Raw genomic sequence first — 258,824 nt, 5'->3', positions numbered from 1 at the left:
ATCTCGGATCGTGCGGTGTCAACGATGATTGTTTAAATATGGACCCGGGACGAGTCCGTTCGTCAATGTGAAGAAGTCTGAAATGCCCCGCTGAGAATTGGGTGTCAGGCGTAGCGTTCGAGTGTCCGTGGATCATGGTGAGTTGTTGATTTTAACGGGTGCTCCATCATTCATCCGATCGCCTAGGTTATGCCACGACCTCTAATAATACCGCTATTGTTCACGAGCCAGTATAACCAAACATGCCGTTGAGCAAACATATGAATGTTATTCTATAGTATAAGATTTTGATATATATATATGTGGAATAAAAAAAATGAGACATATACTTTGATACAATGTTATTATCTGAACACACGCAACACTATAGACAACTTTCCGTTGCTTTTTTTTTTGGAATTCTTGGCTTATAAAAGGAGTTATTCTCTCGATCACTTCAGTTAGCTGATCGAAAAAAATAAATATTATTCTTAATCAACAGTCTCATATTTAATTACAAAATCCTTCAAAAATTACGAAAATTACAAGGATTTTTTTTAAATTGCATTTCAGAAACCATTATAAGTGCATTTCTTTACATGGAAGAGAAAATGTAAGATATTATCTTTCTTTTTTGAGTTCTTATGTAAAGTATCTAGATTAGGTCTACTTTAATTAGACATTAAAAACCACCGTTTCGCTTGCAAATTGCTGCCAAAAAGTTTTTTTCTCCTTAAAACAACATATTTAGCGCTCAACTGATTCCTGAAATAAACGGTTCAATTACAATTCAGGTATATGTTGAGCGGTTTCAAAATAAAAGCAACTCCCAAGGCAATTGCAGATCATTCAGTCATAATTTTAATCATTTTAGGGCGTATTTTTATACCTACGTAATTTGATTTTTCCATGTATGTTTTTTGGTGTCTACAAGTTTTATGAGATTCTAACAATTTTTATTTTGACAGATACTTTCATAATATAAGTTCTAATGATGGCAACTAAGTCGGCAAAGATGTCAAAAAGAAGAACCAAGTTCGTGATGTTAAAATGTTGATCTTGAAAAAAAATAGCATTCGATTTTAAATGAATTTTTTCAATTCAATTGTAAAAATGACTAATCTATATTTATAGGTAATGTATACGAAATAAAATAATTTGGCAATTTTTTAATGGTGTGAATGTTTCGTTTTTTCTTATGAAAACAGTATAACAGAATATAAAGTTACATAATTTTTGGAGTTGTAAAACAAAGTTTTAACTTTTAATACAAGTGCTCATAAACGTAACAGATTTTACTGTACCGAGTGAAAAATTGTTTCAGTTTAGTAGCTTTGGAAATTTGAACCGTCACATATTTATTGTTTTCATGTATTTAAACTTTAAATGCTTAATAAGATAAATTATTATCTAATCTATAATAATCAGTTTACAATAATAACCATTCTGTTCATACTGAATACTGCTCATATGGTGTGAAATAAAGTTAGTTTGTCAGTAGTACTTCTCAAATAAAGTATAGGTTTAAGTGCAACTTATAACATTAAAAAAAGAGAAAAATCATGAAAATAATCTGTTTTACCCGAATTAAAATAAGTCCACATAATTGCATGCATAAAGTTTAATTAAACTTAAAGGTATAAATGGATTGCATGCTGCAAAAGATTTCCCACATTATGCTGCACATTTTAGCAACACAATGATGCTGGAAGTTAAAAAAGTACTTTTAATGAAGATACGATGTAGTATTTTCAGTTATAGATAAAAAACCTCATTTTTACTACCTTCATTTATCAAAAAGTTTTGTTTTAATAAAAGGCAATAACTGTTCTTAAAATAAAGTTTCAGACCATATTTTGCAATTTCCTTTTATTTGTAAATTTTTAAGTTTGCGATAGAGCTAAAAGTTTTTGTAGAAATGAAAATGCGCCACTTTTTCTTCTTTAACAGGTGTTTATAAAATATAGAGATTGGGGGGGGGGGGGCATTGATTTATTTTGTGTACAATGAAATTAATATCAATAAAACATAGATTTAGCAGCAGTTAACTATTTTTATGTAAAAGGCTTTTATATTTATTTACTTGTCGCTTTTCATAGCCTAAAACATTATTTTTGTTCTTGAAAAACTTTAGAAAAGGAACAGATTTCGTATGTAGGCTGATTTCTACAACGTACATACAGAATCAATTGCTTTACTTTTCTATAATGTTCTTCAGCTGTAAAAGCAGTGATTTCGGCTATGAAAAGAGACAACGATACGTTTTGCATAAAAATTGATAACTATTTATTTTATGGTTTACTGCTGTTAATTTTATTGTACAAATCGTTTATAAAACCGTACGCTACTGCTGCTTTTATGGCGTAATTCAGCTGATTCCGCAGCATAATACTGCTAACTTAACAGTTTGATACTGTTAATTTTGCAGGGCAATTCTGTTAAAAAATAGTATATTACTGTTAATTTTTCATATTATTTCTGTTAAATTTACAGGTCAAGTCATTCCTTAAACAGTATATTACTGCTAATTTTACAGTTTGACACTAAGTTTTGCAGGGCAGTTCCATTAAAAAACAGTATATTACTGCTAATTTTACAGTTTGACACTGTAAGTTTTACAGGACAGTTCCATTAAAAAACAGTATATTACTGCTAATTTTACAGTTAATCATTGTTAATTTCACAGGCCAATTCCACTGAAAGACAGTATATTACTGCTAATTTTACAGTTTAGTGCTGTAAATTTCACAATAAAAGTCTGTTATAACACAGTATATTACTGCAAATTTTACAGTTTAGAACTGTAAATTTTACAGTTTTTCTTTGGAATGTGAGCTGCCAGTATTATACTGTAAAAACAACAGTTTATTTTTTGCAGTGCATGATACATCTATGAACCAATTTTCTTCATCAGCAAGAATGAGAAAGCTCGGTCTACTCTTATTATTAGTCTATGGAAATATTATCTGAATGATTTAAAATTTTTAACTGTTGCCATCTTATGTTTGTTAATAAATAAAATATTTGTAATTAATTCAAGTAAGGCTTTTAAAGTAACTTTCAATTTTCGCTCTTTGTTTTGTTTTTACAATAATTTAGACATTGGGATGGTCGTCAAGTTTTTGCATGTGTAATTTTGTTTTTGTTAGGAATATTGCTTCCTCGTCAAGCATGGGGAGGGATCAGAAAAAGGAAAAATATAGAAGAAAGTTTCGTGATGGCCACAACATACTAGATTTTCATCAGAAATCGTTTTCATGTTTGGTTGTGGTTAGTTTCATGTGAGATGCAACGAGAAAAGTGTTCGGGCTTCTAGTTAAAAAGAAAAACGAGCTGATGTGTGCATCACATGATGTAATGTCAGTTTAATGTCATTTTCCAATTATTGGCAATTTTAATGTGATTCAATAGTTTACTTTCTAAATATCGCCAACAGTGGCCAAATTTAAACCAGATTAAAAAAAAATCAATTGTCACCAAGATGGCAACAAAACTTGGCTACCAAAAGACTGGCGATATATGGCCAAGTGTCCGCCAAATTATAACACCACTTGAGTTTAGGTCGAAATTGGCAATGATTCCCCCCCCCTCTAAAAAAAAGTAAAAGACCCCTTTAGAAACACCCGAATGCAACCAAGAGGAGAAGTGAATAACTGGACCCCACTAGGAGTCTACGAACCAAATTTCAACTTTCTACTACATACCGTTCTTGAGCTATGTGACATAAATACGCACATACGTACATACAGACGTCACGAGAAAACTCGTTGTAATTAACTCGGGAATTGTCAAACTGGATATTTCGCCTGTATATGCGTTCTTAGGCACCTATCCATGTGTGGTAGAGTCGAAAAAAAACCTCAACGTTTATTCGGGGGTGAGCAAAATGGAAATTACGGTCGATTTTTTTTACGAAAATGTTTTCGCGAATACTACAATACTTTCTTTTTTTGTAAAAAGAAGTAAAAAATGGAGAAACACCTATCTTTTCAAGTTTTGTTAGAACAATATTGCATTTTTTTAATGCAATGATTATGTCTCTAAGTTCTCTGCATTAGTTTATGTGTAATTGGTGATTTAAATTGAACTCTACGCTCTTATTCTGCAACGTGTATTTACTGGATCTTATATTTTTAGGACTTTAGACATTAAATGCAATTTTTTCACAATGTGTTTTAACATTTAACATAAGCGAATCCTATGAACGTCATATTTTAAAACACGCTTAAGACAATTATCATAAATAGGTGTACACAATTGAAAGTAGATTTTTTAAGAGCATAATCTCTATTAAGGCAAACGGTATTATTATGCATTAATTGTTTATACTAAGTTTTGTAAAGTTTGTCTCACGAAGTAACACATTAATTAAAAAAGAAATAAATTATTTATGTTTCTTGATTCATCCGACTGTTTTTATAATTGGCCGAACGGAAATCTCGATAAATATCTCCTTAATGACACTGTATTTAGCATCTCTTTTTTTTTTTGGCATATTTGTCGCCAACTTAGCGACTCATCTAACAATTGTAACAAAAAGCTTATTGATATGTCAAGAAGTGTCCTTACAGATGTATTTGGGGAAAACAAATGCTTAAAAAAATCAGTCCCAACCATGATCAATATTGTCGTACTGATGTACGTATTGACATCAGTACTACAAATATTCTTTCTGATATGAAACATGACGTATACCACATTGTACTTGTGATTATTTACATTTTCAGGAGCCTAATAGTTACTAACAAGATAATATACAGGCTTTGTGTTGTTTTTAAGCTATGCGATCTTTTGTAGTGTATTTTTATGTGGCTCAGTTTGATCTTAACATTTTTTAAATCGTCAATAGCAATGAAAGGATTTTTTTGTTCTTCAACAACTTTCATAATCGCAAACGGGCAATATGTTCCCTTCTCACTTTCTTCAAAACCTCTACTCTACGCATTAGAATTTTTCCTCAGATACATATATCAATTTTCCGTGAAACATATACGTCTGGGACTAACGGTTGAGGCAATAATAGTATTTCAGTCTTAACATATACAAGAAAGGCTGCAATTTAAATTCATGAAAATAAATGAACGAAATTGCTAAAGATTGTTATTTGTGTTTAAAGCGCTATAGCTATCGTTAGATATAAAATCAAGTAAAATTCTTTCCTTTCATTTCAACAAAAATACCTTACTTTTTAAAACAGGATCCTGATAACTTGATGCTTAATCATCTATTTTTCTAAATAAAAAAGATTTTTTTGTTACATTAGGAGTATTGATCCTTTCAAGTTACCCCCCACATCTGTTGTTTTCCTAATTAACAATGCTAAATGTCTTTCAAATTCTTCATTTGTTGCTATTAGTTCTAAATGTTTGCGATGACTTTACTGATTTGAGTTCTAAAAAAAATACCCTTTATCAATTCAAGCTTCGTAAACACAAACCACAAAAAAAAAAAAAAAAAAAAAAAAAAAGTGTAGATAGTTGATTCTTTCGAGACTAAAATACTTAAAAAGATATTTTAAAATGCATTTTAACCATTTAATATGTATAAAATGCCACTGCAAGTCGTGAGCTTTGTTTTTTTTTTCCAAAAGTAAAATTTTTTAGTTTCATTTGAGAACATCATTTTTTTAATAATATTCATTCTTTCAACGTTTCATTAAATGCATTTTGCTTATTACTAACTTTAAGCAAGTACGTGTGACGGCCCAAGAGAGTGCCCCAAGCAAATGTGATGTCCAATTGTTTTTACATTATTATTTACACTTGGTAATATTTGTCTGTAGTATATCTTTGTTTTCTGAGTAAGGAGTTAATCCTAATAACTGATGTTGAATAGAACATTTTTACGCAGAAAACACAAATATACACTATGTCGCAAAAAAAATATGCTCCCAGAAGAAATTGAGCTACATTCACGCAACTTGGTACGCATGTAGTGTATAAGGAGATAAGAAGATGATCAAAAATTCAGAATAAAAGATAATTTTATTAAGCAGTTACAGCATGCAAAAGGTTACAACTCAATAAGTAGGAAAGCCACCTCTGGCAGCTATACAAGGCGAAACACGACGTGGCATCTAATCAATTAGGTCACTTATGACCCCCTGCGGAAGATCATATCATAATCTTTGCAACTGCGTCGTTAATTCCCCTGTATCCCGGGATGGCTGCAGTTGCCTTCTCAGCACGTCCAAACTTGCTCTATTGGCGAAAGGTCCGGTGACCTGGCAGGCCATGGGAGTACGTCATATCCCCGAAGACAATGTTGAGAGAAAAGCGTAGTATGTGGACGAGCGTTGTTCTGCTGATAAATTGCATCTGGGCGATTGATAGTATGGACAGAAATATCGGCGTCAAAATGCTGTCCATGTATCTGCGAGCTGTAAAAGTTGGTTGGAGAACAACTAGAGGTGATCGTGTGTCCCACGAAATCGCTCCCCACACTCTCACACCTTATGAAATGGCTGCATGCCGCTCGACTACAAATGCCGGGTCAGAGCGCTGGCAGGTGCGTCTCCACACACTTGTACGGTGTTCATCAGCACTGAGACTGAATCGGGATTCATCGCTGAAGATCACACGCCTCCAGTCTGTTACACTCCAAGCTGCCCGGGGTCGGTAAAAATCCACTCGACACTGCCTGTGATGTGGGATCAGTGGCAAGCGTTTTTATGAGCGTCGGCTCCATAAGCAAACTTCGGCCAGTCAACTTCTAATGGTTTCCCTTGACTGGAAGGAGGTAAGTGGCGTTGAATCGATGCTAGCGATGTTGTCATTGCCGATGTGGCCGCTCTTTTGATTGCGCGATCTTCGCGTTCATTTGTGTTCCTGGGATGCCCTGACCCTCCGTGACGGTACGCTCTCTTCCGTGATCCACTGTTGCCAATATCGAGCAACTACCATATCACTCCGACCGAGGTGGCTGCCGATACTCCTGTTCGACCAACCTGCTTCTCTGAGGCCTATTATACGACCCTATCAAACCCGTCAGCTGTTCGTCCTGCCGCCGGTTACGTCTTAGAGGCATCTTTAGTCACAATGCAGTCTACCAAAGTCAACAGATTCGATTGAATAGCTCTACGGTACAAGTACTCATGCTTTTAAATTCTCCCACCTGCGCAATTCACATGCTCATAGCGCGCTTAGCCTTGTTTTATTGGCGCTGAAATTTTAATCATTTGCATATCGGCTACCAAACTGCATTTGTGCCGAGTTTCATGATTGTGACTTTAATTCTTCTAGGTGCATATATTTTTTTGCGACAGAGTGTATTACACATAAAACTAAAACAATAAAAAACACAGTAGAAATGCAAATTAGTAACACGAGAAAAAACAAACAACTGAAAGTGGTGTCGAAAATGCACAGCGCTATAAAATGCTACTAAAAACACCTTAGAAACAAAAAGCCTTTTATTTAACAGCATATTTAGAAATGAATTCCATTCTTCGTTCCTACGAAATGCTTTTTTTTGAAATCTCCCCAAGCTGGGAACTGGCTGCTTGGTTTCGAATTCGAAAAAAAACCCCTTCAGCGGTCTCCTCTTATTGTATAGGACAGAGGGCGACACTGTGTTATCATGGCTACACCATTTCATTCCTTCTTGTGCTTGGGTTCGGCTTGTAGGGTGCTTTTCCCTTTCTTTTAATTGGGAATATGTGTTCTGGGAGAAATGCCGTTTGAAATACTCATAAATAGTTTCTAAAAATTACTTCCAGTCAAAGAAAAGACAAGAAAAAACATGGAATACATACTGGCTGTCTTTATGATCATAAAAATGAGAAATAAAAACTATTTTAGTTCTTCCAGTGCCCAAACACTGGTTGGTTAGCTTGGGTGGCCCGAACGTATCTGACTTTAATGTATGCATACAATATATGTCGGGGATTGTTTTTTGCAAATTAAACATTTTCAAGAAAATATTCAAGAAAAAACGTCCAAGAAGCAGTTTAAATAAGGCAGTGAGAAGCAAATGGATGTAAGTGGCAAGATTAAAAATTTGGAGACAACCAGTACGAATGGTAGGTGAACTCCTCCTCTGTTTAGGGGCAAGAGTCAGCTCTAGCAGCATTGGTAGGTGCTGCTGTATAGCATGATTTAGGAAAGAAAATCAATGAAAGTCTACCTAGGACTTTTATCCTATCCTATCTTTTTAGTCGTTTTACTCAAAACGTGAAAATGTCCTCTTACATTCCTTTGCTTCTCACTGCCTCAAATGACGCTTTGTTTTTTCTTGGACAAATAGCACTAAACGATCTACTAGTCAACGATATGAAATCTCTCGCAAAAAGTTACATAAATTAACAGGGTTTGCCTAATGAGAGTTTCGACGATATCAAGCTGTCAAATCAAAATAACAGATAACATTTTACTTTTACTGTAAACGATATCGGATGAATTACCGTGCAAGTAGATCTTTGCTCTGCAACCGAACACTACAAGAGCAATCTATGCATAAGACAATATTTTTATATCTGTAAAGCACTTATTTTCGCGAGGTTTTTGCAATCGCAAAATTTAAGCTTCGTGAAGTACAGTGTGTACCTAAAGTTTTGACCACACTTCATGATTGAATAAAAAAAGTACAAATTAAGGTACGTGTACGTTCTTTCTTTTCATTCTAAATACAACATAAAACTTTGTTATATATATATGTAATACACAATTTTACGAATTAATTATGTTTCACATTCGCCTGCATATCAGCGCGATAGCATTTCTCGGGAAAGTTTACTGATTGACTCAATATGCAAATGACTGGGGTACTGGAAAAGTAACGTGCATTTCGTGATCCAATGAACGCAAATCTGTTGTAACCGAGTATATGCAGTCTCAGCTCTGGATAAACTACAACAAAAGATCCATCAAGTCAATGAATTTGTAGCTGCTAAAATGCTGGATAATACTTTACGCAAAATTGAACTTTAGCTTGATACCTTATATGCCACTAAGCTCATATGCAAATTCTAAATATATGAAATGTGGCTGTTTAAAACTGTTTTATGATGTCTTTCAAAAAAAAAGTACCTCAATTCATTCATTTTCATTCAAGCAAAAAAGGTGCTCAATACATTTGACCCTACCTTTTGTAACGTACACTTAATTATTCAACATTTATTCACCAAGTAGAAAAAAATGTAAATGGATCAATCAGGCCGAAACAAACATACTGCCTAATCCTTAAAGCTGATGATGTTGACTTAATTATTCCAAATATTTTAACATCTCGTTCTTAGCTACAATAATTTGCTCTGAAACGTTGTATTAACATAAATTGATTTTTATGTATCAACTAAACGTAGCGTTTGACTATTAGCCTAAACGAGTTTGTAACTTTAAAGTAAGGAATCAGATACTATCGTGCTTCCAGGTGCGCAAGATTTCGTTCATATTGATTGCAAAATGATTTATTTATAAACTAATTTGATTTTTTTTTGTGTGTGGGGGGTTAATTTCTTGCAACTTACAACGCACAAAACAAACTTTTAATTTTTGTAATAAATGAAACTTAACTATAATCAGTTTGCTACATAAAATGTGAAAAGATTCGATTGGTGATAAACCCTTTCAGACGGAATTTTGAAATACTTAACCAAAAGTTTTTATTTGGTAGACAGTGTACTATGGTAAAGAGTATTTTATAGACAAAATTTCAAGTTCATAGGTGAGAAATTAAAAGAGTTATGACACGTCCAATAATCCGGATATATGTTACTGAAAAACATATTTCAGATAATAAAACGATGAAACATCAAACACATTTTTTTGTAAAATATTCTCTAAACAATAATAAAACATAATATAAGCATTTTAAATGATTAATATAATATTATATATTTTTTTAGAAAATCCAAAAAAAAAAGCCTCTATTTTGCGACGAGAATCCGTGGTGGGGAAATGAGCCAGTCCCAGTCTCGCAACCTCTATTTCTTTATGTTGTCAATCCCAAAATGAAAAATTCTTGTACAGATAATAATAAACAGACTGTAAAGAGTGAGTCAACTACGAAAAAATTCGAGTAATTTATTCAATTAATAAATGATTAGCAGCTGTTTAAAGTTCATGTCGGACGCCACGTCTGAAAGGGTTTAAAGATAAAATGTAATAAAAATAAATAATGATATTTTTAAACAAGCTTTTAGACATTGTATTTTCATGTTCTTTCTCTGGATGAAGAATTTGTATAGGGACAAATACATTCAACATTTAAGTTATTTACATTCTAATTATCATTATAAGTTGTTATTGTAAGCAGTAGAGTAATTCACTTTTGTTTAAAACTTCCTAAATATATTTTAATTTCAGAAACACATAATGTTTCATATGACAAAAAATATATGTAAAGATAATGTAGATATTATTAGTTTGGGATTTTTGAACCCACATTCATCCAAAAAGCAGGAAGTTGATTTAAGTTAATCATGCTTTGGTTATTATTTTTTCCCACAATACTTTGACTCTTGCACACGCATTGTGTAGCTTTATGATTTCATTAATTTTTGAATTTCACTAAATAATTTAAAGAGCGGTTGCAGTCATCGTTAGTTTCTTTAAAAGTATTTTTAAAATGCTAGTTCCTATCCTTTAGATAAAGAACAAACGCAAAGAATCAGCTTAGCAAGAAAGAAAGAAGTTAGGTTAACTGACGGGGCACTAAAGATTGTATGGTTGGAGTGAATAGAGAGAAAAAATTATCTTGGAGAGAAAAAGTACAGAATTATTACTTACCCTTAAATTTCCGGCATTAACTTGGTGTATTTCGTTGAAGAAATTTGAATGATTTCAACTATGTAATCGGGGAAAAACACGAAGATTTTAATGATGGTAAAAGTTGAAATAGCTAGCAATCAAAAAAGCATATTGATTAGCTTTTTTGACGCAAAAAGTATTTACCGTCGTACTCCCATTATCGAGATATGAAGTCTTAAAAAAATATACGAAATTGAAAAGACTTGGCGAAATTTTCAAGTAATCTCGCTGTTGTTTTTATCACCTACATGTAGTAGGATATCCATCTGCATAGCGTGTGAATAATGCTTACTATGACTCAGCGAAACTCGCTAAATTTGGCGACTTTTCTTAAAATTTTGGCAGATTTTAAGAACTTATATTTCGATAACGCGGACACTAGAGCAAATCATTAATGCATTTAAAAACACGTTTTTTAAATGATGGTTTTATTTTTTTCCATTATCATATTATCTTACGGTTTCCGGGTAGCTAGAAGCGTAAACGGATCACTCGATTTTCTAAGACGGAGAATCAGCGAGAAAGTGCGAGGCCTAATGTCGCACGTTATTACTGGTCCGTTATAACAAAATGGAGTGATCCGCTTCCGCTTCAAGTTCATCCGCCATCTCTCCGTTGTCACATAGGATTTCAAAACATTTTACGGTAGAAGCGAGACTTGCAGTTTTGTACATATTAGGTTCTTGATGGGATTTTCATTTTTTTTTCATTATTTGTTTTTAGTTTAAATGTATTCAACATTCTTCAATACTCTTTTTAATAAAGTTGATAATTTGTATTTATACTGTAGTTAGGTTATTGATGATTCCAAAACTTTTTTTTTTGCTTTCATTTGACTTTATTTAATTACAAGCCACTAGATTCACAATTTGTTTATACACTCTAATTTTCAGTTCATATTTCCATTTAATTTGCTAATTCTAAAATAGTGTACTTTTTGCGAAACGCAATTTTTGAATAATAACCGCTGAACATAATCATTTATTATTTTTTTCTCAGGCTTCAGCATTTTTCCAGGAAGTTATGAAGTTGTATTTATATTTACTTTATATTGCTAAAATGAGCCAAAAGCATTTTTACTTTTCACTTGTTTACATTTAATTAATATACATTATGCATGGAAACTTAATGCAAAATGAAAGGAACAAAAGCAACATATTCCTAATACAACTAAAATTTTCTCTTTACATCTCCATTCAATTTCATAATTTCCTTCCTTATTAAAGCTAAAACTAAGCAGTTAAGTTAAATACGAAGTATACATTTGAACAACAAGCGTTGAATTAAGTATTAATTGATAAGACATATTGCGTCACTAAACGGCTTTGATCATTGCTTATGAACATTTACTCGTTGCGTGGAAGAAACCTCCTTCTAAAGTTTTGTGAGTACTTTTCGGATAAGGGAAAATATTAAGAGCCACACTAATGAGGGTCAAAGCAGTTTTGATAATTTCGTAATCTTCGATAGTAATTAATTCAATTGCGGAATTTCTGGTCTTCATAATAACTGGAAAAGGCCATGAAGGCTGAACAGCTATTCGTGAGATTTTTAAAGAATATTAATCTGGTATGTAGCAGTAAAATCTATTATTTTCAATATGATTTTCAAACAAGATTTATGAAAATAGCAATGAGAAGTGTTAATAGAATTGAAATTAATTTTGAAAGTTGTCTTTTTAAAGAATACTTAAGAAAGGAGGCATAAAAAGAAGCGTCTGATAAAAAGAAACCAACTCCAATTCCAGGCTTGTGGAAAATTTTGAAAATGAACTCTAGGTGACTGATGACTAGATAATATATAGAAGATATTCCGAGGTATCCACATTTGTGTAGGCGATATCATTGTTTAAAGACGACGCTGTGAAAAAAAGGTTTTTTAATGGAAACTGATCTTACATTTTCCATTCTAGGAGCATTAAAAAGGCAGTGTAACAAGATTCAACTAGTTTTACTTGCCTGGGGGGAAAATTGCTAAAAACATTTATTATTCAATTTCAAAGTCCTAGCTATATTTTAACGTGCAATTTAGGTACTTCCATTAAATCCGTAATTACTGTACTCTCGGGTAAATAAAAAAAAAGTTGTTCATAATTTCTATATGCACTAGGGACCGCTAGGGACGGACTGATTATTGCTGTGATTATTGATATTGATTATTGCTGATGTAGAACTTCCTAAGCTTCTAAACTGATTGTGTGTTCATAAGGAAATAAGAATTTGCTTGCACTATCAGAGAGTGTATGAATGTAGTCTTGGACACAATAGACTTCTATTTTTCTAAGTTAGTCCAAAATAAAGAAAAGGTTCTAAAGTTGAAATAAAGTTCTTTTTTCCATTACCTAAACTTACCATAAACTAATTGGAGACTACATATATTGATTCTTTTTACTCGATTCTCGGAGTCAAAAATCCTAATCCTGTGTTTTGTGTTTTAGCTGCTACTTAGAAAAAACGAGAAGATGTACGACCTGTCGTAACGTTTCCTTTAATTCCATTAAGTTTGCAGATCAGTATAAGAAAAACAGAAAAAAAACTCTAAACTCACAACTAAAGGGACACTCTCCAAAAGTAAGAAAGAATGTAACTTTTGAATTTTGGTTTGTGCTTCTTTTCATAACACTTCATTTCATACACGTTTTGAAAATGTTGTCAACGTTGTGAGAACTATTTTACAACGTTTATGAAACTTTTAGCAACGTTTAAACATTACATTGGCTACCTGTAATGTTTTTTTTTTATTGATTGCGGTAAATTTTTAGCAATCTTTAGGATTTTATATATAACATCCTGGGATTGGCATCACAGGACGAGTCCAAGTTTTTTTCAAAGGGGGCGGGTAGATCCCACCCAATAAATAAATAAATATAAATAAAACTCACTTCTGGTTGCGATTATCTCCCAATCTTTATCGTGCCGAAAACTTTAAAGCAATTTTCCGCATTCGTACGGAATAAAGACTTCAAAATTTAAATTTTAGTCATAGTCATTCAAGATAGATTATTTAAAAAAAATGTTTTTTGTTATAAATCTGAAAAACATTTCCAAAAAATAAATAAATAAATAAATAAATAAAATAAAAACATCAGTTACCTCGTAAAAAATACCTGTTTCACACTAATTTAATAATGTTTTTAAATCTAGATTCTAAAAATTTAGATTATATTAATTTTTTTAATAAAGTATGAAGTAATTATATTATGCAAAATTTTGTTTTTGGATTATAATTCAACTTTCCAGAAAACAAATTTGACTGGATATTTAAAAATGGAAACAAATGCGTGTAGTCAAACACTTATGCAAATAAGATAACTTAAAAGAAAAAAAGAATTAAAAAAAAAAGATTATAAATTAAATTGGTGTTATTCAAGGGATTGAATAGCGTAATAATTAAATGGTAGCATAACACGTAGGCAATTAGTATTTTCAAATGCAATGAATGTTGCCAAGTTTGTAAAACTACTGGAATGAAAAATGTCAAAATATTAAGTAAATGTATTGGAAAAAGAGTTAAGGATTACTAAGCTGTTAAATTTCCTCTGATACACACATTTTTATCGAGCAGAAAACTAAAAAGACATGTCTGTTTACTTTCTCTGTGATTTGACTCTTTTTTTGAAAGACACCGTATTTTATTTGTGACTAGCTGCGTAACGTAGTTTTGCACGTCTCCCCCCCCCCCACCCTTTCCTTCCTGGAAAATAAAATGTATGTCAATGATGAGTGTCCAACAATCCGACTTGAAAAAAAAAATCTGTAAAATTTCCCTAAAAATCACGGAAAAATAACCAAAAATGAAAACTTTAAAATCCTCTGAATACAGGAAACACCTCAAAACAAAAATTTTATTTGTTCACAGTCAAGAAAAATCGGTACAAGGAAAAACTGGCATAATTTCAATGAATTTATTCACTCTAGTTAAAGCTGAGCTAGCGACAAACTATAAATTTCCGATTTAATATTGATATTCCTTTACTTAAAACTGCTTATAAATTTTCTACAGGTGATTTTGCAGCTTTAGTTGTTTTGAAATCCGATAGAACTAAATTAACTTCGGGGGTTATTTTGGCGAGCTTTCGAATTAAACTGGAATTGAACCAATCAGATAATTATTTCGGGCAGAAAGAGTAATTTAATGTATTTTTGAAGATCTAAAATTAAAATGTAAACGGTTAAACACCTTTTTGGCCTTCGCCCCCCCCCCAATACGTTCTTTCTCGGAGGCTAAGTACCTCCTTGTCAAATTTAATCGAGATCCAACGTAAACAGTGGATTCTTTTCTTTTTTTTTGGGGGGGGGGGGGACATTCACATTACATGCATGCATACATATAGCTCTATATCTACAAGCTCATATATTCTGTATCATTTATATAGATTTTTGTATACCAGAAAAATTTTTGGAATTTAAATTCAAGATATTTAACCTATTAAGAAAAAAACTAGTTTTATTAAAAATATGAGCTATGCCCTTTTTTTTTAAGAACGCGTAACTGTTCTTATAGCTTAAATTTTGCCCCCTTTGCGCAAGCGCAAACCCATTTAGCCAAATAAAGCTGATCTGAAGTCTGCATACAACTATTATGACTGCGTATAATCAGTTGTTTTTCCAAGGTGTATGTTGCAGTGAACTTTTTTTTTTCTTTCACTTAATTTGTAATTTAGTTTTACTTAGTATTTTTCGCACTCTTCTTATTCAATGACATGGTTTTGAAAGAATAATAAATCTTATTCGTGAAGTGAAAGCACATCTGCTTATCAAAAGGATGATGTAGTTATCTTTTCATTTATTCCAAGTAAGTAATTGTTTTCAATCCTAATTTTTCTGTCAAATTGAAGAAGTTTTGAAGCATAAACCATTTTCTTGTGCTTCCAAAATTGTTCACAGCCGGAATAACAATGAATATTACTGAACCTCATTTAATCATAGAGTTACAATCTTTATTTTTGATTCTAGTTAAAATAATTTTGTACTTGCTGTCGATTTTTTCTTAGCTTTTTGGCTACGCAGAACCATCCATCTAAATATTGCTCTGGAGATTTTTCCTTTTTATATCAACAGAATCGGCGAAATCTAAAGATTGCATATCTCTTTAGTTTAAATGTGCACAGATTATCTTGGCAAAATCCCAAATTGCTCTTGAATACGCTGTCATAGCACGTGCTTTCAATGTAAATCATTCAACAGCATGCTATAGTATAATAAGCATATAGCGTCCTCGCCCTTTCTGTTGAAATGAAAGAGTAATCACGAGAAATGAAAATGTGATTTCTTAGATTCGATAAAAATACTCCTTGGGAAGAGTTTTCTTTTCAAGAAGGCATTATGCAAATGCACGTGATTGCAACATTACGGAAGTTTCTCTCGTTTAGATGATAAAGAGATGATAGCAGCGGAACTCGTATTGATAGTTTAGACATAGTAAATTCAGTTGCCTGTGGCTTAGCTTTCATTTATTTTTGGTATTTATTATAATTTACACCAAAAAATTTAACTGCGTTTGGTTTGGTGCTTTAAAAGATAGTTGCTGACGTTTCTATCTTTTGATAAACCAGTTCAAAGTAAAACAGTAAAATCTAAGACAGACTATATTGACGTAAATATACTTTCATTAATTCTGCACTGATTTTACTTTAGATTAGCTAAACATACAAATAGCTAAAAATTTCCAAAGATACTAATGTAAGAAAAGTTTAGTCTGAAATACGATAATTCATTGGTTAAAAAAACTCACTATAAGAACTAGAGATGAAAGAAATCTAATGTATCAGAGAAGATAAACCAATCCGGCATCCACTCAAAAGATAGCCAATGAAACACAATGTAGACGAAGCTTTAGTTTAACCTGTTATTTGAAATTTTAGCTAGGATTATCTTGGTATACCTCGATCTACAAACGTTGGAAAGATGAAGCTGAAATTTCTGTGATTGTGTGTTATGTAAAGTTTAAAGCATAAAGAATGTAAGAATTATTCTATACCTAACCATACACGATGATAATTTGATTGCGCATTTCACTCTTTAGGAGTAAGATTGTATTACGTTACTCAAAATCATTGCTTTTTGGTGCTCGTCTACTCGTAAATAGTAAATTTGACAATGTATGTCCACTGAAGTCCTTTGTCACCCTCTCAATTTTGGAACGGTTGCTGCTATCTTTATAAACGTTATGTCTAGGAATAGTAAATTAGATATGCGATACCAAAAAAGACCGCTCTCAGCGCTACCTGGTAAAAAAAACTGCCTAGTTAGCATTAGTGTCTGATAAACGCTTCGAGATGGGGGGGGGGGAGGAGTAAATTACAAAGTTGCAGATCTTTGTCAATCTAGTACAGAAAGACACCAAAATGTCATGGGTGTGAAAAACGCATTGTGAAAAATGCAAATGAACCTGCATTTATATTTTCGAAATTTCCCTCCTTGTCCCAACGCGTGCAATTTGAAATTTAAACGAGAATCTAAACGTGCATTGAAGCTGACAGAAAGAAGTTTAAACATCTTAAACAAAGGTATATTGTCATAAATAATTGTTTTCTTCAGTTTTTCATCTTTTGTCACCTTCGCTATTGTGTGTCAAAAATGGAATTCTATGGTCTCAGTATATTGATCTTTATGGATAAGATATTTTTCATTCAATAACATTACTTTAAAATTTTTTGCAAAAAATAATTAAAATTGTGTTTTTAAGGAAATTATTTCAACTATGGTGCACATAAGGTAAGTGAGCCGAAGGTGATTATAGTTAGACTTTGATGTTTTTAAGTTTTTTTAAATAGGTGAATCTGACTGATGATTTTTATGTATCAAGTATAAGTTTTATAAGTAGTTTCAAGTACATATATCAAGTATATCATTATAAGTTAAAACTTGGCTATTTTTATAACACAATATCAGTATTGTAGCTTGTGGACCACCTTCTTAGCATACTGTTCCAAAGGTGACCCACAGGTTAAAATCATTTTTAAAATGAAAAAAAAAAAGATTATAGGCAAAATCATTTTTTTTTCTAGAAACCTTATACAATACTTAGCTAAAAGAAAAAAAAATCATTACCAGGAAAAAAATTGCAATACATTTCTTTTAGATTCTGCGCTCTTATGTCTTCAATTGATTTAGAAATTTTCATTATGAAGTATGAATCATATTAGTAATTTATGATAGTACTTCAAAGAAGTGTTTTGATTATAATAAAAACAAAAATACTTTCAGATGTCAAATGAAGTGCAAACATTTCCAAAATTTAACTTATACTTGAATTGACTACATGCTCAAAATCAACTTTTCGTCAAAATTTTGAGGACTTGTTTTTTCTACATTGCTAAAGACGAAAAAAGAAAAAAAAACCTTGTGTTTTTAATTTGCAAACTTTTATACTGCCAGCCTTTTTAGTGTAGAAATAAACCCCTTTGCGCGTAACATTAAGTTCATCATGATATGTATCAACTTGTATCAAAAAAAAAAACTAACATCATTACGTTCGCCAAGTCCCGAAATACTGAACAAAAGCAAACCAACGAAACATAATTTCCTATTCTTTCACTTTCTAAAAATATCTAAAAAATGAAATTCTTCCATTACAAATAAAAATAAAATGATTGCGTTTATGATTGATGATGCCGGAAAAGTTCTGGAAAGAGATAAATGCATATCCATTTAAGAATTTGAATACGTAGTTTTCGTTTTCCCCGTTAATTCATTCAAATAACCAGATGAAAACATACAAATAGATTTCTCAGAGGAATGCTAGAAAACATGACGAAAAACTTATTTTTCCAATCGAAGCACCCGTTTTACTAAGAGTAGAACACAAATTATTACACTGAAAATTGTTTTGACCTTGTTTAAATGATACTGTAACACGCTGACCGATAGAGAGGGGGTGTAAAATAGGACAATAGTAAATTTCATTTAAAAGATGGTTTCGTGATGCGTTTTGATATAAAGTTTCAAAGCTTTGTAATATTGATCTGGATCAGTATAAAACAGGCAAAGTTAATCCCTCATTATATCCAAATGTTTTTTTTTTTTTGCAAGCTGCAAGATTTGAGCTGATCAACAAAAAAAAAAAAAAAAAAAACTTTTCAAATTAGCACGTAAGAAATTTAATAACGCAATATGTAGCTAGGGAAAAGTATTGTTACAGTCCAGCCACTTCAAGAAATTCTTTAAATGACGACACAGTTCTTGAGTAAAGACAGGAGATTAATTTACAACTATGTACAAGAAATATCGTTAACAACTGCTAAATTAACCATAGCAAATAGTCTAATATCAATTAACACCTTAAACTGAACGGTCACATACGTATTTACATCGAAATACGCAAACACACAGCGCAAAGGCTAATACACACTTTCTAGAGCAACGACTAAAACGAGACTATGATGACGCCGCCATGGCTATTTATAACTCTCGAAAGAGAGCTCTCAAACACTCCACGTAATTCCCGAAGTTTCATTTCATTTTCTTTTTATTCATTAACAAATCTTATCATTTCAAAATCGAGGGACCATATACCACATTCGAATGTAAGGGGGCTGTATATCCTTTACAAGAAACAATTTACAGGTTACGTTACTACGATAATTTTAGGTGACGGTGGAATAAATGCCAAATTTAGCCAGAATACAACAAATTAATCATAAAAAAAAATACTATTTAGATTTTGTAACAGTATTATACTTCATAGGCGAGAAAAAAAGTCCTACGTAGAACATCTTTGAAAATATTTATCCATAAATTCACTTATTAGCAGAAGTTGTGAGTATCATTGAGTTTATATTGGGTTTATCAATTAAGGCATAAGGTTAAATACTTGTCAACTTATAATTAAGATTAAGTTGACTTTCATTTATCTAATTTTTAATTTGCTTTAATTTTGTTAAACTTGAAAGTTATGCATAAAAATGTAATTTGGGACGATACTTTTGTGCATATTAAAATATCGTTTCCAAAAATTAAAAAAGAATTCTTCAGATTTTTTTTAAAGATTGTGCTCACATTCTGGCGCGATTTTAAAATTGTAAAAAAAGGAGGGGGGGGTAGAGAAATAACTATTATTATTTGCCTATATGCCAGTGAATCACATGCTAAATGTACTCTTAATGAATACTTTCGGGGCTCTTTCTGGACGTGAAGAAAGATGAGAAATTGAAAACTTGGACAATTTTAATCGTATGAGATTTAATTTCGTAGGTTTCTAAACCTAACTTAGTGCGTTACTGCACCTTTTTTTTAGAACTGTTTCGTTTTCAGCTCCTATGTTTTGGTATCCTGAAACAAGCTTTTCTTTTATTTAATTTAAACCATTTGAAAAAAAATAGAAACTAAAGATTTTCTAAAAATATTTTGACGTCATTAAACATGTTCTGATTTGATTGCAGGAAGTTTTAGTCTTTTCGTGTAAATTATGACCATTGAAGAAAATTAACAAGGCATTTTAATTTAACTTCTGACACGAAACTTTAAAGGCACGAGATTTTTTTCAATATATTTAAGTGTGAAGTACATTTATGTATTCGGAAATTGAAAAATAATGAAGGTTTTTGTTGGTAGTTTTGTGACAATTAGAAATAACTAACAAATCAGGCATCTTTGGAAATACCTGTGAGACTGGACAGAAGTTGAGTGCAATACACTCGATTTCCGAAAAATTGGTTGTTATACAGCAGGAGTCGGATCGCCGCACAGTAAAAATCTACAAAATGATGCCAGGTTTATACACAAAATGGCCTTTTTTAAGAAAAAGAAAGCCAAACTAAATACATCAAAGAACTCCCATGACTTCAGTAAAGTTACATTATTATTTAAAAACATTAAAATGTTTTAACAAGCTGATTTGTGCATCACATGACTTCCTTCTACACCAACTTAATGTTATTTCCCCATTATAGGCAATTTTAATGAGCTTCAATAGTTAACTTTCTAAATATCACCAGCAGTGGCCAAATTGATACCAGCTTAAAAAAAATAATAAATAAATAAAATGTTTTAAGAAGCGCCAAATTTGTCGCCAAGTTGGTGACAAATCTTGGCGACCAAAAGACTGGCGATATATCGCCAAGTGCCCGCCAAATTATAACACCACTTGGTTTGCATCGAAACTAGCAATGATACCCCCTCAAAAAGAGGCAAAAAACCCTTTAAAAACACCCGATCGCAACCAAAAGACGAGGTGCACAACTAGACCCCACTAAGAGTCTACGTACCAAATTTCAACTTTCTAGGACATACCGTTCTTGAGTTATGCGACACAAATCCGCACATGCGGACGTCACGGGAAAACTCGTTGTAATTAACTCGGGGAGTGTTAAAATGGATATTTCGGGGGTCTATACGCTCTTAGGCACTTATCCGCGTGTGGTCAGGTTGAAAAAAAACTCAACATTCATTCAGGGGAGAGCAAAATGGAAATCAAGGCCGATTTTGAGTGAAATTTTTTTCGCGAATACAGTATTTTGTAGAAGGAAGTAATAAATATAACACTCGTTTTAAACCGAAATGTGTGTCCTTTCCTTTCAATTTATCAAAACTTAGATTTTTTTTTTGTCTCATGGCTTTTGAAATGCAATAGCAAATTGGATGCTAACTTAACCGCTTACGTGGAGGCTTTACATGAAAATATCTTCTTATTTATAACATAATTAACTCAAAACTTAAACTTTTTTTTCTAGCATACTTAAATGATTCAAACCATGATTATTTGCATTGTATTGATACATTTAAATTTAAAATATAAAATTGCAATCCCTTTTCCGAAATAGGAAATTCTAAATTTAGTATACTAACAGTCAACAACAAAGCGACATTTTGCTTCGTAAATTAGGAGGAAAATCCGTTTCAACGTTTTCCCACCAGTCACCTGATTTAATTGGTTATTTCCAGTTAGTTTCTTATTTTGTTCTGTACATTCAGTTCGGTGTTTCTCTTCAGTAAATAAGTCTAGAAACTATAATATAAATAGGAATCAATTCCGTTGAAAACCATTATAAGCTCGAAAGGGAGCACGACAGAGGAGTATGATATGTATACTATATGTATGATGTGTGTATTTTTAACATTTAGAACATTTGATATTTATTTCTTAAAATTACAGAACATTCAAAAGTGCGACATTTTATATATAATACAATTAACTCTTGTACTTCCATTTTCCGTGAAGCTCTCGTTTGTTTCAAAGAAAATCCAGACATGAATCTTTATCAGATATAATAGTAAAAAATAGAAAAAGTTACTGCATAATAAAATTTGATTATTTCGCTAAAATCGCTTAAATTGACTTTTTTTTTCTTTTTTTTCTTTCTTTTTTTACGAAACAGAAAAACACTTATTACTCAATGGAAATTAAGGAATGTACCAAATATTACTTAAAATGACTTGTGATCCAACTTTTTAATTATTTTTTTACTACGTAACTATACGCGACTGTAGTAACAACCTCTGAGTTATGAAAGAGATGATGAAATTCGAAACTATCTTGGAGCGAGAATGTCAGTTAGCTATGCAAAGGGTTTTTTTTTTTTTTGGTCTTTTCAACGACAAGTAACCACTTGCTTGGAACTATAACTCGCAATTATATTTTGTTTATTTTTTACTGTTACACTCTTATGCATACAAGTTTTAGAAGATTACTTAACATTAAGTTTTGTATTAATTTGAAAATCTTCTGAGAGGTTTTTTTGGGGAGGAGTGGGGGGGGGGCATAAGAATGAAGAACAAAAAATGTTTTTTTTTCGTCAATCTGAAACGCATTTTCAACAATTTTTATTGTATTTTAAGAGCAAAACTTTTAATATCTATACATTTTACCTGACCAGTTTATAGATTCAGAATTGACTCAAGTAATCTTTGTAGATGAAACTATTGTACTATATCGAGCTGTGTTTTATAGTCACATAAATAGAAATAGAGTGAAAAAGAGAGCAAAATATATAAATTAAGTTCGAGGTTTTTTTCCTTAAAGAAGACGCTAATCTCCATATCATTGAGCGATTGCTAAAATTACTTTTTGATTTCACTTTGACCTTAAGCTGTTTTCTTTTTGACCAACCCGGCCAGTCACATGACTCTCGAAAAACAATTACAAAAGCTTAGTTTTCATGTCAAAACTTATCGAAAATTCAACCCTTTTTTTAACATGAAAAAGATAAAATTCAGTCAAGAAATCCAATGATTTTGAAGAATTCAACACAATAAAGTGCTTCTGAGACGCTATTAAAGCAAAATGTTGAAATTTCGTCTTTAATATATTTTTGTATAAAACCATCCAAAATGTAAGATAAATCAAAATAACTACAATATTTCGATGAATCGATACATTTAGGAGTTTCTAGTAAGGTTCTCAATGAAAGAATTTTAATACTGACGGCAGTTGCTGGAAAACAGAGCTTAATGGACGTAAAATGCAGTGTCTTCTTTGGATATTTTAACTTTAAGTAAAATGACGTAATGAAGAAGCAACACTAACCTTTCAATAAACTCTTGAGTTTGGGGAACAGCCTTAAGCCGCCTGAAGGAGCCTAATAAACTACATAAGTTTTATTTTTTGCCAAAAAGATGTCGAAACAAGTGCGAGAAATGAGCATAGAAATCCCCCGTAACTTAAAACTATCTGAATCTTTCTAATTTCTGGCAAAATTTTATTCAGCAGTTCGACTCCCATCTTTCCTTATTTTTTTTAGTAAAATTAGAATATCCGTCTAGAGTGGCCCTACATACTTGCCTCATTTGAAAATTGCCTGTCAGCGACTCATGCTATATTAAGAGACGAGAAAAACACGCATAAGCATAAAGGATCAAATTCAGCTCATACTAAACGCGCTTAGTTCACTCTCATTTAGTTTTTAGTAAAAAAAAATGAGGAAGAATGCTTTAACAATTCTCAGATATGCACATCGAGGACTTTCAATATTGTGAAAAATACCTAAGGAATCTATTGAGGTTAACCCATAAGATTAACCTTTGCCTAGGTTATGTAATCATAAATGTGGTTGTTTACTACAGTGACTAAATGTAGTATTTTTAACTGAAGAGAATAAGCAAAAGAAAAAAAAAATAGTAACATGGACCCAGAAAATGCTTTCATTTTCATCATTTAATTTTTAAATATTTTTTTAAAGGCCCGATTTTTCAAAGAAGGCTGTGGTCTTTATGACGGCACAGGTGATGCACTTTGGCACGTAATCCATTGGCGCGCTGAACGCTTACGCTTGCTATCCGACCGCGTTTCCACATTACGATAATTCATAAGCAAATTAAATGTTGGGCTCTATGCTTTCTATCTACCGCATCGTTTCCAGTTCATGTGAGTAAAGATGTGAATTAAATATTGCGTTCTGCGCTAATGTCATCAATAAATGGCAGTTCATCATTTTTGATGCAATGCGCAGAAGCGTTAAAAAAGAAAATTGAATCTGCGCACCGAATTTTTTAAAATAGTAAACTTTTGTCAAACTATTTAAAAAATGATTAAATTTTATGTTTTAAGCATGCACATTCAGAACAATTTACTTTTAATATTTCGGAAACTACGTAACTGATTAAATGTCTTCTAAAAAGCATCATTATCTAGAAATATTAACAATAAGTCATACTATAATTTTGTCTTTGTTGGTTAAAATATTTAATTTTGTATATTTTAACAGAACTTAAAAAATCGAACAGTTTAATTAAATTATCACAAGAAACTTACTTTTAGAAGGAAACCGCAAAAACATTACTGACGCCTGTTTATATTTGCATAATTTATTCAAAGAAAGAGAAACAAAGATACTTAATACTCAAATATTCATGTGATCTATGTAACACTGTGATCATTAAATGTTTGCTAAAAATATATTGTCATTTTGTCTTTCTGAACGATAAGACGCATTTGTGTTATTGTCGTCAACTCATTCAAATATATTGATTATTCAAAAGTGATGTAGTCTTACGGGGGAAATGAGAGAAAAAGAAGTATAATTGCTTAAAATAACAATAACCTAAAGCTAAATTGAGAATTAAACCTATCATACAAAATCCAAACCGTTCCCAAAATTGTGTCTTTTTGTTTAGATGATGTTAGTTTAAAAGTAAATATATCGTCGATATGAAAAATGTATTTAAATTGTGATCACCCACTTCAATGTCATCAATAATTAATTCTAAAACATGTTTGAAAAAGTTAGCATTAACTAAAAATATGTTTCAAATGGTTTACCAAAAACAATCAATTTATGATAAATTCAGTTTTATTTATATTTTGTATGAAAGCTCATATTTGGCAGAGAATTTCAAATATTTAGAAGTTTTAATCTCAACACAAAAAGAACAAGAAAAACTTAGCAACGCAAAAGTTAAGATGTAGTTATAGGAAAACCTGAAGATGTAGAGAGAATTGCAATCTTCCCTATAATGCCTCCTCCAATTTTTCTCAAAAAGGGATCGCAAGAGAATGACTTTAGAATGCAATAATCCCATTTTTAAGCACTCTGAACTTGTTAAAAAGCAGTTTGGCGCATAATCACGCATTCACACTTCTCGCCAAAAAACAAATAAATTCAAAACTTGTAAAGTCATAAACATCTCTTTTGAGCCGGGAAAATTTTCTTCTCGCAAATCATTCTCACGGGCTTACTAATGGGACTTAAATTTACATTTAGCTGTTTATTATTCCCTTTTAAATATATCTCAGAAATCTACCTTCCCTCGCCAACGAAAGCCAAGGTAAGATTTTGAGGTTAATTCCTATTTACTTATTTCATATAAATTCGTGAGGATGAGTCCATCCGACGCTGGTGAATCTAAATCTACAAAAGCTTTGAGATGCAAAGCAGCCGGATGGAATCGTTTTCTAGAACTTCATAAATCAGCTGTGTTCCAAGCAGCTTCTTTGTTCCCAGTAGTTATGTAAATGCAGACGATTCCACCTTATCCCACCTGTGAACGCTGATGAAGGGAAGGGGATTACGAAATGCGGACAGAAATGATCATTTATTACACACCTATTTTATCCTTGGTTATCTAGTGTTGACATTTAGCAATACGTTAAAGAACGTCTTGCGAGAATGTGGTGGCGCGTTGAATATTCTATTTTTGCGTTGGAAATTCGATTTGCAGACAAGAGTGTTTATCGTAAACAAAAGAACTGGTTTAGAGTTTCTGTTTAGTTTTGGAAGTTTTTAGGCAAATGCTTCTTCAGCAGTGAATTTGCTCTTTAATAACACGTTTGTAAAAAAAAAAAAATTAGCAATTACGGAGCATTAAATAAATTAATTAAATCCATTCTTTTAACCACTGAATCCTTGCAATCACAGAACAAAAGAAAATTAACAGACAGTTAGATAGCTGAAAGTCGTGATTATTTTTTTTTGGTAGAGTTTTTTTTTAAACAATTTTTTGACTTGAATTTGCGGGCTTTTTTTCTTTTTTTTTTCTTTTTGATAAAAATGAAGAGACCAAAATTTTAAGTTAAAATTAAAGGTTAAGGGAAAGTTAAAGTCTTTATAGTCACTTCAAAACAAATCAAGACACATTTCTTATTTTCAGTTTTTTGAATGAATGGTCATACTTCAATCAGAAGTAAGTTTGTTCTTTTAAGATATCCTTTTGTAGAGATATTAATTAAGAAGATTATCGAATTAATAAATTAATTCATTTTTCTCCAAATTAATAGTTGCAATCAAAGAAAACTAAGAAATCTAACCAGCTAGATTACTGGAATTCGCAACCCCTGGTTTTGCTACAGTTTTTTTTAATAGTTCTTAAACAAAAATAATTATTCTTCGACAGTTTTAATATATTTGGAAAAGGGATAGCAAAGATATATATGAGGCAGAGAGAAGCAAAGGGATGCAAGCGTGCTATTTTAAGTTTCGAATAAAACGCGTTTAAGGATCAGATCCTAGGAAGGCTTTCAACGAATCTTTTTTCTAAATCATGCTATACAGCAGCACCTACCAGGGCTACTAGTACCATCTCTTGCCCCCAAGACAGAGGAGTCCACCATTAAACTAGTATGTTGTGGCCATCACGAAACTTTCTTCTATATTTTTCCTTTTTCTGATCCCTCCCCATGCTTGACGAGGAAGCAATATTCCTACCAAAAACAAAATTACACATGCAAAAACTTGACGATCATCCCAATGTCTGAATTATTGTAAAAACAAAACAAAGAGCGAAAATTGAAAGTTACTTTAAAAGCCTTACTTGAACTAATTACAAATATTTTATTTATTAACAAACATAAGATGGCAACAGTTAAAAATTTTTAATCATTGAGATAATATTTCCGATCATTTCCATACAATTAAAATCACGAGAAATACGCAGACGACAATCTATTCGCAACTCCAACGAACTATAGGGGGCACTGAAGTCACTGTCTAATGGCGGAATTGAAAACTAAAACAAACGCACATGGTAACGAAGAAAATGCTAAAAGTGTTGTGATTTTTGTTCGTACGTATGATTTTTTCGCTTTATTCTTTTTAAATTAATTTTCAAAGTCTTGTGGATATTCTGGCCCACGTAGAAAGAAATGAGAATTCAAGAAGCATTACTAAACGTCAAACATTAATGCAAACTACGTAGTTCGTAGTTCTAAGCAGCTATTTCCACGATGTTGAATTCGATGTTTATCAATTCTTGATAAAACTAAATAATAATTGTGGCCTGACAAGAATAAAAATTAATTCTAGAAAATTTAATATGACATTACAAATTATTACCAAAAGAAGATGATACTTCTTTGCTTTGCTTTGGCTAACACTTGTTTTCCATTTGTAGCTGAGATTCTCTTGAATTCCCGAATCGGTTAATTTAAAAATTTTCGGTTTCGATTTTTCTAATTTCTGAGTTACGATTTAATTGTGTTATGTTATGCAAATCATCAACAAAATTCTCACGGATATATGCTGGTAGTTTTCTTTTCAGTTGATTGACAATTATTTCTTTTCACTTATCGAATTCTCTAATCTTACTACCATTTTATTCCACTCATGATAAAAATTAAAAATGGTCTAACTAAAAACGCGAAATCTCGCCAAGGCTACTTTGCTCGCACTATACTAAAACTTATAACCCTAAACAAATTTGGCGAAATCTTTCAGCTGAGAATAAAAGGAATAAAGTAAATTCTTTCTCGGTTATTCATTTTGTTCTACGATAATATATTCAAGAAAATATTTTGCATACTGTCCATTCCAACTAAATGCTGCTGTAAAATATGGTAAGTTTAATTAATTTAAGATTAAAAAAAAACCCCATATTCTTACAAATTCATACAAAACAATAAAATTTTTTACCTTGTATAACGATATCCAAGTTTGTTAATCCAGTATTTTCGCTTTTACCAATTATTAAGGAAATAATGAAAACTAACATTATTTTGAGAAGCTCGAGAATACTACTAAGTGACGAATTAATTTCTGTAGCTGAAAGCAAACTAAGACACATCGATTGCGTTAATGAATACTCAGAACAAACTGCCTGTGTTTACGTCAACAGACACACGTGGAACGCTTCATTTGCAGTTTTGTAAATCACCGCAAGGTAGCGTATTCGAGCGCTGGAGTTCCGAATTACGATTTATCTTTCTTATTGTTGCATTAATAAAGCTATTTTTATTCAAAAAAAAATCAACACCTCTTGGAGCGATTGGCGTCAAAATTGAACCAAAGTCTGTTCACATATGGATTCACATATATTCCAAATTTCCACCAGAACGTAGCATTACTTCTTGAGATAGGGCACTCACAATAGAAACTAGTATGTTGTGGCCATCACGAAACTTTCTTCTATATTTTTCTTTTTTTTTTTCTGATCCCTCCCCATGCTTGACGAGGAAGCAATATTCCCAACAAAAACAAAATGACACATGCAAAAACTTGACGACTATCCCAATGTCTGAATTATTGCAAAAGCAAAGCAAAGAGCGAAAATTGAAAGTTATTTTAAAAGCCTTGCTTGAATGAATTACAAATATTTTATTTGTTAACAAACATAAGATGGCAACAGTTCAAAATTTTAAATCATTGAGATAATATTTCCTATCATTTCCATACAATTAAAATCACGAGAAATACGCAGACGACAATCTATTACGATTTATCTTTCTTATTGTTGCATTAATAAAAATATTTTTATTCGCAAAAAAAAAAAAAAATCAACACCTCTTGGAGCGATCGGCGTCAAAATAGAACCAAAGCCTGTTTACATATGGATTCACATATATTCCAAATTTCAACCAGAACGTAGCATTACTTCTTGAGATAGGGCACACAAAATGGAAAAAAAGAACGGGTGATTGCGCTACCCCCCTTTTAGCTGTTGACACAAAAATAAAATCAGTTCTTATACCCACTAAGGGCTACTTGCCGATAAATTTTTCTTTCATTCCGTTCATTATTTCTTGAGATACAGCAGTCACAATTGACGACAAAAAACGTTCTATAGCTCAACCCCCGTTTGAGTTATTGACACCAAAATTGAATCAGCACCTGTTCCTGTTAATACCAACATATGGACCAAATTTTGTTTGATTCCGCCAGTTACTTCCTGAGTAATAGCAAGCACGCGTAACTCGAAAAACATCCCATTGCTCCACCCCCCTTGGAGGAATTCGCGCCAAAAACTAATGGGCACAAGTTCACATAGGGGCACATATGTGTACAAAATTTCGTTCGATTTCATGCGGTAGTTTTTGTTGTAGAGCGGCCACAAAAAACTGGTCACACACAGACGTGACACACATACACACACACACACACACATACACACACACATACAGTCAGACAGACATTTTCCAAAAATGGTCGAAATGGACTCAGCACACCTCAAAACGTTCGAATCCGTCAAAATTCGAAATTCGAAAATTTGCACGAATCCAATACTTTCTTCTATATATTAGATATAGAAGAAAGTAAAAAAGAACGGGTGATTGCGCTACCCCCTTTTTAGCTGTTGACACCAAAATTAAATCAGCTCTTATACCCACTAAGGGCTACTTGTCAAAAAATTTTTGTTTGATTCCGTTCGTTATTTCTTGAGATACAGCACAATCGACGACAAAAAACGTTCTATAACTCAACCCCCGTTTGAGCTATTGACACCAAAATTGAATCAGCACCTGCTCCTATTAAGGGCAACATATGGACCAAATTTTGTTTGATTCCGCCAGTTACTTCCTGAAGAATAGCAAGCACGCGTAACTCAAAAACGTCCCATTGCTCCACCCCCCTTGGAGGAATTCGCGCCAAAAACCAATGGGCACAAGTTCACATAGGGGCACATATGTGTACCAAATTTCGTTCAATTTCATGCGGTAGTTTTTGCTTTAGAGCGGCCACAAAAAACTGATCACACACAGACGTGACACACACACATACATACACACACACATACATACACACACACATACATACACACACACACAGACAGACAGACATTTTCCAAAAATAGTCGAAATGAACTCAGCACACCTCAAAACGTTCGAATCCGTCAAAATTCGAAATTCGAAAATTTGCACGAATCCAATACTTTCTTCTATATATTAGATATAGAAGAAAGTAAAAATGGAGATAACCAGTACCATTTGCACTGGTTATCTCCTTTTTACTTTCTTCTATATCTAATATATAGAAGAAAGTATTGGATTCGTGCAAATTTTCGAATTTCGAATTTTGACGGATTCGAACGTTTTGAGGTGTGCTGAGTTCATTTCGACTATTTTTGGAAAATGTCTGTCTGTCTGTGTGTGTGTGTGTGTATGTATGTATGTGTGTGTGTGTGTGTGTGTATGTATGTATGTGTGTGTGTGTAGGTATGTGTGTCACGTCTGTGTGTGACCAGTTTTTTGTGGCCGCTCTACAGCAAAAACTATCGCATGAAATCGAACGAAATTTGGTACACATATGTGCCCGTATGTGAACTTGTGCCCATTGGTTTTTGGCGCGAATTCCTCCAAGGGGGTGGAGCAATAGGACGTTTTTTGAGTTACGCGTGCTTGCTATTCCTCATGAAGTAACAGGCGGAATCAAACAAAATTTGGTCCATATGTTGCCATTAACAGGAACAGGTGCTGATTCAATTTTGGTGTCAATAACTCAAACGGGGGTTGAGCTATAGAACGTTTTTTTGTCGTCAATTGTGACTGCTGTATCTCAAGAAATAATGAACGGAATGAAAGAAAAATTTATCGGCAAGTAGCCCTTAGTGGGTATAAGAGCTGATTTAATTTTGGTGTCAACAGCTAAAAAGGGGGTAGCGCAATCGCCCGTTCTTTTTTTCCATTGTGAGTACCCTATCTCAAGAAGTAATGCTACGTTCTGGTTGAAATTTGGAATATATGTGAATCCATACGTAAACAGGCTTTGGTTCAATTTTGACGCCAATCGCTCCAAGAGGTGTTGATTTTTTTTTTTTTTTTGCGAATAAAAATAGCTTTATTAATGCAACAATAAGAAAGATAAATCGTAATAGATTGTCGTCTGCGTATTTCTCGTGATTTTAATTGTATGGAAATTATCGGAAATATTATCTCAATGATTTAAAATTTTTAACTGTTGCCATCTTATGTTTGTTAACAAATAAAATATTTGTAATTAATTCAAGCAAGGCTTTTAAAATAACTTTCAATTTTCGCTCTTTGCTTTGCTTTTGCAATAATTCAGACATTGGGATGGTCGTCAAGTTTTTGCATGTGTAATTTTGTTTTTGTTGGGAATATTGCTTCCTCGTCAAGGGAGGGATCAGAAAAAAAAAAGAAAAATATAGAAGAAAGTTTCGTGATGGCCACAACATACTAGTTTAATTTTGCCACTTGCATTCCTTTGCTACCTCATATGATTTGGCTGAATATTTACTTTTGAGAAAATTGAGACACATTCATTCTTTTTAGCATTATCAAAGGGAATGACTTTATAACAGCAGAATGATGTGATTGTTTCACACAGGTTGTGGCTTGGGTAAAAGAGATCAGATGCTACCTTTAACCAGATGGAAGGTTTGAAATGGACTGAGATCTGCTTAATCTTTTGTGTAACTTAATTTAACCTTTTAGTATTGATGTTGATGCACATGATGTTGTCAATCGCATCCTTGCCGGCACAAATTTTTCTCGCTCTATGGTATGAATTACTGAGCAATAGGTTATTCTCAGGTAAAGTGATTTTCTGTGTTTGGTTAAAAATTTATAGTAACGAAACAAATCAACTTTGCATGTCGAATTTTTTAGCAAAACTATCAATGTTTTGAAAATATCCACATCGCTATCTCACTAATAGTATATTTTCGCTCATTGAAATACGGCATAGAAATAATTTCCACGTAAAGGTTGTTTTTTAGTCAATGCAGTGTTTGTGCAGGAAAAATAGCCACCACGAAACGACTCTGCAAATTACACAATAAACAGGAAAGTCGTCCGGCAAGGTATGGCGGGTGAAAATTGCTTCTACATTTGAACGAAGTCATTGCTTGTTTGTTGATATTTTGATAGTTGAAATTTTAACTCTAACACCAGTTGATGAACATTAAACTCCAGTAGGTAGTGTTCATTGTTGACCATTTTTTCATTTCTTCCATTCCCCTGAAATGACAGTCTTACCAGTAAAACTGGTAAGTTTCCTAATCGAGTTCAGCCTTGTCAACGTAAAGCCTTTCCCTGCATGTCAAACATTACCAAAACATGTTATCAAATTATCATGTCGGGGCGCGAATTTCATTGTTGAAACACGCGAGTTACTTGATCATCCGCTATTATATGTAAGAGGATAAATAGCTTTTCTTGTACAAAGACACTCATTGCAAGGCCTATTTTTAACTTATGCTGCGATTGCTTGGATCAAACAAATCATCTGATCTGTTCATAGCTGCACTCAGCATACACATCTTTTCAATTTCACATTTCTAATGAGCAATTTTCAAACACAATTATTACAAAAGTTATTTTATTTCTTATTAGTGGTACCCGCACGGCTTTGCCTGTAATAGAAAATTAAAAGGTCTTTTGGTTCGCCTGTATATTTACAAATAATATATGGTGAACTTTCTCGCCAATTGGCTTGTGACAATGTTACGGTTCCACGTTATGATAATTTCGTAATTTACTCGTCCATCTTATGATAATTTATTTCTTAAAGATGGAAGGGAAAAAGAACCACGTCGAATTTCCGAAAAATCACTTCGAGGTGCCCACCCCATGCTACAAACTAACTTTGTGCCAAATTTCATGAAAATCAGCCGAACGGTCTAGATGCTATGCGCGTCACAGAGATCCTGACATACATAGATCCGGACAGAGAAAGATTCTGACAGACAGACTTTCCGCTTTTTTATTTGTAAAGAAAATATATCAAAGTACTGATTCGATTTCTTTACGATAGTAAATTCAATATTTTTAGATTTTTGTGAAGTTGCAAAAATGTATGAAGTGTTCTTACGAAATCAGTTACTATATATTTTTCCGTACATCAAATGACCGATTCGATTTCTTTACGACAATAAATTCAATAGTTATCGATTTTTATCAAGTAGCAAAACTTCGAAAAGTGTACCGCCAAAAAGACATAAATCAAAAATATATAAATTGCCAAACTGAAGATCTTAACTGCGTTCGCATCTTATTGGATTAAAGACAATTTGAAGGAAAATGAAATCAAGCGCAATTACTTTAGAAGTGGGAACATCCAAACATCCGTTCTTAATAATCAGCAGTAAAAATGTTCCCTAATGACAAAAGTATTTCTTCATTCTTTCCTAACAAATAATTACGTTTGATTCCAAAACTAATGGCAATTATTTTCGGATTTCTGCTACTACTTTGAGTCTCTTTGATGAATAGATTGTCGATTAATGAGCTAAGGATTACAAAGTGAACATGGTATTTGTTTCTTGCCTTTTGTATTTGTCGGTTCTGACGCAAGAGTGTTAGAGTACTAGAGATGTAATAATTGACAACGATTGGCAATTAAAAAAGTATACATGACTATCAGTTTTGTGTAAAATAAAAGGAACCTAGATTGCGCTAAAGCCCAGTATTTGCAAACGTTTAAAAGCACTCTCATAATTGTGTGATACAAATCTACCGGTTTTCGAATCAAATTAGAGCTTGTCAATCTTCTTTACTAATAATAAAGCTGAAAGTCTGTCTCTAGATCTCTGTCTGGATGTTTGTTACGAGCATAGCGCCTAGACCGTTCGGTCGATTGTCATGAAATTTGGCACAAAATTAGTTCGTAGCATAAAGGTCTGAAGCTATTTTTCAAAAATTTGAATTTGTTATTTTTCTATTTCAATTTTGAGAACATTTGAACGAGGAAATTACCATAACGTGGACGACAAATTATCATAACGTGGACAAGTAAGTTGCCATAACGTGGACGAGTAAATTAACATAACGTAAACGAGCAAATTACCGTAACATAGGCGAGCAAATTACCATAACATGGGCGAGCAAATTACCATAACAAGGGCGAGCAAATTACCATATCAAGGGCGAGCAAATTACCATAAAAAGGGCGAGCAAATTACCATAACAAGGGCGGGCAAATTACCATAACAAGGGCGAGCAAATGAACATAGCAAATTGGCGAGAAATTCATCATGCATTATTTGTAAAAATGAAGGCGAACCAAATGACTTTTTACTTTTATACTACGGGCAAAACCGTGCGGGTATCACTAATATGAAAGTATAGTGCCCTTGGCCAAGTTCAACAAAATAGAATTCTGTCTTCTATGTCTAGCCGTTTCTGGTTATGGGACACAAATGCAATACTGATGTACTACTTTCTTAAACCCAACACAAAAGCTTTATACATACATTCACACAGACATCATGACAAAATTCGTCTAAGTTAACTCGAGTATGGGCATAATGGTTGCTTGGTTGAATTTAGGTGCATTTGTAAAAACACGCATTCGATGATACTTTCTTTTGATTTTGTTCAATGAAAGAAAACTGCCTAGTTATGTGTTTGTACACATAATTTAAGGTCATATGTAACGAATTAGGCATTTGGTATTAAAGTACCATGAAAGGGGGGAATGTTATTATCATATGACATTCAGACACATTCAAATCCAGCTATGAAATGATGTTCTTAACTGCTCTATAGTAAAAGTGCAAAATAATAAAATATTACGTTATTTTGCTGAAAATGTGTTATGAAAAGGACAAAAAATCATCACGCATTGATGCTGAACTCATGGAAAACAACACTTAAAATCTTATTTTCAATCGCTATATTTAAAAAAAAAAAATCTTTTCTCCCATTTTGCAATCTCCCTCAAAATAAGTTAAGTGGAAAGCTAGGATAAACAACAACAACAAAAAAAGAGAGAGAGAGAGAGAGAAATAAAGTTGTAAAACTGAGCATGTGAAACCAGACAAAGAACGAAAATATACGGATAAATTGCACCAGGATAGAATTGTACTCAACTGTACGAGATCCTTCCTAAAACACTTTCTTTTATCTTTACAAACGGTCAATAACCACATTTCGGCAGATTAAATGATTAGAAGGAAGAATTTTACATTGAAAAATTCTTCCAAAGTCGTTTCTGTACAGAAAAAGTCGAGATATTTTCGGCATATTCAGTACAACCAATAAAAAAAAAACGAATTTTTTTTTTCCAAGCATGCCAAAAAATATAATTGGTTATTGATTGTTTTAAAGTCACTTATCATTTACTGTTTTTACTTTCTTCTATATCTAATATATAGAAGAAAGTATTATATTTGCGCAAATTTTCGAATTTGACAGATTCGAACGTTTTGAGGTGTGTTGAGTCCATTTCGACCATTTTTGGAAAATGTCTATCTGTCTGTGTGTCTGTGTCACGTATGTGTGTGACCAGTTTTTTGTGGCCGCTCTACAGCAAAAACTAAGGCATGAAATCGAACTAAATTTGGTACACATATGTGCCGCTATATGAACTTGTGCCCATTTGTTTTTGGCGCGAATTCCATCAAGGGGCGTGGAGCAATGGGACGTTTCTTGATTTATGCGTGCCTGCTATTCCCCACGAAGTAACTGGCGGAATCAAACAAAATTTGGTCCATATGTTGCCTTTAACAGGTACAGGTGCTGATACAATCTTGGTGTCAATAGTTCAAACAGAGGTTGAGTTATAGAACGTTTTTTGTTGTCAATTGTGACTGCTGTATCTCAAGAAACAATGAACGGAATCAAACAAAAATTTATCGACAACTAGCCCTTAGATGGTATAAGAGCTGATTCCATTTAGGCGTCAACAGCTGAAAAGGGGGGGGGGCGCAATCGAACGTTATTTTTTTCCATTGTGAGTGCCATATCTCAAGAAGTAATTCTACGTTCTGTCTGGAATTTCGAATAAATGAATCAATGTGTAAACAGGCGTTGGTTCAATTTTGGAGCCAATCGCTCAGTGGGGGAGGGGGGGGGGGTGCTGATTTTTTTTTGTGAATAAAAAATAGCTTTATAATTGCTACAATAAGAAAGATAAATCGTAATAGATTGTTGTCTGTGTATTTCGCGTGATTTTAACTGTCGGAAAATAACCAGAAAATCGCGATGATTTAAACTTTTTAACTGTTGCCATCTTGTGTTTGTTAACATATAAATGTTTGTTTTTATTTAAGCAAGGCTTTTAAAGTCGTCAAATTTTTGCTTGTGAAATTTTGTTTTTGTTGGGAATATTTCTTTCTCGTCATGCATGGGGGGGGGGGGTCAGAATTCATAAGGAAGATATAGAAGAAAGTTTCGTGATGGCCACAACATATTAGTTTACTTCCTTCTCCGTTGGATACAATTGAAATATTGAACTACTAAACGACGTGTTCTGTTTTCACTGCAGTTGATATGCAGCACTTTAGATTGCTGGTATTCCAAATGTTTCGAAATTTCCGTAGTCGTTATATATCAAACTTTTTTTATTTTCCATTTTTCTTTTCTTTCTTTTTTTTTTGAGCAATCACGATTGCTTATTGTTCTCACTTGATTGTTTTGATGTCCTTTGATTTCATTTTCCCACCGCCACCAGCATCACCGTCGACTGGGTCCTCACGATGCTGCTCCTATAGCGAAAGCCGTCTCCAGGTTGCATCCTTGTCCTACACACACGCGCATACATACACAACTACACACACACACACGCACACACACACACACACAAACACATACACACATACACCTGCACACACATACACATTCATGCCTGCACACAGACACAAACACATATGCCTACACGCACATTCACATACCCCCACACACATTCATATGCACAACTACCCACACACTTATGCCAGCATACAGACACAAACACACATGCCTACACACACATACACATACCCCTACACACAAACATATACCCCCACACACAAACACACTCGCCTACATACACACATTCGTGATTGCGAAAAACATAATTTAAATTCAAGATGTAAAAATTCAAATAAATTTTTCTTTCTTTTTTTCTTTCGTTTATTTTATTTATTTTTACTTCCCTTTACAAAAAAGGAAGTATTGTACTCGCGAAAAAAAAAAATCACTCAAAAATTAAATTAATTTCCATTTTGCTCACCCCCGAATGAATGTTGAGATTTTTTTCGACCCGACCACACGTGCCTAGGAACGTACAGACACCCAAAATATCCGTTTTGACGATCCAAAATTAATTACAACGAGTTTTCTTATGACGTCCGTATCAAGGTATGTATGTGCGTATTTGCCCACCTTTTTGGGGAGAAATTAATGTTAATTTCAATTCTAACGCAAGTGGTGTAATAATTTGTCAAACAATTTGCGATATATCGGCAAACTTTTGGCCGCCAAGTTTTGTCGCCAAATTTGGAGACATTTCTTTTTTTTTTTTTTAATTTTTAAGTCTGGTTTTAATTCGGTCAATGTTGGTGATATTTAAAGAGTTAACCACTGAATCACATTAAAATTGCCAATAATGGAGAAATAAATCTATGTAAAACTTTTTTTTTTTTTGCTTTGGTTGGCAAGAAACTAGGAGTGAAAATATTTAGTGTTTCCTTGCTTACTTCAAAGCGCTATTATCATTAAATTGGCGTAAAAGGAAGTCATGTGATGCACACATCAGCTCGTTTTTTTTTTCCTGTAGTCAAATAAAAAAAAAATAGCTATCTTTTTTCAGCTATGTTTTTGAATAAAAATCTAAATTCATTTCTAAGAAAAAATAAGTGATAAAAAGAGAGATAAGGTAATACATTTTTTTTTTCAACCCGTTTTTTCTCTTCTCGCAATTAGAGAATTTGCTTCAAAAATGCACACTGCGCAGAAGTCTGATAACATAGTGGCAAATCATGAAAAAAAAAAAAAACTGATAAGTGATTCTCCTAATGTTTCTTTGAATGTTTCTAATGTTCCTAATGAATCTTAATGTATTGTCATGACAACGCATGGTCAAAATCCAAAAATATTTCCAGGATTTAAATTTTTGACATAACAATCCTACACTAAAAGATATTGCGTGCGGATGAAAAGGCAAAGCTTCTTATCCTGCAGACGCCAGTGGGACACCATTCGGGAACATTATTTTGGGGCCGTGGTAGTCCGATCGGTAGAGTGTCCGGTTCGGGGCCGGAGGGTCCTGAGTTCGAACTTTGATGGTCGAAGACCCACCGTTGTCATTAAAGGGAACTGGGCGACGTTAAATATGCTCGTGGTCTCAATCTCCTCCAAGTGAAACGATACCTCTGGGGGTGCTAGCACCAGGTAGCTATTAGCTCCTGGACTAGTTCTATATTCTCATTATCTGTTCGATCCGGTGATGGTGCTGCCATCTATCAGTATATAAAATAATGGAGGCAAGGCACTTAGTATGCAGTCCTTGACATAAATACAGTTGTAGTCAGTTGTGACTCTGAATAGGATAGGAACATTATTTTTACATGATTTAAAACACCTCCATACTACCTCTCGCTTGCTTCCTCAATAATTACCCAGAAAAAAAAACTATTGCATAGTGCAATACACGCCTAATATATTACACAAATTTAAAATTTTTGACAGATGATCATAATATTTTCTTCTCTCGCATAAATTGTAATAAAAACCGGTTTCGCACTACAAGAAAGGGAGAAATACGACAGGTCTAAAAGGACGAACAAAATAGAATGAGATTAAAGATCCCTGAAACAGGCAACTCTTGGAGATATACGTGCAATTGCGCTCGGACCTAAATTGCACCTAACGCTGTCTGCGCCCTCTATAAACACTTTCCCCCGTCTTTTGAGACAGCGGGTGAGATCCACTTCCCACTGATAGAATGATTAGAGAAGAGCATTTTGCATCAAAGGGTATCTCTCAATTTCCCAAGGGTCGTTTTTCTCTCCCGAAAAATCGAAACGCTTTTCTCCACCCCTTCGGTCCCTACCACTAATACAAGGTGGCATTTTTTGCCGAATAGCAGCTGATATTTTTTTACGTTTCGACCTTTTGTTTTCATTTGTCAGGTGAATTTTTTGAAGTTACTTAAAGGATTAATTAGAGTGATTTAGACTAAATATATTAGTTTGAATATAATGGATTATTGATTATTTTCAAATGATTTATCATTTACTTGTTTTTACTTTATTCTCCTTTGGATATAATCGACATATTGGACTAATAAAAAAAAACTTTCGTATATGTTTTCACAGTAGTTAATGTTCTAAGCACTTTATATTGATGTTATCCCAAATGTTTCAAATTTTCCGTAGTCGTTATTTTAAGATACCATTTAAAAAACACGTCGGTTTTGATGAAAATAACAAAAGAACTTTTCTTTAATCGACGAAAACTGCGCTAGATAAGGTATGAAAATTTTCAATCCTCTAAGAATGGAATCGTTTCATTATATGTTAACACTTTAAAAGAATAAATAAACAATCCTTCAACAAGTTTTCCTTAACTGCGATCAGTGAATGGAACACATTTTATCCTTTAGTTGTTAGCAAACACAAAAATAAGAAAAAAAAAATATTGGGTGACATTTTACTTTAAATTAAGTCAGTTTAAAATGCAGCATGGAACTCTGCTTGTGATGTTTCTTCCTAATTTTGCTTTACCAACTTTTACAGTGGTTGCTTTTAATTAATATGTAAATTTAATCATTAAAAAATTTAAAACAGTTTACTAATTAAAAAAATACAGTACAAATTTTCTATTTTAGAATTTAAAGTTTTTTTTTTAAATCAAAATTTTCGGCGTTTTCATGGCATAATAATTATGGTTAAATATATGCTTTTTAGTGGTTTTTCATACCCCATTCATTTAAATTTTTGCTACAACAAAAAGGGTCATAATTGATCTTAAATGCAAAGTACCAATATGGCACCAACTATCTCAATGAACTGTTTTTTTTAACCCTATAAAAGATTCGTAAAACAGGTCAGATTTAATTTTTATGCCTAAAAAATGCCTACGTAATTCGCGTAAAGCCAAAACATAAATAAATGCGTAGGAAAGACTCAGTAAGCCACACTATTTAATTCGTGTGACTTTAGTCGCAAATCTAACGATGTTATGCTCTGGTAATGAGTTCTCCTTAAACAAAGAAATACGCATCTGCAACTTCAGTCTAGATGTGATTTTAGTTACGTTTGTTTATTGTTCAGGTTTTTGCACTTTTTTTTCACTTCTCAAGGAACTAAACACTGAAAACATAAAAAAGAATGAAATAATTATTGTAGGTATGTGTTTATTTTTGTTTAAACTGTAATTAGCAATAAATAAACATTCTAACCTTTTTGAAAATAAGTAAAGACATGAAGCACAACAACATTAAAGCACAAACTTGGAATAATAACGCAAAAATAATATGCCTCAAACATGTGTTCGGGGTCACATGATGAACCTTTTCAAATGCAAAAAAAAAGTTGTCCTGATGGCAAGCAACAGTTTTTCGACAGTATAGAATCATAGTGACCGTAGTTACAAAAGATCAATTGTTTTTTTTTTTTTTTTTTAGAGAAAACGGTGTTAGCATAATTTTGAAATATTTATGCTTTAAAAACATAAGAAACGTCATTTTTTGTCAGGGAAAAAGTTTTTTTTTTATTAAATTGTAACTTTGAAACATTGAAACAAATATCTATGACTCCTTCAATGAAATATATAATTTCTATAGAATCAAAGATATTACTTGTGTAAAAACATTAAAATAATGAATTAATTATATTATTTTTATGATTAATTAGTACTAAAATGTAAAGGAACTTTTCTAACTACTGTACGTTTAGACAGATGAAATAATGAATCCAAATACTAGTTTAAACAATCGAATGCGGGAGTAATCGATAATATAAAAACACATTGCAAAGAAAGAAAATATGTAACAGTCTCGTTTTAGATTGAAATCCTTCTTAATTTAGACCCAAAAATTTTTTGAGAAACTTATAACAGAATTTCGTTTTGCATTTCTTTTGAAACCACACGGAAAACAAATATCCGAAATTAAGTGAACTATTTCTACCCTTTCTCGCCAGGTGGCAGTGTTTACCAACATTTCGACAACTGGGATCGTAGCCGGGGTCATTTGAATTTAGTTTCTCGTGATTGGCGGGCGGCGTAGTAAGCAAAGCGGTGAATGGATATTCCTACAGCATGTTCGTGCTCTTAGTGATACTGCTTCTTCGCACAACGCAAGGTATGATATGGAAATATTACAATTAAACAAAATTAGTTTTGTTGAATTTTTTTTGCTCGAGGCAGGTGTTGTCATAAAAAGTATTTCGATATTTTTTTTTATAAATACAGCGGATGCAAATCGGCATTAATAATACAGCGAGATGTCGATGTATCAGTGTTCCACGAAACTATACATTTTTACTACCAATAGTATTTTACCGTCCCCATGTATTTGAGTACAATACAATTTAAAGCGCTGTTTAGTTTAATAATATTCTACACAACGTTTTACGTCTGTAAAAAGATGATTTTTCTCAATAGGAATTGTTGCAGTCTTTGCTTCTAAACCGTTAATTTAGTTTCTAATTTCGATAAGGAAAAAAAGAAAACTATTTTTTAAAGATGGTCAATCTTCAGAATGTTGAATTTCCAACCTATATTTTATAGAACTAGCAAAAAATGGGTTACAGGTTATTGTCCAGTTTACAGGTGTCATGGTTTGGTTAACTTCTAAAAAAATATTCTGTCAAATATGTCAAGAACACCATGCGTTGTTTTAAATGAATAAATATTTAGGCACTTGATATAACGATAATTCCTCAAATACGTATATCGTATCTCTAAGTATTAACGTATCGAGGCTTTAATGTATCTATGTTAAGTTATAGATTACATCTTGATCATTCGAACCTAATAATTAAGTACTTAGTTGCTTCATCTACAGGCTCAAAAAAAAAAAAAAAAAAAAAAAATCCCCAAAAATTCTTGCCCATCAAACGGATTTCTTTTGCAAATCATGTTTATTTATTTATGTTCTTCGTGAAGACGAGCTCAATAAAAGCTTTTGTAACTCATAGATGGAAAATAATTTTGAAATTCTGAAAAGTACATGTATACCTGTATGTCAGAGAAAAAATATGTTTTCCTCTACGATTTTTTAACATTTTATTTTCTAAGTTGCATGCTTAAAAATGCAAGAGGTGGTTTAAGCCAGAGATTAGTTGTCATAATGATATCAACAGCATTCAATTTTACTGAAGCTTCTACTGGTTACAAGACAATAGTTCTTAAGCTCCCGAAAGGTATAAAGTAAGCTGTTAACGCCATAAAGTAGCTTAAAACATGATTCATTTCATAAAAGTATGACAATTTATTATTGAAAATTAGAATTTACTCACGTATGAATTGGTGAAGCACGTCAAGAGTTTCTAAAACTCATAACACATCATTAATGTCACCGATAAACCTCATACATATGGTGTAGTGAGAAGAAAAGGGATGCAAGTGGCAAAATTCAAAATTCGGAGAAACCAGTACAAATGGTAGAAGAACCTCTCTTCTGTCTTGGGGCAAGAGATTGTACTAATAGCCCTGGTAGGTATAGCGTGATTTAGAAAAAAAAAATTAATGAAAGCGCAACCTAGGATCTGATACTTAAACGCGTTTTACTCGAAACTTAAACTAGTTCACTTGCATCCATTTACTTCTCACTGCCTCATATGTGGTCGTGCAATGCATTTTTTTTTTAAATTTATCTCATTATGAATTGCGTTTATCAATCATGGATTAAATATTTTTGACTGTTAAAGCTTTTTAAATAAGTTATAGTTTTGCGTTTAAACAATTTGGCGCACGCGCTGAACAGTGAAATGGAAATTAGTTTAAGTAATAAAAAATGTCGGGAATACTTTTTTCAGGATGTGTTGAACATGAATGTCAAACATGAATTGACAAACCAAGGCAACGTTTAAAATTTTTTAAAGTCTTGCCTTCTAAAAAATGTATTTGGATCCGGATTTTTTTTTTTTTTTTTTTTTTGCACCAGTAAGAAATTTTTATTTTCACAACTCTTAACCAATATTTTGCTTTTTTTCGTAAATATTTTTTGCGTATTTATGGCATGTGTATTTTAATGAATAACGTTTATAAAATTTGCTAATAGTCAAAAATATTAATATCCTCCATTCAAAAATGTAATTTATTAAGGATTTACACTTTCAAGCGTTCACCATGGTTTTTTAAATCTTAAATCTATCAATTTATACTGATTATAAGCGATTGATTAGTTTCAATATCGGGAAGAAAGGTATGTATCCGTTATCTTTTTTTTTCCCCAACATAAAATTTTACGAACCTTTTGCAAATATGAGAAGTAAATACTGATTTTATTTTGCACTGATTAAAGGTTTCAACTATCTAAAAATGCGGGTGAGGGGGAGGGGAGAACAAACACGTTCTCATGTTTAAAAATTTCGAGAAATACTTGCTTTGCTGCGGAAAAACGCAGATTCGCAAAAAAAATTCTTACTTCCTAGTTTAACCTTACTTTGTGTCATACATTCCTTTTTGAGCATTAAAAAAGAAACACACTTTTAAATAAAGCGTCAAACACTACATACGTAGCTAAAAATCAGCAGATTATCAAAAAGTAATAATATGCACAAAAAAGGACGTGAATTTTGACAGTCGTGCAAGTTTGGCTGTTCCACTGTTCAGGCCAGATACTAAAGAAAGGGACACTGAATGTGGAACGTTATAGTAATGTCCACGGGAAAAAAAACCTTAAGCTTTGTATACCTTTCCAAAGGGTACCACCGCTGCGGCAGCATATCTTGAACGGTCAAAACGATTGGATAAATATGAACGAAATTCGGTGGAAAAAATATTTTACCATAGTGTTCTTCAAAGCGAGTCAGAGGGAAAAGAACTCCGGTTCTGACTTCGACTCCAGAAATTTTAGAGCCATCGACTTCAACTCCGTCTTTTTTGCTTCAAAATTAGTGCGACTCTGACTCTGACCCTGACGCCGCAAGCACTAACTGAGTTGCGGACTTTGAGGGAAAATTACCTACTCCGACTCTGCAGATCCGTTTTTTTCAAAACAACTTGAGCAACTGCATTGTCTCCAAAATTGACTTCAACAGGTTGCAGTATTCAGCATCACCATTTGTTTCTTCGAAAGATGATAACGGAAAATTTCTTACTTTGAAATCGAACAGATTTTTTTCAATATAATAGTGCACAGCAACACAAAAAAAGCATCTTTTTATGTTTTGTTCTATCATACAATTATAAGAACCACATCAACAAAAAAAAAAAAAAAAAAAAAAAAACATGCATTAAAAGTTTGAGAAAAACTTGTATAGCGATTTTAATATCATCTTTAAAAGTTCTCCGTAATATTCAGATAGTTAGACTTTTAAACATCACTTTTCAACATTCAAAGAAATATAGCTACTGATTCTATGTTTTTTTTTTTTTAAATCCCAAATTTTCTATTCTAGATTTTTTTTTTTCATTTACAGGTGCAAACGGTGCTTAATGCCTAAAAAATTGCTTTAAAAATATGTTTTTTTAAAAAAATTAACTGTTTTAGATGTAAAAATTTTATTTTTGTCATGTTCTGTACGTATAGGTTTATATCCAATTAAAAAACCTCCTTCCATTGCAGGCACACGTGTGAATACACAAGTCATAGGGAAAATAGTTAATTCTAGTTACGCGAATTTAAAATCCTTTTTGACACTCAGCAACAAAGAAAATTTTGAAGAGAATGAAACAAACTTCGTGTATCATTTGTTTCTTGTAGTTTCATTATTTGGTTAATTGTTACTAACAAGTTTAAATGTAACTAGAGCTGTCATAAAAGTGTCGCTTAAGTTTACGAGTATAACTAACATTTAATACTATCCTGGAAACTGTTGGCATACATCCCAAAGGATGATAACTATTCCTATCTTAATGTGTTAATTATTCTTTTTTTTCTATCATGTATTATAAATTATATGAACTGGTGCGAGAAAAGTTATAAGTTTCCGCCACAAGCCGCTGCTAAGCCAGAACAATATTTTCTTGAAACTATTTTGATTTGATAAACTAAGAGTAAAACGAAGTTGGCAATTCGTTGAACATATCCCACAGAATAATTCCTTTTCCACAACATGCATTTTTTATTTTTCCTATTTCCTTTCAACGGATGTCAGGTAACCATTCCTTTCTTTCGTAAATGATAAAAGCAATGTTATCGAAGCATAAACTTTGCAAAGCTTTTGCGCTATAATATTGTCATTCTTATTTACCACACGTTAGTAATGTTTTTATTTACCCTCGCATTCTTTGTTTTTGATAGTTTTACTTTACGCATTTAAACTTGAGCTTTTTTTTTTTTACTTTAACTTTTTGCATAAGGTTGTTATCAGTATAACATTGAAGGAATATTTTTATATCAACTATTATATTCAGTTGTAAAACTCAAACAGTAAGTCACAAAGACTTTTTATTGTGTGTGGTGTGTGAAATGTAGACGAAATCAAATGAAAACAGAACCTTCATAAATTTATATTCATCATTCCTATTTTTTTCTTTGATTTGTATAAAAAAACCCGATAGAATTAAAACCTGGAAGAATCATATAAATATTGTTCCTCAATGTTTGTTTCATTGTGAAAACGCCATAACTTCTTTTATACTTTTAAGTTTCATAATAAGCATAATTTGAAAGATTTTTTCCCCTGCTTTCTCGTTTTGGTTGTCTTTTCGAAAAACTGATTAATTTTGGGTTTTGTTACGCATTTCTTTAACGTATACCATGCCAAATTTAAGTCAAATTAGTGTAATTGGTTTAAACATCTTTGTAACAATCCGGAGGTCTTGAGTTCAAATCTCTATTGGCCAAACAATGCAGCTTATATAACCTATTTTCTTCAAAAAAAAAAAAAAAAAAAATCCTATATAAATTTTATGAATACAAAATCTAATCTCTTAGCAGGATTCCGCAATACAGATTTTTAATTAAAATCAAGGAATTGAACATTCAGTTTTAGCATAGCAAATCGAAAAATTTCTTTTTAATACAGTGGATTCTCTCTAATCTGAACATGCATGGGACCGAACAAAAGTGTTCAGATTATGGTGGTGTTCATTATAGGGGGAGACTGGATAATGCATGCATATGTACTATATTGCATCAATGGACCATTTTTTGCACTTTTCCCAGTGAGCTATACCAGTTGCTGAGATAAAGGCGCTGAATGTCTGACTGGTGGCTAGTAGTGCAATGTCTGAATTAACTCAGTAGCACCTAAACTCTTGCATTGCTTTCTCCTTTTTTCAATTAAAAAAAATACAAGGCATTCAACAATAAATATTACAACTCAGCTATGGGTACATTACCTGGAAAAAAAGAGGCATTTTTAATCTGCTTTTGCATTGTGTATTCTCATGCAAAGTATATGTTATTATCCAAGTGAAAAAAATTCCGGTTATTCTGAGCCGCATTGTGCTTGAAGGTAATCGTATTTTAAAGGTCTTGAACACTTCTTGATGCAATGATTGGATTCTTGAAATATAGTTCAGTAGCTGAAACTTCAGTCTCATATTGCTCAGCTAAATTATTTTATGTGATGCAGTAATATCCAGGAAAATAATTTTCTTCTTTTCTCTCCATCTTCCCCTTAATGATTTCCAATCCAGATTCATACAAATCTCCGGGACTGATTGTGAACATGTTCAGCATATGGAGAGGTAGTAATTTAACGGGAATAAAAATAGCGTTCATAATACCGGAGTGTTCATATTATCAGGTGTTCGGAGTACAGAAAGGTTGGCCTATATTAAGTTTACGGAGTTTCGCCGGGACCATCAAAATGTGTTCATAATATCGGGGTGTTCAGATAACATTAGGGATTGTTCAGATAAAAGAAGTCTGCAGTACTTTATCACGCATTGCTTCAGAGTATACTGCCGTGCTAAGCACAAAAGTCGTGTCTGCACTTTTTGTCAAAATTGAGTTATTGCCACCAGGTGACACTTTGCCACATATTTTACCCAAGTGCAATGTTTTATGGTCATTTGTCGATGGGAAATATTAAAAAAAAAATCTGAAAAAGTTTCATCTGAATCAAATATATCCACGCACACAACTTTAAAGGGTAATTTCTCATTTTGAATTCATCTGCAGATACCACTTTTGCGCCTAGCACGGCAGTACAGCTGCCCGAGAGGGATGTTCATTAGTTCAGTTGGTAAGAGTAAGGTGCTAAAGCTCGACTACGGAGAGAGAGCTGATGACCTTCAGGTCGATACATCATTTGTTTCATTTGAAATGGCGAGATAGCGCCGAGTAGAAAGAGGCGTGCTCTCGCTGATACTATCTATTCCAAAATGACTACAAATAAGTTATTACAAATGATGTTTCCTTTTCAAGATCACCTACCATCTCTGTTTGTTCAAGCTTTATTAAAGCATTGGTCAAGGATTAAATTCTCCCATGAACCGGAAAACGTAGTTTTTTAATTACCAATTTTCCTCAACTTATATCGGCCTTTATTTGGGGGTAGGTTTCCGAACCAAAATTGTGTTGAGCATTCAAATCAGAAAAGAAAACGTTTATTTTAGCAAGGTATAAATCTCAGTATTGTGTATTTATTCCCAAAGATTTTTTTTTTTTTTTGGTGGGTAAATCTTAATTTACTCAATACTACTTCATACATTAGTAAGGTATCATTTTGAAAATTTTTTCACCGCTATCAGTGGAAATAGAGAAACAACCCACATTTTGGTGTTATTCGAAAAATTACACTTAAAAAACTGGAGTGGAGTGTTTGTTGTCAAGCGCAAATGGTTCGCACATTAGTAGTGTTATTTCTTTTTTCAAATATTTTTCATCTTGTCTTTTTTTTTTCTTTTTTGTTTTAATGTTACTACGTATTCAGTATTTTCAGAATTCAGTCTCCTATAAAAAGTATCGAAGCAGAGAAATAAAAAACATTTTAAATGCAGAAATTGATAACAATTTTTTCTAATCACATTAATACGTTAAATATTTTTGAGTATAATAATAAAATCACACATTTTCAAGTTTTTACACAGCATTGTCTATTATTTGAGGACCCTGAGGCCCACCGGGTATCTTTACTGGAAAATTCAAAATAAATAATCATTCAAATCGCCTACATTAAGTGAAAATTAATCATCAAAGCCTAAGCTTTACTGCTATTTTTTTATTGCAGCAACATTTAAAAACCTTTTTTTGAGATCCGCATCATCAATCAACTATAAAGACGGATACTGTTTTTATCTAAGCGCTATTAAAAAACGATTTCGTGGAAGAAAAACATTTTTTTCTCTCCGCGCTCTTAGCTGAAAATGGTGTGTTTACAAACTTCATCATTTCAGTGGGTATTTTTATATTTTCATTGTCTGCGGGCTTTTAGAAGATAAAATATTTACAAAAAAATTGTTCAATAAAAGTTACAATTTTAATCTTTGGAACACTATTATCGTTATATTTTTTCAGACATGAGATTGGAAAAGTTCATTCATTCAGAATTATATTGATATTTTTCGTGATCTAAGCTTAAAGTGAAAATTATTTTTGCAGGACACGAAATTTAAATTAGTAAATAAATAAATAAAAAAAATCAGTGTTTATCTTTTCAAAACAATTTATACTGCCTTGTCTGTATTTGTTCGTTAACTCCAAGAAGAAAGATTCAATTATGTTTCTTTTATGGATTACTAGTGGTAACCGGACGGCTCTGCCCGTAGTAGAAAATTAAAAGGTCTTTTGGTTCGCCTGTATACTTACAAATAATGTATGGTGAATTTATCGTCAATTGGCTTGCCCATGTTATGGTTCCACATTCTGATAACTAGGTAATTTACTCGTCCATCTTATGATAATTTTGCTCGGAAAATGTTCTTAAAATTGGAATAGAAATAGTACGAAATTGAATTTTCGACAAATCGCTTCGATGTGCACACCCCGTGCTACAAACTAATCTTGTGCAGAATTTCATTAAAATCAACCGAACGGTCTAGGCGCTATGCGCGTCACAGAGATCCTGACGGACATCCAAACAGAGAGAAATCCAGACAGAGAGACTTTCAGCTTTATTATTAGTAAAGATAAGAACACATTCATATTTTCGGTGCGTCCTTCTTCTCCTTTGTATAAAATATGCGCTAAACATCTGCTAGCCGCAAATAAGACTCGACAGATGCTTCGGCCAGGCTCTAAACATCGACGCCGATGGTTCATTAATTTAGCCATCAGCATTGGCGACCGATGCTAAACTTAGAGAAAACACAAGCCCATAGGCCTTGAAACACATCTACATGCCGATGTTTTACGGAAACAAAGAAAAAAAAATCTAACTATTTTTATCTATTTTTTACTGCACTTTTGAAAGTGAGTACTGCTCAGATCCCAAAACCGGGAAGCAACGGCACCTATACCAGTACTGGACTTTGAGAAAATGCCGAGTTTTTTTAAAACTACCGAACTTTTTAAAACATTGCAAACTCTTATCAAAAACTCATTTTGATAAGAGTTTTAAGATTTTAATGCTTTTAAATTGAATCATTACAGTATGTATTAGCAAATTAGGCGACCAATTTAGTACAAGAAAATTGCTACTTTCCTATTTTTACTTATATTGAATAACTTTTTTTGCGGGAAAATATCAAGCTTTTTTTTCCAAAGAGCAATTAAAAAATAAGCTTTTTGATAGTAATATTTTAAATGTCTATACTTATATTTCTATTTGTTGAAATACAATAAATCTGAAGATAAATTTTTGTTTTACTTCCGTTTATACTTATTAACTACTAGTGTATGGTAAGATTTTTCATTACAGTCCCCTTTAAATTTCTCTCTCTTTCTCTCTCTCTCTCTTTTATGTTTTCTTCTGTGTTGGAAACATATTTATGCGGTCCATGTATGTTTCCCCTATTTGCTGTGATTTTCGTCACAAATGTTCTCATTAAAAACAAGAAATATAAATATGTCAGAGACCTCTATCTGGCTATCATATTTATTTTTCCTTTCACTTTCTCTTTTTTAAATATTACTTGCCGTCGGTTTCTACAACGCGCGCGCGTACTGAGCATTTTTTTTCCTTAAAAAACAATTGAAACCTACACTTTGACCAACCTCAGTTTTGTGTTTCCATCGGCCAATCGGCTTGGGTAATCCGCCATTTGCAGCAAAAAATAATCGGCCATCGGCCGTCTTTGAACCATCTGTCAATAATCGGCATCGGCCCATCGGCAAAAAATTGGCATCTGTCGAACCCTAGCCGTTAATGTAAAATTAATTACCAAATTTTCTATTTGGAATTCTGAGACACTCGTAAAACTTTAAAAACTTAATGTTTAGCGAAACTTTTGCCTTTTTTCTCTCACGGTATTAAACTTCACTGATAAATTTCTACAATAGTTTGTTCAAAGTCAGTATCTTATTATTTAATAATGACCTAACGCTATTCAAATTTGTATTGACATCAACATTAAAGAAACGTGTTTTAATCCGGTCATTCATGCTTTTTTTTTACATTAACATTCATTGAAAGAACAATTTTCAATATGCTTCTGAACCTCAGCAAACACATCGAAGTATATTATTCTTACTCTTGCATTTTCGTTTAAATAATCAAAAATTCTCTCCAAACAAAATGCATTACCTGAGTGCCTCAGATCGGGTTTCGAGAAATGATTTTTCTGTTGTTTAAACTGTCGCAGACATATGTCCAAAAGGTGGTTTTAAATATGACTTAAAATTGATCTGGATTTCTTTCTGGATTCTTCTTCTCTTCTATTTTAGAGAGAATAATCCATTGGCATGATTGTATGAACATTAATTTCCAACTTATAACAGTTGTTAGCCAAAATTAGTGTCGAACTTTTTCATACTTGCTGGTATTTTTACAGGGGTGCCCATTAGGGTGGGTCGAAAAAAAATTTTTTTTTTTAATTCGAAACGCTTTAGTGCGGAAAAGTTGCCAATTGCGATAAGAATTAAAAGCACACCAAATAGAACAAAATCGGATAACATCTTCCGGTCGCGCAACGAACTTGAATGTCATAAAAAATTGTTAAAATCGATCTATTTTGTAATTTTTTTTCTATCATTTAAATATTTAATAAAAAGCAAGCTTTAGTTTTCCATGTTTGGTTTAAGGTTTAAATAACTCAAATAAAATATAATTTAACCAATTATCAAATATTATCCGCTCGCACAACGTCTTAGAATAAGACAAAAATTCACCATATTCACTGTGTCAATTCAAAATTCAATGTGTGTGCAACTCTTCGCCCATTTTGCTGAAACAAAATGACCCAGAACTCTCCACGTGGAGGTGGTTGCACTTCGAGTTCCACCCACACCCAACCCAACCAACCATCCAATAATTGAGTGTGGTATTTCTATATTTAACATTTAAACATTAACATTAAAGGCTGATTTTTTGGAGAAAATAGGCATAACTGATCTAGATTTTAGAGTTGCACGGATAAATCCATCTCTAGCTTCAAGCCCACATACTTTCTTCGAGGCTTCTGTAACAAGTTTGACGCATCTCTCAACAGCCTGGGTGTGACAGAGGAACTTTTGTATTTCTCTGATGGGCGTAGAATCAGAATTAATTAATGACTTAATGTCATCTTCATTAAGGTCACGTAGAATTGGAGGGGAATACAGCACACAAGAATTACAATGAATAATTTCGGTGTAATCGGTTGCTTGGAAGTTAATAGTCGGTAGTACAAAATTTCTGACAATCTTCTTCTTCAGAACATTTTGTCTTGCTTTTAAAAGTCTTCTGTAACCCAGCTCGCGAATATGTTTTCTTTCATCCACTAGCATTGCTAACAGAAGATTTTCTGGATGTGCGAAAAATGCGTTTCCTTGTATGACTGGATCAACAACTTGCAGTAACTCTTTGGATAAATATTGTAACGGATTCGGTGCGACTTCCACTTTCTTGAAATGAAGACACAGTTCTTGATAAAAACACAGGAAATTTATTTACACTATGTACAGGAAAGATCTTCAACAACTGCTAAATTATTCATCAGCAATTAAGCAATTATCACACAACACCATAAACTCAACGTTTACACACGTATTTACTTCCAAATACGAAAACAACACAGCGAAATGCCTCGCTATAAACAGAGCAAAATGCTCTCCGTTCGAAATCTGAATCGGAACTAACTGTTTATCCATCGCTAACGGCTTAAATACACCGAAAAGAATTTTCTCAAATATTCCACACGCTTCTCGAAATGCGTTGACCGTTATCAAATTTTATCAATGAACAAAAAGGGAATAGGGGTCGTATATTTTAGCCATATGAAAAAGGGGTTGTATATTCATTACGGGAAACTATTTACAGGTTACGTTACTACAATAATTACTATTTACAGGATTTGTAACATTGCCCCCTTCCTAAGGACTGCACGTCCCGGGCAGTACAATCCCCAGAAAGGGTGCCAAACTTCATCACATGTTCACAAATATACACATTAATTAATAACTAACAGATACAGAAAATACAATAATACCAAGAAATATTACTAAACATTAAAAGCAAAAATTATCTACAACTTTTATGTTATCAACCATGGTTGTTTACGTAATACTCATGAACTATGGCCATAGTATGGGGCTATCCGATCATAATGTACAACCCTAGGTTTTGCATTAGGTGATTTCTGGATCCTCACTACGACGTCATTTAGTCGGTTAAGGACTTTGTAGGGTCCATCCCAATGCGACTGCAATTTGGGTGACAGACCTTTCCGTCGGATGGGATTCCATAACCAAACCTTGTCGCCTTCGTTGAATTCATGTCCAGTAGACCTTGTGTCGTATCTGGTCTTCATCTTCTCCGCCGCGATGTTGATTCGCTCTCGTGCGAAGTTATGAACGTCTTCCAACCGGGCCTGGAGATCCTGGATGTACTCCTCAGGCGATGAAGGCGCATCCGGAGGACGACCGAAGACGAGATCACAAGGTAGCCGAAGCTCTCGTCCGAAGAGCATCTGAGATGGGGCGTATCCGGTAGTCTCGTGGACAGCACTGCGGTAGGCCAGCAGGAACAAAGGTAGCTTCTTGTCCCAATCCTGTTGATTTCTGGATACCATAAGCGAGAGATTATTCAGGATTGTGCGGTTAAATCTCTCCACCATGCCGTCCGATTGTGGGTGTAGTGGTGTTGTCCTAGTTTTCTCAATTCCGAAAATTTGACATAGGCCCTTAAACACAGCAGAGATGAAATTCCTCCCTTGATCGGAATGAATCTGCAAAGGTGTTCCGTATCTCGAGATCCAATGTTGGACTAGAGTCTCAGCTACGGTGGTAGCCTCTTGATCTGGAATGGGATATGCTTCCGGCCATTTGGTGAAGTAGTCGATGGAAACAAGAATGTATTTGTTCCCATCAGCAGTTCTTGGTAGAGGACCCAGGATGTCGATCCCAATTCGTTCGAAAGGAGCTCCAACGTTGTACAGATGTAGCTTCCCTCTGCTTCTCTTCTTCGGTCCTTTACGAGCAGCACAGGCGTCACAAGAATGGCACCACTTCTCCACGTCATCCTTCGCCTTGCTCCAGAAGAAGCGCTCCCGAACTTTATTGAGAGTTTTCAAGACACCAAAATGTCCTCCAGTCGCACTACTATGTATTTCTTTCAGAACATCTGAAATCCTGGATCGAGGAAGTAGTAACTGCCACCTAGATGTCTTGCCGTCGTCAGATTCCCATTTCCGGTGTAGCACGCCGTTCCGTAAATGGAGTGAGTTCCATAAAGCCCAGTATCTTTTTGTTGCAGGACTGAAGATGGAAACGTCCTGCCAGCTAGGGCGTCGACTGTCACTTTCCATGAACTCTAAAATTGGTTTTATGTCGGGGTCTTCAAGTTGATCTTTTCGAACTTGGTCATCACTCCATGGATCAGGTTCTGATGAGGTTGGAGTCACTGTCACCTGATAGGCGGTAGGGTTAGTCGTTCCATACTGTTTCTCGATTCGGGAACAATAGTGGCAGTTCTCAGGACAGGGTCTCCTTGATAAAGCGTCAGCATTACCGTGAGATAACCCTTTTCGATGCTTGATCTCCATGTCATATTCCTGGAGCCGCTGTATCCATCTGGCTATCTGGCCTTCTGGATTCTTGAAGTTCAAAAGCCAAGTTAACGAGGCATGATCTGTCCGAAGCAGAAATTTTCGGCCGTAGAGGTAATGATGGAAGTGTTCTACAGCTTTCACTATGGCCAGTAACTCCTTTCTGGTGACGCAGTAATTTCGCTCCGACTTTGATAAGCATTTGCTCCAGTAAGCGATGACATGTTCATTTCCGTCAATTTCTTGGGATAAAACAGCTCCAATTCCCTCGTTGCTCGCATCAGTGTCCAGGATGAAGGATTTTTCAGGCTGAGGATAGGCGAGGATAGGCGTTGATGTTAAAGCCTCCTTCAGTCGTAGAAATGCATCTTCGCATTCTTTGGACCATTCAAACTTTTGCTTGCTCTCCGTCAGCTTATGCAAAGGTCGTGCAATGTTGGAAAAACCCTTCACAAACTTCCTGTAGTACGTGCAGAGCCCCAGGAAACTTCGCAACTGATGGATGTTTTCGGGACGACTCCAACTCCTGACCGCAGATACCTTCTCTGGATCGGTTTGTACACCCCCAGAAGAGATGATGTGACCAAGGTAGTTCACTTCCCGGCGGAACAAATTACATTTGGACGGGCTTAACTTCAGATTGGCTTCCTTAAGCTTTTGCAGCACCTTTCTAAGATTTGCCAGATGTTCTTCGAAGCTGCGTCCCACGATGATGATATCGTCTAAGTAGACCAGACAGGATTCGTAAGAGAGTCCTCTTAACACTGTCTCCATAAGACGCTCGAACGTAGCTGGTGCATTGCAGAGGCCGAAGGGCATCACTTTAAACTGCCATAAGCCTTGTCCAGTTGTAAACGCTGTCTTCTGTCGGTCCTCAGGGTGTATCTCAACCTGCCAGTAGCCGCTCTTCAAGTCCAGGGTCGAAAACCACTTGTGTCCGGAAAGAGTGTCCAAGGTATCGTCTATCCGTGGAAGAGGGTAACTGTCTTTCTTGGTGATTTCATTCAGTCGTCGGTAATCGACACAAAATCTGGTGGAGCCATCTTTCTTTCGGACCAAGACGATGGGAGAGGCCCAAGGACTGGATGACGGTTCGATTACATCATTCTCCTTCATCTCTTTCAGGAGGGTTTCAACCTCTTCCTTCTTGGCGAACGGTAGTCGTCTTGGATGCTGTTTAATAGGGGGGTGTTCTCCAGTGTAGATCCGATGCTGCGTTAAATTCGTCCTGCCCACATCCTCCGATGTAGATGAAAACAGATGCTTGAAGTCGTCGACCAATTGTTCCGCAGCAGTTCTTTGATCTTTCGATAATGGCGCACTCCCAATTAACTTCGATGTCAAGGACTCAGAAGACACAGTTTCGGGGGAATTGATTCTTCTAATGATGCAGTTTACTGGAGTACAAGTTGCTAACACTTCACCTTTCCGAATATTCCTTGGCCTTTCACTCACGTTGGCGACTCTCACAGGAATTACATCCTTAGAAAGGTCCACAAGCGTAGATGCTACCAGCACTCCTTTTAGGTAATTGCTTAGGTTAGGGTATTCAATGATTCCAAATCGAAAGCTATTGCTTTCTGCAAGGGAGCCAGGTATTAATGATTCTGACCTTGAGGGAATCGATATATCTGTTTGGGCTATTATTTGATGAGCGGATTTTACATCACTTTCTGCAGGGAAAACGGCTATGTCTTCTCTCATCGAGTGCAGCTCATTAGTCTTGAAGTCGAGAGTGAAGTCATATTTCTTCAAAAAGTCCAATCCGAGAATGAAGGGGTCCGTGATGTTAGCGACGAATGCCGTATGATGGTAGGTGGCATTCCCAAACACTATTTCCAAGTCCACTTTACCGTCAATCTCGATCTTGTCACCTGTCACAGTCTGGAGACTTACGCGTGGCGATGTCCATAGCAGTTTCAATCCAAATTCACGAGCCACATCTGTCCTAATGATTGTCACATTGGCTCCAGTGTCAACAATCAGTCTGCAGGGGTTCCCATTTACATGTGCGTAAATGAAAAGTCCATCACTGCCACTACTAGAAGAGGAAATCTGCAGAGCTCTAGTGGTGGTGATTTCCTTCCCTCGCGTAGCTTGGCGAGCCGGGCAACTCCTTCGCAGGTGTCCTTCACTACCGCATTTCCAGCACTTCTGCTCTTGTTTCTTTTGGGCTGTTATGCTGCTCAGATGTCTTGTCAAGTCACCGAGTTGTCTCTCAAGTTCAGCGAGGTGGGACGTCCTGGAATCAGACTCATCAGCTTCCTGAGTCCGGATTAGATGGCGATCCACACGGGTTGCTTCTTGGGCGGCCTCGTATCTCATCGCATACACAACGGCAGAATTCAGGTCTTTGACATCCGCCATCCGTAGAGCTTTCTGGATTTCCGGATCTCGAACCCCGTCGATGTAGTAGTTGAGTGCCAGGTTGTCTCGAACATCCGCAGGGCAGTCGTAAAAAGCAAGATGAGACAGTCTCTCGATGTCCGCCGCAAGCTCTTGCAGGGTTTCCCCGGTTTTCTGGAAACGGGACTTCAACTGGAGTCGGCTGAAATCTTTCTGGCACTTCTCACCGAAGCGAAGCTCCAACGCAGCTGTGAGGGCGGCGAAATCCAGGCGCTGGCTGTCCGGAAGGGTCTGGAGAATATCCGCTGCGTCACCTCTCAGGGATGCTGCAAGATGACAGGCCTTGGTAGCAGAGTCCCATCCGTTCGCTTCCGCCACTATCATGAATTGAGTTTTGTAAACCTGCCACGAAGTTTTCCCATCAAATGTGGCAAGTTTAATGGACGGTCGAGCAACCGATGTGGGAGCGCCAAACTGTACAGAGCTGCTTTCCGCGGTCGCCAATCTCCTTTCCACGTCCTTAAAGATCTCTTCTTTAAATAGATGAAATCTTCTATCTTCATCTTCAAATTTATTTTCTACAGCATTGAATCGGCTTTCAACGGTATTAAATTTTTCTTCAATAGCATCAACTCGATGCTCTATGTCATTAAATTTATTTTCCATCACAGTCTTTACCGAAATAAGGTCGTTTTTAATTTCTTCTTGGTTAGACGTTAAGTCCTTTTTCAGCACCGTTAAATCGCTTTTTAACTGGTCTTGATTTGCCAACATACTTGCAGTCAGATCACTTTTTAATTGTTCTTGATTAGCCGCCATATCATTTTTTAATTGTTCTTGATTAGCCGCCATATCATTTTTTAATTGTTCTTGATTTGCAGTAAAACTTTCAGTCAAATCACTTTTTAATTGGTTTTGATTAGCCGCCAATTCATTTTTAACAGAGTTGATTGCATCAAGCAGTTGTTTTAATTGTTCATCCATTGCGCGAGTAATCACCATAAAATTAAAGTCCAAATTTAAAAAGTCTTTATGAAAAAATGTCCAAAGTCACACTTACTGCAAGAAAGTCCTGAAGTAGCCCCACGTTGGGCGCCAAATTGTAACGGATTCGGTGCGACTTCCACTTTCTTGAAATGAAGACACAGTTCTTGATAAAAACACAGGAAATTTATTTACACTATGTACAGGAAAGATCTTCAACAACTGCTAAATTATTCATCAGCAATTAAGCAATTATCACACAACACCATAAACTCAACGTTTACACACGTATTTACTTCCAAATACGAAAACAACACAGCGAAATGCCTCGCTATAAACAGAGCAAAATGCTCTCCGTTCGAAATCTGAATCGGAACTAACTGTTTATCCATCGCTAACGGCTTAAATACACCGAAAAGAATTTTCTCAAATATTCCACACGCTTCTCGAAATGCGTTGACCGTTATCAAATTTTATCAATGAACAAAAAGGAAATAGGGGTCGTATATTTTAGCCATATGAAAAAGGGGTTGTATATTCATTACGGGAAACTATTTACAGGTTACGTTACTACAATAATTACTATTTACAGGATTTGTAACAATATCTTGATGTTTGAATCGCTTGGAAGACGTGTTTTGGTCCGTCAGTAAAATACTTGCTTTTTTTAACGGCGAACCACACAGGCATATATGATTTCAAGATGAAGCAAACTATTTCTTTTAAGTTTTCTGATGGCTCTGCAGAACTTATATACAACCTAAGGATTCTGTTGGCCACAGTTAGCCATCTGGAGTGGGACAACGGACCAGGAGTCCGATTTGCTAAATCTTCCGGACATTTTCCCTCGGTGATTGCATTTGCAATTTCTAACAAATACTGTTGGTCTTTACTTAAACTCTTTTTGTCTATATCAGGAATCAAACAGTCTATGGGTTCATAAAGGGCAATCGGAAGTTTTTCACAGCAAGTGAGTTGCTGTCCTATTTGTCCACTAAAAGATTTAGGTCCTGATGTTTGACCGTCAATATGTTGAAAAATGTGGCGAAAAGGAAGCTCATTAAAATGCAGAAGGCATATGCTCCATTGAACTGGACGTTCTATGAAGTTTTCTAGGCGAGAGATGACGCCAGTCTTCCAACCAGTATTGGTTACAGTGCCATCACAGCCTATTACTTCGAGCTTTTCTAATGGCATTGAAAGCTCAGACAAACAGCGAATAATGCTTTGCATTATATCATTCGATGAACTTGAGGAAGGAGATATATGTCCTATATAAGTTGATCCTGGTTCCATGATAAGAGAATAGTGTTCTTCTTTCAGCTCTCTACGAAATTGCTTCGCATTCAACTTTTCAAGAACCAAAGTATCATCTTTTCGTCCGTCAAAGAAAAGACCCCAACTTTCTTCAGGAGGTATAAATTCACTTTGTAAATCTGTTCTAATGCGACTTTTGTCTCTTCTTATTTTACACTTATCAACCACAAATGAAGAGTCAGTTTTAGTTATCATCCCGACGTCTTGAAGAACACTGGATGCTATGGCTGCTGTAGCTCGATCAGAAACTCCAAACCGATCGCTATTTAGTGCTGTTGCGCTGAGTTTAACTCTCATCTGCGATTTTGGCTTTGTAGTAGATGTACTTGGTAGTATGTATTCATCATCTGCACATGAGTCCTCACTGGAACTGTGTTTTTGCTCTTCAATTGTAGAATATTCGCCTATGTTAGAAATTTTATCTCCACTCACTACTCGTTTAAAATCGCGGGCGTTCCTCTCAGCCCTGATATTCAGTTGCTTTGTAACCTTCTTATCAATAGGTCCGATCATTCCGATATTGTAATGCCTTTGAAGATACATGAACTTCAACTCAAGAACAGGAATTTTCTTAGATTTCTCACAGGAGCATTGGATTGAAATTGCACATTGACATGCATCCGGTGTTTTTTTGCATGTACAGTTCACTGTCATTGTGCATTTACATGCAGAGACATCAAAAAGTGACTGAGCTTTCAATTTAAAATCTTCTAGTCTGGATTTAAATGCAGGCTTGTCTTTGTCACGCTTGTAAGACTTCATTAAGTTGGTATAGGAGTCGTGATACGCATTGATCATCTTTACAATTCGACAGTCAGATAATGCAGGAATCGATGCTTTATCATACAAACATTTCACGTGTCCCGCAACAGTAGAGGCTACTTTGGCGAAACTTACGCATTTGTTTTTTGTCACAAGTGATAAAATGTATCTCTCTTCAAAGCAGCACTTAAGAACACATTCGTATGTCGGCAGCTTATTTTGATTGAGACTTCGAGGCTCACCAAATATAGGGCAACAAAACTCTCGTCGGGAGTTTGCAATCACACTCCTAGTGAGTGTGAGTATATTTTGCGATTCATTCATTATTATGTAATAAAAATCTGCGAAGCAACACAATGTTTGATCTGAAAAACTCAGCGAAATGCTGTGAAGACGAAATTCGAAACGCTTTAATTCGAACGCTTTAGTGCGGAAAAGTTGCCAATTGCGATAAGAATTAAAAGCACACCAAATAGAACAAAATCGGATAACATCTTCCGGTCGCGCAACGAACTCAACGGTACGCAACGCTCACAGCGAAATGTGTGAGCAGGAACAGGCGATAGATGAGGGAGGGAAGGGCAGTGAAATCTACTTCATTCTAGTTTAAACCGGTTTCAACTACTTCAGTCTAGTTTTAACCGTTTAAATAGTGTTCGTGTTCGTTTAGTTCTAGAAAACGAATTCAGAGTTGCCCCTCAAAAAGTGAAGTCTTTGTAAAGATCACTTTTTTCTAAGATATTGCGCGAGCGGATAATATTTGTAAATTGGTTAAATTATAATTTATTTGAGTTATTTAAACCTTAATCCGAACGTGGAAAACTAAAGCTTGCTTTTTATTAAATTTTTAAATGATAGAAAAAAATGACAAAATAGATCGATTTTAGCAATTTTTTATGACATTCAAGTTCGTTGCGCGACCGGAAGATGTTATCCGATTTTGTTCTATTTGGTGTGCTTTTAATTCTTATCGCAATTGGCAACTTTTTCGCACTAAAGCGTTTCGAATTAAAAAAAAAAGTTTTTTTCGACCCACCCTAGTGCCCATCCCCCCAAACTCAATGGCGCAAATTCCCCCCCAAAAATTTTTTCGCTTTCGAATTGGATTAAACATAACACTTTTTAGAATGTTTAATTTCCAGTCAAATTCACGGGGGGGGGGGGGAGCGCTAACAAATACTATTTGAACTGAAATGCTGTTGGATTGTTGACCCGCCTTGCCTTCCCTAATTTTAAAACGTGGAACTTGAGTAAACAAGTTTTGTGTACCCCTAAATTTTGCTACACCATTTTTTTTTCAAACGTATGAATAATTACAGGGACAACTTTCTGGCTTGGGAGGGAGTCATTCAAGATGTATACAACATGAACCGTGAAACGGAAATTTATTGTCATTTAGATAGGGGGTCCAGGGAGTTTCTCCCCCGGAAAATTTTCGAAATTGTAATTTTAAAACCGCAGTTTTACACGATCTCTAGTGAGATTAGGAGAATGAAAGGTTTGGTGGCCCCTTCCTGGTAATTTTTCAATATTGAAACTTAAAAGCGCAATTGTAAATTGTCTACCGTTGTGTAAAGTAGGGCTTTCCTTTGTTTTCAAAATTGTAGCTCTAAAAACGCCGTTTTAGATTATCTGTGGTAATGTTAAGGAAAGAAGAGATCCTAGGGCTCGCCCCTGGAAAAATTTCAAAATTAAAGTCTTCAAAATGCTATATATGGTTGGGGGGCAAGCAGTTTTCTGAAATTGAAGTTCTAAAATCGCAATTGTAGCCGACCTTTGTGACGTTAAGAAAAAGAATTTTCAGAAGCTCTCCCGGAATTTTCTCGATATTGAAGCCCTAAAAACCAAATTTAAGACGACTTTTTAATGTTGACGAGAGTAAGGAGGAGGAAGAGGGGTGCTCAACTCAAAGTTTCGAACTTGTAGCTTTAGAAACGCAGTTTTGTTATATCTTGATAATGTTAGTTGAAGGTGAATTTCGATGCCATTCCCCCGGCAATTTTTTGAAATCGATATTCCAAAAACGTAATTCTACGCTTGTCTCTGATTCTGTTAAGGAAAAAGGGGGGAATCAGGGTCTCTCTCCTATAAATTTTTCAAAACTGCATTACTAGAAACGCAGTTTTAGATGACTCTTGACGATAAAGAGGGTGTCATTCTGGCGTTATAGTGGGAGCACTCTCCTGGAAGGTTTCCAAAATTGAAGTCGCATAGCCAAAACAAGATGAATCACACAAACCATAAGAGATATTTTTCGGAAATCCTCAAAAATGGATTCAGCTATTCTGCACACGTCGAAAATCAGAACTCAGGAATTTTAACGAATCAAATATCCTTCTATACATATCAGATATGGAATCAGGGTGCCGACAGAAACTGGAAAAAAAAGTTCCCTAACTTTTCCCTGATTAAGTTCACCAAATTTCCCTGATTTACGTTAATAATGATGATGGTTTCCTTTCTTTTTCTTACCTGAAAAGCATTGCATATTAAATAACATGCAGTGTTCATAACGGTTTAAGCCGTTAATTAAAAATATATTTTGAAAACATGCTCTTTTTTTCGGCAAAAATAATACATTAAATTATCGACAGGGAAATATTATAGGAAATCTAAAACAAATACTTTACTTCCAGGAACCAGTTAACATAGGAATTCTAAGAAATGATTAAAACCACTCTTAAACTCATATCTGATCATGATAAAACTAAAAAACTTAAATGGAAATAATTTTGAGCTGAATTTTTAAGCAGTATATTTGTTGTAATTGTTGCTGCAAGAATAACAAGAGATAGTTAAAGCATAGAAGTAATGTAGTTTTACTTACATAAATAATACTGCCGTGTACAGGTAAACGGCAGTATCTGCAGAAATTAGTTTTCGAGATATTTGAAGAAATGTGTGGTGGATTCAGTACTAACAACAGGAAAATGTTGGAATTGGAGGTTTTTTCGATCCTCATTTTCAGGGGAAACCAAATAAGCGAGTATACAATAATGTACAACAGATGACAAAAATGCAAAAAAATGGAAAATGTGCAGTTACTGCCCTTTACTTGCATACGGCATAATAGACATTTATGTAAAACAAATGGAAATCTTTCAACAACCAGTCATATTGAGATATTCTCTAATCGAGAACTTAGGTTTTAATGAATGAATATAGCAGAAGTAATCTTAGAGGAAGCTCATCCTAAGATTGAATGTACTTTGACCTTGAGGAAAGAACATGCACAAATATGTGGCACTGCATAATCGTACCTCAGTAATTTTACTTTTTTAAATCAAATAATTGACAGAAAATTCGTAGGGAATCAAAGTAATTCATTTTGCAAGAAAAAAAAAATTTTTTTTTGCTTCTTTGATCAATTTTCCCTGAATTTTTGTCATTTTTTCAAAATTTCCTGACATTTCCCTGATTTTTCCCTGCGTGACAAAGTTCCCTGACTTTTCCCCGATCTCCCTGATTTCTCTGATCTATCGCCACACTGTGGAAGAAAGTAAATATGATTTACGAAAAATAATTTAAACACCTAAAGAACAGACTGTTCTACTTTCATCAGCGAAAATCAACATCACTGAAAGTTTTAATAAAAATCCTCTAATGATAAATTGAAACAATTACTTTAAAAATGGTAGAGAAGATGGGAGTAAAGTAAAATTAAAAATTCTTCATAAAGCTTAAGCTAGTTAATGGAGAACATATGTTAACTGTCGATTGGAGGGATAAATAATATGTTATTGGAGGGACTTCAAAACTAGTTCTCAACGATTGTCAAGGTGCAAATGAATCAATGAAAGACTGGAGCATACTGGTCAGAATTATTACAAACAATAAAACATTTTTGACCTCCCTCCCTCTCATCACTGTCACACGTATTCATCATGCAGAATTGTGCTACTTCCAGAAAATTTATAAGATATTAAAAAGAAATCAAATCTTCTGATCCAGCTTTGAAATGGACACCAACTCCATGCCGTCTGTGATGCTTCTTTCATTGAAAAAGAGACACGGTCATAAAATTTTGGAAAAAGTACCAGAGCCGTCGCTATTTCAAAAAACTTGGGGGGAGGAGGGAACACTTTTGGGGGCTCCTTAATTTTTTCAAACGCATGTTTAAATGTGCAGAGAGAAAAAGAGAAAATATTTGGCTTCTGGTTTAGCAGGGATAGTCATATTACTAGACCTTAGTACTAGCAATATAAATAATCTTAAGCATAATATTCAGTCAGAATTAGGGGGTGTCGGAGGGCTACCTTTTTGTACTATTTCGCAACTTGAAGACATAAAAACGCAGTTTTAAACTATATTTTAAGTTTGGGAGGAAGGGGAGAAGAGCTCCAGGATAGCCTCTCCCGATAATTGTTCCAAATTTAAGTTCCCAACACAATCGTACGTTATGTTTAATTATGTTTAAAAGAGGGGGTTTAGGGGCTCTCCCTCGGGAATTTTCAAGACTGTTATTTGGAAAACAATTTTAAATAATCTATGGTGATGTTGAGGGAGGAAGAGACTCGGGGTCATTGTTATATAATTTTTCAAAATGCGAACTTCAAGAGCACGCATTCCCAATTGTGAATTATTTCTGATTTTGACACGTAAAGGGTGGTCCGGCGGTTCTCCCCCTGGAAAAATTTGAAAATTATAGATCGAAAAATGCAGTTTTAGACGATCTATGGTGATATTAAGGGGTTTAAAAATTGCTGCTCCCCAGCCCATCGAAACTTTTTGAAATTTTTAAGTCTTAAAAACGCGATTGTAGACTTTTTTGTTAAAATTTAGTGCACCGCCAGTTTCTTGAAATCAAAACTCCGAAAACGTAATTTAAGCCAACCTTCGATGAAGGGGGGTGGGGAGAGTTTTGAAGGGGGGACTCGCGACCAGAATTGTTTTGTAATTGAAGCACTAAAAGCGAGATTTAAGACATTTTTCGATGATGTTGGCGAGAGAAAGAGAGGCATTCTCTCGAAAAAAATTTCGATCCGTAGAAACTGCAGTTAAAGAAGAGTTTTGTTAATGTTAATGGGGTGGAGAGATTCGGAGTCCTCCCCTGACAATTTTTCAAAATTGAAATTCAATTAAAGCAATCGTGGACGATTTATTAATACTGTTAGAGGGGTAGAAGTTTTGGGAGATCTCTCCCCCGAAAAATTTTCTAAATTGAAGCCTTAACAATGAAAATTTTGAGGATCTTCGGTAATATTTGGAGGACGACAGTTTTGGTACAACTTAGTCAGTTTTTTTTAAATTAAAGTCAAAAGACGAAATTTATTCGACCTTGAATCAGGATGAATGATTAATTGAGAGGACGTTTCTCGGAGGTTACGTTGGGAGCACTCTCATGGTTTTTCGAAATTGCCGTCCTAAATACTCAGGTGTAGTCCATCTTTAATAACGTTCGGCTAAAGGATGGGGTTTGAGAACATTTTTCCGGGATTTTTTCAAAACCTAAATTTCAAAAACTCAATTCCAGGCCAGCTTTGGGGACGTAAAAAGAAGGGGTTGGAGTTCCCCATTCTTCCTTTCAGTTTGGCTACGTCCCTCTTATCTTCATTGTCAATTTTAGTTGCTGATTAACATATTGTGGTTATATTATCTTCTAATTTTCCTTTGCCAAACACGATTATTTGCTTGGATTTTCCATAATAAAACGTTCAATTTCCCCCCCTAATATTTTTGATTTTTTGCAATAAAAGCGTTTGCGGCCTTGGAAAAAGGACTTTTAACGTTTTGAAAAGATATGGTAATTTTCTGCGATACCTTAGGTCTGTATTCCACTTCATTTTATTTTAAATATGCCACCTTTATCTCTTCAGTAAACTGTGATTTACTTACGATTTTTACATTGAAAAATTTAGAACTTTTGGTGTGAGTATTCATTGCATTACATTGAATCTATCTTTGTATTTAACTGTTACTTTTTATTTTTTTTCTCTTTATTTCAAATTTATTTCGGCGACCCATACATTTTTTTCCACTTAGCATTGATCTTAGTACAATATTTTTCATCAAAAAAAAAAAAAAAACCGCATAGGAATGTTTCGGCGAACCCTATCCTATGGGCTGTTCTAATGAAGCTGTCCTATTTATTTATGTTATTTATTTTTTTTAACTGAAGAGTCATGAAGCATAGTTTTGTATATCCTGGACCGCAGAGAGACATGGCGTACACCATGTTAGTTTTGTCGCCTTTCCTCCCTCCCATTACGCTAATTTTACTCTAAGCGCAATAGTTTCCGTCTAGGCAGACATACCCATTCTGCGGCCTAGTGAAGAGTGTATTGTACTGACTACTTTTTTTGGTTAATAAAAATCTTTGAACCGTACATTTCCGCGACTCTTTATAAAAGATAATCATGGATCAATTGTATTTTAAGATTACATTTTCTATTCAAATTTTACTAAAAAATACTTTTTGTCACTATTTTTTCAATTGTTCATTTATAATTACTGTTTTATTTTTTTAAAACAACGAAGAGTTTCCCTTTCTCTTCGTTCGTTTTCATCGCTAAAATGAAATTGGTGGCCCCCCTTCTGAAAAACTGGGGGGTGTAGCACTCCCCCTTCTTGGCGACGGCCCTGAAGAGTGCGTGAAAAAAGTGTTATTAATGCATCTATTTCTTGTTGAATAAGTTTAAAAATTTTTTGTTTCCGAAATTCAAAAATTTCATGTTCTAAAGAAAAAAAAAAGTTCTGGAAAAAAAAAATCCCCCTCAAAAATTTTGATGGCGCAATTTGCACCATAATCCCCCCTATTGGGCATCTCTGGTATTTTATCTACTACACATTCGAAAAAATAATGTTGTTATCGTATTCGCTGTGGTTGGGTGATGGCCAACCTTGAAGGATGCAACTATCTGGAGGAAGGAAAAAAATGTAAGCCACTTTCAATTTCTCTCATACCCTTTAAAATACATTGTGCATTTTGGGGGGAAAGTTCATAGTCCCATAACCATTACAACCGTAAGAAATAAGATAAAATTTTGATGATTGTGTTCAATAATTTGTGTTCTTTTTTTTTTTTTTTGGACGGAAACCATGATTCCTAATTGCCTACGAGACAGCGGGATAAATAAAAACATCACATTTTCGGGGGGGGGGGCGTCAGGTTGATGTAAGTAGGCAAATCCGCTACACATGATGAGTTTAGACGCTTAAGAAGCTCTTCACCAGCATTACTCAATTTGTTGTCCGTAAGTCTCATGCGATCTGCTGAGTCCTCCAAATATAATATGATATCATTAAAAAATCATACGAAAAATTTAACTTTGCGCTGATTTTACGCAAAATACACGCACAAGTATTTTTTACATCAAAATTTTATTTTTCAGGAAAAAAAAATAGTTTATCGCAATCTGTGCTAATACTTAATCAGCTAATACTGCGTATGTAGAGGAAGTTACCTTTGAACTACACTGTATTAAGTATTTTACAAATATTCCACTTAAGTTACAATAACTTTCAATAACGTTTAACTCTTTACGTACAACAACGTCTAATAGATGTCATTCATTTCATATTCATTCTTTTACCAAAGGGTTAGAATAGTTTTCGCGGGCTTGATGGTTCACTGTTCAATTATCAGTTTAATTTGTGTCAAACGGGTACACACAAGCAACTGTGTCCGTCAACTTAAACTGAAACGTTGAAACTGTGCAGTGTAAGTGCTTGTGCCGCGTAGTTTAAACTGACAGTTTCAACAATTTAGCTGAAACAACCTGTTGAAACTAAAGATCAGAAAGAAAAAAGTTATTCGAACAAAGAAGACTAGACTGTACTATGTGACTTTCATATAAAATGCCAAATTGACATAAGTCTCGCCTCTTCTGAAAGTTTATTTAACTAACAAAGAATACATATTAATAACTGCTATTACTACAAAAGGACTAGTCCAGAAAAAACTGACATTTTATCCCGAAAGTGCAACCTAATCGAGTTGATCAAAAATAATAATTTAAAAAGATAATGAGTAAAATCTTGTAGCCCAAAAAATGGAAAACGTATATGGAATTGTTTAAGCAAATGGCTGTTCGGCTTTTGTGGAGCGGTTTTTCCGTGGAATGTCCCAGTAGAGCGCGCTGGTGCACAACCTTAATTTACCCGAGAGCCGCACCTTTTCTTATGATGACTCTCGCAGGCCAGAATGCAAATGAAATTGTAATGTATTTGATTTTTTTTCCTAGATAACATGGGGAATCTTTGGAATGGAAGGATAATTATAAACCCAGACTTGTTGTCATCATTACTGTATGCTTATTTTAGCAATACGAAGTGTCCTTAAGAAACGAATTTCTGACCATTTAACTCCAAATTTGCAGCAATAATTCTTTGTAAAGAAGGACGATGATTGTTTGTTTTGGAAGCATGCAGAATATGGTATTCGATTCGTGATACTGAAAAGACAACGGACCAAGTGTTTCAGTTTCAATGGCCACATTTGGACTGTGGACCGTAGACCCTGCAATAGAGTATCGTTAACCTCAAACTCGATAACCCAGCATTGCAGATGAATAAAAAACATTCCCCTTCACCAAACTACCCGTATTTATAAAAATAAATTAATCTTGAAACGTTTTTTAATACCAATATTTTTCATATTTCTTGATTTTTCGTTCAAACATTGAATTCCGGTAGCTACTATATGCAATGAATGAAATTTATTTCCAAGAACTTCAAACACTCCCGAAATTTATGACAGCTGCATAATCAGCTGCACAATTACTAACGGAAGACCTCATTCTAGTAATAGAATTCAGTAATTATATCATTGTGATGCAAAAGTGAATTCTCGTACTAACATTAAAAAAGAAAAACTAAGAGATTTTTTTTGTTACCATTATTAAACCTTTTGTTATAATTACATTACCCGATATTCAAATGTGTTTTTTCAACCTTTTGAAATACACGTTCTAATTCTTTTATATTAAAACGAACTGGCATCTTTATCTTTAATCTTCTGCTCCCGAATAATTCCACACGGTCCCAAGGGGGACGTAAAGAATTCTGAAATAAGAATCTAGACAGGTAAGGAGAAAAAACTAGACACTTAGTGAAAAAGTGAGCTCATTGCTACTCTATTTTGCATTATCTATCTTTTCTCGTGTTTTTTTCCTCTCTAAGCCTTTAATATACAGTCCCGAAATTGGGCATAATAGCTGCTGCCCTTTAAGCGTTACAATGAAAATTGATCGGTGTGCTTTCTGCCCAGGGTATAGGGGAAGCGTTTCGGCTGTAATGAAGATAAAAAGTGCTTAATGCAGTAAAGTGAAGTGAAGTGAGGCGTCCTCTGGAAAATTTACAAAGATTACGTGTCTTAATAAAAGCCGAAAAATGCTTAAAGCCTCGGTGGTATTTTAATGTTTTTAATGGTATCTGTCAGTCTACCGTGCGAAAAATATGGGCGGAGTTTAAGTGCTTATATTCGATGAAACGAGATGGCTCAAAGGTTAGTATAATATGTGGAAGCAGCTACAGGTAATAGGTCTTAAGAAGATCACAAATATGCATTTTGATTTTGATGAGACAATCAATAATTGAGAGTTTTTGTGTTTGAAATAATGACGATAATTCTACGAGAAATTTTAATTAGCTTTATTAAAATGGAACAGTTCAAACATTATCTAGTACTTTAAAAAATATTTGTATGAACTATTTCTTTAGAAATGAAGAATCTAAACAAAAAGTGTTAAAGATGTTTTGTATTTAATTTAAAACAAAAGAAACTGAAAGGTGACGTGAAAATGTTGGTTTAATATCGTTAATTTTCTGAAATAGTTATGAAACAAATTAACAAGAGAGAATATGTTTAAGAAAGAAGAATTAATCAAGCCAAGTTGACTTCTATCGTACATTGATGATTAGACAACCCCACACAGGATCTGTTTAAACATTTTATATATACAGGTTTGTTTGATAAATTCAATGAACTGTTTGGTAAAATAGTATGAATGATAATGTAGAAACTACGAGAGCAGATTTTTTTGAATACTACTTCTTAGTGTCCAAATTGAAAATAAAACATAGAATGTTGCAACGTAACATTTATATTTGTTTCTTAAAGCAAAAGAGAGGCGATGCTTAAGTTTTCATCGTTTGAGTGAGTGAAATTCTTTATTTAAATATAAAAAAAAATAAGGGAAAACAGTAAATACACGTTTACAGCATTGACTTTTTTCAAGATAATTAAAAGTTTTTGAAATCAAGGAAAACGAGTTTAAAGCATTCTATTTTCTTAACGTATTTTTCACAACATTCTTTTTTAAATCTTTTCCCGTTTCTAAGTTCCAGAGTTGATTAGTATTTTAAAAGTCATATTTTTGCGCACATTTTAAAGAATCATTCAGAGTGTTTTGTGCAAATTTGTCACAAATTAATAACTAATCTTGTTAAAAATATTGATGTCCCTTTGAAAAGGCAAAGAGTGTAAAGTGGCCTTAAATACCATGCATCATATCTCGGAGGAAAATGCATATTTGTGTACTGTGTGTGTGCTTTTAATGCGTGTATGTCTTTCCTTAACTATGACTTTATTGCATAGAATACACCGCCAGCTCAGTCATTCTATCCAAGGACTAATGTTTCCTGCTTATTAGCACTCATCAGCCCGGAATAGGAAGTGACTAAGCTAGAGGTGAAAAACCTCTTAAGGAAGTCAAGAGTACCAAACAAACTAGTAGCCAATATAGAATAAACACTGACCGGACGAGTGCCCGAAGCACTATTTCGGTTCAATTCGACGATTTAAGGCAAGGCATGGTAATTTCAGTAAGGTACTTCAATCTTCGAATTGAACCGAACCATTGCTTTGGTCACTCATCTGGTTAGTGCTAATTCTATAATGGCTACCAGTTTGTTTGGCACTCTTGGCTTCCTTAAGAGGATTCCCATCTTCAGCGCAATCACTTCTTATTCCGGGCTGATGAGTGCTAATAAGCACGAAACTGCAGTCCTCGGATGGAATGACTGAGCTGGCGGTGTATTTCATGTATTTCTGCCTCAGTCCTGGAGATACGGCGATAACTTACTAAAATCATGACTTTATTGACCACGCGATTACATATGAAGATTCCGTATTTTTTCACAATTTTTATTCAACATTAAATTTTAATGTCGCGATTATGCTTCTCATTTCCATCATTTTTGTAACTGAAATTATGTATTTTGGACTAGGTACGAAAATATAGGTCTTTCAGGTTAATGGTAGACTTGCTTAAAAACACGCGGGGCCATACGCAACAGGTCGTGGAAAGTTCCAAAAACTGCTCCCATTTAAGATGGCCATGCTTAATTTTAGTGATAAAAATTAAGTTTGTTATTAAGATATAAGTGGTACTTAAAGAAAATAATGTATTTAAGGAATATAATTAAGATGTTACATTGGAATGAAAAAAGCAAATTCTAAACATTCATTTAAATGACTAGTTAAGATTTAAAATAAATGACAATTAAGTTAAAAGTGTTATTAGAAGGGTGTTTACTTTCAGGAAATTACATAAAAACATAGTGAATATTTAAAAGCTGTTAGAGTTATTTGGCTCAGAATTAAACCGCAGGAATCAATGTAAAATAGACGCATATGCAATATTACATGTTAGCAATATGGGACAAAATAAATTTTGGCTCTACTGTTTAACAACATTTAAATTCTGTAATTGCTTAATAATCACCTAATTTTTGTAAAATGTATGCGATGTATCAAGAGATTAAGTTTAATCAAATGAAATGACATTCAGGGTTGTTTAATGGTTATCTTAGTATCGCATATGGGGAGTTTTCAAGCTGTTTTTTGACAAATCATCCTCGTTTTTCTCGATTGTCTTATATTTTTAATTTGAAACCAAAAATATTGTCTTCCGTAACTTAAAAAGAAGGTTGACCCCATTAACAAATTAAACCGTGCTGCAATGCAACAGATCGAATACTTTAGCCCTTTTTTTTAAAGACTTACAATATTATTTAAAAATATTGTATGCATGTGTGTGTGTGTTTAAAACTCTTGCCCTCCAATAGCCTTTTTTAAGTGAAAAATGCTATTTACAGTTAGTAAATTAAATATCTCAGAGCAACTAGTCAATAGTCCTAGCAACGTATTTTTGTTATCAGTAATTAATATTGCATTTTGAATGCTTTCATTTTAAATGTATAACAAATGTGTAAAAAGCACAGAAAATAGCATTATTTTGGGTGTAATATTAATGTTGATTTGTTTTACATTGTTATTGATCTGGGTATCTTAATTACTCAGGACTACAAGTTTAGTCAACAGTGCAGCATTGCAAGTAACAAAGCCAACATAATGCTTGGGTTTATCAATAGATCTATTTCAAACAAACTTAAGAAGGTTCTTCTGTCTTAGGAGTCTCTTCTTGTATAGGAGTGTAGTAAGACCCCATTTGGAGTATGCTGTGCAGTTTTGGTCGCCTTATCTAAAGAAAGATATTTGTGTATTGGAAAGGGTTCAAAGAAGGGTAACTAGACTAGTAAGGGGACTTTCAGATTTAGATTATGATACCATACTTAATATGCGTAATATGTATAGCCTGGAGCAGAGGAGGATCAAAGGGGACATGATTCAGTTATTTAAATTTATCAAAATGAATGATGTTAATGGATTAAATTTTTGCACCGAAAGCAGGACGAGGGGTCATTGTTTTAATCTATTCAAATCTCAGGCTAACCTGGAAATAAGGAAAAACTACTACTTTAGTAGGTTCTTGGAACTGCTTACCGGAAGGGGTGGTAATGAGCAAGGGGTGGATAGCTTTATAGGGGACCATTGATCTTCATTGGGGACTAATAAATTGACTAGGAGCAGCCTAGCTGGGCTAATAGCCTGTTCCTGGTCGTCACATTTGTATTTGTATATATTATTAAACACATTAAATGTTTATATATCAGTGCTACATTGTACATACATATATTAATTTAGCTTTTTGAAAAGATAACAAAACGTATTTTTGATATCATTTTGAAGCATACTCGAAAAAAAAAATCACAAATGAGACATTTTTGCACTGAAAAATTCCAACCTAATACCTTTCCTAATTAAAATAAAACAAGAACTAAATCCAACGATTTCAAAAAGCCAATCAAAATAAATTTAATTACCCTGACACACACTTATTTCTGCCAATAATTACAGGCAAGACTTCCGAAAGTTCATATGAAACGATAACTCTGTATTGTTTTCATTAAATCTTTTGAATCAACATCACTACTTCAGCGCCCTCTTTATGCGTTTGCTTAACCAAGAGCATCATTCCCCATTATTTGCAATCTAGTGCATTCATGCTCTTCCTTAACGATTCTTTCTCTTGATTCCTGTTGACCCAATCTCTGCTATTGATCTTATGTCCGTTATCAAAGCAATCTTCTTCTACCAGCCGTATTTACTCAAGATGAGATCTGAACAAATAGAAGCTTCAAAAAAATAAAATAAACTGCTATGGAATATCTGTAAAAGGAGGTTTAATTAGGAATGAAAAATAAGTTTGATGTATGAATAAACATGGCTTGATTAATGTTAAGAACAAAATGTTATTTCTTCTCGACTGCTATATTAGTGTTTGAGATGACAATTTTAATGAATATTCGTCCGTGATTGCAATCTTATTTGTTCTTATGGTTTAGTTTGCGATGACGATAGTTTCGATTTTATTGCTGCAACAAAAGTTTCAAATATATTTCCGTAAAAAGGTAAAACGCAGTATCTGCAAAGCTTTCGGGTTTTTTTTTTTTTAATTTTTAAATATTAGGGTAGGGCGGGGCTAGTTGAGCATAGGGGTAAGTTGGGCAATCGAAATATCTCCGAAACTATACACCGGACGCTAACACGTCAAATGAAGGAAAGGCGAGGGCGCGGGAGGGGAACACATTACGCGACCGCTAGTGGCGAATTTACGATCGAGTAAGGCACGCGTGCGCTTTGTTTATTTTGCGAAAGAAAAGTAAAAAAATCTTGTCTGTCTATATTTCTTCTGTACAGGTTAAATGTTATTCATTTTCAATCAAGTAAGTGTTCAAGTTTCATTAATTTTATGTATTTTCTATATCTATTATGGATTTTGTTTAAACTAATACAGTTTTTTTATAACCTCATTTTAAATTCAAATACTCGGGTCGGGGTATGTTGAGCAACTGTTGCTCAACTTACACCGTGATTTAAAATGATAGTGACTTTTATTTTTCTCTCGAGAAAAGCTGCAATTCTCACAGATACACCCGAGAAAAACGCGTTGCAAGAAGAACAGAGTAAATCTAGTAAAAAAGTTAAGAAGCAAAAGAAGAAAATTGAAAACAAAAAAAAAGAAGAGTGTTAGTAAAAAAATACTTCAGTCTAGTGATGAAAGTGACAAAGATGAATGTATCTGCCTGGTTTGTAGCGAATTCTGGTCTGACAGCAAACCAGGAGAGAAGTGGATCCAATGCAAAGATTGTAAAGAGTGGGCACATAAAAAATGTGTCCAAGTTACTGGCCTTCATTTCATTTGCATCAATTGCAATTCCGATGACGATGATGATTAGTTTTAGTCATTATGGATATTTTTTCTTAATTTAATCTTTATTGAAATTGAAAAAATCTGATTTTAAGTGGAAAGGCTGAATTTATTCCAAAAAAATAATCTTTAAATATGTTGCGTTTTTTGTTGATTCTATTTTTATGTTTAATATCTAGAAGAATATTATGTTTTGTTTTATTTTTTAACTTAGAATTAATAAAGTAACGGTTGATTATCAAATACAATTTTTATTTCATGTCTAGAAACCTTAGTTAGACTAGAATCTCTAACTGCTCAATTTGCCCCATACCCTTGCTCAACTTACCTCATCTATGGGGTAAGTTGAGCCTACTTGACTTTCTTCGTTTATACAGCTGTAACTTTTGAACTTGATCAGTCAGAAATAAATTACTATGGGCTTTTTTGTAGAAGAATAAATAAGGAATCCATCGGTATGCCACACAAGCTGTTGAGACTTATTGTGGAGGAGCTATAATCACTTGAAGAAAAAATTGCTCAACTAGCCCCGCCCTACCCTACTATTATTTTTTTAAACATTTTTCTCATTTGTTGTACTTTAGCTTTATTGTACTAGCTTGCTTATTTAGTTTCCGCTGAAAAAAATCACGAAAAGAAACGTCTATATAGTACATAAAACCAAAATGCTCTTCTTCAAATACATCAAATATATTATTTTTTTTTGTTGCTTTCTTCATTGTTTTTGGGTGTATTTCCGATAGGGCACACGGGACAATTTTTCCGTACACTCTAGTTGAGACACACCACGTGATATGTGCAGCTGCAATTAGTTTGACTTAAATTATTCAATATCGGCACGAAATTTAATTCATTTCAGAACAAAAATTCCCAATCCCCTGTTTTCGATACGATTGAACTTCGTTCGGGAGTTCTTATTGTAAAACCATTGTTAGTATTTTGCTGCTATCTTTCCCATCTTTTTTTTCTTTTCTTTTTTTCTTTTGAACATGTTGATTTATGCATTTTAGAAACAAGCTAATCAAAGGAAATTAAAAATGAATCATAAATTTTAATAATTGTTCAAAATACTAAGTTTAATAATGCGGAAGGGAGAGAAGGGCATGGTTTAATAACTCTCGAGGGTCCAATTTGGTCTAAACATTTTTTGCAAGTTTCAAAACCTTCATTAATTTATTTTTTTACTGACGAAAAAACTTTTACATCAGGCTTTTTTTTTTCAGGAAATTTTATTTCTGGAAATATTCAACTAGCCATCGAGTTTTACATTAAAAAAAACACACACACACACACACAATTAATAGATTGAAGAGAACCATACATAGAGAGGACGTTGGTATTGACTTTTTTAATGGCACATTGAACAGTTATAAAAATAATTTTAAGTATTTTCATTTGTATAGCCATACGCACTAGATAAGACTAGTCACACAACGAATCCAAGGCAATCGATAGCCAATTTGCTTCTTTTTAAAGTATCTATCTTTTTTTTTTAAGTTTAAAATGAAATGTATAAAAAAATCGCCTATATTGGTAGCGAACTACGAAGTTAAAATTAAAAGCTTTAGATAGCGTTGCAGGAGCTTTAGAAGTTCCAGAAAGTTATAGAGCTTTCATCATGAGTCATTAAGTATACTTAACCAAGAAAAACCCCATTTTTTTCTAAAATTTAACCATTGTTTTTAATCTTAGAGCCCATTTACATAATTTCTCTGATGATTCTTGTTGAATTTCAGCACAACTGTAATAAGTGATAGCATTGCGTTTGAGCCACAAAAATTAACCATTGACGCAGCGACGTGTTTTTGAAAAACAACGTTCTCAGCAAGCTTCGGTGACAATTGTCTCGCAACACAACATTCATATCATCTGAACAAGCACTTATGCTAACATAAATCAATTTAAATAAATTTAAAAAAAAAAACTGATGTTGATTAGAAACTATGGGCCTAAACGGTACTAGTTGGCTCATAGAATGTCATTGTGCATGCCATATCCTTTTCCTCAAAATTTTTATTACAAAATGGGAAATGCATTAAAGGGCTGAAGTGAATTTCAAATAAAACTTGATATTGAATGTAGGGAAATAATTGGGTTATCCTGGGCAAAAGGGTGGTTCTGGACAACCATACTTCTTAATTATTTTAGCAGATATCATTACATCTTTGGCCACGAGAAGAATGACCAAAATATAAGATTTTTTTCTTCAAATTTTTGTTTCCTCTATGGTATCATTGACAGGGGTGCCATGATAGGGTAATGGGTCCATGACGTAAACTGCCCCGTTGGTATTTTTAGAGAGTTTATTTGAGAGGTATTTTGATCGTGTTGGGGGGAGGGGCATGTTTTAGAGGGTGTTTTATAGCATTTGATAGGTTGCGTCGCTCCCTTGAGTTGGAGAGGTTTCTCTGTTAATAATGTACTCGTTGTGTTTGAATATTTGTACCTGTAGCTTAAAATAAAAATAAAAAATAACCTACACTGATAAAACGATTTAGACGATTTTTACAGAATGGCATCTTAAAGGAGCATTTATTATTTCGTGCGACTAAAATAGGGAACACGCTCAAACTAACTTTTTAAAACTGATATTTTGATTTACAATTTCACAACTCAGGAGTTATTGAAGACATGACTCTCCGTAATGTACGATGATATATTCAAGTTAAAAGTCACTTAAAGAAATGGAGAGTTTAAAAAATAGCTATCTAGTAGGTACTACGATCCTTTAAACAAAACAACATTGTCATGCTAATGTTTTTAAATCAGTATGAAAATTTTCTTTAATTTAAAAATGTCACTTAAAAATCCATCATTAATTCTAAATGTTTGAAAAATTCAGAGAGTGGTTTATAAAAAAAAAAACTGTCTTGGTAATGTTATGTTAATATGCATTGCCTTCATTTCCTTATATTTTAGTATGAAAACACATAAGAATCAAATCTGTGGCACAAATGTTAATATTTTCCATTGTACCAATATTTGGTACGGTTCTTTTCAAAATAAAATGCTGAGATACCGTCCAATTTCCTTGTTTGAAGAAAAAAAAATCGTCAAAAATATTTAAAATGAATTTATGCCTCAAAGCTTTTTTAAATCTGAAAAAAAGCAAGAACTGTTATGACAGCATTTTACTAAGCTTATTGTTTGCGGCGTTTATGAATGATCATGTTTTATAAGACGGTTCTAGTGATATTTTCAAATGTTTGTAAGATTTTACTTTTTCTCTCCTACTTACTTATTTCCAAACTCGTTCCCTTATTGATTTTTTTTTAAAAGTCAATGTTAGGTAAAATATCAAATGCTGCTTGCCTGTAGTTTTACCTAAGAAAATGGCAAATATTTGCCTATGCTTCGGCTGTTCAGTAAAATAAATCCAGCGTAAATAAGACACGGAACTTGGAAGAAAATTGCATTTAAATGTGTTTGTTTTGGAATTAAAATGAGGGAAATCGATTTGTGTGAATTATTTGCAGTGTATTTATTCAAGCGTAATACATCCAAAAATATTTCAAGTAAATTCCAAATATGATTTTAAAAAGGATATTTTTAAAAAGTTATAACATTAAAAAATTACTTATTTCATTGTAAAATATGGCAAAATCTGAATAGTGATCTGAAAGTTTTTTCTGTGCAATGATGAACGGTTAAGATATAAGAAAGATCATTTTAAGTAAACGGGACACAAAGGTACAGTGACCCCTACATACGTTAAACCTTAAAAATATATTTTGAATATAAATTATTTACTTCAATATTGATCTCAAGATTGATATCAATGTTACTTCAATATTGAATCAAACGATTCAATTCTCTTGAAATAAAAGATACGATTAAAAACAAAAATAATAATACAGTCAAACCCGCTTATTGGAATATCGGTTAAAAGAATATCCCGCTTAATGTTATAAATTATCAATGTACCAAACCCTAATTTGTAATTTTGATCCCGGATAATAGAATATACCGCTTATTAAAATAATTTTTGGTGGCAAATTGACTATTCCATTGAGCCTGTTTGACTGTAATTTGAAATTTTACAGTTTGATTGAATGTTCTCTATTAGTGCAAGACTTTTTAAAAACTCTGTATTACAAAGAAAAAACATATTCGTGATTAATGTTACAGTTCAAATTGATTTGAAAGCTTTTTTTATAAATATTATTAATTTTCAGTACAACACTGAAGGTATTTTATAGCCGTTTACTTTTTCTACACTTTTGAAAATTAATTGTCGCTAAAAGAGCCAAAAAGTAAAAAGAAAAAAAAAGTATAAAACGAAAGAAAAAGAAAGGCAAGAAGTGCTAACATTTAAAAAACAAAACTGAACAGTGAATATTTGACTGATACGATATAACATGATGAAATATGCTGAGAGAAGCGCAAATCAAAATCATATTACTAATGAAATTCTTAGGACCATTTTAAACAGACATATTTTCTTTGAAAGAGCAAAAAAGATTCTTCAACGAGATAAATTTGCTCTTTTAGGCAATTATTTCTGTCAGAAATAAATTTTACGCGACATAATAAGAAGAATAGGCGAAAAAACAACTTGAATAAATCCTTTTTACCATCAGCTTTCATTATCAATATTCTTTTCCTCGATAGTGCCTCTAGTCAAAGTAGTTTTCTTGATTTATTTTTGGGAGAGTGCCAAGAATGTATGCCAACATAGTTTTATACTACGCTCTGATTTCACTCATATTTTACGAGGAACGAAAAACAAAATTCAACATTTCTTTGTTCAGTGAGAAAAGTTACTATGGAGCCACTAAAAGAAGACATCTAACATTCTGTGAGAAGCCATTTTTCAATAAAACTTTTGAGCTCGAGCCCAACTTGAGTAAAAATTTTCTATAAGTTGGTTTCTCCAGCAATTCTTTAAAAGTTTGAAGTTTGAAATTTATTTAAAGTTTAGATTTAGATAGAATGAGAATCGCAACACATTGCGTATATTTTTAAAAATTATTTAAATTTTTTAACTAAAACATTTTAAAGTGTTTTATAACGAGCTTGATTTTGCTTTAAATGTAATAATCATACATGATTTGTTTTCAATTTACATATTAAAAGAACAAAATCATGATTCCATTTTAAGACTTGTTTTGAAAAACGTCTTTATCACACTTTTTTTTTCAATTGAAAAAACGTATTATTTTTTTCTTTATCATTTTTCAATACATCACCTCTCTTTTCTAAGGAATTATTTCACTCTAATGTTATTTTTCATGGATTTTAATTCCTTAGTTTTGTACCTTTTTTCTGTAATTGAAAATGATTTCCATGTTGCCCTTACATGTAGCAAAAAACAATGCTTAAATTATTGGTAAATAATCACATTTATAAAACATTGAGAAATAGTCATGATTCTTATCGATAGATTAATTTTTAACGAATTTCCCCGTAAATGTAAAAAGAAGCAGAAAAGTACATGAAAATAGTTTGATGCAAGCTTAAAATATCAAACACAAATAAAGTAGCACGCATATCTGGGACCGCTTGGGTCGGTAGCAAGACACCCTACGATTTTTATTGAATCAGTGGCACGTTTAGAGTACTTGAGGTTTAAGAGGACGTGGAACAATGTACGAGACAGGTATGCTTCTATGCTAATAGAATCCCCTCCTGCAATCAAGATAGAGATGGCTCAATAGGGCACTAAAACCTCCATTTTTTGGGGATTTTTCCAGCAATAAATCGCCTGCACCATGCTAAACTAACGAAAGTGAAAATTGGTCCTTTTTTAGAGAGCGAAAACAATATTTTTTTCCACTTCACACTTGTTTAGTTATTTTCAGTGCTTTAATTTTTATGAAGTGTAAAACTATCGTTTGAAGTAGTTTTATTCGTTAGGTAGCCTTTTATGACCACGGCAAATATAATATTGAATACTAGGTCGACTTTGAAAAATCAGATCCACTGGTTTAGCCTGCTGCCGACGATATGAGCATCTGTTTTTTATTTTGCAATCACCTACACATATCAATGCTGTAATGTTTACAATACCTATATACGTACCTTATGTATGTAATGTAAAATTTCGTTTCAGTCTGACAAATCTTTCTAGTTACGTCGATTTTTTGTTTGAGAGTGTATACAGATTTCTTTTCTTTTTTTTTATCAAACAATTCAAAAAATTTCAACATTAACGCTGACGGAAGAATTTTAATCATTTTTATCTAAAAAAATGTTCACAACACGAAAATTATATTTTGGCAAGCAATATAATATGCAAGTAATAAAACATTTTCCTTTTTTTTTTTTTTTTTTTTTTTTTTTTTGCACGTTTTTGAATACATTTTGAATGTTCAATCTGTGAAGGTAAGTTGGACAAAGTTATTAAGTAAAAAAAATAGAAATACCATCTATTGTAGGCTTAACATTTACGCAATTCAGATATAAATCTGACTGAATCAAAACGGAATGAATTCTAAGCGCAAATGTTTTTACGGTTAAATAAAGTTTGTTGAACTGATTTGTGATTTGTTTTTATTCTAGAGTTTAAAGTTATTTTACTTTTTGGTACGGAAAATGGAAGGAGATTGAGAGCGCTTCAGTTTTTTAGAGAGGGAAGGAGCTGCAAACGATTTTATTTCTATGGCAAATCATTTAAGAGGGGACGTTTTTCTTATTTATTTATTTTTTTAAACAATTTTATGTTTTCGCAACGGATGAAAAACAAATCCGAGACGCTACAATTTAGCCCAAAACAAAGAGCTACATTTTTTTTTTTTTTTTGAAAAAATGTATATATGTTCATGTTTTTTTTATTTTTTTTAAATCATTTTTCGTTTAAAAATTATTAAAGAACTGTTTCTATGAAAGAGCTAATAAAAACTGCTTTTGAATTGTTTAAAAGTAGCTGCTATTTTATTTTCTGTCTTATTTGCTTTTTCTTTTAATTTTATTTTTTTAACTTTATCAGATGACAAAGGCATATTATTTTTATTTTAGAAATTAGCTTTAAATGTAGAAAAGGTATGATTGACATGTTTTGAAACCTTAGCTGATTTACAGAAAATAGTTCAGATAATAGAAAATCGAATGGTATACGGGAAGGCAAGCTCGTTCGAAGTTAAAAAATAATGTGTTTAAAGATGATTTTTTAATCAATATCGAAAGCTATCTTGTAGAAATTATAAAAATCACTTGAAGTTTATGTAAAAGTAATTAAAAAAAATCAAAGTGTCAAATGAACCTTTTAAATACACTGGCCTCAAAAAGTTAAGGTACAACATGTTTTTCGCAGTTCATCATTAAAAAAATGGCAGTAACAATAAAATGCATAGTTTGCATGAATGATAATAACGAACTTTAAAATCATTAAAAAAAAAAAAAAAGATAGGTACCACTTTTATCGAAAAGAACAGATTTTTATGAGTGAGAAAAAAGTGCAAGTATCAATCTTTCGTACTTTTGTGTGTAAGTCGCGTTGATTTTCAATTAATGTTGGCAGTTTCGGTGAAAATAGTCAATAGAGCTTAGAAAACGTCTCAGATATGTACGTCATTTACCCGATTCGTTAAGATGGCGGGCAGTTGGATAGATGGAAATGGGACTGTCGCAGGCTGATGCTGCAAGACGTCTCAACGTGTCTCGTAGTTGTTCAGTGATTTTGGGATCAATACGGATCGTACGCTTCTGCGTCCAGAAGACTTGTTCTAGACCGACCACGAGCTACAACATTTGCAAAAAAATGTTTTCTAGTTCTGTCTGTCCGAAGGAGAAGAAAGACTACTGTGCCGCAGCTCGTTGCAGACCACTTTGTAGCATCTGGAAGAAGAATCTGGTGCTACGGTGCAAAATAGTCTTCACATGCAGATCTTTAAGCAAAACGGCCAGTTGTGTGTGTTCCCATCAACCGACCACAGCAAAGGATCTCCTTATGCTGGGCAAGAGAACATGTTTCCTGGATCCAGCAGCAATGGGCTTCTGTGCTGTTCATAGAAGAGTCCAGATTTACATTTAAGAGTGGTTCAGGGCGTCTACTGATCTGGAGGGAACAGCACACTAGACACCATCAATGCTACACTGTTGAAAGACACAGTTATTGAGGTGGCGGAATCATGGTTTGGGCAAAGATTTCGCTCTGTTTTCACACTGACCTGCATTTGTTCCATGGAGAAACTCTGATTGGTCTGAGATATCGGAATGAGAGTCTTGATCCATACATCCGTCCATATACTGGTGCTATTGGTAATGACTTCATTCTGCTGGACGATAATGACAACCTCACCGAGCTCAGATTGTTGAAGAGTATCTTGAGGATCACGGTTTGGAACGAATGGAATGGTGGTCCGCTCGATCTCCAGACCTGAATCCGATAGACCATCTTTGGGACTATCTTGGCAGACAGGTTGCTGCTTTAAATTCTATTCGAAGGTCGTTACATGAGCTGGAACAAGGCTTACTCTGCTCTTCGCTTCCTATTCCGGTGTCCAACAACTTACTAAACATCATGGAAAATCGGTGCCGACAATGCATTCAAGTTAGGGGGGACACATTCCTTATTAGAAACCATTTTTGTACTGCTTCTATGACATATTACTACCTAACACTGTAATGTTCTAATTTGTTCAAGAATGGAGTTTCCCGCACAGATTGCTGTTAGTGTTATAAATCGTTTTTTAATACACTTATACAAATTTCTATGACGCATCCATTAAAAAACTGTTTAATGCAAATTAACCTGCCTTAATTTTGTTTCTACATTCATTCATTTGCAAATTAGACGCGAGAAAAACCGGTTGTACCTTAACTCTTGAGGCCAGTGTAGTAAAAATATCGCCAATTAAGATTAATTCAGATATTTTTAATGAAAATTTTACAGCGCACAAAAAATGCCTTAAGAGTAATGAAGTATGTAATTACTCATACATAAACAAATAAAAAATCAAAATCGTAAATTTTAATATTCTTCGAAGAAATAATGCAAATTCTTATAAGCAATACAAAATTCCTCCTTTTTTCCCAATTTTTAAAACATTAATTAATGCAAGGTTATTTTTGAAAATAAATTTCTCACAAAACAACATCTGAATAATCCAATTATTCAGAAGAAGAAAAATAAATAAATAAATCTCTAAGCGAAGCTAAAATAAATTTCTCCAACCATACTTCCTTCTACCTTCGAAATATTCAAAGATATTAACTCCAGTTTTCAAACAAAACTTGAATAATATTTCCCTGCTTTTCGAATCTGTCCGAAATTACTTCCAGCGCTTGGGAATATATATTTTAACAAAGCGAATTTAAATTCCGACCTCCTTTTTCTTTCCTCGCGCAGAATATTTATTCAACCCGAGAAGAAACGCTGAAGACACAAGACTGAGAAAAACAAGTGAATTCGGCCATTTGGGAAATTTGCCATGCAAATACCTTGGGGGTGATTTAGCAAGTCAACACGCAAGCATATCATTATCGTAATTGTTCCCGCTACCGAGGCAATGGTTTGCTAATTAAACTTAATAACCGTTGGAAATGGCGGCCCCCATTACTGGTAACTTACAAAGTTGTTTTCATGTGTGAAATGCGGTATGTTTTTAGTGTCTTCTCTGATTAATTTCCACCTTTTGTAATTGCAATTCTGGAAAAAAAAGTTTATTTCAATTATTGAAGGATCATATTTAACTGTAGAGTTAATTATGTTTAAAGAATAATTTATGTTTTCTTTAAATATAGTTAGAAGGAAATTTATTATGTACAGATGCATATTTTTTATATCAAAAAATTTTAATTACGTTTTGAGGGCATAAAATATGTATATATACAAAAGACATATTTGGGCTGTAAGCACTTGAAAACATAAACTACTTGTTGGGTGGCAATAGTTTACTAATTAAAATTCAATTCTTTGGAAATAATGCCCATTATAGAAAAGAACCGAGGCAAAAATTCAAAACGTACTAGGTTTTTCGTGTCTTCTTTTTAACATTCAATGAAATGTTATTCACAGTTATAGTGCTTGGATACGCCACCTTGCGGCGATCTAAGAAATAAACCGTTGTAAAAGCATTTTAATTTTGTGCGGACGATGCAGACGTTTACATGAACAGATATACGTAGGTGGGTCTTTTTTCTTGCTCTTTCAGCTGGCATTGACCAGACACTGCAGCAACTTCTATAGTTGAATTGAAGGTAATTGAATTAGAATTGCGAATTTTTTCTTGAAAAAATGAAAATGCGCATGTTGGTTTTAGAAACATAAATAAACATACGTATGGCGTCTTGCCTTTCAGACCTAGTGCAATCTCAAGAGTTAGCATTCATTTTATTCATGTACCATTATTTAGGCACGAATACCTAGCATTTGGATTTATTTGAGACTAGAACGTCGCCCGTCAAGGTATGACGGGTGAAAATTGCTTCTACATTTCAACGAAGCCTTTGCCTGTTTGGTGATATTTTGATACGTAGTTGAAATTTTAATCCAGTGGATTAACCCTAAACTCCAGTAGATAGCGTTAATAGTTGATCCCTTTATCGTTTCTCTACTCTCCTAAAATGAGCATTACCAGTAAAACAGTTAACTGAATCCAGTTCAGTCTTGTCAAAAAAAAAAAAAAAAAAAAAGCATTTCTCTGAATGTCAAACATTACCAAATAATATTATCTAATTATCATGCCAGGAAGCGAGTTTTATCGTTGAGGACGCCACCGTTACTCGGTCTTTCGCTATTATATATATGAGGATACCCAGTTCACCATCAGATCAAGACATCTGGGTTTTCATGGTGCAAAATTACCCAATAAATTTAGTTTAGCCTTAGGTGTCTGAGGCAGGCAGACTTTCAACAAGTTTTGCTCGTGCCGCGCAATCAAGACACATGGAAGCTGGTAATTTTCTGATTTTTTAAAATTCCACCGACTGAACAACTGATTTTGGATTTGAACCCGTGGCCATCGGTGTAAGAGCAGAAAGCGTTATTTCTGAAATAATGTTCTTAAAACCATTCAGCTCTATCAAAGCATTCTCTACAGCTTAAATATCGCTACGTATTCGCATCTCGTTCGCTGCTTGACACTAGCTGTAGCTTACAGCGTAGTATTGTAAGATAAACAGCATTATACAGGTTAAAAATTCGAGTGTGGAAAGGGTTAAAAAGCCAACACATAAAATTTTACATTTTATAGAAAATGTATTTGTCTGCAGGTTTTTTAAGGAAAAATACAAGTAATAGAAAGTACAAAATTATATTATAAATTCGCAAGCCTGTCTGGCATATTGACTAGAATATGAGAGCTAGCACTGTAAAGCAAGACACACTTTTTCTAAATTTTTCCAAAACGTTTTACACTTTTGTTGTGAAACTAAGATATTTGTTTTAAGCAAGACTTTTGATTTCCTTTACTAATTATTTTTTAAAAATTATCATTATGCATTAGTGACTCTGCTGTCGAGTGATTTTGCCTCTTTTATCAAAATAACATGACGATATAATCATTGTATCTACACAAATAAATTGTCCGGCGATTGAAATTATAGAAAATATTTTAACAGACATTGCATCCATTTGAAAGAAGATTTAAGTAAATAATTAGTGTTCGTACCATTATTAACAAGTCCCTTAATCACGTTCTTTCTTCATTTACTTGGAATCAGAAAAGGATGGGACAGTCACAACTACTTCTGCGTACGTACTCTGTCTAAACAAAACGTTAACATTAAAGAATAATTTATTAACTAAACAAGGAAAAATTATCAATATTTAAAAAATACTTCAGTAAATATTTTAGTAAATATTGACTTGAATTGGTTCTAGGGCTCTCTCAAAGTGCACGATTGAAGATACGTCTTTTGAGGTTGCGGCGAACTTCTTTTTCCTCGCATAAGACTATCTGAGGTAGTGAGAAGCAAAGGGATGTAAGTGGACATTTTCAAGCTTTGGTTAAAACGCGTTTAAAGATAACATCCTAGGTAGGCTTTCATTGATATTTTTCTTTAAGTCATGCTTAAGTCTGTACAGCAGCAACTACCAGGGTTACTAGAACAATGTCTTGCACCAAGACAGAGGAGAGGTTCACCGACCTTGTGTACTGGTTATCTCCAAATTTTGAATTTTGCCATTTGCATCCCTTTGCTTCTCACTGCCTCATTTCTTGTGGGCGTGAAGCCATCCGGCGGAAATAAATCTTCTAAGTTATCTATGCTTATAACAGAAAAAAAACAACAATAGTAATTAATATGAATCGAAAGAAATGAATTTGACGACACCTTGGTGCCGGTTAAACTGATCCCATATTTTAAGTCTTTAAGGACAATAAGCTTTGCGGTAGAGTATGAACATTTTTTTACAAAACAAATATATCGTCGCATCAGAGCAATAGTATTATTCTTGGTATTATTTCTAGGATTAGATATCTTACTGCTGCTCTGAGACGACGATATACATATTTTTTTTTTTTTTTTTTTGAAAATTGGTTAATTAAACTACTTACATTTAATCTTTAATTTAAAAGTAATTTAGAATTTTAGTAAAAGTTTAATAGTATGAATGAGATATTTTCAATTGATGTATTTTCTTTTACGATGTTCAAAAAATAAAATTTTAGAACGTTTTCTTTATTCAATACTTTATGTATTTGCTAATATTAAGCAATTTTGGAAATGCATAATTTAAGAAAAGGCTTTTCTGAAATAAGAAAATAATTGATTCTTTTTTATGAAAGTTTCATCCTTGTATCAACTTTGGCTGAAACGCAATCAATTAAAAAATAATGATAATGAAGCTTCTGTAAACTAAGCTCATTTTTTTTGTGAACAAACAGAACTCGTAAAAAAAAACATGTGGATGTGGAAAATCGCTGACGATAAAAAAAGAACCCTTTTACGTTCACTTTCGTGCTTAATCAAATTGAAACGGGTTGATCCGATAACATGATGCTTGAGTTTATATGAACTCATTTGAGTTTAGGTTAGAACAGGAGAAATTTTTAGATTGGCAGAGCGACAATAATTGTTATAGCAATTAAAAGCGGCTTTCGTCTGTCACAATTAGAGAAATAGAACTGCTTTTGCCTCATTGAACCGGAAGCCACCTTTTCAGAGCGCAACACTACATAGTAGCAATTCCATATTATTTTATTCATTTATTTTATTATTTTTTATCACATCCGAATAATGCGTCCACTTCAGTACTTTTTATAAATTCCTTTCAGACTCAAGTAAATATTGACATTTAAGTAATAAAATTAAAACCTTCAATTATCAGAATTTTTTCAATTGATAATTTATTTGTTTATAAAACAATTAATTTTATGCTGCTTAATTTTTGAAGTAACCACCACTTAAGCATGCTATATTGTTCAAGAGCATGGAAAGTTTTTCAGCATTTCTTTAAACGTTTGTTTAAAGAACGTATTTACGTGTAAATAAATTCATATAAAAATATGTTAGAGATTAGAACGTCACTTTGAAACCTTACATAATCAGGGGCGTGCACAGAAATTTCGAGGCCCGTCACAAATGACTTTTCTTAGCCCCCTTCCATATTGTTTACCCCTTATATATCTCTTCTAGTTTTAAATATATTGGGCCACTTTCAGGCTTGGGCCAACAGGTATTCCTTCTCCTCCCCTGTGAACACCCCTATACATAATACAATGTGAATGCACATAGAATATTACTTAACAGTTAGGATAACTAAATGCATAAAAATTCTCGTCTTAAGAGGATTAAATTCGGGATGAACAAAGAATACATCTTGCTTAATGAACGTACATATTTGCATTTATCTTTTCTTTGAAGTACGAAGCAAAGTTAGAAATAATGTCTTGTATATAAGTAAAATACGTACTTTGACACTGTCAATAAAAAAATGATATAAAGTTTTATTGCATATATATTATGAAAAAGTTCATTGAAATTTAGTATAAGCATTCGGTGTCATAGGAATTCTAAAATATTGTGCGTTACATAAGCATCATTTATGTTAGCTAAACATTTGACATTTAAAAGAAAAAGTAAGGAGATATTTTTTTTTTTAGAGTCATCTCTTTTTATTTATGTTTGTTCAATGTTCATTCGTTCAATAATCTAAAGCTCATCGACAAAAAACAATATATTTATAAATATTGAAATTGAAATAAAATAGCAAATAACTAATACACAGTAAGTATTATCATTTTTCTGCTCCAACACTCCCTTTCAACTACTAAAAACAAAATAAAGGTGGGAGGGTACTGGATACTAACAACCTCCCAAAAAAGAGAAACTGAACTCAATACTTATAAAAAATAAATAAATAAATAAAGCGTAATTTTGGAAAAAATGAATTTATATAAAGAAATTAATGTAGTTTTATTGAATCTTAAGCACCTGGCAGTTCCCTATATAGTCAAAATGCATATTAATGAACTTTTTTAAAATGTGCAAACTAACGTGCGTTGTTTAAAGCATAGAATTAAATAAATTATGCTAATGCTTTGGCTTTGTAATACATATAAAGTTGTATCACATTGAAGCATTTATTTAAATAACTCAGGAAAAAAAACCCTCATAAAATTAAGCAGTGGCGACGATTCGGGAGGGGGGGGGGGGGGGCAAGAAGGTGACCGTCCCACACTAAAAAAAATTAATTAATAGATAAAATACTAGGAAATCCTCCGAACCCTTTTGTTCCTCCTTAAGTGAACAAAAAAGAAATCTGAAATAACGTTTTGAAAGACACATAAAAAACGTTTTAAACTTTGCAAAATTTCTGGGAGCGAACCCAAAACCTCTTGTTAAGTTTGCCAAAGATGACTTTAATTTGCGTCTTTAAGACATGCGTTTAAGATTTTTTCCGGGAAGAGTCTTCCTTACCCTTACAATACTAAAGAGAGTCCAAACTTCTTCGTTTTTATTATTATTAGTAGTAATTAGACTATATATATATATATATATATATATATATATATATATATATATATATATATATATATATATATATATATATATATATATATATATATATATATAGTCTAATTACTACTAATAATAATAAAAACGAAGAAGTTTGTATATATATATATATATATATATATATATATATATATATATATATATATTATATATATATATATATATTATAATAATAATAACATTATGAGGATAACCATAGAAACTCCTTTCCGTTCCCCAAACGTTGAGAAAACTCCATTAAAACGGTGTTTTTAAAACTGCAATTCTGAAACATTTATGCGAGCGAGAGAACATCAGAAGCCCTGCCCCCCCCCCCCAGTCACTCAAGACAGCCTAAAATAGTCTGCAACTTTCTTTAAAAAAATTCCCCCGCACTTATAAGCCCCACTTGCCACATCTGAAATTAGGCTATTTTATTACAGCAAGGTAAACATGTTTTTTTTTTTCCTCCCGTTAAAATATTTTTAAGAACTAGTATACCAGTGGAACTGCAACATAAAGTATTTCTTATTCATTTAATAATTCAAAATAACTAGATTTGCTCGCAATTTTTTTTTCTTTCATTTATTTTCTACGGTTTCGCTTATTAAAAAATGGTTAAAAGTAAAACTTTGTTCTTAGAAATATGCGCATTCAAGCAGATCTTGACAACCACAGAAAAAATAAGCATTCATTAAAGGCATTTTGCATTAAAAAAAATTTAGGTTTTAAATTTTTTTCTGCGTTTTCAACTTTTTACAAAGTTATAATTTAATAAATGGAACACTTTTACGAACACAAAAGTTCGTTAAAACATGAATACTTACCATTTTGGAAAACATGATATGTCCCATTAAAATGTATCTAATTTTTTCCGGAAGGAAAGCAGCAAATTGTGTTTTGCAATCTCATCAGCAAAAATAATTTTTTTCTCCCATATTTTAAAATGGTAATTTGTGCAACCAAAAGAATAAAATTCCATGTCTCAAGCATATCATTTGAATAATCTAATTATTTAAGGGAATAAGGGAATATACTTTTGAAAAGACCCAAAACAAATTTATTTTATCTAAGAAACTTTACCTAAACCGGTTCGAATAATATCTTTGAATATTCGAAAAAGTACCTTAACTTTCACTACAGCTTTTAAGCAAAAATGCTATTCACCCCTCCCTCTTTCCAATCAGTCTAAAATTACTTTCATCGCTCGAGAATAAAAATTTTAACGAAGCAAATTCAAATGCCGACCTCACTTTTTCTTCTTTTAAAATATATTTATTGTAAAGATTAAAAACAGCATTAAGTTGGAAACATTAGTAGTGTTTGGTAACAAGAAAGATGGCCAATGGAAGAGTTTTTTCGAAAAACTAACTTTTCAAGTACTTAAAGGTGATTTAGAATTGTTTTTACTAGCTTACTATTTGGGAACCATTATCAAAACTGTATCATGTAAGGGGTTCGGGACACATTTAAAATTTTTTTTTATTATATACTTTAGAGTTTTGAACTTTTTTACGCTGATTCATCATCTAATTAAGAGCCATTGTCTGTAAAAATCAGGCAGTTTAAAGCATTTGTGATTGTTGACATTTTTATTTTTTTTTATTTTCACATATGTTGTTCCTTATCATGAATGTAATGTAAATCCGAAATTTGAGCTTTGTCTGACTCACCGTTTTTGAGAAAACAATTTTTTTTTTGTTTAGGGGGCGTGGCACATTTTTGCTGGTTTTTCAAATTTGCAGATTTTAATGTGCTTGTTGCTTGAAGCGTCCTTATAATGACATGGATTTTTTATTTACATATTACTATATGGTCTTGTTAGATACTGTTACAACTGTCAAATCGGTGACACTACGAGGGCGACTCCCACAAACTCCGTTTAAAAATGACCAAAAATGAATTTTTTTCTATATTCAAGGCCAATTTTCTCGAAGCGCCTTCATGATGACACCAACATTTTTAGATTATTTTCTAGCCACATTTACATACATCAAAAATATGTATCAAAATCGGTGTCACTATAAGGGCGCCAGAAGATATTGGAACTTTTATTCGATAAATTTAACAAAAACACAAATATTTAGAATCTAATTACAACTGTCGCCCTCATAGCAGATATCTGATATTACATTAGGTTGATAACCAACATGTTTGTCTAACATTTGCTCAAAAAAAGTCGGTGTCACTCCTATTATTTTTGGAAATATAATCGTTCCAAGTTAGTACATTATGGCGTTTTTTTATATTTATTTATTTAATATTTTCACACCCAGATTTTTTTTTTTTTTTTTTGAACATATTTATTTTTAATTTAATACAAAGAAGCGTACCTTATAACATAAACAGCTTTGGGTAGCAAGAGAGTCTTTTTTTTGAATAGAAAATGCCCGTTTTGATATAGGTACCAGGTGGATCTATTGTGCATAACGTGTCTAGACTATTATACCAATACTCGTCTTGTTTTTCCGGCCAAACAAATTTATTTAGTATTCCAATTGTTCTTGACATGCATTTGACCTAAACTTGCAAATGGTCAACTTCTACTATTTTTCTGGGATACCTTGTTTTCCCTTGCTTTAGTGCTACAAAATTAGCAGTTTTCAATAAGAGATGACCGTCTTTCTGAAATTGGTTGATTTGATTCTTAATGTTATCTTCGTTTTGGTCTACGTTATCCTCTAATTCAGTTTCAGATTCTGAATGTTCTCTTTCTTCAATATTCTTATTTGATGTACTGAGAATGCATTCGTTTTTTTGTTTCTTCCATCGAAAAAAAAAAGGGATAGGCTTTGGTTCATAGTACAATACTCTGAAGCAACGAGCATTTTTTCCCCCGTTAGGAACTGCATTTCGCATCAAGTGTGCAACTTGACAGGGATGTTTTTTCCCAGTATTTTCACCAATCGTACATTGTTCTTATAAATACTGCTTCTGCTTTGAAGTGAACTTGAACTGAGCTCGTAAAGATAGGGTCCATCCAATTTCATTAAATTGAACTTGTGGCAATGCAGGGGTATTTATTAGTTGAAAATTTGAAGCATTTATTTATATAAGATGTTTGTAAGAGTTTCTCTCTATACATCTTTCGTATAAAATCCATTTGCAAGTTGAGGTCAAATGTATGTCAAGAACAATTGGAATAAATAGATTCGTTTGGCCGAAAAAACAAGATGAGTATTGGTATGATAATCTAGACATGTTATGCACAATACATCCTCCTGTATCTATATTAAAACGGGCATTTTCTATTCAAGAAAAAGACGCTCTTACTGCCCAAAGCTATTTATGTTAAAAGATACACTTTTTTGTATTAAATTAAAAATAAATATGTTCAAAAAACTATCTGGGGGTGAAAAGATTAAATAAATAAGTATAAAAAAAACGCCATAATGTACTAACTTCGAACGATTATATTTACAAAAATAATAGGAGTGACACCGATTTTTTTTTGTGCAAATGTTAGACAAACATGTTGGTTATCAACCTAATTTACTATCAGATCTCTGCTATGAGGGCGACAGTTGTAGTTAGAATTTAAATATTTGTGTTTTTGTGAAATTTATCGAATAAAAGTTCCAATATCTTCTGGCGCCCTTATAGTGACACCGATTTTGATACATATTTTAGATGTATGTAAGTGTGGCTAGAAAATGATCTAAAAATGTTGGTGTCATCATGAAGGCGCTTTGAGAAAATTGGCCTTGAATATAGAAAAAAATTCATTTTCGGTCATTTTTAAACGGAGTTTGTGGGCGTCGCCCTCGTAGTGTCACCGATTTGACAGCTGTAACAGTATCTAACAAGACCATATAGTAATACGGAATTAAAAAATCCATGTCATTATAAAGGCGCTTCAAGCAACAAGCACATTAAAATCTGCAAATTCTAAAAACCAGCAAAAATGTGCCACGCCCCCTAAACAAAAAAAAAAAATGTTTTCTCAAAAACGGTGAGTCAGACAAAGCTCAAATTTCGGATTTACATTACATTCATGATAAGAAACAAACTATGTGAAAATAAAGAAAATTAAAAATCCCAACAATCACAACCTGCCTGATCCTTACAGACAATGGCTCTTAATAAGCAAAACTACAGCATAAATATGACAAAAAATTTTTTATTTAAGTTTAATTAATTTAAAAAAATGGGGTTGCTTTAAATTGCTATTACTCAAAATATTGTTCGTCAATTTTCAATTTTTTTTCAAAAAAGTATGCAGAAATATCTAAGCTTTAATTTTTATTCGGCGATTTTAAAAATATTAATTCAATAAAAAATTTAAAAAATTTGAAAAAAAAAATTCGATTTTTTTAAAAATCATATTTTTTGCAGTAAACGTTTTTTTCAAAATCGCCAAATAAAAATTAAAGTATACTGTTTGAAAAAGACATGCTCCAAATTTCATTACTTTATCTTCATTGGTTCCTGATTATAAGAGTTTGAATGCGAGAAATCGGGAAAAAATGAATCATGGGGAAAGACGCGTTTAAAGTTTTAAAGTTAAATACACATTAGTTACGTGCGGGCAACAAAAATAATTATATCCTTTGTTCTAATAAAGATACAAACACGGTTCAATCGTCCTTTTAAGCAGAAAGAACGGAGTAATTTTTTAAATGATTAAAAAAAAAAAATGCAAAATTTGACGATTTTTGTGTCCCGGACCCCTTTAAAAAACTGACTGAAATATTTTGACTACTACTTTAAAATTCATATGTACTATGTCAGCTGCAGTTAAGCTTGTTAATTAATATATATATATATATATATATATATATATATATATATATATATATATATATATATATATATATATATATATATATATATATATATATATATATATATATATATATATATATATATATATATATATATATATATATATATATATATATATATATATATATATATATATATATATATATATATATATACATACATAAAAGTGATGTTTTGATTGATAGTTTTTCTACTTTTCTACCTAAAGGCTCGAACAACGTAAATCACATCTCACTTAATCGCGACTTTACAGGACAGATGAAAAACGTTTGTCTGGTGCATGCGCAAGGATGATACGCGCGCAATTTTTACACTGATAATAAGAAAAAAATCATTTATGAACATTTTTTTTTTTAAAGACGTACGTTTACATGGCTCGATCTGAACAAGGATTCTACATACAATGCGCTTATAAACTGAAAGTCGCAAATTTCGGACTGAGGTATAAATTTTACACATTAATTTTGATTGTCAAAAATATAATTGAAAATAATGCATTTTTTTATTAAAACTATTCTTATATACCTAATAATAACAAAAGGTTTTCTAACATTTTTTAAGAGAATATTTTTTCGGTTTTACGTTACGAAAAACAGGACACATTGATTTTAGTATTTTAACAGTCAAACTTAACTTTAATCGTAAAACTTTAAATGAAAAATGTATTTGTATGCTTAACAAACCGTAAACACAATTAGATCATTAATGTAGTTTTGTAATTCTATATCGCTGTGCGTGTGCTAGGTGGGTTGCATGGGCTGTATACATATATATAAAATTAAATACCGTATTAACCCGTATTATCCGGCATGACGGAAAAAAGCGAGGTTGACCAGTATGCCGGGAAAATCGAATTTTCCGGTATGCCGGATAATTGAAGGTTTATTTTGCAACAAAACAAAAGTAAATTTCTCCATTCAGTTCCAATCAGAGAGCAAACCACTGTAAGGAAAAAAGTAAATAAATCCCGAAAGTAACATTCATTCAAAAAAAAAGGTGTATTGCATATAATATGTGCTTGTTATTTATTGTACGTCATTATTTATGGATTTAAGGAGACAATGGACTTAAAGTTACTTTTTTTTTTAGTTTTCACACTAGAGACTTAAGGTTTTGTGTGCATATGTGTTTAAGCATAAACATATAGAGTATCACACGCAAAAAAAAAGAAAAACCAACTCTTGTTTTAAAATTAAAAAAAAAAAAGCCTAAATATTTTTTGAAAAGTTTTAAATGCTCCATGCGACTTACATTTTTATATTTTTGCTTAATTTTCTCATTTTATTACATAATAAATCATTAGAAAGAAAAACTTGGTATTGATTAGTAAATTCCTTTAAAATAAAGTTTTTGAGAACATTTTAAAAATACTTCCGCGAAATTTCTCTTGCTAGTAATTTTTGGTCAATATTTTAAAACCTTCCTCAAATTCTGTAATGCATACCAAGTTTTATTATTTGGTAAAACATGAGGCTAAATTTTGAATTTCGTATACTTTGAGTGAAAACTGTGTCGCATGAAGCATTTTGTAGGTACGAAAATCGAGAAAATTTCGTTTCGAGTAAACTGCAGTTGAAGTATAATTTTGTCTTTACCTTTAAAATTTACTTTGCGAAACCTCTTTTTCAGTGTTTTTATTTGTCATTGAAGCATGTTGTATCACAAGAACAAGATTTATAATAATATTTTAATTAAAATAATAGGAGAGCTTATTAAAATTTACCTTTTTTTCCTGCTTTGTTTACATCTGAACAGTCAAGTTTGACAGGAGTATTCATGAAAAACTGTTTTGTGTGCAAACTGTAAGTAATCGTAACATTGGTAAAAAATGCTCAATCGTTAAGCGGTTTTCGGAGTTAGGAAGAAAAATGTTTAAAGTACAACAAAACACAGAAATCAAAATTTTGATTTTTTTTGATAATTTTTGCCGAATTCAAGGTCTAACGTCCCCTTAATTATATGCCGATGAAGTAATTATTTCAGAAACAACTATCGTTACTGCGATTTGTTCATAATTTTTTTTAATAAATTATTTTAGATTCCCCTTTTAGAGTGGTAAGTTTGATACTTATTTATTGAATAATTATGGTGAATTCTTTAGCACTGGTTTAGGGGAGGTAACTTACTGTTTAAATGTTTGCTTACTTAGTTCAAAATTATTTTTTATAAAATTATTTGTTATTTAACGATATTTTTCTTGTAAAATAACAAATGACATTTAAATATTTTTACAAAATTAAACTGTTTATGAATACTAATAAGATATGTATAAAACTTATATTCATTTTTTAGCTGAACATATATTTTTTATAGTGTTCTTTTTTTTTATAACCTCGATTTTTCCGGCATGCCGGAAAGGACCAAGCAAGTGTTATTGAAAATCTGGTGACCTGCTTCATGAGAAAACGGTATTGCCTAAAAACATAAGAGGTTTTACACAAGGGTAATTTTTACCAACATTGTGCGCCTCGAAGCTTGATTTTGATAAATATTACTTACATTAAGGAACATATCTTTCAGCTTAAGAATTCATTGGACCATACAGATGTGGGTGTGATGGGAGTCCGTTATGCGAATCCGTGTCGAAATCTAGCAGACTTTAATTGCTTCATGCAATACAAAAAACACTTCTACTTCGACTATGTTTTTCCATTAACTTTCGCAGAAGTAGCGATTATATAGTGGGGAAAATGCGCTGATACTAAAAAGGGTTTTCACATTGTAAATAAATTATATATATATATATATATATATATATATATATATATATATATATATATATATATATATATATATATATATATATATATATATATATATATATATATATATTATTTATTTATTTATTTAGTTTTCTGCTTAGTGTTTTAGTGTTCAACAACAACTGATTACAACCTTCTGATAAATTGTTAATTGAAACGTAATATCAATGTTCAACAACATTTACATCGTTCTCTCCTCAGCTTCGCCGACACAAAATCCCTCCACCACGTTTTTAAGTTTTAATAATGTTTTTTTTTTATATATTAAGGAGGGAGGGAGGGTGATTTTGAACTGTTGGTGACACTGGGAATAAACCCTAAAATGCATGAATATTTACACACTGCAATGCCGAAGACGAGAGCAACTGTTAAAAGCAATAAAAACGACAATACAATGATGAGCCAGGCGTAAAAAGCAATCTAAGTTATGATGAAATATGTACAGTGAAACCTGTGTAAGTTGACCACCAGCGGTGCACTACTTTAGTGGTCAACTTACAGAGGTTGACTTATATGATAAGGGTTAATTCCGTGCCTGAAAAAAGCTGTCAATTTAGACTGGTGGTAAACTTACAAGGGTGGTCAACTTCACAGGTTTTACTGTAATTATTTTATTCATAGTCAAACTGAGCCCTTTGGACGGAAATTGTCTTTTTTAATCTGTTCAGAAAAACATCTTTCCCTGAGACGGATTTTCCCCCATTTGTTTCGCATACAAGTTAACTAAGTAGTTTTGGTTAAGTCAATTCAAAACAGGTAAAATAAATACATAACAAATTTTGCTCATGTTTTGGCATTACGCTGGAAGTGATTCCAATCGTCTAAATTTACACGTACCATGCCACCTAACAACTAAACTTAAACTATATACGCGCTAAAAAGATGGATATGTCCGACTTCAGTGATAAAGAAAACCGTTCATTATGTATGCTAACATAATTTGTTACGTATGAGGATTACTAAAAATTACTTTTACTGAATTCACTATAATCTTTAAATGCATCGTGGTTTAAATAATCGATTTCAAAACCACTATTTATGTTTTAGCTCGATGCGATGTAAAATTGTCGGTAACAGTTGAAACACACAACCTTAATTCAAGTGAAATGATGAAATGCATAAAAGGACGTGACGCAGCATAATTTAACGATTGATTAAGAATTAAAGTAATTCGTTTTAGTAGACAGCAAACTACCTACATGAATAAATTATGTGTCTGCATGTATTCAGAGAATTACGCTACTTGTAATTACGTTGCATCATGCAATACCTAAAACTACATTACATGCTTCCAAACTTTATGTTTATAGCTATTTATTCAAATCAGATTCGGAAGTTTACGTCCAACAAAAAACCTTAGATGCTGTAAACTACAGGAAAATTAAAACGAGAAATACCAATAAATATAAAGAAAGTATGTTAACGTAATTTCTAAAAAACTGAGCAAAGCATCAAATAAATTTATAATCTATTCTTCCAACCCATAACATACGCATATTTTTACCATACGAGTACTTAAACCTGATTATAAAGTTGGGAGGAGGGAGAACGAAACATAGATAAATGCTCGGGCAAAAACCTTAAAGAAAGACTTGAAGCCAAGGCCAAGACTGCTTTTAAAATCTGAAGAGAATAAGCTTAAGAAAAAGAAAAAAAAAAAAACCTCTAATTTGAATTCCGAAACTTTGAATTCAAATTATGTTTTTCGCAATCACGAGTTGCGACAAGACTCTACTGGTTAGAGTTATTGTTTCTAGAAATGGCTCCCCCGCCCAAGCATGTCCCTCCTCCTGAGTGCTTACGTGTATATAGTTGCGTGCGTGTGTGTGTAGGCTTACGTGTATGCACGTAGGCGTGTGTATGTGTGTAAAGGCGTGCGCGCGTAGGCGACTGTGTATGCGCATGCGTGTGTAGGACATGGACGCCACCGCCCAGCAAAAGTGGATTCCGGGGGACAGTGCTCAGGACCAGCCGCGCCGCCGCCGGTGGACGGTGGTGCTGCAGGCCTGGTCCAAGCTGAAAAAGGAACCGGAACATCAAGGACTGTCAAGTGAGAACAATAAGCAATCGTGATTGCTCAACAATACATAATAAATACATTATCAGCTACATCTTGATCATAATGTAATGATTTTTTCCCTTTCTTTAGATATGATAATAGGCTTCAATATTTTCTTTCTACCTTTGGAGGTGTAGTAGGGGGAGGGGGGAATATTGCAAAAATAATTTGCAATTTTTGTGCATTAAAACGTTGGTAATTCATTCATTCAATTTTCTAACAAAAAGGTATTTATTCGTTCCACATTAATTTATTTTACACTGAAAGTTAGCATTCGTACTTTTAATCTCTTTGCAAAGATGCCAAAACAAATTCAAAACAAGCCCTTAGCAATTTTCCTCATTAAATTTCTCCGTAACTACTTTAAAAGTTTCTCGCAATCAAAATTCAAAATAGTAAATTCAAATTCTGATCTCTTTTCTATTTTTTTGCCAATATATATTCAACGAAAAACAAGAGAACAAAAGACGAGGAGGAGAAACAGTTGTATTTCACCGTTTAGAAAATTTGCCATGCAAAGACCCTGAGGGTGATTTAGAAAATTAAGACTTAAACATATCGCTATTGCAAGTATTCCTACAGTTTTGCCAATGGCTTACTAATTAAACGTAATAACTGCTGGTGCTGTGGCCACTATTTTGCCGTTTTGTGTGCGAATTTATTTTTATTTAACAATAGTTTAGCAAATTTTGTCTTGCATCAGTAATTAAGTTTTCCTTTTTGCATTGATTTAACTTATCATATTTCAATGATTATAATCTCAAATTTTAATTGAAACTTCATTAAGCAATTTTTTTAATCTGAGCTGTAAAGATTACCTAATTTATGTGTTGGAAAAGCTTTCACTTAACAAAAGAGAAATTTTAATTTCCTATACTCGAGCTACTTAACAGCCTCAAGTGATGTTTCATAAACTCTAAAACGAATTTAAATGTCTTAAGGTAATATATTAAATATATGTTATAAAAAAACAGTGCATTAGTTCCAAGAAGTTACCAATAAAAATTGATTATTTTGACAGGAAGTTAGTTCTTCTAAGTAAAAACAACGTGTTTACTGAAATAAGATTCTTATAAAATAGTTAAGACTCGTAAATGGGTCGGGCTTTTGGTGATAATATATTTAGGAGTTTATTACTAATCTATAAAAAAATAACATTTACAAATGATATTTGATGGTTCATCTTTTGAGTTATTTGTTTTGTTTCGTTTTTGCTGTTTACTTTTTCATGGCAAAAATATGTCTTCAGAAGTTTCTTAAATAAATTTGGTAGCGGTCTATATATTTGCTCCTCGCTAATCCAAACATCTATTTGTTTCGTCCTGTCTATTTATCTATCTAAATTTGTCACTACACCACTAGTTAACTCCTTACATTATATATGTATACTTTTATCAACCCATATTTGTTTCTATAAATGTGTATTTTATGAAAACATTCCAATATATATATATCCTCACAGCGGGAGCGTAATTATTGACATTTCTTTACTTTTATCAACCTTAAACTCATTTAATATCTACATATATTATAATTAAATAAATTCAAAGAGCAAAATTCAAATTTCTCCCATTTCAAGTAAAAAGCGACGGCGCTTATACGCAGTTCTACATTTAAAAAATTGCAAAAAAATATTCATTGCATCTTTTTTTTTAATAAAAAAAGTTCAAAACTAAAGACATGCTTTGATCTTTATTTACCCAGAGACCGGAAAAACAGGTGTCAGGATTTTTATTGCTAAGTTTAGAAAAATGAAAATTAGAAAAACAAATCAGCGTGTATTAAAACACCTTATTTTTTCTTGCTATAAGATTTATTTTCTTTAAGCCATACTTTAAAATGCTTTTATTATTTAATACTGCCATGGTAGGGTAAAGCGCAGTAAGTATCTGCAGAAATGAGTTCGAGACATTTGAAGAAGCATGTTTTGGATTCCAAACTAACAATAGGGAAATGCTGGAATTTTACATTTTGGTCGTGTTCTATTTTTTTTGGACACTAAATAAGCGAGATTGAAAAGTAAAGCTACAGTACATTCAAAAGTAAAGCAAGAAAAAAAAAGTATTTCCAGATACTACACTTTACTTTCACACGACAGAACAGAACCTTGAAGAGAAAAAAAAGGAATATTCAGATTTTATTTTTATCCCCCAAACAATGCTTTTTCTTCTGCGTAAATGAAAAACGTCATTGCAGAAATTATTTTCTTAGTTGCGCCCATATGCATAACAATAATTCAAATACCCACAATAACTTAAGGAAGAAAAGACGCAAATCAAGTCCCTTTGTTCAAACTAAAACGAACATCCTAGGCCACTGCTCCCGATTCTCCTGCCACTTAGTGGTGCTTTTTGTTGACGTTACATTTGTAAAACAGACACCTTGGCTTCTTCTTCATTGTCTTCGAACAGTGTCATGCACTTAACGACACTATCGTTAAGCTTATCCACGCTAAAAGCTTTCTCAGCTAATCCTATTAAAGAAACTCTTTGTAAAAACATCTCAGTGCATTTCTGTAGCGATGAAAATTTGTTGAGCACTTTTCGCTCTTCTTATGCTGTTGGCAGAATGATCCGTTGAAAGTGAGATGTTAAGATGTATTTTTTGCTCTTCAAATACGGGTTTTAATGAGATTGGTATTGTGTTAAAGCGGGAGAAAAGAAAGGTTCAGCAGACATTTTGTAGTAGAAAATTCACTCTAAAAGACAGAGTTTAAATATTTGCTTTAGTGAAAGCTTCTTTTGTCAGAATAATTTTTTATTTGTTTAATAGAAAACGAGCTGAAAATCAACTCTTAAAGTATCAAAGCTATACGCTGTTGACATTAACAGACAATCTTATTTTTCTGAATAAAGAAATCTCTGCTACTTTATAGTTTAGTAATTTATGCTTTTAAATTTGACTTCTTTTTGGCGATACTCTCCAGATATCTTATTGATATTTTAAAAATACTATTTCAGAATCTTTTTAAGAGTAAAAAAAAAAGAAATAGAGAGAAATTTAGTTTACTTAATGGTTGAAGACAAGTGTGGTAAGAACTCTTAACATTCCTTTAGACAAAGTAATATTACAAACTGGGTATCAAAGACGAAAATCTAACAGTCGAAAAGAATTGGAAACGTGATGAACTTTGAGAGTGAAAATGTTATTTAAAAATTATTCCTAACCCCTAGCATTAGTTTGTGAACTTTTTCTGTTTCTGCTCAACATTATACGAAAAAAAAAATAATATTAATTTGTTTGGCCAGATTTGTGACATAGCTTCACATTTCAAAACGAGAGTGAAAAACATATTCAGTTCATTTGCATGAAGCTTTCGTCGTTTAATTTTATCAAACAATCTAGGAAAACGTATAAGTATATTTTTTCCTCTTTCATAAACATTTACATGCACATGAAACTAACTTTTAGAACTTTACCTAATGATTTGCATTACTTTAAATTGTCATGTTAATATTCCGATTACTTCCACTAAAGATGAAAGGCTAAAGATGTCGCCGAATCACTACTTTTGCAAATTTCAGTACTTAAATTGGTAAATCAATACAACTAATTTCCTAAAGTTTTGCCAAGGCCAGAACTACGATTTTTTTGAGTTATATAATGCCCTTTGTCCGCAGAGTATTACCTACTTCTTCGTTAGTCGAAATACACTATATTTTCAAAGAGTCCACTTATTGAATCGATATAAATGCTTACAGGTTCTTTATTTTTTATACAAACTAAAACTATCCTTACTTTTCAGAAGTGTACTTTGTCAGTTTGGAACACATTTTATTTTGTTACAACATGTCACATGTGTGGAACTAGATGTTAAAACTAATATGTTACGAAATGAATCCTTTTAATTAACTGATTTAATGTATCAATTCCTGTTAATTATTTTTTTGAATGAAATATTGCAGTTTCAGATCATCTGTTAGCTTTAACAAAAAACACCCAAACAAAGTGACGAAAAAAAAAGTGAAAGCAGAATCGTCAAAATACTAAAAAAGAAAAAAAACATTTACAAAAATAGATAAAAATAGATACAATCGGGAAAAAAAACAATTAAAAACGCTCTGAATGGCTTGTTTTAAATACTAGCTTTGGTAAAAGAAATCAAACAAAAATTTAAAATGTCCTCAATGTAATTTAATTACTACTATTGAATAAAAAAAACCTACTTAATCAGTTTTATTCTGAATATTCTAGAACATGGAACGCAGTATAACTATTAAATGTATCGACAAATTTGATACAGACTTTAGATAACTTTGTCTGGTTTACAATGCAGTAAAATCATGAAAATTTAAAAATTTAATGTAAAAGATAAGTTATTGATCAGGCAGGAAGAGCTGGAGATAAAATTTTAACTTCAAAACCTTTCACAAATCCCGACATCTCTTTCCACACTCAATGCATCATCATTTGTATTAAAAATTAACGAGTCGAAAAGTTTCGAAACAAATTCTGAATGACAACTCCATCACCGAAGCATTAATGCACCGGATTATCAAAACAAAAAACAAGTATAATAAAATAACACAAAAAGCATAATCAAATAACGCATTAAAACATTTCACTAATCACCCATTACTCCCCAATGCGGGATTGAATGCAGCAAAAACCATCCCTGCGAGGCTTTTCCAAAACGCAATATGCCTCACAAAAGAGCGCAAAATCCTCCTCCCCAATAATCCACCCTAGAGGGAATCAAACCGTCCTCTGCCAACCCTGATTAAAACGGATTATGGATCAGACGCGTTGTGCTTGTATTCTTCGCTTGGAGCAGCCTTCAGCGCGTAATGCGATTTTAACTTTGATCACCAGCACTCTTCATTCATTATTTGTGGGGAAATGCCGGCTTTTCGCGGAGTCGAATGACAAGTTGTGCTCGGGCTTTGTATTGCGCTAAATGAAGTAGTGCTTGCATTTTGGCGATGTTTAACTCTTGGGGAAATGAGTGTAAGGAGGCACGACAGGAACGGTGCGTAATAGTATTTAAATAGAAGGTTTTATCTAACTTTTAGAGCTTAATGACTTCGGGTCTTTCGCAAATCTTTGCAGAAATTGCGTTAAAGGTGTTTCAGTTTGTCAAAGTTTGTTATTTCTCCACGAACATCCTTTAGTTGAAATCTATTGTTACGATTTCCCGGTAAATTCAATGTGACAATCGCCTTTACTTTATTTAAGACATGGTGTACGTTTTCCTAAAATCTCAGTTTTTTTTTAAAACCTGTTAATATATTTGAATATATATAACTGGATATATAACTGTTTGCACTTTTTAAGAACAATAAGTTTTTGAATAAATCTTTAATTAACTATGTTAATCAGTAGATCCGTCCTTATCCACAGTGAGATTTAAATATACATCCTTATATGTTCTGTCTGTAGCCTATTTTTTTCTCGCTACGTGAAACTTTCCTCATTTCTTGGCCGATTCCTTTGATTTACCCCTCATTTTAAAGCTTATCGAGCAGGCTGATGACGAAAAATAAACCCACGGTTTAAAAATTCTTTTTCTTTAGCAAAAAAAAAACTTTGAAATCACCGGAGTGTAGTTTTTGGTTAAATTTATAAGTTTAACTTGCGCTAGGGCCGAAAGAGCTGATTTGCTCGATCGGTAAGTCGTTCGTCTGGTAACCAGATGAGCGAGTGTACGGACCTGCCCTGAACGATCTGCTGAAATCAAAAAAGTAGACCTAGATCACGCGTAACATATACATTTAACATACAATAAGTTACCTACGTAAAAAAAATAAACATTATATAATTGGGCAAACCTAACCTGGCAGCAATGTCTAGGATCGTCAAAGTTAAATAAATGAGCAATTTTGGTTTCCAAAAATGTTTAAAACTCTTTTGACGTTTTTTTTTTTTTTTTTTTTTTTCAGATTGCAGTTTCTATTGGGTGTACTCAGCAAAAATAAAATACAATTGAGAAAACATTTTTATCATATTATATATTTTGATGATATGCAAGAAAAGTGTTTACACAACTACATTTTCACACACAGCGCCACTTAGACATACTAGCCCTAAACAGACGGATGTTTTGACTGAAGGGCCTTTACATGCACCTTTCCACAATTATTTTACTTTTTGCACTTGGGAATTTGCGGAAATGTGGTGAATTCACACTAACAATATTGCAGCAAAAATTACGCACATGAAGTAATTTTTGACAATTAGTTGTACATACAACTGTCAAGTGTAAAAAGTAACATATAGGGGATCGGAGGAACATTCGCCTAGGCAATCTAGAAAGCAACCTAAAAGCGGGCAAAAACTCAGTTGCAGATGATTTTGAATCAAAGTGGAACCGGTAACATTACTTGTTGGGCGCCACCAATCTGTCATGTCAACACATTTTGATTCCAGTTCAAAAATTGTTACCTCTACAGTTCAAGATAGACGATAAAAAAGTACAAAATTTTGTGCAGATAGTTACATTGTGTGACAAATATAAAAAATAAATTTAAAAAAATGTAAAGTGTTTCTCATACTACTTAATATAATAATTGCGGATCACTGTTACAACTGCTAAACATAGAAAACTTAGCAAGGATCGGAGTTTAATATAGTATTTAGATATTGTACGTTAGTTATAATTTTGTTTTGAATACGTAGTGTTTTTGGCAATAGCGATGCCAAAGTGAAATGGGATGCTTCTTAAACTCCTTTATTTAATTATTTATTCACATATTTATTGATATGCAAATTTATTGTTTTATTCACATTCATTATTCATTAATCATTTACAAATTATTTTTTTCATTCGCTATGATATTTATTTGCTTCTTAATTTGCTCTTCTAGTTCATTTATTTGTTCTTTTATTTATTTATCTATTTTAAAGAAAAATAATTTTAGAAATTAAACACAAAAAAACTCACAGAAAAATACTTATTTACGTCCCATAAATCCACAAAATGATAATTTTTCATAGTTTTTTGAAGTACACATTTACTGAAAAGAAATTTGACAAACCCATTTTAATAAAATTTCTTTTGTAAAATATTTCATTTCTTCTATGTACTGTGTAATAATTAAAATTACAAATTAGTGTATATATATATATATATATATATATATATATATATATATATTTTTTTTTTTTTTTTTTAATGCAATTCAGTTTTTAATTTTATTGTTCGTCCCTCTACTCTAGAAATTATAGTGCAATAGAAATCCGAATATTATCAATTGGCACTAAAGCATATTAGCACGCATGAAATTTTCGGACAGATATCGAACTCGAAAGCTGAAGCGAGGTGTTTTGCTTTGGAAAAAATGCTTTATTTATACTTTTTAAAACCCTTTTTATAATTACAAATAAAAAATTCAATACCAAGTAGGCACAATTTTAATGCTTCCCAATATGCCCTTTCGACCAATCACTACTCACTTAAAATTCACTTCTAATATCATGTTAGCTGTTTAAGATTTATCATCGTTCAATACCTCGGCTCATGCACGCTAGCTGCATTGTCATTCTATTCTACTGCTCCAAACACGTGTCCCATTCTCATCGTATTTTATTGGTTCGCTTGTCAATGGTAAATATTCAAAGCCGAACCCAAAGTTCGCTGGAAATTGCTCTTGACGGATTTAGGGCTAGGTGTAACTGAAATGACTTGCCGCACGAAATATTCTGAATTTCTTAGTACGAAGCGTTAGATTTAGTGCACACGTTACCAGAAGATACTTGGTGCAAAGAGGGTATGATGTCATATTAAACAATGTTTAATAAATCTTCATGTGGAAGCATGTGTACACATTAAAAAGTAAATTAGCTGACTCGGGCGAAGTATTCGCGCTTGAGTGGTAATTTAAAAAACCGAAAATTTAACGCAGCTTTTTGAAAAAGAGTAATTTACCGATGGCAGTGAAAATCACCTTTAAGAAATATTATTTATGACACTACGTTTTTGTTTTCTGATTTAACTGCAACAATACAACTGTGGTTCAAAATCCTGGATTATATATTTCAGGAAATTCGGATCAAAATTATTCCAAGGAAAAAAAATCATTCTAAAACAGCAACACTCATTGTCGGATCAAACACGCGATCTTGGCATTTTTAGCACGACACTGTATTCAACTAAACTATAAGGATTTATTCTTTGGTCGTTAACATCAAAGCAATGCATATTAAAATCAAAATGATCCAATTTTCCCAAAACACCGACACAATGTAACTTTTCTGCTTATGTTTGCCGTAATCGATTAAAAAAAGTTTAAATTGATGCTTTACTTTTGAAATTTGTTGATTTATTCACGAAGTTACAGTGTTGTTACAAAAAAAAAATCAAATTTGAGGAAATATAATGTAAATGATGCGATGATATTTTTGGTTAAACAAGCAAGCAACCCAACCCAAATATCACTAAGTGACCGGAAAAAAACTTTGCTCAGAGATAGAACACATTAAACAATTTATTCGTGCATTTGCTATCGGCAGTAAACGCTTTCAACAAAGGAGAATTTACCTCTTTTTTTTTTTATTAAGACATCAGAGGGAGAAATATATTTTTTATTTTACATTTCCGTTAAGAAAAATTTAAGTAATGATAGTAAAAGTTTGAAAGCAAAGTAAGTTATTTAAAAATAAGGAGATTAATAATTAATAAATAAGGAAAAACCATCCCTTGAAGTCATAGCCCCTTGTAGTAAATGACAAAAAAATAAAAAAATAAAAAAGAATAAATTCCTAAAAAAAATATCATATTTAGTTTGTTTCTCTTATAATGATATTTTTTTTCGGATTTTTGAATTTCTCACTTAATTTATTAAAACTGCCATTGATTGCAAACATTTATGAATGTTAAAACTACTAAAATGTTTTCCTTAATAAATTTAACTACACGTAAAACGATAAACACATTATTTCCATCCATCTTATGATTTCAGTTTATGTTTGTTATTTTATTTTTAAAGGTATTCAATACACGTAGTTTACTGCTTAAACAAAACATAAAATTAAGGTTAATTTTAACTTAAGTAGTTCATTCGATAAAATAGTCATGTTTACGATAATTCTCTTTATTATTTATCTCATTTTCAAACTAAAACTACGTGCTATGCAGACGAAGCAATAAATTCCGAAGTTATTTGAAAATAAATGAAATACGATTCAAATATCTTTTCCAGAAACCGAAGCTGGATAATACATTAAAAGAAGCTTTCAGATAAAAGGCTATCAATTCCATTCGCCCAAATAATAAACAAAAAAATATGCACAAAATAAAGTGTTAACTAATTATTTATTTTTATCCTTATATATTATTTCTGTAGCCTGTTTTTGGTTTCTACGCGAGATTTTCCTCAATTCTTGATCGATTTCTTTGATTTACACCTTATTTTAAAGCTTATCGTGCAGGCTACTGACGAAAAATAGACCCACGGTCTAAAAATTGTTTTTTCGGCCAAAAAAACCTGTTTTAAAGAACCAGAATGAGGTTTTCGGTTAAATTTATAACTTTAATGTGCACTGTTACCGACAGAGCTGAATAGCTTGATCAGCAGAGCGTTCGCCTGGTAACCAGGAGAATGCGTGTTTGGGCCCACGTCCAGACAAAATGCATCAAAAAAATTAGAAAAATATCGCGCATTACATGAATGACAAATATGAGGGAATACATGAGGTAGAAACGCTCTTAGCTGTTATGAAAACTTGATGCAACACGGAGCTAAATTGATACTCAATTGTAAGGTTTTTTTTTTTTTAAGCTTTGGCTCCGGGAAGAAAATTAAAGCATAATGTAAGCGAAAATATAAGTATCAGGTTTAAGATTCCAGACTACAACGGAATTATTTTTTGTTCAGTAAAATATAATAAATCGTATGTTGAAATAGAGATTGTTCTAATGAGTTTTTGACTCTTTGTACAAATAACAAAAATACTACCTCAATTTAAAGGGTAATATATATTTTTTTCTTCTTTCTGCAAAAAAAGAAAAAACAAATAGCGTGTCACATTTTTACTAGATTTTAAAAGCTACGCTTAAAAAAGAACTTAGTTCAAATTATTTTGTATTTCAACCGTGCTGTTAAATGATGAACACGTGCTGCCATCTAAGTCATAACGGTTCAAACAGCCTGCGATAACAAATTGTAAAAATTTTCAAAAATAAAAACACTTCTCGGTAAGAAAAAAAAATTTAAAATTACCTGTGGTTTTTTTTTTTTTTTTTTCGGTAGAGCGTTCGGCTATAAACTGTCTGAACTTCGGGCCAGTTCGGGCTGTCCGACATAATAGCAAATTTACAGTAATATTACGCATTACATGTACTCAAAACATACAACAAATAACACACGTAATAAAATAAATGCAGTGGGAATGCTATTTGGTGTTTCGACTCCTTTATGCAGGCTACAGTTATCATTCAGATAAGTTGACTGCTTATGGAAGGGTGTTCTTCCCCTTTTTTTTAAGCTTTGACTCCGTCCAGATCACTGAGCATAATGTAAGCATAAAAAAAAGTATTAGATATACCTCAAGGGAATATTTTTTGTGCAGAAAAACATTTCATTGTATGCTGAAATGTAGATTTTTCTAATAGCAGTGTTCAAACTTTTGTACAAATGAAAAAATACTACGCCAAATTAAAACTACGAGTTTCAACCAGTAAATCTTTAATTATTTATTCGAATACGATATAAAACATTAAAATTATTATCAACTTCATTAGTAAGAAATCATTTTCTACTCCTCTGCTTTCGGCTGAAAAAAAAAAAAAAAACGTTTTTTCTACGTTTGAAAAATTACACTTAAAATACGGACTCAGTTGGACAGACTGGTTTTGGTTATGAATTTTAAGTGTTCGATTAAAAGAAAAACAAGTGCGGGCTTTTAAGCCGTTCAGGTTAAAGAAGCCTGCTATGGGAAATTGTTGAATATTCAAAAATAAAACCATTTATTTTTTCAACCGAATTTATTACTTCTCTAGAATGTTTGTTTCAATCGCTACGTGAGATCTTCATTCTTTAATCAAATTCCATGTTTTACGAATAATTTTAAATTGTATCATGCTGGCTAATGACAAAACATAGACGCATGATCTTATTATATTTTTTTCGGCGAAAAACGTTTTTACTGTGTTTTATTACGCATTCCTTCAGTGAATAGCATTCGAAAAGGAAGGCACAGTTGCTGGGTTTGTTGTAGCGTCCTACTGCTAATCAGAATAGCGCCAGTTCGAATCCGTGCCACTAAATATCTCTTTAATGTTTCTTTTTTTCCGTCAGATGCTCACATGGACAGGTCTGTATTTGCCACAACCTTTTTTTTCACACGCAAAATTACTGATTTTTCACGTGTCACTCAGCCACACTTTTAATGATATTTATATTTGCATTAAAATACGTACAACCAAAAGGGGAGCGATGATCAAATTATCACAACCTTGTATTTAACGAGGTTTTGTTACTGATGTCTTCAATTTACATGACTTCTCTTGTGCGCTTACTTTTTTCCGTTTACTTTTTTCGGTTTTTCTTCATAATATTCTTTTTTTGAAATTTTTAAAGAACGAAATGCCTTATGAAACGATTCGAAGTACAGTGCGGAGTTCCGCACGGGTCGACTAGTTATTTATATTTCAACATTAAATACTACTAAAATAACTCGGAATAACTGAGATTTGTTCAAAACAATTATCGCATCGAAAGAATACATAATAGTAATTTTACCAAAAGTTTAAATTCTAAACCAAGTAAATAAAATTTTTCTCTTGACTTCAGCAAAAAATTTGTAGATTGAGGGACATACCTATTGGGTTTTCATGTCAAATTTTAACAAGCTACTCCCTAGGAAATATTCAGTTTTTCCCATTTTTTTCCTGCTTCTGACATATTTGAAAAGCTACAGGTAGTCACGCTCATAAATCCTCCAAATACGCTGACGAAAAAAGATTCAAACAAAACACAGATCGCAAAAAAAAAAAAAAAAAATTATGTTTGAGTAAGCAGGGGTAAAACATTATAATGTATGTGCGTGTACTAGTAAGCATGCTACTGTAAAAAAAAAAATAACTGGAACTCAAACGGATCTATTACGATACCATTTCAACTGGTTGATGTAATTCAATCATAGTTTGAACGTATTTAGTGTAGCATAGTACTTTTTGCGACTAAATGAATTTATTTTCAAATTGTGACTACATTTTAAAGACTCATTTATTAGTAAAAGTGAAGTCATATTGACATAACATTACTTCATAGATATTTTGTTCTATTGTCATTTTATGATTTTGAGATAAAATGACAAACTTCACATTGTTTAATTTTAAGCAAATAACTTCGAAATCTTATTCCCCATTTAAAGTAAGTTTGCACAGTTAACCTTTTGATATTTACATCAGATTTTCTTCTTTTTTTTCCATTTTGCATCTAATTTTTAAACATTTTGAAATGTCAGTTTATTTTCGATTCATTTTAAATCCAAGATAAGATTAAAGTAAATCAAAATATTCTATTTGCATTTTTTTCCTCAATATTCCTGTTATAAAAGATTTACTTCTTATAGCACAATATAAAATATAAAATAAAAGTAATAATACCTTAAAATTTCTCACTAAAATAAAACTACCATTTATATTTTGGGCCTAAGAGCTTTCCGTGCAGTAAAGATTGCGTTACGGAGTTAGATTTTTTTAAACTTACGTAATCCTTTATTCGTACATTTTAAAACAATTGATTTTTCACGTATATGTTCAAACTTGAAAGAAAACGAAAACACGTTTTGCACAACGTCAAAGAAACACTTTTTCTTCAATTAAGAAATATTTTTAGTACGGGACAAATATTTCAAGGCGGATCTGCAAGATTTTGACGATGGATCCATAATGGATTTCGACATTGTTTGGATAAAGGACGTACGAAAACAGTTGTCAAATAATTCAAGTGATAAACTAGCCAACGGATTAGGCGGAAAAAATCCAACAATACTCTTTTTATTTTCTTAGAAGATATTTATTGTTGATGAACTTATATATATATATATATATATATATATATATATATATATATATATATATAATTTACTTCGTAAGCATTTAGTTTAGCTACAGTTTCTTGCTGTTATTTACGTTTCTTTTTTAAATTTAAGTATCGATTTACATTTTTTCTTTCACAAAGAGTTAAGCCCCGTTACACCGTGCATCGATATGTAAGCTAAATCGGTTATACCGCCACTGTCATCATATCCTTTCTGATTTTAACCCGAGAGAGATAACGCACCTACGCACCTAACAGCGACGAAAGAGATCGCGCGGGGTGACTGAGTCACCCCAATCAGTTTTAAGTAACATTTTCTATAAATCATCATTTTCTATCTTTTCATAAATCCTAAGTTATTAATAACGTTTGCATGCCATTATTCAGGGCACTAAGCAACATAAATACAAATAGAGAGCTAGAAAACGCAACACAACGCTGCCTAGAATGAGAAATTTAGAAGCAGTAACGGTCGCGTAGGTAGAGCGATTCCCATTTGATTTCTAAGAAATAATTGCTTCAAGCGGAGAAAGAAAAGGAAAAATAAAAATAACACATTGCATACCAAGGAGACCATCAGATGGGAGGATACTGAAAGTGTGATTGATTACAGGAAAATATTTAGCGTGCGACAGGTGTTTGCATAAGACTGTTGTGACTGTGTGCCCGTGCGATCTCTCTTGGGTTAAGAAATACATTTGAGGGTTTTCTTTTTTTTATTCGTGCAATAAGTAGGTATCGCGGCCATTTTTTTAAAACTTAGTTTTGTATATAACTGGACGTCACGATCGAAAAGCCTTAACCTTGTTTCGGTTTCCTTTTTATTTTCAAACGGCTTACGGAAAACGACATTTTTTCAACAAAAAATTAACTTTGGTTAATGCATGAGTTTTAAAAATAAAACCATAGATAAGTTAATAATCCCTGGTCAAAGTTAAAAGCCTTAAAATAATATTCAGCTCAACGTCTATAAATATAAAATGTACTTTTATCATGCAGTTTTTTTATCCATAAAGAAAGAGTTTTGCTAGAAAAACCTAGTTTTGTAATCGTTTTTACCATTTTATTACATATCCGTAAATTTAAAATACAGAAGATAATATGAAGAAATATTTCTAAAAACAGATTATTAAATTTAAAAATTTCCGTTACGATCACTATCCATAGCTCAAACATTCCTACGTTATCTCAGCTCGCAACTTACATAATAGGCTTTTTACAAATATTTATAAATACTTTAGCCTCAATAAAAACTATTTGTTTTTCCATTAGAAGTCCATCTTGTTACCGAAACTAAAAAGAACTTGCATCATAAAAGCAAGGAAAAAGAAATACGCAGGCAATATAAGCAGTTTCAGGATTTTTATAACCCATAAATTGGACATGTACTACAGATAAATTTTTATCCTTTTATTCAATGAAAGAAAACTTAATATGTGACCAAAATATGTAACTAAAATTTCAAACGGAATCTCATTTTGAAGATAGAAAAATACCACGCGATAGGGGGAGCTTCGCCCCAGAAAAAAAATCCCTCAGAGTTCAGTAACGTAGCAACTGTCTTTTAGTAACCAGAAATCTTTTTCATTTTGTTTTGGGGCTTCATACTTCTTATTGCCCTTCTACATACACACACTTCCTCACTCGTACGCATACACAAACGAAAAACAAGCGCACGCAGAGGGATGCGATTTGTTGTAAAAATCTCAAAAATGTTACGCACGTAGGCTCTTGAAAAATAAGGTAACGCGGCGTTGCCTTCGGAATGGGTTTACTTTTATTTCCAGGGATGGTGCGTGACTTTATTTTTTATAAGAACTCTGGCGGTATTTAGTGTCCCGGGAATCCACGCTGCGCGATATTTGAAGGAGCGTAGCTTTTAAATAGATGATATCCAAAGTTTTACCTTGATTTTTAAAAGTACTCATTGTACATCAAAACTTCTTCGGTTGCTGAATAATAAAGGATGTATGCTGGAAGATGGTTTGACATGAATTTTATTTATAGGAAGAAGGTAGACTTGAGAGTGCAGCTTTTAAAAAGTGTTTTTCTTTTACTATGAAGTTTAAACTAAGATAACTCAAATGGATTTTTTCAAAAGATCGGGGCAATTATTCACGACTCATTTAGGAAGGAATATTTGAACTTTTGTTTCCCTTGCTTAGGCTTTAAACAAAGAAAAAAAAAAACTTTTAATATTTCTAAACATCTGTAGGCAAAATGTGAATGACAATCGTTTGGTCGTATTTTAAAATAATGCTTATTTGTTCTTTAATAAAATACAGTTTTTATTATTGAGTTTAATTGAGTATAAATTGAACGATGCAAAATGTCACCACGCACTTTAAATTACAAAAAGAAATTGGTTAAAAGTATACGTACAAAATATGAAAACATTCTTTTAAGAGGATTAAAAAGATAGTCCGTTCATCAGTGCAAAAAGAGAAATTGCTGTATCAAATCAGAATGGTCACGTGAATCAAACCAGTTGGTTATTATGGCGGTTTCGAGTTATTGTAGCCCAAACCAGTTGGTTCATTTAAACCTTCTGAGTAATTGTAAACAAACCACGTTGGTTGAGTTGACCGTTCTGAATTACTATGAGCAAGACGAGTTGACTCAGCTGACCTTTTTTAGTAATTACGAATCGAACCCAATTATTCGTTTCACGGTTTTGGTTACATCGTAAATCAAATCATGGTTGGTTTACTTTCTCGTTCAGGGTCGTTAATCTTTCTGTTTTGCACAAATCAAGTATATAAACAACATTTTCCAATACATAATTATTATTTTCGATAACTTTTTATATCATAGTTTTGGCTAGAATCTTTTAACTTAACTAAGAATAAATCAAAACAGTTATCTTTAAAATATATTATTTTGATGCAATATGAATTTTTCTTTACGCATCTTTTTCCTTTTTAGCCATTTTATAAAAAGCTCCCGCGACTTTCATTAAAACTAATTTTAGTGATTTACCCCCATACTCATTCTTCTAACTGCCCAGAAATACTGGCACTTCTCCAGAACATCGGAGCATGCCCATTCGACGGAGATTTACACACATAAGATATATTGCCGCTGGCAAAAGCAATTGCCAATGCTCACGTACAGATTTGACTTCTTACTGGACACGACACCAACCAACATTCACATTTACTACTCATTGACCAATGAATTAGAAACCGAAGATCTATATTTTATTGGATCATCTTCTGCATGGGTAACTGCTCTGATTCGTTTGGGAATCAATTCTACAAGCTTCTGGAGTGCATTTACATACAGAGAATACCTTGCATTGCCTATGTAGCTTTTTAGCCTACTTTCCCAGTAAAAGTCAGAAGAAGAAGAAAAAGGCATGAAAGAAGGCTTAATGCATCTTAAAAATATACCTCATTCCCATATTTCACTTTTTGATTTGAACATTTTTTGGTCAATTTTGAACAGTTCAAAAAATCTTAACATTAGCGCCTACGGGGAAATTGAAGGCAATTCCGAACTGTGAGGCGAATTTGCTTCAAACAAACTTTGTAGGAAAAAGCTTTTGATAAAAAAAAAACTTGTATATAAAATATCTTTTTGATTTGAACAACTTTCCGTTCAATTTTGAACAGTTCAAATCCCTTAACATTAGCGCCTACGGGGAAACTGAAAGTCAATGTAGATTCCGTACTTGAAGGCGGATTTACTTCAAACAATTTTTGTTGGAAATAGCTCTTGACGCCAAACTGCAGACTCCGGCTTTGAGAATTTAGAGGCACCTGACTCCGACTCCGACTCCCCGACTTCGACTCTGACTTCGTAGTTTTGGCAAACATTTATACACGGAGGACAAATGACTGACTCCGATTCTCGGACATTCGACTCCGTCTCCTTTATCTCAAAATGAGATTGACTCCGACTCCGAAGCTGTGGTTTTAACTGCGAACTAATTATTGTTGATATGACTTTTTTTTATTTTCACGCTAAAGTTTTAACTTAGGTATTTAGTTTTCGGGGAATAAACTCGAAGTCATTTATGTTTCTACATAAAGATATGCGCAGACGATTATTATTATTTTTTTTTTGACAATGAAAAGTACTTCTTTAAGTTTACATTTTATTGTTTTTATTTATTTTGGTAAGTGTATTAATTCATTTAAAAAATTATTTTTGGCAACAGGGGAAAAAGAAACGATTTTTTTTTTGATATGGTGTATTTTTTTAATGAGCTTATTAATTTTAACTATTTTTTTTTCGTTTTGAAAGCCGTTAAAGATTTTTTTAATGGAAAAAAAGTGCATTAGCTGCTTTGTTGAAAAGGTGCTGCTATTTTTTTTTGTTCTTATTTATTTTATTTTATTTATTTAGTTTTTTATATTTTACGCATCTAATTTTTTTAGATGAGTGAGGAATATTTTATTCCTAGAAATTAATTTAAAATATTAAAAAAATATGTTTGAAACAATTTGCGATTTTAGCTATTTTTGAGAATATTGATCAGGTACTAGAAAGTAGTATGGGTATACGGGAAAATAGGCTCGTATAGTTCTAGACAGAACTTCTTGTTAGGTCCTGTAATTTGGATGGGCGAGGAAAGTGCAAAAACTGCTTATAACGAAAAATACTCGATCGAGGACAATTCGAGTTTACTGATTTAAATTACAAACCAAAAAATGAGTTACGAACGTTCTCGACCGGTTAAAAATTCAGAACGTATGGATATATGTCGACCATATAGGATAATTGAAACTAATTTCAATGCAATTTGCACTTCTACATCTAAAACAAATTCATTAATTATGCATATTAGAACGAAATTTGAAATGGAGGGATTTCAGAGAAGTTATATTCTTATTATGACGGGTTAAACTACAAGGATCGATCAGAGTTTCTTTAAAAAATTTGCTTGTATCTACCAAAAAAAAAAAAAACATAATTCAAGAAGAGGGATATGCACGGAGATTATTACGCATGAACTCCTGTATACATTTGCATTAACATCTAGTTGTTTTCTTCCTTGGTCTTTTTTGAGTGATCCAAACCAAAGGCAGTCACACAGTGATAAATCTGGACACGATATTGTGGGATTCCAGATGCCTCCAATGACATTTCTTAATTCCACCCCTTTAAAGAGGAAGTATGAAACCTTGCATTTTCATAGAGAAGAAATGCGTTACGTATCGCTTGGCGTCCTCGTATGCTGCGATATGCAGCTTGTGTTTCATCCAATAGGCGACAATAATATAGCCTGCATTAGTTTACTCTCTTCAATAATGTCATAACTGACAGCAATGTTGTCCACATTGATTCTTGCCCGCTGTCTTCTTTCGCCAGATTCGTTTTTTTTTTTTTTTTTTCCAGTTTTTTTTAAAATCCTACTATACAACTATTTTCTTATCCCACTATATCTTAGACTCGAGTGTGCGAAGCGTTTCTTCCACAAACTGAGAAAGGAAGCTGTCTCAAAATCTCGGAGGGTTTGATGTCCCCTTTTGCGAGATATTTAGCAATGATGCATTGCGCAACAGACGTGTGCCTTTCTAGCTCATTTATGGCGCACTGAAGCAGCCAAAGTTTCTAAAGTGTGTGCGAAGAAAAACGTCTTACTTCAGACATCCCTACCAAGATATTGGCAAAGAACCTCAGATTTATCAGTATCAGCACAATTAGAGTCCAATTACGACAGGTATTTGCTCTTCCCCCGTATTTTACAAAGAATGTTTTATTTAAAAACTGTCACAGTTATGTTTTGAAATTGTTTATTATCTTAACGTGGTTGATAATTGACTTTTCGACTTTTAGGATGTGGTCGTATAAATACCACATTTAGTAAAGTAGAATTAATTTCTATATTTAGATTCTAGAATCAATTTCTTTTTTCATTATTAGTAGTTTTTCCTATAAGTAAGGAAAAATAAATTTAGCTATTGAAATTACATTTCGCAAAGGGAGCTAAAAGTAGAAATTATGTATAGTTGTTGTTTGGCTGAAAGAGAATTGTTTGAGAATTTCTTTATAAACATAAAACGAAATAGTTTCTCTCAATGATTAACTACTTTTACTACTAACTAATCTTACATTTGGCGGAATCTAAAAAACAAAAAAAAACGAGCTGATGTGTTCATCACATGACTTCCTTTTACTCCAATTTAATGTCATTTTCTAATTCTTTGCAGTTTTAATAGTTTATTCTCTAAATATCACCAACAGTGGTCAAATTGAAACCAGATTTTTAAAAAAAATCGCCAAATTCGTCGCCAATTTGGCGACAAAACTTGGCAACCAAAAGACTGGCGATATATCGCCAAGTGTTCGCCAAATTATAACACCACTTGAATTTACATCGAAATTAACAATGATTTCCCCCCAAAAAGGGGCAAAAAAACTTTTTCGAGCATTTGAATGCCACCAAAAATGAAGGTGCACAACTAGACCTCACTAGATGTCTACGTACCAAATTTCACCTTTCTAGGATATTCCGTTCTTAAGTTACGCGACATACATACACACATACATAAGATGGCGAATGATCTGAAATAAGATATCATGTAAGACGAAAGGATGAAAAGGAACGGCGGACGTGAAAATATTGTTTCTTTTTTTTGGACTAACGGCCCCACATCTATAAACTTTTGTACACACGTACATACAGACGTCACGAGAAAACCCGTTATAATTAACTCGGGGATCGTCAAAATGGATATTTCGGGTGTCTATGCGTATTTAGGCACTTATCGCACGCGTGTGGTCGGGTTGAAAAAAAAAATCAACATTCATTCGGGAGTGAGCAAAATGGAAATTAAGGCCGATTATTGGGTGAAAATTTTTTCGCGAATACAATACTTTTTTTTTTTTTTGTAAAAGGAAATAAAAAAACACAATTCTGCTATATTTTATTTTAAATAGTAACACTGACGGAAAATCGGTATTTTACTTAAAGGCGTGAGTGCATCACAATCTTACCAAATGTTTTTCCATAGTTAAAAATGCCTTTTACAAACTATCTCAAAGATTCACATTCTACAAAAGAAAAAAAATGATAATCTGGTTACCCCATGCAAATAATGGGCATTTCAGCTACACAGAAAAAAAAAAAAGAATTTGAAATTTATTTGTAGCAAAAACATGCAAAGCTAACTTTACTAACACAATTTTCCTTTCAAACCACAAAGAACTCGTGTTCCCTTTTCAATGGACCACTGAAAAGAAATAGAGAAACATTTCGTGGTACACCACGACAAAAGTTTATAGATGTGGGGCCGTTAGTCCAAAAAAAAGAAACAATATTTTCACGTCCGCCGTTCCTTTTCATCCTTTCGTCTTACATGATATCTTATTTCAGATCATTCGCCATCTTATACGAACAAAACTGCGGTAGGCTGCAGGGCCGTAAAAATATATTCTGGGAAGTATACACGCGACTTCTTGAAAAATAAGTGTCACGAACTGGGTTAAGTTTTATTGCGTCTTGTGAGGGACTTTTTATATAGATTTTTGAATTGTTCTTGGAGAGTGGAAATTCTTGAAAAGTTTAAGATCATAAACGCTTGTTTTTATCCGGCCGTAAGAGAATATGGGAGTTTTCAAAACTGATTACATTCATTTATTGGTTTTGATTCTGTAGTTGTAAGTCGTTTTCAAAAAGAAAAATAGTTTTGTATCAAGAAAAAATGGCTGTTTTAGATTTCATATATTGTTACTTTCGATTAAACAATTAATGGTTGAAAAGTAACTAAGTGATATGATAGCTCATCTACTAAACTGGTAGTTATTTTATTTTATTGCAAGTTTATGAGAACTTTTATTCTGTGTTAAACTATTTTTTGGTAATAAATTCTTAAGAAAGGTTTAAGTGCTTGCTTTTAGTGCACCCCAGAAAAAAAACGAAACTTATCAAAAATGATTGCATCACTTGCTTTTTTTTTTTTTTTTTTTTTTAAATCCTTGAAAAGTTAAACTGTATCAGGACAAGATTATTTTTACTTCCTTTTGCAAAAAAGGAAGTATTGTATTCGCGAAAAAATTTACACTAAAAAATCGGCCTTAATTTCCATTTTTCTCACCCCCGAATGAATGTTGATTTTTTTTTTTTTCGACCCGACCACACGTGGATATATGCCTAGGAACGTAGACAATCGAAATACCCATTTTGGCGATCCCCGAGTTAATTACAACGAGTTTTCACGTGACATCTGTATGTACGTATGTATCTCGCATAACTCAAAAACCGTATATCCTAGAGAGTTGATATTTGGTACGTAGACTCCCAGTGGGGTCTAGTTGTGCACCTTTTCTTTTGGTTGCATTCGGATGTTCCTAAGGGGGTCTTTTACACCTTTTTGGGGGGAAATCATTGTTAATTTCAATGCCAACTCAAGTGGTGTTATAATTTGTCAAACACTTGGCGATTTATCTCCATGCTTTTGGCCGCCAAGTTTTGTCAACAAAAATTTGGCGATTTTTTTTTTTTTTTTAAAATCTGGTTATAATTTGGCCAATGTTGGTGATATTTAAAGAGTTTACCACTGAATCACATCAATATTGCCAATAATGGGGGAATAAATCTGTGTAAAACGTTTTTTGCTTCGGTTCGCAAGAAACTAGGGGTGAAAATATTTAGTGTTTCCTTGCTTGCTCCAAGGCGCTATTATCATTGAATTAGCGTGAAAGGAAATCATGCGATTCACACATCAGCTCGTTTATATTAAATTTATTGTTACCTTGTGTACTAAAGTGACTACTCGTTTATAGTAAATAATGTTTAAAAAAAATAGCGATGGAAGGCAATGGATAATATTTACAGCTTAGAACGCAATAGCTAAGAGTGAAAGCATTTATCTCATAACACAGGCATTCCCATTTTTTTACGTCATTACTCCTTCTTGGTCATCTCACGATTCCATATATGTACCCCCTCCTATACACACTCTGCCACAAAAAAAAGAAGAAAAAACATGCATACAGAAGGAAACGAGCCATTTTCTCGAACTTTAATATGATATGTAAGAGTGAAGACAAACATAGGAATAACATACTATATTTGTACTTGCTATGAGGAGATAAGCAAAGGCTTACAAATTCCGAACGAATTATCGGTATTTACAAGTTATGGCATGAAAAAGACTACAAATCAATAATTTGCGTACCCAGTTTGGGTTACCATACTAACAGATACGCAATGTGTCATCTAAACAAGTAGGTCGCTTTCTACCTCTTGCCGTAAATTTTTGCGATAATCTTTGTAATTGGTCATTTAATTCAATAGTATTCTTGGAAGGCTGCGTTTTCCTTCCAAACATCACCCACGCGTGGTCTACTGGTCAGAAGCCTGATGGTATAACGTGCCACGGAAAACTTATTTCCTTTAAGACATTGTTGAGAGACTAGAGCGATATGTTTATGATCGTTGTCTAGCTAATAAATGCACTTGAGATAATTTATATTAAAAGCACATCACCCAGCGTTAACATGTAGTTTATGTAGCTGCAAGCGGTCTTCGTACTCTAATAAAAGATGACTAGATGTGTTCAAAAAAGTCGTTCCCTCTACTGCCACAACATGTGAAATCGTCATTTGTCACTCGATAGGCAATTTAAGTAATGGTAGGTAATTAAAAAAATGGATGGAATATATCACTAAAATTCTTACTGGTTCTTTGAAAATCTTAGTAGACTAAAAGGCACTTTTCTAAGAAAAGAAAAGCTATATTAACAATTAGAAATATTAATGCTCTAAATATATTAATTGTGCCAAAAAAAAGTGAAATGCATGTTGGAAGCGAATGACACAGCTCAGTTGCATCATCCAGAAACTAGTTTTACCCTTATTTTGGGCTCACCAGTAGCCTTAACCGAGCTGCAGGAAAATCACTTCATACAGCAGAGTATATCTAAATAATGGTAGCAAGAAATATTTTAGCTCACCAGCTGGAGGTCTGAAAACATTATTCTGTTCTTTCGAAAAAGGGAAGATAAAAGCTAGGATATAAATCTATCCCAGGGAATAAAGTTTTTAGCTGCCATTCTGAAATCATACTCAGTTTCAATATGTGGTTATTCACCTACAGGTTGGTTATGGTTTTTATAGACTAATGAGCCAAAAATGAGGACGACACTGCAGTACTTGAATAATGTAATGAAGTTGTTTCTGATTTGCTGTAATTCTTCCTTTTGTTCCGGCTATGGGGCAGTAGTTTGTAGTTTTACAACAAATGTTACTTTTGCATAAACATGCACACTACATTCCAGGGGTCTTCGTATCAACTATTACCAGGGGTCAATACGTGGCTTAACCGGATGAGGCTCATGAGATAGATGATTTTGATACAGACCAGGAGCCGAGATCGGTCGCCTGTTCCAAAGATCCTTGCGATATTAATTTGGAATAAGATCTTACAGGGCTTTGTGACAACGGCATATTTAACGTGCTCCAGTCACCATTAACAGACAAAAGTCTTCGACTGGCTGGTATCGAACTCGCAACTCTTCAGTAACACTGTCAATGCATTGCTGATATGGCCATTATGGCCTTAGAAACATACGTAGGTACACATAAAGTGAACGGGACTGAAAAATCTTATACACACTTTTTTATCCGGTATGCCTGATAATACTATTTTTTACTGTTATTTATTTTGTAATTTTATCTTTTTTTCTTCATTTTTACTGCATTTATTAATTTGGTTTGTTTTGCTTTTTCTTTTCCTTTTCTTTCTTTCTTTCTTTCTTTGCTGCCTTTGAATTTTCGAAATAAATATGCTAAACCTCTAAACATAAGTAAAAGAAGAACATAACACAAAAAAAAGGAAAAATAAGACACGCATATTACTATGTCATAAAAGTTTTTTTAAATTTGGTTCAACAGCTAAATTTAATTAAAACGCAACAAAATTACACGTTTATTTACAAACCGTAGTAGAATTTCAAAACGAAATTGAGGCTGCAACGTACCCATATTCATTAAACGAAGTAAAATTCTACTAAAAACACCTAAATTAAATCGATCTCAACCAATGTCAAATAATATTTTCAAAGTAGCACAAAAGTAAATTTTTTAACATTATTTAAACATCCCCAAACTTACAAATCTTAGATAATCAGATTAATGTTCTATACAACACAGCAAAAAGAAACAACCCTCTCTAAAATTTCATTTGGAAAAGTCCCGTAAGAGAGCGAAAAGTTAGCTGCCCCGGAGGCTTCTATAAGAAGTACGAAGAACTTTTTGCACAGACATCAAACGAAACTGTGCGAAAATGTTAAAGGAAAGTCTGAGCAATTTTTTCTCTTATTGGTACAAGGATTTATTTGAACCAGAATAATATAATGCATATTTTGTTACGCTGGAAAATATTACGGATGTTATTATGTGACCATTAGTCAGTCAGCTTAAACCAGTTCATGAAATATTTTAGTAAATTATTTTTTTTCTTTTAGTTATAATTAAAATAGAAAAATTAAAAAAAAAGTTTAATCTTTAAATCGTTAAGAACGCAAACATTCATTCAATCATATAGGGTAAGTGCCTGGTGATGAAAACTCAGCAAGTAAGGACAGTAGTCTCTTAAATTGTCAATATCAATCTCTCAGGAGATATTCAAAATAATATCTTTTTGAAAACACCCTTACCACATTTTTTTTCCAAACAGGGGTTCAACCTTCAAACAAATAATTCTTCTCTGTCTCCAATAGTGAGTTTTTTAACACTTATATTTTTTAAAGTGTTTCTTTCTTGAGGACCAGATATTGCTGTTTTTTTTTTTTAGCAGGTCGCAGTTTTAGTAGTACGTACTCATTCCTTTGATTCTATCCCAAGTATATGTTTTCCCTTAAGATATTTAAAATCCTTTCAAGCTAATGTGTCCAAAACTAGTCAATTAGAAGTTAGTATTTTAGCTATAGATCATATGACCTACTCAGAATCGTTATTTAGTATTGATGATAAACATAAGCTAAATTTCTACATGATGAATTTTGAAATTTATTTTTGTTGTGTAGAAAAACGTTCAAAGAGCAATTAGTCAGTTATATTTTTTTTAAATTTTAATGTTGCTTGAACATTTAACTCAAAATACTTTAAATTTGTTTATATTGTAAAAAAACAAATACTTGTTTTGAAAGGGTAATTATCATTTTTTTTTTTTTTTTTGTATTTCCTGTAAAAAAAACTGAACATAACTAGCAGGATCGTTCCTTTAGCATAACCATAAGTAAGAGAGTGGGAGTATAACTGGTTAAACCAGTTAATTCCAATTTATTCCGAAAAATAGTAATAAATCATAACGAAAATATTACAGCTATGATACTGTACAAATATAAAAGCTCCAACTTCGTCTGCATTAGTTCTTTCCCATGAACTAAAACTGCAACTTTAAAAAAAATTCAGAAAAAAATTTAGAAAAAATTAAATAAAAAAAATTAAAAAAAACCTTAAGCATGCAAATAACTAGTTACAGTAAACTCCCTAATATCCGCGAGCGGATTATCCGAAGGGTGGACTATCCGTAAGTCATTTAACAATCAGGAACATGTATTTTCGCTGTAAAAAGCAAATACCAAGATTTTTTTAGAAGAAATTTTAGAAAAAATGTAAATAAACTCAGTTGTTTTTGTTTAATTATTTAACTAGTGTGATTTATTCATCTTACATACAGTTTTTCTTTATTGATGTTAAGTCCTGTTGTGCAAAAATACAAAATATTTTTACTGTACTCCATGTTTTTTCACTGTTTGAAGAAAGCATTATGCATCAAAACAGCTAAGTTTTTGAGGGAGGGCAATTTTTTTCTTATTTGTTCCTCATTTTAGCCTTTTTGCGGTTTATCCGCGATTTTTATTATCCGCAGCACTCGTGCCAACCAATTCCGCGGATAAACTGGAGTTGACTGTATTTACAAAACTTATATTTACTTATATAAAACTTATATTACAAAACTTTATTTTTAACCCTTATACCAAGTACATGTACTATTAGAAAGTAATAATCCTACAATAATGTTGTTTGCCAAATATTCGCTACCCCGTCAGATTTAACATGCACCAGTCTGAAAATTTTCGACTGACTGATATTGAACCCTTAATGCTCCAGTTACAGGGCCAATACCTTACTGATAAGACCTTATTACACAGGTACACAAAAAGTGTGCGGATCTGTATAATTTTATGCACACTTTTTTAGTCTTTTTGTTTAGTCTTTTTTTACCGTCACTAAAATTTACCATTGTAACTATGTCTCAAATTTTTTAAAGTTAAGCAAATCTATTTGTTTTAATAGCACTTAGATGTATTGGGGTAAGTGGGTGACCCTTTTCCCTATTTCAAAAAAAGTAAGTAGGCATGCGGCTTTTATTCTATCTTTTTCTCATTGACCATGTTACAATTCATCAATGATTGGTTTAGCAAATGTTTGTGCTTCTTGTAACTTTTTGTTATGTTGTAGAACTTACACAAAATACATTGTCCGAAAATCATTATTTAGGGTGATCAAGCAACATTTTTAATGAAGTGTTTCCAGATTAATTTTGTGAAGGTTCTTTGATATTTAATTATAATTTCAGCTTAAGCGAAATTAAAATTAAATATCAAACAACCTTACTGCAAAGGAATTTAACACTAAGTGTTATTAATAGTTACCTAAGAAAATGGGTTCCACTATCCCGTAGATTTTTTTTCTACTACGGGTTAAGTAGGTTTTCTAATAATAGCGACGATTTTAAAATAAAAACAAACTCTAATGTAGAAATTGTTTGTAGTTTGACAACTTCAAAAACGCTGTTGGCTATGTATGTCAAAATGCTGTTAAACTTGTAAGGAAGCATAGATATAGCGACACTTTTTACTGTCATGATGCAAACGATGTTGGAATTGATACTGAGAATGGATTAATAATGACTATTCCTCAAGTATACCTCAAGTCATCTTCAAACAGACGCTGTTTTCAATGTTTAAATTTCATTTTTAAAGAAACAACTTTTGCTAACTTACTAAAATCGATCTTAATCAACTGTTTTATGTTTATTCAAATCTGTTTCGTATATAAATGTAAATTGTATGACTTTGGGCTTTCTATTAATTTCAAACTTAATTGTTTTGTTTTTTGTTTTATAATTTTCCGTTATGCTTATTTAAAGAAAAGTAAATATCTCATAAGTGAATGCATTTACATTAAAAAAAAAAAAAAAAAAAAACTAAAATTGCACATGCTTCATCAAATAAATCGTACGTACTTATCCCCGTTTTTTTTAAACATTCTTGCTTTAAATTTAAATAAAGAGTGGGTGTCTCACTTACCACTTTTTATGGACTAAATGGGATATCCATCTGATTTAAAGAAAAAGTTATCGCTAAAAATATTCAATTGTGATACACTTTTGAATTTTAATTAAGTCCATCAGTTAAAAAACATTAATTAGCTCTGTAAGGCTTCAAAAACGAGCTCATCCCCTTACCACGGGCTCCCTTTATCCCAACAACCCTATATTTTTATTTCCCTTGAATGCATAATATGTGTTGCATTTTTATTAAAGTGACAATTTATAAGTTAACTTTTGATAATAGTAACGAATAGATTCAGCACAATGAAGTGAAACTAACATATATCGGTTTTTCCATTAGTTCAAAAAAATGTTTACACCAAAAAAAAAAAAAAATGCAAATCTAAATTTTAACTAATGCTGACCGTTTTCGACATCTATATTCTTCACCATTCATTTCCTCAATTAGGATTATTCTTCTCACCAAAGCATTCGAAATATGACTCAAATACGTGACACGGGAAAATTCACAAAAGTTTTTTGATTCTAATGTGACTGGATTTCTTTTCACAGCCTTTCAGGATCCCTTTTTAGAAAAGAGAAGTGCCTAAGTGTGTTTGGAATTCAAATAAGGGAGTTGGTTTCTCAGCATTTTATCACTTCACTTCCTCCGGTTTTATAGATATATTCCTTTTTTATTTCTCAGATACTGTTGTGTATGCTAGTTGGAGAAAGGAAGTTGAAGTTGAAGTAAATTGTTTCGAAATAGGGAGCTTCCTTGTAGCGAAAGTAAAGGGTGTTTTTTAGAGGTAGGGTAGTTTTTAGGTTCAAATTAAACACAGTTAAATGTTGTTAATAGCCATGAATGTTACTTTATTCGAAAGATGATTCTTTGCCATTTTTGTTCAAAAATGATTTCTGGCATATGGCCACCTCGGCTGGTTTGGAGAAAGTCTAATCGGAAAGTCCAATTTTCTCACTTTTTGCAGCAAAAGAGGCCGTATGTCAGTAATAAGGTGGCGAATGTTCTCTTCCAAGGCGTCAATTGTCTGTGGCTTATCGGTGCAGACCAGAGACTCCACATAGCCCCACAAAAAGTAGTCAAGTGGTGTTGAATCGCATGATCTTGCAGGCCAATTCACGGGTCCATTAAGCGAAATTATTCGTTCACCGACAGTTTCTTTTAACAAATCAATTGTGGCACGCGCTGTGTGGCATGTTGCACCGTCTTGTTGTCTATTCATGATGAAATGGCAAACTGAACTGAACATAAAACAAGTGACAGCTATCAAAATGGCATACATATCAAACAGTGTTGACAACTTAAAGTTCTATACCTTTAAAAAAAACACCCTTTAGAATTTCTTTTTTTTTTCGAAAAGCTATTCATAAATTGTAATATTTGTAGGTTGTTTCATAGCAAATAATCTATAAAATGACATTTATTAAGCAAAAATATAGTTATAGAAAGAAACGCAGAATACATCAAATATACGTTGAAGGTAAATATATTTAAAACAAATAGGTAGAGTGTACTTATTATGTTATCTTGATTAGTTAAAACATCATTTTCATGAACCATGCAACACGTCTCTTTCGTCCTTTCAGTTTTTTTTTTTTTTTTTTTTTTTTTTTCAAAATTGAGCGCTGTGCAAACTTTAAACAACACAAAAAATTAATTGCGCAAAGAAATATTTTAATAACCTTTCAAAGCGGTGGAAAGTTAGCATGGATGCATGAAAAGCAGAGAAGAATAGACGTTAAAAAAGTACTTTTTTTGCGAAGGAGGGTAAAGTAGCCGTATTTCGCCCATTTTTATTTAATTTATTTATTTATTTAATTATTTATTAATTTATTTTTTTGTTTTCACATTAGGGTTTGCCATTAGTAATATCTTTTTGGTACGTTGTACCAAATGGTACGTTGTTTTGCTTATTATTACGAAATGAGAACCACAACCAGTCGTAACATTACGAAATTGGAGTAACATGTCCAGAAATTGCTTTCTAAAAGAGATGCACATTTTGGATTAATAACATACACACCTAGTAATAATCTTAACGATTCCCATTTTATAATTTTTTTCCTAAGTTTTAGAGACGTACCGAGTACTCGGTAACTACTCGGTACTCGGCCTACTCGGCCGATTTGCCGAGTACTCGGTACTCGGCCAAATTCTGATCAGATACTCGGCCAATACCGAGTAGTTGCAAAAAATTGAATATTGTCCAAGACAGATACTAAAATTTATTTTAAAAAAGCGCAAGCATTATATTCTGCAATCATTTACAATTAAAATTTATAAGTCAAATTTAAATTTTGAGAAAAATGAAGTTTGTAATGCTTCAATGGAATAAATCTTTATTTTAATGTCCCGAAAGTTAATAAAACTTATTTATTAAAAATTATACAAAAAAGGTAAGTATAGAAAATATGGAATTTTTATATTGACAATGGATTTTTGCTGCAAACAAAAATTTGTTATGAAAAACATAAAAATATCTTTGCTTAAAAAATAGAAGGAAATAAAATAACGTTAAAAGCACAGTGCAAGAACACTGCAGACACGTGTTTTGGTCTTTTTCAATGCACAAAATGGGAGCTCGTGGATTTAAAGGCATCTGACAAAAGTCTTATTTTGTCGTATGTCTTTACATTCTTTAGCTCACATGTTATGCACTGAAAAAGACGTTCCTTGTAACGGGGGGGTCAGAAACACGAGTCTGCAATGCTCCTGCACATTTGCTTTATCTGCTTTTAAAAATTATTTATGTTTGGCTGACTAAAGCTATAATTGATTGGTATACAGTGAAACCCCTCCTAACGGACACCACTCTTATGCGGACAAAAAAAAAATTTGTCCTGTTAGTGTCCGCATTAGAGGGATTTCACTGTAATTTGTTTTAATTCCAACTTGATTAATCATACCTTTTATTAATTTATTTTTAATTTTAAAAATAATTTTTTTGTAAAATTTTTGACACAAACAAAATTGTTTATATAATGCGTGATTAAATTTCAGCAGGAATTTACTTTAAAAACTATTATATGGACAAGGAGGTCTATACTGCCGTGCTAAGCACAGATGTGGTATCTGCAGTAGAGCTCAAAATGAGAAATTGATGATTAAAGTTTTGCAACTCGTTTCTTTGATTTATGACTTAATTAAATGCTCAACTTGCGGTAGTTGTTTCGTAAATAACTTATCTAAAAACCGTAAAAGAGAATTTTCGTAAAAATCTTAATTTAAAATTAATAAATGTAGTTACGACAAATTTTCTTTTCGAAACCTTTTCATATACTAAGCTATTTTCACCGTAAGTGACAATTACTACGCATTTTTAGGGGTATCTGCACAGATACGACAAAAATCGCTTAGTAAAACGTGTTCAATGTATCATTAAATAATACTGAAAACATCTGCTTTCTTTGGACTTAGCTGTTTCGTTTTATTTTGTTAATACAAATCTATCAGAATCTACCTTCTGAAAGATACCATTTTCAAAACACTGGTCAGTTAAAACTGTAATCCATAACAATTTTGTCTGTTTTTTATATTCAAAGAATGTGTCTTTTATAATGTTTTATTTTCTAGATTCATTTTTACCAAGCATGAAGATAATTTTCACAGCAGACGATACTTAAATAAAAATATTACTGGCCGTAGAATGAAATGCTTTTTTTGCATGAAAGAATTAGATATGAATATTTTACATGCATTTCAATTTTAGAATTTGCATTTTAAATAAACATTTAAATAGAAAAAGCTAAATATTTACCTTAACAATTATGCAAAGTTTTGTATTAGTTTTTACTATCAACCTGTATCAACTATTCAACGGTAAACTAATTTTAATATTCTGTGTTACAATAAACTGCTACATTATTAAATATGCTGCTTTACTAAGGTATAAAAGTCGTATCTACAAATTACTAAGGAAAAAAGTGGTAACTGCGCAGATACTACATTTACTACGCAGATACTTTAAAGGCTTAGTATTTGTCACTTACGTTCAAATTGCCTTAGCAAACTCCGCAAACTATGCAGTTACGACTTTTTTCTTAAAGCTTTTTTTTAATATTTCGCGTTCACAAATCGCCAAAAAACTTGAGATTCAGGTAAATTATATTACTAACGACCACCTGGTGACAATAACTTAATTTTGATAAAATGTGCAGATACCACATCTGTGCTTAGCACGGCAGTATACTACTGTTCCAATAAGTTCAAAATTCATCACATGTCTGTCGGTGGTTCTTCTTAAAACATAATTGGTACTTGGTAGCTCGGCCGAGTAGTGAAAGGCTGAATACTCGGTAACTCGGTACTCGGCCCGAGTAGTGAAAGGCCGAGTACTCGGTACTCGGCCAAAGTGCTACTCGGTACGTCTTTACTATGTTTCCTTTGCTATCCAGAAACAAAAAAAGATTAAAAACAAACCATCCGCTATCGAAAACATTTCAAGATAAGTAGTGAAAATGGTATTACAAACTCTCCTTTCTTGGGTCGTAAGTTGTAAGCATGATTAAAAAAAAAACTGTTAATGAAAGCCTACTTAAGTTATGAACTTTTTTTTGGAATTGCGCGAAACTTAAAAACGTCCACTTACATTCCTTTGCTGCTTAATGCTTCAAATTAAATCAGAAAAACTTTAAAATCTTGTAAAAAGGGGAACATATTGTCAATTATATATAGATTTCATATATGTTTCAAATACTAAGCAACGGTCGGTGTTTCTGCAGATTATCTACGTAATGTACAGTATATCCTTTTTAATCTTCATCTTAATGGGATTTGTTAACCTAGTACCCTGTAGTGCAGATTAATCTACACTGGTGTGCAAAAATTAAGGACGAGACGGTTTTTTCAATATAACTTTGTACAAACGCTTTCCAAATCAACACATTTAGTACCGTAAGATCCCCAATACGTAAGTACATGTGTAATGTAAGCAACACTTACTAAAAGAGAAATCAGAGGGATAAAAAGAAGCTTTATTGAAAAAGTAGCATGGAGCGCAAAGCGACTGAAGGCCGAAACATCCCTGTGATGGGTGTCCAGCAAGAAACATCCGGTCTTTAGTAGGGGATATGATCTCCCACGACTGCTATTCAGGTTTCACAGCGTCTGCCCATGCTGAGAATGAGGGTGAGATTGCAGCGTCAATCGAAGCTCCCAAGTCGATACTGGTGGTAAAGTACGAGATGCCAAGCGTCTGCCTAGAAAATCCCATACATGCTCGATGGTATTGAGATCCGGAGATCCTGCCGGCCAATTCATACGTTCAATATCCTCCCTCTCTAAGAACTGTTCGGCAGCTACTGTGCGATGACATGGTGCCTTGTCGTCCATGAAAAGGAACTGCGGACCCATAGCGCCTCTAAAAAGACGCACATATGGAAGAAGAATCTCGTTACAATAACGGGTCCCGTTGACTGAACTTGCGTCGAAGATGTGAAGGTCTGTACGACTACCAAGCATGATGCCTCCCCAAACGAGAACACCGCGACCTCCATACCTGTCCCTTTCAATGATGTTCGAGGGATGATTGCCGGCTTCCCCGCTCTCTCCAGATGAGTATGCGATGAGAATCGCTACTCAGACTGAATCTGCTCTCATCTGTTAAGAGTACTCGTCCCCATTCATTGTCTCTCCAATTCCGGTGTTCCCGGACCACAGAGAACGCCTTCTCCGATGGGCAGGCCTCAGAGGTACACACCGTATAGGGCGTCGTGCAAACAGACCACCACCGTGCAGTCTTCTGGCCACGGTAAAACGCGATATCGGTCGTCCAGTCGCCTGTCTAGCGATTTCTCCCGCTGTCTGCCGCCTGTTTCTTCTGGCCTGTAAGACAATATACTGGTCATCTGCGGGTGTGGTTCCTCGTGGACGACCACTCTTGAACCCCCGGATAGCTGTTCCTGTAGTTTGAAATTGTCTCCAAAGTCGTGAAACGATGCTGTGAGCAATTCCGAACTCTTCAGCCACACTTGTCACACTGCGGTCTTCCTCCAACTTCCCAATGATTCGACCTCGGGTAAAAGCATCCAGATGTCGTCTAACAGATTGATTATTCGCCATTTCTCGCTGAAGCAGCAACTCGGTGTGATTTTAACTGCTATACGGCGTGCAATCTCTTTGCCAGAAATACTGATCTTACACCGACAACATTCTTTATACTACTCATACACTCCCCCATTACGTCTGCCTGCATATCTGCGCCTGTGCTACCGTACATCACCTTACTTAATCTCCTGATTAGTCTTTCTGTCCGCTTTGATTTTTCGTTCAGCTGATATGCTATTTTTTCGACTTTGTCCTTAATTTTTGCACACCAGTGTAGTTAATCTTTAGATTATATGTTTAGACTCTCATAGCTTATCTGCGCATCACCTAGATAATCTGCAGTATAACAGACATGATTTAGAAGAAGAAAAAAATTATGAAAACCGACGTAGGGTTTGAACTTTTCACGCCATCGCTCAAAATCTAAAAAGTTCAACTGAGACACCAATGCTGCTTACTGCCTCTATATTAAATCAGAAAAATTCTATAAATAGCGGAAAATACTGTCAATCATTTTACATCTGTTTCATATACTGCGCAGGAATCTGCTATTCAGCAGATTAACTACGTAATGTGCAAATTATCCTCCGAAATCTTTGTATTACTTAGATATACACTATCTTCAGTTTAACCGTTTTGACTCTCGTAGCTAACCTGCGCGTTACCTAGAAGACATTAGGCAGAATAACAGACAAGATTTAGACAAAAATAAAATAAAACTTGCGTAGCGTTTAAAGTTTTCACGCGTTTGCTTGGAACTTAAAAACCACCTTTTCCGTTCCTTTGCTGCTCACTGCCTCATATGAAGAAGGTAACCTGTACAAATGGAAGATGAACCACTTCCCTGTATTAATGTCAAGAGATTGAACTGGTAGATTTGGTAAGTTCTGCTATGCAGCATGATTTCGAAAAAAATCTCTCAATGAAAGCCTAGGGAATACGACCGAAACTTTAAACGCATTTAGCTCAAAACTTGAAATTGCTGAACCACTTATATGCCTCATATAAAGCCTCATATGAAGGCTTTATATGAGACATGCCTCATATAAAGCCTCATATAAAGTCAGAAAAATCTAAAAATTTTATAACTAGCGGAATATGCTGTCAATTTCATATACTTGTATGCTTCAGATACTGTGCAGGAATCAGTTATTCTGTAGATTATCTAGGTAATGTGCAGATTTTCCTTCTTAATCTTTATAGCCACTTAGATAAATAAACAACCCCCCCCTGTAGTGCAAATAACCTACTTAATCTTCGGATTAACTTAGCTAACCTGATTAACCCGTTAGATAACCTGCGCATTACCTAGATAATCTGCAAAATAATAGACTTCTGCACTTTAGGATAACATGGAAATTTATATTCAACCTGATTCTTTGCTCAGCACCCTTTTCAAAATCACCTTCAAAAATGTCAACACAATTATAGTAAAAACAAAAGAAACAATGCATCCAAAACTATTTTATCTTAATGTATCTCAAGTTTAAACTTATCAGTTTAAGCGTCCATATGCCAGAATATACAGAAACACGTTAACCTTTAATGGCACATGAACATATGCTACGTTATGGTTTATATTCAAAGTTTAATTAATTAAACGCTTCTCAAAGCTATGCAAAAATATTTACTGTAAACAAAATACGCGTTTCACAAGCCTTGCATTTTTTTTTTACAAACCAAGACTAATGATGTTATTATCATGCATTTTTTAAATGAATATAACGGTAAGGTCTACGTATTTTAATGATTATAGCCCCAGGGTAATGAAAAAACTTTCAACTAATTAAATTAGGCTTTAATGTTTCGCTGAATATTTTTTTTTTCGCATATTAGGGAAGTAAATGTGTGCTCATTAATTTTTTGGGCAAAAAAATGTTAGTTTTTCAAAGTAAATATTTTTTTAGGTAGTTTTTGGCACCATTCTGTAAGAAAATCTTTATTTTAAATATGTATTAAATGACAAAATAAAGGTAATTCAGTTAAAGGAGGCAATAATGGTTTTTATTAGATAGCATTCAAACAGCCATACACTTGCTTAATGCTTTTTACTGGTATAGTTTAATTATAAAAACAAGAACAGATATTTTAGTTTAAGATTTGGCATTTCGTTTTCAATTTCTTTCTCCCTATATATATATATATATATATATATATATATATTTTTTTTTTTTCTCTTTTAAAAATGAGATGCATCTTTGAAATAAAAATTTTAATTCTATTCACTGAAGAAAAAACATCCAAAGTTAAAGGAGGTTACTTCAATCTTATAATGTAAAAAAAAAAAAAAAAACATAAATCAATTAATTTGAATTTTGACATCTGAAATTCAAATTATATTTTTCGCAAACACGAGTGTGTGTGTGTGTATGTGAGTGGGTGTTTGTGTCTGTGTGCAGGCATGAGTGTGTGGGTATGGGTGTGTGCAGCTGGGTGTGTATAAGTGTGTAGGTGGGTTTGCATAAGTGTGTAGGTGGGTTTGCATAAGTGTGTAGGTGGGTTTGTATAAGTGTGTAGGTGGGTTTGTATAAGGGTGTAGGAGGGTTTGTATAAGTGTGTAGGTTGGTTTGTATAAGTGTGTAGGTGTGTGTGTATGTGTGTAGGATCTGGACGCAACCTGGGGACGGTTTTCGCTAGAGGAGCAGCTTCCGGAGGGGCCGGTCGACTGTAGTGCTGCAGAGGGAGGCAGGGGGGGGGGGAATTAAAATCAGCGTAACGTCAAGGACAGTCAAATAAGAACAATAAGATATGTGACTGCTCAATAGTTACTTAAGAACGATATTAAGTAGAAGTTTCAAAAATAAGGTAAAATAGCTCTGGCAACCATTTAGATTCTCTGTATGAATAAAATGGGATAAGGTATGATAAATGTGTGCAAAGTGTGATAAAGTTTTTTTGGGAGACATCGGACAACTCTCTTTGCTGTCGCGTCCTCACACCAAGTAATGTTTATCTCTTTGGACTTTCAAAGAAACGATTGGAGATCCGTCAATGGAGAAATCATTGTCAAAAATGTGAAACCAGATCAAGATGATTTTTAAATGTCTGACCACCCAAGTGTTTTTTTTTTCTCTCTTAATGGTCTAATTAGATGGAAATTACTCGGTGCGAGGTCGGAACTGTATGGATGATGGTTGAATATATCCCAACGCAAAAACTTTATCGCACTTTAATTCATTTTTGGACACATTTACGTCAACGCAGCCATGTGTTATTCTGCTATGTTAGTGAACACCTATCGCCATTCACCGGGACCATTTAAAAGCTATGAACGTCCTTGTTATCTTCAGTGTGAGTTTTTTTTCCCTTTAGAGAATCTGCGCACCAGTCAGAGCTATTTTTACCTTACTTTTCCAAATTGCTCGTTAATTAATTTATTCTACATTAAAAGCTATCATCGTGTTTCAAATAGATTTATTCAGAAAATCAGTAGATATAAACAAAATACTTTTAAAAAATTTAAATAAAAATAAACGAAGCTGAAATGTTCAAGTTCAATATCTTTAGCAAAAAGAAATTTGAACAATTGGAAAGGAAATAAAACGTAATGGAGGTAATAGGAACACTCACAATCAATGGAAATGTTAAAAAATAACTTTTCCTTTTTTAACATTTAGTGGTTGTTCCTTTCAAAGAAGAAAATCACATTTTAAAATTTCTTAAAGCTGAACTCTACCTTAGGTGCTGTTCAAAAAATTACTGATGTAAGAACTTATGAAATTATGAATACATAGACAGTTGTCGCTTAGTTAGGTTTAGTAAATATTGTTTTGAGGCACTTTGCTTTGTTGCATTTTCATAGAAAACTTTTCTTTTCTGTATGAGAGCAGTTCATTAAATAGATTTAAAAAAAATCGTTTGCTAAAAATCGAGTTTTCGAACAACGGTACATGCGCTAGCTTATTGCTTGTATTTTGTTACTAGATATCTGATCATACTTTACCTTTATGATGCACAGAATGCTTCATCTTACCGTAATTGCAAAACTGTAATGTAGCCTTTTGTGTATTTTAAAACATATACACTTAAATAACTCTCCCGAAATCATATTATTGCAAAATAACCATATTTACCATCAGTCCTACTAAGCATAAGGCTACGGAGAATACTTTAACGATATTAGGCAGTGCACTGAAGCAATACCCCCGAAAGCGAAATAAAACCTTCTTCAGTAAAGGCAACAGAGTGACTCCACTTTACTCGCGAGAAATCCTCCTCCAATCTACTCCATCTAAGGCCCCGAGTCTCATGCAAGATATGGAATGAAATTTCGGGTTGGGTAAAATATGGCAAAAGTTTATGATATGTTCTCAGAATCCCCAACCTAGTTATGATCCTTCTAAAAGTGTTTCATCCATCCTGCTCGTTCGTGACTTCCTATTTCTGCTCATTCTTTATTCTCATGCATTCATACCGGGACTCATTTGAGAGAAAAAACTGGTGGATTCTGTTAAAATATTCTTATGGTTTTAGTAGACTAAAGTACTTGAAATTTTCGGTGCATGCAGTTGTTATGGGATTTGTTTGATTTTGATTCAATCTGAGGATCAATTTGCTTATGTTTGGTAAGAGAAATTTCTGTTTTCTTTCTAAGAAAAAAATCATTCTCTGAAGAAGATGCATTATATTTTTTCTTATCCTAGAAAATATCAAAAATGAACTCGCATGAAGCCCTTTGATCAATATTCAAAGAATAAATGTTTCGTTTTGATCTTAGATATATGCAGGAAAAATATGTTTTTGAAAAAGATAACTATACCTAAAACCCCAAAACCAGAAAAAGACTAATACGTATATCTTGCCCTGAAATCAAGTAGTAATTTTTTGACGTTTTGAAACACATAGGAATTCACATAATTTTAAGCATATAATATGCATACTACAACTGTAAAACATATATGGGCATGTCCATGAAGCTAGGTACATCACAGTAAAAAAAAAACTTCATTGTATCAGCATTTTTTTTCTTTCATATGAATTTAAAAAAACTTTATTTTTTTAAAACTATGCAAAAAAAGTTTTAAACACATTTTTTGTAAGTTATATAGGCAAATTTTGACAACACTACTCAGTACCCATGTGTCGTTGCGTTAGCGATTCTAAAAGATAATCTTTCTTTTTCACTTAGGAAATTAATTTCTATTTCTACGATCTTATTTTTTTTATTGAAATGTAGTTTATCTAGGAAGAGATTATTAGACCAACAAAGAAACTTTAAACTCTTATAATTGTTTTGTAGCGAATATTTTTAAACTAGCCCTCATACTAATGTAACATCAGTCACAAAATTATATAAAGGTTTGCATTGCTTAAACAAAAGCAAACCCAAGATTATAAAAAGTCATATTCTCTTCATTTATGATGATATCTTTATTATTAATCCCTTAAATATTTAGAAACAGTTGAATTTAATTATTTAAAATATGTAACATCAGTCACAGTAACATCATTCACATTTCTCTTTTCGTCAATAAACCTAAGCAAATAAATTATATTAATAGCACTATTAATAGCACAAATAGCATTGAATGCTGCAGAAAGGCAAAAAAGGAGGCGATAAAAATTCAGAAATAAAGGAAAACATGAAAATTACAAAAAGTAAAACAAAGTAGAAGATGGAAAAAGCGGATGATAAAAAATAAATAATTTAAAAAACTTAGTATAATTACTAAAGTTAATTTAGGATAAAATTAAAAATAGAAATTAGGTGAAGAAATAGAAAAAGTATAGAACAAATTTAAGGTATTGAAGTCCCAGGTTTAAATCAGCAGCTGCGTTACCCCTCTTTAAAATAATGAAGCCTTGGCAAAATCTGTTAGACATTCAAAGCGCTCTTTTTAATATCTTCACAAAAAAAAAAAAAGAAACTGCTGCTTTAAAGAGTCAAATTGTAACGTCAGTCACCGTGAACAGACCCATATACTTATTCATTAAAAAATACTTTAACTAAAACAAAAAAAAAAGAAAATTAATTTGAATTTTGACATTTTGAATTCAAATTATGTTTTTCGCAATCACGAGTGTGTATGCAAGTGTTTGTGTCCGCGTACAAGCATGCGTGTGCGTAGGTGTGTAGGTTTGTGTATGCATGCGCGTGTGTGTGTAGCTGTGTGTATGTATGCGTGTGTGTAGGTGTGTGTATGTATGCGTGTGTGTGTAGATGTGTGTATGTATGCGTGTGTGTGTAGGTGTGTGTATGTATGCATGTGTGTTGACGCAACTTGGAGACGGTGCTCGCCAGAGGAGCAGCATCCTGAGATGCCGGTCAGCGATGGTGCTGCAGAGGTAGGGGGGGGGGATAAAATCATAAGAATTCAAAACAGTCAAGTGAGAACAATAAGCAATGTGATTGCTCAAAAAAAAATTAATGGTAATTTTTATTGTCCTAAAATAAAGTAGTAATTTTTCTCTTTAATTTTTTAAGGTCACAGTAGTTCTCAATACATAAAGCACCCATTGTTTAATATACAACTTAAAACATCAAGTCATAAATGTCTTGTTATTTTAAGAACTAAGTGCAATACTCCAAAAAACAAGCAAAAACGAAAAAATAAATAAATACAACCCTGAAATTTAATTTATTTTTGAATACTTTATCAGTTAATTGTTTATGTGAGAATGTTCAAAATATAAGTTAAAAAGTGATGTAACGTTTATGACAGTTGAACGTTTTTCGTCATATTTTAAAGATTTTCTCCCTTAAATTTTTACTTAAACATTAATGGATTTGCTGATGCTTATGATGGGTGAACAAAAACTATCCTTTGACAAATTTTTAAAAATAATTATGCATGCAGAAGAATGCCAACTGCTCAAAGTTGTTTTACCCGTTCTTAGCCTTCAGTCCAATCAAAGTTATAAAAAACAAAATAACGAAAAAGCAATACCAAGTATTTAAGGAAACTTAGTATCACGCAAAAATGCTTCAAATTAAAACTAAGTCTTTTTTTTTTTTTTTTTTTTGAGATGGGTAAAGAGATAGGGGAAATATAAAGCTATGTCGGTCGGTACGTCCATCCGTCTGCACTTGTATTAACTTTTACTAAGAAATTTGATTTCCCCAAAAATACCAGAAGACATCACTTATACAATTTCTGATGAGTTATTTTCGTTTCATTTTATTAATTTCCAAACTTTACAAGAACGTTGAGTTATATATAAACTGGTGGCTTTGCTTCAAACGAATTGTAACGCAAAGAAGTTATGACGTAAAATAATTTGTTGTATGCGTTAATATTTCAAGGCTTTTTTAGCAGGCTAAAATTGTTCATGCATATGTCTACTAGAGACATTGAAAAAAAAATCAGAAATCATTAGACCTAAAATCGATTTTTAACTCCAAAATATTGAGCAACTTTTAGATACTAAAAATATCTTTAGTTTCATGTTTCAGGACATAGAGAAAAAGATAATTAATAGTTAAAACTTCGTGTTCCTTAAAGTTAATTTCAAAAACAGTAAGAGCTTACTTGTTTTTTTGTTTGTTTTCAATTTAAAATTTCTAACTTGCTTATGCTTACAATTTTACTTTGGATAGAATTAATTACAGAGATGTCTTCATTAATTATAGTATACAAATGTGGCAAAGAAAGACAGAAATTACTTTTTAAAAAAAGTTTGCTCTTTTGTTCATGATGGAAGAGAAAGTGGTTTTGTAATTTGAAATTTCTCTAGCTGAATACATTTTAGAGAAATAGGAATACATGTGTGTCTAAAATTAGAGAATAAATTGAATGGTAAATGAGAAAAATAGTTACTTTAATGAAAAACCTTTGACATTCTCATAAATACTATGTGCTTGAATATAAATGTGAAAGGAGCAGAAAATACATTTGATGCATTTTGATTTGGAACATTTTGAATTCAATTAGATTCTGGTGCTGTGTTTTTCAACTTGTTATCGTATACAAAAAGAACCACACAAAATTGAGTTACACAAAAGGATAATATTAAAATAAAAAACCCTTGCAGCACGTTGTTTTTTTTTCCAAATTCATTATAAGGCATTTTCATGCGAAAATATGCAATTTATATTTTATAGAAAAAATATAATTTGAATGTAAAATCTTTACTTTAATGTGTAGAAACGTGAAGATGCTTTATATATTGAAAAAAACTACTAGCAATGAATTATGAATTTCAGTCAAAACAAGCTTAGATAGAAGGAAAACAGTAGCCAAAGTTGAGTTAGGACTGTCAAAGACGTTTTTGTTAATAAAAAAACAAGAGGCATACTGCAGATGGGACAGTTAGTTTAATCTAATTTTCGAAAAATCAGCCTGTCAACTAGTTGACTGCCGTTTTTAGTTGTGTTATCACGGGGCAACTTCCGTTGAATCAACCTTTCTTCTAATAAGCCGAACTTGTTCGAACAACTGCACTACAACGCTGTTAAAACAAAATCGGGTTGACTCAACTAGTTTACTCGTGTGTCGGACAAACGCTCAACAATGCTCCGATGAGTTGAATCAACTAAAGAGATTATTCGAATCATCGGAATGAGAAGGATAGCGGCATATGTGCCTGGTAAGCTCACTTTCGTGTGATGGAGTCAGTGAGATACATCTACTTTTCTATCAGGGTTACACAACCTGATTACCGCCCTTTTGAAAGTGGTTTCAAGTCGTTTCGTGTGAAGGAGACTTTACGAGTACTTACGCAGGGTAACTGATCTTTCGTGTTATACCTATTTGACTTTAAGAGAAACTGCTGACTAAACATTACTGCATTCTGCTGGCAAAGCTTTTTCTCCAGTTTTCTAATTTTTATTCTACAAACTAAGATAAGAGTACTACGGTATGCAAGTTGAGAACAAAATGTTTAGGAATGCACAACCCTTGACTTCTGTTTTACTGGATACGAGTGAGTTAAAAGTTTCGACTCCCAGACACATCTTGATTGAAGAACCAGGAGAAAACTCGTTCAATCCTCTATTTTGGTTCTCGTTTTTTCCTAACAGTCGCATGGTTGAGAGTTACGTCGTCGTGACTTGAAGCAATAGGATTTTTTTTGAAGCCACTTTTGGCACGGGTTGGAAAAAGTTATTGATTTTGAAATTTAAAAACGTTCAAAACAGATTAAACTTGAACCTAAAAACCATACCTCTGACCTTTTTCAATTTGAATTCTCTAACATTATATTCAGTCCCTGAAACTGCTTTGCTTAGTTTTGATTTTAGTATTGCGTTTCGAACGCTAAGGGTAATCGCTTCTAACAAAGTATATTCAGACACGGATGATTTTTTTATGGATTCATATTAGCATAATATTGAATACGTAAAATTTTTATGATTAAGATATATTACATTTTATTAATTACAACTACCAAAACATGCGGTGTAAGACTGGTAAAGGAAAACTCACCTTCACATAAATTTTAATCGTGACATTCAAGGTGCGAAAAAGCTATTATCCACATTGATTGCACATGCTTGATTACAACTGCTACAATAAGCACTGCTACGGGAATAAAATAAAGCTGATCCTTACATCAACTTCAATTATCCCCAAACAGTAAGCAAATCCTGTAAACCGAAACAGGAAACATGACTTACTCAATTGCAACGAATAACATTTTGAGATTTCTATGAAGCAGTAAATTTTATTGAATGAAGTTTGAACAAAAGAATAAAATAATAGTTTAAAAGCTAAAAAAACATGCTTTAGTAGCAAAATCAACTACAAAAAAAAAATCTTTGAATGACAAGTATATAAAGTAATTGGCCATACACTTAATTTAACTGTAATAGAAAAAAAAGCGTGGTGGCTGCCGATTTACATTTTTGCACGAATAACAAGTGGAAGAAATTTAAGACAACTTAAAAGAAGCCCCCACGCTTTTTTTCTATTACAGTAAAATTAAATGTATGGCCAATTACTTTATATACTTGTCATTCAAATATTTTTTTTTTAGTTGATTTTGCTACTAAAGCCTGTTTTTTTAGTTTTTAAACTATTATTCTATTTTTTTACTTTTAAGTTCATTTTGCTACAAAAGCGTGTTCTTTTAGTTTTTTAAACTATTATTTTTTATAATGAAATGTATCTTAGTATTCTATTGCATTATTTGCATTAGACATTTTAAATGCTTTCTTGTAAATTCATGTGTAAACATAGTTACACTTCGCAGTTCTGATTTGTACGTTGTAAGTAATTCTTATAAGCCACTGGCTATTTGTCCAAAGGAAAGTTGGACCCACAAACATACAAGTTTAGCTAATAAAAGCGTGTTAATTAGAATAATCTAATAATAATATAATAAATTAATTTGATTATAGAATATTGCATTGCCATCGTGTCTGAGGTTGCATTCCAAACTTTAAGAGAATCCGATCACAAAAAGTGGGCGAAAATTGAGTTAAAATATTATAAATTTAATTTCGGTGTAGATGGGATTGGAACGCACGCCCAATGAGGTGAACGTCAGCGAAGAACCGCGCCTTAGACCGCTCGGCCACGAACGCTCATAAAGTGGTGGAATGTACTAACAGTAATAAATCACTAGCTCTTAGTGCAAAGGAGAATTACTCACAAACATACAAGTGAAGCTAATAAAAGCGTGTTACAAAAAAAGGCTTATACTAAGATAAATGTAACGAAGAGCAGCGAATAATTTATAATGCATATTTTGCATAAGTTTAACTTCCTTAATACCCAGTACCTACAAATTTATCCCAAATTGAATATATAAATATGCAAACTTGAACTATTTATCTCTAACGAATAATTAGTAACAATTTTTGATGACACAGTTTAAGTTTTTAATTAATAAGCGTACACGAGCTGTTTACTGAAAGCTTGCATTTTTCTCAAGGACTATTCTCTTTGCATATATATATATATATATATATATATATATATATATATATATATATATATATATATATATATATATATATATATATTTTTTTTTTTTTTTTACTTTATTTTTATTTTCTGGAGTTTTGAAAAAGCAATTCTATACATCTTTGATTTTGTTTTAATTAGTAGAAGAAAAGAAACTGTTTGAATATTGAATATTAGAAAATATTTGCAATTATATATACGTGCATCCCTTTATACTTAAAAGTTTTTCTTAAGAAATATATGTCTTTTCAAATGTTTGTAATGAGAAAATATGTGATAGTAACTATATCATAAGGTAAATCGGGGAGAAATCACTACATTTACGATTTTTTTAATTAGTCAGTTGCAGATTGTAATAACAAGATCATAAAAAAAAGTACTTTATTTCTGAATATTTATTGGCTAGGTTAACAAGTTACCTCTCTTTGAAAATAAAAAAGATATTTAATGTTAAGTTTAACTGTGCCATGTTCTCCTATATATACGGGAAAGATGCAATTAGTGTGCTTGTCCAGTGTGTTGTAAAGTGTGAGTAATAATATCAATTATTATATATTTTTATTAATTTTTATTTTTATTTATTATACATTTCAATTATTTTTTTTCATTAAATTTAACTATTAACGGTTTTAATTATAATTTTATTGCTAACATTCATTTCTTTTAATTAATTATTACAATAATAATTATTTTTTGCATTTTTATGCTGTTTGATAATACACAATGCTTCAAATTAGAAATAAAAAAATAATAATAATTTCATTTGTTTGTGAACCAAATGACCAAACATAGGAGGAAGATTCCACACATGCTCATTTCCTTATTGCTACAGTAAATGAGTAACTTTTTCACGTTGCATGTCGCTAACATATTTAAACTAACAAATACGTTTATGAGCTTTAAGTATGAGGAACGGAATAGTATAAAAGTTGTTTACCACGTTAAATGCTCACAAGATTCAAGAGTAACGTCGATTAATGACGATGAGTTCATGTAAATTAATTATCAACACCATGTAGGACCAGACTCTTCACACAGCTAGTTCATTACTGCCGACTATCAACGCATGAAAGTATTATTAACAAAATAGTGTATCTTCCGATTTACTTCACATTAACTTGATTTAGCGTTTTATCAGTTAGTGTTCAATGTATTTTTATGATAATTTTCAATTCTTGCATTTTTATGGTACTTGATAATACACAACGTTGAAAATTAAAAAAAATCATTTGTTTGTGAACCAAATGGACAAACATAGGGGAAAGATGCCACATATGCTGATTTCCTTATTGCTACAGTATTATAGCCGCTTCTACACACATCGTATACACAATAAAATGAGTAATTCTCTTATTTTGCATGTTGCTAATATATTTAAACTAACAAGTACGTTTATGAGCTTTAAATATGAGGAACGGAATAGTATAAAAGTTGTTTACCACGTTAAATGCTCACGAGATTCAAGAGTAACGTCGATTAATGACGATTAGTTCATGTAAATTAATTAGCAACACCATGTCGGACCAGACTCTTTACACAAGTACTTCATTACTGCCAACTATCAACGCATGAAAGTACTATTAACAAAATAGGTATTTCCCCGAATTACCTTATATTCACTTGATTTAGTGTTTTGTCAGTAAGTGTTCAGTGTATTTTTTTGGAGAATTTTATAATTTTTGTAGATTATAATAAAGTAATACTAGGTTTTCTGTGCGATAGATTAGTACTAGAACACGCTCCTTATGAAGTTTGATAAAGTGTCCAAGACAATTGAGCGCACTAACAAAAAAAAAAAAAAAACCTACTTGAGAAATATTAGATTGATAACACTTGAGTTAAATATTGGAAATACATTTTAAGGTTAGTTGTAAAAGATTGCTTAATTTTCCTGAATTATGAACTGTGAAATAAACAGAATAAATAGCAAATACTAAAATAAAAATGAGGTGAAAAGAATATTAAAATTAACTTACTATAAAACAAGAATATATTTTTTTCTGAAAAGCAGTATCAGAACAATTTACGGCATTAATGCACCCCTGCATTGTGCACGAAAAAAAATAAATAAAAACAAAAAACCCGACTGCGCAAAAACCAAAAAAAAAAACTAAAAAGAAAAATGTATAAGCCTAGTTGTTTAGAATGTTATTAAGTACTACTGAATAACTACACCGTTGAAAATTTTGTAACCGTACACAGATGAGACCAATCATAAATTCAAAAGCAGAATAAAAGGATCAACAGTCGGAGCCCATTTCGTTCTGATTCAAGGAACCCCGTAAAATTTGAATGATCCCCGACTGTTTATCCTTCTACTCTGCTTTAGAATTTATGATTTGTCTTATACGGTTATATAATACTATTTCAACGGTGTAGTTATTCAGTAGTACTTAATAACATTCTAAACTACTGGTATTAAACATTTTTCTTTTTAGTTTTTTTGGTTTTTACGCAATCGGGTTTTTTATTTAATATTTTTTCACTTGACACTTTTTAGTTAATTTTCATTGACTTAGTTATTATGATTATAATACGGTACATTTCGAAATCTTGTCATTTCATTGAGAGAGTTTGTTTGTATTATGAGGTCTATTAAGTAACTTGCGGTGGTCTAAACTACTGATAGTTAGTCCTTCTAGGGACCTAACTCCGCTTAAAGCTACATGTGCTAGACCTTCGGCAAAAATGTGCAAACTTAAGTCAACCACAACACAGCTGTATAAACATCCTGTATAACTCATGATGACGCGAAATCGGAAACGTCATCAGTCAAATCTTTCTCGCAAAACTAAAAAAGCCTGTGGAGAAAGTACACGTCGCGAAACTCTGTCCCTTGAATCAAGGCAAAAACAAATGCAACATGTTAGAGATGAAGATCGAATTAGTCGACTTTCTTTTGGTGCTTATTGCACGGGTTTATTTTGATGAGGACTACAATCTGAGAGTCTTGCCTTCGTTACGCATAATATACTTTTTATTACAGTACAGAATACAAATAAAGAACACAGGAAAGAATTTACATCAGAAAGGGGAGAAAGTACATCCGAAGCGAGGGTGTCTTGACCCACCGCCTCAAATGGGAGAAGCAATCACTTAGACCACTCGGCCACTGATATCCCAATTAGTAGACTTAATACAAAAAAAAATTCAGGCAGTGAAAACTACCTGCATTTGCTACCGCACAGTGTGCGACACTCAGCGTGCACCGATCCCAAACTGACAAAATGGCAACTGGTTTTTGAAATGGTACTTATGATTACTGTCATGTGTTTAGTGACACTCTCAAGGTTAAGACAAATCGAGTGACGTAAGAATTACCAAAATTGGTCAACGCATTTAGCCTGTAGAACGCCACATAGGAACAGACATACATACATAGACTGATAAACACATTACCCTACTTTGCGTCGCGCACGCGCAGTCGAGTAAAAAACCACACACACACACACACACACAAAAGCCGTACGTTTCTAAAAAACAAGACGGCGCGTTTTATATGTTATTTTATTTTGCAACTAATTACTTTTTGTTGCAATTTCTACGTAACATATTCTGATAACAGATTAAATTCTTTAAAAAATGACCTTAAGCCTTGTCCTTAAAAAGACAAATGTCTTTTTTCAAGTACTCTTGAAACGTCGTTTATACCTAGATAACTAAACATTAGTCAAATAAACTACCGACGTCTAAAAACCCATTTGTGGAGAGTACAGTTTTAATATCTGCCATGATTAAACTTTGGTTCCCTGCTTTTCCCTTTTTAAGTAAAGTGTTGTACAACTTCGGTTTAGTGTCTCCTGTTTAGATGAAATAATAATAAAAGTTATCAATATCTTGTCACTGAGTTGAACGATTAGTTATCAAACAACCCTAATTTAATCTTAGTCATCAAGGACTAAAGGGTTTACATAGATCAAAATTTTATTTTAAAGTTGTTAAAGGAAAAAAAATGCTAAAAAAATGAGGTAGGTAAACTTTATTTGAAAAACATTTTTGGTTACATTGGTAGAAACAAAAAAAAAAGTTATTTGTTTTCCCCAGCTGCAGCTTTTATATTTTTCTTTCGAATGGTTTACTCTGATAATCTTTTCAAGTAAAATTCAAAGCATTATACTTTAGAGTAACTACCAAGAGTGGAACTTACCTCAGGTTACCCCCAAAGTAAGCTGAAGATTTCTTTAAAAAAGCTATAATTAATTTTAATTTCGATATTTTCCCGCAATGTACATTAAACTTTATTGAACCGATCAGATTCCAACGAAAATAGGACCCAATATTGCGATGATTGGAAAGTTACGTTTGCATCTAGAGCAAATTTTACATTAAATGCATTTGTAATTTTTACTCGTCTTTTAATTCAACTTTTCGTTACACCATACAAATTGTGTTAACTGCGTTTTCGCATGAAACTTTTTATGAGGCGAGGTTTGACACTATAAATGACCGCACTGTGAGTGGTTCGGGTGACACACCTGTTAGGAACGCCACTGCATTGTATACACTTTCTGCAATGCGCCAAGAAGCAAAACAGATTACCACATGAATTCTGGATATTGCGCTTTTCAAGGAAAATATAATAAAATAAATTACAATTTTAAAATTGTTGTAGGATATTTCTCACATAATGATTTTTCCCCTCATGATTCCATTTTCATTTATCACTATCTGCGTCGCCCGGCTTTGCACTGTCTACCTTGAAAATAAAAGTTATGTCATGTGACGCATGTTCAACAACCAGGCCTCAATTAGAGATATTGAAAAATACTGTAAAGTTCCCGATCAAAATAATCATTTTTAAAGAAAGAAAAAGAACGAAGTTAAATCGCCAAATAATAATCAAAAAGGGTTATTTTCACCTCAAAAAAAAAAAAAAAAAAAAAAAAAAAAAAAAAAAATAATAATAATAATAATAATAATAAATTTTATTTAGCCATAGCCAAGAAAAATTAAGTGGCAACCTTCTGGATTGTTTTCAAGCTAATTTAAAATGAGATCGCGGAAACGATAAATTTCCGACATAAGATGTCTGTTCTATTAGTCTTAATGATGCTTTTATAATTTTTTCCCACTGAATTTACAGCCTTTATATTTTTTAAATTCGGAGGAAATGAATGAACTTTATGGGTATTTTTCTCGGGCTTTCGAATGGCGTTAAAAATTGAACTGATCGGATAATCATTTTGGGTGAAAAGAGCCGTTTAATGTCATTTTCGGTACCTAAAATTTTAAATCGAACAGTTAGGTACGTTTTTGGCGTTTGAAAACCCCCCTACGTTCCTTCTCGGGTGCCCAAGTATCTCCCTGCCACCAAATTTTAACAAGATCCATATATATATATATATATATATATATATATATATATATATATATATATATATATATATATATATATATATATATATATATATATATATATATATATATATATATATATATATATATATATATATTTTCTTTGATATCGTAAAAGAATGAAAAAGAAAATGTAGTTATAAGTAATTTACATTGATGGCTGTATCGTCACAGTAAGAAAAACAAGCGTCATATGAAGTGTTTAATCCTTTTATTAAACAAAAAGCAATACTTTTCATTACCAGAGTTCAAAGTGTGTACCGTTGGCGGACATGGGATGAACTTCAGTACCGTTTAGCTGTGGTTCGAGAAAATACGGTGTTCGCATTGAATTCTGTTCATGAAAGGTTTTGCTTTCTGTTTAAAACCCATTAAGCGCCAAGTCTCCCATTTTGGGAACCTTCAATTAAGATTTTTTTCTTCATCAAGTAATTAAGATATCATTTTGAAATTTTTTAAAATGAATGATAGAGAACCAAACTTCACTGGTAATTTTTTCAAAAAGGTTTGGAATGTAAATTCTTTTTTGAAAAATTTTTAAATTTTGCAAAAAATTCTTGTTTTTGCATTACACGGGGAATAAATTCCCTAAAAATAATAAATGCAAATGCAGGAAATTAGGAACATGGAATATGAAGTTCAATAGACCTTTTTTCAAATCACAACAAATAGGGCCCAAGAAAAATAATTTAAAGTAGTTTTAGAGGACTTTATTTACTGAAGTCCCAAAATGGGAGACTTGGCGTGTTCTGATTAGCAGAGCAAGTCATGCCCAGTAGAAATCGTCTTCACCCATTTTGCATGAATGAACTCTCCCCTTTTTTTCCTGTTGAAGCCACAGCCCCCTTTGTAGTTTCTAATTGTAAACACTCTTTTATTGTTCAAGGTCAAGAGCAGGTGCTTTTATCAAAACAAGTAACATTTCATTCGTTTAGAAGAAAGTTCTGGAGAAACAGGGGTGCCAATACTCCCTAAGGAGGATGACGCATCTCTCTGAATTTCTACAGATCACGAAAGAGATTTCCGTAAAAGAAGTTCAAATTCCCTTTAAAACTATTCCTCCCCCCACCATAAAATAATTTTATAGCTCAGTCAGCTCCATGCTCCCCTCCCCCTTGAGGGCGCTCCCCCTTCAACTAGGGAGGTTGAATTTCAATAGAGAAATTTCTTCACTATTTTTTTTTTTCATTTTTTGAAATCAAAAATGTAGTCAGAATTTTTGACTTTGCTACGAGCTTCAAACACTATTAAAATAATAGATTTTAGCTTAAAACAAGAAGATGAGTGCAGGATCACTTGTATGTGCATCGGCAAATGCTTTTCAGATAGTTGAGAAAAAAAACTTTAATCGAAATCGTTTAGATCACAGATATAATGCGATAACTGTCTCACTTTATATTTTTACCATTTATCGTAATTTGTTGGATGAAATCGGAGAAACTATGACCTTTGATAATTCCTCAGTGCGAAGCATGCTAGACATTTATTTCTAAAAACATTATGATAATGAATAAATCATGTCATCAAACATGTTGTGAAGCAACCGAAATGTTAACTGCAAAAAAACCCTTGCCTATACTAACACAATTACACCATCAGGGAGCCCAAAAATATCTTAGCTCCATTTTATAAGATACATTTTATATAGTGCTTCATGTCCTTGTCATTTACCATTGCTCGAACCCCCTACATGGTTAATAGAAAAAAGCTACCTCTTCTCTTTTTGTGTATGAAAATCCTAAGGCTTTTTGCTAAAAGGTAGTAAAATATGTGGGAAAAGTTCCATTTTGTACAAAAATGTATAAGAAAAAGGAATTCAACACGAATGAAAACCAGACGCGGAGTGATGTAAGGGCATAGGGGAGTGGGGAAGACGTTCTTAAGGGCCCCAACGGCTCAAGAAATTAAAAATAACTAGCATACTAATACTTATTAATGTTTCAAATATACACTGCTAGCCTCTACGACTGGCCTCCACGGCTTTTGTTGCAAGGGGCCCAAAATGTATAGCTTTGGATGTCATGAAAACTTAAAAGTTTTACATTTTAAAGCTTGAATATGTAAAATATGTACATAAAGTACCAATACCTATCCATATTAATTACATAAAAACGATTTTAGGGCTTTCTAATTGGATTTAGCCAGAAATTATTCAAGTATCAACATAGTGGCAGGGATATGTATGTTGTCCCCATTAAACGCCAAGTCTCCCATTTTGGGACCATACCATATCTCCTAACCTAATAAATATTTTTGCGAAATTTCAGCTACATATGATTAGAGATGTGTATTGAATATCAAAACACATGAAAACTTAAGTAATTTCAATGCGGTTCATATAGCGGCGCTTAATGGGTTAATCAAATAGCACCCCACATAATGTTTGTAATTATTACTCTGATGATACAGCCGTCAATGTAAATTACGTAATATTGCACGTATTTCTCTTCTTTTTTACATGTCATAAAAATTTCTTAAGCCTATGAAGTTCTATGGCGGAAATTTGCATATTCGTACGCCAGCTTTTTGCTTTTCTGGGAATTTTTAAAATGTGTCCAGAACGTTTAGGACACCCTGAAAATTAAAATCAAATTACCAACCAGCCGCTTTTTTCAAATCATACTCTTAAACCAACATTCTATATTACGAATATACGTTTTGAATTATTTGCCCTTCATAACGACGTATCTTTCACAAATCGAAAATATATCAGCTACGAAGACGAGCCGACAAGTCTTGCAAATTATACTTCCAAATAGTCAATAAATATTATGAACGAATCGACTCCCAAACCGGCACATCTTTCAGACTTTTGCGCTTGACGTATATAATATACATTCGACTGCCACCCGCGTCATCATTAGAAAATCTATGCTTTATTAACAGCGTTAACTGCAAACCGTTCATTAGAAAGTTAATTAATTATAAAACAACACAGGAAGCAGCATCGAATTCGCTCTCGCGGACGACAACGGCTGAATCAATACGCGTGCCCAATCGCAAATTTTCGGGACAGTATGACATTAAGATTTTAGCAGAAGGCTTTCATTTGATATTCGACAAACAACGTAGATCCAATCTGCGGAATGCCCGATTCGGGTGTTTCGGACTTAAAGCTGGGATTGGGACAGATTCGAAGTTCTCGGAAGCTTTTCAGCGGGACTTATGCAATGATTGGATTTTATCTGTCAGTTCTGCACGGTGATAAAGGGGATTAGGCATGACAGGTTCGCAGCAGGAGGAAGTCTTTAGAATTACAACAGGAATTTTCGCTTTTGATTCAGCTGGTTCTGGTCGTTGTTAAACAGTTCTGACTGTAAAGCTCCCTCCCCCCTAAGTTTTGAAAGGGATTTTTTTTTAACTTTAAAAAAACAACTTAGCTTTATTTATATTGACATTCATTGTTTTGCACAAAAGCGGTTTACTTTGAGATTGGGGAAATGCCATTCTTTGTCATAGCGAGACATTAAAGGAAAGGGTTTTCAATAACCAGTTTTATTAATGACGAGTTAAAAAAATCTATTTGCTAAAAACTACCGTTCTGACTTTAGTTGGCTGTACATTGTTAAAAAAAAGGTTTACGCTACATTTCATTTATTATTACCAATATCTCCATTTTTACAAAAATGAACTTTCTCAAAGAAAAAAAAAATATTTAAAAAAATAAAGCCGGTTCTTTTATTCCATTATTTATTCAATTACTTGTTTCTTTCTTTTTTTTTTCATTTATTTAAGTGTTTTTTTTTCCACTTAACTTCCGTACTTAATTATATTAAGTTGTTGCTTAAAAAAGGTTTTTCATATCTATTGATGCTACATTACTTTTGGTCAACTGAAAAGTAATACATTTAAAAATTCGTTGCTGAGTCGAGAGGTTCGACAGTTTGGACAGGCAGTTTGTTCTAAGTTTTCTATAGACCAGTGGTTCTCCATCTTCCGGACTCTTTCGAGGGCACCCCTCCCCCCCCCCGCATATGTTATCAATACAAGTATAAGAAAAATGGAATTTGAACCAGAAGGTGATTAGGAAAGTTTAAGCCAGTAATTAACCCATACATGGTAAAATATCGGTCTTTTTTCGCTGATGACATTAAAAAGTCGTGCTAATAGCTTGAAAGAAGAATTTTGGGTCATTTAGAAAGCTAACAGATTTGTTTTCATTGGAAATAAGAAGACGCAATAAGAATAGTTCGGAAAAATGGAAATTCTATTTCACTGATTTGTTTATATAACTCGGAAACTGGACATTGTACGACAATATTTCTTGTCAAAATGCAGCAGATCATAAACCACTGGTAAGAAAGACACCAAATCTCCATTAAAAACTTTGACCGGTTTTTAAATCTTAATATTTTCTATTTCAAAAAAAAAAAAAAAAACATCTTGAAAGCTATCTAAACATTTGTGGGTGCTTGGCCTAATTATATCATATACAGATCTGTGATTTTTTAAATGGTTTATTTACTTTAGGTTAAATTCAGACTATTTTTAATGTACTGAGTAAAGTTATTTTATCATGAAAAAAATAAATCACCAGTCAATCGAATCGCTTCTCAATCTTCACTCTTCTTGGTGTCATGAAAAGGAGCTGAGGAACGCTGTGTTACAACTGGTATGTTTTAAGTCATTTCCCTTTTTGAAAGTGCTTGAAAGAATGGTTTTTTCCTAGTCGAATTCAATATGGCAAAACAAAGTGTTTGTAGAGTATAATTTGTTGAATTATTTAGACAGCAAAAAAAGGAGAAGGGCCAGGACGAAGAGTCACCCAAATGTTTACTTCACAATGAAGAAAAGCAGATGTTTTAAACTTCTTAACGTTATTTTGTCGAGCTCTTGAGAAGATTGACGTTTCGTTTCTCCTTCCTGTTTCCCGAAACTCGACGAAGTAGTGTTTGATGTATGTCCTTCTCCCTGATTGGCCTTCAATTCAGCACATTAGAGTTCTTTTCCAAGCCATAGCACAAATATATTTTATGTTTATTTTTAGACTGTATTAAAGGACTTTTGCTTTTAATACATTATCACAGTTGAGGACTAATTTATCAGAAAGGAACATATCCATTTTTCAAAAATGTTCAGAAGGTGAGAAAAACGAATTAGGGTAAGAGCAAAATAGTTTTATCAACCTCTCTGGGTATAAAATTGAGCACAAAATCTCAGCAAATCATGGCCCAGAGTAAGAAATGTTTGTGTAAAATAAACAAGGTGATATCGCCATCTTAATTTCAGATATTTGCCCTTTTGAACGAAAACCTGAATGTTGAAAATTCGAATTTCACCAAAACTCTAATATTTTACGTTCTCATATTCTCTTATCGAAGTACATAAACCTAAAAGTAGTGGATTAAAATTTGAGGATGTTGGAAATGTGTTCCTTTGGATCTACAAGTGTTCGTACTGCAGATTCTTTCAGGATCTATCCCGTTTTGCTCAAAATAAAGGGTGCAGAGGACGATTTGTTAATTTTTGATCAAAAAGCTACACTTTACCATTAAGTAAAAGAAGGTTTTCAATGTTTGGACTTTTTGAGAGTAAGTGATTCGATACAAATCATCTGAAAGACTTAGAAAATGTCATAAAATGAATTATTCTAAAAAGTGGATATGTTCTTTTTTGATAAATTACTTCTCAGATATATTCGCCCAGTGAAAACATTCTACAGGCATACTTTTGCAATTGTTACCAACCCAAAGTGGCGAGTTATGAACTTATATCTTTTAACAAATATCGTAACGGATAGAAAGAATAAATATCGCTAGATTTCCCTTGAAATTACATAATGACGAAAAACAAATAAAATCCGTCATTGAGGAACTTTCAAGATTTCAATTATTTGAATATTAGTTTCAGTCGTTCTAACTGACATAAAGGCTTTAAACAAACATAAATTTAGTTTTAAAATAATATAGCTATCAATTAGATTAAAAAATGATTGGTATTTTCCTTTTTGCTCCAGGGATATGAGTTTTTGTTATAACTTCACTTAAAACAGATAAAACAAACAAAAGTTCATCGCGGGTAAAGGTAGGTGTTTAAAAAGGTTTGCCGTAAGATGAAACCCCTTCTTAGACCCAAGTTATGTGCCAAGTTTGACGACTATTATGACACTAAAAACAAAATTGTTCAAAATGTGTAAAACATTGATTAAATACGGAACCAGTGACTAAAAATATTTATAAGTGTGGTATTTACATTCTCCCTTTTTTTTTCTTTCTCTCTTTTTCTTGAAAAAGGACAGAATAGCGAGCATGTAATGAGGTGTTTAAATAAGTTACTTCAAGCTGAAATGTGAAAATGTCCTTGCGAAGACTTATTTTTTGACAAATCTAAAATATATTTTATGCCCTTTAACCAGGGGCGTGCACAGGGGGGAAGGAGAGACACTTGTTGGTCCGGGGCCGAGCCAGAAGGGGGCCCAATATTTTAAAATCTAGGGGTGAAATATAGGGTGTAAACAATATAAAGGAGGACATTTCTGACGGCCCCCGAAATTTCTGTGCAAGCCTCTGCCTGTAACTGATTTATACCTATTTCTGAAAGAGTTCAGTTTAAGGCATAGAAATTCGCGTCTAAATACCTCAATATCATTGATAAAGGAAATCATTTCAATTCGAAATCTAACAAATAAATTTAAACCATTCTTTAATTGAATCTTTCATTGATTTGCATACAATCAGACTGCTGTCATCGGAGTGAATTTTCATCCTTAATCATATATCTAAGGTAGTTATCGACCAATAAAGCTGAATGGAAAATCAATGGAAAGATTATATTGGGCCATTTTATTTTTCCTCGCGGCTTCGATTCAAGTCTCTGGCTCATGTCATTCCTTCGTTACTCTGTAAAGTTGAAACAGCAGAAGATACTTAGTTCATAGCAAGAACTCCGTACGAATAACTACAACTTCAATTTACGTGATTTGAAAACTTTCTGCTTGGAATGGAAACTTGTCTGCGTTGATTTTCTACCTTTACTAGAGCATTTTTGAAAACTCCATACGTTTTAAAAGTCCTTACACTAGTTTAAAGTTATCCGGAATGTCCAAATAAATACACTTGTTTTTTTTTTATTTGTTGCGATGTTAAATTCATGAAATATATGTAGCTAAATAAATGTAAGATCTTTTTTGCTCGACATTTTTTTCCAAGCTTTACTCAACTGCCTATTTGCGCAAACGGACACCGCGTGGAACTGCATAAAAAAATACAGTACAGGATATCATTCGCAATGATGTAGTATTTTTAACTTAGATTTTTAAGCTCCAAACATACATAAAGGTAAAGATCATTAAATATTTACTAATACATGAAATTTATGCTGTACAATTGGTGAAATCAGCCTATTTTCTTACAAAAAGTCTAGAAAAAGTGAAAAATGGTTAGCAAAGGCATAATATATTGTTATCATATATCTAATAGCTTAGATATATATAAATATATTAGATATATGCGAAAAAATAAATAAATATTTTTATAATATATTAAGGTAGGCGAACACCCTAAATATTTTTTTCTTTACTGTTCATTTCACCTTTCGAAAAATTTATGCGATTATTAAATGGGTGCTTCACTTGCTAAACCGATTAACTCCACAAAACAAGAAGTCGAGATAAGTCATGAAGAAGATAGCGTTTTACATAGGATGAATGAAAGCCTCGTGTTACATTTTTTGCCATCACAGGATCAGAAATGTACTGAACCAAAACTTTAATATAAATTCACATGCTAAGCATTGATTAAGCACTATTAAAGCAGAAACAGGATTTTTTTTTTTAAGTTGTGATAATCGATTTTCGAACTCTAAAATCGATGTTCGGCATCCAAATATGACTTAAATAATACATTTTTACTACTTATTTGTTGGGGAAAAAAATTCTATAGTTTTTTTTTAGCAAAGAAGTCATATTTTTTTTAGCAAATACTGCCCTTTCCTTAACATTTGCAGTGCATTCACTTTTTCATAATTTTTGAAACTTTTTGTGTCTATCTCTTCGTTAGATACCAGAAAGTGATATGACCCTCCAATTTGGAAATAATTAAATACAAACAGGTTTTATGGGTAAATGTCTGAAAAATTCGCGTGAAAACCATGCTTTTTGCCCCCTAAGTTTAACAATCATTATTTCAAAACTACATATTGCATGTACATCAACTTTTCGAGATATATATCACAGTGATATGTTTAATTACTATTTTTGCAAAGTTCCAAATCTTTAGAGTGAATACTTTTTTCGCTAGAGCTGTTGGCGTAAATAAAAACTTTGAAAAAATGGTTTTGAGAAAATCATGAAATAAAAAGTAAAATTCAGTTATAAGCAGTGGATTTGAGTTTAGCAAAATGCTTCTAGTTTTCTCAATAATTAATCGATTTGAAAAACAAATGTGGATTAAAAAAGAACACTAGAGCTCTCTACATTTCTCAAAATCTTTTTTTTTTTTTCGAAAATTGAGGTGTTTTGCCTACCTTAAAAACAAAACAAAAACAAACAAAACATTTGTCTGCCAGTTTTCCTCTGCCCCACAAATATTTGAGGCGGTTCAATTGAAGTATTGTATTTTTTTTTTTTTTTGAAAGATGTTGAGCTTGACGTCTCCTCCTATAGATTATTTTTAATTTGAGCAAAAGTTTCTTTAATTTTAAAAGTCTAATAATGATAAATTAAAAATGAGCTGTATCTGGTCAGTTTGAAATCTTTTAGAGATTTGATGTAAATGTAAGAACTTTAGCTACAAAAAGGGAACTTTCACGGAAACAGCTCTGCGCAGTGAAAAAGTACACCTTTGAGAGACTAGAACGGTAAAAACTACGTTTTATCAAGTAAAATTCAAGATACTTACAAAGTTACTAAATATATTTTTAGTTAATAAATTGAAGAAGTCTAAATAATGTATATAGAAAAAAAGCATTTATCCCTACATGCAACACAATGACTCGAAGTAAGTAACTGATTGACTAAATCACACTAAAAGAAAAAACAAGAACTTATATTTTTTATGTACAAAAACTCATTGCTTGACATTTTGCCTCTAAATATAGCTAAATTTTTCAGAGTCATTTCATTTCAGAAAAAGTAAGAAATAAAGAATCAACAACCGGAACTTGCTATTGTTTTCAAAAGCAATTCATTTCTAGTTTCCTTTTTACTGCCTTTTACAAAAAAGGAAGAATTGTATTCGCGAAAAAAATTTCACTCAAAAATCGTCTTTAATTTCCATTTTGCTCACCCCAAATGAATATTGAGTTTTTTCCTACCCGACCACACGTACATATGTACCTAAGAACGTATAGACGCCCGAAATATCCATTTTGACGTTTCTCGAGTTAATTTCAACGAGTTTTCCCGTGACGTCTGCATGTACGTATGAATGTGCGTATGTATGTCGCATAACTCAAGAACAGTTTGTCCTAGAAAGTTGATATTTGGTACGTAGACTCCTAGTAGGGTCTAGTTGTGCACGTCCCTTTTTGGTTGCATTCGGGTATTTCTAAAGGGATGTTTTGCCCCTTTTTGGGGGGAAATTATTTTTAATTTCGATGCAAACTTAAGTGGGCTTATAATTTGGCGGATACTTGGCGATATATATCGCCAGTCTTTTGGTCGCCAAGTTTTTTCGCCAACTTGGTGACTAGATTTGGCTACTTTTTTTTTTTTTTTTTTAATTTGGTTTCAATGTGATCATTGTTGATGAAATTAACTCTTGAATCACATTAAAAATTTCAATATTGGAGAAAAACATTAAATTGGTGTAAAAGGAAGTCATGTGATGCACACATCAGCTCATTTTACTACTAATTTATGCATGATCAAGCTTTTGTAATTCTAATTCCTCAGTCAACTGAATATTGTTTTGCTTATATATAGCCCATTATTATTTTCTTATGTGTACAGTACGAAAATAAAGTATTGAGTTCTAGAAAATATCGACGGATTTGCGCTTTTTGAAATGTGTCGAGTCCATTTGATCATTTTTTGAAAATGTATGTTTGTCCGTGTGTGCGTGTATGTGTGGCAGATTCTTTGTGGCCGCTCTAGAACAAAAAGTACTGAGTGAAATTCAACGATATTTTGTATACATATAGTCCCCATGCGACTTGGAACCCATTATAGTTCTTGGCAACAGTTATTCAAAGAAAGGGAGGTGGGAATAATAGAACGTTTCTTCCGTTATGCATGTCTTTTATATCTCATCTCCGGAAATAACAAGCAAAATGATGCAAAATTTGGACCATAAGCTGACCATAGACGGTAAAAAATTTAGCTACATTTAGTTTCAATAGCTCAAAAGGGAATTGAGCAAGCGAATGGTTTTTTTTTTTTCTCTCGTAACTTGTGAATACCATATCTCGAGAAGTAATGAATGGAATCAAACAAAATTACAAAATTTGTACTGAGGCATAAAAGATGATTCGAATTTGGTGCCAGTAGCTTGAAAGGGCGTGCTGCAATCAAAGATTCTCTCTCTGTCCCAAAAAAGAAATTGAGCGAAACTGACATCCATGTTTGCAGTACTTTTTACAGAAAATAATATTTGACCTATTAAATCCTCCTATGTTTGCGATTAAAACGGAAGTATTGTATTATTTTGCTGTGTAATTTCTCTACACTGTGTGTTGTTCGTTTTACAGTAATCTATGCCTAAATATTGTTTCAAATTTTTAACAGTGTTTATTTGTTGTCGAAAGTGGCAACATGAAACAGCTTAGTTTTTTTTTTTTCACTGACAGACAGATTTCTCATAACTCCAAACTATTTTCGCAAATATATTTCTTATTTGTACTAAAATTATGAAGCGTTATGCCTACGAGGGCAGTTTGAAAAGTATCCGGCCTTGTCTTTTGTTTTTGGTGTAAAAACTTGATGGATATGAATCAAGCGCACTTGCATTAACCGACTTTGAACTTAAGTCCTGTTTTCGAGAAGCGAATTGCTTAAGTGACGCTTAAATCAAAGTCAAGTGGATTCCGGCGTGGCCATTCACGACGTCGATTTAGCTCGGGCGTGCATGCGCAGAAGAATTAAGTTTTCGCCTCATCGAGGAGCGACGCCGACGTTCGGCGTGTTCGTTCCTAAGAAACCAAGGCTTTATCGGTTCATGCGTGAGTTTTTTACGTCTGTCAATAGCGTTGGTAGCTAGCAAACTGAGTTACTGACGTAAAATGTTATGCCCTTGTTGGATTTTTGATTTGATGTAAAATGATGAAACAACTGGAGCAACAGAACTGAAGCCTTCAAATTCCACTTGAGTTTGATATACAATCAGAAGTAGCAAGAAGCCATATCAGAAGACTGTTGGACAACAAGAATGGTGTTTTTCGCAAAAACACGTCTAAATCATAGGCAAGGGATATGCTGAGAAATCGTTACCGTAAACAGTGTGTATTTTTCGAATGATTTCCACTTGGCTGTCGCTCAGTGGCAAAATTTGATACAGTAGTCTGCTCCAGTCGTACAGTTAGTTTTCCTGAAAAAAGTAATACAACGACGGCATTGCACTTTACTTCAGTCACTCTGTTTGCCAGCGACTGACGCTATTAGCAATAGTGCAAAACTTCATGCATGCGCAAAATGGTGCAAGAGCAGCTCATGCAAGATATAGTTTTTCCGAAATAGAAAATTGTCATTATTTCTCTAACTGCCCACATAGTTTGAAAAAGGGGGGCGAGAGAAAATGCATTGCTTTTATAAGAGTTGGTTTAGCTTCCCTAATTGTTCTAAATTGTTTAGAATAATGCTGTTCTGTATCGATAGACTTTACGTGTAACACGCTCTAATTTACACTGGTGTAAAAAATTAAGAGAATTTTCAGATTTGGTCAATTATCTCCAGAACTAATGGGCCAATTTTAATGTAATTTTGTATGTACATATACATTGAAACAGTAAAAAAACAAATAACTATCAAAAACTTAAAATACATACGCATAATCATAAGTAACACTCGTTAGAGTTAGATGGTATGAAACAGTTGTGGTAAAATTGGGTATAGTTCCCTCTAACGGACAATAGGCCTAATATATACCTATATACCTAATAGGACAGTAGGTAGTGTCACGCCATGCTTGAAATGAAGCAGTTTATGGGATCCTGGGATCCTGGGGTAATTGTTTCCGCTCGTTCAACAACGCTGTTCTCAGGCTATGGAGGGTCCCCTGTAGGATGCTGCTAGTACCTATTGCCCACCTGAGAGCGTCGCAGACATGCTTTATAGAATTGGAGTCTAGAGATGTGCTTGGGCCAATCCCTCCAGTGAATTTCTCCCCTTCCAGAAATTCGTCGACCAGAAGAGCTGTATGTGGCCTTGCGTTAACACCCATTAAAATTACCTCAGGACTAATATTACCCTTTAAGAGGTGAGCGTATTGCTCCAAGATAACATCCTTTTATGCCTCGCAACTGTCACAGAGTCTCTCTCAAAAACATGGAGGGGTTTGCGGTCATCCAACATGATTCCTGCCCAGACCCTTAAACCACCACCGCCATAATGGTCGATTTCGTGGATATTGGAAGGCAGGTAGTGGGTTTCCGCTTCTATCCACATGAATGTATTACAATTGGTTAAGCTGAACCGGGAGCCACTACCTGCCCTATAATAACCGCGAAATCGACCATTACGGATTGACGGTCTTGGTAGGCGTCAGGTTGAATGGCTGCCCTCCCCCCCCCCCAATGTGTTGGCTCTGTGACAGTTGCGAGGCATAGGTATGTGGTTTTGGAGCCCTATGGTCACTTCTTAAAGGGCGCTGTTATTCCTGAGTTAATTTAAATGGATGTTCACACAAGGCCACATATAGTTCTTCTGGTCGACTAACTTCCTAAAGGTGCGGGGTGGGGGTATTCACTGGATAGATTGACCAAACAGATATCTATACTCCAATCCTATAGAGCATGTCTGGGATGCTCTCAAGAAGGAAATAGAAACTCGCAACAACCCTCCGGGGACCCTCCACAGCCTGAGTACAGCGTTGTTGAACGAGTGGAAAAAAATGTCCCAAAATCCCATAAACTGCTTCATTTTAAGTAAGGAGTCACACTTCGAGACCTATACGTCTGTTAGAGGGGATCATATCCCCTACTAACCTTTTTTTTTTTTTTTTTTGTTCTATTTGCAACCGCTGTTTCATACTACCCGACTCTAACGAGTATTATTTATGATATTCGTGTTAATTTTCAGTTTTAGATGATTATTTGGTTTGTATTGTTTCAATGTATCTACATACCTAATTTTATTTAAATCGGTCTATTAGTTCTGGAAATAATTGACCAAATCTGAAAATTCTCTTACTTTCTTATACTAGTGTAATTTACCTAATAAACTACAGTATTTGTTTAAGTATAGAGTTACTAAATGTATCTTTATTTACAGAATTTATATCATTAATTTTTATTTATTTGCAGCAGCTTGAAGATGTTTTTGAGAAAGATTAATGTTAGTCTTGAACTCATTACGTCACATAAAACTCATTAACAATATTAAGGCTTTCGAAATAAAAAATGCGCAGTAGATCGATCACGGTAAACAAACAAGACACTGTCACGTTAATTTACCTTGTCTTTTGTTCACGAACAAATGTCTCCACGGAGCATTTCAATGTATAACGTGCACCCCCTTGAGAACTTTATTAATAAAAGTCAACCTTCTTGACTTTTCTACTTGAAAACGACATTTTTCCCCTATAAATCTCCAACAAAACAAGTTATTCATCAATTCCAGTGACACGAATCCAATCTGTGCCCAAGCCAGCCTCATTGATCGACATGCAACTTGCCTATTGTTATTGGAGCAAACTTCCATCGTTATCCACGGACCTCCTGTGGTTGTTATCGACCAATAAACCGAGAATCAATGGCAAAATCATATCGGAGGCTCTATTTCTCCAATGGTTTCAATTTAGGTGTCTGGTTCATGTCATTCTCTGCGTCCTACTTATTCGTCCAAGTTGAATCTGCAGGAGTTATTTTCCCCGGTTCACTCCAATAACAACGGAAACTGAGTCGAAATTGGAACTTTTATGCTTTTGAAAAGCAATTTTGGCTTTATTTTGGATTTCGCATTTTCAAAAGATTGATTTTTCTTACTTCTCGAAAATCTGAAGATTTGCGTTTTTCTGGAGATATTCGTACGTGCTTTGGTTAGTTTTCGAATTTTCTTAAAGTTGAATTTGCGTACCAGCTAAAGACACGTTTGCAATAAAACAAGTTTGTGTTGATGAGTAACGGAGCTTTAATATAACAAGGGGGAATGACGTTGCTTGTGTTATTATGCAAATAAGTCCCACTATATTAGCTACTTATGCATTTGAAAGTGCTGTTTTCATTTCAGAAAAAAAATTACAAGTAAAACCTACCGTGACTATGAAAAAATCTAAATTTTTAAAGTCCATTTGTTCAATTGGAAATTCATTTGCATTATTTTTTGTGCTTAACGATACGAATATTTTTTATAGCAGTTCTGATTTGCAAAAAAAAAAAAAAAAAAAAAGAGCGTAACTTTAATTTTAGAAACATGAAGTAGAAGTTATTGAATTGATCACATACTACAAGTTATTAAAAAAGAAAAAAAAACTGCTTCCTAATTTAACTTGTATAAAGGATTTAACAAAATTTGAACTTTTTAGTTAAGTTACAGAGGGTGGCCAAATTATTAAGCTCAAATTTTTCTTTTATTTTTTTTTATTACTGTTACATAGTTTTATTGTTAAAACACTTTCTACAGTTATTTAAAAGTTTAAAGTTTGTTCTGGTAACGTTTTACTTTTTTTTAATTTAAATATGATAGATGTCAGTGTCCGTTAAAATTTCAATCTTCTTCTTGTGAGTGATTTTTTGAAAAAAAAAATAACGATTATATTCTTCGATTATGTGTAATTCTTGATACCTCAAGTAGCCATATCATTGAACGCATGCCACGCCGCATCCAAGTCGTGATAGCAGCAAAAGACGGAATTACTAAGCATGAAAACATTTTTTTTACCTAATTATGTTATAGATCAGAAGATATTTTATGTCTAATCTGTTAAATTCATATTTTAAATAAACTTTAAAATGATTTCGAATGATAAAACTATGTAGCTACAATAAAAAAAGATAAATATACAGAAAAGTTTGATTGTAATAATTTGACCACTCTCCGCAATTAATAAAACAGATATAATATTTCACTTTTAAATAGAGTTAAAGAGTCAGTGTGCAATAAAGGTGATACACAAATGTGATATTTAAATAATTTCAAAATTTTAAAGTAGCGTATTGAATAGGGAAAATGTGAACCTATCGGTCCGTCGTTCGGTCTGCCCCCCCCCCCAACTTAAAAAGGAACAGTTCTTTTCTAACAATTAAAAGGTGGATTTGCTAGAAAAAAAAATTGTCTGAAATGCTAGTGACGAAGAAAAGGTTCATAAAAAATCAATCAAAATGAAAACTTTTAAAGAATGTATTATTTACGCCTACGGGGAAATATACGGCAAATAGAGATTTGAAACTTCACCCGGAAGAACTCGCATGTTAAACAGCACACAAAAAGTCATGTGGGATCACCTGTATGACGACCATTGATCCCATCCATTTATTTTTTCGTAATGCTGTTTCTACTCGTAAATTTCAACAAAATTTCGTTGCTACTTTGTAAAATAGATATTTTTACGTCTAAAAACTTTTAATTAATTATCGCAACAAATGTCGAAGTAAAAATTACTATATTTCAAAAAAAAAGGTATGAAATGAAGAAAAAGCTCTAAAAAAGCCTCCAATGCATACCCATATTAACCTTTCCATGCATTTATCAAGGACTAATTGGAGTAAACCTTGCAAGAAATTTTTTCACATTGAAGTGAAGACGAGAGATTGTTTTTTGAATTTTTCCTCCAGTTGAAATCGGCCTTAAGTTACAGAAGGTCTTTTAAAAAATGAATGCGGCTCCTCATCAAATGAAGAACACCAACTCCTTAGTAGAAGCTTTAAAAAAAAAACTATAAACTAAGCTACTGAAGCTCTGGTTTGTATGCGTTGAGTTGCACATTTGAAAATAGATAGTTTTAAATGGCTGTTGAGTTTTCTCGAGTTAGCACCGCAATTACATTCAACAAACTTTGTTGGAAAAAGCTCTTAACGAAGAACATTTTTTTTTTTCGAATTGGGTATTTTTTTAGTTCTTTTTGAACTATTCTTAAATTTTGAACATTATTGACTTCAAGATCTACTTTCAAACAGCTTAAACTAAGAAACCAAAAACTCTAAAACTATTTTGAGAATCATAATATTGAAAAAAAATGTGCATATTCTTAATACAGTCGGATCCCGCTACAACGCGATCCGACTTACGCGAAATGGCTATAACGTGAGTTTTTCATGAGTAATGAATTTTTTAATGCTGCCTCAAATTGCTCGCCTGCAACATGAAATTTTTTGGAAAGGAGCAGAGGAGCGTTTTAGAATGGGCTTTGTTGGCACTAAATATTGGTTTTGTGAATAGACTTTCACAAAACTTTAGCATCACTGAAAATGGAAGTTCACACACTGTATTAGTTTAAAAACACTTTGCTTTAATTTATAAATAACTTATCCGACGATTCTTAAACTTTTTTTTTCATTCTACATATGGACTTTGATAAAATAGAATGGCTCCAAAACGCTCTTTTTCACCTAAAGTTCGCGAAAGGGAAAAAAAAAAAAAGAAAGTTTCTGACCATTACAGAATAGGGCAAGATTCTCGATATGCTTGAGCACTTAAAAAGTGCGTCGAAGGTAGCACGACAATTACGTATGAGTGAATCTTCGATACGTACAATTAAAATTCAAGAAAAAGAAACTCGTAAAAGTTCAGATCTTGGTTTTAATACTGAAGCTAAGCTCGCAGAGTACTGTCTCAGCAAAATACAAACATCATTAAAATGGAAACTGCTCTTTCATTGTGGTTTAAAGAGGCCAGAAAGATGGAAAATGCCAGTTAAATACTTAATGCCAGTTCCGTACTGTGTTAATTCATGTATTCATGTCTCTCATTGATCACTGATTCTGTGCTTCGTAACAATGTTAAATAGTAACGCTTTTTCTAAAATACAGTAAGAAGTCCGTTTTTTTATGAAAGATACGGTAATATATAGTTAATAAATGGTTTGAGACTATTTGAGGGGTGTTAACACACTTCTGAAATAATTGGGTATGCTAATAAAAACTTTCTAAACATACGTTGTCCCAAAACGCGAAATTTCGACTTGCGCGAGGGGCCTTGGAACGCATCCTTCGCTTAAGTCGGGATCCGACTGCATCTTCTTTTTTTGGTTTCAGAAAAAAGTCAGTAATCAAAATCGAACCATTTATGCCGTAGACTTAATATTGACGCACGTCGGAGACAAAAATATGACTGAATCAAAATAAAATGAATTCAATGTGCAAATATTTTACCAGGGCTGAAAGGTCGGAAGGAACTGACCAACTACCAACTCCTAGAATTTTACAGCTTCCAACTCCCGATTCTTCAATTCAAAACCCAGTCCAACTCCAACTCCTTAGCCATAGTAAAAATGTGGACTCGGGGGAGGGGGGAGGAAATAACAGATTTGAACAGTAACAAAGAAGTTGTTTTGCTTCAACTGTTTCAGTGTCTCTTTCTTGTGTTATTTTTACTTCCTTTTACAAAAAAGGAAGTATTGTATTCGCGAAAACAAATTCACTCAAAAATTGACCTTAATTTCCATTTTACTGACCAACTATTGAATCACATTAAAATTGCCAGTAATGGGGAAATGACATTGAACTGGAGTAAAAGGAAGTCATGTGATGCACACATCAGCTCATTTTTCGAGGAATACTGATGATACAAGGAACGTTGAGGAAAATATCCATGCAATTCCTTTGGTTTGCTTGTGAAAGAGAGGGCGCTTTTTGTTTATGCAAATAGATCACCATAAACTTAAATGTCGATTCAATTTAATTCGATCATAGACTAATAATAAGAGTAGACCGAGCTATGGCAACCCTTTTGCTGCTCATAAACCAAACCATGTGACTGGTGGATATCCTAGCAACAGCGGGCGTTGATCGAAGCAGACGATCAACGCGAGCGAGAAATAAAATAAATAGAATTGATGGAATACGGAAGAATGAGCTTTTATGAAATCCTATTTGTAAATTTGTTATTCTAAGTTGTAAATATTTTGTTAATATAGTGAGTTTTTCGTTTAGATGGTACTGTGCACTTTCTTTAGTCAATTTCAATAACTCTCTAAGCAATAAAAGATGCAAGCGACCAAGAAGAATCAGCAAATGGTAAGATTTTTACCTACAGTTTCAATTTAAGATACCGATTAGTACAGTTTTGCGTCAACGCAAAACGTTTACGCCATTTCGTTCACGCCAACGCTGACAGCTCCAAAGGAAATAAACGTTACCGAAAACTGATCAAAAACTATTACTAATGTCAAAATAATGCATAACTAAAAGAAAAACAGTTCAATCTCTGCACCTGGAAGTTTTTTTTAATGAAAACACATTGTCGTAAAATACATGTCGAGTGCCAAACTGTAGATAATGCTGCCATCTAGCAACCATGCTGCCAAAGTCTTCGCCAAGCCCTTCCACTAGTCACATGATACATCTATGAACCAATTTTCTTCATCAGCAAGAATGAGTAAGCTCGGTCTACTCTTATTATTAGTCTATGAATTCGATGCTTATTCGTGGAAGTTTTGTTACCAAGGTTGGCAACTTGGAAGCCCTCACAAGTGTATAGTTAAATTAAGTTGATTTATTTTTATTATTATTATTTATTTATTTTTTATAGTTGCCTAACATTTTCTTTAACCGTCATAATTCGCACAACTGGCTTCGGAAAAGGTTAGCTTTTTTTTGCACGACTTTTTGTCCATCTGAGTTAGCTAAAATTCAAGTTATACTATCCCCAAAAGTAATTATTTTGAAAGTTATAACATTACTGGCTATAAATATGTTATTTTTAACTGCTTCTCTACAACAGAAATTTGAAAAAAATAGCTGTCATCACTTGTTCTCAGTGTTTATCACTCATAACTAACTTTAGGTTGATGTCCTTAGGTTGATTTTTTTCAAAAAAGTATAAGGTGAGCTTGAAGCCAATAGAAATGTTACGTATCATAAAAAAATAATACTTGCTTTAAACAGGGTGCTTGTTAAAAGCGAGTTATGCTCGTATAGATGCAGCTTTGTAGCAACCAAATATTGCATATTTCCTAATTAAATATGGTTTTCCGTTAAATTAGGGGTCGTTACAAGCAAATACGTCTGTACTCAAAATCAAAATATTTTTATCATTATTATCACTATCTGAATCATTGTTCGGTAATTGTTTTAGTTATAGTAAAACTACCTGGTGCAGTGCACTTCAGAAATTCCAGGGTGAAGAAGATGTATCCCACAAACTACTTCCGAGAAAATTCACGTTTACCGTCATTTGCGCATTAAAATTTCTTATAGGTACACCCCTTGTCACCCCCTTCCTCCCCCTTGTCATAAACATACAATTTCCGAACTCATATCTCTTTTAAAGCGTTGCATTATGTGTGGACAGCCCTATAAAAAATTACACATCCGAACAACAGCTGTGATTCCTTGCGCAACTAAATTTTGTTAAATTCTTTTTTAAATGATTATTTTTGATAAAATACATTTTTTTTAAGTGTTAAAGTTTTTTAAACAAACATAAGTGTTTCCGTACAATGGTCCCAAAACCGGATTGGATATCTTAAATCATCATTTAAATTCTTTCAGCAACAAATCTGACCGGCCGATATTATGCAACTGAAACATGTGAGAAAATATCGATTTAAAACTACTTTCACAAAACTCAAACAAAAGGCGGGAACGAAATGCCATACAAAGTCGAAAAACCTCCTCTTCAGGTTGCACTTTTTTTTTGTCGATGAATGAAGTATTTTTTTCTCCTCCGATATGTATTACTAAATGAGTACAAAATTGACATGTAGCACACGCAATAACCGTCACGCAACTTTGCGATCATTTATTCCAACGTTTTTATAGAACAGATGTCAACAATGGTTGTTCTTTTCTGTTCGCACAGTGCAGAGGGGAGGGAGAGATTGACAAATTTTTTTTTAACAAGCTTGCGGACATGTACTTATGAAAAGCTGTATTATTGACTTTAAGATGAATAAGGCAATAGATGTTTTTATGACGTCAATTTTGAAAAAAAAAAGTCTAGAGGTCAACCGTTTGAAATGTAGCCTCTTTGCAAAGCTTCTATATGCTCAGAAGCTGCGTGAATGAAGTATTGCTTACTTTGGATAGGTGGAAATTAACATTTATGGTATCAATGTTTACTTAGTTGAATGTAAAAGAATATAGCAATTCAGTACCCCCTTTTTTAATGTAAGAGGAGAAAAAAAAACAAGATAAAACAATTAAGACATGTTTTGGAAAAGAAAGAAAGAACTTACCAAAAAAAAAAAAAAAAAAAAACGAGCTGATGTGTGCATCACATGACTTTCTTTTACTCAAATTTAAAGTCTTTTTCCCGTTATTGGAAATTTTAATGTGATTCAATAGTTTACTCTCTAAATATCACCAACAGTGGCCAAATTAAAACCAAATTTTAAAAATTAAAAAAAAAAACGCCAAATTTGTCGAAAGGTTGGCGACAAAACTTAGCGACCAAAAGAATGGTGATATATTGCAAGGGGCCGACAATTTATAACGCCATTTGAGTGTACATCGAAATTAACAATGATTTCCCCCAAAAGGGGCAAAAGACCCCCTTAAGAACATCCGAATACAACCAAAAGGAAGGTGCACAGACCGGGGTTAGTTGTTACAATTTTTTACGCTAAACTATTTCAATTACTTACACGCGTGAAACTTTAAAATGCATTTAGATTGTTTAACATTCATAACATATTTTTTTTTTTTTTTTTAATGATAAAAAGCCAGTACTCTAAAATATTTCAAGTTTTTTGAATAGATGTAGATCGTAACAACTTACCCCACCACGGGGTATGTTGTTACAGTATATGGGTTTAGTTGCTACATGAGATACATTTTAGTAATAAAATGAATTTTACACATTTTGTGGTTTATTCCGTTAAATTTTAAAAAATCTTAACCCCGTTAAAAATCAAAAACTTTTTGGCTTTACTTCATTAACGACTTATTCTAATAAACTATCATCATAATTGTTCGCGCGAATTACAATTTTTACAAGCAAGTAATTTATCAAACTTAGCACATCGGTCATGTGTCGATTTGTCACAATCACGACATTGAAGCCGTTTAGTTGGTTTTTCGGATTCTGAGTATGGTTTAGAGCACTCCATGCAGAACCAGTCTTCATCATCTTCATCCGAGGGACGCATTGTTTGGACACACCTTCTTCCTTTTTTTTTTTGCCTTTGTGTCTGTTGATTTCTTCTTTTTTAGACACAATTTCCTTTTCACAGATTTTTGTTTCCCAGCTTCGGCTTGTAAAACATTTTTTACTGGTGTATCTGTTACAGTGGCACTGAACTATGGTTTCCGTTTGCGAACCATCTTTACTTCTGCACTGCCTGAAGCGTTGGAGAAAGACCAACCATGTGAATATTACATTTATTATTATTATCATTGTTGGAATTATCATTATTATTTATTCATACGTAAATATTAAAAATAAATTAAATCATAGAATGAAAGATATCAGAATTATTATTACTATCGTCATTCAACCAAAGTATTTTATATGGATTAAATTATGCTATAAAACATCAGAAACACATCACTAGCTTTTTTCATCTAACTGCAGAATCTCTCTAGTGTCATGAAATTCATCGGCTACCTTTTGTAATGAACTACCTACAATTACTTCTTTAGCCACATCCAGGTATGTTTCTTTAAGTGTTTTGCCCCCGTCCGTCTTGTTTTTATAGTCTCCCGCCATATCACATTTTAAAAGAAAACATAATATTAAATTAAAACTTACATGGGGCAAGTTGTTACTTGTAACAACTAAATCCAACAAAATTGTAGCAATTTCCCCATATGACGCCACTTTAATTCTTGGCACATATTACTAGTATTATATCTTTGTACTAAACTTTTAAATATGCTAGCACTTACCTGAAAATTTAGGCTTTCACATGGTATAGAGTTAAATTCGTTGTATGCAACGGCTTTGTCACAAATAGAAAGATATAAACGGAAAGAAAAATTACTTCCAGACTCAAAAAACCGTTTTCCTTGAGCACTCTCCCTGCTACTGACTGCAAGAACTATAGTTGTCGTCAGGGAATGCAGATGGGTGAGTGCTATCATCTACTGCAAGGAAAGTCAGTTTCTCCTGGCGGTTAATTTTAAATTCGAATGTTACAACTTACCCCGTATAACAACTAACCCCGGTCTCCCCTATTTATTTATTTATTTTTTTTACAGGAACAATTTGTCATTTCATTTCAAAGAGATAAAGAAAGCCCTACAGAGAATTTTAATCTTTATCAAAATACTTATATAACAAACAAGTTAAATTTCAGTAGAAGTTATAAGAAACAACATACGCAGACCGCATACAGAAATTGACTTTTTAAATTAATGTCTCAAAGTGCAAGACATGCATTTAGTTTTTATATTGTTTTAATAAATGCATTTCCATCAAAATAAACTTTTATGAACTACTTTATAAAAAAATACTTCTAATTAATGTAGGTAATATAAACTTTAATATACTTGAGAAAGGTCATTTTCGGTCACAATGGTCTGTACAGTCGAGCCTGCTTATTAGAATACCGGTTGAAAGAATATCACGCTTAATATAATACATTTTCAAGGTACCAAACCAATGCAATGTGTTATTTTGATCCCGGTTAATGGAATATCCCGCTTATAAGAATATTTTTTCGTTTTAAAATGGGTATTCTTTTAAGCGGGTTCGACTGGATGTCTTCAGAAAAAGTATGGCAGTAGAGAGATTTCTTCATTTATTGTCACGTAGTAAGTAAAAATGAAGACAATTTGCAATGCAGGAGCCATTTATGTAAAAAAAAAATAATCATATAAAGGTCTACATAAAAAAATTTATCTAAGAACCTTTTTTCCTAAATATTTGAACAAGCAAAAAATAAAAAAAATAAGTTTGAGTGATTTTTTTACAGAACTTATCAAGCAAACATAATGTTAGTAAAATTTTTAAGTTAAATGAATATCAACAACAATATTCAATTTTCTCGAAAATATATTTTAGTAAGTAACAGATCCCTAGTGCTCAAGAAAATAATTGAAACTTAGTAATTGTATTCGAAACTAATTTTTTCTTAACAAAAATGTTCAGCACTTGGAGTTAAAATTGGAGTTAGCGTCTCGGAGATACTTGGAGTTTGAATAATAGCCGCCTTCTTTTCAAATAGGGGGCAAATATAGAAATGTTTAGTACTTTCCAGTGTTTCCCCAGTTTTGCCTTAGATTGCTTCTTGAGTTATACAAATTGTATTAACGCAAAATCTATTATTTTTTCATGTATACTCATCCATGCTGAAAAAAATACATAAATTTATTTCTAAAACAAACATACTAGTTTTCTTCATTCAGCCATTTTGCTCTTATAAGTCTGAACTCTATAGCATTTTTACCTAAAAATCCCTAAAATCAATACGTCTCGACACTTTATATGAAGTTGTTAAAGGCTGTCACTAGCAAGGAATATCTCGGAAGAAATCAATGTGACATCGCTTCGATCTTTATAAAAATACTACAACGCACAAAAAAAAAAAAGGAGGAAACTTACTCTCGGGACGCGAACTAAGTTTAAGAATTGCAGTGATTGCAATCAATTACCGTGCAAACTTATCCCCGTCCCATTGTTCAAGTGCCAAAGTTGCGTCGTTATCCGAGATTCTCCATCTCGTGCGTATCGATCGACGGAATTGGGGGGAATCATATCCGGTGAACAACTGGGAGAATGCAAACCAGCTGGGGCCCCTTGTAATGATCACGCTCAGATTGCATAATCTTTTCGTCTTGCGCTGGAAATATTACTTTTTAAGTAAAACGAGGAGGTCTAATTAGATTGAAACTCAGGTTGGATTTTTATTATTTTTTTAGTTTGTAAAGTATAGTAGGGTTTTAGTATTCTAAAAAATATGAGTAATCAGAAAATATTAAAATTCGCATCATTTCGTTTTCTCCATAAAATAATTGAAGTATATGGACGGACATATAATGAACAACTTGTGGGAAATAATTCGTTGGAAGAATTTTAAGGATTTATACTGCATTAAATAAAAATTTGGCTAACTGGGACCAAAGGCAATCCGGAAGAATATGCCATTTATTAATGAGGGAAGCAAATTCCTCAACTAAGCAGACTTACCGTTGTAAAGGATAAAAAACCTTTTCTGGAGTATAATTACATAAAACAAATTTACAGGACTATAAAAAATATCAAAGCGATTTTTCGCATAATTTTTGATAAATAAATTTGTTCACTGTATTCTGGTTCAACCATATAGTTACTGTTTGAATAAAGCACGATCATCCAAAGTGCGTATCATTATAGTTCAGCAGCAATGGTGTTTAATATAATACTAGTACTCATTGTAATATCTACACAGGAGAATTTAATCAAAACAAAAAGTAAGTGTATAGTGAACTAACTTATAGCAACGTTTTGCTATTAGAATTTAAAATGATCTATTTGAACATACATTTTTAAGCTATGATCTTGATTCGGATAATACGTAGATCCGAATGAACGAGAGCCGGATAAACAAGGTTCTACTACACGTTCTGTGTATATTAAGTGAAACTGACTTTTTTAAAAAAAATTCTAATGTGCGTTTTGAAAAACAAAAAAATCTGGGATATCAGTATTAAAACATTTTATTCGGTGGTTTACATGTTCTATCCCTCTCCTCTCAACAGTTTCAACCAGGGCTGCGGAGTCGGAAGGAAAATAGCCGACTCCGACCCCGACTCCGACTCTGGGGTTTCGAAACACTCGACTCCGACTCCAACTCCGACTCCGGCTTTTTTATTTATTTATTTTTCAATTCAACCCCTATCCCCCTCATGAGAAGGGAGGAAAACCTCTATACAGAGATTGAAATATTAATTTGTTTCTTATGAAATTTAAGCGCTGTATTTTTTTTGTAAAATTAAGAAGCATACAACGTCAGAAATTGAATTTGAAAATCAAATTGTTCCAATAATTACGATTTTAAAATTGAAATCACATAATCATCCTACTGTTAAAAAAATTGAAAAGGTTTAACTTGCTCCCCATTAATGTTTAACAAATAGATGTTGATCAAATCGTGTGATTTTCAAAAACACTTTTTTTGCTAAGTCAAAAAACCTTTCTAGAGCGAGGGCGGTCCGCTCCGGCCGAGATCCATCTGGTGGGTGACACCTCAAGTATATTTCAGAGTTTATAAAAACAATACACATACTTTAATTCTGAAAAAAAAATCCCCAATAAATTTGAAATTATATTTCATCTATAAAATTTCAACGAAAATAAGGCACTATACTTGTATTGAGGGAAAATATGGGGTACATGTACGCTTGGAGAAAATTTTACAGAAAATGCGGCAATATACAGCTTTGTACAAATAGCTTTTCTTTTTCCTATAATTATTCCCTCAATTTTTAATTTTAATTTTACTGGCTGCTTTAGAATTAATCTTGAAATGAAGATTTTAAGATTAACTGCAATTATTTGAATGTTGTAACCAAGATATTTGTTCTATTTCATACTTTTGTTGAGAATCAAGCTTGTAGATGTTGTCCTTAAATTGAAAAGACAGATATATTTTATCATGTCTTTTAGATTTGCGCCTTTGCACGCCAACACTAAGTTGAATTACAGAACACCGTAAGATACCTCTCGAACTACGGGCTGCAACTTGCTCAAGGGGTACATTCCTTTTACAATTTTATAACTAAGGTCGAAGTAAAAAAAAAATGTTATTATTGTTGTTTTAAAGTGATTTTAAAAAATTTTATTATTGTTGTTTTAAAGTGATTAAAAAAATATAAAATGTTAGGTAAGAAAACCGTGCTCACAGTTGCTATTATTTCAAGAATGTTGAAAAACAAGCAAACTAGGGAACAGCGTAGGTGGCTATTACAGAAAATTCGATGAACAATCAAGCCAGCTGGTTATTAATGACAGTTGTTTTCTTATTAGTAGGCTTTTATACATGTAATCGAATCAACTGGTAGTCAGTTTTTCAAAAAATGCCAGGAGAGTCAGCGAAAATTAAAGAAAAAAAGTAGACCGGAGTCGGAGTCGGAGTCGGCATATTTTCTACTGACTCCGACTCCAACTTCTTTACGCCAAAATCAGTCCGACTCCGACTCTTCGACTCCGACTCCGACTCCACAGCCCTGGTTTCAACTGTATTTTAAATTCAATAGTAAAACTTAGTCTGCATCATCTTCTATACATATCTTCTATCTATCTTCTATCTATCTTCTATCTTCTTCTATCTATACATATAATAAAATAAGATGTTTGTGTGTGTGTGTGTGTGTGTGTGTGTGTTTGTGGCGCGCATCCCGGGAAAACGGTAAGGCCTAGAAAGATGAAATTTGGTATACAGGTGTAGTTTTTGCTGAAATTGTGCACCTCGGGCTTCGATTTTTGATATTTTAATTAGAAAAAAAGTTATTTAATGTTTTATGTGATTTTTAGCACTTTTTAGTATTTTTAACCTCACAGACCCCGAACCAATCGCGCCAGACAAATATTTTTTGCACTATAGTGTCCGAAATTTAATTTTAAATATGATGAACAAAAAAATTTTGAAGATAGAGCAATTTTTGTATTTTTTATGAATTTTTGAAAAAACCTTTATTTTGCATTTTTTTCTGGGTTTAATTTTTTTCTAAACGCATCCCGCGAAAAATATAATGACCTCTTTTCTTCAATTTTACTATGTAGTAGCCAGAACATTTCGCCCTCTACAGAAAAAAAAAGTTTTCAAAAATATTCAAAAGTTTTTTTTTTACAATTTTTTAAAGGCAGGACGAAGATATGAGCTATCGCTTCACGGAAGATCTGCTGTCCGCCGACTGCTGCGAATATGACGTAACGTAACCACGTGATCTAACTGAAGTGCGTAACTTGCTTTTTTCTTTCCTTCCTTTCGAAGGATTCATTCGCTTTTTTTTTTTTCTTTCCGGGTATTTCTCCCCCCCCCCCCGGATGTTTTGCTAAACATTCGATTTCGGTTAATCAGACGGACCACATCGGATCGTTTTGGTCCCAGCCACTTTTTTTTTTTTGAATTTCAATAAAAACAATGATTTTTATACTTTGGCAAACTCCGGGTACCACAAAGACATCAATTTTTTGCGCATTTTAATAAATAAGTAAGCGCGCTTTTTTTGCATGACTTTCTTTTTGTTAGGGAATAAGATTGGAGGTTAGATCAAAATAAATAGAGATAGATGAGAAAATTTAGAGATGGATCGAATAGGTAGATAGATATACAATGAGTGTACAAATTTTTTTTTTTTTTTTTTTTTTTTTTTTTTAATTTTGTTCTCGAATTAATACTTTTTTTCTTTGAAAAAAGATTGTTAATTACTATCAGAGGTAAATTTCCATGGATCTAGAGAAAGATAAATCTACAGATCGATGTACAGTGAGAGATAGACAGACCCCGTTATTAAAAGAACAACAACGGGGGTTGGGGGGGGGGGGCGCCGCTGCGATTTGAAAACATTGTTAATTACTGTCGGAGGTAGATACGCATAGATCGTATAGATAGACAGATAGACGAATGCAGAGGTCGATATAGTAGATGGAGAGCAAGAAAAAGACATGCCCGTTATTTAAGGAACTTCAACGGGGTATCAATGCCCCCCCCCCCCCGCCCACACAACATGATTTTGAAAAAACAATGCTTTCAAGTAAAAGTAGAAGTGTTTTTTGTTATTTTTCGACAAAATTTGCATGAAGTGCAAGTAGTTTGTGTCTCCCCTCCCCCTCCCTTAAAAATATTCCAAACGACGGAACTGGAGATAGATCTAGAAAATATTTTATTTAAATTAATAATGATATAGATATAGATCGATTGATACCGCCACGAAACTTATTTAAGCAGCCGCCGAAGGCGGCAACATTGGCGTAAAAAGGCAGATGATAATATTGATATATAGAGAAAAACATTGATTAATACCGTCGCTAAATTGTCTATGCAGCCGCCGAAGGCGGCAACCCTGGCGTAAAAAAGCGGACCAGCTGGTCGCCGAAGGCGGCTAGTACATATAATAAAATAAGATGTTTGTGTGTGTGTGTGTGTGTGTTTGTGGCGCGTATCCCAGGAAAACGGTAAGGCCTAGAAAGATGAAATTTGGTATACTGGTGCAGTTTTTGCTGAAAAAGTGCACCTCGGGCTTCGATTTTTGATATTTTTATTAGAAAAAAAGTTATTTAATGTTTCATGCGTTTTTTTGCACTTTTTAGTACTTTTTACCTCACAGATCCCAAACCAATCGCACCACACAAATATTTTTTGTACTATAATGTAGGAAATTTAGTTTTAAATATGATCATTGAAAAAATTTTGAAAGTATTGCAATTTTTGTATTTTTTATAAATTTTTGAAAAAACCTTTATTTTGCATTTTTTTCTGGGTTTAGTTTTTTTCGAAACCCATCCTGCAAAAAGAATTTAGCTCTCGATTCCAAAATTTTAGTTGGTAATAGTAAAAACATTCCACCCCCTTCAGAAGAAAAAAGTTTTTAAAAATACGCAATAGTTTTTTTTCTACATTTTTTTTAATGCAAAACGACATCATCATATCCTTCATGTCGGTCGAAAATCATTCCTCGCTCTTTTTCTGCCAATGACGTCACAGCGTGAATTTCGATTCGATATTACGACAGCCGAATCTTAATCGCAACAAAATTTAATGGTATTTTTTCTTATCTAGGTTTTTTACTTTAATAAATATTGATTTCTTCATATTTCAAACAAATAATTCAGTTCACTTTTTTTTACTGTCTTTTCTCCTAACAGTTTTAGGTTTGAAGTTCTTTTTTTTTTTTAAATTTCCATTTTAGATCAAAGAGTTCTCTTTGTTTTAGATAAATAAATGGAACAAATTTTCTTTGTACGATGTCAAGCTGTGTGTTTAGATTCTTCTGTTGTTTATTAGCGATGTTCTGATGTTAGTCATGCTCTGACTTCGTTGGTGCTAAAGCTAAGATTTTTATCATAAATATCTTTGACTGCTGATATTAATTACTGTATACATTTTTTGTTTCATAACTCATTTTTATTTGGTTTCAGCTGACACGTTGTGGTATTTTTCTTATTTATTGTGTGTATAATTGAGTTCTTTTTCCTTTAGCGGTTTGGTAATTTGATTTGTTCTATTATATGAAAAGTTTTCAGTTCTGTTCTTTTTCTATTCTTACTGGTTAAATATAAGTTTTTATCAGTTTTTAGTATTTTTTTTTTTTTTTTAAGTTTTCCCTCCGTAAGTAATAGTAGTTTAATTTACTGTTAAAATAATTTAAGTGTTTAGCACTGTTCTTTTTCCTATTACTGGTTAAGTAAGGGATCGTTCTTATTTGTTTGTGGCATTCTGTTCTTTTTCCTTTAGCAATTTGGTAAATTAGTATGTTGTAAAATGTAATTAAAAGTGTTTAGTTTTGTTCTTTTACTAAATTAAATTTAAGTGTTTAGCACTGTTCTTTTTCCTATTACTGGTTAAGTAAGGGATCGTTCTTATTTGTTTGTGGAATTCTGTTCTTTTTCCTTTAGCAATTTGGTAAATTAGTATGTTGTAAAATGTAATTAAAAGTGTTTAGTTTTGTTCTTTTCCTAAATTAAATTTAAGTGTTTAGCACTGTTCTTTTTCCCATTACTGGTTAAGAAAGGGATTGTTCTTATTTGTTTGTGTTATTGTATTGTTTGTATAATTGAGTCTGTTCTTTTCCATTTTAGTTTTGTTCTTTTTTGTATTATTAGTATTGTTGTACAACGGTAATGAGAAACGGTAAAGTATATAGTTTTCTATTGACTTGATTACCTTTTTGTGTTTTAGTAGACAATCTTATGCATTCTTAATTTCAGTTACAGTTGAAACAAACAATAATGATGTTCTCTAAATTAATTTCTGAATAGAGAAGTAGCACTTTTATTGGTATTTTAGTACTTCTGTGCGTATTTCTTCCCAAAATGGCTCCTCCTAGGAAAAAACAGTGCCTCAGGAACCGTAATCGGTCAAAACGACAGCAAATGCAACTAGAACGGCAAACAGAAACTGCTGAAGATCGACTACAAAGACTGGAACAGGTAAGATTTTCAACGTCTGCGGCGAGACACAGAGAAACAAATGAAGAAACAATACAAAGACGGGAGCAGAACAGACTTTCAATGGCTACTGCAAGAGAAACAGAAACTGATGAAGAAACAATACAAAGACGGGAGCAGAACAGACTTTCAATGGCTACTGCAAGAGAAACAGAAACTGATGAAGAAACAATACAAAGACGGGAGCAAAACAGACTCTCAATGGCTGTAGCAAGGGATACAGAAACTGATGAAGATGCATTACGAAGGCGAACACAGAACAGACTGTCAATAGCTTTATCAAAAGAAACAGAAACTCAGGAAGATACATTACGAAGGCGACAACAGAACATACTGTCAATAGCTTTATCAAGAGAAACAGAAACTGAGGAAGATACATTACGAAGGCGACAGCAGAACAGACAGTCAATGGCTTTATCAAGAGACACAGAAACTAATGAAGATGCATCGCAGAGACGAGAGCAGAATAGACTTTCAATGGCTGCAGCAAGAGAAAGAGAAACAGATAATGATAGACTACAAAGACTCTATCAGGCAAGGCTTGAAGTGTCTACAAGAAGGTTACAAGTATGGAGAAATAAAGAAAATGCAGCGTTTGGGTACTCTGCAAGTGTCGATTATGTCTCGGATTCTTGGTGTAATATTGGGGGGATGACAATACATTGTGAGCACTGTAATGCTCTGAAATGGAAAGATGAAGCACGAGGCATGTGTTGTGCGGCAGGCAAAGTGAAGTTGCCTTCATTAGATGAACCACCCAGAGAATTGCGATACCTCCTAGCATATCAACATCAGGATGCCAAGGATTTCCAGAAGCATATCTGAAAGTACAATGCCTGTTTCGCCATGACATCTTTCGGAGCAACTAAAGAAATAAGAGAACACGGATTTATGCCCACTTTCAAAATACAAGGTCAAGTATACCATCGAATAGGAAGCTTATATCCAGCAAAAAATGAACAAGAAAAATTCCTTCAAGTCTACTTCATTAGTGACTATCAACAGCATGCTGAACGAAGATGCACAAATATTTCGGATGTCAAACAAGATATTGTTCTGCGTTTACAAGGGATGCTACAGAGAGAAAATAATTATGTCCGGAGTTTCAAAACTGCTATGGAAAATATTACCCCTCAAGCCAAATTGGTCATTTCGGCTGACAGAGTTCCGACCGGAGAACATCAGAGAAGATTCAATGAACCGAGTACTTCAGAAGTTGCAATTCTCATCACTGGAGAGACACATGCAAAGAGAGACATCGTCTTAAATCTTAGGGATAGTACCATTCAGAAGATAAACGAAACACATCGGTCCTATGATGCCCTGCAGTATCCATTACTATTCTGGAAAGGAGATGATGGATATCACTTCGAACTGAAGCAAATCAATCCTCAAACTGGACACCTTATGACCAAAAAGATTTCGGCAGTGGATTTTTATGCATATAGGATTATGTTTCGTCCTAATGAATTCAACATTATTTTGAGAGGGAAAGAGTTGTTTCATCAATATTTAGTTGACATGTACGCAAAGATTGAAGCAGAAAGGCTTAGGTACATCGAACTCAACCAACGCAAACTGAGGGTTGACGAATATGTTCATCTGGGGGATGCCCTTAAGAATGATGGGAACGTTGAAGACATCGGAAAGCTCACGATTTTGCCGTCAAGTTTCACGGGAGGGCCGCGATATATGCATGAAAGGACTCAGGATGCAATGACTTATGTGCGAAGCTATGGAAGACCAGACCTTTTCATCACTTTCACCTGTAACCCCACTTGGAACGAAATAAAAGAAGAACTATTACCTGGCCAGAAACCTCAAGATCGACACGATCTGTTTGCAAGAGTATTCCATATGAAGCAGAAGATGTTGATGAATCTCATCTCCAAAGGTAACATATTTGGATCAGTACAATGTTTCATGTACACCATCGAATGGCAGAAACGTGGGCTGCCTCATGCACATATTTTGGTTTGGCTGAGAGACAAGATTCACGCTCAGCGTGTTGACGAATTCATCTCTGCCGAATTCCCTAATCCTCAAGAAGATCCAGGTCTTTTCAACTGCATCAGAACACAAATGGTTCACGGGCCTTGTGGAATCATCAATCCAAATTCACCATGAATGAAGAACGGTAAATGCAGCAAGAGGTATCCAAGAACATTAGTAAGAGACACTCAAACTGGAATTGACGGATATCCTTTGTATCGTCGACGTAGTCCAGAAGATTGAGGATTCACTACTCAACTCACCGTCAAAGGCAAAGATGTCCTAATTGATAACAGATGGATTGTTCCTTACTGCCCACTACTTTCAAAAATATTCAATGGACACATCAACGTTGAATTTTGCAATTCTATCAAATCCATCAAATATGCATGTAAATATGTAAACAAAGGATCTGATATGGCAGTATTCCATGTCGATTCCACTTCAAACCAACAGAATGAAGTGAGAGAATACCAAGTTGGAAGATATATCAGTAGTAATGAAGTTGCATGGCGCATTCTTAACTTTCCCTTACATGAACGTCACCCCACCGTTGTCCACTTGAGTGTGCACCTTGAAAATGGCCAGAGAGTGTATTTCACAGCTGCAAATACTGCAGAAAGAGCAGAGATGTCTCAACAGACCACATTGACATCTTTTTTCCGACTTTGTCAAGAAGATGGTTTCGCTATTACTCTTTTGTACAATGAAGTTCCCAAGTATTTTACTTGGAATAATAGCTCTAAAAAGTGGACTCGTCGTAAGGTTGGCCGTGAAGTGCCAAACCACCCTGGATTGAAATGCAGCGATGCACTTGGCAGAGTTTTCTCCATTCATCCAAACAACTCTGAGTGTTTCCACCTTAGACTTTTCTTGCACGAAGTTAGGGGTCCTGTCTCATTTACAGCATTGAAGACGGTGGACGGACATGTTTGTGCAACTTTCAAAGAGGCCTGTCAACTTAAAGGACTTCTTGAAGATGACAATCACTGGAGCGCTACTCTGCAAGAAGCTGCTCTGAGTAGGTCACCCGTAATGCTTAGAAACCTATTTGTTGTGATGCTCCAAACGTGTGACTTATCAAATCCCCTCCATTTGTGGATTAATTTTAGAGAACACCTTTCTGAAGATATACTGCACCAAAGAAGAATTTCCTCTAACAACATAGAAATGGAATTTGATGACAGTATTTTTAACAAGGCGTTGATCAATATAGAAGACAAAATTAAATCATCCGGTGGTTTAGGATTGCAGTCGGTTGGATTACCTCCAGTAGATAGAAGCAACGAAAGAAGCAACCATATAGAAGATGTTTATGATACTGAACTTCTTCGGGTATTTTTACAGAAGAATGAGCCCAAATTGATCCCAGACCAAAAAGAAGCTTACAATATTTTAACTACAGCAGCCTTGAGTAAAATTGGCGGAATTTTTTTCCTTGATGCTCCAGGTGGTACCGGAAAGACATTTCTTCTTAATTTGGTTTTAGCTAAAGCACGGTACAATACTAACATTGCATTAGCAGTTGCTTCATCAGGAATAGCAGCTACCTTGCTTTCAGATGGAAAAACTGCCCATGCTACATTTAAATTGCCCCTTAATTTGGCAACTTTGGAAACACCGACATGTAACGTAACAAGGGGTTCAGACAAGGCTAAAATTTTGGAGAAATGCTCCCTTATAGTTTGGGATGAATTTACAATGTCGCATAAAAAGGCATTTGAAGCTCTAGATCGTACGTTACAGGATTTAAAACGGAATACCATAATAATGGGTGGCATTACAGTTCTACTGGCCGGGGACTTTCGCCAAACATTACTAGTTATCCCTCGAGGCACCAGGGCAGATGAAACAAGTGCATGCCTGAAATCATCTTATCTATGGAATCACGTGAAGAGACTGCAACTACAAACAAACATGCGTGTCTTTTTGACAGGTGACTTGAATGCACAAGACTTTTCAGAAAAACTTTTGCAAATAGGAAATGGAATGATGACGTCTGAAAACAATGATGGAACCATTCAAGTGGGAGGTTTTGCTAATGTAATAAAAACGCATGAAGAACTAATGACTGTTGTCTTTCCGAATTTGGAAGTGAAATTTAAAGATCATCCCTGGTTATGTGAAAGAGCTATTCTATGCCCTAAAAATGATGACGTCACAATTACAAATGATACTTTACTGACACATTTGCCTGGACCACTCCGAACATACAAGTCGATTGATACTGTGTATGAAAAAGACGAAGTGGTTAATTACCCCACAGAATTTCTGAATTCTCTTGAGATCTCTGGAATCCCACAACATAAATTAAATTTGAAGGAAGGGGCACCTATTATGTTACTTAGAAACTTGGACCCTCCTAATTTGTGTAATGGCACAAGAATGAGTATCAAAAAATTACATAACAATATACTCGAAGCAACAGTGTTAACTGGACCAGCAGTAGGAACTGATGTCTTGATTCCAAGGATACCTATATTTCCATCAGACATTCCATTTCAATTTAAAAGGCTCCAATTTCCGGTTCGTTTGAGTTTTGCCATCACGATAAATAAGGCACAAGGCCAAACCTTAAAAGTAGTAGGTGTAGATTTGCGGACCCCTTGCTTCTCACATGGACAGTTGTATGTTGCATGTTCTCGTGTTGGCTGTAGAGACAATCTGCACATCCTTTGCACGGAAGGTAAAACTACAAATGTTGTTTATCCGGAAGCTCTTAATGATTGAAATCACTGCCAGTGATTGCATTACATTGAACTCAAAAAAAAAAAAAAAAAAAAAAAATGTTTTGAATTAACTTTTTTTTCCATTTCGGTTATTCATTTCCATTATTGCCGTTAACAATGTGAGATTTTTATCGAGGGGGGGGGGGGGGGATGGCGAGGGACTTTTCTGAAAATCTAAAATCACGATCTTTTGATTTAAGTAATTTGCCGGTAAGTATTTTCATTTGCATTCAAATTATAAAATCATAGTAATTTTTCAAAATATTTTTAGAATCCATGCAGAAGAAGGCGTGACCTGTGTTTTAAGAATTTCCTAAAAACCATAATGTTTATTTTAAAAAAAATTTTGGCTCTTCAAAAAAGGACTGAGGAATACGTGGGCGCTTTGTGTTGGAAATTTCCTTACAACCATAATACTTATTTTTTAAATGTTTTTAGGTTCTTCGAAAAATGGCTGAAGATAACGCGTGGACTTATTTTTTAAATGTTTTTAAGTTCTTCGAAAAATGACTGAAGATAACGCGTGGACGCTGTTTTGAAAAAAAATGTTTTTTCCCTAAAGTCAGTAAGCAATAATAATTTCCCTGTAAGCATTTCCACGTTTATTCAATTTGCACTCAATTCATTAAAAACACAATTTTATTTCATTCAAATTGAATCAAATCAAATTAAAATTCAATATTTTAGTCATTCGGTTGATATTCAAAGTTTAAGTTATTGCATTTAGATATAAATTTCAATCATTTGCATAGCTCTTTTTTTTTTTCAGAATCCGTACACGAGGACTGAGGCGACATGCCTGTGTCATGTCGGGTGGTGGTGGGACTTTACTTAAAACCATATTAGTTTTTTTAATATAATTTTAGAATCTGTACAGAAAGAACTGAAGCGACGTTACCGAACCGTCAGCAAATTCGTTTAAATAGCCGCCGAAGGCGGCAATCTTGGCGCTAAAAGGTGAATGACAAGGCAGCTGCTTGCATAGAAAGGCGAACGGCGTAAAAAGGTGGACCAGCTGGTCGTCGTAGGCGGCTAGTAATAAAATAAGATGTTTGTGTGTGTGGCGCGCTTTCCGGGAAAACGGTAAGGGCTAGAAAGATGAAATTTGGTATACAGTTGCAGTTTTTGCCGAAGATGTGCACCTCGGGCTTCGATTTTTGAAATTTTAATTAGAAAAAAAGTTATTTAATGTTTTATGTGTTTTTTTGCACTTTTTAGTACATTTTACCTCACAGACCCCGAACCAAACGTACCACACAAATATTTTTTGTACTATAGTGTAGGAAATTTAATTTCAAATATGATGAAGGAAAAAAATTTGAAGATAGAGCAGTTTTCGTATTTTTTATGAATTTTTGAAAAAAACCTTTAATTTGCATTCTTTCCTGGGTTTTATTTTTTTCTAATATCATCCTGCGAGAAGTATCAAAGCCTCATTTCTAAAATTTAAGTTGGTAATAGTAAAAACATTTCGCCCTCTTCAGAAGAAAAAAATTCTTAAAAATACGCAATAGTTTTTTTTTTTTTTTACAATTTTTTTAATGCTGAACACATCACGTCTTTCCACGCATCGGTCGAAAAAAAAGCGTTCTTCAGTCTTTTATGTCTCTGACGTCACTATTTGGATTTCGATTCGATATTTAGGATGGAATCTTAATCGCAAACAAATGTTTTTTTTTACCTATATAATAGTTTACTTCTACATTTTATGAAGTGATGACCCCGTGTTTTTCCGGCAGTGATTGCTTTTTTTCTTTCCTTTTTTTTATTTAGGGATTGCATTTATTTCTTTTTCCATTCCTCCCCCCTCCCGCCCAAACTGGACGTTTTGCTGTATCTATATTAGCTACATTTCATAGTTGTGCGCATTTATTTCAATAACAACAGCGAGATTTTTTTCATTCTTTGTCAAACGCTACTTTTTGCACACAACGGGGAATTTTGGGGATAACTTTTTTTTTTGCTCTACTTGAATAAAAAAAAAGCGATTTTTTGAGGGATCTTTGTTTTTATTAGGAAATGGGTGGGGAGGTTAAAATAAATAGAGATGGATAAGAAAATTAAGAGATAGATTGTAAGGGTAGATAGCCGCCGAAGGCGGCAATCTTGGCTTAAAAATGTGAATGGCACAAAAAAAAGATAGAGATGGATTGATTAATACTGCTCTCAAATTTATTTAAACAGCCGCCGAAGGCGGCAAACTTGAAGTAAAAAGGTAAATGACAAGTTAGTCAAACAGCCGCCGTAGGGGGCTGCCTGCATAGAATGGCGAATGGCGTAAGAAGGCGAACCAGCTGGTCGCCGCAGGCGGCTATGATGAAATAAGATGTTTGTGTGTGTGGCGCGCTTACTGGGAAAACGGTAAGGTCTAGAAATTATTCTATTCAAATTAATAATAGTATAGATATAGATTGATTGATACCGCCACGAAATTTATTTAAGCAGCCGCCGAAGGCGGCAACCTTGGCGTAAAAAGGCGGTCCAGCTGGTCGCCGCAGGCGGCTAGTACAAAATAAAATGTAACGGAAAACAATTTTACATCGCTCCACAACCGCCTCCTCCTCCGTTATCTTCGTATTTTAATTACAGTTTGTTTTATTTTTGGACTGTTTATTCGTATACGTGGTTTTCCCGTTTAACTAGCTGGGCCCAGAGCCTGTTGCTGGTCGTTACTTTTGTATTTATTTGTATAACCAGCAAGACCTCTATTTTTGTAACCATTCTCCTAAATGAATACTTCCAATTGAAAAATGTTCAAAATCAAATGCATAGTTAAGATACTAAAAGTTTGATGTGAAAAAAATGAGTTAGAAAAAACGAAATTTTCCTTTTTACACGGACCCTAGCCCCTAACTCACATTTAGCGAATTGATCTCCACTGAAAAATTATACTAACTTTTTCAAAAAGCTTGACACTTGTGCGACCAAAACTCGAGGAGATATTTGAGTTTACAGTTTTAAGGGGCCACTGAAAAGATTGGAACTTATTGTCTTTTCAGAAGACTGCTTTCTTTGCTTCGACAATCTGTCAAAGTATATTTATCTTTTTCAATGTCGTAAAAACTAAATGGAAATGTTATGCAATGAAAACACTATAAAAGCTGGTATCATTGAAAATAAAAAATAATAAAATAAAAACACTCAATACAGACATAATTCTTTAAACCATTGTTAGCCACTATGCCCCCCCCCCCCCCGAAAAAACGGTGTTATTGACGGCGAGTGTAAAGTTGTGTAAATCACAAAACATAGTGTTTGATCTCTCAGTGAATATTGGTCATACTAATGTCAAACTTTTTATTTTGGAAATATTTTTCAATGGAGGTAATTTCCCTAACTATAAGTTAGGGGGCTTAGAGCCCTAAAAAAAGTTTAATTCCTTCTTTTCGCCTCACTCGTTTTTTTTTTTTTTTCTTTTTTCGCTTGAAACTTTCAATATCTTAACTCTGCATCTGATTTTGAACATTTTTGCATGTGGAAGTACACAACTAAGTCTAATAGTAGCGAAAATAGGACGTCTTGCAGGTCAAACGGAAACACCCTGTCAATAGCAATGTGGGTAGGAACATAGAAATAAGCATTCTGATTTTTGTATACTTTTAATTTGTTCCAGTCTTTGTGCATAAGCACACTTTTACAAAGTAAATGAAATTAAGCATTTAATTGATGTACGACATCACGTCTGTGTTTAATTTGTTCATTTCATTTTTCAGGATAAAATGTTTTACTTTCTCTCGTATTTTTTAACTATATTTTACCTGAAAAAAAAATCACTATTTACCAATTTCAGTTCCTTTTAAACAGAAAACGTGCCTAAACAATATTTACTTTTGGGTTTAATTTTAACTATTAAACTACTTATGTAAATTTTTTAAAATTGAAGCAAGCACAATGTTTCAAATATATCTTAAATTAATATTGTTTCCTGAATGGCTTGAAGAACCAATTAAAAATATTCCTCATCAAAAGCAAACTAAAGTCTGTAATCGCTATCTTAAAAAAAAAACAACTTTATCCGTTATGTGCGTTAAAATAATCGTAGCAGACCTAATATAAAAAATAGAGTGGTTTAGCTAAGTAATCAGCGTCGTAACTTTTTTGGCTCAAACTTCCATTTCATCCTTAATTTATAGCTCCCTAGTGCCGCAGGTGAAAAACGGAGAGGCAATTTACACGTTGGATGAGCGAACTAACATTAAAACATTATCATGGGAGTTTTTAAGGATGGCAAATTAGCATAGAAAATATAAAATGCTCCAGATGGATAAGTGGGGAAATGGCAGCAGCCAGGGATGAAAGTGTAATCATTTTATGAGATAATTAGGATAAAAGAAATTGTTTGTTTACTCTCGTAATTTTATTAGTTTTATTGGCATCTATAATTAATTTTAAACTGAAGGAAAGAAATTATATTAAGGAATAAATTATTCCTTAATATATTCAATGATCTTTTGATAAAACCAAAGAATACATTTATTAAGTTATACATACAAGATTATTTTAGGTTAAACGCCACACTGAGGAAACTGAATTTATTTGGCGCTCATATTAAATAAGAATTTGATATACAGGTTTCGCAGTTAATTCGAACTTATTCTTTGTTGAAAAATCTATACCTTAAAGCCAGAAGGACTAAGTCACATTGGGGAAATTTTGCAGGAGAGAGGAAAAACTGCTTTCTGGATCATGCAAAGGATGGGACGTGCGCTCTTTAAACCCTGGTAAAAAAATGAAAAGTTTTTCTTTTTTTGGGGGGGGGGGAGGGATTACGTCCACGCGACTCGATGCGGAATAGACTTCTACATACAATAAACGGAAGGTCACAATTTTAGGACTTAGTCTGGCTCTTAGGTACAGAATTTCGTAGAGCTTTGCAGGAAAAGTAACAAAAATGATAATAGATAATAATAATAGATAACATATAAATAAATAGTAATTTGAACCTTAAAAAATATGCGAAAATAACGCATGTAGTAGATCTTAATTCCTGAAGCAAAAGTGGCAAAAAATAATGCCGTATTTGAGAGTACATGAAACAGGTACTAACTTTTAATTGTTCATCAATTAAAGGAACGATTCCAAAAGATTAAGATAAAATGATATCGCCATACTACTATGACTTAATTACAGGAGATTTAAAGGCTTGTATTTTAAAAACTACTGAGCAATGCTCGTCTGTTTTCAATTTAAAAACCTATCTTCCATCCATATAACTCAGTCCACATCAATAATTGTTTTTATAATCGTTAAATGAAATAAAGTCTCGTATGAGAATTTGAATATTAAAAAAAAAAAAACCGATTTTTTTTTTTCAGCAATCACGAATGCTTATTGTTTTTATTTGACTGTTTGAATTTTCCTATCATTTTATTTTCCCGCCAGCACCACCGTCGCGTCGACCGACCTCACGATGCTGCTCCTCTTGCGAAAACCGTCTCCAGGTTGCGTCCATAGCCTACACACACACGCATACACACACACATACACACACTCATGCCTATACACAAACACACACGCCTACACACACTCATGCCTGCACACAGACACAAACACATATGCCTACATACACATATACTAACGCCTACACACACACGTGCGCACACACACAGCACTGCATACACAAAACGCACACACATGCATACATACACACACGCATCCACACACATGTGCCTACACAAACACACACGCGTCCACACACCTGCGTCTACACAAACACACACGCGCAGTCATACACACACGCTCGTGATTGCGAAAAACATAATTTGAATTCAAGATGCCAAAAATTCAACTTAATATATATATATTTTTTTTGACTCATTATATAAAATACATTTATGAGTATCTTTTATCGAGAGTTAGTACTTAGTATTGTTCACATAAATTTTTGCAGTGCGTAAAAGTAGTTCCTATTTTAGCTGCTTAAAAGTATTATATTATTTTTACGTAAAAAATATGTTTTCAGCACAAAAGCGAACTTCGTACAGCAATCTCGTTCATTAACAGTAATTGACATATAACTTTGAATAAAATATTTCGTCAAGAAGAATTATGAACGAAACTTACTTGCACATAAAAAATTATCTTTGTAATATTTTTAAATTTCAACTTGAAATCAAGCCAAACTTATGTTTAATAATGAGTTTTCCAAAATTTATGAACCCGAGGCTTATTAGTAACTATATTAATTTTGGATTACTGCAATTTATTGGAAATTACAGATTCTTACAGAAGCCTAAAAACCGTCCAATCTATCAAGTATTATTGCTTTGGCAAAATTAGGAAATAAATATTGTTCAAAAAAAAAAAAAAATCCGTAAACTTGAAATAATTTATATTCCTAAAACTTTGCTTCAAATTTTCATTTACTCGGTCGAACAAGTACATATATCGCACAATTTTGATTCAAGCCTCGTTACAAGAAAAAGTCACCCTACTTCTCAACTCCACTCTCATATTATTAAAGCATCTTTAAGGCTCCTTCGAGCGTACTGTCGAATTTAATGGCGTGGAAACATGAGATTAAAGGGTTTCTTTTACTTCAACATAAATCAGGTCTCTCCCGTTCTGCTTTGTTCGATGGGGGCAACTTTAATTATGAATGGCCTGGCTAGTTGTCCAACGCCATAAGGGTGGAAAAAGTCATTAAGCTAAATACATGGCTGAAGTGGATAAGTTTAAGATTCAAGCTCTTTTATGAGTTACACATAGGTTGTGGAACTCTTAAACGGGTATCAATTGGGGTAAAGTCTAGACTAAGAACAAAATGAAGATCCATTTAATAAACAAACATGTGCTTATTTATGCAAATTTCTGCAAAATAAGACAACTCTATTTAATTCAAGAACAAGCGAAATAGATTATTTTATCAGGAATATTGTGAACTATAAGGATTCAATAAAAATTTCTTTTTAAAGAACAGACTTCATAATAAAATTAACAGTCAATACAAAATTTCGATTTGCAACTTTCAGCTGAAACTTAATTTTATATGCACTACATTTTCTGGAATTTGGCTCAGCTGTTTATACCTCCTCAAATTGAGAAAAAGTCGCCCTCGTAATTCAAAAATAAATTTTTTTTTCATATAATTTTGTTCGTGATGCCTATACTGCCCTGGCTGTAGACTTTTTCCTGATGGAATATACTGAGGAACCCAATAGCAACAATGAATTTATTGTGGTTGAAAATGGTTGATTTTTTTTTTTTTTTTTGTAGTTTTATAATGAATTATGAAGTTCATATTAAAAACAATATGATTTGAAACAATATTCAGTTTGATGAAATTTTAATCTGAGTCCGTCTTTTATATTGATTTCTTAATCTCAGTTAATTATTTTGCTATGCTTAAAAATGCATTTTCATGACGCAGCAAATTCAAAAAAGCAGGCAACGAAAACGGAATCCATACCTAAACAATTTATACTTTTATTTACTAGTTTTTGATATAGTATGCCATTGAACTTAATTTATTTATTTATTTATTTATTCTTTTGAGCAGGTGAAGAGTATCAGAGAGGATATTTTTAAACTAAAATATGTTTTCTGGATCCTTTAGCGCATTGCGTGCAATGCATATGTACTGCACTCGGTGCATATGAGGGTTTAAATAGAACACCTTACATACATACCTCAACTATTGTTGAGGAAAAAACCGATAGTTATTTTTTGCTTGAAAATAAAGCATGTTGTGCTGATCGCTATATCATGCGACATTACACAACAAATGAAAAACGTAAATCTATAAAAATAGTTCCCTTTTTTTCTCTCAAGATTCTTGATTTAATTTCGCAGTTTTATGTATCTCATGTTTGTTTTCATTTCAATTTTTCTTAAAAAGAAAAAAAAAATGTACATGAAATATCTGAATTTTGAATTTTCCAGCAATCATATCTGTTTTTTAAGTGAACCATACATTAGTAAAGAGATAAACATCTTTACGCTTAAAAGGTCTACTAGAGCAAACAACGCTACCAAAAGCTCAAATTTGCAAGCATTTTGCCGGAACAATAGAGTTTTGCAAACCCATACCTTTTTTACATCGAGAAAAGGGTTCCTTAAACCCTACAGCACGTGTCTGCAATGTTTCGCATTTTCGTATATTATTTGAGGGTGTTTATGTACATTTTAGAATTTAGTGGTTTCTCTGCTAATAATTAAGAACTTTTCTAAACTATACGTCATATTTTATAGCATCATTTTTGTCAGAATCAAGAAACCTTTAAAATTATACCCTGCTCATTCGGTATAGTAAATAATTCATACCGACAAAATATCTACCTTATACATCCCAGCACTATAATCGTTTTCTGGCAACGATTTCAGACTGCAATAATTTTAACACCCAGTCAAAACGGTTTCCTTTCATTTAAATGATTGCGAAGATAAAATGGAAATACCATATTTCACCGTAACAAAGACTTTATGTCTGAGGCGGACACAAAAATCTGGACTCCTTATCTTAAACAGAATCTGCAAATAGCATCATTAAACGTCATTATGTTTTTCTGCCTATGTAGATAAATGCAAATTGTGCTGTTCTCCTCTGGTAAAGCACGGGAACTTGGACACGAATAGCGTGTTAGGTTTGGGAGTCATTTTGTATGCAGCGAGCCCTGGTCAGCAAATCGCCCTTTCTGTAATAAAAATCGCAGTGTGTTTTTGCAATTCATTGGGCGTGTTTTCGGGAAAACTTCTGAGTTGTTCAACTGAATATTGTGAGGAAAATATGAATCAGTAAAGTACGAGTTGGTTGCATTAAATAAATGCTAATAGTGCTAAAGACTTATTTAGTTTTTGGAATTTTTTATAAATGGTAAATTATGTCATGCAGTTCCTACTTTCGTAAGTGGTAGGAAATGCTCAGTTGCGTACGCTTTATAATTAATTGTATAAACTTAAATCATCTTTTAAAATTCAACTATTTCCATTTTCCTTTTATGAAATTACTAAAAGACATTTCCATACCAAATTGCTCTTCCTCACTCAGGAACACGTAGGAATACTAGTTTTTCTCTCTTAGCTGTTTTATTTATTTATTTTCTTTTATTATTTGAAATGATTCATTTTATTTTTTTCTTGGTTTATTTATTCAAATTTTTAGTTTTTGTACATGTTGTGTTCTTTTCCGCTTTTTTCTCCAAAATTCTAAAAGGTTTTTAGTATTTTATACTGTACAAGCCATTTTACCTTCTTGGCACCATTTTTCATTCTTTAACTCTTCCAAGCGTTCATATGTTTTTATACAGACTACAAAAATTCCTAAACCTTAAAAATCATCACAATCAACTAACCATAATTAGGTATAAAGAGCTTATTTTTAATTGCCCATTGTCTAGGAAGGTCACCAATATAAGAGATAACTAAGACGTAAATCCTTAGTTCGTGGCAATAACTTAAAATGGTATCCTTTATACGCTCAATTAATGTCAGATGTATAAATAATAGGAGACGTTTACATATTAGCCGTTATGAGAAACATTCTACTACAAATAGTCAATTAATGCACGTTGTGCGCATACCAGTGGTTAAATAATGTGTGATATTCTCACACAATCAATGATCGTAATCTTCATACTAGCGGTTAGTTAAAGTGAAATAATGTCCTAGAAATAGCCAATGCACGCTGTATGCATACTAACACTTAATTTAACCTAGAAAGGCTTAAAATTACTGTATACCTAAAGAGATTGAAGAGGAAAGCATGGCTCCATCGCAATTTTCGAGAACCTTCATAGTAAATTTCTCCCTGGATGTGTCCATATGCTCCACACATATCCTCTAATGATTAAAAAATAAAATTAAGGCATATTAATTTCTGTGATGTTGTCTGTACATGCCAAAATGTTAAGTGCTAGTTTCTCCTTCCAAGAGTGATGCCTGTAATTTGGCTGGTGGTGGGCAGTTGGATGGAATTCCAAATGCGAAATACTTCCAACTGCAAAAATAGGAAGGTATAGGTGTAACTAACTAGAGTGAGAATAGCCCTTTTTCATGCTACAGGATACTTTAAAATTTTCTCTCCTTGTATTGCAAAATATCTCAGGGGCCACTGTGGTCTCTTCCCTCTTTCTAGGTATAAATTTCAATACATGTCCTTTAATGAGAAAAATGTCTGAATGATGTAATCAGCAATTAAATTGGGTCATATCATAAAAAGTCAAACAGCCCCACTGCGTTTAGTTAGTTTTTATTCGATTTATTGAACATTAAATGCGAGAAGCCACACAGAACACCATTCCGTCTTTCGTGAATGTTTAGCGACAAGTCGTCATTTCACGTTGTAAGTGACTAACTAGTTAATGAGATGTTGTTTTAAAAAAGTCAATTACTGCGCTTCGTGTTGATATTCAAAGTTAACTAATATAAGATGTCCACGAGCAAACAGTCAAAGAGATATTTATTAACGATTGCAAATAAGATAATTTAAACTTTAAAGGAGCTTGGATATTGCTGAAAATCAGTTTCAAATGAATCTGAACATACCACACGTTTAATGGGCCCCCAATAGTATATTCATGCACCTTAAAAATTGTGGAAGACATTTAGAAAATATCTTGTAAGCGTGAAACAAAAACTACTTAAGTTAATGGTCTTTTTTTCTGCAATATTGTGTTGCAGAAACAAAGACGATGGCATTTTAATTGTGATTAATTATTAAACATCAAAGACTATGGCATTGATTAACGATGGCATTTTCGTTAGCACAAAGCATTTTTGCTCTAAATTATCGTCTCGTGTAGAAACTTGTATTTTCTGGAAAATTCGTTTATTCAATACACGGATACACTACCATGCAACTATCTGATTTACTTTTGTATACGAACACTAAGCATGCTTTGTTGGTACGTAGCACCATTTAGTTTACAAATTACACCGATAAAATTGAACTTTGAAGTAATACCCTTCCTCATAATTCCGTCATAAATGACTTTTCTAAAACAAAACTTTTCTTCACGCTCTGCCAGAATGTCGATATGAATTCCATTTTTGCGGCATATAGTTTTTACCTGTTCATCAAATATTTTCCTGTTTAATAGTTCTTTGTTTAACCATGTTTCAATTAGAAAACTACATGCTCAAACTTACAATAGCAACGCTCTGAAAAGAACACAACTCTGTTTACCGTTCATAAAAAAAAAAAATTGTTTTATTTTTTGAACTACATCCTCAACGGTTTTCTTTTCTCCTATCAATTCGTTCCAATAACAGGTGGTTTGCCCGTTTGGAAAGTTTTTTTTTTTTTTTTTTTGAGCGAATAAACATATTTGATGTGTATGCCAGACTCAAGAAGTCTACAAGAGTTTCTTGCCACGAAAATAAAATTTTCGTGCCAAGTATATTTCGTTGCAGTATTTTGTGTTCGAATTTGTTGCACAAAAGTAGCGAAGAAATATTTTTTGACAATACAATGCAACTGCTACCATCGAGTATGCGATACTTTTGTGAAACTTAGTCTGGGAAAAAGTCAGATTTGGTTGAATACGTGAAGAATATTAGAAAGAAAATTTCTGATCATAAAACTGATAAATTTTGAGGAAGACAAATGGGATTTCAAGATTTGTTTTTTAACAAAAACCGGTCTAAGAAATGGAATGCTTTCTATAAAGCTGACTGATGAAGGAAATTTTCATTTAAAGGTGTAAAAATGTTAAATTAGGCGTTTCTCCAGAAATATTTTTAATTGAGTTATTATTCTTCGAATGTAAGAATATGTACATTAAAGAATATATCAATGGAAGTATGGCATAGATTTTTATTATTAAAACCTGTGCACGCCTGTCTGTAACCCTACCTCCTCCGGCCTGCCAATGCCTACCAGGTCAATAACTGTACCGTAGTGATGCAGAACATCCAGGGGAAGCCATTCCTGTCTCACCCCTCTAAACATCAAGGGACCGGATATCCAGTTGGGCTTGTGCAGGCGGGATATTATAGGAGGATATTCTCACCTCTTAGGTGCCGTGATGATGTCCTAAGGTAAACGCATTAAAATCATTGTAAAACACTGCGGGCGGCATTGAGCCCTCACGGATGGCGGACGGAGGTGGGAGAGCAAAAAGAGCAGGGAGCGGAGCCACCTAATATAATTTCTAATAAGTATTCAATGAAATATATTATTTCTTAAAATTGAGGGAACACCATATCTTTATCAATGTTTCAAACTTCTTCAGTAAGGTATCATTTTAAAGATTTTTTTTTCACCGCTTATGGCAAAAATAAGGACACACATTGCAACTGTTTTCCGAAAAAAAGTGTGTTTGTTTTGCTTTTTATTATAAATTGCTTTAACGTATAGCATCCGGTAAGGAGGCCGTATTGACTTGGTTGATTTGAGCTTCGTACGCATAACGCGACTGTGCATTTGATTGACTGGTTTATTTGATTTTAATGGCACAAGAGCCTCTCGAGGGCTATACTACGCTGACTGCATTTGAATGACTTAATTTAATCCACAGAATCCTGATCACAATTTTCATTGAAAAAAATTCAAGCTTTTTGTAAGATTCCGAATCAAATTTCTGTCTTTGTATTAATAGCGGAAAACATTTATTTTAACGTGGTAAAGCACACTTTTAACTTTTTTTAATAGCATCTGTTACAATGAATTTTGTTATTTTTTCACGTATAACTTTTACGTATTGTTCCCCAGCCCAGAGGGATGCCCAATTGGATTTATTTAGAGTGTCGTGTTAATAACGTGAATACATTGGAATCCACCTACCATGGACCAGAAGATATCGTTTTTGAAAGACTTGTTTTTCCTCCGATGAATTAAGATAGATGACCAAGAATACACAAGCTAAAACCAACGCACGATACTAGACTGTTGTATTAGAATTAGAATAAAAAACGTCAATATTTTAACATAGTAAATTGCAGTATCATCAGAAAACCTGACTTACAGGATTTTTGAATTATACTTCCTTTCTACTTCATAAAACTACAAATTTAGGGAATCATTTTAAAGTTTGATTTTCTGTTTTGCCATTGCCCTCCCCAACCCCCCCCCCCCCCCCAAATCCCATTGCAACTGATTTTACAAAACGTGCAGATTAAAAACCAGATTTTTGAATTACCACTGTCGGGTGCGAATGCTTCGTATATATCAGCTAGTTCTTTGATAATAAAACTATCGCTATTATCTTTTTCTTTTAGATTATTTGCAAAATATGGTTTGATCGTGATATGTTCTAAAAGTATTAAGGTTTTAACACCAGACGGAATTATCAGAAATTAAAAGGAAAAAAAAACAATTATTTTTTTATTTACAATATCCGTTTACATTGAAAAATGCAATTTGTGATGGTATCATTGTACATGAAATTGTAAGTAATCATGCTTGTTATATAACAGAGAAACCAAGCAACCAAACATCAAAAAGTAATCTAGTGAATCTGCCTGAAAATTTAAAAAGTAGTTTAGAACTAAAGAAAAGTTAAAAAAAAATCAAATTACATTCCGTTTTTATCTCTATTTCACCATGTAACATAAGTTATGTAAACATATAAATTTTAGTTTTCCTAAAATTGGGATAAAAAGAATATGTAGAAGCAATAAAATAAACTTTTTTTTAAAGAAAAGCTAGTTCTTAAAGTTTTTTTTTTTTTGCCAATGCCGTCCTAATAAGTGCAATATCTAAAAAAGTTCAAACATTTTGTTTTTAAATTACCAAGCTACGATTATACAAAAAAAGTTTTCGTTCAATACTTCTCTTAACAAAGTAGAATCATATAAAAAGAGAACAAAAAAAAAAAAAAAGAAAAAAAAACGAAAATAGATTTCTGAAAATTTTTGAATGCTCAATGTAATGCGAAACAGACTATTAATTTATTTCTATCATATTGCACAACAACACACCAAATTAAATATTAGTGTACTAAAACATTTTCGTAATATTACTAGCAGTTATTGTTGAAAAAACATTTTTTAGAAACTCACTTATAAATACACGATTCATGTAAACACATAAAAAGAAATTAAGCAATAGTTTAAATAAATAAAAAAATATCTTATAGCGCGGTATGCATTAATCAAATAATACGAGGGACACCTCTCTCTCTACGTATGTATAGCTTCAAAAGAAAAACTACTCTCTACATGATCTGAACGTTCTCACAGCTTTGATGTAAATTGCAAGGTATATTACATCTTCAAATGATGTAAGATTCCCGTGACAATTCATGAATAAATATTTAACAAAACTATTACCTATCTGTTAATCTCATCATTTGAACAGGTGCGTTTAGTTAAGGCAAACGGTATGTTTAGGCTTTTAAAACTTATCTGTGCATTGCGATTTAAAACTAAGTAGCCGCTAGCACTTTCCCTGCTTTGAACTTCAAATAGTGCACTATATTGCACCATATGTACATCTTAGTTGTTACCTAAAGATGAAAAGTTCGAGTAGCGTTAAAATGACACTGGTAAGAAGCACGTGTACTTGAAATGTACACAGTTTACAAAAAGCGATTTAATCTTTATACATGAACTAACCGTAACTCCAGTGGATTAAACATTAACTCCAGTAGATAGCGCTCATTGTTGACCATTTTTACGTTTTTTTTATCCTCCTAAAACGACAGTATTATCAGTAAAACATTTAAGTCACCGGATCGAGTTCAGCCTTGTCACGATAAAGCATTTCCCTGCATGTTAAACGTTACCAAAAACAAATTATCAAATTATCATGCAGTGCCGCGAGTTTCATTGTTGAAACACGCGGGTTAAATTATCATCGGCTATTATTTATATGAGGATGGCTACTTCTGTGTGTATGTATGTATATCCGGGGTAATCTTCAAAAATACTGGACTGATTTTAACCATTTGTTTTACCATAGATAGCTACATTATCAGGGAGCAACTTAGGCTATAGTTTATTCCTAAAAAAAACTTAGTTTAAAAACGTTATGATGGAAAACAGTAAAAGTCATGTAATTTCCCCATTAAATGATTAAATATAAAACCCATTGTTACGAAATGTCGTTGCCAGCAATATTAAAAGAATATTAAAAGCAATAAAACATAAATATTAAAAGTAATCATAATGAAAGTTTTGAACCAAGGTTTCTCTGGAGCAAGCGTGACATTTATTGCTTTCTTAGGAATTGTATCCTCATCTTTATGCATAAATGGTTACTTCTGTATGTATGTCTGGGGTAACCTTCAAAACTATTGAACCGAATTTAACCGTTTTTTGAGCATAGATAGCTACATTATCAGGGAGCAACTTTGGCAATAATGTATTATTAAAACTTAGTTTAAAAACGTTATGATGGAAAGTAGAAAATTTCATGTAATTACCACATTAAATTATTAAATATAAAACTCATTGTTACGAAAATTCGTTGCCTAACAAAAGCAGTATTAAAAGTAATCATAATGGAAATTTTGAATCAAGGCTTCTCCGGAGCACACATGAGTTGAAAGTCATTTAAACATCTGGAAACTTTACTTTTTGGACATTTAAGGGAAACATAATGTGCTTATGTGTGTGTAATGAAAAGCTTTTTTTTTTCTTTTTGTGTGTGTGTACTGTTTAATTAAATAAACCGCACGTTTTTTTAGTGATCTTTGTTTTTGTTCATATTTCGGAAATTCTTCAAATTTTTATATGCTTCAATTCGTGCTTTCCTTTCTAAATGAATACTCGTTCATTCTTTATACTTATTGCGATTTTACTTTTATGCGTAAGGAAGGAGCTCGATTTTTAATTACCTCAAAGTGGTGTGTTTTAAGTTCTTTCAGTTAAAACAGAAAATGAAAGAAAGTAGCGATTGTTTCTCACAATTATTACTGACCCAGGCAACGCCGGGTATTTTTGGCAGTAGTTTCATATAATTCAAGGAAGTAACTACTTATCTTCCAGCAAAACAAAAAAACAGTATTCGTAAAATGGAAAGCTGGGAACATTTTGAATATTATACTTCACAACGTATTTCACATTTTAACTACATTAAAACATATTAAAAAGGAACACTTAGCAGTCCGGAAAACTTGTTTTTAAAATAGAGGTGTCCCATCTTCGGAGATATATGAATGCATGCTGTGTAAACTATAATTTCATGATAAACGTAAACTATAACATTCAAAAATGCTAAATAAAATTCAGAATTATTCGAACTGGAAAAAAAATATATTAAAATTGTATCAAAAATTTTGTATCAAAGTTTTGTACCTAATTTTTATTAATTATAATTTTGAATTAATGTTTTACATGGATTTCTTTGATGTCATGTAATTTACAATGCGAAAAACAGTGTGATCTTATTTTAAGCTGTCTAAACAATGCTGGTCATGGACGGCACTATCTGTTTCGGCTAAGACCAGTTAAATAGTAAAATTATAAGAGTGAAAAGCAAGAATGTAAACCTTAGCCAGAATTTCAGAATGCTTATTTATTTCACTGTTAATGTCCTTAAAGGATGTACTACTGTATTAAAATATTCAAGGAGTGTTGTCTACATTTACCTTATTACACGCAACTATATTATTGAAAAATGTAGCAATAAGTAATTGAAATTTCAGTCCCAATAAGCTGCAATAGCAAAATATTTTTTTTTCTTTCAAAGTTTTTTTTTTTTTTTTTTTTTTTGAAGAAGAAGAAGAAGAAACGCAAGAACTATTTTTGTAAAAATTGGAAATATTTCTTTCGGTAACGTCTTTCTCCCTAAATATCAGAAACTTTATGGATTATGTCGAAATCCTTTTCTCTCAAATAATGAGCGATGTCGTTCTTAGTTTATCAAAGAATATTAAACCCATCATCCAATCGATGAAGATTCAACAATTTCTCTTATCTTCATAATATCCAATATCTTGATCTCAAAAACAGAGCCTATGCATATCCTTTGTCTATTAACCCCGGGGCACAACAGATAATGACAACAATAAACAAAAATCCAGCATCAACAGAGTGTACCATCTCAATTGGCTTTCGGAACCAAGAGATGACGTAGGGCAGCCTCCATAATACCCACGATAAGCTTTCACTTCTTGCAAAAATGGCTTGTTCGCAATTACTTGAGATAAGGGCCCTATAGTGGAGGAGCCGACGCATCCGCCATTTTGGAGCGAACTTGATCCAGTGCTTCGTAGCGATAGCATTGCTGCTGATGTTTACATTTCTTTAGCATGTGTTAAATTGAGTCAAATGGATGGTTGTTCGGTTGTTAATTGTGCAAACAGCTCCAAAAAAGGATTTCAGTTCTTCAGATTTCCAGCAGATGGCAGATGCAGAAAGAAAAAAGAAATGAACAATTAATAGCCCGCGAAGTGATTGGCAGCCTGAAAACGACGCCAGATGCTTCCAAAATTTCCCCAATGTTCACCTTTGCTCTCGTTCCATGCTTGGCGAATGATTGCCAATAAAGGTAGCCTCCCCTGTTGTACGCTTAATCCAAAATGGCGGATGCGTCGGCCACTCCAGTTATAGGGGTTCTAACTTGAGAAGAAGAACACCTGTGAAAGGGTGAGTTAGAAGCATGCTTTCACAATTATGCATCCTTACCCACCTCCGCCCCCCTCGGCCAAAGCTAGTTATTGGAAAAGGCTTCTTACACGAAATGAATTTTTTATCAGACAAAGAATAGTTTTGACACTTTTGAAAGAGCCGCCTTTTGAATATTAATTCCCCCCGTGGCAGAGAGAGAGAGAGGGTCACGTGATCGCTAGGGCCTGTCATAAGTTTTATAAAGATCGATGGATCTGCTTTTAAAACGGCAACATAAAGAAGATACGCATGGATTTTATTTCAATCTGCTTTTCAAAAGAAAACTGTGGGGTACTTGAGTCTTTTCTTCTTATTGTTGTTGTAGCCGCTCTTTTAACGCTCTTCTCTTTATGATGGGCTCAGAGGCGAAATTATGCAGCAAAGCCTGTGCTTGATGTTTTAACCTTATTGCTTTTGGGTGAATGGAAATCTTTTATTTTAAAGGCAAGAAAATTTTCGTGAGTGTGGTTGCGATGAAATATGGACTTTTAAAATTTCTTTTTTGAGCTTTTTGGACCGGCTTTGAAACTGCACGTAGTAAAAGTATTTTGTAGTAAGTCCTTCATGCTACGTTATATATACTTATTGACCCGTTTCCATTGAAAAGTACATTACTTTTTAAATGTTTCCAAAGAAAAAAATTAAAGCTAATATTCATTTTTATAATTAATTACCAATTGAGTAACTAACGGGCATAATTTTGAGCAATGATTACAAAAAATCTAATTCACCCACAGATACAATATTGGTGTTAAGTACTACATTATACTCTGATCTATGTTTTGAATCTGATAAAAGAATTACACCCTGACCATAGTTTTATGGTATCTTCTTTTCGTTTGCAAAGATTTCAAAAACTCATGTTTATTACGCTAGAACCTGTATTAGAAAAAATGTTTGTTCGCCAATCCCTTAAAATATTACAAAATATATTGTTACGTGTTCGATGCAACTTCAAACTTTCTTTAAATGACGACACAGTTCTTGAGTAAACACAGGAGATTGAGTTACAACTATGTACACGAAATATCGTTAGCAACTACTAAATTAACCATAACAAATAGGGAAATAAAAATGAACACCGTAAACTCAATGGTCACACACGTATTTACATCAAAATACGCAAAAACACAGCGAAAAAGGCTAATGCACACTTTTGCAGCGCAACGTGAAACACAACTCCACAGTTAGAAAGCAAACTGACTGACTGACTCCATTCACAAGACGTCAGGCGTTTTATACCGAGCAAAGAAATATCCAGAAAATCCTACAATGTTCTACCACTTTCTCTTATTTTCGTTTTATTCCATTCACAAATCTTATTGTTCAGAAATGGAGGGACGATATACTTCATTCGAATGTAAGGGGGTTGTATATTCATTACAAGAAACTATTTGCAGGTTACGTTACCAAGACAATTTTAGATGAAAAATAATTGAATAATAATTTAGCCTCGCTTTTAAAGCTCTTCTCTTTATGCTGGGTCCAGAAGCGAAATTATGCAGCAAAGCCCGTGCTTGATGTTTTAACCTTATTGTTTTTGAATGAATGGAAATATTTTATATTAAAGGCAAAAAAAAAATTCGTGAGTGTGGTTGCTATGAAATATGGACTTTTAAAATTTATTTTTTGACCTTTTCGGACCGGCTTTGAAACTGCACGTAGCAAAACTATTTTAAGTAGTTGATGCTGCGTTATATATGTTAAAAGTATACTTTTAGTTTTGAATATATTTTCAATAAAAAAATTCAGCCCGTTTCCATTGGGGGAAAAAAGAAAAAAAAAACATTACTTTCTAAATGCTTCCAATAAAAAAAAATAAATAAACAAAATATTCATAAAAAAAAATAATAATAAAAGTTACTATTTGATAAATTAGCTAGCCTAATTTTGAACAACGATTACTAAGATCGAATTTACCCACAGATACAATATTGGTATAAGTAATAAGTTATACACTGCTCTTTCTTTAAATCTGATAAAAAAAAATATATCACAGGCAATAGTTTTCGTAGTATTTTTTTTCGTTTGAAAATATTTTCAAATACTTACGTTTTTTATACTAGAAGCTGGCTTTAAAATTTTATTAAAAATCGTTTTGTTCATCAGTCCCGTAAAATATTATAAAATATTTTAAGGGACAAAACAAAAGAATAGAGTTTATTATTTTCTGAATGAAAAACAAAAATAAAAAACATCATTCTGAGAAACAAGTTAACAGGAACGAGTTTGACAGTGGAAAAGACAATTAAAAGAATATTGCAATTAATTTTATCAGTGGATATTTTTTTTATCATCTTTATGTCTCCTACTAGATAAAGTCAAAATGCATGTTTTAGATAAATTTGGAATAAAAATTTCGTTTTTTTTTTTTTTCTTTTTTAAAAAGCCTATGGAAAAGAAATCAATAATGGGAAAAAAGATACACAACTGTTAGTAAATTACTTATCAACAAGTTCAGAACCTCCTCCTTTTTTGAAGCCTGCTAATTAGTATAACCCTCATTTCAAACTAAACTGGCAGCATTGTGAAATAATAAATCCAGAATACTGGTCAAGCTTGAGAAATGAGACACCAGTTACAACGTATTATTATATAAGTTAAATCATCGGAGGAGATGTGTTCTGTATTCAATTCCCCTTGGATTGAACACTAAATATGTTTAAAATCTGAATCATCCAAAAAAAAAAAAAAAAAACATTTTAGTCAATAAATTAAGTTATTTTAGTTAAAAATAATATTAAAGTAATTGATTCAGCTATTAAAGTAGCAAAATATATTTCATTTAATGCTTTAATACGTAGTAAAACATTGGTAACATCTATAAGTAAAAATTAACCATCCATATGCCGCGAGAATTCTCGTTCAAGAAGATGGAAAAACCTTTGCTATGAAAATGCACCGTCACGGAAAAACCACGTCATCTATGACGCATTCCGCCCGCTGACGTAAATTGGATTACGTATCCACAGCGTGTGAAATTCAAAGTTTCCTCGATTTCTCCGGGACCCCTTAACAAATCCAGACCAAATTAGCAGGTGATCATCTGGGAAGTATACCCTTCCAAAGAAAAAAATAACTTTTTCAAATTGGTCTAGTATTCTTGGAATAATCCGAAAGTATACATAAAAAGCCGCAAGACGAAATCATAACCTCCTTTTTTGAAGTCGGTTAAAAAGTGACAAGACATTTAAAGCAAACTTATGGTTTTTACATGTGAAAAATGGTCTGTAGTGTGTTCATCCCCTTCTCTGCTCCTTGAAATCTTAAACGAATAATGCAATTTTTTGCTGAAAATAATTTTATGCATTACACCTTTTACAGACTTTTAATTCTTTCACTGAAAAAAATTAATGATTCAACTTTGAAGTTTTTCATTATTGTTATTTTTAAAGCTTTACGTTTCTGCATGTATGGATATTCAATGCGAACATTAATCCTTAATAAAAATGCCGTTTAACTTAGAATTGATTTGAAAAATCTTCCGACACATTAAATATTTATCAAACGAATTTTTAGACTACGTCAATTGTAATGTGATTTTTGAGCAATTCAAACAGTTAAACATTTGTGCGTGTAGAAATTTAGTTCTTCGAATCACAAGCTAATGAGGCAAAAGAAACTAATTTTTAGCTTCTTTGAATTCAGGCAATTACGCAAATTATAAATACTGTTTTTCTTTTTGTACCATGTATTAAAAGAAATATTTCTAATGTCAAGAACACTATTTCTTTTGTGCGCCAAATACAAAAGGTTAAACCAATTAAAGAAGTAATTTCAAAGACGTGTTAACAGAGATAATTTGACTAACAAATTTTTCTTTTCATTCCGATGTTTTAAGGCGATAAGAGGCTTTTCATATGAGTAAAAATTGGTCAAACAGTTTTTCGTTTATTACATTTCTAAAAACTAGACCTTTAGCTGAACCGTTAAAAAAATTAATCGGTGGAAAACTGGCGAAGTTATGATACTTTTTGTAAGAGTCACACTCCTTTGTTTACTAAAAATGCATACAAAAATGCGTGTGTAAAAATGCATATAATGTTTTAATATTTATTACTTATACCATTTCAAGTGACGCACAAGACCTTATTTGTGGCGAATTTCTATTAAAAATTAGAAAATGTTGATTTTTTAAAAACTAAGTTTTCGACATAATTACAAAATTCAAACCATTCCATGGTAATAATTTTTTTTTTTTAAATTGCTTAAAATTTTGTGCAAGTATTTAAGAGGTTTGTTAAAATTTTGTGGGGAAACATTTTTCTGTTTAGTTAGTTTTGTGGCATATATTTGCTATATTTTACTGAACAATGGACATATTTTACCGAAAACGTCTAGTTTTTGGCTATTTTTCCCATTATTTATCTTTACAACAAAAGTTTGAGAAAAGTACTTCTAACATTCTCTTTTCCGTTTTTATTACGTATCATATTTAGATAGTACTTTATAACGTTGATGAAATTTCATACTCTAGGAGTAATATGAAAAAAGCATTTTAAAATCAAAATTTAAATTAAAAAAAATAAATTTTAAAATAATTCAATGAAATTTTAATTTTGAGTTAATATTACCATCATATAACTATGCTGAAAATTTCAAAGAAATTCATTGAAAATTATTTTTAAAAGAATTGAAACCCCCTTATTGCCTTAACACAGAAATTTTGTTTTGGGTAAAAAAAATTCTTAAAACACACACAAACTAAATAAAATTTAAAAATAAGAAACGAAGCGCTAAGCGTTTTATTTCCTACCCATAAAAAACCTCTCTTTTATTTTTCATACAAATAATTTAGCTACATGTAGTTTTTCCTTTTGCTTTATTCATTTAAATTTTATTATTTATTTATTTTTTACTATTAAAAATTAAAAAAAAAAAAAACTGAAATATTTTTTTTTTGTAGTGAATCTTTTCACTTATTTTTCCCTTTTCAGATTCGAAACTGTGTGTCATTAGAAATGCATTTTTTTCGATTTTAGTTCTACAACATTTTTTTCAGTCGAACATAAATTAAGCAATATGCCTAAGATTCTTATTTGAATATCAATTTGCAATTAAAAATATTGTTTTTTCTACAAGAGTAAGATACATTTTGTTTTTAAAAAAATGTATTTATATGTTAACATTATATGCGTTAAAAAATTGCAACCTAAGCCAGTTAGAGAAAAACATTCCAGTGCTCCAAAATTTATGTATGTTTAGGAAAAATAGTCTCGTTTAGTTCTAGACGGAACTTCCTTCATCGCAACTTTTCATTGAAAAATCAATGCTTGATTTAAGCTTTGAATATCATACGTGTTTGTTGCTTACGGCTAGTAATTGCTTGTAAAGCATATTTTCTATCAACTCAAAAAACAAATGGTACTATGAAATATTTATTTAGATCTTTTCTAAGTCCTCAATTTTTGAGGTTCTTCCAATACAGGGAACACTTTCTTGTATTTAGTACAGGACTCTTTCGCCAGATCCTGAAATGAGTTTTTACCACTTTTTTAACAAGTAGAGCCAAAATAATTTTAATCACATGTTCCTCCTTGGATTTCTCTGTGCAGGTTTTACTGCTTTGGTACCCCCAACTAAAGAACCCGTATTGACATTCTCAATTACCATTCTGATAGACCGCTTCCGGTTCATGGAAAACTTGAATCGATCCTCTGATCTATACTGCCATGAGCAGGGTAAAGGAAAGTAACTGCATTTTTTTTTCATTTTTTGGCATTTTTGTCATCTGTTGTACTTTAGCTGTATTGTACAAGCTTGCTTATTAGCTTTCCACTGAAAAAAATTGGCCAAAAAGCGTCAAATTTCAACATTTCCCTATTCATAGTACTGAACCAACACAAAATTCTTCAAATATCTCCCAAACTCATTTCTGTTTCCACTGCCGTTTACCTGCACACGTTAGTATACCAGTTACAATGATATATGTTAACAATGGTTTCCAAGTTTTAAGATAACATTTTGCGCCACATGTTTTATATAAGTGCCAGTTTTAAGACATAATTCAATTTTGCATTTGACAGCATTTATGTAGGCAAATATTTGTTACACTTGCATTCACTTGTTACGTCTTGCAAAGGCTTTTGTTTTCAAATTGCACTATTTAGTAATTATGTAATTATTTTATTAATAATGTGTGTGTGGTTTGTTTTTACAGTAATGTTTTTTTTCTCCCAAAAGAGCCCTTATATAGTGAAAAGCTTTTGGCTTTTGTTGGATGTCTTTTCACCCATAAGCTCATTCATTTTGCATTGAAACAGGCGTTCCTTGTAACGACAAAACACCTATCTGCAGTAATCTGCAATTCGTGTTTTTTGAAGTTACTATTTCTTATTTTATTTGTTACGCACAAAGGTATTTATTCAACTTAGCAATTATATATTTTCTTCGGTGTCCCCCAGTTTTTCCGACACAAAATTTCCTTCCCCCTCTTTTCAGTTTTAATCATACCTTTTGAACTTTTAAAGGCTATTATAAAGACGATTAGCTTATGCATTATAGATAATCATCATTACATTATCATGTAATAAAAATGAAATCGAAAATTCCAAAATTCAAATAGTTTATATAAGCAGTTGTTTCAACCTCTGTATTGATTTTCAACAGTGTTTATTCTAATGCCTAGCATTTTGTAGCTTTCTCAATTTTGCGTATTAAAGGTTTTTTGATGCTTCACTTTATGAGGTAAAATAGCAAAAATAATAATAAGCTTGCAAAATTAACATTAAGATAGTTATTTTTTATGCATTCATAGTAAATTGCTTACACATTGGATTACCCCCTTGAAAGCAAGGAAAAAAGTGGCAGAAAAAAGCTATTTATGATTTATCGAAGTAAATGTATAAAAAAATATCAGAGAGCAAAATTAACCATTTTATTTCGTGGCATTTAGGATTGGTAGAAAAAGTTTTTAAAAAAAATGAATGTTCCAGTGTTATTATTTCGCCGATGAATTGCTTATACGTTTTAATTATTTCACTTTTCTCATCTTTTGGAAATCATTAGATTTTTTAGGAGCTATTTGCGCTTAATTATGTTTTTTTTCGATTATTCAACTTAATTTGTAACAATAAAAGCGTGACTATTTGCTGATTTCTTAACTCTCATGCTTAGGTATTGTTACGATAATTTTTCTTGATGAGATTTTTTTAAACGAAGAAATTATCATACACCTCAATAGGTAATTTCTCAGATGCATTAAAAGCCGCATAAAGCTATTAGTCAAGCCATTTGAATGTTTTTTTCCCTACCTTAAAGAGCTAATTCTATCTCATTTCAATTAAATAAATTGTATCTTGCGTAAAAAATTAAGAATATTTGCAGTAAGTAAAAGAAAACGATACGTTTATTGAGAATTTTATTTCTTTATTTATTTATTACTTTTAAACTGTGCCGAGTAAAATTGTTCTTGTTTTCGATTTGATACTTATCTGATTTTATTTGAGGAATTTATGGGACATTTTTTTTTACATTTTAATCAGTAATTTTTACGTTAATCAAACGAAAAACATTGATGTGGATACAAAAACAAAAATGCAAAAATTTGTTACTCATTCATTTATTCATTAATTTTTTTAACGGTCGGGAAAAAATATAAACTAATACCTAAAAACATAACTGGAAAGAAAACTTTACGTTTTTCATGATTGTATTTAACTGACAATGAGCGTTTTAAATGTTACGTCAAAATGCGATGATAGCACAAAATGTTTGCATAATGGTTTAACCGACATTTTAAATCAATAACCATTCAAGAAAAAAATCGTACCTTTTTTGTTAAATTTTTTTAGTAACTATTTATGCTTATTACACTTTTTAGAATGTATGATTTTTTTTCTTTTGTTCACCTTTGCATTGTCATAAAAAAAATCAATTCAAGATTTTACTGCGAATTTACCTTCTTTCTAAGCAAATGTTGATGAAAATTATTTTATTTTCTATCGGGTCTGAAGAGATTTTTTTAAATGTATTCTTTTTAAGCGCTCAGCTCGTTTTGCGATCGAGTAGACATTATTTTAGAAAGAAATGAGACATTGACTAAAATAAATTCGCTTAACCCGTTCCTAGTGATATTTTTCTCTGCATTTGTAACATAAATTTACAAGTTAAAAATGTAAACGAAAATCATGTCTTTTTTAAAGGAGTAATCATACTTCAAAACGCGCATTAAGATTTCGGGAACAAACCATTTGAAAGGTAAAGTCAGAACAAACAACGTAAGTAGAAGCACAAATTTGTAAATTACCGCAGACACGTGTTTCGGCTTTACAGGGAACGCCTTTTTCAATGCAAAAAATAATGAGCTTATGGATGAAAAGACATCCGACAAATCGGATGTCTTTACAAATACAATTACACGAAGCGGTAATTTACAAATTTGTGCTTCTACTTACGTTGTTTGTTCTGACTTTACTATTCAGCACAAAGGTATTTATTTATCTTATCATTTGAAAGGTATTTTCAAGATGGCAATATGTACGAATGAAGAATCATTATGTACATATTTCTTGTAAGTAAAATACTTAAGTTATCTATAACACACATAGCATGCATAGACTAATTTTTCCTTAACTCCGATATTTTATACCTCAGATTTTGTGGATTTTCTTTTGTAGTTTTATACAAATCCAAACCAAGAAAATCTACCTTTTAAGGCCGTGTGTCAGAAATTCGTTACGTTTAGCGTCGTTTGTATCACTGCACCACCAAAACGGAAAAATACTTATTGTTGCTGCGTTGGTTCGCTGCCATGCTATTGCCACGTCACTACATTTATTATAGTAATAAATATGTCTAATATTTATACGGTCACTAGAAACGTGCAAGGAAAATTAATGGGAAAATAATGACAAGTTGTAAATCGGTGCTTCCAAAGACTCGGACTAAAACAACTGACCTTGTTTTACAAGAGATCTCACAACCTTTTTCCGGTGGAAGCTAAACCTACATATTTTTACACGTTATGTTCCCAGAAGTCATCAGTTTACGAACTTTCAGCTTTCTTGGACCACTGTTTCGCGAAATTGTGAAACTAAGAATAAACACGCATAAAAAATATCAGCTATGAGCATGAAATAAATGGGTAGATGTTTGCAATTGACAACTGAGGTAAATATAATGGTTTAATGAAAAAATGCCATAAGACGAGTACTATGAAAAGTTAATGATATAGTATTTACATTACAATTTTTCGAATTACTTTTTTTTCTCTATTTTAGGTGTTTCATCATTGAAATTAAGAGAATTCAGTGTTCCTGCTGTTGTGATGCGAGGAGATGCTGTAAGGCTGAATTGCTCTTATGACTTAGAGCGGGATAAGTTATATTCCATTAAGTGGCACAAAAACAATGTGGAATTTTACAGATATCTACCTGAAGATACGCCACCTGGCCAAAAGTACGAGCTTGCTGGTATTCATTTAGACGTAAGTGAATGGTTTATATTTCATTCAAATAAAATGTACTTCAAAACACAATTTTTAGAAACGGCAAAGATGGAAAATATTGAATGCTGGGAATTGGGAAAAAGTCGAACTGTTCAATCGGATTCTCCACTTTTCTTATTTTTTTTTCTTAAACTAACTAAAGAGTTTTGATTTCCAATATCAAATTTGAATTAAACAGCTAATGGAAAATTTTATTTTCTTTTATTTTGATAAAGACAATTTTCTAAATTTCAAGAGGAAAAAACTCAAAAATGTATGACAACGGATCGATATAAAGTCAAGCCTTCTAAATTTCAAGTAATTGCTTCTTTCTTTTCCATTTGACAAGAAAACTTTTTATACAAAATTCGCCAATGCTTTGACTATTTTTTAGATCATGAGTATTTTCCTATATATTTCGAAGATTTCTTTTTCGCATTATACTTCGTACACAATTTGCAAATGTAGGTTATTTTTAGCGAGATCAAAAAGAAGATGGTATGAAAATTCAATGGATGACGAAAAAATCGAGGCGAGAAATTTTGTGAAAAACCAAGCCTTTCAAACATATGTGTAGTATACTTTTTCTTACTGAGCTTTTTACCTGAAGGTAATTTGGAAAAAAAAAAAAAACATCTAATTAAACTCGTTACTTTCATAACAAATCTGTTGTGTTACTTTTTATTGGTAGGGTTTTTATTTCTCGTATACTTCTTATTACTCATACATGAAAAAGAACTTTTTCTTTAACCTTCTTTCCCGTAAAAGTAAGAGAGACAGAGAGAAAAAAAAAGCTTAAGAGAAGAATTAATGCTTGATAAAACTATCACTAAAAATGAAAAAAAATAATCTAAATTAAATAATTAAATATTGAAAGTGAAATACAGTGAAACTTCGGTAAGTCGAAGTTGCAGGGAATGCGAAAATATTTCTAGTTAACGAAAATTCGGCTTTTCGAATATTAAAACAAGATTATAGAATAAAATATCACAACTGAAACTCATTAAATGTATAATATCAATCAAAAAGATGAGAGAAAAATATGTCAAAGATAATATCGTCACCTCAAAGCAGGGAAAGGACATTTTACTGTTATTCATGGGATTAGGAGTCTCACTGTTGCTCTGAGGTGACGGTATATTTGACATAACTAATGTATCATATAATTATATAAATTCAAGAGCTTTTTAGGGTGGGAAACAAATTTATAATTTTATTAAGGAAATAAAATATTTCACTTGCTAAAAGCAAAGATATTTAAGAAACATCGGTTATCGAACATGTTTGAGGAGAAATTTGTTCTTCATTAAATAGTCCTTGGACACTTATTAAGCATCAAAGAGGGAGTCGGACGGGGGATTCTTACCCCTCTCCCCCAATCGAACCATTTTTTCGATTTTTTAAATTGTTGAAAACTTGGAGGTATCGCATTTGAATAAAGTCGACTTTTTCTTAGTAGAATTAAATTTTAAATTTTCTTTTAGCTGGGGTGTTTGTGATCCAAAATTTCCGAACATTTTGGGTTGCCGTTTCTGAAAATTTTGAACTGACAACACATTCTAAAACTGAAAATCATTAATAATAAAAATCTTTTTAAAGTGTTTTTTTCTATTACTCAATTATTTAAATGAGTTTTGTATTCATATTTGAAGAATTTTTACAAGGGAAGGGGGATTCATACCGTCTTCCGAAAATTTTACTTTAGTCCAATTTTACCCCTTGTCTTATCCAATGTCAAAATACTATCCCAAACGCTTGGGAATCAATGAGACGATACCAGCATCGTTCGATTTCGATAACGAAATAAAAATGCCAGTCTTGGAAAGACCAACATCTTCATAGAATAAAGCGAAATCTCTTAAATAGCTCTTCCGTCCAGTACTCCCCCCCCCCCTCCCTTTTTTTCGCAAAAAGTAGAATTTTTCCATTATCAAAAGCATATGTTTATTTCCTACTGAAAGAAATGCTGAAAGCAATTTAAACCAGATGAAAAGGAAAAAAAAAAAAAAAAAAACTTGCCAAATTATATGCAAATAGTCTATTTCAGAGATTTGTTAGATCCACCTTGTGCAGAGGCTTTTTGATGCAATGCAATGGAGCAGATTTCATTCTTTTTGTTCATATTTTTTTGGGTAGCAAAAAAAAAAACACGATTTCGACTAATAGAGTTAGGTTAGCAAAGAAAGTTTGACGACCGTCATGAAATAAATTTCGACTCTTCCAATATTTCTAGTCGACGAAACTCGGCTTATTGAAATTAAATTACCCTGATTCTCTATTCAGTTAGATGGAAATAAATATTCACTTCGGCTTATCGAACTTTTCGGCTCATCGAAGTATGACTTACCGTAGTTTCTCTGTATTGGAGAGTAGAGTTTTAACGTGAGGATGTTTGTCAGTCTATCCACTGAAATAACTTTTGAGTGAATCGTCCGACTCGAAAAACTCGGAACCCGAATCAACTTCCAATCAAAACGTTTCAGGCAAATTCACAAAATTTTATATTTTGATGAAGATAATAGATTATAAAAAACGATAACACTAAACAATACTCGAAAGTCGTTGGGCATACACACGTGTTTTAACGGACGCTTTGTTATTACCAACAACTGTACTTAACGTAGAATACGCTACCATGGACAACGAGAAAGAAAGAAAGCGATAATAGTGCATGTGCGACTTTTCGTCACACAAAAAAAAAACAACTGCGTCACTTCCGTCACACAAAAAGATAGCGGATGAGAAATTGAAAGCCCTCTCTTAAAGTGTTTCATTAAAAATGATAATAAAAAACGGCTTACAAAAGTCTATTTTAGATGAACTGAGGTTTGGACAACTGAAATATATTTATTTTTCTTTGTATCTCAAACATGTAACTTACAAATCATTGTAAATTACAACATGGAAATAATTTTGTAGTAATTTCAGTAAAGTATCCTTAAATTGACTACACAATATCGCTCTTGTTGTTAAAATAAGATATCTTGACTAAAAAAATTTCGTTTTCGGTATAACTAACGATATCTATAGAGTTAATATTTTTTAACGTCGAAGTTTATCAATGAATTCCAATATAAAGATTCTTGATAAAACTAACCCTACATTTTAATAAGAAAATGTTCGCAAAAATCACGAATTTGGATCTGAAAGGCAAATGTTTATCATCTTCGACACTGCATGTCTTCGTCAGGTGGTATTTCAGAAATATTTCAGTAATGTATCGCTTTCCTCTAAATAACGAGCTTAGAAAAATCCACTTATAATGTATTGGATTTTGTTGCGAAATTTTTACTAATCAATAAATACATATGAGCAGAAAAAGTTTAAGTGAAAAAGTATTGCAAAAAATATCGGACATAAACATAAGTATTGTTTTTTTGACTATGGTAAGGAAGTATCAAAGTCTCTTGCGGATAAAAATAAAGAAAATACTTATTTGCAAAATGGCCTCCGAGAATCCGTTGAAGTATAATGAAATTAGTTTCGCAAATGAGCTGAATATGCGATCTTATATTTGCTTCAAGACGTAAAACAATGTTTGGGTTTCATGTTTTTTTTTTCTTTTTTCAATGAAGAGATGATAAAAAAGAGATCAAAACAAGGGATCTTCTAAAACGATCAAGAATAAACTCTCTACAAGAACAGTTTACGGACAGTTTGAAACATTTTCGTACGAATGTGGTCATTTAAACACACGAATGGACTTAACCCACAATTTGAGTTATGAAATGAATGAAAAGAATAATCAGCTAGCCTGCTGTCTGTTATCTCATATTATTTGTCTAGAAGAACGAAGAAGAACAAACATTTTTCATGTGCATCTTGACACACACGCACACTTGCAATTATTTTAAGTTAATTTTTAATGATATACTATACAAAATTTTATAAAGGAACGAAGGTTTTCTCAGATCGAACTTTCTGTAGGCATCTGTAAACTGATTTTTCTTCAGTGTTCTTTGATAGGTTGTTTAATAAATGTACCCCGGAGCTCAGGTTTTAAACTTTATTTCTTCTTCTCTTCAACCAAAAAAAAAAAAAAAAAACCGCAAAACCAAAATATTAAAATAAATACTAAAAGTTAATGTTACGGATTAAAAAGAAATAAAGAAAAAAAATAATGAAAACATTGTGTTTCTACAGGTATCCCAGAATACCATGTATAACTTTGGAGGGGAGCTAGAGAATGCGATGGCTAGCGAGAATTATATCGGAACATGTAAAAGTGATCCGTAAACGTAGTTTTTAGTGTTAAAATAAATACTAAAAGTTAATGTTACGGATTTAATAATAATAATAAAAATGAAAACATTGTGTTTCTACAGGGTGTCCACGATTACCATGCGTAATTTTGGAGGGGAGTTATAGAATGCGGTGGCTAGCGAGAGTTATATCGGAACATGTGGCCGAAAGTTCAGTGCTGACGTGCTACATGCACACGAAGCAGAAACAATTTGATGCGAAACAAGTTACAAATTTATTGCACAGGGCTAATTTCACACATCATTTTAGTTTTTAAAGAAGGTTCAAAGCTGATGTTAAAATTTACGACATGTAGCAATAATACACGCTTCGCAACGTCAACACAGCCATCGATGAAATCTATTGAAAATAGTTTGTCATTGCGACGACCGATCCTCTGTCATTGAGACGCGTGCAATATTGCTATAGACCGGAAATTTTAACAAAGACTTCAAGCCTTGCTTCAAAATTGAAATGTTGTGAGAAATCGTCTTTGTGCAACACATTTGTAACCGTTTCGCATGCGTCTGTTTCTGGGTTCGTGTGCATGTAGCTCGTCAGTGCTGTGTATCCGGTCATATGTTCCAGCATAATTCTTGCTTGCCTCCATGCTCTCTATATCCCCTGCAAGCTTACATTCTGGGATAACATGGTTATATGGGGTGTCTGGGGGTATAATACGGTCACTTACATCAAATTATAAAACTGAATAATTTTAAAGCTCCAATGGTCAAGAAATCAATATTTGCAAATTACACAAATATATTGGTATTGGTCATCAACATGTGACTAGTATATTATTCGAGCGTAGTAGAAATTGTTGTAATTCGTCATAAGAAGATATAAGAAATGTTCACAGTAGAAACACGAAATATTTTAGTCAATACATTTTTGATAACTTTCAGTGAATCGTATTTCATTACTTCAAAATGATCTTTAGAGCTTACTTGGCTTTTTTTCTGGCTTTCAGAACTAATAATTTCGTTATTTTTTTATACAAATCCTTCGTCTCTTTTATCTTTATTTTATTATACTATTTATCTTTACTTTGATTTTTTACTTTTAATAGCATTGTTTTTAATTTTATTTTTTAATAAATAAGTAGCTGAGATAACTGAAAGTATCTTATTATTTGCGTTACTGCAGCTTGATCAGCATATTGCATCTACGTCACAGCCCATTATTTTCTTTTTGTGTTTTGATCGTAATTTCGCACCATATTAAACCTTCAAACATGTGTTTAGAATCTATAATAGTATAACAATAAATACAGAATGGAACCGTGACACATTCTACCCCTCCCCTTTCTAATGATGCGTTAACCTCGACACTGTAACGCACTTAGAGCTAGAAAGTAGATCAAGTTACTGCGTTTAGAAGATTTGAGAATAATTACGGTATTATCGTCAAAAAAAGTATTCAGTTTGAATGGAAATTTTTGACCAGTTTCAAATTTCAACAGAAATACAAAACGGTTGTGAATCAGTTCGCAACCTTATTCCGAAATGAGCACTTAAAAAATGTGTGCCTCTGTTTACGTACTGCTTACTAAAGGTTTTTTAATAATTTACCCACAATTCTGAGATCAACTAGTTCAAAAAGCGATATGCGGTTTGACCATGCAATTTCATTGTCTCAATTTTCCCTTCATATTTTTATTGTTATTTTAATGAATTTATTAATACCAAAACGTAAACACTGTATCCTTTATATCAAAAAATTCAGTTGTCTAAGTGTTTTCATCTTTTTTTTTTTTTTTTTTTTTTTTTTGAGCAATCACATTGCTTGTTGTTCTCACTTGACTGTTTTGAATTCCTATGATTTTATTTCCCCCCCCCCCCCCGCCTCCCTCTGCCGCACCACCGTCGACCGGCCTCACGATGCTACTCCTCTAGCGAAAACCGTCTACAGGTTGCGTCCATATCCTACATACATACACACACCTACACACACATAGACCCACCTACACACACCTATACACATACACACACATACGCACCCACACATACCCACACAATCATGCCTGCACACTGTCACAAACACACACACACATACTTACATACATACACACACACCTACAAACACACAAGCATACATTCACACACACACACTCGTGATTTCGAAAAACATAATTTGAATTCAAAATGTCAAAATTCATATTAATTTTTATTTCTTTCTTTCTTTTTTTTCCAGCTAAGCCGAAGTAGTGAAGGCAACATTTACATGAGCAAAATCGATGTGAATTCACAACGCACATACACATGCGAAGTTTCAACAGAGGCTCCATTTTGAATCAATTCTTAGCCTTATTCCGAAATAAGCACTTAAATATGTGTTTCTGTTTACGTACTACTTACTAAGGTTTTCTAGTAATTTACCCGCAGTTCTGAGATCAACCAGTTCAAATAGCGATATACGGTTTAATCATGCAATTTCATAGTCTCAATTTTCCCTTCATACTTTTGTTGTTATTTTAATGAATTCATTTATGCCAAAATGTAAAAACATTGCATCATTTGTATCAAAAAGTTCAATGTTAATTTCTAAGTGTTTTCGTCTTTCCTTTTTTTTTCCAGCTAAGCCGAAGTAGTGAAGGCAACATTTACATGAGCAAAACAGATGTGAATTCGGAGGGCACATACACATGTGAAGTTTCCACAGAAGCTCCATTTTTCCAAACAGTTAAAGGTGAAAGAGAAATGAGGATATATGGTATATTTCAGTTTAATTTTATCAGCGTAATATTGTTTTATATTGTAACTACATCTATATTTACGTCATGTGCAACAAATAATATTTCACCAAAATCATTAACTTGCACAATATGGTTAAAGAACAATGTTTGTTTAGAGATTGTGTCAGCTTTGTTGCTACAATCAGTTTTTTTTTTTTTTTTTTTTTGAAAAAAAAAAAAGAAAACAGATACAGCAGCAATTATATATGTAATGTTTTAAGATTGTTACGTATTTTTATTCTATTTGTTTAAGGTATTTACAGGAAAAACTGTATCTTATAAGTAGTAAAGTGGTAATTTTAAGCACAAAAAATAATAAGAACCCTGCAACTTTGAACACTTTTGTAATACTTAGACAAAAGGCCTTCTTTTGATCCTTATGTTCATATTTTTTTTTTCTACCAATTACGGTCCTGTGATGGCATATAACATTTTTTCTCATTGGCGATTACAATCATTTTTAAAAATTTCAACTACATGTTTTTATAAATACAACTATACAAATCATTATATTTTTCTCAATCCAAGTATTTCTCGTAGACACTTTTTACACCTTTGTAACCAAAATTAAAAAAAATTGTCTCAAGTTCAGAGCGTATTTGTAATTTCTCAAATTTGTGAATAAATAAGTTAAACTAAGCTGGTTAAGTAGAAATGAAAGAGCACAAATAAGGCAGAAGTATGTGTCTGAGATGAAGTATAATAAAAATTCAAACTAATGCTCCTCAGTTAACGGTAGGTAACCAAAGTTTGTTCCATAGTTAAAAATGAAATTTTTGCCTTTTTTTTTTTTTTTTTTTTTTTTTTTACAAATTATTAAACTTGCCCACGCAACTGAATCATTGAAGTTTAACTCACATTACCTAAAATGGCTTTTTTTCGCGTTTATCTTGTAGCATAATTTATTTTTTACTGTTGAAATACTAACAAGTGTACCTGTTCTCAAAATAAATCTCGACAAAATATCCCAAGTTAGGCTACTGTTCCAAGTATGGGCACTGAATTTCTTTAAAAATCTTATATTTTGTTTCGACCAAAAAAAAAAAAAAACTATTTGAGTAAAAGAACCAATGATCGCTTTTCATTTATTTTTAAAAGTATCTCACAACCTTTAGCAAAGTTTATTTAAAACTATTTCTTTTACTTAAAGTTACACATTTCTGTATAATCAGAACAAACGCTTCCACGAAAATATCGTATTTATGAATTAAAAAAAATACCTTTTTAGTATTTGCTGCTAAGATCTTTTTTATTTCAAAATGGGACTGAATTTTATATTTTATCGGCCCCTTATCTCATCTTAGCTCCCCTTCGTTTTTCTACCACCCACCTGGGAGTAATATTTTTTCCCTTCATTTTCCAGACAACTAATATCTTCCAAATCAATTCCCTAGCTTTATTATTATAAACGTTGGAGACAAAAAATGTTTAGTATTTGCAAATTGTTATTCATATTCTACCGGTTTTTTTTTAATTCATAGAAGAAGTGATAAAGGTTGAATGCGGTGAAAACAGCTATAAACAAAGTATGTTTTTTTTTTAATTAATATTTCAAGATTTTTCACAACAGTTATTCCGATCTTAGCAGCAGAAACCAAGGCATGAACATTACAATTTAAACTATTTTTGTTGGTATTGTATCATGTTAATAAATTCATTTAGCAGGAATTTCCCCCTTCCCTGCATTTTGGGATGCAACCTACAGTCTGACCGCAGATGAGACGGAAAAGCTAAATTCCGGTTTACAGGCGACAATCGACGCATTTATTAGTTTTCAGGAATGCCAGATTTCGCAGATGTGTGTTAGCCTCTAAGAGAAGCAAAGTCATATTAAGAGGACGAAACACGATCATCATTTTTACTTCCTTTTACAAAAAAGAAAGTATTGTATTCGCGAAAAAAATTTCACTCAAAAACCGGCCTAAATTTCCATTTTGCTCACCTACGAATGATTGTTGTTTTTTTTTTTTTTTTTTTTTTTTTCGACCCGACCAAACGTGCATATAAACTTAAGAACGTACAGACGCCCGAATTATCCATTTTGACGATTCCCGAGTTAATTACAACGCGTTTTCTCGTGAAGTCTGTACATAGGTATGCATATGCGTACGTGTGTAAGTATGTCGCATAACTCAAGAACGGTATGTCCTAGAAAGTTGAAATTTAGTACGTAGACTCCTAGCGGGTTCAAGTTGTGCACCTCTCCTTTTTGTTGCATTCGGGTGTTTCTAAAGGGGTCTTTTGCCCCTTTTTGGAGGGAAATCATTGTTAATTCCAATGTAAAGTCATGTGGTATCACCAACATTGGCCAAATTAAAACCAAATTTGAAAAAAAAAAACAAATCGCACAAATTTTTCGCCTAGATTGCGACAAAACATGGTGGCAAAAAGCTTGACGATACATCGCCTACTTTGACAAATTGCAACACCACTTGAGTTAGCATTGAAATTAACAATGATTCCCCCCCCCCCAAAAAAAAAGGTGTAAAAGACCCCCTTAAGAACATCCGAATGCAACCAAAAGGAAAGGTGCACAACTACACCTTACTAGGAGTCTACGTACCAAATTTCAACTTTCTAGGACAAACTGTTCTTGAGTTATGCGACATACATACGCACATACATACGTACATACAGACGTCACGAGAAAATGTGTTGTAATTAACTCGGGAATCGTTAAAGTGGATACTTCGGTTGCTGTACGTTCTTAGGTATATATGCACATGTGGTCAGGTCGAAAAAAAAAACAGCATACATTCGGTGTGAGAAAAATGGAAATTTAAGTCGATTTTTAAATAAAATTTTTTTGCCAATACAATAATTCCTTTTTTGTAAAAGGAAGTAAAAATACTATTTAACCTCGTTTATCCGGACTAACTAGGACCAATTACAATCCGGATGATCGAAAATCCGGTTAATATGGGAATAAGCAAAGCGAATCCTTAAATAAGCAAGTTTACTATTAACTAGTTTAAAAAGCATACTTTGTAGAAAAATTACATTTATTTGTGTGAAATAATTTTTTTTAACTGCATACATTTTAAACCAAGAGTTGGTATACTATCTTTGATTTATACGCGTGTGTTGTTTGAATAAAGTATTTTACGGGATTCACACACAGTACCCTAAATACTTCCAAAAATTCAATTTTATTTTATTTTTATATATTTTGTAACTCCATTTCAATACATTTTTAATTATACAAACTTGTTGATTAGAAGTAAGTTAAAATAAGCTTTAAAAAATGTAAACATTTGATAATTTTGATTTATAATTGTTGATGAGGTATGATTTTCCCCTTTAAATTGCAATATCTTGAAATGGTATTTGGCTCTGAAATTTTTACCCCTTATTCAATACATATAATTGCATATACTGAAGTCAAATTTTTCTCATATTCCCAAACTATTTTTTAGAGCTGATTTAGTGTTGCAAAGAGGCATTTTTTGATAAACATACAGTGACGTACACATCAGAATTAAAAAAAAAAAAAACACACAAACTAAGATTTCGTTCTGTAAAATTTTACTTCAGTATAGAGAAAGGAATATAATTCATAATTGTATCTTAGATAGATTTTCAGAAAAAGGTGCATGAACCTGTGCAAATTAACATCGACGGTATAGGGGGTACCGACTCCCCTTAAACCTTTTTTTATAAGATGCAGTGATGTTTGTTAGATTGCCAAAATTTATTGTAAAATCTATGCAAGAGCAGTACATTTAATCAAAATAAAAACCAAAAGTTCAGCGTGGCTCAAGTAGCGTACCTAAAGTTACGTTATTAATTTTAAACTATCTATTTGAACATAATTTCTTTTAAAAGCTTCAAAATTTGATACGAATTACAAAGGTCCTACCGTACATGCTTTATAAACAAAAATTAAAAAAAAAAAAAACGTTCAATTAGTAAAATTCTAAGTGAAAGGTGACATGACAAAAGGTGTACATTAATTCAAAATTTAATTTTGTAGGAAGTAAAATTTAGAGATGCAAGTAAAATTTAGAAATGCAAAAATATGCTCACAAAAATATTCGTAGATTATCTGTGATTTTTTACAACTGCTAATACTTTGTCACAAAACTGTGAGAGTTTTGAGGATTTTAAAACGCAATACTCTAAATGGTGCTACTCCAAATTATGCGTCTCGAGTTCTACCAGCATATAAAGCATAAATAAATACAAGTAATTATCTGCCCCGGAACTGAAGTACACATTTTAATTATTTCCTGAATGACTGCAATTGCTGATAAGAAATTTTTTTGGCGTAAATCGTAATTTCGCTTGATACAACTGTGAGGAACGCCAGAGATCCTACCAATATTTACAGTTTAAACGAAATAAATGTGCGTCGGTCGGTTTACATTTTGAAAGTACTACACATTAATGAATTATTTATTGAATCGTAATTAGGCTATTAACAACTCAAAGTTTTGCAATAAATGTTTCGAATTCTGAAGATGTCAAGCTCTTTCCTTAAATAGAATCGAGTCATTTTCAGGATCCGTTCATCTCATTGAAAAAAAAAATAAATAATTCGTTAACTGCTAATAATTGCAAATATTTTGAGAAAAAAAAACTGATGCAGTTTGGCGTTCTCAAGTTGTGATTTAGAAGTTAAGAAAAAGATGGGGTATAAAATTTAACTATAAAAATATTAAGTTCTTACGCATGAAGGAAAGCGTATAATAAATATAAAATGATTCATTTAAACAAAAGTCATTTGTAAAATTTGGCACTTTAGATTCTTCTTTTATGTGTGTGAAATATCACTCGGCATGTTTTTTCAAAATGAAAAAATTGATGCTTGCAATTCATTCAAACAGCTCAACAGGTATAAAGTCGTAAATAAAGTATTGCAACAAATATTGTAACCTATCATTGTAATTCTAATTAAAATGAATTGCCTAAGTTTATGATTTAAAACATGAAATGCCTATTAACAAACCTACCTAAACGCACATCATAAATAAAGAATATACATATTAAATACTTTATGTCCAGCTATACTACTCAGTTTACAACTACCTAATAAAAAATTCAAACACTCAATCCTTTTTTGCAATAATATACTATAAGGTCATTTCAAATCTAAAAACAGACATTTTAAACTAACTAGAATAAAAATAAATATTCAATACAAAAACAGCCTTACTTACTTCAAGTTCTTTGAATTAGTAGCCACGAAATCTTTTTTTCACAAGTTCTTGAAAAATTCATGATGTTTGGCACTGTTATTCAAGGTATTTTAGCACGTTTCCAATTCATTATGATTATGAATGAAACCATTGGTTAACAAGAAGTTCCGTCTAGAACTATACGAGCCTACTTTCCCGTATACCCAAACTACTTTCTAGTACCTGATCGATATTCTCAAAAGTAGCTAAAATCGCAAATTGTTTCAAACATATTTTTGCTAATTTCTAAGAATAAAGTATTCCTCACACATCTAAAAAAAAAAAAAAAAAAAAAAGCAGCACCTATTAAACAAAGCAGCTAATGCACTTTTCTCCCTTTAAAAAAATTCTTTAAGAGCTTTCAAAACGAAAAAATAATAATTAAAATTAATAAGCTTATTAAAATAAATACATCATACCAAAAAAAAATCGTTTATTTTTCCATTGTTGCCAAAAATATTTTTTTAAATGAATTAATGCACTTACCAAAATAAATAAAAACAATAAAATGTCAACTTAAAGAAATACTTTTCATTGTCAAAAAAAAAAAAAAAAATCGTCTGCGCATATCGTTATGTAGAAACATAAAGGACTTCGAGTTTATTCGCCGAAAACTGAATACCTAAATTAAAACTTAAGCGTGAAAATAAAAACAAATCATATCAACAATAATTATTTCACAGTGAAAACCATAGCTTCGGAGTCGGAGTCAATCTCATTTTGAGATAAAGGAGTCGGAGTCGAATGTCCGAGAATCGGAGTCACTCATTTGTCCTCCGTGTATAAATGTTTGCCAAAACTACAAAGTCAGAGTCGAAGTCGGGGAGTCGGAGTCGGAGTCAGGTGCCCCTAAATTCTCAGAGCCGGAGTCTGGAGTTTGGCGTCAAGAGCTATTTCCAACAAAATTTGTTTGAAGTAAATCCGCTTTCAACTACGGAATCTATACATTGACTTTCAGTTTCCCCGTAGGCGCTAATGTTAAGTTTTTTTGAACTGTTCAAAATTGAACAAAAAATAGTTCAAATCAAAAAGGGAAATATGGGAATGAGGTGTCCTCGCCGAGATCTTTCGAACAAAAAAAAAGTTTGTTCGAATCGGACTATTCATTCAAAAGTTATTAGGGGGGGACAGACAGACAGACCGACAGACATTTTTCCCCATCTCAATACCCTACTTTCCAATTTTTAATTTTTTTAAATTTATTTAATTATTTTATTTATTTATTTATTTATTTATTTTTTTTTTGTTTTGTTTTTCGCCACATTTTTAAGATGCATTAAGCCTTCTTTCATGCTTTTTTCTTCTTTTTCTGACTTTTACTCGGAAAGTAGGCTAAAAATGGATGCCACTGTGTAGAATCTTGAAATGCGCACTGCCTGACTCCCTACCAATTACAATACTTAGATCGTTGCCAAACGGATACATTAAAGTTTAAGATGCGTATTTTTCGAAGCAGGTTTCTAAAAATATTGGTGCATATATGATATGATTTTGCTTTAAAAGTATTGTATTTATCGAGGTAATTCAGGACATGTTAGCAGTTTTATTGTATTATGCAACTAAGTACTGAGTCAATTCTTTTTCTCTGTTTAATACATAAAAGTAAGGTTTCAAAGAAATTCTGGAAGGAAGCCTGTGGCAGACGTACGTCCAGGAGACGCCATAGCACCTACAGCCTTGAAATTTTAAACACAATTACGTCGAGCCACGCGGGTGTGCACCTGGGGTTTTATTTTTTTAAATTCGAATTAGTTTTTTCGTAATTCACTTTTTAAGCTCAAATTTTGCGTAAATTGCCTATTAATGCCTATTAAAGGGAAAAAATTACTTGCACATATTAATATTATATATCGTTGTAAAGGACAGAATTTTCCGCGTTCTACGCAATTTGTTTCAAGACTAACTCAAATACGGAGGGAGTTATTCGCGTTTTTAGCTTGAACTTTTTAGGGTCAGCTAAAATTTAGGCACTACTTTCTTCATAAAATCTATCCGTAAAATGCGAAGGAATTGTCCTACAGTTTTCTTTTTGACACCACTGAAAAGAGGTGTCAAAAGAGGTTTTTTTACTCCAGATCTAACTCGACCTATGGTTGAAAAACTGAGCTTCTACCTCCAAAGGAAAAAAGTTACAAGCGGTTAAAAATCAAGTTCTAATAATTCTCATCTCTATTAAAATTATTGATGTTTTATTTGGCGTTACCATAGGTACGTCGTTTCGATTCGCATGTTTCTTCTTTCCCTTATTAACAAACTCAAGGGTTTCGATTTTAACGGAAAATCTTAGACTCAACTCAATTCAAGCCCCGAGCTAAAGAGCATAATATATTACTGAGACTATGAATATACAAAACTGCAGTTTTGCAATACTCCAAGCCCCTTAGCCCTTACGGCTCTTCAAGGTGATACAAGTTATTTTGAAACCCGGGGAAGGAGTGCTTTTTGATCCAAAGGGAGCTCATAATGCGTTTTTAATCTGTTTCTTTCTAACTGATGATTTAAATCTTTGCGAATCAAATAAGATTGCGAAGCAATCTTCGGGGGTTGGTGAGCGTTAGCGAGCAGATGGCAGAGCCCCCTAGTAGGCACAAAAAAATGGTTCAGAAATTAAGTTTCGAAGTAGAAAATAAGAGATAATATACTTTTTTTTGTTTGTTTACTGCTCTAGAAATCATCACAGCATAAAGGATAACGTCAGAAAAACTTTCCTTTTTTTAAGCAATTAGGATTTCTTATTGTTCTCATTTGACGGTCCTTGCCGTTGTGTTCCTTTTTCAGCATGAACCAGGGACCTCTGCAGCATCATCGGCCACCGGCTCCTCTGGTCCAGAGCACTGTCTCCCGGAATCCGCTTCTCCTGGTCGGTGGAATCCATGTTCTACACACACGCACGCTCACAGGCATACACACATATACGGTCACACACATACGCACAGGACCACGCACACTTACAAGCCTACACATACACGCACGCGTGCTTACACACACACACGCCTGCACACACACACACAACTATACATACATAACCGCGCAGGAAGAGAGGCATGCTTGGGGGGACAGGAGCCGTTTCTAGAAACAATAGTTCAATGAGTAGGGTCCTGTCGTGATTGCGAAAAACATAATTTGAACACAAAATTTCAGAATTTAAATTAGTTTTTTTTTTTTAAATATTGAACTTTTTTTTTTCTTTTTTTCTTTTTTGTGTAAAAACTCAATCTATTTAAGGTAATTTATGTCAGGTGTCGTAATTGACGCCTGAGTTTACTTACTATGTCTGCATGAAATATAAGGTAAAAACTTAGATCCATTTGGGTGCTGTTTAAACTGTGTAATAGGGCTTTCGTGGCACTGTGGTAAAATTTTCGTCTTCTAAGTCGGAGGTTGTGGATCCGATTCCCGCCGATAACCCGAGTGTTATTTCCTTCTTTTGCGCTACATATCATTTCTTTGAGTGCCCGGGGGCGTGCCAGTATGTACGCAATTCTCTATGTACGTGAAGCAGTAGCTTCTATATAGATTTTTAAGGGGTTACAGTACCTCAAAAATGATCAAACGATCAAAAGATTTTATTACTTATTTCAAAACTGCAAATTATTCCAAGCACAGGGAAAAAGTTTCATCGCTTTAGTTCAAATATTTAAAAAGTTATGACTAGTTTTAGGTCATGCTCGCTACGTGTTCTTATGCAAAAGAAAAACTGTTAATTGTTTTTTTTTCTCGGTGATCATTTTTTTTTGTGTGTGTGTGTGTGTGTGTGTTTTCATGTCATTAGAATCCCTAAGGATGTTTTTAAAGATACAGCATTAAAGTAATACCTTTTGTAGTCAGGATAATATATTTAACAAAACTGTGCATTGGATATGCATTTTTTTTTTTTTCATTACTCACATGTTTAGAGCATGTCATTCATTTAAAAGCAAAATTTTAAACGAAGAAAAAGGTACGTTTTTTAAAAATTTTTAATCACAGAAAATGTTCGAATACATATATGAGCAAATGAGAGCACAGATTTATAGAGATGATGATTGTGATTGCTGAGCAAAAAACTTTTTTTTTAGTAATCGGAAAAACAAAAAAATAAAGATAATAAAAAAACATAGAATTTTTTAAAAATTGAAATATTTCTAAATTTTAAAAAATGTGGGCAATATTTTAAGACTTTGCAAAAAAATTACTGATTGCGAAATGAGTGTGCATGTTATGGTTTCAAGGAAAAAAAATACATAAATTTTAAAAAATGTTTAAAAGGTACTGTGACCGCTTAAGTAAAAGTCATTTCGTCATTGCAGTGAGCACAACAAGCAGGCCTAAAAATTGAAAAATAAAGGTGGTAAAAGCCTATTTTTTTTCTTTCGTATATTTTTTTGAAGAAAGTGGTTTCACAGTCACAAGCTCAAAGCGGGATTTTGTGTTTCCAGGAAAAGAGGAATCTTCAATCATTATTACATATTTTGTGTTTTAACGTCATCATTACATTCATTTATACGTAATAAGCAATTGCAAACAAATTTGATTTCATTGAATAAAGTAACACTTACTAACCCGTAACAAGGGAGGTGAAAAAGTAGGACGTAACAGGGGACGTGAGGTCTCAGAGACCGCTCTACTTAAAAAATTCTTAAAAATAGTGTAATAAAGATACATATCTGTAATTTTCCTCAGATGTTCTTTGAATCTTTATTAGTACAGGGAAAAAATATTTTTGAACTTTGAATCGAAATATGCCTTTTCCGAGGAAATTTTGTTAGAGTATTGAGATTTTTCACGAAAATCATATGCTGCCGTAAATAACTCACTACTCGAAATAAAATTGAATCTATTATTTATTAATGATTTCATTTTTGTTGTTTAATATATGCAGAACATTTTATTAGCAGAAAATCGATGATATAAAGTTACGGGAAATTTTTGACAGCCCTTTAACTATTAGTATTTTGCGTCGTATTTCGAGGAATAATTCAGCCTTCATTGTCCCTAGAACATCATTGCGTAACGTTTATGAACATTTCAAACAACTCTCAACCTCATCTAGAATATTTTGCATCACTTCCCTCTTGATGCGAGTAAGATAAATGTACATATATCCGCGGCTCTAACATTAAGAGTCTAATGTCTACTACTGCCGAAAATTGTAACACTGAAAGGAAGGTACAATCTCACAGACCGCTTCTAAGAATGCAATGAAATTTAAACCAGATGCACTTGACTAAAGATGCTGATAAGCAAGGGGGGTGTTCAAGGTCATAAAACAAAAAGTTATTGGGAAAAACCATTCAATCAGACTGAAAATGAAATTGGGGTGTACGGGTGACCTCTTGATCCGCCTGTGAGACTCCATCTCCCCTGTTAAGCGTTATCAATAAAACTGTAATTAAACTCATAACTGAAATTCTAAATACTTTTTTCAGTCAATCCAACCTCTCCACCTGTCATTCGAAGTAGAAAACAGCATTTTTTCAGTGGAGAAATGGTAAATGTATCTTGCGTATCAGCGCCATCTAGACCAGCAGCCATTTTGAAGTGGTGGATCAATGACAGAGAAGTAAGTATTGAATTCATGTATTTTTTGGAAGTTAATTTTTTTCTTCAAAACGAAAGTTAATAATTAGTTCAGTTCCTTTTTGTTAAATTATGAATGGAACTGTTTTTTTCCCCTTTTTTCATATGTTTCATTGAACTCACTGTTCATAACCTATAGCAAACTCCCGATTATCCACTTATCCGCGAGGCTGATAATCCGAGGTTTTTTGAAATTGAAAAAAAAAATCGGCTATAATTAACGAAATGTTGATGAATGCACCCATTTTAACGAATCAAGCACATTTTTTTTAAGCATTCCTTTTTTTTAACCCTTAACTTACAATACTATTAAATTTTCAATGTCCACCAAAAACTCATAAGTTGATACCTATTGTTTAGGTTTATCAACATTTGTTAACGCATTAGATTTGCGTTACTAAGTATTACGTAGTTGAAACCAGGTTTTTAGGTCTACGTAACTTACTACACATTAGCTCTATTCTACTTACTAATTTTTAGAAATACACTACTTACGCGAGCGAACGAGTGATTAGATCAGTTTTGTTCGAAACGTCCCACCCCCCTCTCATAGACGTTTTTGATGTAACATATTGTTTGATCTGTCAGCAGAATTCGCTTATGAGCGGTTACTGTGCCTCCCTCTGCCGTGTATAATCGGGAGTTTACTGTATTATCATAGAATCATATTTGTGATAAAAATGTGCTTATCATAATAGGCAAGCCATATCTGGCCTGCAAGTGCAGAGTTAAGTTTGTGTATGCATTTTCACCATAAATCCCTTGCAAATTCGTGTTTCACAAATAACAGAAAAAAATACAGCAATTACTGATGGCATACGAAGATGGAGATGGAATTTGAACCCACCGGATAATCATTAATTTTGTTTATGTTAGTGGAATAGGACTTGGCATGATTCCTAAAAGTTTCTCAAATTTAAAAAAAAAACATTAAAGCTATATGTGAGGCAGTGAGAAAAAAATAGATGTAAGTGGCAAAATTAAAAATTTAGAGATAATCAGTACACATGGTAGGTGAACCTCTCCTCTCTCTTGGGGCAAGAGATGGTACTAGTAGCCCTGGTAGTTGCTGCTATACAGCATGATTTTAAAGAACAAATCAATGTAAGCCTAATACCTCAGATATTATCTTTAAACGCGTTTTACTCAAAACTTAAAAATATCTACGTACATCCCTTTGCTTCTCACTGCCTCATATAAGTTTCGAGTTAAACGCGTTTAAAGATCAGATCCTAGGTAGGCTTTCATTGAAATTTTTTTTCTAAATCATGCTATACATCAGCACCTACCAGGGCTACTAGTACAACCTTACAACCTCTTGCCCCAAGACAGAGGAGAGGTTCACCTACCATTTGTACTGGTTATCTTCATATTTTTAATTTTGCCACTTGCATCCCCTTGCTCTTCACTACCTCATATGTACTTAACGCTTTTGCTTTCCTTTTCATCCTCAACACGGCAAAAGATTGTTTAAGACACGTGGGCAAGCATCAAGAAACTTCAAATTGTTTAACTCATATAAGTTCCATCCCACGGAAAAACGGGTATTATGTCCCCAACTTAACAGCTTATCTATTTCAATGAAAATAACATTTTAAAAATAAATTTTATAAAATGTTATTGCTTATGAAATTACAGATCCATGAGATTTATAAAACAAAAAAGTGTTTCAATTCCTTTCAAAATTCAAATCACATCGGTTTTTATGCTTTTGGTTGTAGGCTATTGCTTTTGAATTATAATCTAGTTGAAGTCCAATATTTATTATTTTTATTCATGATAAAAAAATGTGCTTTTTCCCGTAATATCCCGTAAATTGATGTCCTTAGAATTAATGTTTTTTTTTTGTTTTTTTTTTATAATTTTAACATTTATTTAAAATTAGGATAGTATGTTAAGGATAGTTTCTTCACTCTGTTACACTCAATATGTACACAGTTGTCAATACAATTTCTAAAACTTCATGAATTTACTTGTTTACAAACCATTTATTACCAACACCAAACGAAAAATCATTACAACATGTAACTAATTTAGGGTAATTACTAAGATTGATAAAACAAAATTTAATAGTAAAGGGGGAAGGCATATGTACACAGTTGTCAGAACAATTTCTAAAACTTCATAAGTTACTCGTTAACAAACTAGTGATAATTCGCACATGCAAAAAAACACACGAAAAATCATTAAAACTTGTAACTAATTTATGGTAATTACCAAGATTGATAAAATAAAATTTAATAATGAAGGGGGTAGGCATGCTCTGAACTATTTTCGCGAAAATGATAATTATGTTAATAATTCCTTTATTTACCTTATGTTTTGCAGGCCAAAGATGAATATCTCAGAGGTCCTTTTAAAGAAGAATCCGCAGATGGACTTTTTACGTCCATCCTGATTTTAACATTCCGGGTTTCATCAAGTCATTTTTGGGGCGGAAGAATGATACTGATCTGTGAAGCCATTATTTCTCAAGGTCATACATTAAGAAGCGAAGAAATACTAATTTACAACAAATCCCGATTGCCACATAGGACAATTTTTTCAGATTACGGTGAGTGTGAAATTTCTGGAAAAAAAAAATCTCGTAAAAGCGTTGAAATTAGTACAAAAATATACTCAAAATGTACGCTGATAAAAGAACTTGATATAACGTGCAATTTTTTTCAATCTTTTCGAGGAATTTGAAGAATTTAAATACTATTTAAAATTATGCATGCATGCACGAAAAATTCTTTAAAAAATACATAAACTTTACCAGTAAGTTGCTTTTAGTTTAGATATTTTAGTTACCTTTTCGAAAGCTCTCTACATACTGTACCAGCTATTTCCAAATGGCAAAACAAAATACCGCAGTTCAATGTTAAAATAACAACGACTACGTAGTTACAAACTGGAGTAACAAGCTCCAGTAACAAACTGGAGAGCTATAATGGAGGCTTATAATTACACGATTCAGCTTCAAATGGTCAAAAACGGACATGTAGGGGAGACTGGGGTAATGGCAGTTACCTAATTAAAAATGAATATAAAGCTTTACCTTTTTAAAAATTTGAAACGCAACCATGTAAAATTGCTTACATATAGTATATTTTACCCATTGCAGACTCAAATTGAGCCTTAATTCATCTAACCTATTGGAAAAATAAAAAAATATTGCAAAATCAGCTTTGACTGGTATTACCCCTACCCTGCGGTAATGGCAGTCAGTAATGTCATTTAATACTTAATGGTTGTAAAATAAGAAATATGAGGATTTTCAATGACATAAGCACGTTAAACTGAAATCTATTTTATTACCTAACTCCGCTTTTTAGATGTTACAAAAAGAAATTGAAAGTATAGCCATAGTATGAAGTCAATGATTTAAAAAAACATCTTTCTATGTAAAAAAAATATATACAAATTTGTAAGGGCACAGTCAAAATGTTGCTCTGGTTAATTTTACTTTCCAGAGCGCATGTCATATAAATACCTCTCGGAAAGGGGGCGCCATTACCCCGAGTGGGGTGACCGCCATTAACCCAACCGCATGTTTTCCTTTAACGGCTAAAAGAAAAACAAATAACAATGCTTAAAACCTTAATAAAATATTATGTGACGCAACAACATGGCTTACCTTGTTATTGTGAGATCAGTCTCGCGCAAGTAAAGGTAGACAGTAAGAGCTGATAGTGGCTTAAACTGTTCTCTTTCATATAAGGCGAAACTTTAAAATAATCTTTTTTACACAACAGGTAAATGATGACTGACAAGATGGCGAGCGCTTGAGTAGTATATCCATAAACTTCCGTGAAATAGCAGCACCAATAAGTTTAAACTGCGTTATTCACTTCACGAGAAAGAATAGTAACCGCCATTATAACCGCCATTACCCGCTGACCGCCATTACCTCAGTCTCCCTTACCTCATATTTCGTCAATATATCGCCGCCTCAGATCAACAGTAAGAAATCTAATCTCAAGAATAACACTAAGATGTCCTACTGTTGCTCTGAGGTGACGATATATTCATCTTAAAAGTTATTTGATCTTAAATACGCACTGTCACAGTTAAGAAAAAAAAAATAAATGAATGAAATCATAAATTTTCTTATTTACAAATTTTCTTCGACAATCATATTTGCGTTATTACTATTGCAATTTTTTCTGCTGTTGCTAAATAGTTTCTAATACAACTACGAAAAACAGTGACATTGCAAAATTTAATTTGAAAAAAATCTTATTTTTTTACTACTGGTGATATAATTATTAGATCAAATTATACCTTTTTGTCCTAAGACAGCGTATAAAATATAATTTGGTTAATATGAGTTTAAAATTAAGTCTTCATCTTTTTTATACTTTTGCACATAAAAAATAAATAAATAGATTGCAAGTAAAAATATTTATAAAAAAATCACTAGAAGTTGAAGTGATTGTTGAAGAACTTGTAACAGCTCAACACTTAATTCTTGATTTATGATTTTTCAATTATCGCCGTTGTCAGATTTCATTTTAGTGAAAAGTTTAATATCACTAAAGAAACTAACAGCATTGGCTGTCGTAAAGTTACATTTATTATACGTTTTAAAATTAATTTTTTGAACATAATTTAGTTTGAATAAGTAGTATTTGTTTTTTAGAAAGTATGTGGTTAATTTCAGAAAAACAGAAAGAAGCACCTGTAATACGCGGCGAAAGAAGTAAATATGAAATCGGTGATTTGGTAGATATCAACTGCACTGCCGCAAAATCACAACCACCTGCTGAGTTACATTGGTACATAAACGACAAAGAGGTATCATTGCAATATCCTTTACTACAATTTGAACATTTTAAGAGTCGTCTTTTAATCCTTTGAACTTTTTAAAAACATTTCTTTAGGATTACTTTAGGTTTATTGTATTGTCGTTGATTCATAAAAAGTAAAAAAAAAAAAATCTAGGCTGCCTGTAGCGAAGTCAAATTTCAAATCGATTACTGCTTATTTATTTCGGTTTCATTGTTTCAAATATATATATTTTTTTAACATCAAAATCTATTTGTATCGTAATTGTTGATGCTCATATACATTATTTGTCTCATTTATTTAAACGCTGTATTTTTAACTAACGATTAAATTTTACGAAACCTCGTAAATTTTCAAAAAACTTCTAGCGCTTCAATATTATAAATCATAACAACTAAAACTCTTCAAAAAAAAAAAAAAAAATAGAAATCCGTGCAAACTTTTAAAATGATTAACTTTCAAAATTTGATATGCAAGAAATGTTTATTATCACTTATAAGAGAAAATAAAATTATGCCTATTTCAAAACTTTTTTCTTTCAAATTTGAAAGGGCTTTTAAGGACTCGATTTCAAAAATTCTTACTCATATTTTTTTGCTCAAACATTTATCGCTAAGTTTAATCGTTCTTACTATACGCTTGAGTCTTCCTCATTATCATCTTTCAATGTTGTCAGCTATAGCTATACCTTTCATTGCTGTTTGTTTTTTGATAACATTTCTCCTAAATGTAAAAACGCTACAGCACCATGTTATGTTTCAAAAAATGTAAGAAGTTTTATGCAGTTATAATAGAACGAAAAATTGATATGGAACGGTAAACTTAAGTGAAAAAAAAAAAAATCCTACGTCTACTTAGGTAAATTTGTTATTTTTTAAATTTTGTATTTCTTTTATGAATGGTATATTGTATACGGATTTTAAAGCATGAATAGAAACACATATACTGCAATAAAAAAGAATGCGTAAAAAGGAAAAAATAAATACAAGATTTAGTGACTTAGAGCGAGAAGAGAAGCATAAGCAGTTTGAATCAGTCAATAGTTTGAAATCTCGCCAACTGTTTAGCATTACGCTCCAAAATAAACTTACCAAATATCGCCATATTATAAATAGCATCCCCTTTTCGACACTGCATTTGAGGATAAATCTGCGAAATATAACCTAATTGTTGCAAGATCTTGGTATTAAATTCGTTTCCATCGCGTCTTATGTTTTAATTTTACTTTAAACAAGCCATAAAAAATAGCATAAAAAAGCAACAAATTTGAATGTATGGAATATATTAGACCGGGAAACCAACTTAGAAAAATATGAAATATTATTTATTTGCTGATTATACCAGAAAAGGGCACAAAAAATTCTAAGCAATGTTTTTTCAGAAAAAGTAGTTTATTACTAAAAAGCGAAAATCAGTGAAATTCTTATTTTCGATACTTACAATGCAAGATAAAAAGCTCCTCAATATATATACACCGCCATTAAAATTTAATCTCATTAAGGCATATCCAAGTCTATTATAAATTTTACCTATTATTTAGATATTACTAAGACTATTTTTATAATTATTTTTACAGGCAAAACCAGAATTTTTAATTCCTCACGCATCAGTTTTCTATGAAGATGGCATGGTGTCTTCAGTACTGGGTCTCAGATTTTATGTAAAGCACCGCCATTACCAGAAAGATGAAATGAGACTCCGTTGTACAGCTACGCTCTCAGAAATCATGAAAATGACCAGTGCCCCACTAGAAGCAGATATATCAGAAAGGCAGATGTCTGACCTTCACGTGGATGTAAATGCGGGAGCAGGTAACTAAATTCACATTTATTTACGATTTCACCATAGATGTAGTATAACCTAGATACACAACGAGAAACCAGTTCAACGGGCACTCAAGAGTACCAAATACACGGGCAAGCGTCCAAAAGTGCCTGTGCGTGGATTAGCACATGTGCGAAAACAACTTTTCCATAGCCATCTTCGCCACTGATCCTCCTATACTCGTCTGCAAGCTTACTTGACAATATAGAAATTAGCTGAGGCAGAGAAAGGGATATAGTTCCTAGCGCCTTGTCCGATATTCGGGTGAAATTACGTTCTTCACTTTAGAAATCGAATTAGTTAGTTAAACCCACGCATATGTAACCTTATTTTTGTCATAATGTCTGTCAATCGTTAATTTTTTTCAATTTTACCAGCGAAGCATTTCATCCATTTGAATCAAACGAACCAACCAATAGCAGCGCTAGACAGGTGGGGATGTCTGCTTATTTACTAGTAAGTGTGACGTTTTACCTTTTAACTCGTTTTTTCTTCCGCGCGTCGTGACGTCATAGTCAATTTAAGCTGCAAGCAAGTATAGACTTCGCTTTTGTCTGTTTACTTCCAGATTCAAACGTTCAAAGACGGTCAGTGACGAGTTGTGCATCTAGTTACACTACATCTATGTACTTCGCTCTCAGTTGTTTGTATATTTCGACATTGACTCTTTGTCCGAAAGGATGAGTGTATACTCAAATGATATACTTTTGGGCCCCATGGGCCAATCGGTTTTTCCATTGCCATCTTCGCCACTGATCCTCCTAGACTTTGCTTTTGCCTGTTTACTTCCAGATCCAGACGTTCAAAGACGGTCAGTGACGAGTTGTGCATCTAGTTACACTACATCTATGTATTTCACTCTCAATTGTTTGTATGTTTCGACAGTGACCCTTTGTCCGAAAGGATGAGTGTACACTCAAATGATATACTTTTAGGTCCTCATGGGCCAATCGGTTTTAAATTAGCTTGGTATGCTCGGAAAGCTGCAACTACTGCCCTTCGTATGTCATTTCTTTATTTTCACTGTAAATTGTATTCTTATTGTCGGTATGTGTTCAGTTTCATATCGTACCTTGGCAAGAAAAGTGACGCAATTCAAAATTTGGGGAAAAAGTATTGACTATTAATTTGAATCCTATATTTAATGCTCTTTCTTACCACAGAAACTACGACAATTTAGCTTTTATAACTGGTGCATGGTGGCGAAAAAAAAAAAAAAGAAACAATTGTAACACATTATTAAAAGTTCCTAATTGAGGTAGAATATTTTCGAACTTAAAAAATGCACTATTCATTTAGACAACAAAAACTAACCGGACAACGTAAACACCACTTACTATTTTTTTACAAGTATATTGCAATATTCAAAACTAAATCTCTTAAAACTACTATTGCATAAAACCTTAATTTTCTCCATTGCTGTTTTTTTTCGAGTTGGGTCACTTTTCTTGCCAAGGTGCGATATATAAAAATATTATGTGTAAAGAAGGCAGAATACACCCTGAGATTTGACTCCTCATCAAAAAAAAAAAAAAACAGAAATAAACTTTCGGAAGGTGAATAAGAAGAAGTGCAAGGAAGACGAACACTTCCGTTAAAACAGGATGTTTCATATTGAATAGGAGAAAAAAAAAAGTTAGGTACAAATTTTATAATTGATTAATTTAGCCGAATTAGCTTGCTTTTAAAGCCACAACTGTGTAACTTTTTTGTATCAAGAATGAAAAACTCAGCGTAACGAATTTGTCATTAGGACCACTTTTAATCAAAAGAGCGAACATAAAACACCAAAAGAAAAGAGAATGCAGTCTGTAACAACGATCCAGTTATAGTGAAATACACTGTATTTTAGATAGGCACAAATCTAAATAGCATGCACTCACAACTTAGTTAAGTTTTTTTATGTATTTTTTTTTTTCACTTAGCCATACGTCGGTTCAAAGGCTTTAACGTTTACTACACACTCATTCCCTGAGAGATAATTCATAAAACCTATGTATGTTATTGCAATAATTCGGTACATAATTTCTTAATTACCAAATTATTTTAATTTAATTTCAAAGTTATATCCATTCGCAAAGTCATTAATTGAGTATTTTATATAAAATCACGCAACCCTTTTATCCATTTGGCCATAGTAGGAGCATTGAAACATTTGCTTTAAGTTTTAGATATAGGTCAACGCAAAGAATGTAACATTTTTAAATTCCATTAATTTTTAACTCGTTCATTCATTTGTACATTAACTACTTAACTTTAAGTTATGCTACACTTTATTTATATTTTTTAAATAGCATACTTACTACAGTTTTATACAGGGTATTCCGTTTTAACCTGCAAGACTTTTATTTTCGCAACCGCTAGTCCTGGATGCATACTTCCAATTGCAAAAATGTTCAAAATCAGATGCAGAGTTCATATATTGAATGTTTGTGAAGTGAAAATAAAAATGCGTCAAAAAATACCAAATTTAACTTTTTATGCAAGCCTTAGGTCCCCTAACTTATCGTTAGGGAAATAATCCCCCTTGAAAAATGATTCCAACACAAAAAGTTAGACATTAGTGCGACTAATATTCACCGAGATATGAAGCAGCGTTTTGTGACTTACACCACTTTACACTGGTCGTCTATAACACCTTTTGGGGGAAAATATAGTGGTTAACAAGGGTTTATAAAATTATATGTGTATATAGTGTGGTTTTTCAAATTGATGGAGATTTGTAGTGTGTTTTTGCGTATCATGGCACACAATTTGCATTTATTTTTGAATAGCAATGAAAAATATCAGTACTTTGTTTTTACTTCGACAACCTGTCATTCTTTTGGAATGGCGATAAGTTCGTATATCATCTTCTATCTGTTCCCTTAAAACGTTCAAGTCGAATATCTCCTTGAGTTTTTGTCTCTTAAAATTCAATATTTTTGTGTTAGTAATATCTTTTAATGGATATTGTTTACCTAAATATAAGTTAGGGGACCTGGAGCTCATATAAAAAGTTAAATTTTGTGTTTTTTGACTAATTTTTTGTTTTTGCTTCAAACTTTCTGAACTCTGCATCTGATCTTTTACATCTTTTCACTTTGAAGTATGCATCTAGGACTATCGATTGCGAAAATAAAGGTCTTGCAGATTAAAACGCAACACCATGTATATACTGTAGAATAAAGACAAAATGCAAAACTTTTTAGCTGTAGATTTTTTTTATTTGCGTAAGTTTTCTGATAATTAGTTGTTAATGTATTATGTATGACTATCGTTTCATGTATGTATGGATATTTAATAATTGCTGTGTGTTTTTATTTCAGTTGCAAGTGGGTGTTTACAGAAGTACAGAGAATTCAGTTTATGGTGGACACTTATCCTGATTTTCTTCATTTCTAGGACAAATATTTTACGATACCTGAACTGGTTATGAATCATTATCGAAACTTTTCCTTAAGTGATAAAAACATGTACATTACTTCAGACACTTTCTCTTTCTGTGACACCAGTTGATACTGATAAAGAAAAAATAATAAAACTATATTTAAAAGAAAAACCTATGTAGGGGAAGGTCGTGTACCTTGGGCACCCCCTGCTATCTCTATTATTTGAGAAGGGAAAATCTTGTAAACTTGGGAAATTGACGGGCACGTTGAGCCAACACTGCTCCTGTGTTTTGGTCGCTTCTTCGGTTGCATTTTCAGTTTTGTGTAGTGATATGGAAAACAAGGGGTAAAAAGTACATTTTTTTCTCCATATCATCTATTTTTTTTTTAGTGAGAGGTTTTTTTTTTTTTTTTTTTTTTTTTTTTAAATTCAGTGCTCGATTATTTTGATACTTCGAAATGTACACTTCATGATGTGCTTTTGGGTTTTCTGTTTTGTTAAAAACATTTTGGTGTTTTTTTTCCCCAAGAATATTTTTAAAGTCACTTTTGTCTTTCTTGGTCATATATTTTGCTTGCACCTTGGGCACCCAAGACAGGCGGGTAAGTGGTTTCCCAAGATACAATCACACGTAAGACACCTTCATGACTGCAGCTTTTTCCTTCCTTTTTTGAATGGGGGGGGGGGCTGGGGAAATCAAGAATCCTTACTGATATACCTGAAAAAAGGATTTGATAAAAATATTCACAAGCCAGAAAATGCCGTTTGAAGAAAAAAATGGAGTTCTCTAGTGAACAAGATGATGACCTGATGGAAGACTATCGCAAGAAAAATTCAGGTTTCATTCCAGCTTTCCAGACTGTCTTATGATAAGCAGACGACTTTGTTATGCATACAGTATTATGTTTCTCTTGAGAAATTTGAAATTTCTATTGCAAGTTAAATTTATTCCAGAGACTAGTACAAAACAGCAGCAATGTACGTTTTCTGTCCATCCAGTGCATTCTTCAATGTGTTTTTTTTGTTTGCAATTTAGTTTAATAAATCTATTTTGAAATAAAATTTACGGAAAACATATTTTGAGAATTCTTTTCCCACTTTTCCTTTTATTTCACAATTGGGATAGCGCAGGCTCAATGTACAATCAAGGGTGTCCAAGGTACAACCCTCGATTGTAACTTGGGCAGAAAAACATTTTTTTTGAAAAAAAAAATCACCAAAAATCATCTAAACAAAATTTTTCAAAATTTCAAAAATTAAATGGAAAGCTAACAAGCAGGAGGACGTGTAGAGCTGAAAACCATTTGTTTTACATTGGGCTAACATGTTCAAAATTAACATTGAAAAAAAATTGCCCAAGGTACACGACCTTCTTCTACTTCCGAAAGTGTTTGACGAAATAAGAGGGATACGTATGCCTATCAAGACAAAAAAAAAAAAAAAAAAATTACGAAAAAGGATTAAGTAGCCCAACTTCTTGATATCCAACTCTTCAATCGATTAAATTTTCAACCCCACCTATGGTCATTGGTCAATTTTAACATTAAAAAAAAATAAATTTTTTTGAAGATGTTAAAAATGTTGTTCCAACACAATTTTCTGAAAAATATGTTTAAATTGGGTTCTTGTTACATACATGAAATTTTCCATTGTCATTTTCACTTAGAACTCTTAATTTAGGACTTAGAATTCTTAATTTTTTCTGTTGCTCTGGCAAAATGTCATCTTATTTTCCATGAACAATATTTTTTGTCTTGACTGGTACAATCCTGACTCCGTCAGAGTTCTTTTGGAACACATTTTTATCTGAATGTTTTTGTAAATTCCTGAAAAAATATTTATGTTGAACTATTTCATAAAAGTAATAAAACTAATTATTTTGAGGCATCAATAACTACAAATAAAGTAATATTACAATAGAGTAACTACAATGCAGTATTTTCATATGACTTTAGTTGAGTCTTTTTAAATTTGAAGTTTACGTCATCATTTGAAATATTTCAAATAAAACATAATATAAAATAATGTGTAAGTCTTCAATATTACGAGAATTGCTAAAACAAGGGTATATGTAACACAAAACCTCGTGCAGAATCAAATGTTTGAGACATTCTTTATTCAAGTTAAGGATTGCACTTGAAATTAAGTCTGTCGTTTATTTGAACTTGGAATCATGTTTAAAATCTTATTTAAATAAGTTAACATTTTCAAAAAAAAAAAAAAAAAAAACAGTTCAAAACAGTTTTGCTTAAATACGTTTCAAACATAAATATTTAAAATCGTTTTTCAAACATATCTTATTTATATTTAGATCTGAAAATCTTATTAGACCAAGGACTTTATGTTCGGTTGTATTAATAATATTGCTTGAATTAAAATATAAGCAAATGCTTTTATCCTGGAAAAAAAAGTGATTAAACAACGATACAGCGCATGTTACACAAATGATGGAAACGATTTCAAACAATCATATATTCAAACCTACTATACTAATCGCGATAGATAATACATGAATTAGGAAAAGTATACGATGGGTGTTCAAAAACTATCGGGCTTTTGTTAGTTAAAAGTGCATTTATTGAGCTAGAGCTGCAAACCTTTAATCACCTTCAAAGTAGTCTCCTTGGTGATGCACACACTTCTCCCACCGCTTCTGCCACTATTCAAAACATTTCTGGACGGCATCATAGCCAGAAGTCGCAGGGAGCCATGTCAGGGGAGTACGAAGAATGGCGAGTCAGAGGAGCGTTTGTTCAGTTGTCAGCAACTTTGGACCAAATTTTGTGTACAATCTTCTCATTTCCAAATCCTTAATTAAAATTGAATGTACTGACCAAATGCCGACTCCAATTTCTTCTAATCATTGTCGGACTGAAGACGACGGTCTTCCGTGACTAAAGCTCACACTTGTTCAATAACATTCTCATTCCGGCTTGTCGATGGCCCGCCTGAACGCGATTCACTTATCACTGACGTTTGACCATTTTTGAATCGATTGCACCCCTCTTTTATTTGAGTACTGCTCATGGCATGGCAGAATCCCCAAAAGCCTGTTGAATCTTGCGAATCGACAAGCTTTTGGAAAAATTTGATGCAGTAACGCTGCTCATTTCTGTCATCTTATAATTTGATAAAAACCGCCGAGCAAACAGAGAGGGCTACACTACTCGGCTGACTGCCGGCGACTGAAGCTTTGTCATGTCATGAAACAGTGCATGCGCGCGCATGACAGTCACATCTACATCCCCATTGAGCTCGGCCGCCAGCACTTCATTCGTTTACGCAGGAGGACAGAAGGTCCGATAGTTTTTGAACAGCCTTCGTATACCATGTTTTTTTCTTCAATAAAGATTACTTACAAGAATGTGCAAGACTTGTGACAACATGGTGCAAAATATCCGATTTTAGTCTACACGAATCCATGTAATCTGTAATGCAGTTCATTCCAGTCATTAAAGAATACGACTTATATTTTCGAAATGCTGCACTTATGTTTTCTTGAAGTTTTTGTAGTGGTTTTGGCGTCGGTGGTAAAGTGTTCAACATATCCCTTAAAAGGAAACTACATGTAGAACAAAATCGATTGTAGATTAGAAATGTGTCGTGTAACAAAAGGCTCACATGTCGATAATTTCTAATTGAACAAGGCCTCCTTCACGCGAAGGAACTCAATTGAATCAATTTTCGAACAATCAGTTATTAGAAAGTCTAACCAATGGAAAACACAGGCTTCACAGTCCAACCAGGCAACCAGGCTTCACAGTCAATTATAAAGCCCGGCACACAGTTTGCACATATGCTGTTTCCATTCTTATTCCGGTCAGTGTAAACTGTCAACTTTTTAGTTGATTACACTCATCGGGACAATGGGAATCTCGTTCGCTATACACATGAGTAAACTAGTCGCGAGTCAACTCGGTTCACTTTTGACAGCGTTGTGAAGCTGCTACGCGAATAAGTTCGCCTTAGTAAAAGAAAAGTTGATTCAACTGTGAGAGCTCGTGTAAAGAGAACGAAAAACACCAGTCACCGCGCTTTTACAGATAACGTCTTTCCACTAGTTGATTTTCCGTGTGTAAGAGGGCTAAAAGTTGGTATATTTCTCTTTACATTTACATATCACTTATTCAATAAGTCAACAGTTTCGAAAATATGATTTCTCTTGAATCGGCTCCATCATTTGTGCTGCTTAAGGCTGATATATAATTTTTTATTTAAATAATTTAATAGACATTTGCAAAAGGTTTATATTAGTTCAAAAGTTGTAATAAAAATTGATCTTATAAATGCCCTTGTTAAAATTTGTATGACTGTTGAAATTAAAACATACTCTTCAGCAGACGGTTATAGACTTTTTGTGTACGGACTATGCTCTTGGCGAAAACTTTTAAAGCAACTAAGGAATGCATGCTTTGTGCTTAAAAAAAGTCAACGCAATAACACGTTTGTAATAAGTTCTAAAAATAGGCCCCATGATTCTTAATAAAATACTCTGCCATTCAAGTATTTCAATTGCGTAACCTGAATACATAATTCCTAGCTAATGAGGGTAAAAATGTTATTTTCATATTATCTTAGGAATTTACATAAAACAAGTTTTAGTTTTCTAAGTTATGAAAGCTTTTGCACAACGCATTATGACTTGTTACTGGGTAACTGTTACATTTCCGGAATAATATTACTTAAATTTGATTCCCCTGTATTACATTAGGATGCATTTAAGATACTTATTTAAGTTCATATTTAAGGCTAAATGAGTTAAAATTTCATGTTTTCTTCTTTTTTGATGAGATCTGTTTTAAGATTTCATAGTAAATTCTTGTATGTCGTTTGTGCGCACAATGTTTTTGTGCAATATGTAAAATTATAGGCAAAATTATCACATGTATGTGTCACCTCTATTAAAAGTGGCTGTATTGTTTCAACTATAATTATATATTCATTGTACCATACTGTATATAAGAAAAAGAATACGTTACTAATTATGTTTTTTTACTATAATAAAAATACTATATCTGAAGGGACTCAATATATAATTTTGTTTAGATAGTAAGTTACTTATTCATATTCTTCAAAAATATTATTTGTAGCGTAAACTATTATCAGAAGTGCACTACATAAATTTACACTGGTATAAATCATTGTTTTTTTAACATTCATTTGTTAACTTTGGTAGTTTTATTGAAAATTCTAGTTGACCGCGGAATTATTTATTTCATAATTGGGATCCCAATTGGAGTCAAAAAATGGACTACCTAACGGATATTTTTCCGTAAAGAACTAGATGAAATATCTAGCGTTGCGAGAGTATAAAATTATCTATACTACCTGTGGAATAAGATATTACTTTTAATGGGAAGAAAAGCGTCCTGTTTTTGAAGCAAACTTGCACAGGAATTAGCGTAAAACAAAATTTTATACTCAGAATATCATCTAAGGAATGATATAAATATAAACAGGTACTGTCTACTAATTGTTGCTATCGAATTGGGAAACGTTCACTTAGGACGAGTCTATCTGAAGGAGGGGGGAAAATAACATTTTGGTGCCCATGTTTCGCTCATTTCAATGTGGTACTGCTTAATTAAGCTGACACGCATCTGCAAAAGCTTTTTCCCTGAAAACTAATAGATGCGTTCCTTTCCGCCTGTAAGTTGGATCTTAGCCTTTTCATATCACCGGTTTTCCGACAGAATTAACGAAATTGACTATTTTTAGATGTGTTTTCATTAATATGGGATATTTTTTTATCACTAAGATGGGCAATCACCCTTGCGGATTATTTTTGATTTGTTAACCTAAAAACGGTAGTGCTGCTTTAAGGTTGGCAAGGTGTTGGACACTACGGCGAAAACCTTTGTTTCTTCCCTAAAGTTCAAAACCTTTGTGTCCAAAAGTGACTGAAAGTGTCCAAAACTATTTTTTTCGTGAATATGTGTTTAGGTACTTATAATCTAGTAATTCGTAATTCTTCGTTAAAACTTTCAGTTAGTGCGCATGAATTTAAATATAAGTATTTTTAAACAAGACTCAGATTCCCTAAACGTGCAAGAAAAGACAGTGCTCAAAATGTAGTGCAATACTTAAAACAAATGTTATAATTTATACTCTTTTAATTGACGAAAGTGATGTATTTAAAATTGAGACTATTTTTCAGTATAAGTATAGGTTTTCTAGTGATAAAATGACTATGTTTTTTTTTTTTCTTGTATTTTCATTATTTGACACAAAATTACCACCAATCAATTCTAGGAAAATATTGATATTTTTCCCCAAACATTTTTAAGTTACTATATTTTTATTGTAGTTTCAGAAAGCTTTTCATTAAAGATATAAATACAAATTAAACATTGATCTGATTTGCGAATAAAATTATCTACATTTTGCCATCAATTTATTATTCTTCTAGCTAGAATTCTCTTGTTCAAACGTCATGCAGAACATTATGATGCAGAAACCATTGTAAAAAAAGGCTTTTTCCTTCCAAAATATTACAGGTAAATTAACATTCTTTTCAGTTATAAATGGCACTAAATCAGTTACGCTAGTAGTTTTACTGATAAATTTTCCCAACACGACTAACAAGGCACAATGAAGTTTATATGTAAATGCTATTGGCAAACTTTATTTTTATTTTCTTTTTTTCTAAAATAACATTTAAACAAAAAATTATCGAATATTGATTAGTTTCAAATAATTAATATTCACTTATTTAAGACACTTTCAGACAGTTTTGAACTGTAAAAAACAAAATCCTGACCAAACCAGTTTATGACGTTTAAATCCCAACTCTGTTTTACTTACTTACTGTCCAAAAATTAGTAATTTCTGATATGTAGGGGAATATGGGGCAAAGTAAAATAGCGGGGCAAAGTGAAATGGTGAAATATTTACTCTGCTTTCAGCTCCACCTATCTGGTATTATTTTAACTATATAGTACAGTATGTATTCTATTAAAGTCAGGAAAAAATACCGCCGAAGATTAAAGCATTAGGTAATACAGACAATTTAAAAAAAACTGATACTCATATTGTAATATTTGGTTTTAAGTCAAAAATTATTTTTATTACTATAAAATGATAAAGTTCTTGTTATTATCATTTGAAATATTAATTGAGACCTCCTTATATTCAATGCAGCAAAAATTTAGTTAATAGTGAGCATTTTTAATATTTTAAATAAATTGTGCAATTAGTCAAGTACATACGGGGCAAAGTGGGGCATAGTGAAATAGTTTGTTTCATTTACTCACTTAATCATTTGATCTAAACCACTTACATTTTCATTTATTAATTACTCCATTTACATTCTTTCATTTAGTAATTCACTTATTTATTCATTCATTACGTATTTTCTTATTGATTCATTCTTTTACTCGCTTATTTGTTTTCCTCATATATCAATTGATTTATTCATTTGATTACATGTTTTTTGTTTCCTTATATTTTCATTTATTCATTCAACCTTTTATTTACTGACTCTTTTGATTAAAAATATGTGTAATGATCAAATAGAAAATATTTCAATCAAAAAAAATTTTTTTTTCACTTTTCCCCATGGGAAAGAAATGAAAATTTTCCTTTTTTTTTCTTTTTTTTTTTAAGACTCAAATTTACTGCCAAGAATGAAAAAAAAAAAAAAAAAACACTGTTTCAACGCAAGTTTTCAAATGATTTCAATGTTCTTTCTTTATGAACTTTAACTTTCAAAACGAATTTCCGATTTGTTCATTTTGAAAAAAAAAATCAGTCATCTTAACGATTTCATTTTGTCCCACATTCCACTACAGTGATAATGACGCAGCATTTTATCCCTTGTGTTTAGAAGAAATATTATTAGGAAAAAAAGGAAATTCATATCTATAGTTAAACAGCTAGTCGAGTAATATTTTAAAATATTTCTTTTGCTTTAGTTGATCTTCTAGCAGCAAAATACAGGTATTTAGGTAATTCTACATCGATCTTATAGCCAAAAAAAAAAAAAAAATAATAATAATAATAATATGGCAGCAGATTAAAATAAATAGGCTTTTATTATGGGTTTTTTTTAATATTTGAATTCAGGAACCAACTTATAACGGACATTATCGGACAATCATTTGTTTTGGTGAATGAAATTTTTGTTAAACCACACAATTTTTATTTATTTATTTTTTTCACTATCACACATCTTATCTAATTAACATCATTCAAAAAATTCTTTTGTCCTGATAGACCTGTGCTGCATTTTTTACTACGAAACATGCATAGTGTAGTAAAATATATAGGCACAATGGCAGCGAATTTATTTTAATAAAGAAACTGTTGCTCACTTAACCTGTAGATCATTTTTTTTAGTAAGGAGGAAGTCCATGTCTTTCAATTTGTGAAAAAAAAATGATGTAGCCTTGCAGTAAGACACTTTAATATTTCATTTATCGTATTTTATCTAGAAGTTATCTTTAAGTGTTTTGTCATGACCCCTTTTCCAAACTATTTTGAAAAGTGTAGCACCACAAAATAAAAAAACTACATTTATACGTTTTATGTTTAGTAATATTTATTTTTTTTATGTTGCTATTATCATTTACTTATTTACTTATTTACTTGTGTTGGAAAAATGTCACTTGTACGTGCTAAATATCTTGCCTCCTATTTTAAACGTTAAAAATAACTTTAAAAAAAAAAACTAAATGAACGTTGTAATATTGAATTACAATACATAGAACTTATTACTCTATATGTTGGTTGGATGCAATGGAATACTTCCATACACACAACTTGCAATAAACCAAAGGTTACAAATTTACCACTAGTGTTTTTAAGAAGCTCAATTTCATTATATATAAAAAAAATCATTAAAAAAAATCTCCCAGTGACTTGGTTAGTTTTTGTTTAAGCTTTTGTGCCGCCTTTAATCCAGTTGAAAAAAAGGTAACTATTTTTACTTACTGTTCAAGACATACTAATGAAGAAAAGTTGCGTTTTTTCCTTCAAAAATCCATTTATATTTCCCTTAAAGTCAAGATATAGAAAAAGATATTTTCTTACGTAATTCGTTTTTGTACATAATCATCCTACATGAATGTAATTATTGTGCTGTTGTGTTTTATGAATTAAAAGATTCTATACAATGGAATGTGTTTATTACTCTAGTATCTTACTTATATTTTACGAATAATAGTAGAGGGTCAGATGAAATAATCACTTTAAGAGAAATGAACTTTTTTTTAAATCAAAAAAAAAAAATAATAATAATAATAATAATAATAATAATAAATAAATAAAATAAAAAAATAAAGCCTTATCGTGCTTAAAACTTGAAACCAGGTGAACTCTAAGACTTCAATGAAAATACCTTCGAACGTATATTTCACTTTTTGTAAAGGTTTACACTTTGAGAGAAGAAAAAAACATAAATAGTGGTCATTTTAGGCTCAATGGAAATGCAAAAACTAGTTACAGTTATTCCCAATGTTAGAAAAAAAAAAAGAACTGGAGTTTTTTTTACGTACTTCAGCAAATATTACTGAAAGACAGTAAACATTAACAACAATTGTTGAAAAGGTAATAAACGACTTTAAACACGACAAAAATAACATATTGAATTAATGAAAAACTAAACACTTCCTACTAGAATATTTCAAAATTACACAACTAAAGATGGATATTACATTTTGATCTACATAACACATAATCATAGGAATGTCATGTGATACAAAATCATTGCTGGCATTTAGCCATTTGGCACTGCCTTATCCATTTTGGCCACATCATCTTTATCTTTACTAATGATAAAGCTGAAACACTCTCTGTCTGGAGCTCTCTCTGTCTGGAGCTCTCTCTGTCTGGAGCTCTCTCTGTCCGGAACTCTCTCTGTCCGGATCTCTGTCTGTCAGGATCTCTGTGACGCGCATAACGCCTCAACCGTTCGGCCGATTTTCATGAAATTAGCAAAATTAGTTTGTAGCGATTTTTTGAAAATTCGATTTTGTTCTTTTTTTCTTCCAGTTTTAAGAACATTTTCCGGATTAAAATTATCATAAAATGGACGAGTAAATTACCGAGTTATCATAACGTGGAACCGTAACATGGGCAAGTCAATTGGCGAGAAATTCATCGTACATTATTCGTAAATATGCAGGCAAACCAAAAGACCTTTTAATTTTTTACTACGGGCAAAGCCGTGCGGGTGCCTCTAGTATTAAATAAATAGGCCGAAGCATCTATAACTAAAACCTCTCGAGAGGACAGACCATGCTATCCGCCATTTTGGTTCCAAATATTTTTGGAATCGGTGTTGTGTTAAGTACAATAGACACCCGTTTGACACGGGGATTACGTTCCTCGGAATTACTGTGTAAATCAAAATATTGTAAACTAGTGGCACCAGGAAGGCTTTGCCCGTAATAGAAAATTAAAAGGTCATTTGGGTCACCTGTATATTTACAAATATAGGATGATGAATATCTCGCCAATTGGCTACCTTCATTCGCTCTCCCATTCCACGTCATGATAATTTCGTAATTTACTCATCCATCTTAGGATAATTTTGCTCCGGAAATTGTTCTTAAAAATTGAAATAGAAGAAGATCAAAATCGAATTTTCGAAAAACCACTTCGAGGTGCACACCCCCATGCTACAAACTAACTTTGTGCCAAATTTCATGAAAATCGGCCGAACGGTCTAAGCGCTATGCGCGTCACAGAGATCCAGACATCCACCAGACATCCAGACAGAGAGACCTTCAGCTTTATTATTAGTAAAAGATAAAGATGAAGAAGATAAAGATAAAGAAGGAAGACATCTTGCCAATTTGCTTGTGCCCATGTTACGGTTCCACGTTATGATAATTTCGTATCTCGCCAATTGGCTTGTGCCCATGTTACGGTTCCACGTTATGATGATTTTGTATCTCGCCAGGTGGCTTGTACCCATGTTACGGTTCCACGTTATGATAATTTCGTAATTTACTTGTACATCTTATGATAGTTTTGTTCTTAAAATTGGAACAGAAAAAGAACCACATCGAATTTTCGAGAAATCGCTTCGAGGTGCACACTCTTATGCTACAAACTAACTTTGTGCCAAATTTCATGAAAATATGTCGAACGGTCTAGGTGCTATGCGCGTCACAGAGATCCGGACAGAGAGCGATCCCGACAGAGAGACTTTCTGCTTTATTATTAGTAAAGATGTTTCAAAATAATGCTAGAAACGTATCTGAAGCTTAGACATCATTTTTCTTCTTCGCGGTACACATGCTTACGTTGCCACGCGTACAATTTGGAAACCAAAGGGTCTGAGAAGTCAGCTCCCTAACAAACTCGCCTTATGAAAATCCAGTATCTTCGACTTTTATTTTGATGCACATTTTTAAAGTTTTTGATCGAGAAATATTTTCTGAAAGTAAGGTTTTCCTTAGGTCAATACAAAAAGTTTGAACAAGAAAGTTCAAATTACTTACATTAACGTATTCAAAGCATTAGCGTACGCTCGAATGGCAAAAAACAACAAAACATGTAGTTTCCCCCCCCCCCCCGGTGCAAGAACTTGAAAAATATTTCATCACACCAATGATGTCTACCATCCGGGATAGTTGAAGCAACTTCCAATTCGCTATAACTTGTATTGACAGAATTAACTCTAGTGCAAAAACCAGAACAAGTGCGTTATTGTTTATATAATTAAAAGACAACATGGATTTTTTTCTAATTAAAGTATTCCTAGGAACTGGTTTTGAGAAACTTATTAATATACTAGCAAAAGTGACAGGCGTTGCCTGGGTCAGTTATAATTGTGAGAAACAATCGCTATTTTCATTTGTTTCCTGTTTTAACTGAAAGAACTCAAAACACACCGCTTTGACCTGATTAAAAATCGAGCTTTTTCTTCACTCATAAAAGTAAAATAGCAATAAGTATGAAGAACGAAATAGTATTCAGTTAGAAACGAAAGCACGACATTTAAGCACATTAAAATTTGAAGAATTTCCAAAATATGAATTAACAAAAGCAAAGATCACTAAAAAAAAAAACATGCGCTTTATTTATTTAATTAAAAATTTCATACACACACAAAAAAAAAAGCGCTCTCTACTATGTTTCCTTAAGTGTGCAAAAAGTAGAGTTTCCAAATGTTTAAATGACTTTAAATTCATGTTTGCTCCGGAGAAGCCTTGATTCAAAATTTTTATTATGATTAGTATTAATATTGCAGTTATAAGGCAACGAATTTTTGTAACAATGGGTTTTGTATTTAATCATTTAATGGGGAAATTACATGAAACTTACTGTTTTCCATCATAACATTTTTTAAACTAAGTTTATTAGGAACCAATTATAGACTTAGTTGCTTCCTGATAATGTAGGTATCTGTGGTGAAAAAGATGGTTGAAATCGGTCCAGTAGCTTTGAAGTTTTCCCAGAACATATTCACATATAGAAGTAGCCATTTATGTATATAGATTAGTAGACTTTTGTTTGCATACTGATTTATTTAGATCATTTCAAAATATGCTTTACTGATGTAAACTGTTTGAAATTTATTTTAGCTATTAGTTTGTTGTCATTCTGCCCTTGAATGATCAGAAAAGATTGTTTTCGAATATTGTGCAACTCTAATAGAAGCAGTGAGAAGCACAGGGATATAAGTGGCCACATTGTACATTTGCAGATAACCAGTACAAATAGTAGGTGAACATATCCTCTCTCTCGGGGTAAGAGATAGTACTGGTAGCCCTGGTAGGATGTGCTATCACCCTTTAAAGTTTTGCCCAACATTTCAGAAACACAATTTATATATAATTTTTACGAGCGACATCAAATCAGACTTTTATACTTTAAGTTTGCTCTCCTACTACAGTCCTCTTGAAATTGATTTGGCTTGTCTTACTGCAGCAGCTTCGTCACATTTAAAAATTTATTTCAGTAAAATGTTACTTGGCGCAACATGTCTTCACAAATAGTTTGCTCAAATCAGTTCTACAGCTAAAACATTTTTTTTAATTCACGTATTGTAAAGAAAAATAATAAAACAATAAAATAAGACATGGTCCTTGACACAACTGTTTGTGCTTCTAAAAACGTAACGTAACCCACAAAAAAAAAGGAAAAAAAAAATCAAAGGTAAGATTCCGTATTGTCGACAAAAATACTAAGTGGTTCAAATTGATTTTTTTTTTAAAGGTTTCTCTAAAAATATTTTTTTTTTCTTAAGAATGACGTTTCAAGATATATATAGCTATTAACATCGAAATACGTGGCCATAAGATCATAAAAACACTCTTTAAAACGAGCTGATGTGTGAATCACATGACTTCCTTTTACTCCAATTTCATGTCATTTTCCCATTATTGGTAATTTTAATGTGATTTAATAGTTTACTCTGTAAATATTTCCTACAGTGGCCAAATTGAAACCAGATTTAAAACTTAAAAAAAATCGCCAAATTTGTCACCAAGTTAGCGACAAAACTTGGCGATCAAAAGACTGGCGATATATCGCCAAGTGTTCGCCAAATTATAACACCACTTGAGTTTACATCAAAATTATCAATGATTTCCCCCAAAAGGGGGCAAAAGACCCCCTTAAGAACATCTGAATGCAACCAAAAGGGGAGGTGCACAACTAGATCCCACTAGGAGTCTACGTACAAAATTTCAACTTTCTAGGACATACCGTTCTTGAGTTATGCGACATACATACGCACATACACACATCCGCACATACGTACATACGCACATACATACATACATACGTACGTACAGACGTCACGAAAAAATTCGTTGTAACTAACTCGGGAATCGTCAAAATGAATATTTCGGGTGTCTATACGTTCTTAGGCACTTATCCATGTGGTCGATTTGAAAAAAAAAAAAAAACTCAACATTCATTCGGGGGTGAGCAAAATGGAAATTAAGGTTGATTTTTGAGTGAAAATTCTTTCGGGAAAATAATACTTAAGTAAAAAAAAAAAGTAAGAAAAAAGAAATCGTTTGTTTTTCCCCTGTTGCCAAAAAATAATTTTGAAAATGAATTACTGTACTTTCAAAAATAAATAAAAATAATGTGATTCAATGATTAACTCTCTAAATATTTCCATCGGTGGCCAAGTTAATACCAAGTTATTTAAAAAAAAAATCGTCGCCAAGTTGGCGAAAAAACTTGGCGACCAAAAGCTTGGCGATACGTCACCAAGTGTTTACCAAATTATAACACCACTTAAGTTTGCATTGATATTAACAATGATTTCCCCCCAAAAAGGTGCAAAAGACCCCCTTAGGAACATCCGAAAGCAACCAAAAAGGGAAGTGCACAACTAGACCCCACTACGAGTCTATGTACCAAATTTCAACTTTCTAGGACATACCATTTTTGAGCGAGATACATACGCACATACGCACATACGCACATACACACATACGCACATACATACAGACGTCACGAGAAAAGTCGTTGTAATTACCTCGGTGATGGTCAAAATGGATATTTCGCGTGTCTATACATTCTTAGGCACTTTCCGCATGTGGTTGAATCGAAAAAAAACTCAACATTCATTTGGGGGTGAGCAAAATGGAAATTAAGGGCGATTTTTGAGTGAAAATTTTTTCGCGAATACAATACTTCCTTTTTTGTAAAAGGAAGTAAAAAGCGTGCTATCATTTGTAAATTTTGCAAAATATATTATACTCAATGTGTAAATATAATTTACCAAAAAGTTATGCTTTTTTTTTTATCTGAACCAAAAAAATCTAGCATTACAAAAAAAAATTACAACGCTTTGAACGAAATAGTAAGTAAACATTACGATTGTTTAGCTTCTTAAAATTTATCACATTTCAAAATATGAGTTTTCTTGACTCATATTATTTGTTAAAAAAGTTTCTTAGCTGAGGCTTTTTCCTTTTTTTTTTGTCGAGAATTTAAGCACATTTCTTATATAGCTTTTTCTGTGTGTTGTATAGCTGACACGTAATAAAATCCTGTTTTGCATGTGTTTAACGAATACCATAGCAAACGAAATGAAGGTACTCTTAATACTACATATTAGCGTATCCGACTGTTTTCAAATACATTTTGTTCAAAAATGACACATATGTGTGTTTTACTGTAAAAGATTTATTTTCCAAAATAATTCTCTAATATAGCTAAACAGAGTTCCTATACACCCAAACCTGTTTTTATGCAGTGGATAGGAACCGCATAAAAAAATCGCATTAAAAAAATTGTTCGAAGTTTCACGAGTAGCTACAAAAAGTTGCTTTCGCAAAACAGTTAAAAAATATTCATTTTAATGCGTTGTATAGGGACCGTGTAAAACAAGTCTAACAAAGAAAATATCCCAAAAACTTACGAAATAACAAGGAATTGCTCCTTAAACGAAATCAAAATAAACCAAGTAATGATAATTTAGCCAAAAAGTCGCATGAAATTTCTCGAATAAGGAAATGTTTGGGATGTCCCAGTGACCTCCCATCAGGTTGCCCCCTTTCGTCACTTGAAGCACGTCACCTCACACTCATTTTATGAGTAATTTCTTCAAATAGGTCCCAATCTGATTGAAATGTTCACATACCGCACAAAACAAAAATCGTACACACAAAAAAAAAAAAAAAAAAAAAACGCACTAAAACAAGTTTGAGAGTACTGGTATTTTTTAAAAAATACTTTTGTTTATATTTATGCACTTAAAAATATTACTTAGTTCTAAAATTCAGCTAAGTTTTCAGCTTAGCATATTAGATAACTATTTCAGAAATTTTCGTTTTAATGTTTGAATAACTTTTTACGGTATCATTGTTACAGTAGACAGCTTTTTAAAAACTATATCATTCTTCAGAAAACTCGTTTAAAAGTAACTTCCGGTCTAGAGTTTGGTTTGCGACTCCGTAATAATACAGCTAAAACTCCAGTTCAAGAAGAGTTAAAGGTAAGACATTTTCAGAAAGTGATGAATCAAACTACAAAAAGAAATCCTAAAAAAATTTACAAATATTTCATCGAAAATGCCGATTTTAATGCAGTTTTAATTTTTTTTTTTATTTACCAATCTTTAACAGTTTTCAAAAATCATCCATAATTATAATGCTATCTAAATAACGAAAGGGCTACTAAAATGAAACAAAAAAAAAAAAAAATTTATCTTCAGAAATTGTACTTTTTAAAAGAAGAAATATCACCTTCAAAATTCTGATGACTTCAGCAATTTGATCAGCTACGATGCGTGAATTGAGAGCTGTTACTTCAAAATCAAAAGTAATTTCCCCACGTGTAGTCCAGAAGAATGACATTATATTGCAAGCCAGTGCAGGCAAACTCAATAGGTGGCATCATCCGGCAGTCATGAGACCTCTTTAGTTTTCTTACATTGGTTAGCAATTCTACATCTAATACGGTTAGTATATACACTGCTCGACACTGAAAATGCAAAACCAAGAAGGAGTGTTCAGAAATTTATGCATTTAGAGTAGACGTACATCACTGAGTTATGTAAATGATGTGAAATGCGCAGCTCTCCGACGCACGTGAAGTAAGATATAAGGGAAGGAACTTGCAGAATGGGCAATATTCGTGTCGTTATTTCTGACTGGAGAATTATCGAAGAAATTTTGTGTTTTTGTCTTGGAGGATACGTGTAACACGAGAGAATGAAAGGCCGACGTCAACGAAGGCACTTCCAGCAGATAGACGATTTTACGAGGGGTATGGTGATTGGACTGAGAAGGGGAAGTAGGTGCGTACGTCAAATCGCAGATGGAACCCACATGGATGAGAGTACGGTGCATCGGCTGTGCCGAAGATGGTTGGCACAATGAAATGTGGTAAGATTGAGGGGTGCAGGGGCAGCCAGAGTGATGTCAGAACGCGTGGATCGACGCATCCACCGACAAGCTGTAGCAGACTCACAAGTCACTTGTTCATCGATTCTGCAGATGGTGCAAGATACCCTGAATGTTCCCGTGTCAACCAGAACCATTTCCCGTTGTTTCAACGCGCGTGGTCTGCAATCACGGCGTCCGCTAGGAAGACTGCCATTGATCCCACAACATAGACAGCAACGTTTAGTATGGTGCCGGACTAGAGCGACGTGGACGACAGAATGGCGAAATATTGTGTTCTCAAATTAATCCCGCGTCTGTTTATCCAGTGATAGTCGCCAGATACGTGTGTGGCGTAGACGTGGAGACAGATTTAATCCGGCAGTAACTGTGGAACGTCCCACCGCACAACAACGTGAAATAATGGTTTGGGGCGCAATTGCGTGCAATTTCATATCATCTCTAGTTCGTATTGAGGGCAGTATGACGGCCCAACGATATTTGGATAATGTGCTGCGGCCGGTGGCAATCCCTTACCTTCAAGGGCTACCTAATGCAATTTTTAAGCAGGATAACGCTCGACCACACAGTGCTCGCACTGCCAACATGCTCTCCAATGCACACAGATGCTTCCCTGGCCACCATACTCTCCTGACCTGTCAACAATCGGACAAGTGTGGGATGCGATTGGACGCCGTTTACAGACTCTGTCCCTGCCTCGTTCAGAAGACGAACTGTGGCAAATTGTTGAAAGGGAATGTAGAGCCATCCCTCTGGACACCATCCGCACCCTTTTTGACTCTATGCCTAGACGTGTTTCTTCGTGTATCGCTGTCCGCGGTGATCCTACATCCTACTGAGCCGACGCCGTTCTCGTTCTATATTCTGCCTATTATTTTGAAATTAAGATCATTTATTATTCCTTGCTGTATCTGTCTTTTTTCCAAATTTCATCACTTTCTGACCACTCCTTCTTGGTGTTGCATTTTCATTGTCAGGCAGTGTAAATCGCTAAATTACATTATACTGCAAGGTCTCCCTTACCTACCACAGATGATGCGAATTACCGATGGATTTGAGCTCTGGAGACAGTTAAGACTCAGTTTAAGTTATTAAAGTCTTTGTTACAGAGAGTGGGATTATTAAGAAGTTACAAAGGGAATGCATTATTTTTTGTATACAATTTTCCTTAAACAGAATTTTAAAAAATTAAAGTTTTTAAGTAGTCAAATCATATAAATCGCTAGTGAGCAACAGCTTGTACTCAGGTTAAATTTGAGATTTTTTGTCCTTTACCTTTGTTACAGCTGTTCTACAACTGACGAGCCCAAACAACGGCAAAACCGCAGTCTCTGCATGTTGTAACGAGTTTTTGTTATTTACTTCCAAGCAGCATGGTTTGCGGAAAAATAGTTCTCTACTTATAGTATTCACCTCATAATGTTTTTTTATTTATTATTTACATTTTAGTGTGCTGTTTTACATGATGTTAATTATGTAGCACTTAAGAAGCAATTCAATTCCGAGCTCTAAACGCAGTCTTCGCCGAATCTTCAACAGCTATATTGACCAGTAGGGTGGATCGAAAAAAATGAAATTTCGAATCTAAATTTGGAATACCCACCAAAAGCTGTGCATGTGTAAGAACAATACACATGTAAAATATTATCAAGTTTGAACAACTCCTTGAGGGTCGTACCAAGGCTTGAATTTCTCCAAAAATAGGAAAAAAGATCAATTTTCCAAAATTACAATGAAAATAATAAGGTTCAAAATTTTTGTTCTAATACCATTAAAATGTTTCCTTTTAACACGCTTTTCATGTATCTTCAAAATTATTTACATTCTTTGCAGTATTAGGTTCGCACACAAGTTCGTAAAATTTCGTGAAATTTCCAAAAACTGTCTTTTTTTGAAGCCTTTTTGCACATTGCAATAATTTTTTTTAAAGTTCAATTTTTTTTTCTTTTTTTTGCAATGACTGCAGAATGCAGTTTTAAATGGAAATGAAATTATACTTTATTATATTAACAGCCCAGCACCTACGACAAGGAGCGTAATTGCTTCAAACTGGACCAGTGATAAATTGTCGCACCTGTCTAGCAATTTATACCTATTGATCCTGCGAAAATTCACATGGACCAGCAGTTTCACCACCAAGTAATGTGAACAGGTGACGCCAATCTTGCTCGTATGCAGTTCGCAGATTAACCATGGGACAGGATGTTCAATTTTATTCGCTACGGCCGCAATTGCACCGTTCCTTTTTCTGGTATTCGTGGCCGTGCCATCACATACTAAAAGATCCTTAAGGTTTAAACAAATTTTCAGTTCAAAAATTACATTGCTGTCGCGACATGTTTTCCCATTCCAGAAGTTGGCGTCACATGACCCAAATAAAGAGAATTGGATTTTTCAACCATGGATTCCTCGCTTATGGTTCTTCTACAGTATCTGTCTCCAACCATTTCTTTTTGTCATAGGTTTGTCTTTTCGGCTATCGAAAAATGTATTTTTCAAGCCCTTTCAGTTCTAGTTTGCAGGTTTTGAAGAGAAGCACGTACTTTGTCCGTGACACCTGTGACACTTCTGTCGCTGTCTTCGAATTTAATTCCCATCAACGACTTTAGAGCGATAATTATTTGACACAGTACCAAAATCCTGTAATGTTTCTGAAGCAATTGCTGCAGCACATGACACATCTGTCAGAAATGCCATACTGATAGCACACTCTTGAATGCGTTGGCAGAGAAAGCCTCATTTGTTCCACATTTGAAGTGACATCAACACCAAAAAAGGTTGATGGCTCTGTTGGCAGGAGTATAGCCGTTGCAGATTTTTCTTCTTCTGGAATTGAAACAAAACTTTGCGGTTCCTCATCAGTGTTATTACAGAATCTCGTTACGTAAGTGAAAATCTGAAAAAATTATTGATCCTGTCATTCAATGAAATGCCTATTTTTGCCAATCAGAAAAATATTCTCTTAACAGTGATCACTGATGAACGAAATACATCAGAGAACTGGTTTTGCGAAGATTTTGAAGGCCAGACAAGTGGTTTCTGTTCATGAAAAAATAAGAGAATTCTATAATTCAAGGATTAACTTTAACTCATTAGACTACTCTGATGTTATCAACTGGCAAGAATGTGTAATAACTACCACCCCTCTCATATTTTAGCTGGAATATCTAATGAAAGTCTTCAACAATAAATTTAAAACATCAACGCCAATTTTGTGTTCGTTTAGTTCTCCTGTCACACTCAGGTGGTGGAACGCTGTGCTAATATGGTGACAGAAGCTTATTTGTTTGTGATTAGTCAATCGACAAGAGATGGCTTCATAAGAGCAAAAATCAAATCTCGAAGTATAATGTCATCGTTTGAATCAAAAAATGATTTCAAATAGGTTTCATGAATGGATGGGACGAACTGACTAATTTCTGCGGCTTTAACTAACTGATACTTTTTCAAGTCCCTCATTTTGTGAAATATTGATGCTTATATGTCAGCGTGTGAGTAAATATACTTTCTTTGTAACCAATGCACTTCTCTCTATGTTTTTTTAGTTAATACAACTAAATCATTTTGATAGTTAACTTCTAATGTAAAATGAGTAATAAATTTATACTTAATGCATGTGGCTCGGCAGATGGAAAAGGTAGAATGGAACTCGAAATGCAGCAACCTGTTTTTAGTGGATGCTGAGCTGTTAATGTAATAACGTTTAACTGCACTTCCGTTTAAAATTGCATTCTGTACAGGCGTTGTAAAAAAGAAAACTGGAGTTTAAAAGAAAAAATATTGCAATGTGCAAAAAAGCTTAAAAACAGTCAGTTTTTGGTTAATTTCGCGAAATTTAACGGCTTATGTGCGAAATTAATAGTGCAAAGATTGTAAATAATTGTGAAAATACATGAAAAGAGTGTTCCAAGGAAGCATTTTAACCGTATTATAACAAAAATTTTAAACACTAGTATTTTCATAAAAATTTTGCAAAATTGACCATTTTTTCTATTTTTGGAGAAATTCAAGCCTTGGTAGGACACTCAAAGAGTTGTTCAAACTTGATAATATTTTACATGTGTGTTGTACTTACACATGCACAGCTTTTGGCAGGTATTCCAAATTAAGATTCAAAATTTCGTTTTTTTCGATCCACCCTATTGACTAGTCGAGGAAAATACAAGTCAGACACCCTGTTTGTCGACCGAAGCCTTTTATATAATAGCATGATTCATTCTCTGGTTAGTGGTGTCAGTATGAGGTATAACTCGACAGGTTACTTTGTCTTTCTGAGATAACCACTTTTAGCAGATTGAAATTAAGAACTGCT

At 32.9% G+C, this 258,824-nt stretch overlaps 1 protein-coding gene across 1 annotated transcript; it reads left to right on the top strand.

The window, feature by feature from the left end:
* Window positions 1-41,246: 41,246 nt before the first annotated feature.
* On the top strand, window positions 41,247-238,750 carry LOC129217610 (uncharacterized). Its single transcript, XM_054851939.1, has 8 exons — window positions 41,247-41,337; window positions 209,809-210,014; window positions 216,833-216,968; window positions 227,576-227,709; window positions 230,055-230,280; window positions 232,372-232,505; window positions 234,073-234,307; window positions 237,629-238,750. The coding sequence occupies exons 1-8, from the start codon at window positions 41,295-41,297 to the stop codon at window positions 237,736-237,738; spliced, it is 1,224 nt and encodes a 407-aa protein (XP_054707914.1). The 5' UTR covers window positions 41,247-41,294; the 3' UTR covers window positions 237,739-238,750.
* The last annotated feature ends 20,074 nt before the right edge of the window (window positions 238,751-258,824 follow it).

The sequence above is a fragment of the Uloborus diversus genome, chromosome 2, assembly GCF_026930045.1.
Source record: "Uloborus diversus isolate 005 chromosome 2, Udiv.v.3.1, whole genome shotgun sequence".
Taxonomy (NCBI): Eukaryota; Metazoa; Arthropoda; class Arachnida; order Araneae; family Uloboridae; genus Uloborus; species Uloborus diversus.
This window is presented reverse-complemented; position numbering and strand designations above follow the sequence as displayed.

Bases quoted from the DNA above. Each gene is read 5' to 3' on its own strand.
- LOC129217610 (XM_054851939.1), top strand. From the start codon at position 41,295: ATGTTCGTGCTCTTAGTGATACTGCTTCTTCGCACAACGCAAG. The intron at 227,710-230,054 runs GTAAGTATTGAA...TATGTTTTGCAG, and splicing joins GGTGGATCAATGACAGAGAA to GCCAAAGATGAATATCTCAG. The intron at 230,281-232,371 runs GTGAGTGTGAAA...GGTTAATTTCAG, and splicing joins GACAATTTTTTCAGATTACG to AAAAACAGAAAGAAGCACCT.